The following is a 251,180-nucleotide window of genomic DNA, read 5'->3' as shown; positions in this document are numbered from 1 at the left end:
ATTTGGCCCATCAAGTCTACACTGCCATCAATCACGGGTAATCCTTGTGTTCCCCCTCCTCAGCCTTACTCTCTGGCCTTTTCCCCTTAACCTTTGATGCCGTGGCCAATCAAGAACATACCAAGCTCTGCCTTAATTACACCTAACAATCTGGTCTCCACAGCTGCCGATGGTAACAAGTTTCACAAATTCACCACCCTCTGGCTAAAGAAATTTCTCCATGTCTGTTGTAATTGGACCCCTCTTCTATCCTGAAATTGTACTCTCTTGTCCTAGAACCACTCCCCCCCCACCCCCCCATCATGGGAAGCACACTTTCCACATCTACTCTTTCTTGGCCTTTCAACGTTTGAGAGGTTTCAATGAGATTCCCCCTCATCCTTCTAAATTCCAGTGAGTACAGGCCCGGAGCCATCAAGTATTCCTCATATGATAACCCTTTCATTCCTGTAATCGTCCTTGTGAAACTCCTCTGAAACCTCTCCAATGCCAGCACATCTTTTCTTAGATCAGGAGCTCAAAACTGTTCCCAATATCCAGTACCTCACCAGTGCCTTATAAAGTCTCAGCATCACATCCCTGTTCTTATATTCTAGACCTCTTGAAATGAGTGCTAACTTTGCACTTGCCTTCCAACTCAACCCACAAATTAACCTCCTCTCTCATCCCACTGTAATTTCTTTTACCCCACTGAAATACTGCTACATCAGACTTTACTTTCTCCCTATCAAATTTCAAGTTGAACTCAATCATATTGTGATCATTTTCTCCTAAGTGTCACTAACCAACTCTGTTTTATTACGTGACACCCAATTCAGTACAGCTGATCCCTTAGTAGGCTCAATGATATACTGCTCTAAAAAGCCATCTCATAGGCATTCAACAAATTCACTCACTTGAGATCCATTACCAACTTGATTTTCTCAATCTGTGTGTGTGTGTGTGTGTGTGTGTGTGTGTGTGTGTGTGTTAAAATCTCCTATGACTATCATAACATTGCCCTTTTGACACGCTTTTTCTATTTCCTTTTGTAATCTGTCGTCACACCCCAGCTACTATAAAACTGCTATCAGGGTCCTCTTATCATTACAGTTTAATTAATTCAGTCTACAAGGATTCAACATCCTCTGATCCTATGTGACATCTTTGTAATGATTTGATGCCATTCTTTACCAGCAGAGCCACACCACCCCCTCTGCCTCCTTCCTATCCCTCCGATACAACCTTGTACATTCAGTTCCCAACTACAACCATTCTTCAGTCACAATACAGTGATGACAACATTTTACCTGACAATTTGTAATAGTGCAGCAAGATCATCCACCTTATTTCTTATACTCCGTGCATTGAGATATAGCAGTTTGAGTACTGTATTTGCTATCCTTTTTGATTCAGCACCCCTAGTGCACTGATCTCACCCTGCTGGCTGCAATTTTCTCCTATGATTCGCTTGCCCTTCCTGACAGTCTGAGTGCATGCTATCTTTGCTTTTTTACCATCCGTCCTATCGTCAGTCTCCTCACTCTGGTTCCTATTCTCCTGCCAAATTACAAACGTAGTTTAACCCTCCCCAACAGCTCTAACAAACCTGTGCACAAGAATATTGGTCCCCTTGGGTTCAGGTGTAACCTGTCCTTTTTGTACAGGTCATACCTCCCCCAGAAGAGATCTCAATAATCCAAGAACCTGAAGCCCTTCCCTCTGCACCAGCTTCTCAGCCACTCATTTATCTACCCAACCCTCCTGTTTCTACCCTCATTGGCACATGGGTAGCGATCCAGAAATTACTCCCTCGGAGGTCTTGCTTCTCAATATGTGCCAAGACATCTGGCTGCTCTCTCTGCCTCTACAAAATGCTGTGGACGTGATCTGAAACGTCTCTGACCCTGACACATGGGAGGCAACATGCCATCCTGGTGTCCCATTCACGCCCACAGAATTTCCTGTCTGTTCCTCTGATTACTGTGTGGCCTATCACTACCAGTCCCCTCTTCTCCCCCTTTCCCTTCCGTACTATAGACCCATGCTCAGTGTCAGTAACCTGGTCTCCGTGGCATTCCCCTGGGAGGTCACCCCCATAACAGTATCCAGAACGGTATACTTATTTGAGAGGAATGGCCAAAGGGGTGCTCTGTGCTAACTGCCTATTCACCGTCCCATTCCTTTTTCTGGCAATCACCCAGCTACCCACCTCCTGCAACTTAGGAGTGACTACTTCCCTGTTACTTTGATTGATTATCTCCTCAGTCTCCTGTACAAGCTGAAGGTCATCCAGCTGCTGCTCCACATACCCAACATGGTCTTGAAGGAGCTGCAGCTGGATGCACATCACACAGACATAGTTCCCTGGGAAACTCTGGATCTCTCAGGATTCCAACATCTGGCATGAAGAACACACAACGGCCATTTAAACTACATTAAATACCCCTGACACAGTAAGGAAAAAGGGAAAATTAACAGAAGCTTATCCCGATAACTTACACAGAGCCAACGTCTCTTCTGAGGCAAAGCCTGAAACACCCACTCTCACAAGTGGCTCACTCCCAACAATGGCTGCTCTGGTTGTCGCTTCTGTACTTCTATTTACTCCTCTTCTGTGCCGTTCCTGCCACTGACTGGGCCGTCGGATTGACACTGGATGCCCGCGAAGCTCTCCTTTTAAACGAGTGCCACCAACCTGTGAGTAACCCTTTCGCTGTGCGCTACTCCTGTCACTGATTGGGCTGCCATATCTACAACCTTAACACTGGATCTAGGAGTGTGGACAGAACAAAGGTATCCTTGTCATGGATGTAAAGTGATTAGTGAAAGTCTTAAGTAGAAAACAGGATATATGCCTGAAATGATAAATGATGATTTGCAAAATCTGCTCTCATTTATCAGATTCTTTTTTAGTTTTTCCATTATGGTGACATTTTAAATAGGAGTCTGATGAAACAAAAGGAAATTGAATCATTGTTTAATGAATACTTTGCTTCGCAGACAAAAGTGAAATAATATTTCAGAAGCCTGAGGATGAGAAAAGCAAAATGACAAGACTTTCAACACTCAAAGAATCTGTAGACAGTACAGTTGAATGGTAGCACTTTTTTACAATTAACTAGGTGCTGAGGTATTAACATGGATGCCTGGAAGTAGATGAAAGTTGGTAATAGTGAGGAATTAATGAATGGGGGAATAGAGGTGATCTGAGAATCCTGCCCTAAATCCCTTGAGTTCTGTTTACCACTCCATTCTAAAGGGCAGTGAAATGAGTAGCAGATCTTTGCCTCCCTCTGGTGCTCCTCCCCCTTTTTATGTCCTCTCCTATTAGATTCCCCCTTCTCCAGCACTGTATCTCTTCCACTAATCAACTTCCCAGCTCTTTACTTCACTCCCACCCTTCCCGGTTTCACCTATCACCTTGTGTTTCACCATCCCCTCCAACTTTGACTCATCATCTTTCTCTCATCCAGTCCCGGGGGCCCAAAATGTTGACTGTACTCTTTTTCATAGATGCTGCCTGCCTTGCTGAGTTCCTCCAGTGTGTTAGCAGATCCTCAAATGTCGCTAGGACTTTTTAAGACCATGTTAAGGAAGAGATTGTACAGAAAATATAAAATCATCGGTCGCAGGAGACCATGCGACCAGTTAACAATCAGTTTGCCCACTCTGCTGATGATAATGTAAAAACACAGAAGGTAATCACCTCAATGGGATATATCTGTGAGTTGAGTATTTCCACCAAGGGTCTGTTTTGCCATATGTTTTGCAGGATAAAGATGATAGGCTAAGTACCCACTCAGTTAGCAGCAGGCTTATGAAGTCTGTTGCAGATACCATTCACTCTTGCTACTGTAATGAAAGGTGCTGTGTTTAGTCAGCAGGACAGACAGCAGCAATGGAGAGAGGAAACCAGAGCTGACAACTAAGTCCATGGTCTTTTGTCAAAACTAGCAAGGGCCAGAGACAAAACATGTTTTAAGCATGCACACAGGTAGGGAAAATATTGGGTGGGAGCTGGTGTGTGTCAGTTGAAGGTAGGTGATTGGAGACAAATATGTAGCTAGCAGGAGGAATTAAACAAAAGGAGAAATAATGACACAGATTGTGCAGGTGCTGGAAATCTGGATCAACACACAACATGCTGGAGAAACTCGGCAGATCAGACAACAACTATGGATGGAAATAGACAGTTGACATTGCGGGTTGAGACCCTTTATCAGGACTGAAAAGGAAAAGAACAGAAGCTAAAATTAAAAAAAAACAATAAGGGCAAGGTAGCAGCTTGAGCTACAGAGTGATAGGTGAATCCAGGTGAGAGAAATAATAATGGGAGACAAAATGGTAACATGACAAGAATAGAAACAGAATATGGGCCTTGAAGAGGTATAAATGGCAACAATGGCATTCTTATCTGCAGGTATTGAATGAACACTGGTGGATTCAGATCTGAAGTTGTTTGCCTCATGAATAAGCTGATAAATCAGCTCACTGAAAGGTGAGGTCTATTCCTTGAATTTTCATGGAACTGTGTGAGAACACCATAGATGGCTAAGGTCAAAATGGATATGAGGCAGAAAATTCATCATTTTATATTTAGATCAGTGACGCTTTCAAGAAGCACAAATTGAATATTTCTATAGGGGGCTGATGGCAAGTTTCCATTTGCATAAGTCACTCCCATTTTTTCAGTGTGAAATTATGCCCATATTTAGAAGAGATATTTTTATTTGAAAACAGTTCAACTTGCCTTATGCTTGCTGATGTAATCTTGACAGTACTGCAATTTCCACCACCAAGGCCAGAGTATAAGATCACAAGTAACCTGATGCCCCACTGCTGTAGCCCTGAAACTCAATAAGATCTCATTAATATATCTCTCTGTGTATGTCTGTTATCATACATCAGTACTGTAGGCTCCGTTGCTGTAGTTCTGCTTGCTTTAGATGATGCGGATATAATGTCTGTTTTCTGTAGTTTTGACATAATGTAAAACATCGTTGTTGTAATGTTGCATTAGGGCTTTCCCAGTAAACCTCAGTACAGAAACATCCTACAGCTACAATTCAGCCAGACTGAAATAATAGTAATACTATCCCACTGATTTTGTCACAATACAGCAAAGGATGCCAAAGGTACAATGTCTCCCTTTTAGAATAAAAAATACGTTATTTATTGAGAGAAAACACTTACATGGTCAATATGCTCTTCAAGATGACATTTAGAAAATATTAAAAAATTAATAAAACACATATAATGCTATTATGCAAAAAATATTTTATTCTGATAATACTTTGTAATGATTGCTGAAATTGAAACATTTCTATGATCTCATGGAGATTGAAATGACTTATGTCAGGCCTGTCACTGGAGTAGTTAATATTCAGTGAATAATAATATGTTCTTGAAATGATGAAGCTTGCCACATCAAGCCACGGATGGTTTGCTTGGAAATGTAAGCATTCTACGAAGAGTTAATCAGGTTTAAACGACATTGCTTAAGAGAGAAATAGCTTCACTACTCTGGAATAATTTTCCAGATTTCTTCAAAATACTGAATGAGATCATGAAAGTTGCCCAGAACTGGTTGGGAGAGGATAGGAGAGAAGGGATGGAGTGAAAAGTGGAAGGAAAAGTGAATTATGATGGAAGAGAAGGTTTGCAGGAGGAATTGCAGGAAAGCGTGGAGGAGCCACAAGGCAGGGAGTTATAAGGGAAGAGAAGAAACTGTAAAGAAAAGCGAGGGAGGACAGTAAGGAAGAAGTTGAATGTATGAGGGAAGGGAAGGATGAATGGTGAAGGAAGAAAAGAGATAACAAGGGAAGGGGCATGTTCAAAGAATTAAGGGGAGATAGGTCAGAGGCAACGGAGAAAAGTCTGTGAGGGGGAAGTTGCTGGACAATAATGGAGTGAGGGAGTGTGGCGATGGGAGAAGTGGGCAGCGAACAGTAAGGAGGAGTTTTGAATAGAAATGGTGAGGAAGGACATTAGGTAAGGGGAGGTGCAGTGAAGAAAGGAGTGGAGGTCAGTGATGGGGCAAAGGGGGAGATAAAGAAAAATAGTGAGGATGAAAAGGTGGGTCAATAAGGGAAAAAGAGGGGCATGGTGGAATGGAATGAACAGTCAAGAGTGTAGACAAGGAAATGAAGAGTGAGAAGAGGTTAGACGGTGAAAGAGAATGAAAAGTCACAGACCACTAGTCATACATCATGGAATTAGGCCCTTTGGCCCATCACATCTGTGCAATTAAACACTCATCTACATTAGTTTTGACATAATGCAAAACTTCATTGTTGTAATGTAACATAGATACAACATCTACATTACAGGAATCCCAGATTTTATTCTCCCCAAATTTCCACCAAATTCCATCCCCCACCCCCCAGAAGATTCTACCAGTCACCTTGAGGCAACTTACAGTAGTCAATTAACTCATCAATCTGCATTCTGGGTGGGACATGCAGGAAACTTGCACACTCAGAGAGAGAACATGCAGACTCCACACAGACAACACCAGAAGTCAGGAGACACCCTAATTCTCTGGGAGTTTGAGGCCGCAGACCTCCAGCTACATTCCTGAGCAGCCCGTGTCTGTGAGAGAGGGGAAAGAGGGGCAGTAAATGGGAGGAGCTGTTTGTGAGGGGGAGGAGGAGGAGTTCAGTGAGACACAGGGAGGAGAGTTCAGCAAGAGAAGGGGAGGAGGAGTAGGGAGGGGAAGATCAGTGAGGTAAGGGGAGGTCAGTAGGGAAGGTGAGGAGAGGTAGGGAGGAAAGTGGAAGATATATAGGGAGAAGCAGGGCTGTGAGGGGAAGTGAGGAGGGTAGGGAGGAAAGGGTCTGTGAGGAAAGTGGAGGATAGATAGGAAGGAGCAGGGCAGTGAGGGGAGGGTAGGGGTGTAGGGAGGGGAGGGACAGTGAGAGAAGGGATGTGTGGTAGGGAGGAGAGTGTCAGTCAGCGATTGGGACAACGGGTAGGGAGCAGTAGGTCAGTGAGAAAAGGGGTGGAGGATAGAGAGGAGAGGGTCAGTGAAGGGAAGGGAGTAGGTAGGAGAGGGTCTATGAGGGAAGGGGAGGCTGGTTAAAAGGAGAGTGTCAGTGAGGGAATAGAGCAATATGTAGGAAGGAGATGGTCAGTGAGGAAAGAGGCGGGCGGAAGGGTCAGTGAGGGAATTAGAGTTGGGTGGGGAGGAGAGGGTCTGTGAAGGGAGGGGAGTAATGAGGAGAGGCTCAGTGAGCGAATGGGACAGGTAGGGAACAGTAGGTCAGTGAGAGTAGGGGAGGAGAGGAGTAGAGGGGTAAGAAGGAGGGTCAGTGAGAGAATGGGAAGAGGATAGAGAGGAGTGGGTCAGTAAGGGAATTGAAGGAGAGGTAGAGAGGAGAGGCCAGTAAGGGAATTGGAGGAGGGCAGGGAGGAGAAGGTCAGTGAGGAAGGAGTGGAGGATAGAGAGGAGAGGGTCAGTGAGGGGAGGATGGTAGAGAGGTGAGGCTCATTGAGGGAAGTGGAGGAGGAAAGTGAGGAAGTGTTTAGTGAGCTAAGAGGCAGAAAGATAGGGAGAGAGGCTGACTGAGGGGGAGGAGAGGTAGGGAGGACAGTGAGGGGAGGAAGGTAGGGAGAAGAGAGTCAGTGAGGGAAGGGGAGGAGAGGGTCAGTGAGGTAAGGAGTGGAAGGTATGGAGAAGAGCTTTAGTGAGGTAATGGGCAGAGAGATAGGGAGAGAGACACTAACGGAAGGGGAGGAGAGGTAGGTAGAAAAGGGGAATGGAGATAAGGTTAGTGAGGACAGTGGAGGAGGGTAGGGATAAGAGGCTCAGTTAGGGAAGGGGAGGAGGACAGTGAGGGAATGGAAGAAGCAGTAGGTGGGAGGGTCAGTGAGGTGGGGAAGGGAGGCTCAGTGGAGGTGGAGGAGGGTAAGGAAAAGAGGGTAATTGAAGGAAGGGGAGGAGGGGGTCAGTTGTTATGAGAAGAGGGTCAATGAGAAGAGTGGAGGATAGGGAGGAGATCATTGAGGGGAGGATGGTCAGGAGGAGAAAGTGAGGGAAGTGGAGGAGGGTAGAGAGGAGAGGGTTAGAGAGGGAATGAGTTATGGATAGAGAGGGTCAGTGAGGGCAAGATGGTAGGGAATAGAGGGTCAGTGAGGGAATGGGATGGTCATGAATAGAAAGTCAGTGAGGGGATTGGAGGAGAGGGTCTGAGTTAAGGGGAGGTCGGTGAGGGAAGAGGGTCAGAGAGGAGTGGAGACACGTCAGTGAGGAAGGGGAGGAGGTCAGAGAGAGAAGGGAATGTGTAAGGAAGAGAGGGTCAGAGATGGAAGCAAAGGGAATAGGGAGGAGACAGTCAATGAAGGAAGGGTAGGATGGAAAGGAGGAGAGGATCAGTGAGGGAAATGGAGGAGGATAAAGGAGGGGGTCAGTAAGTGTAGAGGGTTAGGGAGGAGAGGGTCAGTGAAGTGTGAGGACACGGTAGGAGGTGTAGGGTGCAGAGGGTCAGTGAGGGAAGGGACAGAGGGGTAGGGAGGAGAGGGTCCATGAAGAAAAGGGTAGTGTGTAGGCAGCAGAAAATCTGTGATGGAAGGGGAAGATGGTAGGGAGGTCATTGAGTGAGGGAGGAGGGTCAGTGAAGGAAGGGGTGGAGAATAGAGAGGATGGTCAGTGAGGGTAGGGGAATAGGGTGGAGAGGGTCTCTGAGGGAAGGGGAGAGGTGTAGGGCGGAGATCGTCAGTGAGGGAATGTGAGGAGGGTTAGAAAGGAGGGGGTCAGTGAGGTAAGGTGAGGGAAGGGGCGGAGAGAGTCGGTGAGGTAAGCTGAGAGAAGGGGAGGAGGTGTTAGGGTAGAGAGGGTCAGTGAGGGAAAGGGAGGTGGGGTAAGGAGGAGTGTGTCAGTGAGGGAAGGGCTGGAAGGTACAGAAGAGAGGGAAGGGGAGTAGTGAGGAGAGTGCCAGCGTGGGAAAGTGGAGGGGTAGGGAGGAGAGGGTCAATGAGGGGAGGGGAGGAGGATCAGGGAGCAGAAAGGACGGGCAAGGAGAGGACAACACGGATGTGAGCGAGAGAAGGTGCAAGGGTCAGTGAGGGAATGGGATGGTCATGAATGGAAAGTCAGTGAGGGGATTGGAGGAGAGGGTCTGAGTTAAGGGGAGGTCGGTGAGGGAAGAGGGTCAGAGAGGAGTGGAGACACGTCAGTGAGGAAGGGGCAGAGGTGGCGTGTGATGCCTCGAGGGCATCAGTGAGGACGCGGATGACCGAGGAGGGCAGGTGAGGACGGGCATAGCACGAGCGTGTGGAGGGTGGGATATATCGGGATTGTTTGTGAAGCTGTACACTGTGTATACGCAGGCCTTCCTCTATGCGCACCTCCCGTGTTGTCTGGGATATTTCCGCATGGATGGGTGCCACTGCTGGAACATGCTGGCTCCCACGAGCTCCGGAGCTGCCGGTATCAGTGTCCGTGACGCGGAGGATGCGGAAACCAGTAAGACAACCCCAGCGAGCCGGCAGTAACGGGGACTTGGCTTCCGAGCGGCTCTGAAGCGACATGTCAGCCTCGGCCGTCTTCCTGCTCGACCTGAAGGGGAAGGTAAGGCCCCGGGACGCGCTCCCGCCGCTGTGTTTGTCAGCGACAACTGGGCGGCGAGGAGAGGTTGGGAGGAACAGGTCCTGCACCTGAGAGCGCAGGTGAGCCGGCGTCAGTTGCTCTCGAGTTTTGCCCGTTCCTGCTGCAAGGCGAAATAAGTTTGCAGCAACGGGTTTCGATGGATCGGCAGCTCTTTGTTTGGGTCATTCCGAAGGAGTTCCGAAGAGGGCGTTCTTTTCCAGTGAAATGGAGCAAAAGTTACGGCTGGAATTTAGTGTAAAGCTACAATTATAGAGATTAGTTCTTATCATGGCTGTTTCTCGGGGCCCAGCTTGTCTTTCCCCAGCCTCCCGGTGATGTCCGGATGATTGATTGTTTCTGGGGTCTCGCCGGTGTCCAGTGAAGGAAAATAACAAAAAATACATTCCAAAGTCGCAAACTGCAGCTTTTGGTTTCCCTGATCACTCTGTTAGATTCTGCGGGTTTCTTGCTCTGAGATTAGTGTAGAGCGTGTTAAGCACTCTACGGATTGCTGTCCTGTAATCCTACTACAGGTAAAACCTGTTTACATTTCCCGAACCCCGAACCATCTGCGCCGCTGCCGTCACTTTCTGAAGGCAGGGTTGGGGGGGGGGGGGGGTTCTCTGGGGGAGAATGGTGGGGAAGGGGGCCGGTGGTGGAAGGGGGAAAAGTAGTGGGTGGGCTGGTCTTCTCCATACAGAATGGGTTCTGCTCTTCGTCTTATATTTTGCAAATCCCTACCCGCACGAGTCTGTCAAAGAAGCAGTGGTGCTGGGACCTGAAGCAGGAGTGCGCCTGGACTAATGGTCCCAGCTATGCCAAGACCCCGATGCAAGTAAGAGGTTAGAAGGAGTTTTGGACTGGTTATGAGGGTTAGTGAAGCGGGGCAGATAGGGAGAGTCTGCAGCCATTGAATCCCTCTGTCCAGTTCATAAGGGTCCACAACCCTGCCCCAACATTTAATGAGATTATGTTTGCCCCCACTCCCAGTTCACCATAAATCTCAATTCTGTGATGCATCTACTTCCTCTTAAAATACCCTCAATGATTTAATGTCCACAACCCTAGTTCTGTAGGTGTAATTGTGTTCTCTCATTTAAGATTGTCCCATTTGTAAAAACACCTTGATATCCATCTTTCCTACCCCCCACTGATCCTACATGTTTCATTCTTCTCAAAGAACGTAGGCTGCTCAATTCTGTCATCCCAAATATTATAACCAAATAAACCATTCTTAGTTTTGAAATGTTAATTTGACTATCATCAACAAAAGCTTTTGTGGGGGGGGGGGAAGAGATTCAAATATCTGTTATTTCTCTGTGTAACGAAATGCTGTGGAACATCAATTATTGAATGGTACAGATCCAACTGGACTTCAAGGCGAGTGGTCTCAGGTTCAAATCCGACTGGCCCCTTGCACGCTTTCCATCCATGCTAGGTTGAACATTGAGTTAGCAACTCAACCTCATTTAAAAAACAAGCAAATGCTAAAGCAAAGGCAAAAATGCTGCCCAGAGCACCACAAGGCGTGAAAAGGAACAACGTCAGATCCGATTCTCATCACATGGTATCTCCTTTGGCAGGAGAGCTGCAAAGTTTTGCAAGCTTGGCATTAACCTCCCCACCACTGAGGAGATCTTCAAAAGGTGATGTCTCAAAAAGGCAGCATCCATCTATAAACATAGAGACATAGAAAATAGGTGCAGGGGTAAGCCATTCGGCCCTTCGAGCCTGCACCGCCATTCAGTATGATCATGGCTGATCATCCAACTCAGAACCCTGTACCTGCCTTCTTTCTATACCCCCTGATCCCTTTCGTCACAAGGGCCATATCTAACTCCCTCTTAAATATAGCCAATGAACTGGCCTCAACTGTTTCCTGTGGCAGAGAATTTCACAGATAAGGACCCCTATCATGTAGGAGGTACAGGAGCCCGAAGACACACACTCGATGGTTTAGTAACAGATTCTTCCCCTCTGCCATCAGATTTCTGAATGGACAATGAACACTACTTCACTATTTTTGCTTTCTTCTGCACTACTTATTCAAAAATATACAGTATACAATTCTTATTGTAACTTTGTACATTTTATGTATTTCTCTGTACTGCTGCTACAAAACAACAAATTTCATGACATTGTTCCTGATGTGCAGAGACCAGCTCTAAATGTATTGCTCAAAATAGGACCTAACCACAACTTCAAATGATGGCAAAATACCTTACACCCCTTTCTGCTCCAGCTCCTTTGAGATAAAGAACCAATGAGCGTTTACAACTTCTTTTAGACTTCCCATCAAGGCCTAAATAGAAGAGATGTACAATCTTTTACAAATCCCTGATCATTCATGGCTGTGACAATTGTGTCATTTACTACTATATCTTTTAGTTAGTTTCCCTATTTGCCATCGCCAAGTCATGTCTTCTACCATTGTGGTTTCCTTAGTTTACAATTGAGACACTGATATCAGGTTGAACTGGATATCTTTCAATATCTTAATATAAAATTCCGTCAGTTTGTGATCACTCTTCTCTGAAGGACTTTAATCACCAGATTATTAACTAATGATCTTTCAATGAACAATACTAAATGTAAAAATGTCTGTTTCTTTGATGTTTCCTCAGAATACCATTCTCAAAAATAATTTCTTATACACTCCTTGAATTCATCCACCACAATATTACTGCTTATTTCATCTATATGTAGGTTGATGTTCTTCATTAACCAATGTCTTGTATTAACATTGTAACGTGTGCCTTTGATTTCTCAATTTATACCCATTACAATATGGATCCTGTAGGTAACACCCACCTATGTTTTATTTCTCCCACTGTTAATGAGCAACATCCAAATTGATTGTAATAAATGATTGTTTTGAACTAGGATTTCTCTTTGCTGTGTTTATCCTATGTTATTTTATCAGGGCTGCCATTTTTTCTTTTTTTTTAACCCTTGCCCAGTCCTTTTAAAAGGTGTGTCTTCTGGAATACTTAATTCCCAGTTTTGGCCAATTTGTAAAGGTAAATGCATTGTATGAAAAAAAATTCTTTTTATTTATGTGCTGTTTTAATCTTTTTTTTTGCAGATGCTGCATATGTTCAGATAAGATGTCTTCAGCTTTATCTTTGTATCATTTCCCCTTGATTCTAACTGGAGATATACTCATGTGTTTATGTGCACTGTTACTTCTTGTCACTTTCCCAGCTTGCACTATTGCCTTGCCCTTTCTCTTTAACTCCTAAATTCCCCTTCCCCAGAACCTTCCCCTCTGCTACCCCACCATCCACAATATCAGGTTTAAAACATTATCTACAATCTTACATATTCAGTTTTAATGGACAATAGTTCCAGCCCAACAAGGTGCAGTCTGGCCCAAATGAACAGCTTCCTTTATTCCCAGTACAAGCACCAGTGAACCATGAATTGAATTCCGTTCTTTTACACCTATCTTTGAACCAGATATTTAACACCCTGTTGTCATGCCAGCTTACATGTAGGATAAAGCTAATTGGGTCTTAATCTAATATTTATTAGCTTTATGCTTCTTCTTGTTAATTTGAAGCTCCAGAATCAGTAGATCTTTTTCCTTTGCCCTATCCATGCTTACAATTGCTATGATGACAATAACTGACGCATGAAGGTTATCAAAAATTACAGGAGGATTTTAATTGTGTAAGTGGGCCAAGGATGGCAAATGGAGTTTAATTTGGATAAGTCCAAGATTTAGCATTTTGAAAAGCCAAATCCACGTAGGATTTTCACAGTGAATGGAGGGCCCTGAGACAGGGAGATATTGCAGCACAAGTACAGTCTTTTACTTAGAACATTGGAGTCTGAGAAGTGTTCCCACTAAAGTGTATAACAACATGAGGAGCATAGATAGGGTGAATGCACTCATTCCTTTTCCCAGAGTTGGGGAATCAAGAACTAGAGGGCACATGTATAAAGTGAGAGGAGAAAGATTTAAGAGCAACTTAAGGGACAACATCTTTACACAAAGGATAATATCCATGTGGAATCAGCTGCCAGAGGAAGTGATTAGGGTGGATACAATAACAACTCTTAAAAATAAAGTTAGACAGGTACATCGATTGGAAAGGTTTAGAAGGTTATTGGTAAATAACTGGGAAATGGGGCTAGCTTGGATTGGACATCTTGGTCAGGCCCTTACACCAAATTGGCACAAACTGAGGTCAGTAAGGTGCTTCACCAGTTTAGGCTGCTTATTAAATTCTTTCCATTCATGTTTGTACACCAAGAGAGTTAAAAAATGTCATTGGTAAGGCTGAGCAGATTGAAGATCCTTTCTCTGGAAAGGGCAGAATAAGAGGAGGTAAGATAGAGGTCACTGTTATGAAAGAGGCATTATTATATAGGGTGGTTGTGCAGTAATTACTTCAAGTGATGGGTGAGGGAAATATGAAGAGGCACAGCAGATTTTACGTACTTACTTACTGCCTGTTACACCACTGACGATTAGGGCAGCAATGAAAATCCTCCGTCTCTGTCTGTATGTGTGTTTCTGTAGCAATTTTTTTTTGATCAGTCAAGGTTGTTAGCCCTGAGCTGAACCCCTAAACCTGGAGGACTGGTGGACCACTCTTAGTTTGGCCTTTACCCTTTGACCTTGTAGCTATGGATAACCCTACCAAGAGCCAAAGCACAAGGCCCTGACTCCAGCTAACATAGCTCTCCAGGTCATTGAGGCACACAAGCCTCCAAATCCTACAATATGGTTGTGATCCTTTCGGAGGACTGCAGATTTAAAGATTAATTTTATTTGTCACATGTACATTGAAGGTTTGATACCGCATGTAGAATAAATTAAAGCAGATTTTCTCACAGGTAATGGAATGTTAAGGTAATGGAATTCATTGTCAAATTGTGTGTGATGTGGACAGCCAGCCATACATCTATCATTAACACATCTACAGATAACAAAGTACATATGAGAGTGAAAGGAGAAGTGGCTTGTGGAGCATTTCATTTACGGAACGTAGGGGATGTAGGTGAAGAGTGGAAAGGCCATATCTTAATGCCCATTTTTGAAGCTTTAAAGAGGGTTCGGAGGAGATTTACCAGGATGATTAAAGAACATTTCCTATGGAGAAAGTTTGGGAAGGTTTGAGCAAGCTTGGGCTTTTCACTTTGGAGTTATGGAAGATGCAAGGCGACTTGATAGAGATGCATAATCTTATGAGAGGCATAGATAGAGTGGACAGCCGGCAGCTCTTTCCAAGGGCAACAATAGCCAATACCAGAGGATATATGTTTAAGCTAATTAGAAGGAAGTTTAAGGGAATTAAACTTTCAGGGGAAGGTTCCTTACACAGAAGATGGTGGAACACACTGCTGGGGTAGTGGTAAAGGCTGATTCAATGAGGACACTTAAGAGGCTCGTAGATAGGCATAGGGATGTAAGGGAATTGGAGGGTTATAGGCTGTGTAGCAGGGAAGGTTTAGATTTATCATAGAGTATATTTATATGAGCCAGCACAGCATTGTGGGCTGGGGAGGCTGTACTGTGCTGTACTGTTACTGTTCTATGTTCTAATTGCTTGAGATGTGGTACTGAGTCACTTCCTTGGACTCTCTTGTGATAAGTTCTTTGATGATGAATCTACTTTCAACTATGAACTTTGAATCCTTGCAGTCCTTGTGATGAAGGCACAATTGTCAGAAGTATACCCCCTTTTGCTGTATCTGAGAGTTAAATCGAGGACATTGCCCTGTGTAACCCCTGCTGAGATTTCCCATATAAACAGTAATGGCTCTGTTGGCTGAATTTGTTATAAAACTCCATGAAAAGTCCAAGTTGTGATCAAATTTCCAGTCCTGGTAAATTAAAATAGGAGCCCCCAACTGATAAAGATTAGCATTGTTGAAATTTTTTAAATGCTCAAAAACACGGTATTAAAGTCATTAAGCCTATTATGATATTTACAACAGAAAGTAATGGAAATACTAAAATCATTAAATCCATGCTCAAGTAAATTTCTAATAGTGTTTTGATCACATCTTTTTTAGATTGAGGTCTCTTGACACCAACCTTTGTTGTTCAGTTTTTTTTTTGTTTCTTCATAAATACGCTGCAGACCTTAGAGAAATGGAAATCAGCACAAATAGCATCTAGCTAGCTGGACCTTGGGTGTTATATGTCAGAATAACATTATGAATGTATCTGAGTCTAGTGTGGGTTCTAAGACTTCCTCCGGAACTTGGGTGTGTAATACAGGCTGAGGCTTCAGTCCTGTTCTGGTGTTGTGTTGCTTTGACCAGAGATTAGTTTTTTGGGTAATATTTCAAACTCTCTTATGATTATAGTCACCTTAAACTGTTTCTTGTAGAAGACCGGGGGCGTTCTACAGATGTTCTTCCATCAATGTCACTACAGCAGAATGCTGAACCACTCATTGCTTGGTACCGTTTGGTTGAACACACATGTCTGCACAGCAGTAAATATAATTTATCTTTAGTTCTTCGACGCACCCTTAGCCTGTGACATAAAAGCAAGTTTGTTTTCTTTAGAAAGCAAAGGCTCCAGCTGACGAACTTTATTTGGATGTGTACTCTGTGATAAGCCTTCCAGATTGTGTTCATCATATCAAACTGCTATGTGACGATAAAATGGTATTTGTAGCAAAGTCTGATCATGAGGAGTTGGCTAAGGACTATGTATGGAAATTTCCTTACATTTTTCCATTAGCATTGCAAGCAAGCCCTGAGGGAATGCACATGAACAAGTAAGTAGTCAGTATTGTTTAGAAATGTGAGGTCAGAAAGAGACATGGCGAGGTGTCCCATGACACCTTTTGTATTGTGTTCAATACTGGTCACCTCATTATGGGAAGGATGTGGAAGCTATGGAGAGGGTGCAGAGGAGATTTACCAGGATGTTGCCTGGATTGGAGAACAAGTCTTATGAGGCAAGGTTAGCAGAGCTAGGACTTTTCTCTTTGGAGCACAGAAGAATGAGAGGGGACTTGATAGAGGTCTACAAGATTATGAGAGGCATAGATAGGGTGGATTGTCAGTACCTGTTTCCCAGGGCAGCAATAGCGAACACCAGAGGACATATGTACAAAATTAAGGGAGGGAAGACTAGGGGAGACATCAGGGGTAAGTTTTTTACACAGAGGCTTGTGGGTGCCTGGAATGACTTGCCAAAGGTGGTGGTGGAGGCTAAAACATTAGGGGTATTTAAGAGCCTCTTGGACAGGCACATAGATGAAGGAAAAATGGAAGGTTATGGGGTAGTGTGGGTTTAGTACTTTTTTTTAAAGGATTATATGGGTCAGCACAACATGGAGGGCTGAAGGGCCTGTACTGTGCTGTAGTGTTCTATGGTTCCATGGACTCAACAAAAACAAATTGCCTTTAACATATACAAATGACACGGAAGTTAGGAATTCATTGTTCACAGACTATATCACATTGAGGGGAGCTGGGAGAAAATAGAGGAAACAGCTTTGAATCTACACAATTACAAAAAAATAATAAATTGGCTGAATAATTAATTATTACATTAATGCTTAAATGCTAAGGCTGTATACACAATTGCTGGAAATTGGAAATAAAAATAAAATTGCCTGAAATACATGGTTGGCCATTTGATGAACAGCCATGGACCTGAAATGGAAACCTACATCTTTCTTCACAGATGTTGCCTGATTTTTTGAGGGTTCCCTGCATTTTCTGACTTCATTATGAATATATTGTATATGTGCTAACAAAGTTGGATGTTAACAAAATCTAGTGCTTTCCAAGTATGTACAATCTAACAAAATATATGCTATACAGTGTACATACTTGGAAGGTATTGGTAGTTATGATTGTGAATGCAATATAATGACGAGACTCTAAAGGACAGGAAGATGTTTCAAATGAGATCTACAAGAACTACAGTAAGATTTCATAAATTGGAGTGATACAGGATACAGCGTTGGAGAATTTGAGGTGTCATTCCAGAATGTTGCAATAGCCTCATCCTGTCAAATGCTGGGGTTAGATGGGATTAATGCAGAGGGGTGGCCACTAATCAACATGGATGAGGTAGGCAGTGTCCATTATTAAGGATCCCCACCACTCAGGACATGCCCTCTGCACTCTGTTACCATTAGGAAGGAGATACAGAAACCTGAAAACACACACAGTGATTCAGGAACAGCATCTTCCCCTCTGCCATCCGATTTCAGAATGGACATTGAACCCATGAACACTACCTATATTTTAAAATTATTTCTGTTTCTGCACTATTTTTAATTTAATTATTTAATATACATGTATATACTGACTGTTATTTGTTTTTCTATATTTATCCTGCATTTCATTACACTAAATTGAATGAATTGAATTGACTTTATTTCTTACATCCTTCACATACATGAGGAGTAAAAATCTTTATATTACATCTCCATCTAAATGTGTAATGAGCAGTCATAGTAATTTATAATAAATAGAACACTCAAATCAGCGTGAGTTTATCAGTCTGATGGCCTGGTGGAAGAAGCTGACATGGAGCCTGTTGGTCCTGGCTTTTATGCTGCGGTACCACTTCCAGGATGGTAGCAGCTGGATTAGATTGTGGTTGGGATGGCTTGGGTCCCCAATGATCCTACGGGCCCTTTTTACAAACCTGTCCTTGTAAATGTCCTGAATCATGGGAAGTTCACTACTACAGTTGCACTGGGCTGTCTGCACCGCTCTCTGCAGAGTCCTGTGATTGAAGGAAGTACCATTCCCATACCAGGTAGTGATACAGCCAGTCAGGATGCTCTCAGTTGTGCCCTTGTAGAAGGCTCTTAGGATTTGGGGGCCTATACCAACTTCCTCAACCGTCTGAGGTAAAAGAGGCACTATTGTGCCTTTTCCACCACACAGCTGGTGTGTGCAAACCACGTGAGGTCCTTGGTGATGTGTATCCTGAGGAACTTGAAGCTGTTCACCCTCTTATCTTCAGATCCATTGATGTCAACAGGGGTTAGCCCATCTCTATTCCTCCTGTAATCTGCAAACAGCTTGTTTGTTTTTGCGACATTGAGAAAGAGGTTGTTTTCTTGACACCACTGTGTCAGAGGGATGACCTCTTCACTATAGGCCACCTCATTATTGTTTGAGATAAGACCAATCAATGTAGTGTCTTTGGCAAATTTAATTAGCAGATTGGAGCTGTGGGTGGCGATACAGTCATGGGTATACAGGGAGTAAAAGAGGGGACAGTACGCAGCCCTGAGGGGCTCCTGCATTGAGAGTCAGAGGGTTGGAGGTGAGGGATTCTATTCTTACAACCCACTGGTGATCTGACAGGAAGTCCAGGAACCGATTGCACAAGGCAGGGTCAAATCTGAGGTCTTTGAGCTTCTTGTCGAGCCTGGATGGAACTAGTGTTGAATGCTAAACTGTAGTCCCAGAACAGCGTTCTCACATAAGCATCGTTCTTCTCCAGATGTGTAAGGATGGTATGTAGAGCAGTGGCTATTGTGTCGTCTGTCGGTTGGTTATGTCAGTAGGTGAATTGTAGGGGGTCGAGTTTGAGTGGTAGCAAACTGCAGATGTAATCATTGAACAGCCTCTCAAAGTATTTGCTTATTTTTAAGGTGAGTGTGACAGGACGCCAGTCATTCAGGCATGTAAATTTAACAATTTTCATGACATATGCTAATGATGTTAAATCTGCTCCTGATTCTGAGGCATTGGTCATGTGGATAGCCTGAGGCTTTTTCCCAGGGTGGAAATGGCTAACACAAGGGGGCATAGTATTAAGGTGCTTGGAGGTAGTTACAGGAGGAATGTTGGGTAGGTTTTTCACACAGAGAATGATGGGTGCGTGGAATGTGATGGGTTCTGGCGGCAGTGGTCTTTTCAAGAGACTCTTAGATCGGTATATGGAGTATAGAAAAATAGAGGGCTATGCAGTAGGGAAATTCTAGGCAGTTTCTGGAGTAGGTTACATGGTCGGCACAACATTGTGGGCGGAAGAGCCTGTAGATTTCTGTTCTATGAACACAGTATGAAATACAGCATGGAAATGGGCATTTCCCGCATTCAGCCATAATCCTCTAAGTCCGTTCATTCCACGTACCTATCCAAGTACCTCTTAAATATTGCAATTGCACCCACCTTGACTACTACTTCTCACAGCTCATTCTGAGCACTCACTAGCATCTCTCAGGTGTCTCTCCCCTCTTGTATCTGCGCCCTCTAGTTTTCGACTGCCCATCTTTGGGAAAATGACTGTTAACATCCACCTTATCCAGATCTTACCTGTAAGTACAGGCTGACTCAGGTTGCAAATGCTCAACTTAGGGACATCCAGACATGCAAACAAGTCCCCCATTAGACAACTAAATTCAAAAGACAAACATACTTATATGTGTTCATTCCTACAAATGGCAGAACTCGTTTCTTCTCTCTTTGCGCTTTTATTACTTGTTCTTTCTTAATAATGATGCCATTCGTTACAATACTGTGGATGTAGTGACTTTTTTTGTATTTTATGGACAAAATCAACTTGCAGATATTTGTAAAATGGATTATCTGTAACCATCTATTTATGTATCACTCGCAAATTTCGTTGCTCTCATTAGTACAAATGGGTGGCCAGTAGTCAACGTGGATGAGGTGGGCAGTATCCATTATGTATATGGGACAATTTACAATAACCAATTAACCTACGGTATGACTTTGGACTGTGGGAGGAAACTGGAGGATCTGAGAAAACTCATGCATACCACAGGGAGGAAATGCAGAGACTTCTTATAGATTGGAGCTAGAATTGACTTCCAAACTCCAGAATGCCCCACGCTGTAATAGTTTTCACTACACCCTGTGATGCCCAATTTTTATTCATTCTTTAAAAACACAAAATGCTGGCAGAACTCAGCAGGCCAGACAGCATCTATGGGAGGAGGTAGTGACGACGGAGGTAGAACCGTCGTCAGTAAGGGTTTCGACCCGAAACGTCGTCACTACCTCCTCCCATAGATGCTGTCTGGTCTGCTGAATTCTGCCAGCATTTTGTGTTTTTATCTATTTCCGGCGTCTGCAGATTCACTCGTTTATTCATTCTTTGATGGTTTTCAATAACTTCCACATCCTCTGGCTTATACTTAATTTATTACAGCACTGTATGCCTTTTCTTTAACATCAGTACCATCCTTGACTTACTTAAGTTGGTTGTTTGTCTGTCCCTGTTTGTTTATGTACAATTTTTTTTGTAAAGTTCTGTTGTGTTTCTTTTTTCTCTGTAAATGCCTGCAAGAACGTGAATCTGAGGGTAATATATGGTAGCGGATGTATATTTTGAGAATAAATGTAATTTGAACTTTGAACTTGTTAGCCATGAACATGACATCTTTCTCATAGAATCTTTCATCCCCACCAGAATAAGATCAACATTAATTTCTGACTTTTTGGAGGGGGAACTTAAATGTACGTTATGCATTTATGTACAAGTGTACACACCCTAAATTTGGGGAAGCCCGTGACCTCTCTGCAACCCCATTTCCCCAAATCTGCATTTTCCTAAAGGCAAACTATTTGTTTCAATGGAAGATTTTCAAAATCTGCTTCTCTAAGTGAACTGTTCTATCAGTGAATTCATTAGCTATCACCTCATCCAAATCAGCAATTAAACTGTTGCCCTGTGGATTTGTGCATGACCTGAATAATTATTGAAACTCATTTTGTTTCATGCTAATGGAATGCGTCCAATGTTTGGTGCAAAAATACTTGATGAGTACTAGCAATTTCAAGTCCAAGTTCAATTGTCATTCAGCCATACACAAATACCCACGAATACAGCCAAACTAAACAACATTTCTCTGGGGCCAAGATGCAAAACACAGTACCAAGTCAAACACACAGCACAAGGCACATATAAGATGGCAGTAAAACACAGTCACAGAAAAAAAATAGTCCAAGACCCTGATGCCCTGAATGTTGCAGCAGTCTGCAGTATAACGTAAGATAGCTTGTCTTCTGCTGAGTGAACACTAGGGGGGAGGGAGTAGTACCAACTCCAGCAGGGCGGCATGCCACACCAGCTCTGGTGGAGCACACCAACTCTGACGCCTCTCGCCTGGACATCTGTTAACAGGTAACACCATGGCTTGGGGCCTAGTCCTCTGTACAACTGAGGCCACGCAGCTTCCTTGCCGTTTGCCTCTGCCGTCCGTCAATAAATCAGTGAATCATGCTTAAAGCATATTCTAAATTAACAATGTTCAACTCCGACCCCTCTGACGCAGGCTACAGTACAGTCCACACGTAGACCAGCTCCTTCAGTTTCTCCGCCAATGAGCAAATCGCTGATGGGGTACATCTGCAGTACTTTTAAGTTCTTAATGTCCAGCAGGGCCTTGCAATCATAAAAAAATGTTTATAAAAGACAATAACACCTCTGGTTGACCCTGTAGAAGCTGCTGTGATCAAATGCGCTACATCTTAACAGAGCATAATGAATGCAATGACTTATAGTCCCTAATGAACATGAGGTGGTGATGTAATGGAACTATCATATCTGACATTAATTTTCATCGCTATTCATCTCCTTTAAGGGGGATCAGTTTATTTATTTATTGAGATATAGTGTGGTATAGGCCCTTCCAGTGCTTCGAGCTGCACCACCCAACAATCCCCTGATTTATTCCTGGCCTAATCACAGGGCAATTTACAATGACCAATTAACCTACCAACCGGTACCTCTTTGGACTGTGGGAGGAAACACGAGCACCTGGGGGAAACTCATGTAGTCATGTGAAGAACATGCAAACTCCTTACAGGCAGTGGCAGGAATTGAACCCCTGTCTCTGGTACTGTAAAGCATTGTGCTAACCACTATGCTACTGTGCCACCCTAACTAATAGTTCTCATGTCTAATAATTACTTGGTCGAAAATGCTTGAGATTGCGAAACAAGGTCTCCAGCAGCTATGTTCATTTACTACAGAGTTCTTATATTTAACATATTCTTTTGCCAGGTTCTGATATGCAGGAACTACATGGGTGATGTGGACATGAATGAGATTGACTACTTCCTACCTGTGCTGACCCAGAAAGAGGATGAAGGGACTAGCTCCCCATTCCTCATCCACGGACGAGTTCATTTCCTCTGGATAAGGCATAATAACTTGTACTGTATCCTTTAAAATAAGCCCAGTGGTGGGGTAGATTTCTTTAGACGTTATCTGTGCGACCCAGAGCAATATGTAAGAGTAATACTTAGCCTTGATTGGGAAGAGATTGGAGATTACTGTTGTTTATTTGATTTTATTTAGAGATACAGCATGATAACAGGCTGTATCCCACTTCCAGCTCAATGAGCCCACACTGCCCAATACTGTAACACCCATGTGATCTATTAACCCACCAACCCAAATGTCTTTGAAATTTGGTTGAAAACCAGAGCTTCCCGGAGGAAACCCATGTGGTCATGGAGAAAACACACAAACTCCTTACGGACAGCGGGGAATTGAACCCAGGTGGCTGGGGCTGTAATAGTGTTATGCTAACCACTACGCCACCATGCTGCCTCCATTTTGTTTACCAACATGATGCCAAAGCAAGAAGAGGCTATTTGGCCTGTTGTATCAATATAATCTGGTATGGTAGCCCTGACCTGAGGAAACATAACTTGTAATACCTTCGTAGTTGCATTAAGGTTAACAAAATTATGGACCTTTTTAAATTTTATTCAATGTTTTCATCAATTTGCATGTTGTATTTACTTGGAGAAAGATGTGGGGTCTTGTCAGTCTATAAAGGGCCACAGTATTGCAAATAAAAGGGGAGAAACTGGGCAGAATTTTACTACCGGGGCAGGCGGACTGTTAGAACTCCTTTTCCGTATACCTGTGAACACAGTTAGTTCTCAAACATTATCTGTTGGGATTAATAGACAATTTTGATTTTGAATAGGGTATAATACTGGATGATTTGCAAGTAGTTGGCATGAATATAATAGGAGAATGCCTAGGTACACATTAAGACCAGTTTAAAATTGTTGTTCAAAACCCAAGATTTTGACAATACAAGATATTACTTATATGTTTAGACCAATTTTTAGACATTTCCTTATAATTGCTATTTTAACAAAGGAATTATGTTACATTTACATTGAAACAATGAATAGTAGAACATTACAGAATGTGATAAATGTTTATCCAACAAAATCACAGCAGTAATTTCCCAGCAGTATATCACAAAATATTCTTGTTATACTGGATGCACTTAAATGATAAGCAGATGTATGTTTATATCTCAAGGACATAGCCTTAAGATTCTGGGGAGTAGATTTGGGATGGAGACGAGGAACTGCTTTTCCCAGAGGGTGGTGCATCTGTGGAATTCTCTGCCCATTGAAGCATTGGAGGCTACCTCAGCAAATATATGTAAGACCAGGTTGGATAGATTTTCGCATAGCTGGGGAATTAAGAGTTATGGGGAAAAGGCAGGTAGGTGGAGATGTGGCAATGGCTAGAATGGTGGAGCAGGCTCAATGGGCCAGATGGTCTACTCCTCTTCCAATTTCTTATATTTATGTTCAGTTTTAAATTGAAATCCTGTAATTTTTAAGATCTATAACAGCGAACTGAAGTGGAACAAATTAATTCCTGATTCAGAATTTTGTTGTAACAAAATGGCATTTAGAAATTTCCATACGGTTGAGGGCTGATAGATAGATAGATTAGATATCATGACCGAAAAATATCCGCTCACCTGTTCAACCTGCTGGTTAACAACTTAACTTCTTTAACCTTGAACACCAAGTGGTAGCAATGACAAAGAAAAATGCAAATGCAGCTCTGGTTTTTGCTTTTTTATATAAAATTATTCAGGTGGGTGTTGTTCTTGTGTTCTGGAAGTATTAAAATTAACTCTTCTGCCTACACGGTTGAATTTTGTTTGTCTTGATTTTAAACATTGTGCTGAACTGAACAAAAATATTACTTTTATCTTGTATTGAAGTACTTTTACTCTCAGTGGCCACTTAATTAGGTACAGGAGTGGAACCCAATGTGATTTTCTGTTGCCGTACCTGATCCACGTCAAGGTTCGACAAGTGTGTTTAGAAATGCTCATCAGCATACCATTGTTGTAGCATGTGGTTATATGAGTTACTGTCGCCTTCCTGTCAGTTTGAACTAGTCTGCCCACTCTCCTCTGACCTCTCTCATTAACAAGGCGTTTTCATTCATAGAACTGGATATTTTTTTGTTTCTCACATCTGTAAACTCTAGAGACTGCTGTGGGTGAAAAACCCAGGAGATCAGCAGTTTCTGAGATACTCAAGTCACTCTACTTGGCACCAACAATCATTTCATGGTCAAGGTCACTTCGATCACAATTCTTCTCATTTCTGATGTTTGTTCTGAACAATAACTGAACCTCTTGACCATGCCTGCATGCTTTTATGCATTGAGTTGCACCCGCATGATTGGCTGATTAGATATTTGCATTAATGTGCAGGTGTACCTAATAAAGTGGCTACTTCAAAACCGGAATAAGTTCTAGAAGAGCAAATCTGCATATTGGCACAATCTATCATTTTAAAGTTAACAGCACTGGGTAATTACTTTGTTATTCTTACCTCATCATTCACGACAGAATCAGTTCATTAACGTTCTTACGTCAGGCAAGAATACATTCACACTCTCACACTCCCAATGGCCATGATCTCTGGAACCAGTTCTTCTTATCTATGTGGTTTCAGGTTTCAATGTAAAGGTTAAGCAAACACAATATAAAAGAGATAGAATGTATGTTCCTGTCATTTTGTTACGTTGCAGAAATGCATGTTTTTCTGTCAGCAGGATCCTCTACCCCAGTTACCCCAACTCCCCTCTCACTCCACCCACAATTCAAAGTTCAAAGTATATTTATTATCAAAGAATGTATAAATTAGACAACCTTGAGATTTGTTTGCTTACAGGTAGCCACAAAGCAAGAAACCTGAAAGAAATCAATTAAAAAAAAGATCAACAGCCAATATGCGAGAGAAGGGGGAAAAAAGCAAAAAAATCATGCAAACAATAGAAGCGAGCATCAACATTTCAAACCAAATTGAGACCTTAGGTTGGAACGCAGGTTAGCCCGGAGTAGGCCCAAAGCCTTGGTATTAGTTCATCATATTAGTGGGCACGGACCACAGCAGCCGGGGCAGTCATCATTGCCACAATGCCATGGAGAGAGGAGTGAACATAGCAGAGAGCGAGCAAAATCAGCTCTTGCCTCAAATTCAACCTCGCCTCCCTGCCCCAAACACTATCCTTGTTCCCTCTACAGTGTCACTTTGACAAACAGTGATTATTATGACCAGCTGACTCTGTCTTCCAGCCCTCTGTTCCCTATCTCCCTGTCTGGCATCCACACAGACCCAGAAGCCTGGTCCCTCTCCCTCCAGTCCATGTATCTTTTTACTGGATCTGTCCAAATAATCATTGCTCCGACACCATAATTCCACTTTTAATTTGTGTCATCCTCAGGTTTTCACAGAATATTTTAAAGAGGTTGAAGAAGAAAGTATTCGAGATAACTTTGTTATCGTTTACGAACTTTTGGATGAGGTGATGGATTTTGGATTCCCACAGACTACTGATAGTAAGATACTACAGGAGTAAGTATAGAACTGAGGAATTTAATTTTATCTGTAACTTACTAATGTTCATCTGCACTTTTGTCTCTCCTTTATTAAATTTTTCTTTTGTCTAAAGCTATGACATTTATGTTTTTTAGTTATTTAGAGATACAGCAGGGTAACAGGCCCTCAGGGCCCAACAAGTCAAGTTCACCCATGTGATCAATTAACCTACTAACCCGTATGTCTTTGGGATGTGGGAGGAAACTGAAGCACTTGGAGGAAATCCATGGAGAGAATGTACAAACTCCTTACAGACTGCGGTGAAATTGAACCCATGTCACTGGTGCTGTGATAGTGTTACACTAACCACTTCTCTTTCAGTGCTTGGAATAACAGTTATGATACATTACATGATCCTCATGATGTCCTTTGGGGTATTATGCAGTATTCCACCATCTTGATTGCTTTCCCTGGAGAGAAAGGAAGTAGGAAACCATCATTCACTATAGTCTAAACTGTTCCATAACTGGCTGGAAATGGAAGAGTTAAAGCACAATGTGAGGACATTCTATGAACAGATCTGCAGGCTCGTTGAAGCGTACAGTATTCAACAGCCATGCACGTTACTGTTCCTCCAGTGCCAAACCAAATCACTTTCCTTACTATTTCCAGTAGGTGTAAGCCATTCATCCATTCAAACCTGCTTCATCATTCAGTTAGTTCATTTGATCACTTACAGCAATACTATTTAGCTCCTCTCTCCTATATCCTTTGATTCCTTCTGTATCAAGAAATGTATTTTGTTTCTTTTGTAAAAATACTCAGCATCTTGACATCCATAGTCCCTGTGGATTTTCATCACATCCCTGTGCCTTTTGGTGATCACCTTATATCTTTTAATTAAGCTACTGAATGAAGTGCCAGTCAGGCAGGCTGATTCACCTAAGAGTTCGAACCAAGTCCGGAAAGCCTAGAGATTGATTTTAAGTGACGAGTAGAAGGCCCTATTGTAATTATATGACTCAGAATCAGATTTAATATCACTGACATATATAATGAAATTTGTGGATGTGTGGCATCAATACAGTGCAATACCTCAAAATACTGTAAATTACAATAAGAAATATTTATAAAAATAAGTTAAATGAGTACAGAAAGAGGGCAAAAATAGAGTTCATGGGTTGGTTCACAGTCCGTTCGGAAAACTGATGGCAGAGGGGAAGAAGCTTTAGGCTCCTGTACTTCCTCTGATGGTATTAAGAGTAGATTATTCCCGACTGATGGGGTTCCCTAATGATGGATGCTGCCTTTTTGAGTCATCGCCTTTTGAAGATGTTATTGATGCTAGGGAGGCTAGTGCCAGTGATGCAACCCTCTGCAGCTTTTTCTGGCCCTATGCAGTGGCTCCTCCATACCAGATGCAACCAGTGAGAATGGTCTCCATGGTACATCTTTAGATGTTTGCTAGAGTCTTTGGTGACAAAGTAAATTTCCTCAAACTCCTAATGAGATATAGCTGCTGACATGCCTTTTTCCTAATTAGATAGGTAGATAGATAGATAGATACTTTATTCATCCCCAAGGGGAAATTCAACATTTTTCCAGTGTCCCATACACTTATTGTAGCAAAACTAATTACATAAGTATTTAACTCAATATAAATATGATATGCAGCTAATTGCATCAATATGTTGGGCCCAGGATAGATCTTCAGAGATGTTGACTCCCGGGAACTTGAGACTGCTCACCATTTCCACTGCTGATCCCTCAGTGAGAGCTGTATTCCCTTGACTTCCCCTTCCTGAAGTCTACAGTCAGTTCCTTGATTTTAGTGATATGGTCCTGACTTGTACTATCCATACTTTTAGGATGCAATGGAATATATTTTTCAAGAGAGGAAAATAAATATCATATGTCATCCAATTCATTGCCTTTTATCCTGTTGGGTTAGAAATATAAAACAAATTTATATGGCACTAGTGAAGAAATTAAAAGACAGGAACCCCTCTTGCAGTAGTTCACTAATAGAACATAACACCAGAAGACTGTAAGACATAGGAGCCTCTTGGCCCATCGAGTCTGCTCTGCAATTCCGTCAGGGATGTATGATTATTCCTCCCATCTCTGTTCTAAATGGATGTCGCTCCATTCTGAGGCTGTGCCCTCTGGACCTAGGCTCACCTACTATAGGAAACATTCTCTCCACATCCTCTCTATCTAGGCCTTCCAGTATTCAATGAAATCGCCCCCTCATTCTTCTAAACTCCAGGAAGTACCATCAAATGCTCTTCAAACGTTAACTCTTTCATTCCATAAGGCCATAAGATATAGGAGAAGAAGGCCATTCAGCCCATCAAGACTGCTCTGCCGTTCAATCATGGGCTGATGCAGTTCTTCCAGTTATCCCCACTCCCCTGTCTTTTCCCCATACCCTTTGATGCCCTGGCTAATCAAGAACCTATCTATCTCTGCCTTAAATACACCCAATGACTTGGCCTCCACAGCGTTCATGGCAACAAATTCCACAGATTTACCAGCCTCTGACTAAAGTAATTTCTCTGCATCTCAGTTCTAAATGGACGTCCTTCAATCCTGAAGTCATGCCCTCTTATCCTAGGCTCCCCTACCATGGGAAATAACTTTGCTGTATCTAATCCGTTCAGGCCTTTTATCATTTGAAACGTTTCTATGAGATCCCCCTCATTCTCCTGAATTCCAGGGAATACAGCCCAAGAGATGCCAGATGTTCCTCATACGGTAACCCTTTCATTCCTGGAACCATTCTCATGAATCTTCTCTGAACCCTCTCCAATGTCAGTATATCCTTTCTAAAATAAGAAGCCCAAAACTGCACACAATACTCCCAAGTGTGGTCTCACGAGTGCCTTATAGAGCCTCAACATCACAACCCTGCTCTTATATTTTGTGCTTAGAGAAATGAATGCCAACATTGCATTCGCCTTCTTCAACACCGACTCAACCTGGAGGTTAACCTTTAGGGTATCCTGCCCAAAGCCTCCAAAGTACCTTTGCATCTCTGCATTTTGAATTCTCTCCTCATCTAAATAATAGTCTGCTTGTTTATTTCTTCCACCAAAATGCATGACCATACATTTCCAGCATTGTATTTCATTTGCCACTTCTTTGCCCATTCCCCTAAACTATCTAAGTCTCTCTGCAGGTTCTCTGTTTCCTTAACAATACCTGCTCCTCCACCTATCTTTGTATTATCAGCAGATTTAGCCACAAATCCATTAATCCCAAAGTCCAAATCATTGACATACATCGTAAAAAGCAGTGATCCCAACACCGACCCGTGTGGAACTCCACTGGTAACCAGCAGCCAGCCAGAATCAGATCCCTTTATTCCCACTCTCTGTTTTCTGATGATCAGCCAATGTTCCACCCATGCTAGTAACTTCCCTGTAATTCCATGGGTTCTTATCTTGCTAAGCAGCCTCATGTGTGGCACCTTGTCAAAGGCCTTCTGAAAATCCAAGTGTACCACATCTACTACATCTCCTTTGTCCACCCTGCTTGTCATTTCTTCAAAAAATTGCCAGAATCATTCTAGTGAACATCCTCTGGACCTTCTGCCAGAACATCTTTTAGACCATAAGACATAGGAGCAAAATTAGGCCTTTTGGCCTATTGAGCCTGCTCTGCCATTTCATCATGGCTGATCCATTTTCCTTCTCAGCCCCAATCACCTGCCTTCCCTCCATGTCCCTTCGTGCCCTGACCAATCAAAAATCTATCAACTCTTGCCTTAAATATACTTAAAACTAGCTTCCACAGCTGACTGTGGCAATGAATTCCACAGGTTCACCACTCTGGCTGAAGAAATTCCTCCTCATCTCCATTCTAAAACGATGCCCCTCTATTATGAGGCTGTGTTCTCTGGCCTTAGACACTCCCACCATAGGAAACATCCTCTCTACATCCACTCTATTTGACTACCACTACTTGATAGGTTTCAATTAGGTCACCCCTCATTCTTCTAACCTCCAGTGAATAAAGGCCCAGAGCCTTCAAATGCTCTACACAGACTAGGGGACTACAACTATTCACAATACTCCATGTGGTCTGCTTTATAAAGCATCAGCATAACATCTTGCTCTTAAATTCTAGTCCTCTCGAAATGAATACTAATCTTGCATTTACCTTCCTTACCACTGACTCAACCTGCAAGTTAACATAAAACATAGCACTGGCCACAATGCTGAGCTGACCTAGCAATCAATCTTGCTCCATAAACTACAGTTACGCTCAGCCACTTCTCACTGAATCCTGGTTGCCCACATTTATATTCACTCCTCAATAAATGCTGCCCAGAGATAATGATGAATTAGCTTTCTGCCTGAACAGAATTCCTGGAAATTCAAACAGCTGTTGCCGTGATTAATAGACTGTTATTTACCTATGTATTTATGCTGCAGAGGATGATGGAAATAATAGTGTTACTCACTCGAGAATGCCTGATTTAGTGTCAGAGCTTAAAATGTAAAAAGATACACCTAGAACCCTATTAATAAAAGACACAAGTATTTTCTCTTATTTAAATCCATACACAAACAAATATGCATTTTCTGCAATTCTAACCCAACCAAGATCATATGTTATAATGATGTTAAATGGAGAGATGACCCAAGTAATATATTCGTGGAGTTTTATTTGGGATGTTGCCACTTGATTTCTTTCTCTAAGTATTGTTTAGTTTGAAACCAAAACTTGTGGCATAAATCAAAATTGGTTTAGATAAGTTTGGGCTGGGGGAGGAGAGGGAGTGTGGTATCTGGTTATGAGGAGTGAGTTTAAATGGTGTTATTTTGAATCCAGTAAGAGCTATACAAGTCCAACATAAATTTGCTTAAGAATGAATTTAAATGTCTAAATGCAAGAAATCAGAAATAAAACCCTAATGCTGAAAATGTCGAACATACCAGTGAGTGTTTAGTTAGAGGATCATTAATTAGAACCAATAATGTCTGATTCATTGCTGACATTTTTCAACGCTTTGGACATTGATGTGAGAATTCTGAAGTTATTAAAAAGAATACGTAAACCCACCATGATTTTATAAAGCAGTACAGTAACCGAAAGAACTCGATTCATCTTAAGGCAGCTGTGTATTCCCAGTGAAAGACCATCCCTACAGAGACACAATATGATTTTTCTTTTAGCTAAGGCAGATCTTTGCTGCAAGGGATGAACTTAAGTGATTCCAACAATAATCTTGCTCAGACACGATGTGTCAGGAGTAGCTAGGTTACAGTGTGTGTAAAAGAATGGATTGAAATAGTAGTGGATGAGTAGATTTGTTGTATCACAAAAGAGCGGATGGGAAAATTCAGTCATCTGAAGTTTTTGCATCAGATGCTTTTGTTGGGAAATCAGAAAAACTTCCACACACGTTGAACTAATGTGGCATGTCTGATATTCTTTAATACAATGATGTAATATAGCCACTGGAAGATGTAACCCAGGTAGTTAATATATTCTAAATAAATGGCAGATTACTAACATGGAAGCAATATACCACACAGATTGAAAGCTTGAAATAAAAAAGAATACTAGAAATACTCAACACCAGAGTAACGTACACCAAATGCTGAAGTGTCTGAGGATCACACAGCAGGTCAGGCAGCATCTGTGGAGAGGAAAAGTTCCAATGTTTTGGACCGAGACTCTTATTTCTAATACTCAACACCAGTCTGTAGAGAAAGAAGGAAAGTTAAAATTTCATTTACACAAGAGATTCTGCAGATGCTGGAAATTCAGAGTAACACACAGAATGCTGGCAGCATCTAAGGAGGGAAATAAGTAGTTGATATTTCGGGCCAAGAGCCTTCATCATGACTGAAAAGGAAAAGGAAAGATGCCAGAACAAGAAGGAGGGGGAGGGGACAGAGTACAAGATGGCAATAGGTGAAACTAGGTAAGGGGGAGATGGTTGGGTGGGGAAGTGGGGACAAAGTGAGAACGTGGGAAGTGATGGGTGGAAGAGGTATAGGTCTGAAGAAGAAGCAATCTAACAGGAGAGGACAGTGGACTGTGGGAGAAATGGGGAGGAGGAGGGGCACCAGAGGGAGGTGATTGACAGGTGAGGAGAGGAGAAGAGGTAAGAGAGGAGTCAGAATAGGGCACGGAAAAAGAGGAGGAGGACTGTGGAGAAATTAGTGAAAGTTAAAGTTTAATGAAAGGTCTTGGCCTGAAATGCTGACTGCTTATTTCCTCCATAGATGCTGCCTGACCTGCTGAGTTCCTCTAGAATTTTGTGCATGTTACCTAAAATTTAACTTATTCTATGACTAGCTATACTTTAGTTATTTTTGTTTGTAGGTACTGGACTAGTATTATATTAACACTAACACTACACTACTTAACCCATGTGTCAGCATGCCCAGTATGTTATATGTTTAGGTGTGTTTCTGTGTTACTGGAACATAAAGTCAGTTCCTGTAACAAGGTGTATCTTAATCCTATTTGGTGAATTCCATTGCTTATTTAATGTCTATTGTTACCCTTAATTTTCAGGTACATCATTCAACAGGGACACAAGTTGGAAATTGGAGCACCACGTCCCCCTGCTACCCTAACAAACGCAGTGTCCTGGAGATCGGATGGTATTAAATACAGAAAGAATGAAGTGTTCATTGATCTGATTGAATCTGTCAACTTACTGGTGAGCAGTAGTTTCTGCAGCAGTGGGATCTCACTGCAAATCTCTACATAGCTCTCTCATAGGGAGAGAGGAATTTGCATAAAAATACCTTGACATGAATCTTGAAGTGTACTGCCCTCCTTTGGTGAGAGTTACCATTTATCTGAGATTGTGATGTCCATTTCATTTTAGTAATTAGAAGATGTTAACCCTGTAGGAGTTAATTTCTTGTTAATTCTTGTAAGTAGACCCACCATCAGTGCATGTGTTAATGACTGAGAAGCTGTATACTATGTACATACATAAATACATTCTAAAAATTGAAGTGCTAAAGAATTAGCCCCTTCAGCCAACACAATTAGCAAACAGGTGGAAACCGAAAAAAAAATCATTGAGGCGTTATAAGTACATTTTCGGGTTCAGTGACATTGGTCATGCATATAAAGACCATTGTATGAATGGCCTTCAGTCTGTGTCAGTGTATAATACTGATGCAGACAAAAGATCATTCATACCATTACGCCCATGCCAGTTCTTTGGTAGAACTGTCTTTAATTTCACTTCCCAAACAGAATCCACATAACCTGTATTTTTTTATCCAATCATGTTGGAAAATTTGCCATTGTATCTACTTCCATTGCACTTTCAGTAATCTATTCCAGCATTCAATTACTCATAAATGCACAAATACAATGCTACTGCTATTAAGAGTTTCCCCTGACTTAGTGTATCAAAATTTTTTCTTGTGAGTCAGTGCAAGCCAACTACTGTCAGAGTTGACTCGTGTTCAATAGCATAACCCAGCATTGTGGCTTTGTGATTTAGAGCAAGTACTTTTACTTTTCACTCATGTGCTGAGTAAGGCAGAAAAATGTAGGTAGTCAGTGGGTTTGGCAAACATAAGCAGAGCACATGCAAATCAGCATGTATATGAACTCTCTGTACATGAACTTTTCTTTGACTTCCCCTGAACTTTACTTCAATCACTTTAATTTATGCCCTCTTGTAATCGCCATTTCCACCTTAGGGGAAGGACTCCGGATACCCACTTGATCTATACCTCCTATACATTTCCATCAAGTAATCTCTCATCATACTTCACTCTAAAGAGAAAAGCCCTCTCAGTCTGCCTATCCACATAAAGCAGGCTCTCCAATCCAGGTAGCATCCTAGCAAATCTCCTCTGTACCATCTCTAAAGCTTTCATCCTATAATGATGGGGGCCAGGTGCATAATCTTGAGTATAAATTTGTGCATTTGTGTGTATGTCCACGTGCTTTTATACTGTAAGGATGTGTGTCATTGAGTACGTGAGTGTGTGTGTGTGTGAGAGAGAGAGAGAGAGAGAGAGAGAGAGAGAGTGTGTGCATATGTTAAGATGTGTATAACCCTGTGGGCATGGTTTGCAGTGTGTCCTATTGTACATATACACACACACATATGTATGTATATGTGAATTGCCACAGAATGCTGTTGATTTTCTGTGTGCGAGGTGTTGCCTGCTTCATTGTATCCTGTTTCTCCAGGTGAGTGCAAATGGCAATGTCCTGAAAAGTGAGATTGTTGGAAATGTAAAACTGAAGGTTATACTCTCAGGAATGCCAGAACTCCGGCTTGGACTCAATGATAAGGTCCTGTTCGAGATCTCTGGAAGTAAGTAGAAATGGGCATACTGACAAATGAAATAAGAGCAGGATTAGTCACATGCTAACTACACCTGTTTAAAAAAAATATTAAAAAAGGCACTGCTTCTATTGTCCTTTCAAGAAGAGTTCCAAAGTCCCATGAACATCTGCGAGAATGAATTTTGGCTCACTTCTGTCCTTAGTGTACATCCACTTATTTCTGAAAAATGATGCTTAGTTCTTGAATCTCCAAAGTAGGAAACATGATCTCAAGAATCACCCTGCAAAAGGTTTCTTGTATGTTTCAGTTGTCTGCTCACTCTTAATCACACCCCCATTTTAGGTATTAATCTAGAAACCTCTGAGCTTAAATAAGACATCAGAACCGTACACACTGCTTCAGATACGGTCTCAACAATCCCTTTTATATATGAAATAGAGTGTCCCTATTTTTCACTTGGTTCCTTTGGTAATAAATAATAACATTCTCTTCGCTTTCCTAATTGCTCACTGTATCATCTTGCCTTGAATGAATCATGCATCCAGATGGCTCAGTGTTGCTCCATCATTTAGATAAGATGCTTCTTCTGCCAAAATTAACAAGTTCAGGTTTTAAAAAAAAATTGCATTCCATTTATGAGAACTTTGTCTCAAAGTCCTTCCACAGAATGACACATATTCCAACCTCAACGGTCTAAGAAAACCTGCACAAGGAAATACACTCCAAGAGCAAAAGAAAATGTCTAGATGCTAGAAATAGAAATAAAAGCAGAAAACTGTGGAAACAATCCACTAGGGAGGATTTCTAACTTTTTGCCAGGTCTGATGAAATACCATGAATTTGAAGTATCAGCTCTGTTCCTTTGTTTCTCTCTCTGTGGAAACTGCCTCACCTGCTGAGTATTTAATTAAGTTCATCACTGATGTCGGGTAAAAGCTTAGATGTCTAAACATGAACAGCAACGGGAAGTCTGATTCAGAATTAACACAGTTTTACTTGGAAATAATCTAAACATAATGTACTTCTAATGAGGTGATCATAGAATGGAAATGACAATGCAATTTTGAAGCATTCATAGGAATGTGACTTTTTAAAACTTCTCTCTCTGAACTAAGAGCAGCAAATGTTAAGTCTAAGACTGAGATTGGTTTTTGACTTGAAATGAAACCAATGGTCATGGGAAACAAGAAGCAAAATAGAGTTCAGAGCGAATCAGATTGTCCATGATCTTATTGAGTTAGAGAGCAGGCTCTGGATCATAATGGTGTATCCCTGCTCTTTGATATGTTTTTCCATTGGAAAGTTTGCTGGCCTATTACTGAAATACTATGAGTCAGGCAGAGCTAACAATACAACTCAGCACTGAAAGGAGATTAAAGACCACACATGTTCTAGGAAAAAAAATAATTGCAGCTTGTAGGCTCCCAGACACTGAACTTGTGTGGTAACGTCCTCATTTTCAATGACTGGGACCTTGTCAACCCTTTAGAAAATGTCACTCCTGAATCACCTCATTTCGCAAAGGCTTTTTTTCTCACCTTCTTCTCTAACTGTCGGCACATTTTATTTTTTGTTTATGTTAGGGGACAAGTCTAAATCTGTGGAACTGGAGGATGTAAAGTTTCATCAGTGTGTGCGTCTATCGCGCTTTGAAAATGATCGAACTATATCCTTCATCCCTCCAGATGGAGAATTTGAACTCATGTCCTACCGGTTATATACGCAGGTACGTAACAGAGTAGTTGTACAGTAAATGTACACTCAGGTATTAGTATATTGGCAAATGTTACACTAGTCATCAAGTACACTGTACTAAGTCATTAATTCTCTGCACTGAACAAAAAAACGTGCTTAATATCAAGTATTCATAAGGCAAAGGCCCTTTGCCGAACTGTGGATTATTTCCATACCTCTTAGCAGGAATAGAAGCTGATGATGAAATTCATCATTTCTTCCAAACCAACATTGTTACTTTTGACCATCTGAGAGCAAAAATTGTTACAATGATCAAGGCAGTAGGAAAGCTGCAACCGTCATCAAAGATCCCCACAGCTCGGGTCATGTTCTCTTCTCACTGCTGTTGTCAGCTAGAAGGTACACAAACCTCAGGACTTGCACTACCAAGTTCAGGAGCAGTTACTACCCCTCAACCATCAGGCTCTTGAACAAAAGGCCTGCCCAATGATCCCACTTTAAGGACTCTTTATCTTGTTATCTCATGTTCTCGCTATTTATTACTATTTATTTATATCTGCATTTGCACAGTTTGTTGACTTCTGCACATTACTTGATTTTTATTGTATCTTGTTATAGTTACTTTTCTATAGATTTGCTGAGTGTGCCCACAGGAAAAAGAATATCAAGGTTGTATGTGGTGACATATATGTACCTCGATAATAAAATTTACTTTGAACTTCCCTGAGGCATTAACGGGAATCATAGCTTAATATGGAATGAAAGTAGGTCGTTTGGCCCAACTTATGCATGCTGACCATAGGGCCCACAAAACAAGGCCTACTTGAGGTTTTAAGAGTTTTAAGTTTGTCAAAACATCGAAACATGCAGTGAAATGCGTAGTTTTGTGTCAAATCAACTCAGAGAGGATTGTGCTGGGTAGTCTGCAGATATTCTCATGCCACCGGCACCAACATAGTATGCCCACAAACAAGAGAAAATCTACAGATGCTGAAAATCCAAGTAACAAACACAAAATGCTGGAGGAACTCAACAGGCCAGGTGGCATCTATGGAAAAGGGTACAGTCAACATTTCAGGCCAAGACTCATCCTGCTGAAGGATGTATGCCCACAACTCACTAAGTCTAACCGTGCATCTTTGGAATGTGGAAGGAAACCAAAGCACCCGGAGGAGACCCACTTGACCACAGGGAGAACGTCCAAACTCCTTAAAGACAACAACAGGAATTGAACCCTGATCAGTGATCACTGGACCTGTAAAGCCACTGTGCTGTCTCTAATTGCCTGCATGTGCCTGCATGCTAAACCTCTCTTATCCATGTCTTATCAAAATGTCTTTTGAAAGCTGTTACTGTATCTGCTTCAGTCACTTCCCTTGGCAGCTTGCTTCACATAAGCACCGCCCTTTGCATGAAGATGTTCCTCCTTTTAAATCTTTCACCTCTCACCTTAAATGTATGCCCTCTGGTTTTATGTTCCCCTTCCCTGAAAAAAGATCACGTGCATTCACCGTATCTATGCCCCTAGTGATTTTATGTGTCACTATATCTCTCAGTCTCCAAGAAATAACATCCTAGTTGCCCAATGTCATCCGATAACTCGGGATCTCAGGTCTTGTCAGCATCCTCATAAATCTTCACTGCACTCTCTGCATTTTAATGATCTTTCCTATAAGAGGGCAGCACAAGCTGCGTACAATCCTCCAAGTGTGATCTCACCATCATCTTGTAAAATAGTGATGTAACAGCCAACCCTGTACCCACTGTTTTGACTGGCGAAGAGCAATGCAACAAATGCCTTCTTCACTGTGTCTTACCTTCAACAATCATCTCGGGCATGGCAAGTCCCCTCAATGCCAGTGACCCGTGCCTGCCCAACATCCCCAACGTCAAGCCTCTAATGTGTGGGCCACATTATCTGTGTGCTAGATATCAGACTCAGAAAAAAGACATTACGTTACTGAGTTCCTTCAAGGTACAAGATTTCTAGTATGGCACTTCAAGGATATTCCTGAAGGCTTTTTGAAAATCTCTAACTTATATGAATCCCTGGACCATGACCAGATAAAACAGAGAAAGAGCATCTGAGATCACACCAAGAATCCATTTAAAGTTTGTTCCACTATATCATGTAAAGTAATTCAGTCTAGTTTTTGTACTGTGTCGTGTAAGACCATGGTCCTGAAAAACATTGTCTCATTTTTACTGTGTACTGTACCAGCAGTTATGGTCGAAGTGACAATAAAAGTGACTTGACTTGAAGTTCAGCATTCAAATTTATTATCAACTTTTTTGTGGACATCCATAGTAAATACAAAGAGATACCACAGATCAAATGCACAAAATAAGACTGACATCCCCAAACCAATGTGCAAATGACAAGAAACAGTGCAACATCGAAAAGAAAAGTAAAGCAAATAAAGTGATCATAATAAATAAATAATCAATAAATATTGAGAGCATGAGATGAAGAATCTCTGAAAATGAATCCATAGGTTATGAGAACAAATTCAGTGTTGGGGTGAGTGACGTTGAGTGAGGTTATCCCCTCTGGTCAAGAGCTTGATGGTTGAGGGGTAATAACTGTTCCTGAACCTAGTGGCGTAGTTCTTGAGACTCCAGTACCTTCTTCCTGATTGCAGCGGCAAGAGGAGAGCACGGCCTGGATGGATGGTGGGGATCCTCGATGAAGGATGCTGCTTTCCTGCAACACCACTCCTTGCAGGTGTGCTCAATGGTGGGGAGGGCTTTACCTGTGGACTGGGCTGTATCCACTATTTCTTGTAGGCTTTTTCCATTCAAGGGCATTGGTTTACCCATACCCTATAACAATGCCAAAATGAACACAGAACCCTTCCCAGTTAAACATCTTCTGCCCAGTTTGGTAAGGTTATGGCAAGCAATCATCCTTAAGGTCAGTGGATGGTGAAGGAGAGAGAGGGAGTTAAAAGAAATTGATGTATTCATAAGTACCATTCACGTTCATTGTACGTTCAGAATTAGTACCACAAATGTATACCATGTATTGCATCCATAGGTATTCTCTAACTTCCCACAAGGTTTTGCTCTATTATATGTCCTCTCTTTGGGTTTTATATTGGCTCTTTTTAGCCAAAGCTGATACGACTGTGGCTAACAAGAGCATTCAAAGCCAACATCAAAGCTAAAGCGAGGGTATATTATAGAGCAAAATTTTGTGGGAAGTTAGAGGACTGGGATCTGAAGGCAACAAAAAAAAGTCATTAAAAAGGTAAAGATGGAATACGAAAGTAAGCTAGCCAATAATATTTAAGAGGTTATCAGAAGTTTCTTCAGATACATAAAGTGTAAAAGAGAGGTGAGAGTGGATATCAGAGCGCTGGAAAGTGATGTTGAAGGGGTAGTAATGGGGGACAACGAAACGGTAAACAAACTGAATAAGTATTTTGCATCAGTCTTCATGGTGGAAGTTCCAGGTGTCAGGGGTCATGAAGTGCGTGAAGTTATCGTAACTACAGATAACTGAAACTGGGAAACTGAAAGGCCTGAAGGTAGGTAAGTCACCTGCATCAGATGGTGTATACCCCAGGTTCTGAAATATGTGGCTGAAAAGATCGTGGAGGCATTAGTAATGATCTTTCAAGAATCACTAGATTCTGGAATGGTTCCAAAAGACTGGAAAATTGCAAATGTCACTCCACTCTTCAAGAAGGCAGAAGAAAGGAAACTATAGGCCAGTTATTCTGACCTCAGTGGTCAGGAAGATGTTGGAGTCAATTATTGAGGATGAGGCCTCAGGGTGCTTGGAGGCACATGATAAAATAGGCTAATCGGCCATTTTCCTCTGGGGAAAATCTTGCCTGACAAATCTGTTGGAAATCTTTTGAGGAGTAACAAGCAAGATAGACAAAAGAGAATCAGTTGATGTTATGTACTTGGATCTTCTGAAGGCCTTTGACAAGGTGCCACACATGAGACTGCTTAACAAGCTACCTCAGAATTAACAGTCAGATTCATTACCTGGTCTTATGATATCACAGGAAAGATTCTAGCATGGATAAAGCAGTGGCTGATTGGCAGGAGGCAAAGTGTGGGAATAAAGGGAGCATTTTCTGGCTGGCTGCCGGTGACTAGTAGTGTTCCACAGGGGGTTTGTGTTGGGACTGATTCTTTTTCCATTATACATCAATGATTTGGCTGATGGAGTTGATGAATTTCTTGCAAAGCTTGCATATGATATGAAGATAGGTGGAAGGGCAGGTAATTTTGAGAAAGTAGAGAAGGATTTAGACAGATTAGGAGAATGGACAAAGAAATGGCAGATGGAATACAGTGTCAGAAAGTGTATGGTCATGCACTTTGGTAGAAGAAATGAAAGGGTTGACTATTTTCTAACTGGAGAGAAAATACGAAAAGCTCAGGTGAAAAGGTACTTTGGGGTCCTTGTAGAGGGTTCCCTAAAGGTTAATTTGCAGGTTGAGTCTGTGGTGAGGAAGGCAAGTGCAATGTTAGCATTCATTTCAAGAGGAGTAGAATATTAAAGCAAGGATGCAATGTTGAGGTGTTATAAAGCATTGTAGAGGCCTCAGGGAGTATTGTGAGCTGTTTTGGGCCCTTTATCGGACTGGATGTGCTGAAACTGGAGAGGGTTTAAAGGAGGTTTACAAAAATGATTCTAGGATTGAATGGTTTGTCATATGAAGAATGTTTGATGGCCTTGGGCCTGTTATTTGCAGGAATTCAGAAGAAGGGTGACCTCATTGAAACCTATCAAATGGTGAAAGGCCTTGATAGAGTGGATGTGGAGAGGATGCTTTCTATGGTGGGAGAGTCTAATACTAGAGGGCACAGCCTCAGAATAGAGGGGCGTCCTTTTAGAAAGGCGATGAGGAGGAATTTCTTTAGACAGTGAGTGATGAATCGGTGGAATTCTTTGCCACAGGCAGCTTTGGAGGCCAAGGCTTGATGTATATTTAAGGCAGAGGTTGATAGATTCTTGACTGGCTTGAATGGATACGGGGAGAAGGCAAGAGATTGGGGCTGAGAGGAAAATTGGATCAGCCATGACGGAATGGTGGAGCAGACTCCCTGGACCAAATGGCCTAATTCTGTTCATAAGAATGGTCTTATGGTCTTGCAGTATTACTCGTAATTGTGTCCTCAGGTACATGATGTGCTTCCCTGTAGCACCCATAAATAGAAATCTGGTTACAGGATGCACATGTGTATCTGTTCCAGGAAAACAATTTAATTAATATGGGTAAAGGGCACATTTTGGGTGTGGCTTTTTTGAGAAATTCAGCTTGACTTGGCAATGTAAAACTAAGCTTAATGTAAAAGCTTTCTTTTTTGCATAATATCAATGTGATGGGGAAGTTATTTATTTATTGAGATACAGTGTGGAATAGGCCCTTTGGGCAATTCCCGGACCGAACCCTTGCCTAATCACAGGACAATTTACAATGACCGATATCAGCCGGTACATCTTTGGACTGTGGGAGGAAAACCGAGCACCTGGAGGAAACTCACGCAATCACAGGGAGAGTGTACAAATGTGCATTTTTATTTACACTAGTTATATGTTCTTCTCTCATTACTTGCTGAAGAATGAATATTTTACCTGTACATTTCATTACGTCATGTTTGACAGTGAGCAAAGAATTTTGTCAGAAGCACTGTTAGTAAGATAATTCATACAGTTCTGGCTAACTATTGAGATATCTGCACTTATAGATTGGAAACATAATCCCATGTATACACAAGTGGTTTTGTTTGAAACATGTATAACTTGAACACTATCAGTGAATGTTAGTTACTATTATTAAAAAAATCACATGTACACAGTTGGTCACGATAATTTGTTTTGCAGGTAAAGCCCTTGATTTGGATTGAGTCAGCAATTGAGAAATATTCACATAGCAGGGTGGAGATTATGATAAAGGTAAGAATGGAAGTAAAACCCTGTTGTGGAGGTTTAGTACGTTTCCTCAAGGATTCTGGCTCCTAGTGTTTGTTCTGAAGCTCACAGTTACATTGCCTAGTGAAGGTGTGGGTCCATAAATCTTGTATAGAACACAAGGCTCCACTCCTACCACTTATCTTCTCCTCACCTGCCCATTACCTCCTTCTGAGGCCCCTCCCCCTTCCCTTTTTCCCATGGTCCACTCTCCTCTCCTATCAGATTCCTTTTTCTTCAGCCTTTTACCACTTCCCATCTTCTCATTTTGTTCCTCTCCACAATCCACCCACCGTCCCCCCTCACCTGGTTTCACCTATCACTTGCCTGTTTGTACTACTTCCCACCCATACCCCATACCCCCACATTCATATTCTAGTTTCTTTCCCCTTCCTTTCCAGTCCCGATGAAGGGTCTTGGCCTGAAACGCCAACTGTTTATTCCTCCATAGATGCTACCTGACTTGCTGAGCTCCTGCAGCATTTTGTGTGTGTCTCTATTTCCAATTTTTACCCCTTCCACTTCTCCATTCCGCTCCTGGGCTACAGTCCATTGATCATTGATCTAACTGGCCAAACTTATCTGGTGGCTGTACAGTTCCCAGCTAAAACAGCCCAGCATGATTTAAGAGCACAAGATGGACCAGGAGGATATCCTTCCCATCAAGCCTCCTCTGCCATTCAGTTACGTCCCAATCACTTTCCTTACAGATATATTAGTTCATAAGATGCTGACTTAGTGAGCTTAGTGCTCCAGCCCACCCCAAATACACTATTTATTCTGACAAATAGCACTGATCATGGAGTCCAATCATAATCATTCCCTGTATGAAACCACAAGGGGGGAGAAGATGAAACATGAAGATAAGCTATCGAATATTAAAAATGATACCAAAAGTTTTTCTCAGATAAGTAATGAGTAAATGAGAGGCGAGAGTAGAGATTGGATTGCTGGAAGATGATGACAAACAAGGAAAAGGCGGGTCAACTGAGTAAGTATTTTGCATCAGTCTTCATTGTGGAAGACACTAGTAGTATGTTGGAAGTTCAAGGGGCAGAAATGAATGCACTTGCTATTACTAGGGAGATGGTACTTGGGAAACTGAGAAGTCTAAAGGTAAATAAGTCACTCAGACCTGATGGACGATGCTCCAGTGTTCTAAACGAGGTAGCTGAAGACATTGCGTAGGCAGTAGTAATGACCTTTCAATAATCAATAGATTCGAGCTTGTTTCCTGAGGACTGGAAAATTGCAAATGTTCACTCTTCAAGAAGGGAGGGAGGCAGAGGAGAGGAAATTATAGGCAACTTAGCCTGACCTCAGTGGTTGGGAAGATGTTGGAGTTGATTATTAAAGACGTGTTTTCGGGGTGCTCTGAGGTACATAGCAAAATAGGCCAAAGTCAGCATGGTTACCTCAAGGGAAAATCTTGCCTGACAGATCGGTTGGAATTCTTTGAAAAACTAACAAGGAGACAGCATAGACAAAGGAGAATTGGTGGATGTTGTGTATTTGGATTTTCAGAAGGCCTTTGACAAGGTGCCACACTTGAGTCTGCAAAACGAGATAAAAGTCCAGGGTATTACAGGAAAGATACTATAATGGATAGAGCATTGGCTGATTGGCAGAAGGCAAAAAGTGGGAATAAGTGATTTTTTTTCCAGATTGGCTGCCAGTCACTAGTGGTTTTCCACTGGGGTCTGTATTGGAACCAGTTCTTTTTATGTTATATGTCAACAATTTGGGCGATGAAATTGATGACTTTGTGGCAGGTAGCGTTGAGGAAGCAGAGAGGTTGCAGAAGGGCTTAGATTGGTAGAATGGGCAAAGAGATGGCAGATGGAACACGGTGTTGGAAGTGTATGGTCATGCACTTCGACAGAAGGAATAACAGCATGGACTATTTTCTAAGTGGGCAGAAAATTCAAAAGTACAAGGTGGAAAGGGATTTGGTAGTCCTTGTGCAGGATTCCCAGAAGGTTAATTTTTAGGTTGAACAGGTGGTAAGGAAGGCAAATATGATGTTAGCATTTATTTCAAGAGGACTGGAATATAAAAGCAAGGATGTAATGCTGAGTTTTTATAAGACACTGGTGAGGCCTCACTTGGAGTATTGTGAGCAGTTTTGGGCCTCTTAGTTAAGAGAAGATGTGCTGATATTGGAGTGGGTGCAGAGGAGATTCAGGAGATTGATTCCGGGAATTAAAGGGTTATCATATGAGCAGCAATTGAAGGCTCTGGGCCTGTATTCACTGGAATTTAGAACAATGAAGGGTATCTCCGTGAAACTTATCAAAGATTGAAAGGCTTAAACAGAGTGGATGTGAAGAGGATGTTTCCTTTGGTGAGGGAGTCTAGGACTAGAGGGCACAGCCTCAAAATAGAGCAAAATCTATTTAGAACTGAGACAAGGAGGAATTTCTTTTGTCAGAGGGTGATGAATCTTCAGAATTTATTAACACAAACAGTTGTGGAGGCCAGGTCATTGGGTGCATTTAAGGCAGAGGTTGATAGATTCTTGGTTAGTCAGGGCATGAAGGCTATGGGAGAAAGCAGAAGAATGGGGTTGAGAGAAAAATGGATCAGCCATGATAAAATGATGCAACAGACTTGAGGGCCTAATTTGCTCCTATATCTTATGGTCTTGTGGTATGCTTTTATACCATTGTGAAGAACAGTCATACCATAGGGAAATATTTAAGGCATCCCTGCCAAGGAAACCTCAAAGAAAATTGGCTTTAACTATTTCCTGAATGCTGAACAGCAGGATGTTCAAAGGCTTTGCTATAAATAGTCAGTACTGCCGTGTTAAGACGGGGTGTGGAGCCAGAACAAGGAAGGTTGAGTGAAGGGCAAAAAAAAAACTGAGTAAGCGATGGAATGTAACACATCTCAGAGTCAAGGTGTATCTGGCAGCATTCTTGCTGTCACATCACTCTATTTCCAACAATGGTGATCAGGGGAAGATTTAACACACTGTGATAAAATATGCGGGATTTGAAACATATATTTCTTTAGTGGTGAGTGTTCACCGAAAGAAAACTTCTGAGCACCCGCTGAGCAAGTTGCCATTTGGGAAAAGCACGGATGCTTGGAATGGAGAGTGTTTACTTATATTCAGAGAAAATCAGGTTGTTTTGCTTTATAATTTTAATATTGCAAATATTACTGAGACCATTCCATTGAACAGGTATAGCTTTGATCTCCCAAACTAAAAACATCAACTTACAATGCCTGTTCCTGACCTACTATATGGTATATTTAGTATGAATCTTTAAACTTAAATTACTGTTAATTTTGTGTGTGTGTGTGTGTGTGTGTTGTTACAAGAATTATCCCTTGTAATAATTATCAGTGAGGCACAGAGAATCTGTATTTACTGATAAGTAACTTTAACTGTTTCAACTAAAAAGCACGTGGGTTTGCAAATTATCTACCTGTGTGCACCCTACTAGATATCCTGACCCTCCATGAACAGTCACTGATGAGAAAAGGTATTACCTGGGAAGGGAATCTACACTGGTCAGGCTTCCTTCATGGTCCCAATCTCCTCGTGTCTGTGGGGTCCTCCTTATCCGCGATGGTTGGTCTCTGGTTGCTGGAGATTCATCAGCCTTACGTATTTGGAGCTCCTGAGTTTCATACTGTTCCTCACCATTGGAACTGTTGGATCTCCATCCCATTGGCTCAAGGTCACCTGACCTACCTGGGTCACTTTCTTACTAGTCATTGTACAGGGCTAAAATCAACATTGTTTCATGGTTCTGCCCACCTCAGCCTTGTGTGTTTGTATCGATTCTGACTGATCCAAACCAGTTAAATGAGGCAACCCAACCCAGATCGAGTCTAACGAGATTACGGACTGTTTCATTGACAGGTCTGGTATTTTACATAATCAGTAGCTTTTCCTCTTGTTTCAATGATCTCAGATTTAGGTCAGTACCTGAAGTTTCTTGTGTCCACATTCAGTTGCTCTGATTAGATTGTCCCAGAGTCAAGAATTAGTTCAGAGTCCACACCCTTTACATAACAAATAGCTACTTGTTTGAGAATACTCTAAAGGCTGATTTATACTTGTGCATATGGGCTACACCGTAGCCCTGCTTTTCACTTCTGCATAGGCTCTGCGCCGTAGTGAGCATGTGTTGGTGTGCGCCAAAACGCTAGTTGGCTGTGGGGTTTCTATTCACTGTGTTGAGTTTCTTCCTGAGAGACCTGGATGAAGAAATGCATTTCAAACATTTTTGCATGTCGGCTGGTTCACCTATTTCGCATCGGTGTACAGATATGGCGGAGAAAAAGCAACCGGAAATGCGTAGGAGGAAATGCCATGCTACCAAGCAGACCAATTGCAGTTATTGTGGTCTGTGGTGCCGCGACGTGTGAGTTACATTGTTGGGGAGGTGCACGTCACCCTACGGCGTTGGGTACACTGTACCTATGGCGTAGATGTGACGCACATGTATAAATCAGCCTTTAGGCTTAGCAGGTCATCACCTGAAGTTTCCTGTGTCCACATTCAGTTGCTCCGATTAGATTACCCAAGAGCAAGAATCAGTTCACAGTCTACAAAATGTGAGGCAACAAAGAGAACTGGTTTGCTTGATTAGACTGTCCTTGATTAGACTGCAGGTGTGTGTGTGTGTTAGAGAGAGAGAGAGATACTCGGGGTTCATTTGCCTGTAAGGATTCTTATTGGAATGTGTTCATGTCACATATCTATTATGTCTTCTTGTTTTCTTGTTACCTTAATTTCATAACTGAAATTGTTGTACTTCCTCAAATTCAGGCAAAAAGTCAATTTAAGCATCGTTCTACTGCAAACAATGTCGAGATATTTGTGCCGGTTCCTAGCGATGCTGACTCACCAAAATTCAAGACTAGTACCGGCAATGCAAAATGGCTGCCAGAGAAGAATGTTGTTGTTTGGTCGATCAAGTCTTTCCCTGTGAGTAATGTGTGGATGGTTGAAGATAGTGCTGTTGTAGTGGTTCAGCAAACCAGAACGGGTAAGGTGTCTTTAGCCTGCCCTCCACTGTTTAAACACTGGGAAAGGTGAAGCTGCTGGAGCCTCTCAAAGGGAACCATTTTAGGAACAGCATCTTCCCTAGCCACCTCCCCTCCCCCCCCCCCCCCCCCCCATCAGATTTCTGAATGGACAAGAAATCAACCCATGAACACTATCTCACTACATTTTTTTTAACTCTTTTTGCACTATTATTTAATATACAGTATTCACCCCCCCCCACTTGGAAATATTCGTGTTTTATTGCTTTACCACATTGAATTACAGTGGATTTAATTTGGCTTTTTTGACACAGATCAACAGAAAAAGACTCTTTACGACAAAGTGAAAACAGATTTCTACAAACGAATCTAAATGAATTAAAATAAAACACAAAATAACTGATTGTATAAGTATTCACCTCCTTCAAGTCTCTATTTAGTAGATACACCTTTGGCGGCAATTTACAGCCTTGAGTCTGTGTGTATAGGTCTCTACCTGGACACTACAATTTTTCCCCATTCTCCTTTAGAAAACTGCTCAAGCTCTGTCAGATTACATGGGGAATGCAAGTGAACAGCCATTTTCAAGTCCAGCCACAAAATCCCAATTGAATTGAGATCTGGACTCTGACTTGGCCATTCCAGGACATTAACTTTATGGTTTTTAAGCCATTCCTGTGTAGTTTTGGCTTTAAGCTTGGGGTCATTGTCTTGCTGGGGAAAAAAAACATTCTCTCAAGTCACAGTTCTCTTGCAGACTGCATCAGGTTTTCCTCCAGGATTTCCCTGTATTTTGCTGCATTCATTTTATCCTCTACTTTCACAATCCTTCCAGGGCCTGCTGCAGGGAAGCAGCCACCACCATGCTTCATGGTAGGGATGGTGTCATTTTGATTATGTACTGTGTTTAGCTTATGCCAACCATAGCCAAGATTTAGAACCATAGAACCATAGAACATTACAGCACTGAAACAGGCCTTTTGGCCCTTCTTGGTTGTGCCAAACTATTTTTTTGCCTAGTCCCACTGACCTGCACCTAGACCATATCCCTCCACACTCGTGTGAGTTTTTTTCAACAGTGGCTTTCCCTTTGGAACTGTCCCATAAAGCTGTGACTGGTGAAGCACCTGGGCAACAGTTGTTGTATGTGCAGTCTCTCCCATCTCAGCCACTGAGGAATGTAACTCCTCCAGAGCTGTCATAGGTCTTTTGGTGCCCTGCCTCATTAGTCCTCTTCTTGCACAGCCACTCAGTTTTTGAGGATGGCCTGCTCTAGTCAGATTTACAGCTGTGCCATATTCTTTCCATTTCTTCATGATTCACTTAACTGTACTCCAAGGGATATTCAGTGATTTGGAAATTTTTTCGTCTCCATCTCCTGGCTTGTCCTTTTTGATAACCTTTTCACAGAGTTGCTTGGAGTATTTTTTTGTCTTCATGGTTTAGTTTTTGCCAGGAGACTGACTAAGCAGCAGCTGGACCTTCCAAATACAGGTGTATTTTTACTACAATCAATTGAAACACCTTGTCTGCACACGTTTTCAAAAACAGATATTCATTTAGCTAATTATGTGACTTCTAAAACCAATTGGCTGCACCAGTGATCATTTGGTGTGTCATATTTAATGGAGGTGAATACTTTTATCAATTATTTTGTGTTTTATACTTGTAATTAATTTAGATGATTTTGTAGAGATTGTTTTCACTTTGGCACAAGGAAGTGTTTTTCTGTGGATCAGTGTCAAAAAAAGCCAAATTAAATTCACTGTGATTCAATGTTGTAAAATAATAAAACATGAAAACATCCAAGGGGGATGAATACATTTTATAGGCACTATATATATATATATATATATATATCTAGAATATTTATTGTATTTTATAGTTTTTTGTGTATTTCACTGTATTGCTGCGGCAAAACAACAAATTTTGCAACATATGCCAGTGATATTAAAACTGATTCTGATTCTGGGCAGAATCTTAGTTATATCTTAGCCCAAGAAAGAGGCTGAGTTTTATTATTTTGACAGTTTTATTAATTGCATTGATGCATCAGCACAGATTGAGCAACCACAACTCTTAAAAGAAAACATCAATGGCTTCTGCTAAAGTTCCAGCTGTAACAAGATAATCACCAGTCGCTTAATGGCCCCTGAAAGACTTGGGAAAAGTAGCAGTTATGTATTATAGAGAACCCTCCTTTCTCTCTTCACAGTGGTGCCATATTTTATATCTCCATCTGAAAGGGTAATTTAATTTCTCATCCTAGAACCAACACCTACAGCAATTTCAGCGGCATGGTAGCGTAGTGGTTAGGTCAATGCTTGTATGTACCATTGATCTGGGTTCACTTCCCGATGCTGTCTGTAAGGAGTTTGTACGTTCTCCCTGTGACTGTGTGGGTTTCCTCCCACAGTCCAAAGACATTCGGTTTGGTAGGCTAATTGGTCAATATAAATTGTCCCATGTTTAGGTGAGGGATAATTTGGGGTTTGCTGGGCAGGTGCACCTTGAAGGACCTAAAGGGCCTATCCTGTGCAAACTCAACAAATATTGTGTTGTAAACTTCAGAAACTCTTGTGTCTCCATTTCAGGAATGCTTTCAAGTTCAAGGGCATTGTTGTTCAACCGTATACAAGTATACCACCAAGTTATACAACACAGTACACATAACTCACACACAACATATAGAGTAATATTACCATAAATAAATCACAAATAGTAAGATATTTCCAAAAGATTGACATTTAACATAAGGTGCATTTATGACGCAAGTTAAAAAGTAAACAGTATGTCACTGTACTGGTCAGGACGATCTGTACGGTGATCCTATAAAAATTAGTTAGAATGGCGTGGTGGGGGGAGGAGTGATGCTCACTTGCTTCAGTCTCCCCAATAGGACCAACACTCAAGTGGAATATGCAATTTGTACCAAACTTGCTGGCAGTGCTACATTCTGCTTTTGTAAACACTTGGGCTTATTCCAGCATTTGTAATATTTCCCTTTTTTTCAGGGCGGTAAAGAGTACTTGATGCGGGCGCACTTTGGTCTCCCAAGCGTTGAGGGAGAAGAGCAGGAGGGGAAGCCGCCCATCACAATCAATTTTGAAATTCCATATTTTACTGTCTCTGGAATTCAGGTCAGCATTTCAGTTAAGGGAGAAAGCTGGGGTTTCTAATCGTACATTTTTTTGTTTGTTTCCAGAAACTTATAATTTTGTTCATTTGCATTAAAATGTAGCACTTGGATTTGAAGAAGCGCCTATAGACTGCTGACCAATCCTGTCAGATCGTAGCGACCTATTTTAACTCTACTTCCACTTCCCTTTCTGACATGTCTGCCCCTGGCCTCCTCTACTGCCTTGATGAAGCCAAACTCAGGTTGGAGGTCCATCTCCTCATATTTCTTCTGGGTAGCCTCCAAACTGAAGGCATGAACATTGGTTTCTCGAACTTCTGGTAATTTCTTCCCCCCTCCCTCTTTCTTCCTTTATCAGTTCCCTAATCTGGCTCCCCTCTTGCCTGTTCTCCTCTCCTCACCTGCTCATCATCTCCCTGTGGTTCTGCTACTCCTCTTTCTTCCATAGTTCAATGTTCTCTCCTATTAGGTTTCCTTTTCTTCTACCTTTTACCTCTTCCAAGCATTCCCTCCCATCTTTCTACTTCAGTCCCCCCATCACCTGATCTCACATATCACCTGCCAACTTGTTCTCCTTCCCCTCCCCCAACTCCTTATATTGGCTTCTGCTCCCTGCTTTTCCAGTCCCGATGGAGGGTCTCAGCCTGAAACATTGAGCGTTCTGTGTGTGTTGCTCAAGATTTCCAGCATCTACAGAATTTCTTACCTACTTTTGCCTATCACCAAAAAAGTTCGACAAAACACCATACAAATTGAAGCAAAAATAGAAATTTTAAATTTTAAGTCTAATTGTAGTTGCAATTTCCTGTCATGACTCTCCCTTCCTCCATCTCTTCTGTCCCTGCTTATTCTCTCACTCTCCTCCTTCACTCTTCCTCCTTCCTCTGTGTCCCTCCTCCCCCCAAACGTCCTTCCCTCTGTTTTGCTCTCCTCTCTCTCCTCCCCTTTCTTTTCTCTCTCTAGCCCCAGCAAAGAAAAGTTAAAATGACAGTTGTAATATGAGATATCACTGGAAAATGTTTGGGAAAATTTACTATATGCATTTTTTTTTTACCCACTAGGTCCGCTATTTGAAGATCATTGAGAAGAGCGGTTATCAAGCTCTCCCTTGGGTCCGATACATTACCCAGAGCGGAGGTAAGCAATTTGGTAAAACATGGAAGTCCAAAGGTTGCCTTCTGTACTATGAAATGTTATGATTCTCAGAGTTAATAATTACTATTTATTAGCTCTCAGATTTAGCTCACATCCTTTTTAATGGTTCAATGATAACTCCAGATTATTTTTTGAAAAATCTATCAAATCTATCATCAAATTCCTAAATGCTGAAGAAATGGCACTCCCTGAAACATTTTCTCCAGTCTTGAGTACACAATGATACAATCTTTTTTCAATAGGCATAAGCCATTTGGATAATTTCCAAATTAATAGGAATGGATTATCCTGTGGAAATAATTCTTTGAAATTAACTAATTCCTTTATGAAAAAAATATGAGTCTAGCTTTGTACACATGCATGGTTGTAGTCACCCTAAAAAGCCCAGTGAATATATGAACCTTGCACCATTAATAACCTGGGCTGCTGGTTACTTAGCAACTCTCCAAGTAAGCATAGTGCATTGGATTACAGAGAGATCATATCCACTCTCTCCTGAAGCAAATTCATACTCACATGGTGTAAGAAGAAAAATTAGTTGATGCAAGGGAAGAGTGAATGGTGTAAGTTTTATTACCTGTCCAGTAGGAGATCTGAAAGGTTGTTGTTGATATAAATTTATGTCATTATACCGATATAGGTATTTGGAAGAGAAATGGTTTAACGGGGAGAGTTTGTGTTAAACCATATACCTGTGACTTATAGTTGCCCTGTTCTGTTTTGTTCTAGATTATCAATTGCGTACCAACCAATAGGAACACTGTTCTCCGATGGAATTCCCAAGTCCAAAGGACACAATTTAGTAAAGAAGTGGAAAATGGTGGTCCTAAATCCAAGTCCACAAGGCTTCGGGATCACTGTTACATGGCAAAGCATTGAAAGAGAGCTTGTACCAACCAAATAGGAAAAAGCAGCTGTTACTGACATAGCGTTTCTTTGTAGCATTTGAATGTGTGTTAGGTTACCATTTCATTATTTATCCTTCCTGGTTTTGCTGCTGCCTGGATATGGTCAATTGAAGGCTATGTCCTGGCTAATTGCTGTTCTCTGCTGGGATTTCTGTGTTACTTCAAACATTCTGACATGCTGCAAACATTTTCATCAGGCTGATACAGAGGGGAATCTGCTGGTATTGACATAGAAGGGTCCAGGAGGGAAGTGAATGAGATATGGATGATGTTTCCTTTTACTGAATCACATCACATAGTGGTTACTTTCCTGAACTAAAACCAGGGGTTAGACTATTCTTCAAATCTCACAATGGCAGCTGGGGGAATTTAAGTTAAAGTCATTAAAAGAATCTGGAATTAAAAATAGATCTACAATGATTTAAACAAAGAAGGCGTCTGGTTAACTAATATCCTTCAGGGAAGAAAATCTGCCACCCTGGTTCATATGTGACGCCTGATACTATAATATGGTTGACTCTTTAACTGCAGCCTCAGTTCAGGGGCAACTAGGGATGGACAATAAATGCTGGCATTACCAGCAACACCTGTAACTGATGAATTAATAAATGAACAGAGATAAGTCTAACCCTTGCTCCTCTTTCCGTCCATTCTCCCAAAGGAAGTCCCAATTACAGGTTTCTCACCCCAGGCTCTTCACATTGGCATTAACACTTTGACTTGTGCACATTGACACCATTACAGTGCGTCTACTTCCCTAAATTCTCTCCACGTCTCTTCACCTTGACTAATTGTCTGAGGCTAAATAATTGGGACATAGTTACAAATACAAAGTGGAAAAGAAGTTGAAGGCAGTAGAAGGAAAGAGTTTTTCCTCCACTGCCTGGTGATCTACAACTGTCTGATCTGGTGCTCCTTCACTTGACAAATCATTTACCATTTTAGATCCAGCTAGAAATCATGATGTCCTATATGCCATCTTCCATCAACTTAGCCCTCTTTCAATTACCTATCAAGGTAGTACGGATGTTATTTGTTACTGAGTTTTCTACTTGAAAAAAGTTTGGGAGCCCAATTACTGTACTGTTTACTGTTGGGTTTATGTTGCCCATGCTGCCTGTGGCAGTTTGCAGGAGTAGGTTGATTGTTTGTTTTCCTCGTCAAGGTGAAGAATGGTGGAAGCCAGACATTGAGCTTTCAGAAACCTTAGACTTCAGTGAAACTGTCACAGCTGTCAGTGACAAGTCCATTACCCTGTCCTGTGATGTCACTGTCAGGAAGACCAGGTCAATATGCGGCTTAGTCAGCAGTCCTTCATGGGAGCAACCAGACCAGTAACTGAAATAGTCTGCTTGTTATCATTCCCATACCTGAATGTGGAACCAGGATGTGCAGGCTGCCTCTCCCAACCTATGGGAATGATGGGGCTGAAGGCTCCTCTGTCTTATGGTTTAACCCCACATTAAAAATCCAAGTGTTTATCTCTATGCCCTCCTTCACTTCTGCACCCTTTTCTTGTTACTCCCAATCTCATACCTGGATGAAAACCTGAAGATAATTGACAAAGCTAAGGACTAATTCTCTGAAGGTGTCTCTTTAGGCCAGCAAGAGCATGATGGGATACATGGTGTCCAGTTGTGTAATAAATGTTAATGTTTTTATTTATTTAGAGAGACTATGCAGGCCAGACCCTTACGGCGCAATGAGCCACACCACCCAGCAACCCATCAATTTAACACTTGACAATTTACAATGACCAGTTAACCTACTGACCAGTACATGTTTGGACTCTTGGAGGAAACCCGGAGGAAGTCCAATGGTCACTGGGGAAGAACTTACAGACAGTGCTGGAATTGTACTCCAAACTCCACAGTGCCCCGAGCTGTAATAGCATAGCACTAACCACTACACTATCATGGCACCATTTTTATGCAAGAATAAGGTAGTTCAAATACTTTCAGATTAGTTTAGCAATCAGCTGACACAATGATTGTGAGTTCGATGCCTTCTGCATTGTAAACCCCTGAACATATAACTCTATAAAGCATAGTAGCAGAATTAGGCTATTTGGCCCATCGAGTCTGCTCTGCCATTCCAATAGTTGATTATTATTTCTCTAAACCCCATTCTTCTGCCTTCTCTCCATAACTTCTGACTAATCAACAAACTATCAACCTTTGCTTTAAATATACCCAATGATTTGGCCTTCACAGCCCTCTGAGGCAATGTATTCCAACAATTCACCACACTTTGGCTAAAGAAATTCCTTCTCATCTCTGTTCTATATTTTGGTAAATGGGAGTTACTGTAACGAGGTTTGATGGTTGGAAAATAATCATTAGCGAAGATCTGGAGCCTGGAGCCTAAAAACAATGGTTGGAGTTTCCACTGTAATAATGCCTGGGTGCTTTGTTACCAAGGATCCTTCTACTCTTTGCAAACAGTGAACTGCATGGGATGTGGTTGACTACATTGCTTCAGTCCTTTAAATAGCATGTTAACCTGATGTTGGCCCTTTCTCCATATTGTCTGACATTGTGTCCAAGCTCCCTGACAGGTATTCCAAAACACTGAACAGCTCTCCAGGCAAAGCTGCCATCTTTTTATAGCCTGGAGCTTGGGTGAAATCAGCTGTCACTGAGGCAAGGCTGGATATGGCCATACTCTCCTGAATATTAGTAAAATGTTTGACATGTTAAAAGTGGAGTTCATGCTTCTCTGGGCAAATAGTATGAGGGACCAAGGTATGTTGATATTAGCGGTCAGCCATTTAGAACGATCATGAAGAGAAAAGGGAATAATGGTTTGGCATGGACTAGATGGGATGAAGGGCCTGTTTGTGTGTTGTAGTGATCTATGGCTCTTTAATCCCACCAACACAGGGTTTTGACCCAAAATGTCACCCATCCTTTTGCTTCCACAGATACTGTGGGCCTGATGTGTTTCTCCAGTAATTTTTGTTTTTGCTACTGATTCCAGCATCTGCAGTCTCCTGTGCTTCCAATGATATGAAGAATTTCTATCACCCAGAGGTTCTGTCACTGAGTATAATCAAGCTGGAGATGAGTTTAAAAGAATCAATCAAAATTAGGTGAATGCAGGAAGGTAGTGCTGAGGTAAAAAAAAAATCAGCCATGATCTTATAAAAGTGAGTTAAATTGAGAGGTGACTTGATAGAATTGTACCAGATGACAAAAGGCATACACTGAGTGGATAGCCTGACTTTTTCCAAGGGTGAAAATGGCTAATATGAGGCAGACTAATTTTAATATGATTCAAAGAGTAATGGGGAAGTACCAGATATAAGTATTTTGCCCTGAGAGTGGCGGGTTTGGGGAACGTGCTGCCAGGGGGAGTGATGGAGGAAGAAACATTACGGACAGTACGGAGACACTTAGATAGGCTCATGGACGATAAAAAAATGAAGAGCTATGTGGGAAGGAAGTGTTAGATTGATCTTAGAGGAGGTTAAAAGATCGGCACAACATATTGGGCTGGAGGGCCTGTACAATGTTGTAATGCCCTATGTTCTTTAAGGAGAGTTGAAAGGGTTCATGGTGTAATTCTATATGTTTTTTTTTGTTGTCTGAAGGTATGAGGCCTCATTCTTTCAATTCCAGGAATACAATCATAGCTAATAATCAACTGATGCCAGAATGGACAAGCCCAAATATTGCCTAGTAACTTCCATTGTGCAAGTACAGAAATTTAAGAATGTTCCATGTTTTTCAATGTTGAGTTGTTGGCTAAGATACTGGAATGGGGAAGCTTCTAAAAAAAAGTAGGGCCACCCAGACAAGAGCCTCTGATTTCAGTGGGCAGGTACGCTCACTGGAACATGTTGTCTAGCTATTGGTTAATAAAGCTGAGTGCTTGCTGAGAAAAATCTGACCCTTCATATTCAGAAGCCCCCAGCAGGACTGCAACCTTGTGTAATATTATCTAATCAATGATTCAAGCATGGAAGGATTGAGACGATTGAACTTCCTCGGGAGTAGAGTAATGCAAAATGTCACTGGGAGGTCAGAAACAAATAGGTAGACTCTTTCAGAATTAATAGCTATAAAACTATTGCAGGTATGGAGAAGTCTCCACTTGACTGGGTGGGGTGGATCAAGGTTGGAAGTTCTGCTGTGTCCAATCTTTATGTGCAATAAATGACCACACTCATCCAGAATCCAGCTGCCCCTTCAGTTGGGCTTACTATTCCATGGTGTTGGTCTGAACCACACAAGCTGGATCCCTGGTGTCAGGGCCACTGCCTATTTCTGAATAAAGGACTAACTTCATTCAACATACACATTAACGTGTATTAGAAATTTGCTCTGTAAAGTTAGAGGTTAATGTACAGATATGGAATAAAATGTGCATAAATACCAGCATGTATTTGCAATATAAACATCATTGTAAAACGTGGTTTAAAGTGTTTGCAGTGTAGTGCAGTAACTGACATAATATAGGAGGGTGTGGGACTAACTGGAACGGTTGATAAGATCAGCTGTCGGGGGTAAAAATCTTTAAGATGGTGGGTTTTAATATCCGCACAGCACTTTCCAGCAGGAAGCTTCCAGAAAAGGGTAGGGTCCACAATGATTTTCCTTGCCCACTTCTTTGTCCTAGACACAATATAGTGGAATCAACATTATAAAAGGGGTTATCAGTCCGTTAGTGCACTGCTGTTGGTAGAAACATCTTGTTCACATTAGCAGCTGTGTTTTCCTACCTTGCAGCTGCGATTACACTTCAACAGTACTTCGTAGTTTGTGAAGGTCCTTGGGGTGATGGAAGCTGAGAAAGCTGCTATGCATGTGCTGGAGAGCTGAATTAATTCCAAAGCAGAATAGCTACGGCTTGGAAGTATTCCGACAGCTTTCAATGGAATCATTTTAGTGTGCAAGAGGGAGGAGGGGTTACTGCTATGTGTTCTCTTAAGAATTAAAATAAGCAGGTCCCCTGGAGAGTGAAGCTGCTGACATGCCTGGGCAGCGCTCAGTTATTGTTGCACATGAGCATCAGCCAGGCAGAGGGTGATTTGCATCACAGTAACCTGGACCTGTCAGCTTCTCATGACCTTGACCCACCTGAAACAATATTATGTTGAGTCACATAGAATGTGCTTGCCTGAAACCAGGCCATTCGGTCCAACTTCATGCTGGTGTTGCTGCTCCTTGCAAACTTCCTTCCACCCCCCCTTCATCTTTATGTTCCCTCATATTTTCATGTTCCTTTCTCTCTTCAGAGCTAATCCAATTTCTCTTTGAATGAATCACCTTAATTTGCATCAGTAGTGAATCCCTCATTCTATCCTATGTCTGAATAAGGTCTCTCCCTTCTGGATTTATTAGGGACTAAGTCACTGTTGTGGTTCCCCTCAAGTGGCCTTAACCTTACATGTCTGTCCCATCAAACTATTTACTAGTCTAAAAGACACCTGTTAATTCTTCTTCTGTCTGGGTAACGAAGGCTGGGAACTTACACATCAACAGATCCTGAGCCTTTTCAGCCATAGGCTGCAGGGTCCAAGATGACAACTACACAACCACAGCATTGTGTGGAGAGGGATTCAGATAGGTTATTTTTATAAATTACCAGAGATACTAATGGAAATCCAGAGATTGTCAATGTTTTTTTTTACAGTGGGAGAGCATGAAATTTGTGTGTGTAAAAATCAATAGTTAAAGTATTCTTATAATTTTTTTAAGATTCTATAAATGAAGCAAGTAAAATAATTCTCTAAAATGCTTTATAAAGTTTTTCACACAATAGAACTTGGTTTTCTTTACACTTATCAAACCTATTGAAAATTGAAAGGCCTTGATAGAATGGAAATGGAGAGGATGTTTCCAGTAACGGGTGAGTCTAGGACCAGAGGCCACAACTTCAGAACAAAAGGGTATCCTTTTAGAACAGAGAGTAATTTAGGGGAGAAACTTCTTTAGGGGAGTAATTTCTTTAGCCAGAGGGTGATGAATCGGTGGAATTCATTGCCACAGATGGCTGTGGAGTCCAACACATTGAGTATATTTAAAGTGGAGGATGATAGGTTCTTGATTAGTCAGGGTGTCAAAGGTTATGAGAAAGATGCAGAAAAATGGGGTTGAGATGAATAATGAATCAGTCATGATAGAATGGCAGAGCAGACTCGATAGGGCGAATGGCTTAATTCTGCCCCTATTTCTTATAGTCTTATGACTTATTCTGTCGCAACATAAATGGCAAACTCAAACTAATAAGAGTGGCACAATTTTAAGGTGATTGGAAGAAAGTATGGCGGGATGTCAGAGGTAAGTTGTTTTATGTGGAATGTACTGATGGGGTAGTGGTAGAGGTAGATATGTTAGGGACATTTAAAAGACGTAGATAAGACCTGTGGATGAATGAAAACTGGAGAGAAAAGTTAGGATGATCTTAGATTAGGTTAAAAGATCAGCACAACATTGTGGGCTGAAGAGTCCATACTGTGTTGTACTGCTCTTTGTTCTATGTTCAATCTCTGTCCTTGTCACGCATAACAAAAAGATGATTTAAATTTAAATACTGCAAGTCTGAAATTGTAAGAATTTGGCATTTGCGTGGCTGTCTTTTGTGTACATCTGGAGTATTTTTGGTACCACAGCAACTGAAGAATAAATTCCCATTACTGGTTGTAAAGGTTCAGAGGAAGGTCATTAGCAAAAACATTACTAATTTTCACATTCTATGAACAATTTTATCCATTAGTTTTATAAAAACAAAAATGAAAATGGGAAAAAAATTCTGTCTATAGTGAACGGTCCAATTGAATAACGTAGTCTGTTCTTTTTCCAGTTGGGATAGAGGTGATGGTTACTGTTGGATGAGATAACAACAATAACCTAGGGTTGGGGTAGTAATGGTGGAGGAGGGGCTGTCCTTGAGATGACCCAACTAGAGTTGGCAAACCAAAACATAAATCAGGATTTTTCAGCATATGGTGATCTTTATGAAAAGATCTTTTCTGAAACCATATGATATTTTCACTTGGATACCTCTGTAGTTTGGTCCACAAAATGGAGTTAATGTGGCCACTCCCACGATTTATTTCTTTGACAGGTCTATTCCTCATAAACTGTGCTGTATTTTTCTAAGTTCAAAGTAATCTTTATTATTAAAGTGCATATATGTCATCATATAAAACATTGATACATTTTCTTGTGGGCATAATTAATAGATCAATAGAATAATAGCTGTAACAGTATCAATGAAAGACTGTCCAGCTAGGGCATTCAACCAGAATGCAGAAGACAGCAAACTGGCAAGTACAAAAATAAATAAATAAATTTAATAAATTAGCATCTCCTGAAGTGCATAACCCTCTCATTAGTTTTAATGACATTGAGTTAGAGGTTGTTGTTATTACACCTCTCAGCCAGATTTTAAATCTCTTTCTGAAATGCTGATTTATAACCAACTTTGATTTGGCAACAACTGTGGTGTCACCAGCAAACATGAATATGGCATCGGAGCTGTGCTTGGCCACACAGTCATAAGTGTAAAGTGAGTAGAGCAGGGTACTGAGTACACCGCCTTGTGCTGATGGAGATCGTGGATGAGAATTCGTTGCTAGTCCAGGCTGACTGAGGTGTGCAAGTGAGGAAATCCAGAATTTAATTGCACAAGAAGGTATTGAGGCCAAGGTCTTGGAAATTATTGATCGTTTTGGTTGTTTGGTAGTGAATATTTTGCTTAAAAAGATGGAATAGGAGATTATGAATGGTCTTTTACAAATTTTCCAATCAATTCCTAATATACTCTTCAAATCAAGAAATTGTATAGAACTCCTGATGCACCATCAATAACTCGGAGATGGGAGGCAAAAGATAGGCTTTTATTAGCTGCAAACATGATCACAACATCTTGGAGACTTTGAGGGATTGAGTGCCTCCAATCGCCTTTATACAGGGGTCTTTTGGAGGAGCCACAGGAGCAGTCAGCAGAGGGGCGTGTCCAGACAGGTATACACATAGTTTACCACAACTCCTATCGCAAAACTGAAGGTCAAGTGGATGTGTGTGATAAAAGGGAGGGAGTATCAATACGATGGGGAATTTGCACCATATGGAAATATAGGAACATGTGATGAAAGATTAGGGGGTTAAAACATAACTTGATAAATCCAAGCAGACAGCAAAGATAAGAACAAACCTGTATTTATATTACACATTAATAGCTCATTAATTACTTTTGCTGTCTTGTCAGTGAGATGAGGCAGCTAATTCCCTCACCAAGTGATTCCACAAATAGTAATGTAATGTAGAAATCCAGCATAAATGATCTGTTGGGATAAACATTCCTTCAGTAGAACAGACCGGATATCAGTTAAACATCTTAATTAATTTTAAGTCAAGATATCTGACATTTCTAATCACCAAACATTCTAATAAACTTCTACGGAATCAACACACACAAAATGCTGAAGTAACTCAGCAGGTCAGGAAACATCTATAGAAAAGAGTGAACAGTCGATATTTCGGGCTGACACATTCCTTCAGGACTGAAAGGAAGAGGGAAGATGCCAGAATAAAAAGGTAGGGGAGGGGAACGAGGCAAGCTGGAAGGTGATAGGTGAAGCCAGGTGAAGGGCTGGAAAAGAAAGAATCTGATAGGAGAGGAGAGTGGAGAACGGGAAGGAAGAGGACACTGAGAGGGAAGTAATAGGCAGGCGAGAAGAAGTGAAAGGTCAGAGTGGGAATGGAGGGAGGGGGGGAATCTGTTCTCCAGAGGGAGAAATTGATATTCATGCCATCAGATTGGAGTGTACCCAGAGGGAGTATAAGGTGTTTGCTTCTCGATCCTGAGGGTGGCCTCTTGGCACGTGGATTGACACATTGGAACGGGAATGAGAATCGTAATTAAACCATTTGTCCACTGGCAAGTCCGGCTTGTGGCAGGTGATGTGAAAGTGCTCGATGAAGCAATCCCCCAATTAACGACGGGCCTCACCAATGTAGAGGAGGCTGCATCAGGAGCACCGGACACAATAGATGACCCCAGCAGATTTGTAGGTGAAGTGTTGCCTCACCTGGAAGGACTGTTTGACGCCCTGAATGGAGGAGGTGTATGGGGAGATATATCACTTAGGCCGCTTGCTCGGTTAAGTGCCTGGAGGGGAATGTACAAGGGCAGAGGAAGTGATCCCTGTGGAAAGTGGGGAGGGGGGCGGGAGGTAAAAATATGTTTTGTGGTAGGATTCTTCTGGAGATGGCGGAGGTTGCGGAGGACAATGTGTTGGATGTGGAGAATGATAGGGTGGTAGGTAAGGACAAGAGGGACTCTATCATTATGGCAACAGGAAGATGGGGTGAATGCGAACGTATGGGAAATGAAGGAAATGTACTGAGGGCTGCATCGATAGTAAAGTGAGGGAAACCCTGTTCTTTAAAGAAGCAGGACATCTCAAATGGAATGGAAAGCCTCATCTTGAGAACAGATGAGTGGAGGTGAAGAAGCTGAGAAAAGGGAACAGCATTTTTACAGGAGATCCGATTGGAAGAGGTAGAGTCCATAAGGCCATAAGACATTGGGGCAGAATTAAACCATTCAGCCTATCGAGTCTGCTCCACCATTTCATCATGGCTGATCTGGGATCCCACTCAACCCCACACACCTGCCCTCTCACCATATGTGATGCCCAATCAGGAAACTATCAACTTCCACTTTGAAAGTACCCACGAAAATATCCACCGCAGTCTGCGACAGAGCATTCTACAGATTCTTCGGCTAAAAAAATTCCTCCTTACTTCTGTTCTAAAAGGTTGCCCTCTCAACTTTGAGGCTGTGACCTTTAGTTCTGAACAGATCTGCCAGAGGGAACATCCTCTCCACATCCACCCATTCTAGCTGTTTCAACATTCAGTAGGTTTCAATGAGATCCCCGTATGTTCTTCTAAATTCCAGTGAGTACAGGCCCAAAGTTGCCGAGTGCTCCTCGTGTGTTAATCCCTTCATTTCTGGAATCATCCTTATGAACCTCTTCTGGACTGTCTCCAATGACAATACATCCTTTCTGCGATAATGGGACTAAAACTGTTGACAACACTCAAAGTGCAGCCTGACGAGTGTCTTATAAAGCCTCCGCATTATTTCCTTGATTTTATATTCAATTTCCCCTGAAATAAATGCCAACATTGCATTTGCCTTCTTTACCACAGACTCAACCTGTGAACTAAGCTTCTGGGAATCTTGCTCAAGGACTCCCAAGTCCTTTTTGCACCTCTGATGTTTGTATTTTCTCCCCGTTTAGAAATTAGCCTACACTATTGTTCCTTCTACCAAGATGCATTATCAAATATTTCCCAACACCGTATTCAAGATAACTGTAGTCGAGATAACTATGGGAATTAGAACATTTGTAAAAGATGTTTGTAAAATAAAGTTATATGGTTATATGTCGGTTGACAGCTTATCTCCAGAGATGGACATAGAGAGATCAGGAAAGGGGCGGAAGGTGTTGGAGATGGACTAAGTGAATTTAAGGGCAAAGTGAAAACAGAGGCAAAGTTGATAAAATTGACGAGCTCAGCATGTCTACATCTATCAGCATGGATTCCCACTAACCAGGCCATGCCACTTTCACACGGCTACCACTGGCAAAAGTATAGAAGCCTGAAGTTCCACACCAATAAGTTCAAGAACAGCTACTTACCTTCAGCCATTTGGTTCTTGAACTAACCAACACAACCCTCATCACTACAGTTTATCAGCACTGACCTCTAATAATCACCTTGCTCCAAAATGGATTTCTTCTTGTTCTAATTGGAGAGTTGTGGAGAGCGCCCTCTTCTTTGTGGTGGCGTGCTGGGGAGGCATCATTAAGAAGAGGGACGCCTCACGTCTTAATAAGCTGGTAAGGAAGGTGGGCTCTGTTGTGGGCACAGAACTGGAGAGTATGACATCGGTGGCAGAGCGGAGGGCGCTGAGTAGGCTACGGTCAATCATGGAAAACCCTGAACATCCTCTGCACAGCACCATCCAGAGACAGAGAAGCAGCTTCAGTGGCAGGTTGCTGTCAATGCAATGCTCCTCAGACAGGCTGAAGAGATCATTACTCCCCAACGCCATTCGGCTCTACAATTCAACCACCAGGGGCAAGACATGTTAAGTGCCGGGGTTAGGACTGAGCTTCAGTTACCACTCAATGCACTTTAGTAAATTATTTAAGAACTTTTTAAAAGCTATTTATTAATGCTTTTTTGGGAGGGTGATTTTAGATGCATATCATATTTTAAATACTGTATGTAATTAGTTTTGCTACAATAAGTGTATGGGACACTGGAAAAATGTTGGATTTCCCCTTGGGGATGAATAAAGTATCTATCTATCTATCTAATTGTATTCCCTTTTCTTAAAAGAGTAGAATTTGTGTCTAATTATTTTTTCTTTGGAATGCTAGTTGTGTGATGCTACATGCCAGTAAATTTTTCATTGTATCACACATGTTATAGAGTCATATAACACAATGTATGGTACAGAAACAGGCCCTTTGACCCATCTAGTCCGTGCCAAACAATTATTCTGCCTAATCCCATTGACTTGGACCCAGACCATAGCCTATAACCCTACCTATTAAAATGTACCAATCAAAATTCCTCTTAAATGTTGAAATCAAACCAGCTCCTATTTACCACTCCCACTGTCAGTTCATTCCACACTCGCTGAATGAAGGAGTTCCCCTTAAACAGTTCACCTTTCACTCTTAACCCATATCTTCTAGTTCAAGCCTCATCCAGTTTCATTGCAATTAGCCACAGTTGTGTTATTTTGCTTTTAGAATACTTCTTCTTCGTTGGAATGTATGCATCCTGCACCTTGTGAATTGCTTACAGAAATTCCAGCCATTGCTGCTCTGCTGTCATCCCTGCCAATGTTCTATTCCAATCAATTTTTGCCAGCTCCTCTCTCATGCCTCTATAATTCCTTTTACTCCACTGATATACTTGACTTTAGCTTATCCTTCTCAAATTGTAGGATGAATTCTATCATATTATGATCAAATGCCTCAAGGATTTCCTTTACCTTAAGCGTCTCTAATAAATTCTGGTTCATTGCATAGATCCCAATCCTAAATAGCAGATCCCCTAGTGGGCTGAACCACAAGCTGCTCTAAAAACCCATCCTGTAGGCATTCTTGGGATCCAGAAACAACCTGATTTTTTTGATCTACCTGCATATTGAAATCCCCCGTGACTATCGTAACATTGCCCTTTTGACATACATTTTCTATCTCCTGATGTAACTTGTAGATCACATCTTTACTACTGTTTTAGGGTCTATATATAACTCCCACCAGGGTCTTTTCACCCTCGTAGTTCCTTAGCTCTACCCAGAGCGATTCAACACCTTCCAACCCTATGTCACCTCTTTCTGATGATTTGATTTAATTTTTTATAAACAGAGTCCCACCGCCCCTCTGCCTACCTGTCTGACCTTTAAACCTACCCTTAAACATCAAGATCCCAGCTATAATCTCCTTTTAGCCATGATTCAGTGATGCCCACATCATACATACCAATCTCTGACTGTGCTCCAAATTCACCTGCCTTATCCCGTGTACTGCACACATTCCAGTTTGTCACTTTCAGTCATGCGTTCAGTCTTTTGATCTTGTCTGACTTTTACATTGCAACTCACCCTGTTGATTGCTGTTTTGCCTTATTGTCTGCCTCTCCCTGCTAGCAGTCTCTGATGCACCATCAATCACTCACTCGTAAAGGCGAGATATCGGCTTTTATTGACTGGAAGAAGGAACCAGCAGTGAGTGACCACCATACTACATCCTGGAGACTGAGGGCTGGGCTCAGGCCTCAATCGCCTTTATACAGGGGTCTGTGGGAGGAGACACAGGAGCAGCCTGCAGGGGGCGTGTCCAGACGGGCACACGTAGTTCACCACAGTCTCACTACATACACACTGCTTCTGTTTGTAAACCATCTGCCCCATTCTTGGTGCTATTAGTCCGGTTCCCATCTCCCAGCAAAGTGAGTTTAAACCCTCCCAAACAGCTCTCGCAAACCTGCCCATAAGGATATTGGTCCCCCCGCGCATTTAGGTATAACCCATCCCTTCTGTACCGGCCGTACCTTTTCCCAGAAGTGATCCCACAGATCCATTTAAAAAAACGGCTGCGCCTTGCACCAATTCCTTAGCCATGCATTCAACTGCCAAATCATCCTATCTTACCCTCACCAGCATGTGGCATGAGCAGCAATCCAGAGATTACCACCCTGGAGGTCCTGTTTTTCAGCCTTCTACCTAGCTCCCTAGAATCTCTCTTCAGGATCTCCTCATCTTTCCTTCCTATGTCACTGGTGCCAATATGCACCAAGTCTTCTGGTTGCTCACCCTCCCCCCCCCGCCTTTAGAATGCTGTGAACCTGATCCAAAATATCCCTGACCCTAGCACCTACGGGGCAACATACCAACTGGGTGTCTCTATTGTTCGTGCAGAATCTCGCCTCTATTCCTCTGACTGTGGAATCTCCTTTCACTTCTGCAATCCTCCTCACCTCTCTTCTCCACTGGGTTGCAGCACCAGAATCAATGCCAGAGACCTGGTCACTGCGGCTCCACCCTGGTAGGTCACTCAACCAAACAGCGTCTTAAAGTGGTATACTTATTATTGAACGGAACGGCTACTGGGGTACTCTGCAGTGGCTGCACATTTCTCTTCCTTCTCCTGGCAGTCACCCAGTTTCAGCACCTGCCTGTCCCTGTAGCTCCTATTTATCACCTCCTCACTTTTCTGTATGAGTCGAAGGTCATCAAGCTGCAGCTTCAGTTCCTTAAAATGTTCTGTGAGGAGCTGCACCTGGAGCAGATGCTCTCCAGCCTGTTCTAAGCAGTGCCATGACATTTTTTCTGATTGGTAATGCCACCCCTCCCCCTTTAATCCCTCCTGTTGTATCATATCTAAAACAATGACATTCTGCAACATTGAGCTGCCAGTCCTGCCCCTCCTGCAACCAAGTCTCACTGATGGCTATAGTGTCATAATTCGAGGCAGCCTACAGAGAAGAAATCACCCTCACACAGTGGTGTCAAGAAAACAATCTCTCCCTCAATGTTGCAAAAACAAAGGAGCTGGTTGTGTATTACAGGAGGAATGGAGACAGGCTAACCCCTATAGACATCAATGGATCTGGGATTGAGAGGGTGAACAGCTTTAAGTTCCTCAGCATAAACATCACCAAGGATCTCATGTGATCTGTACACACCAGGCGTGTAGTGAAAAAAGCACAACAGCACCTCTTCACCTCAAGCTGTTGAAGAAGTTTTGTATGGGCCCCCAAATTATAACTTCCTACAGGGGCACAATTGAGAACATCCTGACTGGCTGCATCACTGCCTGGTATGGGAACTGTACCTCCTTCAACCGCAGGACTCTGCAAAGAGTGGTGTGGACAGCCCAGCGCATCTGTAGTTGTGATCTTCCCATGATTCAGGACATTTACAAAGACGGGTGTGTAAAAAGGGCCCAAAAGATCATTGGGGACCCGAGTCACTCCAACTGCAAACTGTTCCAGCTGCTGCCATCAGGGAAACAGCAGAAAAACCAGGACCAACAGGCTCTGGGACCGCTTCTTCCACCAGGCTGTCAGACTGAATAATTCATGCTGATACAATTGTTATTCTATGTTATATTGACTGTCCTGTTGTACATACTATTTATTATAAATTACTATAAATTGTGCATTGCACATTTAGATGGAGACATAACGTAAAGATTTTTGCTCCTCATGTATGTGAAGTATGTAAGGAATAAAGTCAATTCAATTCAATTCCACGTGCTGGTCCATGATCTAAGCTCATCTGCCGTTCCTATCCATAATCCTTGCATTGAAGCATACACAGCTCAGAACAATAGTCCCACCATATTCAACCTTTCAATTCCTGACTTTGTATGTAAACTTAACAACGTCTTTTCTCATAGCCACTTCACTATCTGCTCTAGTGCTCTGGTTTCCATCTCACTATAACTCTAGTTTAAACCCCCAGGTGAAGCACTAGCAAATCTTCCTACAGGGATATTAGTTCCCCTCTAGTTCAGGTGCCAACCATACCTTTTACAGAGGTCCCACCTTCCCTGGAAAAGAGCCCAATGATCCTAAGGTCAGAAGCCCTCCCTCATGCACCATCTCCATAGCCCATAAATTGTATTATTTTCCTAGTTATGGCCTCAGTGGAATGTGGCATAAGTAGTAATCATGAGATCACAACCCTGGTGGTTCTGTCTTTAACTGAGCAACTAACTTTCTGTACCCATGTACCTGTAACCCATGCATCTTTTGGTGTTGGACATGTGAATGACATGGCCATTCTTATGTGTCAGGGCCTGGTGAATGCTGTGCATTTAATATTTCAATAATATTTAAGTAATCTTTATATATATTTTTGATAAAGTGTTCTTGTTTATCTAAATAATTATTTACAGGTTATATGTAAAAATATGTTAATTGCATACGTCATCATGATACCACATGATATGCAGGTGCCTTGCTTAAAGTAAAGGCAAAGCCAGACCCACCTTTTTCGACTCCCTGTGTCTTTCTTAAGATAAGTTTAATATTTTGAAGTTACCAAGCATACCGGTGAAGGAAGGCACTAATAATGCAGTGTGTTTGCATAGACTTTGGTCAACTGAGGAAAGGGGTATTTGAAGAACAAGGCCTCAGACCTGGTACAGAACTGATGTTCTATCAGGATGCAATGGTTTCATATGCTTCAGTGACCTGGATTTCCTCCAGCAAACACTTCAATGCACTGGAAAGCTACCATTAACACTGAGATGAAACAGTTGCTTTATTTCCTACTCAGCAGTGATGCTACTGAGTTCTAGCCTTTTTGAAGTGCAATATATGAGTTGGCCCTTTCCTCTCCAGTCCTGATCAAGGGTCTCAGCCTGAAACATCGATTGCTTATTCCTCTCCATAGATGCTGTCTGATCTGCAAAGTTCCTCCAGCATTTTGTACGTGTTCCTCAAGATTTCCAGCGTTGGCAGAATCTCCTGTGTTTATGACATGGGCATGGCTATGCCGCATAACGCATAAAGAGGTGTACTACGTTCCACAGGATGTGACTGTGGTAAATAAACCATGTGACTACACTCTGCACTCTACCCAAACTTTCTGATGTAATTGAGTTAAAACCTCTTAAGACCTTTGAGATGGTTAATTAGCTGCAAACTAGATATAAATCTGATTCTGCAAACTAACCAAATGAAATAATCAAAGTGGTAAACATGAAGCTGAAGTAATTTGATAACAAAGAATATATAAATACCTTAACGATAGAATAACAGAAATGTTTAAAGTAAGTAACAACCCATGAACATATTTTTACTAGACACTGCAACAGTTAAAGAGTGAAGGTGATGAAGGAGGATCAGGCAGATCAAATACTAGAGGTGCTCATGACAGGTGAATAGAAATCAATCCCACTCTTAAATATTTAACAGTTATTTGCATTTATTATAAGCAGCTAAACAGTACCTTTTGTTCCTGACTTGGCCAAAGCAAAGTGCATTTATGTTTGACATTAATTCAGTTTGCTCCTGTAATATATCAGAACCAAAGTGCTTTGTTGTGAGTGCCATTTGTGACAACTGCAGTGATTAGTCTACAGCCATTGATTAGCAATGGGTTAATCTTTTCATAAGGTGATATCAAATTTCTGCTTGTATGTTGTGCCAGATTCCTACCAGCCTACTAAAGTTTAAGATTAGACTCAAACAAATTTGATTTTGGTATTAATTAATTATAAGCTTATTCCTGCTGTTATGTGCTCTGTGTCCACTACAAAAGCGAGACAAACCAGTCATTTCACTGTTTAAACAATTCCTTATGTTGATCGGGAGTGCCCATCCTATATCAGGTTGGCTGTACTGGAAGAGACTTGTCTTTGCCTCTCATCTGTAACAGCTGCGGGAATGACATAAATGCTCAGTTCCGCTCTACCTGAAGTCCCAGAGACCACGTGGGGGCAAAGCCTGAAGACTAAACTGTAGAGAAGGAGCAGGAGAAGAATGATGGAGCCAAACAGTGTAATAGCAACACCTGCAATTAACATGTCACTCCAGGACCTGACTGAGAGATGAGGATCGGAATTTGCCAGGATTATCAGCACATAACCACATATGAGTATTACAAATCCAGCAATTAAAATAAGCAAATAATCAATTGACCCTCCACTTCTCAGCTTGTTAATTTGGGTCCGGTTCCTCATACAGTTCATATCCTGGATTGCAGAGCTTAGCAGCTGCTTTAAGAGGATGCCTAAAGCTAGGAGGCACAGGATGGTTCCAACTCCCAGCCGCCATTCACTCGATTTACTAGTGGCTGTAGACAATAAAACAATTCCTCCCAATCCAGTGGCCAGGATCAGCACCACAGCCACTGAGTAACATAAGATTGAGCGCTTAAGGTCCTGGAACCACCACAGTTCCACCTGATCCTCCAGGATACTCTGTTGGATACGAAAAGGATTTGCTGGTGGTCGGCCAGATGTGATCTCAGAATGCTCAGACATCTGGAGAAATTGTCCACAGTCATTCAAAAGGAAAATCAATATCTATCTAAGTCTTAGAAATATACAAGATTTTGAAAACACATATAGCAAAACTCAAAAGTGTTCTACTAATTGAATAATTATTTGACGAAAATCTTTAAAGTTGTTCAGATTAATTTAGAACCTATAGATAACAAGAGAATCATGGTCTTAATATATAGCCATATCACATCAGATTAGTTAACAGAAACTTCAGGAACTGGAAAGCAGTATTCACCTCATTTTTGAACATGTTTTTCAGTTGAATAGACATTTTAAATTCCACATTATGCTTTTCAGTATCACCTTTTCATTCATATTCTTCTGCACATCCTCGATACTACAAATATAGCAGCCTTGGATATATGCCCGGACATTTATTTGCCTTGCGTGTTAGTAGGTTTGCAGAAGTTCACAGGAAAATCATAGGTAACATTATTCCAACCATCCATAAGTCTGCGTCTGTCCTATGGATTCACCCAGTGCCTTGAAACACACTATCTTGTCTAATTCTCTTCCTTACTCAGTTCCATAACGATTCCCATCTCTCACAACGGGGTCGAGGAAAAGATGCACTTCCGATGATTTGCTGCGCCTGGAGTTATCTCAGAAGACAGGATAACATAAAGTTCACCGATGGATGACTATTGCTGCTTTTCTTAATGCAATCTTGCTATTTCTCTGTGTCAAATCTCTCCAGCATCCTGCTCCTTATTAGTAATGAGCTTCAGCCAATGGTGCAGTTTCACACTGGATGGCTTTCTCATGCTAAGGCTAATATCTAAGGTAGATGCAACTAAAAGGTGCAAACCTGATGTGAAGGAAGGCAGTTCTCCAGTCCATAAATAGTCCATGCGCACAGATTGTGATGGTAACCTGCAGTTCCAAAGGGTATTTGCTGTTTACAAGCTGAGCTTGCAAACAGTGAGAATTCTCCAGGCTTTGTTTATCAGGGTGAGCTTACAGTCTCATTCAATTACACTGACTCCAGGTTAGACGCTCTTTCTGCTATATCACCTTGATCTTTTCCAGCCTCTCACAGGGCAAGGTGTTTAATTTCCAGATCAATTACTGCCGTCTTAAAGCAGGTAACTGATTAGTCCCGTTCTCATGGTGGAGTGAGTTGCTGATTCAGCCAACTATCTCGAAGAAGAAAGTAAACCCATTGTCAGTTTTCATCCTGCAGTTTGGCAGATTTTTCCGGAATCTTGAGGGTGGAGCCTGCTGTGCTGTTTTCCAGTTTCAGGTAAATCTCTTGTGAGCAAGCTTTGACTCCGCCTCCACTTTTGCTCCCAAGAAGATTCAGGTCCTACTATTTTTAGACCGTGCCTTTTGACAAGGTTTGTGTTATGTTCAAATAATCCAGCCACTTGGGCAGTTTGCAGACAGAATGGCTTGTACAAGAGGCCAGTCAAAGTGCTTTGTTTAACTAAAACCTTCCTTGGTACATTTATAATTTGGGTAGTTTACTCCAGTGTTTCACCTGGAGCAGTCAGTCTCTTCCACTTAAGGTGGACTTAAGGAAATACAGGAAAATTTTACATTTACTAAAAGAAAATCTCTGATCCACAGAAACATAAAAAGAAAATGCTTATAATTTTAAATGTAAGTGTGTCAGATTCCATAAAATGTCATTAATATTAAAAATAGTAAATTAATGTCAGATAGTTTTCAAGTTTCCCTTAAAGAAAAAAGAGCGAAACAGTTTTATATTAATACAAAGGCCTAACTCACTATCTGGCACTTATTAAATATGTCTAATGAGTATAGGGTCACCCTTTGACTGGATTACACACACACTTCCTTTGTTTTCTTACTGCCATGAGCTTCTCTCGCTTCATGCATTATACTTTATTTCTGGTCCCTGGCGAGTGAGTGTGGTCTTTGTTCAATGAATAGATCCTTTCTGTAGTCGTCGTGCAGCTGGAAAATGGTGGAATGGTCGAATGGTGGGTCTGAAGAGCTGAAATGTCAGCTGGTGCCATCTCTCCGTAGGTAACATGTCCTCTTGTCTTATTAACAATGGAGTCCATTGGGGCATGACAATTGTCCTAATCTGAATGCCTGGCCACGTGGTGTAATGATTTAGTGGTGTGATTAGCATAATACTGCTGGTATTGTTAGAAGTTTTCTGAAAATAAAATCCCAATAACTTATCTGCTTTTTGATTGTGTCATTCGATGGAATCAAGTATAGAGGCCAACCTTTCAGCCCATCAAACAAGTGGAAATGCCTTAAATGAGATAACCATTTAATTTATTCTATTTCTCACCTTGGCCTCTTACCTCTTTCCCTCACCTACCTATCACCTCCTCCCCAGGTGCCCCTTCTTCTTCCCTTTCTCCTATGGTTCACTCTCTTTTCTCATCAGATTTCTTCTTCTCCAACCCTTTACCTTTCCTACCCACCTGGCTTCACCCATCACCCCTCCCCCCACTAAATTTTTATTCTTCCTTTCCAATTCTGAAGAAGAGCCTCAGCACAACACATTGACTGTTTGTTCATTTCCATAGATGCTGCCTGGCCTGCTGAGTTCCTCCAGCATTTTGTGTGTGTCGCTCTAGATTTCCAGCAGCTGCAGAATCTCTTGTGTTTATGTATTTAACTTCTTCACTTGTTCTGTCTCCTTTGCCTTGAAACATGCTCCCCCTTAAGGATTTGTCTGGTCTCATTTTGAAAGATACCTTTAAATCTTCTGCTTGTAACAATCCAGAAAGAATACTCCAAGCCATGTTGCTTGCAAGTCTCATTAACCCTCACTGAGTCTTTAGTCTTTTCTCTTTCAGTTTATTCTGAGATTTCCCTTCAACCATTCAAGACAAGTTTATTGTTATTTAACCATGTACATGTCAAACGAGGTAACATTTCTCCGGACCAGGATGTGAAGCACAGTAGCACTCATAACACACAGTAACTTAGAAAAGTAAGAATTAAGTCTACAAATAAATAATGCTTAAGTTAAATATTGTAAGGTACAGAACAGATTAACTAGTGACACGTTGAATGCGATGCAGTAGGGAATTCAGAAGCCTAATGGTCTGAGGGAAAAAGCTTTTTCCCATCCTGATTGTTCTTGCCTTTATGCATCAGAGTCTACTGCCTGATAGTAGAATGTCAAAGAGGATGCTGGATAGATGGGTGGGATCTTTGATAGTATTAAGTGCCCTGCGTATGCAGTGCTCCTAATAAATGTTGTGATAGATGTGAGGGAGATCCCTGCGATCCTCTCAGCCATTCTCATTGTAGAGGCTTCTGGTCCAATGCTTCCATACAGGATGAAGTGCGCTTGTCAGGATGCTCTCAATGCTGCTTCTGAACCAACGCGAATAACATTAACTACTACCTCAGCAGAGCAACACTATAGCCACTTTTCATTATGATAGACTTTTTTTTGTTCTAAATGTTTTCTTCTTGTATAAAACTTCTGTACAATTTATGCATAGTTCATGTTTTTGTTGTGAGCTTTGCTATGTGCCAACACAGTCTTTTATAAAGATTCTTCAATTTTCTTGACTCTTCAGCAGCCAAGAGAAACCTCATCAAGAGGGCAAGGGCTGCCTATGCACAAAATATTCAGGAACACTTGTCCGATAACAATCCACTGACTTACGTGGCTGGGTATCGAACAGTAAGGTGATTAACACCTCCACCCGCTAATTCACCCCTCCACAACCCCAGCAACCACACCTTTATCATTTCCTGTCAGTCACCTTATGTGCAGACACTCCTGTGCCCAGCGTTACTTAATGGACATACAATTAAACTATCACGTGTACTTATTGAGTTTATTATTATTATGTTCTTCATCTTTTGTTACGCTGGCTACATCAGATCTGGAGTAACAATTATTTCATTCTCTTTTACACTTGTCTAATGGAAATCTTAAAGATAAAGATGATTTTAATTTTCCTCTGTGTCTCTCTTTAACAAACCAGTTGTAAAACTAGCCTTCCAATATTGTCCTTCCTTAATGACAGGTGAACGTATATATCCAAGGTTTCTGGTCTTATATACATTAAAATTATACTATTTAAGTTATATTATCTCCTCAAAACACAGCAAAGTATGATAACCCGTGTGTTAGTGTGTAGCTGCAGTAGCAATGTTGATGGGTCTCACCAGGCTCATGTGAGGAAATATATAAGAGAAGATTTCAGATGTTTTGAAACATTCACCTGATTCTGCAGCCATCACACTTATCCCATTAACAATTATGACATAAAGATAAGTTTATTTGTCAGATGTACAGCAAAACCCCTCACTGCCCAACTCACAGACACACTCTCATCCTGGATGCTCACTTATTGCCGCTGTTTCACAGATTAGTAGGTCTGCTTGTTTTATTATAATAATGCCAGTAACTTCACACTGTCTTACAGAAACATGCACCTCACCCTTTAAGTCATACTGTTAATATTCAGGCCATGCCACTCAGGGACATTTTCTAATATTATTTTGTAACTGTATAAGCTGGATCATAACCACACAGTATGTGCTGTGTGTGACTTTATGGGCTGTGTTTTGCACCTTTGCCCCAGAGTGACAATGTTTCATTGAGCTGTGTCTATGTGTATGGTTGAATGAAAATAAACTTGTACTCGAACTTGAAACATACAGTGAAGTGCATCCCTTGCATGAAATCAAATCATCAAAATGGTGCTTGGCAGCCAGCAAGTGTCAGCACAATCCCAGCACCAATGTAGCATGGCCACAATTCACCAATCCTAACCATAAATCTTTGGAATGCAGGAGGAAATTGGAGCCCCCGGAGAAAACCCACATGGTCACAGGGAGAGCGTAACTGAGCCCCGATCGGTGATCGTTGCTGTTGTAAGGTGATGTGCTAACCACTGTACTTCTGTGCCAGACCGTCTATGAGCAGTGTTAACATTTAATGTGACTTCAGTGTCCGAAGTAAAGTAGGACTGTTCAAATGCAGAGAAATAATGTGCTTTAGATGATGTACTACCTGCTTATAAGATCTGAGGATTTGTTGAATGTTGAGTTCTCTGCTACATCTGTTTTTCTTTTCAATCAAGTACACAGTCTAATTACAGTGAGTGTTCATTATGTTCGAGCCCCTGCCACCCACCCCCATGACAGTGAAAGGTCGTGCCATATCCCACTATCTCAGTGAATTAAACAGACTTGAGATTTACTTGGGTTCAGCTGCTTATTTGGGTCACTATCTGGTATCCCATGCAATACCCTCACCAGAACCTTCTCAACATTCTCAAAGTTCATAAACAAGAGAAAATCAGCAGATGCTGGAAATCCAAGCAACACACACAAAATGCTGGAGGAACTCAGCAGGCCAGGCAGCATCTATGGCAAAGAGTACATTCGACACTTCTGGCCTGAAGTGTTGACTGTACTCTTTTCTATAGATGCTGCCTGGCCTGCTGAGTGCCTCCAGTATTTTGTGCAGTCCTCAAAATTCTTCTGCTCTTGCAGCGGCGATTTTCAATGATGAAACACTGACGTGCATTCAATTCTGGCCCATTGTTGATATAAATGGTGAGAATCAATCTCGTGCACCAAACCCTTTTGAATGCAGTTCACAAGCTCAGAATAGTTTTATTGTGTAAAGCATATACCACATCATAAAGTCCCCAAAGCGAAAATTAATGAAAACTGACAAGTGGGAGTAGGAACTTCCAACAGGAGCAGTCATGAAAGGAAATGTGACAAGAAACAGAATGAATTAAAGACTTTTTGTATTTTTCCCATCTGTAGAGAATCAAAAATTATAATTTTACTATGGACCAACCACATAGACATGAGAAAACAAAGATACCCCACTGATCTAAAAAATGATTAATTTCAAATATACTCTAGACAGTACTTCCACAAAATAATAAACAGAATTTTAATGTTGCAGTTGACATTTAATAATTTCCACAAAATAATAAACAGAATTTTAATGTTGCAGTGTACGCCTTACTGATTTCTTCATTTTGTGTATATACTGAGTTCTAAAGATTAGTTGCTAAATGGCACCACATTTTGTATATTAGTAGTGAAGTAGGCCATGACAGTTTGATAATTAAACAATTGACTGAGTCGTAAGAAATAAACAGAATCAATTATATTTACATACAGAAAAATGTAACTATATCCCTCTCACTGGGGCTTATATACAAAATTGGATTGGTAGCTAACACTACTCACAGCCACCCAACTCTGCGATGAGAAGGCAATATATTATAAATTCACGTCTTGGGTTCTGATTAAAGGAACCTTGATAAATACCGCCCATACAGAATTACTGGTTGCCAAGAAATGACAATTTGTACACCAAACCATTTTGCCAGCAGGACACACCGCTTTTGCAAAATACTACTGAAATGAATTACCTCAAGCATTGCAGTAAAAATTTTAACCAGGGCATTACATTCACTCCCCCACCTAAAATAGTTATATTCTCATGACTTTGGCTTACTAAATCAATTGGTATTTATTAAATCGTGACAGTTTCCAAATAAATTTCATGATTACCAGACCCACACCCCCCAATTGATTCATAAATGGTTGTCACATATCTCATTATTGGAATAGATGTAACACTCTGTTTCCCCAGTGTGTTTATGCCAACCTATCTGGGGGTTTCCTGACTCTTATCTTATCTCATCTTCAGCTTCTTCGGCCTCAGGTACTCCTTGGGACTGTCCCTGTTTACTTGTCGGTACTTCCCCCATCCATCACTCGTATCTCCCGGCAACTCAGGTGCCCTGTCACCTGACTGAGCTCAGCTACGTCCTCATTTACATTGGAGCCCAGTTTTCCCTCGCTGACTATCATCACAACTGCTAGTCCCCCGACCCTGCTACATCTGAGTCAGGGTTGGGAGATCCAAGCATCTCTTCATCAATTCTTGGAGAGTTTGCATAAGGGAGTGCATACACACTCCCATTTCCTCATCCCCTGTACAATATTCCAGTATTCAATGGCTGGTTTCTTTTCAGTTCTTTCTGCTGATTGCCTTTCTGTTCTCCTCCTTCTGTGTAGAGTTCTCCTACTAGGTGCAGGTTCTAAGTCCGGCTCTGGGTCAACACGTACCTCCTGCCCCAGAGGCAAAAAGTGATTCCGATGGAGATTTTCACTGGGCTATTCCCATCTTCTGGCTTCACCCAGAAAACTGGCACATTTGGCATCTGGCTCTCCACTATGCAAGGCGAAGACACCCAGTGATCAGCCAACTTATGCTTCCCTGGAAGCCCCTAATTTCTTATTAAAACTTTGTCTCCAGGCATCAGCTGAGAGAAGCTAATCTTTTGATTGTATCTATTTTTATTTCCTTGGTTTGGCTTGGTAGCAGAAACTGCTGCTAGCTCATAAGCTTTTGCAGTTCTTTCCTCATGTCAGACACACAGTTGAGATACTGTGTGAGTATCTCAAACAGTAGAGATATGGCAACGCTTCACCATTGGCTCCAATACAGAGATCTACAGGTAATCTTGTTTTGCACCCTAACATCAAATAGTATGCAGAATATCCAGTAGCTTCATTCTCTGTACAGTTGTAGTGGTGAAAACCAAATGCCCAATATGCTGACTCTACTTGTTCTTTTTGCTGATATCCTGAGTTCCAAGCATGTCTAACAATGTCCAGTTGAACCTTTCAGGCTGGGGAACACCCAAAGGGTGATATGGCATGGTCCTCGACTTCTCGACTCCAAGCATGATCACTGTGAATTCTTCTTGGGAGGTCATAATGAACAAAATACTTCTCCCATAACACTTAGGCAACTGTGGATGCTGACTGATCCTTTGTGGGGAAGACTTGAGCATATCTGGTGTAGAGATCAGTGATGACTAAGACATTTGCAGCATTGCTGGAGTCAGGCTCTATGGAAAAGAAATCCATACACAGTAAGTCAAATGGTCTCGTACTCTGTAAATGAAATAGTGAAGCAACTCTCGTGGGCAATGTTTTCCTCCAAATACATTGGATGCTCGACTTTTAGTACTCTTCAACCTCAGGCTTCATTTAGGGCCAACAGAACAAATCTCGGACAAATTTGTAGGTCTTGTCAAGCCCCAATCATCATGAAGTGACTTCAACACAATCCTCCGATACTTCTCAGGCAAAATCAATTGGGAATGCTGAAGCCTGTCTGGAGGAGATTTGACTCAGTATAAAAGTTGGTTCCCCGATTCCAGTTTGTCCCATTCCCTCATCGGTAGAGGTATGGTAGGGTGTTTTGTCTTTTCAACTTGGGCCAATCTCCTTTGGCAACAGATAACCAAACAGCACCTATGCAAGTGTCATCTCGCTTGGCTGCTGCCAGTTTCGCAGGATTTAAGGCAGGCAACAACTTCATATCCAGAGTGGTCAAGTTGCAATATGTTTGTGGAAGGGGACAACCAGAAGCTCCTAAATGATCCACAGCTCTATCATGCCATAGCCTTTCTTCTGATCTCCCCACTGTGCAAAACTGGCACAGTGCTTTAACACCAGAGGCAGAAACACCTCCCACTCTCCATCCATTTCCAACACCTCAGGACAATGCATCCGCATTGATGTTCCACTTCCCCAGACAATATTTAAGGCTGAAATCATCAGCAGATAATGCTACCTACTAGTGATGACCTGTGGCATCCAACTTTGCTGGGAACAGGATATAAGTGAGTAGATTGTTGTCAGTCCTCAGCTTGAACTTGGCACTATATAGATAGTCACTTAGCTCATCCACCACACCCCATTTCAATGCTAGAAAATCCAATTTGTGTATAGGGTAGTTTCGTCCAGAGGGTGACAGACTCTGATTGATGAAAGCAACAGGTTTCAGCCGTTTGTCCTGGTCCTGATATATAACACTGCCAAAGCCCTCATAGCTGGTGTTGGTATGCAGTACGTATGGCAACTGGGGGTTAATTCAAAGGGTGGCTTACTCTGGAGTAGTCTTTCACAAATCTCCCACAGTACCCACAGAATCCAAGGAATGAGCAAAGAGTCCTCACATTCTTGGTCCTTGGCCATAAGGTCACTTCCTCTTTCTTGGAAAGATATGTAGCCACTCCATCTTGAGAAACGATGTGCCCGGCATGGTTGACTGATGTCTTACAGAACTGGCACTTGTCCAGTGACAGTTTTAACCCTTCAGCTTTCAGGCAGTCTAGCACCTTCAGTGGACTCGTCTCATGCTTCTCCAGTGTACACCTGAACAGTATGAGATCATCCAAGTACACCATTACTCCAAACATGTTCATGTCCCCAACAGTCTTCTCCATGGCACATTGGAAAGTAGCTGGTGCTTGTGACATATCCTGGGGTATTCTTTCAAACTGAAAGAATCCAGGTGGACATATAAATGCCATCTTCTCCTTATCAGCTTCACTTATGGGTATCTGATAATACCCACTTTTTAGGTCCAAGACACTAAACCATTTTGCTCCACTCAGACAGGCCAGAACATTCTGGATCTGTGGAACAGTACATTGGTCTGGGACTGTACATCGGTTCAACATTCAATAATCACCAGACATCCGCACCTTCCCATTCTCCTTCCTTGCCACCACTTGAATCAGTGATAATTCCAGCTTCCTTCAGTTTCAGCAGATGCTGCTGAATATCTTCCACCTCTGCTGGTGCTAACTATCAAAACCTTTCTCTGAAAGCAGTGTCCTCCATCACCTGAGTAGTGTGGAAAGCAACCCACATTGAATTTATCAGTAGAAAAGACATCTTTGAACTTTAACATCTTCTCTATTAGTCTCTATTTTCCATCCTTCAGGTACCGGGGGTCATAAAAGTTGAATGACTTTGCTGTTAACTTTCCTGATCCAGGAGACTGTCTCTCTGCTGGTTTTCTCACTGGAAAACTAGAAATTATGGTCATCGGGAAAAGGTTTGCCATCAGCATCCTGCGGGTGAAGGTGACCTGTCTCTCCAAGCAGCTCCTAACAATCACTGTCATCCTGTTTATGTGGAGGGCCAAAGGTTTCTGCAGTTCAGGTCTCACCATCACCCCAGCAGAACTCATCTTTGTGATCCTCAGGAGCATCTACTAGCTACTTCCCCAGGATGTAACACGTAGGGTTTGGATTGCTTAGGAGGAACTTGCACCTTCTCAAAAACAGGCTTGAACACAAGATGAATGGACAAGGTTTTCAAAAAATTCTCTCCATGTCTCTCCTTGCATGCTCCATGAGTCTTCTCACAATGGGAGTATTTGTTCCCACAATAACTGGAAACTTCATTTTTTTTCAACTGGATCTAGACAGACCAACTCCAATGTGTCAAGTGTCTCAGCTACTCCAACATCTGTTTCCAAAAACTCCAGCTTCAATGGTAAGTAAAAAATCATATAAGAAATTGTCAGTACTAAGGCCCCAAATCTCTAGGGCACTGAGTGGCATCAATAGTAAATGCATCAAATTCTGGCGACAGAATTACCAGTTGCCAAGAAATGACAAATCGTACACCAACATAAAATTACAAAGGAAGTATATTCACCAATTTCAGCTGTATCAAACAGTTATTAAGAGAACGAAAAGAAAGAAAGGAAAAAAGTCCCATTACAATTAGATTGGTCTAAATATGCACATAATCTTTGGAGCTTATCTTTTCCAAAAGCTGGGTATAACCATTACCCATGACGCTGAATTCTCATCACCAATCACTGGTAGAACTTCCCATCTTGGACTACTGTGCCTCACAGAGCACCCCTTCCAATAATGTCTTCAGTTCGGATTAAATCCTACTGGCGTCTTCCCAATCTTCTCCTCTCTGCAAAAAACCATGAACCCAACCACAGTCCATCACTAATCTCTCTCTGCCCAGCTATCTCTATAACCTTCTCCCGATCCCACATCCTGATTGGCTGACACAACCTTTCTAAGTAGAACAACCAGACTCTTTATCTTTAGCCGAGATCAAAACATTCTACCAGCAGGACACACTGCTTTTACAGAAAACTACTAAAATAAAATACCTGACAGCATAGCAGTAGAAATATCAACAAGGACATTCCATATGCAAATGTTAGCTTCACACTGGATAAATTATGACTGCAATTTTATTCCCAGACTAACAGGATTCAACATCCAGTGCTAGGTGCCAGACTCCTAAATCATGTCAGCAGTGTCTTCAGCTGATAAATATATTACAAATGTGCACTTGTCTTTACCACCCTACACTTCATTAAATATGTTATATAAACCAACTTCTTTAATCAAGTAATTGAGGATCATAATATATATTTGAGTGACTGTGGTAAGTTTAGTCGAAGAGTCATAGAGCTCAGCAACAGGCCCTTCAGCCCATCTAATCCATGATGAACTGTTAATCTGCTAGTCCCATTGACCCAAACCTTGACTAATCCCTCCATAGCCCTTGTGTCCATGTATTTATCCAAACTTCCTTTAAATGTTGATATCAAACCTGTAACCATGACTCCTACTGACAGTTTGTTCCTCACTTGCACTACCATCACCTTTCACCCTTAGCCTATAACCTCTAGTTCCAGTTTCACGCAACATCAGTGGAAAAGGCGTGCTGGTATTAATCCTATCTCTATGCCTCATAATTTTGTATAGCTCTATCAAATCTCTCATTCTCCTATGCTACAGGGGATAAAATCCTCACCTATTCAACCTTCCCCTATAATTTGGATCCCAGCAACATCCTTTTTGGCCTGAAAATGCTTTCCATAGATGCTGTCTGACCTGATCAGTTCCTCCAGTGTTCTGTGTGAGTTGCCTGGGACATTGGCTGTGTAATGTAGAATTGCCACAACAACTGCATTACAAAAACAACCATCTTTCTCAACAGACTGATTCAACTTCACCCCTGCCTACAGAGCAGCCTACAATTCCCACTCCCTTTACCAGAAACCTTCTCCACGGCCTTTGTGCTGATTATCAGCAATGCTGAGCAATCCTTAGATAAGAAAGAAGTCAGAGTGTTAACTTAACTTAACTTAAGTGCTAACTTCTGATAAAAGTAAGTAAGACACATGCCATGCAGGGTGAGTTGGAGAAGGCCGAGCAGTGAACAGCATGTTTACATATTTATAATGCAGAAAGTCATTGAAAATTTGGCCAGAAACATAGCAAATTGTCTTAAATGTTATAGGAATGTGGAGGAACTAGATAAAATTTACTATTTTCTGGATTTGTGTGCTTTGTAAATAAGCTTTTGATTACATTTGCTTTTGTTTCCTGCCATGGGAGCTCTCATTGCATGTGTAATTGGAGAAAGGCATGTACTTATGATAATGAAATCATTTACTGTTCACATAGGACACATTTATTCTTGTTTGATAGATATTGGGCAATGAAGGTATTTTCCAGGTTATGGGTGATATGTAATCCATTTATAACAGAGACCGGTGAGGATGAATCCAGGCAACATATAGCCTGAACCCAGAATTTGTGATAATATGATTAAAAACCTTAAGAAACATTCACTAATATGAGAAACACTTTTAAATTTTATTTAGAGTCACTAAGAGGCTTATTTTATTTCAAATCTGCTCCCTTTCCTGATGATTATTTAGAGGTACAGTCTCTGAGCCTGAAAATGTTTCAGTTTTAAAATAAAATCTTGAAATGAAATGAAATTGAGTCATTCAGCACAAAACCAGACCCTTCAGCCAAACTCATCTATTCCAACCAAACTCTGTCCTGGTTTTCTACTCCTCACCTGCCCATCTCCTTCCTCCGATGCCCCTCCTTCTTCTCTTTATTTCTTGATCCACTGTTCTCTCCTATTAGATTCCTTCTTATTCAGCCCGTTACCTCAATCACCTATCACCTCCTAGCTTCTTACATTTTCACCCCACCCACCTTCCCCCTCACTTGGTCTCACCTATCACCTGCCATCTTGTACTCCATCCCAACACACATTCTGACCTCTTCTTTTCCAGTCCCAGGAAAGGGTCTCGGTCCAAAATGTCAACTGTTTATTCCCCTGACTCACCTGTTGGATTCCCCCAGCATTTTGCACATGGCTCAAGATCTCCAGCATCTGTAGAATTGTTTGCATTTCCTCTGGCATTCCACTTACACAACACCCTGTGTGTTAAAAAATGCCTCTGAGGTTCCTAATAAATCTTTTTCCCTCAACTTAAACCTATGCCCTCTATTAGGGCATAGTTACCTGCAGCCTAATTCCATATCCCCATTTCCCCTAGCAATATAAGGTTTAAATAAACAATTGTATCATTGCCTCTCTTTAGACTTCCAATGTTTTTAGTTTATCACCATTTATTTTGATCCTCTTTTAAATTTTTAGTAAATTTCTAATTTTTAAATAGGTATAGAGATATGCAGGAAAGTGGGGAATATCGGCCTAGAGATGCAGTTTAAATGAACACCTCAGTCAGCACAGATTTCAAAGTGTAAAATTCAAAGGCAGATTTGGTATGCAGAATATCTTGTTCCTGTATTGTCATATGTTCTATGGAAATAAAATAAGTCATCATTTTGCCAATTTTCCCTATCCTTTATTTTATGGTTCCATCAATGCTGTTGACGATATCCCTGATTTCATTTAGAAATTAGGATACCTGATAGTTCAGTAACACAAAATGAAGGGAGGCTTCTGTTTATTTGTAGCATCACTGGACAATGCCTTGAGGGTCCAGTTATAAAAGATGACCAGAGGTAACGGAAAGGATGTATTTATTTGCAATTGCATTGGATTCGGTCACAGAAATGCTTATATAAATGTCATGAAAGCATAATAGCAGACCCAAAATTTCAAGATTTATTACTCTAAAAGCCTCTGTAATCTAAAATAAATATGTTAATTGATATTTTTTTTTATTAATTTGCCAAACATCAATAAAATTTATCGTGTTGATAAGTTCTCTGTTGATTGGAAAAAGCAGATAATTACCAGTGTGAGATCTTGCCATTGCCATCCAGCTTGTGTGGCTGTTGGTGTAGTGGCATCCTCACTGGAATTCAAGGTGAGTGGTCCCAGGTTCGAATCCAGCTGGCTCCTTGCATGCTTTCCATCCATGCTGGGTTGAATGCAACTTGGCCTCGTAAAAAAACCAAATGCTAAAAAAAATGGCAATTTGCTGCCCTATGTGCCACAAGATGCAGAAAGGAACAACAATAACAATGTGCTTTATTCTCACAGTTTTTAATGAATGATAAAATAGTGATAAAAAGTAAACTCCAAATCATGGAGAATTTAGTAAACCCAGTTATGGAAAACACAAATGAACTCAAGAAAATAATCAGCATTTATTGGAACAAAACCAGAAAATTGTGAAGCTACCCAGCAAATCAAACAATATCCACATAGTGACATAGAGTTGAAGGCCAATGAACATTCAGGGACACATAGATTTTAAGGTGCAGAGAATGGAGGGAAGAGTCCAGCTATGAGGAGTTACATGATTAAAGGAGTGATTGTGCTGGATAATGCAGACTGAAAATATTGAGTGTTTGCTAAATTATTATTTCAACAGCTTTGTGTATTGATTTACATCCTCATTCTATTACTGCAATTTCTGGCTTACTGATGGTAGAACATAGTTACTTAACCTCTTCAGCTCATCGGATGATTGCATTTGTTACACTAATGGCTAGAAAATCCATTTTATTGAATTGGAAGGAGATTAGTCCTCCTACTACTTTCCAATGGTTTTCCCAATCTATATCTTGTTTAGATTTAGGAAAAATCAGAAGTGCCACTTTTGACCCTTCAGTTAAATTCGAAGAAACTTGGAGACCATTTATTCAACACTTTCATATGATGTAAATTGACGTTTTCTGAATCCTTTTTATTAACTTTAAATATTTCGATAGAGGAGCGGAGTTATTGACGTTATTGATTGTATCCGATGCAACATAATAGCCCAGCTTTGTTTAGTTTAGTTTAGTTTAGTTTAGATTTTTTTTTGTTTTCTAATTTGGTTTTTTTTTGACATGTTTTCATTTTTTTTCTACCATGTTTAATTACATTAAGAGTTTGGGAGTTTTAGCACATTTGTATTATTTGTAGCTTTTACTCAAATATACTGTTTACCAACAATGTAATCCCAATCTCTCTGTACTACTATTATTATTATGCTTATGTATTTGAAAATTAATAAAAATATTTAAAAATATATGGAAAGACTGTAAGATTTATGAACATTTGGAGAGGCATCATATGATTAGGAATAGTCAGCATGGCTTTGTCAAGGACAGGGCATGCCTTACGGCCTGAATGAATTTTTTGAGGATGTGACTAAACACATTGATGAAGGTAGAGCAGTAGATGTAGTGTATATGGATTTCAGCAAGGCATTTGATAAGGTACCCCATGCAAGGCATATTGAGAAAGTATGGAGTCGTGGGATCCAAGGGGACCTTGCTTTGTGGATCTATAATTGGCTTGCCTACAAAAGGCAAAAAGTGGTTATAGATGGGTCATATTCTGCATGGAGATTGGTGATCAGTAGTGTGATTCAGGGATCTGTTCTGGGACCCCTTCTCATTGTGATTTTTGTAAATGACCTGGATGAGGAACTGGAGGGATAGGTTAGTAAATATGCTGATGACACAAAGATTGGGGGTATTGTGAATAATGTAGAGGGCTGTCAGAGGTTACAGCTGGATGTCAATAGGATGTAAAACTGGGCTGAGAAGTGGCAGATGGATTTCAACCCAGATAAGTGTGAGGTGGTTCATTTTGGTAGGCCAAATATGATGGAAGAACATAGTATTAATGGTAAGATTCTTGGTAGTGTGGAGGATTAGAGGGATTTTGAAGTCCGAGTCCACAGAACATTCAAGGCAGCTGTGCAGGTTAACTGCATGGTTAAGAAGGGATATGATGCATTGGCCTTCATCAATCGTGGGATTGAGTTTAAGAGCCGAGAGGTAATGTTACAGCTGTATAGGACCCTGGTCAGACCCCACTTGGAGCACTGTGCTCAGTTCTGGTCTCCTCACTACAGGAAGGATGTGGAAACTATAGAAAGGGTGCAGAGGAAATTTGTAAGGATGTTGCCTGGATTGGGGAGCATACCTTATGAGAATAGGTTGAGTGAACTCAACCTTTTCTCCTTGAAGCGGCAGAGGATGAGATATGACCTGAAAGAGGTGTACAAGATGATGAGAGGCATTGATTGTGTGGATAGTCAGAGCCTTTTTCCCAGGGCTGAAATGGCAAGCATGAGAGGGCATAATTTTAAGGTGCTTGGACGAAGGTACAGAGGAGATGTCAGGGTAATTTTTTTACGCAGAGAGTGAAGAGTGCATGGAATGGGCTGCTGGTGATGGTGGTAGAGGCGGATATGATAGGGTCTTTTAAGAGACTCTTGAATAGGTACGTGGAGCTTAGAAATATAGAGGACTATGGGTAACCCTATGTAATTTCTAAAGTAAGTACATGTTCAGCACAGCATTGTGGGCTGAAGGACCTTTACTGTGCTGTAGGTTTTCTATGTTTCTATATTTCTACCTCTTAAAACAGCCAGAAATGCTGAAAATCTGAAATTGTGGATTTGAACTCAGAAGGCAGAAATGTTTCTATTCAAATGAAATACTGCTCTTTGACCTTCTGATTATCTGTACTGGCATAGGAAGCCAAGATCAGAGTAATGGTTATGATGTTATTCAACTACCATTACATTAGTACTGTCAGTTTTCACCAATAAAATGGCAGAGATGTTTGAGGTTTTATAAACGCCGAAGCAATTCATTCTTTGAACACCCACAAAATGATCTCAAAGCACACTAAAAGCCCTTTATGCAATTACATCATCACATCAGACCAGCCCCTAAAATGAACCCCAACTCAACGGTAGTTGTGAATTATGTATATTTTCACCAATTACATTACCCTACACAGGTACCCCCACCTCCCAGAATTCACTAAAACTGGCATCGTGAGCTTGTCTGGAGCTCAGGTAAGCCACCCGGTTTGGGTCCTATGTTCTAAGGGTGGAGAAACAGCAGGTGCCTCTAGCTCATCCAGAGGTGTGTTGACACGCTCGTGGTCACGTTAAGATGGCAGGGGCATGGTAGCGGAATCCTCCAAGTCTTGGTGGGTCAAAATACACTCAGGTTTACCCCTTTTATCTATGATAAAAGTCTTTTCTCCCCATTCAAAAATGTGGAACAGGCCATTGTAAGGGAGGCCTAAGGGGATGTTGCTGTTGCATCATGGTGGATGAAAGCAAACAAGGTGAATAGGTGAACAGGAATTGACTTTACTGACATGAATGAATGCTATTCAGAGGCCAGCTAGGGGGCTATGGTGTCAGGAATGAAATCCCCTGCCACTCGTAACGGCTGTCCGTACACCAACTCAGCCTTGGACGACTGCACGTCCTTGATTGGAGATGTTCCGAGCCCCAGTAGGACACATGGGAGACGATAATGCCAATCCTCATCAATTAGGGAAGCCCTCAGAGCAGCCTTTAATGAGCAGTGAAACCACTCGCTACGGCTGTTGCGCTGTGGTGTGACGTAGCCCAACACCGAGGTTCTGGGCCATTGCAGCCCAGAGGTCTGATATGAGTTGGGTGTCCCGGTCAGAGGAAATATCAGATGGCATGCCAAACCGAGAAACCCAAATGCTGATGAACGCCCAAGCCATTGTCTGCAGCCATTGTCGATGCTACAGTGACAACCTCTGGCCACCTGGTGATATGGTCCACCAAGATAAGGAGGAGTAATATGAGTGAGGTTGATGTCCTGGAGCATGTTGATATCAAGGGAGAGGAGGTGTTGGAGTTGTTAAAATACATTAGGATGGATAAGTCCCCGGGGCCTGACCGAATATTCTCCAGGCTGCTCCACGAGACAAGGGAAGAGATTGCTGAACCTCTGCCTAGGATCTTTATGTCCTCGTTGTCCATGGGAATGGTACCAGAGGATTGGAGGGAGGTGAATGTTGTCCCCTTGTTCAAAAAAGTTAGTAGGGATAGTCCAGGTAATTATAGACCAGTGAGCCTTACATCTTGGTGGGAAAGCTGTTGGAAAAGTTCTTAGAGATAGGATCTATGGGCATTTAGAGAATCAGGGACAGTCAGCATGGCTTTGTGAAGGGCAGATCGTGCCTAACAAGCCTGATAGAGTTCTTTGAGGAGATGACCAGGCATATAGATGAGGGTAGTGCAGTGGATGTGATCTACATGGATTTTAGTAAGGCATTTGACAAGGTTCCACATGGTAAGCTTATTCAGAAAGTCAGAAGGCATGGGATCCAGGGAAGTTTGGCCAGGTGGATTCAGAATTGGCTTGCCTGCAGAAGGCAGAGGGTCATGGTGGAGGGAGTACATTCAGATTGGAGGGTTGTGACTAGTGGTGTCCTACAAGGATCTGTTCTGGGACCTCTACTTTTTGTGATTTTTATTAACAACCTGGATGTGGGGGTAGAAAGGTGGGTTGGCAAGGTTGCAGATGACACAAAGGTTGGTGGTGTTGTAGATAGTGTAGAGGATTGTCAAAGATTGCAGAGAGACATTGATAGGATGCAGAAGTGGGCTGAGAAGTGGCAGATGGAGTTCAACCCGGAGAAGTGTGAGGTGGTACACTTTGGAAGGACAAACTCCAAGGCAGAGTACAAAGTAAATGGCAGGATACTTGGTAGTGTGGAAGAGCAGAGGGATCTGGGGGTACATGTCCACAGATCCCTGAAAGTTGCCTCACAAGTAGATAGGGTAATTAAGAAGGCTTATGGGGAGTTAGCTTTCATAAGTCGAGGGATAGAGTTTAAGAGACGCGATGTAATGATGCAGTTCTATAAAATTCTGGTTAGGCCACACTTGGAGTACTGTGTCCAGTTCTGGTTGCCTCAGTATAGGAAGGATGTGGAAGCATTGGAAAGGGTACAGAGGAGATTTACCAGGATGCTGCCTGGTTTAGAGAGTATGGATTATGATCAAAGATTAAGGGAGCTAGGGCTTTACTCTTTGGAGAGAAGGAGGATGAGAGGAGACATGATAGAGGTGTACAAGATATTAAGAGGAATAGACAGAGTGGACAGCCAGTGCCTCTTCCCCAGGGCACCACTGCTCATTACAAGAGGACATGGCTTTAAGGTAAGGGGAGGGATGTTCAAGGGGGATATTAGAGGAAGGTTTTTCACTCAGAGAGTGGTTGGTGCGTGGAATGCACTGCCTGAGTCAGTGGTAGAGGCCGATACACTAGTGAAGTGTAAGAGACTACTAGACAGGTATATGGAGGAATTTAAGGTGGGGAGGTTATATGGGAGGCAAGGTTTGAGGGTCAGCACAACATGGTGGGCCAAAGGCCCTGTAATGTGCTGTACTATTCTATGTTCTATGAGTGTGAAGATGCTGGAAAGGGTGCGGGGTGAAGAGAACCAACAGGTCCACATTGACATGGTCAAACCATTGCTCAGGGACCTCAAAGGGTGCCATTGGTGACTGCACATGAAGGATACTTTTTGCCCACTGTCACTCCACACAGGGGGCAGTCCTTTTAAAAGCTGTTCCACACAAACTTTAGTGCAGCCTGTGAGGCCTTCCAGCCATGGATGGAGTCAACAACAGTCCACTTCCAGCCTTTGGTCACGATGGGACGATAGCAACGGGTTGAGACATCAAACAAGAGAATAACGCCAGCTTCCCCGAACTTAAATGTCAGCCAATAGCAGGCCCGTGAATGCTGTTCTGTGAGCCTGGACATCTGAGTCAGCAGCTTGGTTGGCTGCCATGCCGACAGAGTCAATCCCTCTGCATATGGCCTCAACGGCTGGCCGCGAGGGGTGATCAGCCATGACATTATTTTCACCTTGATATGCTGTATAACAATTGTGAACTCGGATATGGCGTTACTGCCGTTCAGACTGAGGGTCTGATATTTTGGACATCGTGTGCACGAGGGTTTTTTGTGCAACAAACGCTGTGAAATGGTAACCCTTTGGATTAAAACGAAAATAGCAGACCGCCAGATGAAGACTGAGAAGCTCACGGTCAAACACGCTGTACTTCCTTCCGGGGGGACAGAGGTGGTGGCTGAAGAAGGCGGGCGGCTGCCACTGAATAGTCTGAAGCATCAGTTGTTACAGATATGGGTGCATTAGAGAGTGGGTGCACCAGCAGGTTTGTGTTCGAAAGAGCTCGATTGGTATCATCAATTGCCCAGGTCATGTCCACTGACCAGTCAAGCACTTGATTAGTGGTACATATTGCCTTTAAGCACACTCTACAGGGGGAGCATAAGTTCAGCAGGTTGCAGAATGGAGCGGTGATAGATATTCACCATATCAAAAACTCCTGGAGTTTTTCAATAGTGCAGTGTGGTGGAAAATATTGGCTACTTTTAATGGGAGCAGTTTGCACCTGCTGCAGAGATATGATGGCTTAGAAAGTCGATGGTTGATAACCCAAACCAGCAGTTAGCAGGGTTTATAATCAATCCATGTTGGCCTAAGTGCTCGAAAACTGTTGGGAGATGGAGAGGGAATGATGTACCACTGCCTGGCTGAGTGTATTCTATCAGCCATTTTAGCAAGCTCTTTCATGGGTGCATTGGCGAGGGCTATGCAAATTTGATCAGGCATTTGCAGCATGAAGAGTTCTTTAAAAATAAAACAAGGGTAGTGATTTCCCAGGAGGGACTGCATGTCATCCATTCAGTCCTGCAGCTTACCATTGCTAAGGCCAGACATGGAGAGCAACTGTTTGGCATGGTCAGACTCTGCTTATCCAGAAGTCTAAAAAAGATGACTGCAAGAGCTTGTAAATATCATTGGCCATCCCAGATAAAGATGTTCTTTTGGCCATTAAATTGTCAAGTAGTCCTTTTGTAAAGTAGAAGTTACCACAATTTGTTAACATTTATTTTATCTGTATCCCTCATAATTTTCCATACCTATCAAATCTCCTCTCATTCTCCTACAATCCAGGGAATAAAGTCCTAACCTATTCAACCTTTCCATATAACTCAGGTCCTCAATTCCCAGCAAGATCCTTGTAAATTTTCTCTTCACTCTTTCAATCTTATTGATACCTTTCTTGTTGGTAGGTAAATAGAATTGCACACAACACTCCAATTCAGGACTCACCAACGCCTTTACAATTTCAATGTAACATCCCAACTCCTGTGCTCAATACTCTGATTTACGAAGGCCAATGTGCTGAAAGGTCTTCTTATGGTGCTTTTACCTGTGAAGCCACTTTCAAGGAATTATCCAATGAATCTTGAAAATAAGCATCTCATGAATGTTGCTAAGATTTTTCAATGTTGTTGGACAAAGAGGGATGCAGTCACTAAGCTCTATATTCTCTCCTCACACGTGGTCAAGTAGGGTTTATTGTCATGTGCTCAAGTCCATCGGTAGAAATGCTTTGTGGATTCAAAGGGTGAGTCACTGTGGTATTCTCTTCCAAAGAAATTATTATGATTATTTGTTGTAACTGCACACTAATATTGCAGTTTATATGTTATAAATAAAGATGATGAAATGATGATACAATGTCTTACCCTGAAATGTTTGAGATTCCTTTTTCCCTCTCAACCCACTGAGCTTCTCCAGCAGCTTGTTTCTTTCTCCAGATTCTAGCATTAACTGTCTCTCTCTAATTTCTTTGAATGTATAAGTTGACACGGTCGTATTGAGAGCAACTTTACTAAATCAAGCGGCACTGCGATGCATGAGTCCCGAATTCCAATTATTTGCTGTTTCATCTGACTAAGTTCTGTCTGCTAAGTGCATATTCTTTCCTTGGTTAGTGATTGGATCACACATTCTCAGATTTCTAGGTAACAATCGATGATTCATTACTTGGAGAAACACTGTACCCATTGTAAGATTTCCGGACCTGGTACAGTTAGATTTTTTCAGCTTGCCCATAGCTGCAAAACTAGACATAGGCTGGTTTAATAACAGCAAGACAGATCAATAGATGGCTGAACCCATCTGTTACACAACAATATAAACTTTTAGTCACATTCATCATCATCTAATTGATGAGCCTGGTTTTGGGTGAAATAAAATATCACGGAGTGGACAGCCTTTTTTCCAGGGTCAAAATGTCTAATACAATACAAGAGGGCATTATTTTAAAGTGATTGTTGAAATATTTAGGGGCGATGTCAGATGCAGTTTTTTTTTACACAGAGAATATTAAGTGCATGGAATGGCTTGCCATTATTGGTGGCAGTGGCTGATACTCTAGAGAATCTTATATAGGCTCATTGGATGAATGCAAAAGGGAGGCCATGTGGAAGAAAAGTGTTAGATTAATTTTGAAAAGGTTTAAGAGGTCAACACAACATTGTGGGCTGAAGGGCATGTACTGTGCTACACTGATCTATGTTATAGAGTACTACAGCACAGAAACAGGTCCTCCATCACTTCTAGTCCACGCTGAACTGTTATTCTGCCCAGTCCCATCGACCTGCATCTAGACTGTAGCCCTCTCATCCATGCACCAATCCAAATTGTGCTTAGATGTTGAAAACAAACCAGCATCCCACATCTCTACTGGCAGCTCATTCCACCTGTTCTATCAGTGATGATTATTATCCTTCAGGGATGCTTTTATGAAGCATATCAGTTTAAAAGTCACAATCATAACATAAACCTACTGGAATGAATTATCTATGAAGTGATGGTAGTTCTGAATTTGCTCTATGCTCTGTTTCCTTTTAAATGCCTTTGTACTAATTGCTTATGTAATATTCACTCAATTCATTTCAAAAACAAATGCATGATATATTTTGTTTGTATTTGAACCCCCACATATGCTACACAGATAGAACAAAACAAAGAATCCCAGAAATCAAGACTTTCATTAAGTCAAATTGGATTTACATAAGAACATAAGAAATAGGAGCAGGAGTAGGCCATGTGGCCCATCGAGCCTGCTCTGCTATTCAATAAGATAATGGCTGATCTGGCCATGGACTCATCTTCACCTACCTGCCTTTTCCCCATAACCCTTAATTCCCCTACTATGCAAAAATCTATCCAACCTTGTCTTAAATATATTTACTGAGGTAGCCTGCACTGCTTTATTGGACAGAGAATTCCACTGAAACACCACTCTCTGGAAAAAGCAGGTCCTTCTCATCTCCATGCTAAATCTATTCCCTTGAATCTTGGGCAATGCCACTAGTTCTAGTCTCACCTATCAGTGGAAACAACTATCCTGCCTCTATCTTATCTAGCTGTTTCATAATTTTATATGTTTCTATAAGATTTCCTCTCATTCTTCTGAATTCCAGTGAGTACAGTCCCAGGCGACTCAATCTCTCCTCATAGTCGAACCCCCTCATTTCTGGAATCAATTTGGTGAACCTCCTCTGCACTGCCCCCAAAGCCAGTATATCTTCCTCAAGGAAGGAGACCAGAACTGCACATGGTACTCCAGGTGCAGCCTCACCAGTACCCTGCAGCATGACCTCCCTGCTCTTAAATTCAATCCCTCGATCAATGAAGGCCAACATTCCATTTGCCTTCTTGATAGCCTGCTGCACCTGCAAACCAACCTTTTGTGATTCATGCACAAGCACTCCCAAGTCCCTCTGCACAGCAGCATGTTGGAAATTTTTACCATTTAAATAATAATCTGCTCTTCCATTTTTCCTTCCAACCTGAATGACCTCACATTTGCCAACATTGTATTCCATCTGCCAGAATTTGCCTACTCACACAACCTATCTATATCACTTTGCAGACTCCTTATCTTCTGTACAATTTGCTTTTCCACTCAATTTAGTATAATCAACAAACTTAGATACACTACCCTTGGCCCTGTCTTCCAGATCGTTAATGAATATTGTGAACAGTTGTGGGCCCAGCTCCAACCCCTGAGGCACACCTCCCACCGATTGCCAAACAGAGTAACATCCATGTATTCCAACTCTCTGCTTTCTATTGTTAACCAATCCTCTATCCATGCTAATACATCACTCCCAACCCTATGCATCCTTTAGTCTTTTATGTGGTGCCTTATCGAACACCCTCTGGAAATCCAAGTAAATAATGTTCGTCTGTTCCCCTCTATCCACTGTGCTTGTTATACCCTCAAAGAACTCCGGTAAGTTGTCAAACCGGACTTGCTTTTGCTGAATCCATGCTGTATCTGCCTGATGGATCCATGACTTTCCAGATGCCTATTTCTTCTTTAATGATAGCTCCAAGCATTTTCCCACTACAGGTGTTAAATTAACTGGCCTATAGTTGCCTGTCTTTTGCTTACATCTGTTTTTGACCAGTGGTGTGACATGCACTATCTTCCAATCCACTGGAACCTGCCCAGTGTACAGAGAATTTAGATAAATTATCACCAAAGCCTCTGCTATAACTTCTGCTATTTCTTTTAGTACCCTGGGATGCATTCCATCAGGACCAGGGGACTTATCTATTTTCAGGCCCACAAGTTTGCTCAGTACTACCTCTTTTCTGATAGCTATTGTATTGAGGTCTTCACCTTCCATTACATCCATAACACCTCTCTTTTGGCATGCTAGATGTGTCCTCCACTGTGATGACTGACACAAAATCATCATTCAAAGCCTCTGTCATTTCCTCAATACCCAATATCAATTTCGCCTTCTTATCCTCCAAGGGATCTGCATTCACTTTAGCCACCCTTTTCCACCTCATATAATTATAAAATTTTTTACTGTTTTTATATTTTGTACTAGTTTATTTTCATAATCTATCTTCCCTTTCTTTATTGCTCGCTTTGTGGTTCTTTGTTACTTTTTAAAGTCTTCCCAATCTTCCTGTTTTCCATTACTCTTGGTGACTTTGTACGCACGAGCTTTTAGTTTGATGCCTTCTTTTATTTCCTTAGTTATCCAAGGCTGGCTCTCCCCACCCTTATTGGTCTTGCTTTTAACTGGAACATATTTTGTTGAGCACCATGAAAAATCTCTTTGAAAGTCTTCCACTGTTCCTCAACCATCCCACCATATACTCTTGCCAAATCCTCCCCCATCCCATTGTAGTCTCAATTGTTTAGGCATAATACACTGGTTTTAGATTGAACTATTGCTCTCTCCATTTATACGAAGAACTCAATCATACTGTGATCACTCTTTCCAAGAGGATCCCTAAATACAAAATCACTAATTTTACCTGTCTCACTGCACAGGACCAGATTGAAGATAATATATTCCCTTGTAGGTTTGGTAACATGCTATTTAAGAAAGCCATTACAGACATATTCTGTGAAGTCTTCCTCAAAACTGCCTCCACCAACTTGATTCACCCAATTTATGTGCAAGTTAAAGACCCCATGATAACTGCTATTTCATTCTTACATGCCTCAGATAGATCTCCCCTTATTGCCTGTGCCATTGTAATGTTATTATTTAGTGGCTGATAGATGACTCCCACCAGTGTTTTCCCTTCACTATTCCTAATCTCTACCCAGATGGATTCAACATTCTGTTCCTTAGATCTTATATTGTCTCTCACTATCACCCATCTTTAATTTAGAGCGCTACCCCACCTCTTTTACCTTCCTGCCTACCCTTCCGTATTACCTGATATCCATGGATATTTAATTCCCAATCCTCTCCACCCTGCAACCATGTCTCTGTAATGGCTACTAAATCATACCCCCTTGTACTGAATTGTGCCACAAGTTCACTGACCTTATTTTGAAAACTACAGGCATTCAGATAAATACTATATCCATCACTTGTGAGTTAACCCATAACCACCTGGCATGGTGGTCCTTCACCAGGCCTCAATCAAGTTTGAGTGAGGGCGGAATCCGGGTGGCAGGAATGAGAGCGAGGAATGGGCTGGTGTTTGTCCATTGCTGAAGCGGAAGGGGCTGAATCAAAGCGGCAGGGTCCAGGTCCAAGAGCGAGGAATGAGTCAATATTTGGCTGATTTAAGCACTGGGCCAGATTGGTAAGCTTACGGTGACAGGGCCGGAGGCAAGGGATGGACCAGTGTTCAGATTGCTGCTCAGCGAGGTTTACTTGTCTCTGCGTTGAGCTGAGGCTTTGGCATCTAATGGGCTCCTGGATTGGCCGCAGTGATGAACTGGCTTTGTGGCTGTGGACTATTTTTGTGAAATCTTGTTCTGAGTGTTATTTGCTTACTTTTTATTGTTTGCATGATTCATTCTTTTTTTTGCACATTGAGTGTTTGACGATTTTTTTGTGGGTTCTATTGGGTTTCTTTGTAAAGCAAATTTCAAGGTTGTATATAGTACTTACGCTTTGATAAGGAATGTACTTTGACCTTTGAAATGTGGCCTTTTCTGCCTAATTCTAACTAAATTGGTGCATTGGGTTTTAAACTATGAATCACGTTTGTTGATAAGACACCAAAAACACCAAAACAAGCAATTCATGTTTAGTGGCCATGGCATTTCTAATGTAATATATTAATAAATGGAAAACGCAGTCTGCAGAATTCTCCTGTAAACCAGCAGGAAGCTCAGGGAGAAAAAAAAATCATCAGTGGGTTCAGTCTTCAATAAAAGTCTACCTCTTTGACACCCTGGGAAACATATGTGATACCGCAATGACATTGGAAATCATCTTTCAGTAACTAAGTAATAAAGGTCAATATTTGCATAATTTAGATTACTGTAAATATAAGAGAGTTCATTCAATCCAAACACTTCTTTGCTTACATCTGCTCGGCACCTCAGCACATATTTTTCCATCCACTCTTGGTCTACTGTTCATGTGTACACAAATCCTTAAAGAGGTATAAAATAAAAATCCAAATTAGACTTATTAAGCCCCAAAATGATTTATTTTAATTGGTGTACCGATAGTGGTAAGGCATTAAAAAAGGATTTAAAACAGAAGTCTAGATAACTGATTTATTTCAGAAAAAGTCTGTAACAGTATTACCACCTAACTGACTTTACCTTAATTAAGCTTTATATTTGCATTCAGTTCAAACTTCTGAATTAAAGTATTACAAATTATAGTAAAGAATTTGTAGAACTGCTTATACTTCTTAATTTGGTTCGATTAATATAAATCTTAACATGATTGAATTTGTTCACAATTTATAGTATATGGCTCTGGTATTTGGAATTTGCTCAGGATTATATTGCAAAGTTCACAGCTGCTCATAATGGCGAAAAATTGGGTTCATTCCTGCCCTCGGGTGTTGTGTGGAATTTGTAGTGTATCCCAATGACCATCAGGTGTTCCAGTCTCCCAGTAACGTGCTGGAAAGTTAACTAACTTCTCTAAGTTACCCTTAACAAGAGGAAGTAAATTGCTGGGCTATTGGGAAAAATATAAAAAAAGGAAAATGGGATTACTGGGGTTGTTGTGGGAGTCAAGTGGGCCCAATGTCACATCAGAAGTATGCGATGAAGTTTAGAGTGTTTCTTTAACATTCTCCTTATTATTAATAATAGTCATACTGCCATACAACACATAGACAGACCCTTTAGCTCATTGATTCTATGCTGACTATCAAGCACCCCCTTAGACTAATCTGCTCTGCGTCAATCCCTAGTAGTGCAATCACTCAAGTAGAGTAAGATGTTCTCCTACTGGTGGGTCCTCAGGTGGCTGTAGAGGATGATCTGTGGTCCACATATTCTGGTATGGTGTGGGCAAAATTAAGTGATTGACTGAGCTTAGTGATCGGGTCCTTTCATTTTCCCAGCCTTTCCTTTCACAGTTGACACATTCTCTGGAGCAGAGCAGAGGTTGCTGTCATGTAGCTCAGCTCCCTCTTCAACAGATTTTTTCAAGTATATCCATTGTGTGCAATGTCTTCCCGGTTTTTAGATGTAACGGTGAGTTTCTTCAGGCTGGTTTTGACGTTATTTTTAACATGTTTCCTTTGCCCACCAGGGGCTCACTGGCCTTCCTCCAGCTGATGGTACAGGGTGTGTTTGGCAGAATGTGAGTTAGGTATCTGGATTTCATGACCTGTCCATCGGAGTTGGTGTTGTTTTATCATGGTGGAGATGCTCCACTATTAGATCAAACGCACTTTATTGTCCCCACATTGACATCAATTCCCTCAAACCGTACCACTCACCTATGTGCTAGGGATAATTTACAGTAGTCAGTCAATCTTCACACCCTTGGAATTGGGCAGAAAGTGGAACACCAGTGAAGTGTGTGTGAGGGACAGAATGTGCATACTCCACACAGACAGCATCCAAGGTAAGGACATGTTCGGCACAGCTTTGTGGGCCAAAGGGCCTGTGTTGTGCTGTTGGTTTTCTATGTTTCTAAGGTCAGTAATGAACTCACATCACTGGAGCTGGAAGGAAGCAGTTCTAGTTGCACAACTGTGCCACCATATTAATAAAATCCAGTAACTGATCTCAGACCATTGAATAGGAAGCTGAGATGAACTAACCTTCACTGTACAGTGTTCTCAATGTCTGAGCAATTGGTTATCTTGCAATGAACTCAGCCATTGCCTATTTTATAATATGTTGGAGGTACTGGTAGAGATTTCTGTTCGGCTCTCCATCACATTGCTTCCTGAAATAGTAAAAACATTCTGCTCCCTTCTGATTGTGGATCTAGCTACTATATAGGAATATAGTTTGAAAATTAACACATAGAAAAATAGTACAGACAGAATGGTGGAGCCAATCACTGTTAGAACTACCCCTGCGATCAATTTATCACTCCAGTATCTAACTGGAGGGTAATATTCAGATTTTGCCTCAATTATCACGATATAACCACAGGTAAGTACTATGAATCCAGTGAATGAAATAACCAGATAGTCAATTAATCCACCACTCCTTAACTTGTCGATATGAGCCCTGTTCCTCACACAGTTCATGTCCTGGAGGGCAGAGGTCAATAGTTGTTTAAAGAGAATAACTAAAGATAGTAGGCACAGGAGAATTCCTATGCCCAGTCTCCATTCACCAGATTTACTGGTGGTTGTAGATATCAAGACAATCCCCCCTATTCCAGTCCCTAAAATCAAGAACAGCGCCACGGAGTACCACAAGATCGCACTTTTCATGTCCTGGAACCACCATAATTCAATTTGATCTTCCAAGATACTCTGCTGGATTCGGGAACGATTTGCTGGGAAGCGGCCAGCCCTGATCTCAGAAAGCCCAGACATCTGGAGAAATTGTCCGCCGGTATCTAAAATGAAGAAATTTAACATAAATCTTCGGAACACCAGACATTAAATAAGCTAATGATTAATTTTAAAGAGTCTGGGGATGTTTCCGCGATGATACAGACGCTCAATACTCATAAAAGTAGTACAGAATTTATCAAGATGTCACTATATCTGGTACGATCTGGAGTTAGAAGCATAAGTTACAAGGCAAGTTCTTCATTCCTACGTTCTGTAGATATATTACAACATTGTCTTAACATAAATTTTAGGAAAGCACAACTCATTCTCACCAAAAACTCATCAACACAACAGAAACATTTTTGCAGGATGCAACGACACTCCTTGGAAATTCTGCACGTTCAGTGTCCGTGTAAGCTCACCTGGAGTTGGAAGCACAAGTAATTCTAAAGTTTGCAAGTACGCAGCAACCCCGTATCCAGGAGCCCACTTTAATTCTTTATCACTTGCTTTTGTTTAAAAAAAATTAAAGACGTTGCCTGTTTCCCATGTTTTTAATCTGCATTTCATTAAACGTCCAGGAGCTCGGGGAGTTTTATTCCACGTAGAAAACTAGCATCAGATGGGATGGCTATGTACTGTACACTGCCATCGGAGAAACTCTGCCGTATAGAATCAAACCAAGCACACCAAAACGGTTTAAAATTGCTGCGGATTGGAGTTTCCCTCAAGGATTCCATCTCACTTCTAGTATTTAACCGCTTGCATGTTGTACTTTTGACATCTGACGTTTTACACAGTGTTGAGTTGAATTTCTTAGTTCAAGATTAATTTCCAGAAAAATATCGGGGTTCAGCAATATACAGGCTTACTGTAGTACAGCACTACACTTCCCCAGGCTCAGTTTCATATTCAACAGGTATAACTTGCTGCGCTGCTGTGTCTATGGCTGCTACTCAGGGTTCCACGTACTTCCTTCCAGGTGCTTCTGACCCTTTCCAACAGAACCGGCAACAAAATGTAACATCACGAATCCTTGTTATTTTTCTGATTCCTCCAGCCTTCAATGCGTTGAGTACTTATTTTTTCTTCTTTTATTTCCTGGTTTCCTTTATTGGTCTGTCTTCTCATATCTGGCCCGTTTCATTTCCTGGTTATACGTAGGTGAATTCTTTCAGTCTCCTTGTCTATGATTGATATGTTCAAGTTACCACCGCTTCCATTCAGCCCCAGTCTGCATTTCGTCAGCGCTCGGGTGAAGGAGACCCTAGTTTTTAGTTTTTCTTTAGGTCCTTCCCCCTGGCCACGCAGGTGTCCCTTCGCGTCACACTTTTGTTTCTGCTGGATAAGGTGTGATTACATTCTGACTCCACCCACTTCTGCTGTCGAACAGGTTTAACGTGGAATGCACAAGCAAGTCTCCGAACGGAAGGGCTACTTGCTAAAGTTATCCGGAATAGTTTAGCGGGCATGAATATCTGTGAACGGAGCTCTTATTGCACCAGGTACTTTCCACGTTACGTTACAAATCTCGCGAAGAGAAACCCAGATTGAATGCTATAACAATTTGCTTTTGTTATCCAAAGTCCCCAAATTTCACAGAAAAATTGTCAAATGTATATTAATGTTCAGAAATATAACAGAATAAAAATAAAGATTGCTTGCATATAGCTTCCTAATTTGTTAGATATGTGACGAGAACTTCTTTGAATTGTAGTTGCGGCAGAAATATTGAAAATGGTGACGTGTTATGCCATGTTAAACTCCCTTGTTTACATTGAGTTTGTTTATCTTAGATAATATTGAAGTACATTTGCCATATCAGAAAAGGAGACCACAATTATAATAGAGAACTGTCTTTCTATCAACCCCAACTCTTACAAAATCTCAAAGACTTACATTTTGGTGATTCTGCCTTGATTTAAAAGACATTTTAACAGGATCCCACCAACAAGTATATCTTTCCCGCCCCCACCCCTCCGCTTTCGGCAGTGATCGCTCCCTATGCGACTCCCTTGTCCATTTGTCTCTCCCCATTGATCTCCCGGCTGATACTTATCCTTGCAAGCAGAACAAATGCCACAACTGCCTTTCCACCTCCTCCCTCACTACCATTCAGGGCCTCATACAGTCCTTCAGGTGAGCTGACACTTCACATGTGAGTCTGTTGAGGTCAGCTACTGTATCCGGTGCTTCCGGTGTGGCCGCCCGTATAGCAATGAGACCCGACGTGGATTGGGAGACTGCTCGGCTGAGCACCTATGCTCCTGCCACAGAAAAAGCAGAATCTCCCAGTGGCCATCCATTTCAATTTACTTCCCATTCCTTTGCTGACATGTCAGTCCATGGCCTCATATCCTGATGTGATGAGACTACACTCAGGTTGAGGAGCAACACCTGATATTGTGTCTGGGTAGCCTCCAACTTGATGGCATACACATTGATTTCTTGAACTTCCAGAAATTGCCCCCTTCACCATTCTCTGTTCCTGTTACTCTCTCTCACTTTATGTTCCTACTTGATCATTACCTCCCTCTGATGCTCTTCCCCTTTCCTTCTTTCCATTGACTTTACCCTCTCCTATCAGCTTACCCTTCTCCAGCACGTTATCTCTTTCACCAATCAACTTCCCAACTCTTTACTTCACCTCTCCCCCCCTCCCATTTATTACCTGTACATCTTCCTCCCCTCTCCCCACCATCTCACTCTGATTCCTCATCTTTTTTTTTCCAGCTCTAATGAGGGGTCTTGGCCCGAAATGTCGACTGTTGAATCTTTTTCATAGGTGCTGCCTGGACTGCTGAGTTCCTTTAACATTTTGTGTGTGTTGCTTGGATTTCTAGCATCTGCAGATTTTGTTGTGCTTGTGTTAAAAATCCCCTTCTTCATTTTCTTTTTTTCCTCCATTTTCAAGAGCTTCTTCAGTGGCTTGGTTGCAGATGGTGGAGTCAGTGGCTCAGAGTACGATAGTATCTTTAACAGTGAATAGTCAACAAGTATACCTAGATGAAAATTGACAGGCATCTAAGGTACAAAGATAACCGGATGAAAATAAAAAAAACTTGGGGGCTCTCAGTACCAGCAACTGTGGTGGTAACTGTTCAGGCTAACAAAATGGCTTCTCTGTATTGTTATAATGAAATGGCTCCTCTGTAATGTTACTTAATGCTGCAATGGGTTTCTATACCTGGAATGTTTGGGTTATAACTGCAGGTAAGGGGGGAACTAACCAATGGAAGATTGTTACACTATCTTGTACTTGTGGGCTAAGTGGGAGTTTGCAGTCTTATTTTGGGAGGAGAGCAAGGAGGACGGACGTGTGAGGAGCGGACAGCGGTTCCAGGACAGCAGATACTTGACGTCAGTGGTTCAAATGGTGGCCGAAGGCTCGGAAGATCGTTGTGGATGGAACTGGAAGTGTGAGCTCCACCGTATTAAAATATTATGTGCACAAACTGATAAACTTACTGAATTGGCGCCTTTAGGTTATCTGTTTCTACTAACCCACCACTAAGAAATAACTATAAAGTTGCAATTGTTTACTCACCTTTGGTGTATTGCCTGGTATTTGTGTTGCGAGCATGTACTGGGGGGGGGGGGATTACACTATTTACATCAAAGTATTGCACTATTGGCAGGGCGAACGGGGGTAAACTGGGGGCACAGATGCTACATTTGCAAGGGGGGAAGAGAGTGGGAAAGAGGTGTTGATATGAGCAGATTTGAAAGCCCTATTGACTTTCATGTGCTTCTGATTCTTCTATTCTTATTTTATACCCATAAGGAAGGCAGGAATTCTTTCATTACAATAATGCATCACAATGTTCACTGGAAATGTTGAAACCCAAGTGTATAAGAAAGTCACACTCTGATGTAGAGATGGTGACCAAACTTTATTCATGAGGATTCCAACTGAACATAAGTGGCTTGGCCGTGTGACACCACGAGATGCAACATCCTCAAAACTAGGACTCCGCGATTAGCGCTAATTGGGTGTCCGCTTAAATGGTACAATTAACATGGAATCACTGAGCGTATTGACATAAACTTAACAATTTTAAACAGAAAGCATCTGGAGGCTGCATTACAGAAAGCAAGTTGCTTGAGAAAAACACAAGGGCCTCTAAATGATTAATGACTCTCAATAAATTACAATTAACCAATTCAGGTGCTCTTAAATACCTCAGAGCTCAATGCTCTCTGGCTCCCTGCACAGGTCTGAAGAGCTCAATTCATAATGTCTTCTTTCCACTCTTAATAATTTCTTCCATGCACTCACAAAGACAGCTGTGGAAAACCAACAGCCACAGGAAGCTCTTGGGACTAGAAGGTTGCAGTTATCAAAGTTTTCCTTTCCAGACTTGTAGATCAGCAGTAGGATTTGTCAGGGGTTTATTCTGTTGAGATTAAGTGAGAAACTAAAGGAATGAAACAACTACCTGACAAGTACAGTGGTGAAAAAATCTCCATGTGAGGACAGGAGAAATCAAAGCCCAAGGGCAGAGAAGTGCTAAGCTCCTTGAAACTACGGTACTCTGCCATTTGGTGTGTTCACAAATGACCTGAGACAAAATTCCAGTCTTTTCCCAATAGCTTTGGTTAATTGTAGAATTAAAATTAACAAGTAATCTAGAATCAAATGTCATTTACAGAATTCCAAATTTCTATCACCTTCATCACTGAAAAACACAGTGCTGAATTTCAAATGATAGCCATGGTCTTAGCTTCTTCAATCAGTAGTAGGAGCCTTGTTCCATGCATTCTATCAGTTCATGTCAACTTTGGGAAAAATTCACCGGTTACCAAATCCCAGGGAAGCCAGTAAACTCTCCATGTAATTTAGCAGTTGGAATTCCAGTATCATTTGGACAAAACTCTTCTGATTTATTAATTTTCAGGATCATTATCTTCCCAAAGGTTTTTTTCACTAATTCTAATTTACTTCCTCAGTTGCAGTCAGAGGGTTTTAGTATCTCATGAAGACAGACAAAAAGTATTTGTTTACTTTCTCTAGTGGAAGCAAGGCTTTATAAACTTGAAACATAATCTCCCTACTTCTGTATTCAATGCTCCAACTAATGAAGGCCACTTTCACTTTTTTACACAAATAATTTAGTTTTTAATATACTGTATATTTCTTCCTGTAATTTATAGATTTTTTTTACACTATTGCAATGAACTGCTGCCACAAAACAGCATATTTCATGATATATGCTAGTGACATTAAACCTGAGTCTGATGTCTAAACTATAGTATCTATCTGTGCTGCCTAACTTCAAGGATCAATGAACTTGTACTCCAGAGATTCTCTGTTCCTTAGTACTCCCTACAACCCTCCCATTCATGATGTTTGTCCCAGCCTCATGGTCCTCTCAAACTGCATCCCCTTTCAGTTGTCTGAATTAAATACCATCTACCATTTTGCATCAATACCTCTCTGCAGACTAAAACAACCTTCCACACTATCCACAACTCCACCACTGTTAGATTTATCCACTAACTTATTGATCATGCTTCCCACATCCTCAACATTCATGTAGGATATAAACTCGAGATTCTGCATATGATAGAAATCCTGAGAAACACTCACAAAGTGCTGGAGGAACTCAGCAAGTATTTATAGAGGGGAATAACAGTTGATGTTTCAGGCTGACCCTTCAGGACTGGAAAGGAAAGGGACAGAAAGGAGTTACTCATGTATAATACAAACATTTTGTAAAATGTGCATATTTGAAACTGCTCCCTTGGCCTTAGGAGAATCATCATCCACATCTCCCCTAGTCTATGTTAGTGTCATAAAAATGAAATTTGTTATTGTTGTAAAAAGTACAAAGTAAATTTATTATCAAAATGCATATATGTCACCATATACAACCCTGAGATTCATTTTTTTGTGGGCAATCAAGAGACGCAGTAGAACCAATGAAAGGTATTTCCATACCAGGCCGTGATGCAACAGTAAATAAACTCTCCACTACACATATATAGAAGTTTCTGAAAGTTCTAGATGACATATCAAATCTTCGCAAACTACTAAGAACGTCGATGCACCGCTGTGGTTTCTTCATAATGGCAGATACATACTGGACCCAGGATAAATTCTCTGAAATCATAACACCAAGGAATTTAAAGTTGCTGAACCTTTCTACCTCTGATTCCCTGCTGAGGACTGGCTCATGGACTCCCGTTTATTTTCTCTGGAAGTCAAAAATCAAATTCTTTGTCTTGCTGATGTTGAGTGAGAGGCTGTTACTGTAGCACCACTCAGCAGATTTTCAATATCCCTCCTATATGCTGATTTGTCACCACCTTTGATTCAACCAATAGTAGTGGTGTCATCAGCAAACTTAAATGTGGCAGTGGAGTTGTACTTAGCCTCACAGTCATAAGTATAAAGTGAGTAAAGCAAGGGCTAAGCACACCGTCATGTGGTGTACCTGTGCTAATGGAGATTGTGGAGGAGATGTTGTTGCCAATCCAAACTGACTGAGGTCTGCAAGTGATGAAATTGAGGATCCAGATGCACAAGGTGATATTGAGGCCTAGGTCTTAAAGCTTATTGATTAGTGTTGTGGGGATGATAGCACTGAATGCCGGACTGTAGTCAATAATGAGCATCCTGGTATTCCAGGATTGAGTGAAGAGTCAATGAAGTGGTATCGTCTTTGACCTGTTGTAATGGTAGGCAAATTGGAGCAGATCCCGGTCGCTTCTCAGACAGGAGTTCATATGTTTGATCACCAGCTTCTCAGTGCACATCATCACAATGGACATAAGTGCTACAGGACAATAGTTATCGAGGTGGGTTACCATGTTCTTCTTTGGTACCAGTATAGCTGAAGCCTCCCCGAAGCAGCTGGGTACCTCGGACTGCCAGAGTGAGAGGTTAAAGATATCAATGAACACTCCAGCCAGTTGATCAGCACAGGTCTTTAGTACTTAGCCAGGTCCCCATCTGGGAAAGGTACTTTCAATCACTTCACCCTCCTGAAGGATGCCAGCACATCGACCTCATTGGTGCAAAGCACATGGTCATCAGGGGCTATGGAAGTTCGTGAAGGTGCCTGCATGTTTTGATGGTCAAAGTGAGCATAAAAGGAGAAGAGCTCATCTGGGAATGAAAACATGTTGTCACCTGCATGTGTTGCATCGTTTCATGTTGTAGGGAGTGATAGCATTCAAACTCTGCCAGAGTTGTAGAGCATCCTTCAGTGATTCAAGTTTGGTCTGGAATTGTAACTCTTCACAAGAGATTGCTTTCTGGAAATCATACCTGGACCTCATGTATTTAACTTGGTGTATATGGCTCTCAGCAGATTACGAATCTCCCAGCGCTTCTGGTGAGGGAAGACACTGATTGATTTTGTGGGGACACACTCATCTGTGACTGTTTTTATAAACTCTGTGACAACTGTAGTGTATTCTTTGAGATACTCTGATCATTTCTTGATATTGGTCAAGGGATAAATATGAGGCAGCGTATTGAGGAAACTTTCAGAAAGTGCTGGTAAGTACACAAGATCTCGGTTTAATATTTAAAATGCAGTCTTTGATTGGACAGTGGCACAGATGCAGTCTGTGTTCCTCCACAGTCCAGAGCAGAGCTTGAAAAACCCAGTCTCGATAAAGGAGAGGTTCTGTCTCGCGGAGCAGTCATCGTAGGAATGGTCTGAGTCAGAGTGTTAAAGTTTTGGCTCAGCAGGCTTTGGTGAGGTAAGCAGGTAGGTTTATTTCTTATTTCAGTTTATTTCTTATTTCTTTTTCTTATTTAAGTCTTGAGAAAATAGGAGGCATGTCTGCAGGACCAATGTTCTGTTCTGGGTCTCAGATGTGGGATTTCCAGGAGACTTCCAGCTTCCTCGATGGCCACACCTGCATCAGGTGCATCAAGATATAGCTCCTTAGAGACCATGTTAATGAACTGGAGCTGCAGCTCGATGACCTTCGGCTTGTTAGGGAAAGAGGAGGTGGTAGACAGGAGCTACAGGGAGGAAAACACCCCACAGGAGACAGATAAAGAGGGAAGGGAAAATATCAGGTAGTGAAGAGCATTTATGTGGCCATACCCCTCAACAATAAGTACTCCATTTTGAGAATTGTTGGGGGGGGGGGTGACCTACATGGGGCAAGCAACAGCAGCCATATCTCTCAGTCTGGCCCTGTGGCACAGAGGGGTAGAGAACTGAAGAGGATGGTAGCTGTAATAGGGGACTCTATAGTCAGGGTGACAGAGAGTCGATTTTGTGGACATGAAAAAGAAACATGGATGGTAGTTTGCCTCTCAGGTGCCAAAGTTACAATGTTTCTGAATGTGTCCACAATGTCCTGTAAAGGTAAAGTGAGCAGCTAGAAGTCATGGTACATATTGGAACCAATGACATAGATAGTGAAGCGGATTCCTGAAAACAGAATACTGGGAGTTCGGAAGGAAGATGAGAAGCAGGACCTCAAGGGTAGTAATCTCAGAATTGCTGCCTGTGCCACACAACAGTGAGGATAGGAATAGAATGAAGTGGCAGGTAAATGTGTGGCTGAAAAATTGGAGAAAGGGGCAGGGATTCAGATTTCTGGATCATTGGGGCCTCTTCTGGAGCAGGTGTGACATGTACAAAGGGTTGGGTTGCATGTGAATTCAAGGTGGACCAATATACTTGTGGACAGGTTTGATAGAGCTGTTGGCAATGGTTTAAACTAACATAGCAGGGGCATAGGAACCACTATGATAGAGCTGAGGATGAGCCAGCAGGTTTACAATTAGATGATGGGTGTATTATGAATGTAAGGAAGGACAAGCCAATGACTAGCTACTAATGCAGACACGACAAAGAGTTAAATTGTACTACAGAGGCAGAATTCAAAAGGGCAAATAATACAGGACTGAAGGCGCTGTATTTAGTTGCGTGTAGTATTTGCAATAAGGTGAATGAAATCATGGTACAATTAGAGATTGGTCAGAATGACGTAGACATCACTGAGTTGTGTCAGAAAGAAGGTCATAGTTGGGAGCTTAATATCAAAGTATATACTTCGTATTGAAAGGACAGGCAGTAAGGCATAGGTAGTGGTGTGGCTCTGTTGGAAAGAGATGGTATTACATCTTTAGAAAGAGGTGACATAGGGTCAGAGAATATAGAATCTTTGTGGGTGGAGTTAAGAGTCTGCAAGGGGTAAAAAGAAGCATTATGGGAACCACATATAGGCATCGAAATAGTAGCCAAAATGTGGGGTTGGGATTGCAAAGGGAGCTGGAAAGGGCAATGGCATAATTGTAATGGGCGACTACAATATGCAAGGGGATTAGGAAAATCAGGTTGGTGTTGGATCATAAGGGAGGGAATTTGTTGAATGGCTGCAAGATGGCTTTTTAAAGCTGTTTGTGCTTGAGCCTCCTTAGTGAAAGGCTACCTTAAGATTGTGTATTCTGTAATAGTCCAGATTTTATTAGGGAGCTTAAGGTAAAGGAACTGTTAGGAGCCAGTGATCATAATGTGATTTAATTCATACTGCAACTTGGAAGGGAGAAGCACAAGTCAGATGTATCAGTATTGCAATGGAATAAAGGGAATTACAGAGGCACGGGAATCTTGCCCAGGTTGATTGGAGGGGGATACTGACAGGGGTGACAGCAGAACAGAGGTTGCTGATGCTTCTGGGAATAATTCACATGGTGTAGGATAGATATGTCCCACAAAAGAAGTTGTTCTCAAATGGCAGGGGTAGGTAACCATCGCTGACAAAGAAAGGTTAAGTGAGTGGGCAATGGCTAGCAGATGTTGGTAAATGCGAGGTCATCCACTTTGGAAGGAAAATTGATAGAGCAGATTATTTACATGGTTAAAAAATTGTAGCATGCTGTTGTGCAGAGGGACTTGACACTGCTTGTGCATGAATCACAAAAGGTTGGATTGCAGGTGCAGCAATCTATCAAGAAGGCAAATGGAATGTTGGACTTCATTGTTAGAGGGATAGAATTTAAGAGCAGGGAGCTTATGCTGCAACTGTACAGGGTACTGGTGAGGCCACAGCTGGAGTACTGCCTGCAGTTCTGGTCTCATATCCTTGAGGAAGGGTATACTGGCTTTGGAGGCGGTGCAGAGGAGATTCACCAGGTTGATTCCACAGATGAGAGGGTTAGACATTGAGGGGTGATTGAGTCGCATAGGACTGTACTTTCTGGAATTCGGAAGAATGAGAGGAGATCTAAAAGAAACATTTGAAAGGGATACATAAGATAGATAAAAGAAGTTTGTTTCCACAGGAGGTGAGACTAGAATTAGGAGACATAGCCTCAAGATTCGGGGAAGTAGATTTATGATGGAGATGAGGAGAAACTGCTTTTCCCAGAAAGTGGTGAATCTGTGGAATTCTCTGCCCAATGAAGCAGTGGGGGCTACATCATTAAGACAAGGTTGGATGGATTTTTAATTTGTGGGGGGTTTAAGGGCTATGGGGAAAAGGCAGGTAGATGGAGATGAGTCCATGGCCAGATCAGCCATGATCTTATTGAATGGTGGAGCAGACTCGATGGGCCAGATGGCCGATTCCTACTTCTGTTTCTTTAAGTTAAGGACTGCATAAAAGCCAAGGAAATTGCATAAGTGAGTTGGAAGTTGGATGATTGGGAAGCTTTTAAAATCCAACAAAATGACACTACATTGATTGGCTTTATATCTCAAACATTAACGAGGTGGCCTACAGGGAAGAAGTCATCTCTCTGACACAGTGGTGTCAAGAAAGAACCTCTTCTCAATGTCACAAGAACAAAGGAGCTGGTTGTGGATTACAGGAGGAATGGAAACAGGCTAACCCCTATTGACATCAATGGATCTGGGGTTGAGAGGGGTAAACAGCTTTAAGTTCCTTGGCATCCACATCACTGAGGACCTCACATGGTCTGCACACACCAGCTGTGTGGTTAAAAAGGCACCACAACGCCTCTTTCACCCCAGACAGTTGTGAAAGTTAGGTATGGGCCTCCAGTTCATAAGAACTTTCTACAGGGACACAATTGAGTGCATTCTGACCGGCTGCATCACTGCCTGGTATGCGAACCGTACATCCCTTAAACACAGGTCTCTGTAGAAGGTGGTGCGGACAGCCCAGCGCATTTGTAGTTGGGAACTTCCCATGATTTAGAATATTTACAAGGACAGGTGTGTGAAAAGGGCCTGTAGGATCACTGGGGACCCAAGCCATCCCAACCACAATCTGTTCCAGCTGCTCCCCTCTGGGAAGTGGTACCACAGCATAAAAGCCAGGATCAACAGGCTCTGGGACAGTTTCTTCCACCGGGCCATCAGACTGATAAACTCCTGCTGACTTGAGTGTACTCTATATTACATTGACTTTTCTATTTATTATAAATTACTATGATTGCACATTTAGATGGAGAAGTAACATAAAGATTTTTATTCCTCATGTATATGAAGGATGTATTAAATAAAGTTAATTCATTCAAAAGCAACTAAAAAAGGTATAAGAAGGGAAATGACGTAATATGAGGGCAAACTAGCCAATAATATAAAGCAGGATACTAAAAGCTTTTTCAGTTATATAAAGAGTAAAAGGGAGGTGAGAGTTGATATTGAAGCATGGGAAAATGATGCTGGTGAGGTAGTAATGGGCGATAAAGAAATGGCAGATGAACTTAATAAATATTTTGCATCCGTCTTCACTGTGGAAGACACTAGCAGTATGCCAGAGGTCCATGAGTGCCATTGCTATTACAAAGGAAAAAGTGCTAGGCAAGCTCAAAGGTCTTAAGTTGGAGAAGTCATCAGGACCAGATGGACCACATTCCAGAGTTCTGAAAGAGGTTGCTGAAGAGACAATGGATGCATTAGATATGATCTTTCAAGAATCACTTGATTCTGGCAAATGTCACTCTAATCTTTATGAAGGAAGGAAGGCAAATGAAAGGAAATTATAGGTCAGTTGGCCTAACCTCAGTGGTTGGGAAAGTGTTGGAATCCATTATTAAGGTTGAGGTTTCCTGGGTGACTGTAAACATGTGACATCACAGGTTGAGGTCTGATCCTCATTCTGACCAAGGCCGGCAGCTGTCCCTGCTGTCCACCAATACATCAGTGAATCGGACTTACAGAGAAACAATGTCCAACAGGGTCTTGCAATCACAGGAAAAGTGACTAAGATGATCACTCGCAATAAGGCTGCACACCGCCTTTGTGAACCGACTCTTCCGACATCTCTCTAACATAAGCAGCAGTACAATCTACACCAAGTCGAGCTCCTTCAGTTTCTCTGCCCACGAGTAACTCACTGATGAGGTAAACCCACAGTACTTCAGTTAATGTCCAACAGGGTCTTGCGATTGTAGATAATTAATTTAAAAAAGCAATAACACATTTGGCTGACCCCATGGAAGCCGCTGTGATTGCATGAGCCACCATCTTGAGGAGGAAAGTGCAGCTGGCATTTGTTTTTTTTCCCCCTATTCGTTCAGTGCCAGCAATCTAAGAAGTTTTCTCCCAATAAATGAGTACATAAAAATCAGGAGGAACAAAGTGCACAGTTTCATTGGAAGTTCAAGTGAACAGGGGCCAGCATGAACACACAGAAGCATGAAAATATGAAGACAATAGTTCCTTTAATTTGTTAACACCAATTGACATTTAAATTTCAGAATTATAATTTGTGCTGCACCCAGTTGTTCTATGATAATTGAGTAATAAACAGTTTTTTCTATTCTCTCATCACAAACATAGAAATTCTTTAACTGAACATTAAAAAGGCAAAATCCAATCTGGTTAAAATGAAAAAAACAAGTTAATGTCATGCATCTCACTGTACAGGAAAATATTTTGCTTAATGAAATGAATATAATGAACAAGTTAATAGTGTAATATTAAAGTACAGATCACTATTGCTTTGAAACAGAATGGATTTAAAGAGTTTTCAAAATTGACAAGTTTAATATTAAGCATTGTGCATTGTAAGTTTTGTGCCAGTTTACACACAAAAGAAAATGCTGCACTGGTTTCTCAAATGTTTATAAGACATTCAGTGCAGGTAACACTATTCCAGGCTGTTGTTGGTGTTCCTCTACTGTCTGAATTTTTTCTCGAAGTTGCTTAATTTCCAGTCGCTGTAGTTCAATGATCCGTTCTGACTCCTGGTCGAAATTAAGGCGTGTAACTCTACCATTTCTTGAACAATTGTCTGGAAAGAAGCAAACCGTGTTTGTTCTTTTATCTAATATTCTGACATTAAACAAAAATAAGTATATGTACCTGCTCCTTGTGTTGATGTGTGCAGTGAAAGACTATCTGAGTGATAAAAGACATGGTCATAAATTATGGGTGAGTGGCCATTAGCAGGCGTGGATATGGTAAGTTGAACAGCCTATTTCCATGCTCTATGACTCTAAAGAGCCTATCCCCAGCACCATTAAACAGTGCCTATAAAAAGTATTCATCCCCCCTCCCCCTGGAAGTCTTCATGTTTTATTGTTTTACACTATTGAATCACAGTGGATTTAATTTGGCTTTTGTTGATACTGTTCAACAGAAAAAGACTCCTTTGTGTCAAAGTGAAAACGAATCTCTACAAAACATAAAATAAATGTTTGCATAAGTAATCACCTTCTTTAATTCAGTATTTAGTAGATGCACCTTTGGCAGCAATTACAGCCTTGAGTCTGTGTGGATAGGTCTCTATTGGCTTTGCACATCTGGACACTGCAATTTTTCCCTATTTTTACAAAATTGCTCAAGGTCTGTCAGATTGCATGGGGATCATGAATAAACAGCCCTTTTCAAGTTCAGCCACAAATTCTAATTGGATTGAGGTCTGGGCTCTGACTTGGCCATACCAGGACATTAACTTTGTTGTTTTTAAGCCATTCCTGTGTAACTTTGGCTTTATGCTTGGGATCTTTGTCTTGCTGGAAAACAGATCTTCTCCCAAGTCACAGTTCTCTTGCAGACTGCATCAGGTTTTCTTCCTTAGGATTTCCCCATATTTTACTGCATTCATTTTACCCTCTACCTTCACAAGCCTTCCAGGGCCCACAGCAGTGAAGCATTCCCACAGCAAGATGCAGCTACCACCATGCTTCATGGTAGGGACGGTGTGTTTTTTGATGATATGCAGGAAGGGGTGGAGCTTAGGAGATGATGGCGCCTAATGGCAACTTCTTTGCTTGCATATTCGGAAACAGCTCTATTTCTATCTTTAAGATCTCTATTTTTTCCCTTTGAGGGTTCTTTTGAAGTCCCTGACCTGGGGTTACACACTGACTTCGGTTCTTTGTGGGAATGGTACCCGCTCTTGGGGTCTCACGGCTGGCTGCTATTCAATATGCCAAGGATGCGGCCTAGAAGACTAGTGCGCCTCGGGGTTATGGGATTTTGTGGCTTTGGAGGCGAGCGGTCTCAAGGTCAGTGCCTCTGCAGGAACCTGGTGTGCTTGGAGTACATGGAAGTTCGAAAGCAGCTAGCTGGCTGCTGGCTGTGTGCCCAGAGACCTGAGTTCTTTGGACACAGAGCTTGGAAAAAGCAATGCAACAGACTTTTAACACCGTAAATCAGCAAGTTGTTTTGTTTTGTCTCCCCCCCTCGCTGTGAAGTGGGGACACCTCTTTTTCCCTTATTAGGGAAAGAGAGAGAGCCTGTGGTATGTCGAGTTACCGGGTGAACAAGTAGAACAAGTAGTCCTTGGGGTACTGCAAGTCTGTGTCTTTATTGATGCTTTGCTGCATGCTTGAGTGCTCGGCTGGGGGGGGGGGCGATACTTTTTTTGCTGGTGGGGAGGGGGGATCATTGCTTTGCTGCTGCTTATGCGTGGGAGGGGGGAGCTGGTGGGGGCTTTGGGGTTTTAACATTTAACTGTCATTCATTCTTTGGGGCACTCCGTGGATGATTGCAAAGAAGAAAAGAATTTCAGGATGTGTATTGTAATATTTCTCTGACATTAAGTGTACCTTTGAAACCTTTGACATCTTTGATATGTGGTGTTTGGCTTATGCTAAACATAGCATTTAAACTGATGGCCAAAAAACTCAATTTTGGTTTCATCAGACCATAGAAACTTCTTCTAGCTGACTTCAAGAGTCTCCCACATGCCTTCTGGCAAACTCTAGCCAAGATTTTGTGTGAATTTTTTTCAACAGGTGCTTTCTCTTTGCCACTGTCCCATAAAACTGCGAATGTTGAAGCACCTGGGCAACAGTTGTTGTATGCGGAGTCTCTTCCATCTCAGCCACTGAAGCTTGTAACTCCACCAGAGTTGTCATAGGTCTCTTGGTGGCCTCCCTCACTAGTCCCCTTCTTGCACAGTCATTCAATTTTTGAGGATGGCCTGCTCTAGGCAGATATACAGCTGTGCCATATTCTTTCCATTTCTTGATGATTGACTTAACTGTACTCCAAGGGACATTCACTGACTTGGAAATTTTCTTGTATCTATCTCCCGACTTGTACTTTTTTATAATCTTTTCATGGAGTTGCTTGGAGTGTTCTTTTGTCTTCCTGGTATAGTTTTTGTCAAGATACTGACTCACCAGTAGTTGGACCTTCCAGATACAGGTGTATTTTTACTACAATCAATTGAAACACATTGACTGCACACAGTGATCTCCATTTAACTAATTGTGTGACTTCTTAAACCAATTGACTGCACCAGTGGTGAATTGGTGTGTCATATTTAAGGGGGGGGGGGTTGAATATTTATGCAATCAATTACTTCGTGTTCTATATTTGTAAATAAGTAGATTACTTTGTGGAGATCAGTTTTCACCTTGACACAAAAGTCTTTTTCAATTAATCAGGGTAAAAAAAACCAAATTAAATCCACTGTGATTCAATGTTTTAAAACATTAAAACATGACAACTTCTTGGGGGGGGGGGTGAATACCTTTTATGGGCACGGTAACTAGCAATACCACATAGTCCTATTCAACATAGGGGACATAACTTGTCTTGATGTTGCTCTCTAAGAAATAAAGCAAAATGTGGAATTTATTGCCACAGACGATTGTGGAGGCCGGCATTGGGTATATTTAAAGAGGTTGATAGTTTCTTGATTGATAAGGGTGTCAAAGGTTACAGGGAGAAGGCAAGAGGAAGACAATGAAGAGGGATAATAAATAAGCCATGATGGAAGGGTGGAGCAGATATGATGGGCCTTACTGCCTAATGATGCTCATATGTCTTATGGTCTGTCACTTAATTATGACAGAGTAGCTGCCCATCTTTGGCCAATTATTTTAGAAGACAATTAAATTGTTAATATATTATTATATACATATTGTAGGTATCCATTTACAGACAACATTCTGTCTAAGGAAACATATTAACTCTTTCACAAAACCAGTCTGTGGACATGCAATCAATGCACTGCTATTGGCTTTATGAAGGATCAAGAAGGTTCAAAGATCAAGGATCATCTTTATTCACCATACATTTACAGTACATTAGGGAAATGAGTCAATCAAGCTAATAATTAACAGTTTAGCGCATGTTACTACTCAGTTGCCAGTTCAGGTTTATCTACAGAGTTTATAATGGTCCAGGGCAGTAGCTACCAAACCTTAAAGAGAATTATCTCATAACTTGGTATGTCCTTCAATACTATCATGATCCAAAGTACATTTTTAACATAAAAATGAGGCTGGTAAACAGCAGTTAAACAAAAGTTTGCCTCTGAAGGAGACAATAGAAGTGAACTTCTACAGGACATCTGATTTTCTTTTACTGTATAACTTTGGAGTAATGCAGTAATTTAGCGAAATAACATCAGAAGAGTTTCCTTGAAATTTCACCCATAGTTTCATAACTGTATAAAAAAGTCTTGAGAGGTAGGTTTTTCTGAGCAAGGATGTGGACTATGCTCATAAAGGAGCCTGCATAATATTCTGCCTAAAGAAAGAAACTGAACTTTTTTTTAAGGGCAAACAAGAAAAAATCTGCAGGTGCTTTTTTTTAAGGGTTTTGACTTTCCTGTGGTTGCTTTACTAAGAAATCCAATAGCCTCACGTGCAAAATAACTGGCAATTTAGTGAGGTTAAATTCAATGAAATTCTTTGGATTTATTTTAAATTACAATGAACCCATTTCCAGTCAAATCTACCAAGTGAACAGAATTCTAGTAAACATAATTCTGTTCAATAAATTCATTAAATCAGAGCCCTGGTGAGACCACACCTGGAGTATTGTGTACAATTTTGGTCTCCAGGGTTAAGAAAGGACATCCTGGCTGTAGAGGAAGTGCGGCGTAGATTCACGAGGTTAATTCCTGGGATGTCTGGACTGTCTTAAGCAGAGAGATTAGAGAGACTGGGCTTGTACACGCTGGAATTAAGGAGATCGAGAGGGGATCTGATTGAAACATATAAGATTATTAAGGGATTGGACAAGATAGAGGCAGGAAATATGTTCCAGATGCTGGGAGAGTCCAGTACCAGAGGGCATGGTTTGAGAATAAGGAGTAGGTCATTTAGGACAGAGTTAAGGAGGAACTTCATCTCCCAGAGAGTTGTGGGGGTCTGGAATGCACTGCCTTGGAAGGCAGTGGAGGCCAATTCTATGGATGCTTTCAAGAAGGGGCTAGATAGGTATCTAATGGATAGAGGAATCAAGGGATATGGGGACAAGGCAGGAACTGGGTATTGATAGTAGATGATCAGCCATGATCTCAAAATGGCGGTGCAGGCTCGAAGGGCCGAATGGTCTACTTCTGCACCTATTGTCTATTGTCTATTAAATATACCCTGGATGAGATTAACTGGACTTTCCTGGTTTCCTTGTGCTGCTTCCCTGTAAACTACAGGTGAGATTGAAATAGTTTACCTTTAAAGTCAACAACACATGGTTTCTTGGTCTTCTTCAAAGTTCCAAGAGTTACTTCCAAATCATGTACCTTGATTCGAGAAATCTTCAGTTCCTGCCTCAGATCATTTATCTCCTTAATTAAAGCAACATTTTCCTGAGAAAATGAAAAAGGTTGGCTTAGAAATTTGTTCCCAACTAAAAGCAGACTGAATACCAGAAGTGGATACAATATTGTGTGTCTGTAATTACAAGGAAAACTTTATAATATTATCATTCTTACCCTCAGTCATTAGGTTCTATAATGAGTCAACCTATAGCTGGGCAAGTAATGACCACCTCCTGTTAGACTGTTTGAGGTAACTTATTTTTCATTCTTTCATTCTTGTCTTCTAATATTTGTATACCTGTGTACTTGTAATGCTACTGTGATACTGTAATTTCCTTTGGGATCAAAAAAGTTATCTATTTCTCTATCTATAATGGATCCCAGCAGTTTAACAATAACTAGCTTAAGTTTAAAATGGGAGCATAACTTTCCTACAATATAGTTCATGATTAAGTCATATGGGACCATGTTATAAATGAGAAATAATGGTAAACAGTCATATTATTAAAATTATTTTTCATGTTTTAACATCATGATTCATAAAAAAAATCTTTCTGCAGACTCTAATGCTAGCATCATTACACAACTCCTAATAGTACATTCATTTAGTGCACTTAACTTCCCCAATGTGCTTAACTAATGATTATCAGACTCAATCAAGATGCAGAGATGGAGAAGGAATGATCAAAAAGAACTGAGTTTTAGGAAAGGCTAGATAGAAGTGAAAGGTAGAGATACAGATGTAGCAGGGAGCTTGCTGATAGTTTCAGTCTTTCTGCCACAAGGAAAATGGCTCATTATTCACCTGCTGCTGGAGTGAGAAGAAGACAGTGAATGGAGGATCTGAGGAAGGACAGAGTGGATAGGGGAGGATATTACTGCCAAGTGGTTATAGATTTTCAGACTCAAAGATATCCAAATTTAAAAAAACTTGCTGGTGTACACCAACTTAGCATGTTGAGTACTTCTCTGAAATATTTTCCAATTTCAATGCTTGAGATCATATTTGAGGAAGGTACTGATTCAATTCACCTGTAACACATCGTTTACTTTCCAATCCATCAGCTGACCAAGGGGAGAACATTTTATTCTGGCACCTGGGCTGACCATGCAACAAATTAGGGCTTCAAACTCAAAGGATCAGGTTCCTGAAAATATGTCCCTTAAATAACTGTTTAATGCTGGAAGCTTTTTATGCTCACATGTAATGTCCTATACAATGTGCATTAGAGGGTGACAGTACATAAAGGAATGCAAGCCTATAATAGAGCCTAACTAATCTCCCAACAATTAATTTAAATGGATGATAACTCAGATAGTTCAGAACATCTTCCATCACATTTTCCTTGGTGCTTCTCCAGGTGATTATTTAATGTCTAGCACAAAAGAGCTAAATCTGTTTATTGTGAAGGACAATAACATTAATTCAAACACACATTAGTTTATGCAATTCTTATGAGGGCTGCTGAATGGTGAGAGATTGTTTATTGTAATTCTTCAGTACACAAGGGTAAAGGAGAACTAAATATGAAATGATATTATTCCATGAACACTTAAACATAATAATGTTGAATTTTCCATGGGAAAATTAACAACAAGATAAATATAACTAACAGGATGTAAAATATCTAGACTATCAGACATGTGGAAACAACTTATTAAAGTTTATTACAGTTAATTACATTATTAACCATTATTCTGTTGCTTAGACTGGGTTTTCCTACCTGCATGATACGGACATTGTCAGTACGGTGAATTTCTGCATCTGTCAATAGTTTTTTCTGAAGTGTTGCAATGCTTTTTTCCAGATGGTTTCTTTGTCGTCCAAATTCTTGCTGAATGTCTAAATCAATGGCTGCAATATCAAACTAACAAGTAGAAAATAGTTAAACCTGAAAAACTATTTAATTTGGCGTATTAAATTAAAAATTAGATTTCCTCATGCAAATAGAAAAGGCATGTCAGAAAGGCAATGTCATGATAATTGTTAGGGATTTTAACATGAAAGTGGATTGGGAAATCCAGGTTGGTACTGGACCTTAAGAGAGAGAACTTGCAGAGTGTCTAAAGGATGACTTTTTAGAACAGCTTGTTGTTGAGCCCACTAGGAGATTGGCTGTGCTGGATTGGGTGTTGTGCAATGATCCGGAGGTGATAAGAGAGCTTAAGGTTAAGGAACCCTTAGGGAACAGTGATCACAATACGATGGAGTTCACTTTGAAATTTGAGGAGAAACTATATTTGAATGTGTCAGTATTTCAGTGGAATAAAGGTACTTACAATGGCATGAGAGGGGAACTGGTCAAAGTTGACTAGAAAGGGACACTAGCAGGAAGGACAGCAAAGCAGCAATGGCTGGAGTTGCTGCAAAAAATGAGGAAAGTGCAGATATATTCCAAATAAGAAGAATTTTTCGAATGGAAGAAGGACACTAAGAAGATCATTAGGAAGGAAAAGATGAATTATGAAAAGAAGCTAGCAACTAACATCAAAGAAGATACTAAAAGCTTTTCTAAGTATTTAAAGGGTAAAAGAGAGTCGAGGGTAGATATAGGACCAATTGAATGACACTGGAGATATCGTAATGAGAGACACAAAGACTGCAGAGGAACTGAATGAGTATTTTGCATCAGTCTTCACTGATCTGCAGTATACAGGCGGCTCTCCTTATCCACGAGAGATTGGTTCCGGGACCTCTTGCGGATACCAAAAAACATAGATGCTCAAGTTCTTTATTTAACCTGTTTCAGTGCGGTGGACTTTAGGACCCAGCGGAACCCCAGACCTTATTTAACCTGTCTAAGTGCGGTGGTCTTTAGGACCCGGTGGAGTTCTGAATTCACAGTGATTCTATTCATGAAAATTATCACGATTGAAAATAAAGTGGAAATAATAAAGCGATTGGAAAGAGGTGAAACACCATCAGTCATTGGAAAAACGTTAGGCTACAGTCGATCAACAATCGGAACAACTTTAAAGGATAAAGTGAGAAAGGCTCTGCCCCGATGAAAGCTACAATTATTACTAAGCAGCATAGTGGTTTAATTATTGAAATACATATGTTTCTTAAGTGTTTTATATACATAGAAAGGTAAAATATATATTGTATACTGATGAACGTTTAACTAACTGACACTAAATACACAGATGTACCTGTTCTGACTTATTTAGTAAGAGAACTTCCGATTTTTTTCAATCTCGATCCATGATAACCTACGCACATCCTCCTGTATACTTTAAATCATCTCTAGATTACTTATAATACCTAATACAATGTAAATGCTATGCAAATAGTTGTTATACTGCATTGTTTAGGGAATAATGACGAGAAAAAAATGTCTGTACATGCTCGAACAGTAAGTGGTAGAAGAGCACTTCCGGGTTTTCTCGATTTGCGATTGGTTGAATTCGCGCATACGGAACTCGCGGATAAGGAGGGCTGACTGTACCAGACTTTCAAGAGTGTCAGGGAAGTGAAGTATGTGCAGTGAAAATTACAACAGAGAAGGTGCTCAGGAAGCTTAGTGGTGTGAGGGTGGATATATCTCCTGAACCTGATGGAATGCACCCTCGGGTTCTGAAGGAAGTAGCTGGAGAGATTGCAGAGGCATTAACAATGATCTTTCAAGAACTGATAGATTCTGGCATTGTACTGGATGACTACAAATGTTACTCCACTATTTAAGAAGCGTGGGAGGCAGTAGAAAAAAAACTATAGATCTGTTCCCTGAATCAGTGGTTGGGAAGTTGTTGGAATCGATTGTTAGGGATGAGATTATGGATTACTTGGAGGTACGTGACAAGATAAGTCAAAACCAGCAAGGTTTCCTGAAGGAAAATCCTGCCTGACAGACCTACTGCAATTTTTTGAGGAAGTTACAAGCAGGGTAGACAAAAGAGATGCAATACATATGGCATACTTGGATTTTCAGCAGGCCTTTGACAAGGTGCTGCACATGAGGCTGCTTAGCAAGATAAGAGCCCATGCAATCCATTGATCATGTGGATAGTCAGAGGCTTTTTCCCAGGGCTGAAATGGCTATCACGAGAGGGCACAGTTTTAAGGTGCTTGGAAGTAAGCACAGAGGAGATGTCAGGGGTAAGTTTTTTACGCAGAGTGCACGAGTGCATGGAATGGGCTGCCGGCCATGGTGGTGGAGACGGATACAATAGGGTCTTTTAAGAGGCTCCTGTTCAGGTACATGGAGCTTAGAAAAATAGAGAGCTATGGGTAACCCTAAATAAGTTCTAAAGTAAATACATGTTCCGCACAGCATTGTGGGCCAAAGGGCTTGTATTGTGCTATAGGTTTTCTATGTTTCTATGAAATTACTGATGTCAATAACTTTCCTCTCGAGCAGAGAAGACCAAGATAATCTAATTTAATATTTTAGAATTATGCATTGTTTGATATGATGAATTGAATTTTTTCCCCTTTCAGGAAAGATATGGAGGCTTTGGAGATAGTGTAGAAAAGGTTCACCAGAATGTCGTTTAGACTGAGGATTGTTAGCTATAACAAAAAGTTGGACAAACTTGGATTGTTTGCTTTAGAGCAGGGTTCCCAACATGGGGTCCACAGACCCCTTGTTTAATGATATTGGTCCATGGCACAAAAAAGGTTGGGAACCCCTACTCTGGAGTGTTGGGAGGCTGGAAACTGAAAAAAAAACGATATTAAATAATGAAAGACATCGATGGAGTAAATAGTCTTTTTTTCTCCAAGGTGAAAATATCAAATACAAGGTTTAAAGTGATAGGGGAATGTTTAAAGGAGATGTGCAAGGCAAGATTTTTGTAACGGAGTGGTAGGTGCCTGGAACACATCGCCAGGGCAGATGGTACAAGTGCGTAGAAAGATACAGGTACAGACAGGGAATAGAGGGTTAGAGACCATGTGCAGGCAGGTTAGATTAGTCAGAAAGGCCTATTCCTGCACTCCACTGTTCTGTGTACAAATGTGAATGCAATGGTAGAACTGTATCAGTTTAAACAAATTCTTAGGCTTTATCTGGTGAAACCAGAAAGGAAGTTCCTGTACAGACAGTGTCATCAAGATATGAAGTGTCTTAGTGACTGAGTAGTTGAAGCACAATATGCTTTGGGGAAACTGCAAGGACATTAGAATAGCTTTAGATTATATTAATAAGGAGCTAATACAGACAGGGTCAGGATATACTTAGAACAATACTTATTGATATAAATTTCTAATCCTAGCACTGTTTGTTCCAATTTGTGGAAATTGGAAAGCAGCAAAATTTCCGTGAGTGCAAATACTAGAGGCCACCAGCTACAGCAAGGGGAGGCACATCCAGTTGACAGGTAAATTTCAGAGAATAGCTTTCAAGAGGATGCTCTGTGAGGGAAACTGAAGGAATCAAGATAGAGGTGTGCAACCATGCTACCTCGTGGAGAAGTGCCACTCCTCTTGGTTCAACTTTGCCACCTATGCATTCACAGCTTGGACTGAGTGAAACAGGTTTTACTCTTCAAGTTGTCATGACAAAATCTTCCAAATCTACTGGCAAGATAATTAACCTTTTTTGTTACTGAGTACTCTGGTTTCTTCCCACATTCCAAAGACTTACAGTTAGGATTTGTGATTGTGGGCATGCTGTGTTGATGCTGGAAGTGGGCTATTCCTCACTGATTTGATATGACATAATGCATTTTGCTATATGTTTCAAAGACAAATAAAGCTAACTTTCCAAAAAAAAAACATAACATTGGACCCATCTCTCAGGACAACATCCCCAGCACTGAGGCTGTAATTACACTTGGTCAGTTCCGATGAGCCAGCCACATCATTAGCATGCTTGATAACACAGCTCTAAGATTACCAGAAAGACAGAGGAAATGATTCAGATATGTTCTCAGAGTCTCCTGCCCAGGGACTGAGAGTTACAAGCCTTACTGGCTTCCTACAAATACAGGCAATCATCAGATTTACTCGTGCCTATTAAAAGCACAGACAGTTTTAGGAACCTGAAGCCTTCCCACTTCCTGAAAGTGAAGGTTATTGTTGAACCTAAGAATAAATTCCTGATGATGAATGTGATGAAGAAGTCTGAAGAAGTTCCCACTACTGGACATTGGCATTATTCGGAGGGAGGAGACCTTGGAAGCATGAGCTCTCATGATGCTGCATGATTACTAAAAGGCCACTGCAAGTGAATAAGAAACCTAATGTGATAGTCTCAATTGCGAGCAGAATCAAATGCAAATCACCAAATTCCTGAATATTTTACATCGATAAGCAAAAGAGTCAGAAATGAGCAATTGAAGTTACAATGAGACCAGCCATGATCTTATTCAATGGTAGAGCAGATTTGGGATCATGGACCTAATCCTGCTCCTTCCCTCTACCTTTCACTCCTATGGTTGCTCACACCACTGTGCTCTTCATTACACCAACTGAAGCACTCAAACAGCAAGTGAAAATCACTGCAGGTCTCATCAACAGGAGATTTTTCTAGAGCACCTTGCAGGGCAAACCAAACAGATGTGGAGATTTTACCCTCATGTACTGTATAATAAGGTAAAGTGAAGATAGCAAGGGGTGGTTATGGTGGTTCTTGAGAATCATGATGGAGATGGTGAACATACAACAAGAATTAGTTGTAGGGTAATTGCTGCAGGACCCAGTATAGACCAGGGCCAAATAGCTTACTCCTATGCTATTAGAAATTAAGAAAAATTGACATGAAAGTGAAACAACTAAATAGAAGGTAGGTTTAACAAATTTTGAACATTGTCCATTTCCAATCTGACAATCTGAATCCACTGCAGATAGTTAACTGGAGAAAAATTTTTCACGATGGGCACAGTTCCATGTGATAAATTGTTGTCTGACTTCAACAGCTATACAATTCAACTGCACAGAGCAGAGATGCACACCGTAAATGTTTAAATTATACAAATGGTCTTACCACATCTGTCTGGGGTACATATTTCTCATACAATTGTTGCACACTTTCCTTCAGTTTTTTTGGATCTTGGATAAACCCCACGCAGTTGTACACATCAGTCTTAAAATGTTTGACAACAGATTCAACACGATGCACCTGAAAGTGAAAAAATGGGAAACCATTAGAAATGAAGGGAATCACAAAGAAGGAGAAAAAGAAGAATTTTAAAAAGAATAATATCAGTTATTTAAAATATTTATAGTTTTAAATTGGATTTACTACTGATTTGATGCAGACCCAATATTATGCAGATAGCACAAAGAATCAAACTGGGGTTTACCAAGATGTCATGAATTGGGACATGCTTGCTAGTATTGTGATGCCACCAACTTCTAATAATACAGATGTTTAAAATTAGAAGCTATTGTAAATCAGATTGCAAAGAACTTTGTACTACATGTAATGATATTTTACTGTAAAATTAATACTGAAAGTATGTTTAACAATAAAGGATTATTTCCATTGTGTAATTCTCTTTATTGAGCATTAATATCTTATGGCTTAATTTAAACATTTGCCTCAAAAAGATGAAAAATTAAAGAAAGGCGTGCCTTGCATACATATAAATCATGACTACAAGGTGTCCAAGGACTCAAAAAAGTACTTTTTGAAACAGAATCATATTGCCATGTAAGAAATATGGCAGCCAGTTTAGAAATGATATTTTTAAGTATTTGTTAAGATAAATATTGATCAACTGTCAGAGAGAATGGCCTTGCTGTTCTTCAGGGTAGTGCCATAGATCATTTACAAAAGTCAAGAAGTAAATTTTATTATCAAAGTACGTATATGTCACCAAACACTAAACTGAGATTGATTTTCTTGCAGGCATTTATTGGTACAACAGAACCAATGGAAGATCACTCACAAATGAAGACTGACAAATAATGCAATACTAAAAGAAACAAGTAATAATAAATAAATAAACAAACAAACAAATAAATAAAACTGAGAACATGATATGTAGAGTCCTTGAAAGTAAGTCCAAAAGTTATGTTCATTGACCTGTTCAGTGTTGTGGTGAGTGAAGATGTCCACACAGATTCAGGAGCCTAATGGTTGAAGTGTTGTAATTGTTCCTGAACCAGATGGTATGGGACCTAAGGCTCCTGAATCTCCTTCTTGATAAGAGCATGACTCGGATGGTGAAGTTCTTGATGATGGATACCTGAAATTTACATCCACTTCAAATGGAATCTATATCTTCTCTATAATTACTCATGCTAAGATGGTACCTCCAACACGGGAGTATTTCATTGGTGTGACATTGAACTGTGAAATGTAAAATGCTGAATAAATCTGTGGAATAGGACACAAATCATAAATAATTTCATTAGGCAAGAGCACTTCTCCAATTCATGGACATCTGGTTCTAGGTTCTGATACTGGTGTATATTCTGGTAATAACTACAGGGGTGATCGTTAAAGAGAATGAACATTAAACAGTTAAGGTACATATCAATATAATCTAATAGAATGGCAGAACACAGCTGAAGGATGAAATAGCCAAGTCCTGTCCCTATTCTGTTAGATGCTATTGGTAAAAATCTGCTGAGGACAGTTTTCCTTAAAGCCTGTTCAGTTCAGAATTAGATCAACAAAAAAAGTTGGTATGAATAACCAATTAAAACTTCATTTGTCTTCTTCCATTTCAAGTAATACTGTTTGAGTCAAAACCCATCAATATCACAATAGCATAGTTTATTTTAAATTTGAAATAGATAAGGTTTTTATAGTCTAAGTAATTTTTGCATGCATTTGGAGAATTACCTACCAAAATGTTTATTGAAAGGTCATTTTGATTATATATTTAACACAATACTAAACGGGAAAGCTTATATGTCTGTGTATGTCAGCATGTAAATGCAAACATGGTTAGATCTACTCAAACCTTCTCCATTTCTTTACGCATCTCTGCCTCTGTTGCTTTCAGCTTCTGTTTGAGCTCTCCAATATTAAGTTCCAGTTGTGTATTATGCTTATGGAATAATTCCAACTCATTTTCCATCTGTAAAGATACCAGAAAAAATATTGTTAGTAATCTCAGGTCTTCCTGCCTGAAAACTGTAAGAGGTGATTAACTACATAACTATTCTTTTGTTTAGTTAATTTGATACTTTAAATATCAACCTTACATTATGCTTCTGCTTAGAAAACAATATTTTATATTGATAATGTGCCAAAAATTGGAACATTATATCATTGGATAGAGAACTTCAAGTCTCATCTTTTTTAAAACTTAAGTGGGAAGACACTATGAAAGTACAGATCTGATAGTTTAGTGTCAGCTGTAGGGAAGAGTTTGGAAACTATCATTAGGAAGAGGATTGAATACTGAATCTAAGAGTATCTAATCTCATATCAAACTAAACTGAAATCAGCAAACACTGGTGGGTAGATCTAAGCAACACACACAAAATACTGGTGGAATGCAACAGGCCAGGCAGCATCTATAAGAAGAAGCATTGTCGACGTTTCGGGCCGAGACCCTTCGTTAGAGGGTACCCATTTAAAACAGAGATGAGGAGAAATTTTTTCAGCCAGAGGGTCATGTATTTATGGAATTCGTTGCCACACACAGCTGTGGAGGCCCAATCATTGAGGGTTTTTAAGGAGGAGATTGACAGGTATCTAATTAGTCAGGGTATCAAGGGATATGGGAAAAAAGCCAGAAGTTGGAACTAGACAGGAGAATAGTTTAGCTCTTGGCGGAGTGGTGGAGCAGACTCGACCGGCCGAACAGCCTACTTCTGCTCCTTTGTCTTGTGATCTTGTGAAGGCATACCTGCAAGATAATGACTAAAGCCATGTTGTAATAAAATCAATATCAGTAAAATATTTTAGGTAACTGGCTGAAATGTTAACTGTGTTTCTCTCTCCACAGTTGATATCTAACCTTTTGATTAAGTTATACTCACCCCTGGAAACGGGTCACTTCAATAAAATAGTTAAATAGTTTCAAAGGAGGTGACACTTCACCTGTGAGTCTGTTGGGGTCAAATACTGTGTCTGGTGCTCCCAGTGTGGCTTCCTGTATATTGGTGAGACGTGACATAGTTTGGGAGATTGCTTTGCCAAGCATCTACGCTCTGCCTGCCAGAAGAAGCAGGATCTTCCAGTGGCCACCCATTTTACTTCCACCTCCCATTGCCATTCCGATATGTCAATCCATGGCCTCCTCTACTGTTGCGATGAGGCCACATTCAGATTGGAAGGAAAAAAATAACACCTTATGTTCTGTGTGGGTAGCCTCTAACCTGAAGGCATGAATATCGATTTCTTGAAATTTTGGTAATGCCCCCCAGCCCCTTCACCATTCTCTCACCTAATCTCTTTGCTTGCCTACTGCCTCCCTCTGGTGCTCCTCCCCCCTTTTCTTTCTTCCTGGCCTCTCATTTCAGACTCCCTCTTCTCTAGCCTTGTATCTCTTTCACCAATCAGCTTCCCAGCTTTTCACTTCATCTCTCCCCCTCTGGTTTCACCCATCACCTTGTGCTTCTCTCTCCCCTCCCTCCCCCACCTTTTAAATCAACTCCTCATTGTTTTCCTCCAGTCCTGGGGCAGTGTCTCAGCCCGAAACATCAACTGTACTTTTTTCCATAGATGCTGCCTGGCCTGCTGAATTCTTCCAGCATTTGTGTGTGTTGCTCGGATTTCCCACATCTGCAGTTTTCTCTTGTTTGTCAGAGGAATAAAAGCAGGTTTATTTTATTAAGACACAAAGTATAAGAGCAGGGATGCAGCTAGTTGAAAGACATTAAGATAAATACATAGATAGGAGAGCTTTAGGCAACATAGATAGTTTAGGCTGAAGGCCTGTTTCCATGCTGAATAACTCTATGACCTTTAATCAGCTTTGAAAATGTACATAAAAGGTTGTGAATTACAGAACTGTGGGCATGGGACCATGGGTGAATAAAGCAGTGGAATTCTTTCATATAATTTTAAAATGACAAGTTCTGCAACAACCCAAATACTTAAAATATTGTGAATGACCAAATCTACCACTTTAAAGCAATAGAAGGACTCAACATAGTTGAAATGAAATACCATTTCTAATGTACAGTAAAAGTCAGAGCAACAGAGCAGTCTAAAAATGTTGAAGTTAGTGATCAATACATTTTCTGAGAATGTGGCATGACAAATAAATGTAATTGTGACACTGAGTTTCCATTATTTAATTGCATAGTGAAAGAGAATGAATTGTTTGACTGGGTTTCTAATACATTTAGACTCTTTCTGAACAAGTAGTGCTCACTTATCAAGAATACAGTAGCAGTATCATGAGACCACAAAATTTATTCGGTGCACTTTGTACTTAAGTACATACCAAAAATAAATGGAGCAAAAACGATTTTATCTTTGCACTAGACCATGAAAGCATGCTTACATGAATTCTGATATGCAATTTATTATTCAAAATTATACTTTGAGTGGTTAACAACGTAGTGTAAGAATCACCCTACCATGCTTGATGGTTAAGCATATAGTTCATGAGAGGGAGCACGTTTTTGTTCTCAAAGTTAACCTTGTTAATCAGGTTCCAATGTCAGAAAGAAATATACAAGATTTTTCTGTTGATAGACATCAGCTTGATTCACTCTTGCCTCTGACTCTGAAGATTTGTGGATTCATTTATCAATTCTAAACCTGAGCATGTAAAGAAAGCTGAGACTGCCATGCAAAGAGAGTGATACACTGGCCTAGCTACTGTCTTTCTACCCTGTTCAGTGGAATGATCAGAAAAATCTTACAGGCACTATTACAAGAGCAGAGACTTATCTCAAGTAGCATTTCTCCTTCAACAAACATCATCAAAAGACAGATACACTGATCATTTAATTCAAGGGTCTTACAAGTACAGAGGAGGCAAGCATTTAGATTCGTAAACCATTGGAATCTCTCTGGGATACAGGGGACCTGTACACGTTGAACAGGGTTTACTTGAAGCAGACATAGACTGATATCCTTGCAGGTAATTTGCTAGCACTGCATAGGCGAGTTTAAACTATATTTGTGGAGGATGGGGCAGTGAGCTGTGAGACTCTAAGCAGCAGCAAGTAAGACCATAAGATAAAAGAGCCGAACTGGACCCATTCCATCATGGCTGATTTATTATCCCTCTTAATCCCATTCTTCTGCCTTCTCCCTGTCGTTTTTGACGTCCTGGTCAATCAGCTTTACATATATTCAATAACTTGGGCTCCATGTCTATGGCAATGATTTCCACAGATTCACTACACCTCAGGTGAAAGAAATTCCTCCTTATCTGTATTCTAAATGGACATCACTCTATCCCAAGGCTGTGCCCTCTGGTTCTAGACTTACCCACCATAAGAAAAATCCTCTCCCCATCCATTTTATCCAAGCCTTTCAATATTCAATAGGTTTCAATAATATCCCCCTCATTCTTATAAACTACAGTGTACATGGGTCCAGAATCATCGAACGCTCCTCATATGTTAACCTATTCATTCCTGGAATCATTCTCGTGAACCTCCTCTGTACCCTCTCCAATGTTAGCACATCTTTTAGATATGGGGCCTAAAATTCCAAGAACAGTCTGAACATTGCCTTAAAAAGCTGAACATTACATCCTTGATCTTATATTCTAGTCCTCTCAAAATGAATGCCAACATTGCATTTGCCTTCCTTACCACCAACTCAACCTGCAGGTTAACTGTTAGGAAATCCTGCACTAGGATTCCCAAATACCTTTGCATCTCTGATTTTAAATTTTTTTTCTCCATTTAGAAAACAGTCTACACCTTTATTCCTTCTATCAAAGTGCATGGCCATATACTTCCCTACACTGTATTCAATCTGCCACTTCTTTGCCCATTTTCTCAATCTGCTCAAGTCTTTTTGCAGACCACCTGCATCTCCATCTATTTTCATATCATTTGCAAACTTGGCCATAAAGCCATCAATTCCAACATCCAAATCATTGGCATATAATGTAAAAAGAAGTGATCTCAACAACAATCCTTGCAGAACACCACTAGTCACTGGCAGAAAATGCCCCGTTTATTTCCACTCTTTGCCTCCTGCGAAACAGCCAATCTTCTGTCCGTGCTTGTACCTTTCCTGTAACGTCATTGGCTCTTACCTTGTAAAGCAGCTTCATGAGCAGGACCTTGTCAAAGGCCTTCTGAAAATGTAAGTAAACAACTTCCACTGACTCTCTATGTAATCTGTTATTTCCTCAAAGAACTCCAACATATTTGTCAGGCAAGATTTCCCCTTAAAGAAACTATGCTGACTTTGGCCTATTTTGTCATGTACATCCAAATACATCCAGTCCTCCTGAACCATTCCATAATTTAGTGATTCTTGAAAGATTATTACTAATGTCTCCACAATCTCTTCAGCTACCTATTTCAGAGCACTAGGGTATTGTCTATCTAGTCCAGGAATCTTAATAACAATACCTTCAGTTTCCTAAGTACCTTCTCCTTAGTCATGGCAACTACACTCACTTCTGCCCCTGACACTCTTGAATTTCTGGCCTACTGTTGGTGTCTTCCACAGTTTAAACTGATGCAAAATACTTATTAAGTTCATCATCCATTTCTTTGCCCCCTGCCCCCCATTACTACTTCTCCAGAGTTATTTTCCAGTGGTCCAATATCCTTTTTTATATTATTGGCTAGCTTATCTTCATAGTCAAATTTTCTCTCCTTAGTTGTCTTCTGCTGGTTTTTAAAAGCTTCCCAATTCTCTAATTTTGCACTAATTTTGCTATATTATATGCCTTCTCTTTTCCTTTTACACTGTTTGACTTCCATTATCACCCATGGTTGCTTCACCCTCCTTGTAGAATACTTAATCACTTTTGGGATGCATCTACCTTGCGCCTTCCAAATCGACCCCAGAAACTCCAATCTTGCTGTTCCATTGTGTGTCGTGATCCTTGATAGTGCCAATCATTCTGCAATTTACTCTACTCCACTATAAGACTGATAAATCTGACTTTAGCTTCTCCCTCTCAAACTGCAGGGTGAATTCTATCATATTATGATCATTGCCTCCTAAGAATTCCTTCACCTTAAGCACACTAATCAAATTTGGTTCATTACATAACACCCAATCCAGAATTGCCTTTTCTCTGGGCTCAACCACAAGCTAATCTAAAAAACCATCTCATAGGCATTCTACAAATTCCCTGTCTTGGGATCCAGCACCAACATGATATTCCCAGTCTAGCTACATATTGAAATCCCCCATCACTATCATAACATTGCCCTTTATTCATGCCTTTTCTATCTCCTGTTGTAATTTGTAGCCCATATCCTGGCTGCTGTTTGGAGGCTTGTACATAACGCCCACCAGGGTCTTTTTAACCTAGCAGTTTCTTAACTTTACCTACAAGGATTCTACATCTGCTGATCCTATCTCACTTTTTTCTAAGGATTTTCATTTTTTACCAATAGAACCACCCCATCCTATACACCTATCTGCCTGTCCTTTCAATACAATATGTATCCTTGGATGTTAAGCTCTCAACTAATATCTTCTTTCAGTCAGGGCTCAGTGAAGCTACAAGATTGTCCCTGTCAATCTCTAACTGTGCTACAAAATCACCTACCTTATTTCATATGCCCAATGCACTCAAATATAATATTGTCAGTCCTGTATTCACTATCCTTTTCAATTATGTCTCCATGTTACATTTCAATTCGTTCCACTGACTGCAAATATTGGGGTATCATCTGCCTGTCTTTCCTCATAACGACACATTGCATCTACTTGTATACCAACTGTCCCTGTCTTGGCCCTAACATTCCGGTTCACATCCTCCTGCCAAATTAGTTTAAACCTTCCCCATCAGCTCTAGTAAACATGCCCGCAAGGATATTTACCCTCTTTGGGTTCATGTACTTGTCCTTTTTGTACAGGTCATACCTTTCCTAGAAGAGATCCCAATAATCTAGAAATATTAAACACTGATCCCTGCACCAAATTCCGCAGCCATGCATTCATCTGCCAAATAATCCTGTTCTTACCCTCACTGGTGCATGATACTGGCAGCAATTCAGAGATTATTACTCTGGGTAGATGGTAAGTTGGTCATCCAGTAAGATGGTGGCATGTTTGGACAGTGGTTTCTACAGGGTCAGTCAAAGGTGTTATTGTCTTTTTAAAACATTTTTTATGATCACAAGACCCTACTGGACCTAAAGAACTTAAAGAGTCAGAATCAGGTTTTATTATCACCAGCATGTGTCATGAAATGTGTTAACAGCAGTAGTAGTTCAATGTTATACATAATATAGAAGAAAAAAAAGTAAAAAAAAAAATTAAGAATGAAAAATAAATAAGTAAAGCAATTACAATATATGTATAATGAATAGAAACAGAAATAATATATATTAAAAAAGTGAGGTAGTGTTCATGGGATCAATGTCCATTTAGGAATTGGATGGTAGGGGAGAAGGAGTTGTTCCTGAATCACTGAGTGTGTGCCTTCAGTTCTACCCCATCAGTGAATTACTCATCCTGGACCAACACATAAGCGCAATTATGAAGAAAGCATGACAGAGCCTCTACTTCCTTTAAAGTTTGTGAAGGTTCAGCATGACATCAAAAACATAAATTTCTACAGATGTGTGGTGGATCACTGGTTGCATCATGGCCTGGTATAGAAACACCAACACCCTTGAACAGAAAATTCTACAAAAGTAGATTCAGTCCATCACAGGTAAAGATCTACACACCCACCATTATGCACATCTACCCAGAGCACTGTCGTAGGAAAGCAGTATCCATCATCAAGGACCCTTACCAACCAGGCCATGCTCTCTTCTCACTGCTGCCAAGGTATAGGAGCCTCAGGACTCACACCACCAGGTTCAGGAACAGTTATCACCCCTCAACAATTAGGCTTTGAATCAGAAAGGTTAACTTCACTCACCCCATCACCGAACTGTTCCAACAACCTATGGACTCATATTCAAGGACTCTTCATCTCATGCTCTCAATATTTATTGTTTATTTATTTATTATTATTATTTCTACTTTTGCATTTGCACAGTTTGTTGTCAGTTGCACATTGTTTGTCATTCCTGTTGGATGCAGTTCTTCATTGATTCTATTGTGTTTCTTGGACTTACTGTATATGTGCGCAAGAAAATGAATTTCAGAGTTGTGTATGGGACATATAGATACTTCGATAATAAACTTACTTTGAATTTTGAACTTTTGAACTTTGAAATACAACAGAATTAATGAAAAGCTACACACAAATGTGACCGACAAACAATCAATGTGCAAAAGAAGACCAATTGCAAATAAAATAAATGCATAAATAAATAAGACTAAGAAACATGAGCTGCAGAGTCCTTTAAAGTGAATCCACAGATTATAAAATCCATTCAGAGATGAGGTGAGTGCCATTATCTTTGCTGGCTCAGAAGCCTGATGACTGTAGGTCCATAGCTGTTCCTGAACCTGGTGGTGTGGGAGGTAAGGCTCTTGTACATCCTTCCTGATGTCAGCAGTAAGAAGAGAGCATGGCCTTGATAATGGACACTACTTTCTTGTGACAGCATTCTTTGCAGATGTGCCTAATGGTGCATTGCTGAGAGCAGAAATGACAGCTCAGTATTCCAGAATACAGATGCTATAGGTGTAACAGAGGTACTGGTAGGTGGGTGTACTATTTTTGATAAGGGAGGACATAACAACAGTACTTAGAGATGGCATTCTTGGGTACCTCATGAGGTCATATGAGTCGAAATTAGACACAGGAAGGCAAGAGTTACTGCTGGAGCTGTATTATGGACACATACATAGTCAGTGCGAGCTTGAGAGGCAGGTGTGTAGAGAAATTGTTCATATTGTTAAAAAATAATAGGATTGTATTTGTCGGAAATTTTAATTCTGCTGGTCTTATCTGGGCCAGCCAAAGTGTGAAGAGTCAGGATGGGGTGGAATTTGTGATAGATGTCCAGCTTAAGAATTATTAAAAACACAAAATGCTGGCAGAACTCAGCAGGCCAGACAGCACCTACGGGAGGAGGTAGTGACAACGTTTCAGGCCAAAACCCTTCATCAGGATTAAGGATTATTGTTTATTTGTTCCCTGAAGACTTACTTGCTGAATTTGCTCTTTCATCTCTTTTATGTCATTTTCTCGTGGCTCAATCTGCTGTTTTAACTCCTTAATCTTGTAATCAAGAACAAATTTAAATTTCTCCAGTTCTTGATTCTTCTTCTTGAGATCATAGATGCGCTTCTCCTGTAGAAAATCAGAATGTTAGATTGGAGTTGTCATTCCTCGCTTATGTGGAACTTAGAGGGTAACTTCTGTCCTCCATGGGAATGTAACCATACACTTCCCTACACTATATTCCTTCTTCTATTAAGAAAAGCTTATTATAAAGGAATGAGAATATTTAGATTCAAAACTTGCACTACACGATTAACATCACCAATTATTTTTAAACATGATAATACACATGTGCATCTTTGCATAATCCCGTTCTTTGCTTTGGCTATAATTGCCACTGGGTTCTCTTCCACTTAGACAAATTCATTTTCTCTTCCTTGCTGTTTCCCAGCTGCCTCACCTTGTCCTGTATCGTCTCATCCCTTTCTAAGATTTCTTTCTTCAATCCTTGGATATCTTTCTCTAGAGATTTGATGACTCCATGTAACTTGAGATGTTCTGCCTTCAGTTTCTCAATTTCTCCCTGTCTGTCTTCAATTTCCTTTTGAAAGCTGGTAAACTGTGATAAGGAGGAACATTGGAAAGAGATGAAAGGATGGACCAAAATCATTAGACTTTCACACTCATAGAATGATCAACTTAATATCACAAAGCAATTTTCAAGATAACCAATTGTCTTGGGTAATTATTCAATGATTGTTAGTGATATTATTGAGAAGATAATATTATATAAAATAATATCATTGTACCATATAAGACAATAGGATTTTAGTTGAGAAAAATACACAATGCTCATCATTTTCAGATAATTTGTTGACGCACAGATCAAAATTTTCTCCCACCTGCCTAGGGGAAATCTGGAAGTGACAATCTTGTAACCTAGATTGTTTTTATGAAAAAGAACCTTTCTGTACCTTTTTTCTCATGATTCCTGTTTCTCCTTTCAGTCGGAGATTTGCCTCCTTCTCATCCCTCAAATCCCGTTCATATTTAATTTTAATGTCCTGAATTTCTCGGTCACAATCCTCCTCTATTTGTTTCTTTGTTTCATCAGACTCTTTAATCTGCTGCCTGGAGTCATCCTGCAACTAAGATAATTAAAAGTGGAATGATTAGTACAACAGTCAAAGCATTATTAAACTTATTAAGCTGTGAAAGTGTATGTTTAATCTCTAAGAGGTTAATTAAAATTAATTCCTATTTCATGTTCTTCTGTTTTACCTGTGTAATAAGTGAGCCCCTCTCCTGTAGTTTGGTCTCATAGTACTCTGTCAGCTCCTCTAATGCTTGGGTCTTACTCTCATCCATTTCACTCAATTGTCTTTCATAATCTTCCTGCATTCGTTGGGATTTGATTTGTAGCTCCTGGTATTTTTCATATTCCAACATTAATTTCTGATTGTTCATTGTTTCTAAAATTAGAAATATGCATGAAAGTAAATTTGTTTATAAATGTATGCAATAGATAACTTGATTTCAGCCTCGAATGGATTGTGGCATCTTAAATATATGCATTACATTAAAGAACACAATGAGATCGGACAGGGCAATTGGAGTGATCATCACCTTGAGTTTTTCATTGCTTCAGAATGACTTGTTTAACCAAGATTTTAGTTTCTGGCCAAGATTTTAATCTATACTTTTTCTTTACAAGTTCTATTAAGCCTGTTGCATACTTTTCATAAATCTTTATGTGTTTTTTCTTGCCATCTAAGCACACAAGAGTGGTGAATCTGTGGAATTCATTGCCACAGGCAGCTGTGTAGGCCAAGTCTGTATGTAGTTTAAGGCTGAGGTTGATAGATTCTTCATTGGTCTGGGCATGAAGGGATTCGGGGAGAAGGCAGGAGATTAGGGTTAAGAGGAAAATTGGATCAGCCATGATGAAATGGCAGAGCTGACTTGATGTGCCAAATGGCCTAATTCTGCTCCAATATCTTATGGTCTTATTTATTATAACAACCAAACATGAAATGGCTACCAGTAAGCAGAGGGTCCCAAAACTTTCTAAACTGCTGTCAGCTTGAACAGCTTCCAAGATCAATAATAAATAAAGGTAAATTAGAGAACTGACCACCAGTATGAGATTTTCGCAGTATCATCTATGAATGTATGTTTCCCTGTCAGAAAGTATTCCAAGGCTGATTAGTGAAAATGGAAAGCTGTATATACCCTCTGCTGGCTAGAAGTGGCAGACAAAATTGGGAATTTTATCTGTGGGCAGGGTGCAGGACAGGGCACAAGCCGATGTTTGGCTCCATTTTGTCGATTAAAGCTCCTATGGTTTACCGATTACAGTGAGGAGGGAGACTGAAGTGCAGAGGGTTAGCACCAGCCACCTTTCTTTTGATTGGGTTGCTCTGTACTGGGGAGGGGAGAGCAGAGAGCCTGCTGCTGTGTCAGGGCCAGAAGGTATTTTTGCATTTTGTTTTTTTCTGCATTTTGGATTTGGACTATAGACTCTATTTTTCAGCCTTATAGATTTTATAATTTAGAGTTTTTTCACCTGATTTTTTTTTTGTTGGAAGAGGGGGATTTGGGGGGGGGGCATCGATGGGCCTGTTCCAATTTGTTTGTCCTTTTTTTGTTTGGGAGGAGGGATTTGGGGTGATGCTGCCTTTCTTTTCTTTTTCTTTCTTGGTGACATGACTACCCAGAATATTGTAGAATTTCACAGTTGTATATTTTGAAAATAAATGAAGCTTTGAATAATGGTTAATAGTAGAAGAGGAGAAATTAGAATAATGTCCTAACTATTTGCTTTTTGCTATTGTTGTTGAATATGTATTTTTATAAAAGTGCACTTCAAATAATTAGCTTAATTGACTTAAGGAAACAACTTTTAATTTCAATTTACAGTATGCATTCAGCAGCCACTTTATTAGGTACCTCATGGCCAATAAAGTGGCCACTCAGTGTATGTTCATGGTCTTCTGCAGCTGTAGTCAATCCACTTCAAGGTTTGATGTGTTGTCCATTCAGAGATGCTCTTCTGCACAACACTGTTGGTACTGCATGGTTACTTAAGTTACTGTTACCTTCTTGTCAGCTTGAACTAATTTGGTCATTCTGCTCTGATCTCTCTTTTAACAAGGTGTTTTTGTCCACAGAACTGCTGCTCACTGGATGTCTTTTGTTTTTTTTGGTCTATAAACTTTAGACACTGTAGTTTTGAAAATCCCAGGAGATCAGCAGTCTCTGAGATACTCAAACCATCCCATCTGGCACTAACAATCACTATCACTAACAATGCATTGAGCTACTGCCACATGAATGGCTGATGAGACATTTGCATTAACGAGCAGATGTACCTAATAATGTAGCTACTGAGTATATGTCTACCATTTACTGATCGATTAATTAGCAGTCTGTTTGGCTTTAAAGACATTATGATTAAAAATGTACTAGGAAATTTACCTAACTCCTCAATTTCTTTGGAGTGTTTATCCAGGATCATCACTGTATTCTCCTTATGTTTTATCTCAACCTTATCTTTGTCAGTCTTCAGAACCTGTAGCAAATCACAGTATTTCATTATTTTGAGGTATCGATTCAATAACCACCAGTTAGTATATCTCAGGTCTCATGTGGTATATATCTTCTCTAATGTATTTTGTTGAAGAGTCAGTAAAATCGAATTGTGACATTGATCCGTTGCACTGAACGTGCAATCAGTCAGCTATGTGTCATGAGCAACACCCACAAACTGCTGGAGAAACTCAGAAAATCAGGCAGCATCTATGGAAGGAAATAAACAGTCAATGATTTGGGCCAAGCCTGCTCCTCAGAACTGGAAAGAAAGGGGGCAGAAGCCAGAATAAGAAGGAGAAGAAGTTGAGTGGGAAAGGAAGAGCTGGAAAGTGATAGGCGGAAGACATAGAGGGCTGAAGGAGAAGTAATCTAATAGGAGAGGGCAGTGGACCGTAGAATAAGGGGAAAAAAGGTGGGGAACCAATTGGAAATAACGGGCAAGGCATGAGACCCATGGAGGAAAAGAGAAGGGGTGAGAGTGCAACAGAATGTGGAGAGAAACAGTAAAAGTGAAGGGGATGGGTACTGTGGGCAGTGGTTATAGGAAGTTGGAGAAATCAATGTTCATGCCATCAAGTTGGAGACTACCAAGACGGAATATGAAATACTACTCCCCCAACCTGAGTCTGGCCTCACTCTGACAGTTGAAGAAACAGATATGCCAGTGTGGGAATGGGAAGAGAGAATTCAAATGGGTAGCCACTGGGAGATTGTGAGTGTGCATTGTGTTCTGCTTCCTATATTATGCTTAATCAAACAGGGTGGAATATCTACCATAATCATTCCATATTCATGCATATTATTCAACCAAACAAGTGTCCAGTATCAAAATTAAAGCATTAAAGGAATTTAAGCAACAAATATTCTTCAAAGATGTTTTCTGGCCTTGATTTTAGCTCCCTGGTTTGTTACCTACCTGATTTTTTGTTTTCAGAACTTCCATTTCCTGAATAAATTTCTCAGTTAATTCTTTGATTTTGTCATTATAATTCATGTCCTTCAGTCTGAGTTGATATTCATTCTCCATCTTCAGTTCCTCAACACGGCTTTTCAACTCCACAGTTAATTGATTCTGTTAAAACAGATTAAATAATTTTCTGCTGTCAAATTAACCTTGATCACAAATTCTACCAGTGACACCAACACCAAACAGAAATATAAATTTTCTGCATTTTTTCTCTTCCTGTGCCTTGTCTCCTGCAAGCAAGGGGCCTGGGATTAAACCTGGAGTATATTTGCCAGTAATACAAATGCATGCACTAAATTACCAGTTCCATTGATGGGTTTTCAACCGTGCATTAGTGCATTTGTGTAACTCATTTAAAATTGAAAGTTGGAATGTTTGGGGTGAGGTAAAGGCCAATAGAAATTTAAGTATGAATTTAAATATAAAAAGAAGAATTTTAATATTTAAATCGTGGGGAATGTGGAGGCTCTGTAGTTCAGTGAGGATAGACAATGAATAAATAGAGCTTAATGCAGGATGAGATATAGGAAGCAAAAGTTTTAGACAAAATGGAGTTTATTAAGATCATACAATGGAAAACCAGCCAACAGTGTTGTTCTTTTCTCATGGCCTTCCAGGTAATTTCATTGTACATGAAGACTGAATGAGAATGAAAGTTTATGCAGTTAACTCACATGATACTGAATGATCAGCATAGAAACATAGAAAAACTACAGCACAATACAGGCCCTTCGGCCCACAGTGCAGTGCTGAACATGTAGTTGCTTTAGAAATTAACTAGGGTCGCCCATAGCCCTTTATTTTTCCAAGTTCCATGTACCTATCCATGAGTCTCTTAAAAGACCCTATCGTATCCGCCTCCATCACCATTGCCAGCAGCCCATACCATGCACTCACTACTCGTTGCGTAAAAAAATAACCCCTGACATCTCCTCTGTATCTTCTTCCAAGCACCTTAAAACTATGTCCTCTTGTGTAAGCCATTTCAGCCCTAGGAAAAAACCTCTGACTATCCACATGATCAATGCTTCTCATCATCTTATACACCTCTATCATGTCACCTCTCATCCTCCATCACTCCAAGGAGAAAAGGCCAAGTTCACTCAACCTATTCTCGTAAGGCATGCTCCCCAATCCAGGCAACGTTCTTGTAAATCTCCTCTGTACCCTTTCTATAGTTTCCACATCCTTCCTGTAGTGAGGTGACCAGAACTGAGCACAGTACTCCAAGTGGGGTCTGACCAGGTTTATCTATAGCTGTAATATTACCTCTCTGCTCTTAAATTCAATCCCATGGTTGTTGAAGGCCAATGCACCATATGCCTTCTTAACTGCAGAGTCAACCTGCGCAGCAGCTTTGAGTGTCCTATGGACTCAGAGCCCAAGATTCCGCTGATCCTCCACACTGCCAAGAGTCTTACCATTAATACTATATTCTGCCATCATATTTGACCTACCAAAATAAACCACTTCAGACTTATCTGGGTTGAACTCCATCTGCCCCTGCTTAGTCCAGTTTTGCATCCTATCGATGTCCTGCTGTAACCTCTGACAGCCCTCCATGCTATCCACAACACTCCTAGCCTTTGTGTCATCAGCAAATTCACTAACTTGAATAAATGAATAAATAGCAGAATGAATAAAATAGAATAGCCAGGTCACACACAAAATAGCACAAAGAGGGTAAAACAAGATGGGAAGATATATTTACCAGTCGATAGAAAACCATTGTTTTAAAATGTTTGTTTCCTCAGTCATTGACTATCATTTCCTTTTTTAAAATCCTTGTTACATTAGTCTTTACAGATTTTTATCTCTCTTCTCTTCCATTTTTATTTTTTCTCATCAGTCTCCTTTGATACGCCGTCCCTGTTCTTTACATTGAGGGCACTACCTCTCTGTTGCTCTCACCTGGACTTTCTGTTTGGTGCCTAGAGGAGAATAAGCCTAGTGTGTAAATTAGCTACGTTTAGCTAAAGTGTAATCTTTACGTTGTTGCTTTAACTGACTATTAAGCAAAGCTGTCATGCTCTCAAAAACCATATTCTGGAGCAGGGATGTTTTATCACAATTTTTATGTCACATGGGGATGTGGATGAATTAGATGCCCTCCACTAGTATAGGCAGTATGTTTAGGCTTAAAATTATTATTGAAGGTACTGTTCATGAGGAGCCAGAGAGAATGAGTTTTTAGGTATGATATGGAAAAAGATAAACTATAAGGACAATTATGTTTATTATTATATTATAAATGTTATTTTAAGTGGTTTATGATACAGAGGACAAAACAGTTTGCTGGATGTCTTAAATATTTTTGGTACAATGTAATTAACAATTTGAGTTAAAAATCAAAGTTAAAAATCAAAAATCAAAAATAATAAAAAAAAAATTAACCCTGGAATCTGGTTGTAAATTTCAAATAAAAATATATAATTATCAACCCTTAGGATAATAAACTTGGTATTGAAGGTGTCAATAAGTCAAGAACTTTGAGAACAGTATTCCAATGCCTGAAAATACTGTACATTCAATTGGCTGCACCTACAGGACATAGAAATGATTGTATAGAACAGCTGCTTCTGTATTTTTTTTACAAAGTGCATGCCTTTGCAAAATTTGCTGGAAGACTTTCATGAAATATGATCCAAAATCTAGAAGAGAAAAGGGCTAGATTTGGGTCCAGGTCAGCGGGGACATTGCATGAAGCTGAGGAGCTGGTGGTCACTGGCAGATATCTGAGACATCAGTCAGGGTATAATAAAAATCTTGAAGGTTTTGTTAGGGTTTTAGATATAGTAAAGTTTGGCTATTTGTTGGAGGGTTGCTGTCGTGATAACATTGGCATGAATTTATGACTATTTGGATAAACATTACCTTTTTCCTGTTAATGTTTTAAAATTGTGTGGCAAACCATGGGAATAAAATCTAAAAATTAAATTCATTTTACACAATTCATTATAGCTTTTGCATTTATAGTCCTTATCAATATTTATAGCCAATACATCACCTTCTCTAGCAAATCTGACTTTGTGATCAGGATTTCTTCTGAATGACCAAGTCCCTTATCTTGTTTCAGCACCCTTCCCTCTTTATCAGTAATCTTCCAGATCATAAGACATGAATCTTCTGAAACCGTCAGCAAGTACTGGTCATCATTAGTAATGGCCATCTGCAGGGAGAAGAAGGACTGGCTATAGAAGATGTTTTCCAAGGATTTTGAAAAGAATGCACTAATTCATTTTTCACACGTTGCTGAGAAAAAGTGTTAATATTTAGGGGAAAAATGGAGAAACAGTGAATCTCATTATATTTCAGCTGATGTGTGTTCATGTGAGGGTAGCTGTTTTGAAATTAGGTTCCTGGTTGATGACAAGGCAATTAATACTGACACAAGAAGATGCAGATTCTGAATTGCTGTGTGTTGCTAGCAATGAAAGAAGAAAAAAATGAATAGGCAAGTAAACATTGATGGAGTGATTTTTATGCAATACGTGACATACACCAGAATTAAAATCAGGGTATGTATACTGTAATAATTACATATGTGCAAAACAAAAGCATTTTGATAAAGCTGTTTTAAAGGTTTTTCTGTACATCAGCTGAAAATGATATTAAATGGCCAATCAAGTCCAAGGACAACTGATTGTAAATTGAGCCAGGTCATTTTAATCACCTGCAAAATCATTGTTAATGCTATATTTACATTATTGTGTAATTTTGCAAAAACTGTTCTTATAAGACACTTGTTTCATGAAGGAATTTTCAGGACAAAACATGAAGTTTAACATTCATCAGAAAAAAATACACTTGCTCTATTCTACATAGCCACAGTGGAATTGCAAAATATAGCAGAATCTGCTTTTGCTCATATTGGAATAATATTATTTGATCATAAATAGGAAATGATAATCTACTCTTTACATAAGCAACAGTACTTATGTATTGGTCTGGAGGAACATTGTTTCATTTGGCAGTATACATGTATATGGTTGAAATGACCATAAACTTGAACTTGAACTTGAGATACATTAAAAGTAAGAGTAAGACTAAAAATATAATATCCAGATTGCTGGTTGCATTATAGCTTATATATAAAATCACTACTACACCTTAGTAATTGGCCCACTGTGTGCCTCATATTCATTCCATTCCTGCTTTATAGGTAGTGGGACTTTCATACTTCGTACTGTTCCATTGGCAGTGCCAACAAACAACATCCGCCCAGAACGTGATAAAACAATGGAGGTATATGCAACATCATTTGATGGAAATTCATGAATAATCTGGATAGGTGGGAACAAAAAAAAAGATAATGATTATGGGAGATCCAAAAATAGAAACAATGCCAATCTATTAAGGACAAAATATCAACCAGAAAGTAAAACTCTTAATTTCAGTTGTTTAATAAGTTAAGAATTGCTAATATTGGTGTTGAAGTATACCATTTAGGAATATTCCACAATTCAACAAAACTTCACACAGAAGAGTAAACTATATGATCTTGCTGATATATGAAATTAATATACTGCTTCTAACATTCTTTCTTTGAACCTCATGTACTTACTTTTTCAGAATCAAAATTTAAATAATATTTCTTGCATTGGTGATGCTCAAATTATAATGCATGAATCATTATTACACCATTCATACTTGTGCACCAAAAATAGTGCAAGGAGAATTTAGTGCTTTATGCATTAATGTAGAAATATTAAACAGTATTCCTGGGAATTTAGGCCAAATTTTCTACATTCCACTTATTTATGAACAGAACAGATTTTCAATGCCAATTAGTCACATGATATAACAGCAATTCCATTTCACTTCATTCTACACACCTGGGAGTCAGCAATTTCTTTCAAAGTTCGATCAGATCCAACTGCAAATATGCATTTCCCATCAGGTGAGATACTAATGCCAGTGTAACTGCAAGTCTTCAGTACACATTCAGATTCTCGCTTCCCAGTCAGTGTATTCCATTCATATACTGCACCATCCATACCGCAGGAAACCAATTTACTGTCATCTGAATTCCAGGCAATAGCACGAATCTGCAGGATGATGCAAATGAACAGTATCAGTATGTAATCTCTCAACTGCTTACATTGTTCCACTGTGTTTTACTGTAATCAGATACAATGCTTTAGGCTTCACTATTTATATTGGACAGATGCAGACTTAAAGAGCAACACTGGAGCCACAGCTTTCTAGATATAAATGAATAGGAATAGCAGTCTCCATGTATAGGCCAGTGCCTATAAAAAGTATTCAACCCCTTAGATTTTTCCGTGTTTTATTGTTTTACATAATTGAATCACAATGGATTTAATTTGGCTTTTTTGACACTGATCAACAGAAAAGACTCTCATGTTAAAGTGAAAGCAAATTTCTACAGACTGGTCTAAATTTATTACAATTATTAAACACAAAATAATTGATTGCATAATTACTCACCCCTTTTAAGTCAGTATTTAGGTGATGCACCTTTGGCAGCAATTACAGCCTTGAGTGTGTGGATTGGTTTCTATCGGCTTTGTACATCTGAACACCGCAACTTTTCCCCATTCCTCTTTACAAAACTGCTTAAGCTCTGTCAGATTGCACAGGGATCATGAGTGAACAGCCCTGTTCAATTCCAGCCACAGATTCTCAATTAGATTCAGGTCTGGACTCTGACTTGGCCAACTCAGGACATTAACTTTATTGTTTTTAAGCCATTCCTGTGTAGCTTTGGCTTAAAAACAAATGAGCTGGTTGTGGATTACATGAGGAATGGAGACAGACTAACCCCTAGACATCAACGAATCTGGGATTGAGAGGGTGAACAGCTTTAAGTTCCTTGTCATAAACATCACCAAGGATCTCTCGTGGTCTGTGCATGCCGGCTGTGTGGTGATAAAGGCACAACAGCACCTTTTTCACTTCAGACAGTTGAAGAAGTTTGGTATGGGCCCCCAAATTCTAATAACTTTCTATAGGGGCACAGTTGAGAGCATCCTGACTGGCTGCATCACTGCCTGGTATGGAAACTGTACTTCCCTCAATTGCAGGACTTTGCTGAGAGTGGTGCGGACAGCCCAGCACATCTGTAGATGTGGATTTCCCACTATTCAGGACATCTACAAAGACAGGTGTGTAAAAACGGCCTGAAGGATCATTGGAGACCCAAGTCACCCCAACCACAAACCAGTCCAGCTGCTACCATCCAGGAAACGGTACCGTAGCATAAAAGCCAGGACCAACAGGCTCCGGGACAACTTCTTCCATCAGGCCATCAGACTGCTTAATTCATGCTGATGGAATTTGATTTCTATGTTATATTGATTATCCTGTTGTACATAATAGTTATTATAAATGACTATAATTGCACATTGTACATTTAGATGGAGACGTAACTTAAGTATTCTTACTCCTCATGTATATGAAGGATGTAAGTTATAAAGTCAATTCAATTCAATTAAACTATGCTGGAAAACATATCTTCTCCCAAGTCATAGTTCTTTTGCAGACTACATCATGTTTCCCCCAGGATTTCCCTGCATCTTGCTGCATTCATTTTCTCCTCTACTTTCATAAGCCTTCCAGGGCCTGCTTCAGTGAAGTATCCCCACAGCATGATACAGCCACCACCATGCTTCACAGTAGAGATGTGTGTTTCTGATGATGTGCTGTGTTTGGCTTACGTCAAAGCGTTTAGTTAAACGGTCAAAAAGCTGTATTTTGTTTTCATCAGATCATAGAACCTTCTTCCAGCTCAATTCAGAGTCTCCCACATGTCTTCTGGAAAACATTAGCCTTGATTTCCTGTGAGTTTTTTTCAACAATGGCATTCTCTTTGCCACTCTCACATAAAGTTGCCACTGGTGAAGTACCCGGGCAACAGATGTTGTAAGCACAGTCTCTCCCATCTCAGCCACTGAAGTTTGTAACTCTTCCAGAGTTGTCATGGGTCTCTTGGTGGCCTCCCTCACTAGTCCCCTTCTTGCATGGTCACTCAATTTTTTTTAGAATGGCCTGCTCTAGGCTGATTTACAACTGTGCCATATTCTTTCCATTTCTTGATGATTGACTTAACTGTACTTCAGTGACTTGAAAATTTTCTTATATCCATCTCTTGACTTGTGTTTTTCAATAACCTTTACGCATAGTTGCTTGGAGTGTTCTTCTGTCTTCATGGTATTTTTGCAGGATACTGACTCAGCAGCTACAGGACCTTCCAGACACAGGTGTATTTTTACTATCATCAGTTGAAACACATTGTCTGCACACATATCCAAAAGCAGATATTCATTTAGCTTACTATTTGACTTCTAAAACCAATTGACTGTACCAGTGATGAATTGGTGTCATATTATTAAGGTGGTGAAAACATATGCAATCAATTATTTTGTATTTTATATTTGTAATTAATTTAGATCACTTTGTTGAGATTTTTCACTTTTGAGACGAAAGAGTCTTTTTCTGTTGATCAGTGTCAAAAGAGCCAAATTAAATCCACTGAGATTCAATGTTGTAAAACAATAAAACATGAAAATTTCCAAGGTGAGTGAATATTTTTTTATATGCACTGTACCCTCATATGGTGAACCTAATTCAATTATTATGACTTTCTATCTTGGCTCAGAGATAGAAGTTCCACCTCTCAGATTGGCGTAAACCCCACTGTACTACTGATACAGCAATTTGCATGTACATAACACAATGAATGTGACAGTCTGATCAATCTAGTCCACATGAGCATAATAAGAAAAAAATTGAAACTGAGTCACCTAGGGTAGATGACAAAAATGAGGATCAGAGAGAGAATTTTAAGGAGCATAGGACTCAAGATATCTAAATGTTATTGTGCTGGACAACAATACAGAGATGAATCTGAAACCAAGCATGAGAATTTCTACATTGAGTTGTTCCTGGAGTGCTGCGAGCACAGGTATAGGCTACACAGTATTTTGGATTACCTTTAGTTTATAGAGAGTAGGACACAGAAGTCCTGCCAGAATTGCACTGGCAAGTCTAATTCTGGTAGAATAAAAGGCCCAGATGAGAATATCAGTTGTACCTGAAATGTGGCAAACATAGAAATGGACCGTATTTTGGCTTAGAGGTGGAATACACATATGATTTAAAGTTTCTATCAAAATCAATTATGCCACTAATGTGAATCCTATAAAATCCTACAAAAGGTAATGGATTTGGGCCAGTAAAACCCTCCCAACCGCTGAGCACATCTACATGAAACATTACCGTAGAAAAGCAGTATCCATCATCAAAGATCCTCACCACCCAGGCCATTCTCTTTTTATGCTGTCATCAGGTAGGAGGTAGAAGTGCCTAAGGTCTCACACCACTAGGTTCAAGAAGAGTTACTATCCCTCAGCCATCAGGCTCTCGAACAAAAAGGGAATAGCTACACCCATTTAAGGACTCTTTTATATTGTTATTTCACGCTCGTTATTCATTGCTATTTATTTATACTGTATCTGTATTTTTTTACAATCTACAGTTACTGTTCTATAGATTTGCTAAGTATGCTCATAGAAAAAGAATCTCAGGGTTGTATGTGGTGACATGTATGCACTCTGATAACAAATTTTACTTTGAACTTTGAATACTCAGTCTCAAAGTTGCCAGAGAAAAGGATGGCATCAGTGATAAAAAAATAGGGTTAATGTTGGGAACCAAAGGCATCAGCTGCTATTACTGTAATATTTTGTTGCAACAAATTTCTGCTTTTCCAGTACTGAATATTGACAAGTATCTAGTATGTCACCAAAGTCACTCACTAATATCTACAGATGTACCTTGTAGAGCATTCTAAGTGGCTGCATCATTGTGTAGTATGCAGGGGGGCGGGGGAGGAGGAGGAAATGCACAGGATTGAAAGAAGCTGCAGAGAGTTGTAAACTTTGTCAGCTCCATCATGGGCACTAGCCTTTGTAGTATCCAGGAAATCTTCAAAAAGTGATGCCTCAAAAAGACGGTATCCATCATGAAGAACCCCCATCACATAGGTCATGCCTTGTTCTCATTATTACCATCAGGAAAGAAGTACAGAAGCCTGAAGGCACACGCTCCACAATTCAGATACAGCTTCTTCCCCTTTGACATCTGATTTCTGAATGGACATTGAACCCATGAACACTACCTCACTACTTTTTTATGATATTATTGAGGAGCTTCATGTAGATTAGAAGTGGGCCACAGGCAAGGATTAATTCCTGGAATCCAGAGATAGCAATAGGGTTAGACAAAGAAGAGACTACAGTGTTATGACTGGACTGATATCTGCTTGGTTAGACCAAGTCAGGTCATTTGTGATATTCACCCTGAGGAACTTAAAGCTTTTGACCTGTTCTACCTGCGCACACGATGTAGATGGGGTTGTGCAGTCCGCTACTCCTTCTGAGGTCAACAACCAATTCCTTCGTCTTGCTGACGTTGAGGGATAGGTTATTGTCTTCTCACCATGCCATCAGATTCTTAATTTCCTCTCTGTACTCAGACTCATCATTACCCAAAATACAGCCTACAATTGTGGTGTCATCAGCAAACTTATATAATGAGTTCGATGGAAACTTGGCTACACAATCACGGGTGTACAGTGAGTACAGCAGGGGGCTGAGTACATAGCCTTGTGGGGCACTGGTGCTCAGAGTGATTGTAGAGGAGAGCTTGTTCCCTATTTTTACAGCCTGGGTCCTGTCTGTGAGGAAGTTGAAGATCCAGCTGCAGATCTGAGTGCTAAGACCCAGGTTCCAGAGCTCAGGAATCAGTTTATTTGCAATGATGATGTTAAAGGCAGAGCTGTAGTCGATGAAAAGGAGCCTTACATATGCATCTTTATTCTCCAGGTGTTCTAAGGAGGAATGTAGTGCCAGAGAGATGGCATCTGCCGTTGACCTGTTGCTCTGGTAGGCAAATTGCAAAGTGTCGAGGTTGACCAGAAGGTTATGGTTGATGTGTGCCATAACCAATCACACGAAGCACTTCATAGCAATTGATGTCAGAGCCACAGGTCGATAGTCATTCAGGCATGCCACCTTGCTTTTCTTCGGCACTGGGATTATCGTTGCCTTAAAACACGAGGGGATCTTAGACTGAAGCAGGGAGCAGTTGAAGATCTCAGCAAACACTCCAGCTAGCTCACTTGCATAGGCCTAGAGAACCCGTCCCTGGACGCCATCTGGGCCCGTCGCCTACCCTGGATTTATCTTCAGGAAGGCTCTTGTAACATCTTCTTCGGTGACGATGAACCTTGATGCCACCAGGTCCAGTTCATCCAGAGGGGGCGGGATGCTCCTCTTCTGTTCGAATCTTGCGTAGAATACGTTAAGTTCGTCAGGAAGAGAAGCACTACAGTTATTGATATTCCCAGCCTTTTCTTTGCACCCAGTGATCTCATTTAGACCCTGCCATAGTCTACTGGCATCCCTCTGGTTAGCCTGGGCTTCCAACTTGGCTCGATATTGCCTCTTGGCACCCACGAAGAAGGCCCACCAGCGCCTTTACTTCCTGAGAAAGCTGAAGAAATTTGGCCTGTCCCCTAAAACCCTCACTAATTTTTATAGGTGCACCGTAGAAAGCATTCTTCTAGGGTGCATCACAACCTGGTATGGAAGTTGTCCTGTCCCAGACCGGAAGAAGCTGCAGAAGATCGTGAACATAGCCCAGCGCATGACACAAACCAATCTTCCATCCTTGGACTCACTTTACACCACACGCTGTTGAAGCAGTGCTGCCAGGATAATCAAGGACAAGACCCACCCAGACAACACACTTTTTGTCCCTCTTCCCTCCAGGAAAAGGTTCAGGAGCATGAAGATTCGTAAGACCAGATTTGGGAACAGCTTCCTTCTAACTGTGATAAGACTGCTGAACAGATCCTGACCTGGATCTGTGCCGTACCTTCCAAATATCTGGACCTGACTTGCACTACCTTATTTCCCTTTTCTATTTTCTAATTATGATTTATCATTTAAATTTTTATTATATTTACTTCATTTTGTACTTCAGGGAGCGCGAAGCGCAGTAACAAATATCACTGTGATGATTGTACGCTCTAGTATCAATTGTTTGGTGACAACAAAGTATTAAGTATCTAGGAATAAGCAAGGGTGGCTCCACCTTGGTGGATTCTATGGGAGAAAGACACTGCCACCAACTGTATCAAGAAGTTGGTCATAACTAAAACAACTAGATAGTCTTCCTTTTCTTCTTCTAGGTCTATTTTTCCTGAACTGATGATTGACTGCAACCTGTAATTTTCCTTATGAGGACGTATCTTAGAGCAGACTAAAATTTTACGATCTCCTGGGGTATTCATTGAGGATGAGAGCAGAGTGTGCAGCTGCAGCTAGGGACGGCCTTTGCTGGGGCCGGCTGCATCAATTCCTGATGATGGAACATGAACCTGTGATTGGCTCTATTACTCCGTCTGGATTAAAGCATTGAACAAGATTAAAACCGTAGGAAGCAAGAGCAGAAAACAAATGCTGCCTGCCTGCGTTTGACCAGTCTCCCTCTCTTCTTGCTGCTACCGGAGCGGGAGGTGCAGGAATCTGGGATTCCACACCACCAGGGTTGGGTGCAGTTGTTGGGCTGTAGCGATCAGGCTTCTGGACGAGCTTCACTCACCTCAACGCTGAATGTGCTCCGCAGCTGTGGACTCCCTTTCATGGAGTCTGCAGCTCTTGTTCCATGTGCTTTTATTTATTTTTTTTTTACTATTTGCTCGATTTAATCAAGGTGCTTCAGCACTGAACTGCCTCCACAGCTGACTCTGACTCTGCAACCATCGGCACAGCGCTAAATTGTTTTGTGTCTATGGCCTGCAAACATCAGACTCCTGGATCAGCTTCAGTGCTGAACTGGTTCCGTGGCTGTGGACTCACTTTGGGGGACACTGTGGTTAATGTTTTGTGCGTTATTTGTTTACTTCTGAATTGTTTGCATGATTTGTTCTTTTTTCCACACATTTGTTGTTTGATCATTTTTGTTGTGCAGGTTAACCTACCAATCAGTTATGACTGGGAGGAAACTGGAACACCCAGAAGAAACCCACGTGATAACAAGAAGAACGTACAAACTCTTTACAGGTAGCTGCGGGAATTAAACCCGGGTTTCTGTAACTGTAAAGCATTGTGCTAACCTTTACGCTACCATGCTGAATCTCAAGATTGAATACAGTATACATATTTTGATAATAAATGTACTATAAACTCTGAACTTGTTATGCAAGGTATCATTTTTGACTTTGAGTATTTTTAGAACCTCTGTCTGGGAGAATTTCCAGCATACATGAAGTCAACGTTTCAGATCAAAGACCAATCATTAGAATAAGTAAAGTGATTACTTTAAAAAAAAACAAGTTTTAAGATGCATGTAGGAGAAGTGAAGAGAACAGAAGGAATCTCTGTGATGCCTAGTGAGCCAAGGTATAGCAGATGGAGTTTAACTTGGACAAGTGTGAAGTCCTGCATTTTGGTAAGTTAAACTCAAGCAGAACTTACACAGCAAATGACAGTGCCTTGAAGTGTTGTAGAACAGAGGGACCTAAGAGTTACAAGTACCTAATTCCCTGAAAGTGGCAATACAGATTGACAAGGAAGGCATTTGGCACATCAGGGCATTGTGTACAAGAACTGGGATGTTATGTTACAACTGTACAAGACATTGATAAGACCACAACTAGAGTATTGTGTGCTGTTCTGGTTGCCAAACTATAGGAAGGATGTCATTAAGCTTGAAATGGTGCAGGAAAGGTTCACAGGGATGTTACTAGGTCTGAAGATCACAAGTTATAAGGGGATACTGGATAGACTCTGTTTTTTTCCTGGACCATAGAAGTTTGTGGGTTGAAGTTACCAGAGGAATATAAAATTATGAAGAGAGTGAAAAATGTCTCTTTCCATGGTAGTGTAGACGAAAACTTGAGAGTATAGGTAAAAGTCGAGAGGAGACAAAGTTAAAGGGGACTTGAAGGACAACTTTTTCACACAAAGGGTGGCGGATATGTTGTATAAGCTGCCAGAGGAAGTGGTAGAAATAGGTACAATTATGACTTTTAAAATACATTTGTATAGCTACATATGTAGGAAAGGTTTAAAGGGATATGGGTCAAACACAGGCACAAGTTGGCTGAAAGGCCTGTTTCCATAAAGTATAATACTATGACTCTTTGATATACAAACCAGAATTGTCAAGTTAATATTGCTTGAAAAAACGGTAGCTATGAGGAGAAACAACACACACAAAATGCTGGTGGAATGCAGCAGGCCAGGCAGCGTTTTGTGTGTGTTGCTTGAATTTCCAGCATCTGCATATTTCCTCATGTTTGCTATGAAGAGAAGTTAAAAAAGGAAATTAAATTAAATATAAAGGTACAGCTACATCTCTGGAGAAGTTAAAACAAAGTGGTTTCCTGAAATTGTCAAATTCTACATTAATTGCAGATGGAAGATGAGGGACTGTTCCTCAGGTGTACAGATAGGCCAAAGTGGGAGAGGGATAGAGCAATAAAGTGATACTGACTGAAAGCTCAGTGTCACCACTGCAAACTGCTTTATGATGGAAGCACAGAATGAAAATTCACATGGGGGTGGATTTGAGTAAGTAAGGGCAGTAGAAAATTTAAAATAATCATTGTTTCAGCTGAATATGCTGCAATAGTAAATATAACTTGTTTTTGTTTCTATTTAAAATCTACTTTATTGCTCCTATTGTTATCCTTAATATCCTTCTCTATAACCATTACCAACATAATTTTAATATACTGAATGCAATAACTATAACTTTTAATGCCCTTAATCATTCACATGAAAGTTTATATAGTCTAATTGTATATATCTACCTGAGAGTCCATCATGTGAAACTACCCTTGGTGGTTTATTAATCTGTTGTAAACCATATTATTTTTGCAGAGCAGAGGAATAGCATATTCATTTGGATTTAACCCGACTTACTGATACTGAATTTCATTTACCAAAGTCTCACAAATATACTGTTTAAAAGATCCATAAATCTCCACGGCAGCAGTCAATGGAGAAGATGCAAGAAAATCATAGATCAACAAAGTTACTAGATTTTATAATTGCCCCAATTCTCACCTTTCCATTATGGCCTTTAAGATTAATCAGGGTTTCAAATGTGGTTGTGGAATAAATATGAATAACATTTCCATTTACAACAGCAAATAGGTGTCCACCATGGCTGAAGGAACACTAAAAAAAGCAGAAAAAAATAAATTCCAAGACAATAAGAGTACAATAGATTACAAATGACAAAATGATTCTAGTTATTAATTTCATTTATTTGTTAGGATCTGAATTGTGAAAGAAGGATAGACATTTATTGCCTGCATAAAATATCCTCAAGAACTTGGTTAGCACTGCACAGCACAGCATTCTGAGTTAATCACAGCATCTACCCTGAAAATTTTACTGTGAAGAGAACAATGATATTTTTCAGTACTATCCTGGTACCTTGAAAGCTCCTGTTAATTCTATGCTCAACTACTTTCATTATTGAGCATATTAATGTAAGGATCCAAGGAAAAGGTGAATAACCCTAGACTCCTGGAAACCATCACTTTAGTACTGGCCACTAAAATTGTCTAGCAATGTGGATTCCCTCAGAACAAAGCTGTCATATACCCTTTTCAGAAATGCAATGTTTACTATGATGAAATTTTCACATTATCTTGAATCATCTGTAAATTGACAGAGTGGAAATGATTCCTTTCCACTGAAGAGTCCAGGATTTTAAGGGGAACACTTTTGGATGTATTTGCAGTTAAAGTTTTCCTGTACTTATGGGAAACCAACAATAATGGAAGAAAAATAGGCATGTCTATGTCAATGTCTGGGCAATTTTATTTTTGAAATAAATTAAAATAAATATGGCCCTAAATAATGAAATATCAATGCAAGTGACTTGACTAAGATGTCATGTTGCAGCTAAAAAAAGCATTGGTTAAACCACACTTGGTATTGTCTACAGTTCTGGTCTTAATTAAAATTCATTAGGAATATACCAAAGCTACTTAAAATCTCTCTCATTAATTAGCTGACAGCATATTGTTCGAGTTTTGTGATTCTTGAAATTAGGGAAAGATTAGTTTTAGTAGTGTTGCCTTTTAAAGTGGTAGAAATGATGGTATAAAAACACAGATTACAATGGTCACAGATTTTAATTTTATCATTAAAAAAGACCAAGCAAGTTCAAGTCTTATAATAAAAACAAATCTGTATTGATCAGCCATCCCATTTTTTGTATTGAATTGAATTTGAGACAAGTTGACAAAAGATAACTTGTTAGAAATTATCTTTAATATCATACTGTATTCTAACAACATCGTCAATAGGATACAGACCTCGCGACAGCTTCGAATTGTGAATTCTCTGAAAGATCGGATATCATCAATTAGAAGATTCATAAGCCGTAGTTTGTCAGAAAATCCAACAAGAATAAATAGACCAAATGGGTGCAAAGCAACACTGTATGCCTCTTCCTGGAACTCCTTATAAAGCTCCAAACCACTAAAAGAAAGAATAATCAGAAATAAAAATAATTATTTAAAAAGTACTGGGAAAGAGATCACCCAATGTGATATCAGTACTTAACTTCACAGTATATTAAACAATGGATTGTTTTATTCCAGATGAGGTCTATAAGTTTTATTACGTAGCTCAATGGTTTTGTTCAATACCAGAAAGAATTAGTATTCAAACCCGAATACACAGTGGTGTATTTAGTATTCTAGTACTATGTTTTAGTTCCACATTGTAGCATAAACACAAGAAATAGGAGCAGGTGTAGCTCACAGCTTGAAGGCAGGTTTCTGTAATGACATTTACCATGTGAAATTTCCATGTGCCAGCACTACTAGTAATGTAAGGAGATATCAGACAGCAAGTAATATTTATCTCGATGTTATTTGCACTAAGATGGGCTTGTTAAGGCACAGGTCTCAAACTCCAAACGCACCTGCAACCAAGGGAGGACTCATCACATTGAAGGGGAATATGAGGATTCCTGCTTCTTCCTGCACAGGTCTTTTTTGTGTATTTTTCCCAGCTTTCAGTTCCATAGCAAGCTTGGGCAACTGCCGGTCTCCCATACAACCTTGCCCAGGCTTGCACCCTGGAAATTTTCCAGGGCGCAAATCCATAGTCTATCGAGACTAACAGAGGTCTACACCACACACTCCCTGTAATATCACTTCCTTGTCCAAACCCCCAGAATAACCATTTTTCATATACAAATCATTCTTCTGATCAAGGTTTCCCTTGTAATTCTCTCTACTTTTTGTACTATTGTCCATCTCCTTGTAGATATCCTCTCTCTGAGCTTCTTTACCAACCCATCCAACACTTACATTAACCTTCCAAATTCTTATCCAATTGACTTCACTTCACTTTAATTGCACATAAACTCAAAGAGGGCAAATAATCCATGTATTTTTTATATTTATGCTATGTTTAGTGTGCAAAATCTTTAAAAAGGTTTAAAGAAATAGAAAGCATAGAGTAGAGTGGCCTATAAGATGCTCAAAAGAAAATTATTGATCTTAATTTACTTACTGAGTGGTCTACATTTTTGAGCTATTTGCGACAATAGGATGGTCACTGAAATAAATAAAGCTGTATATTATTCTGTAAATATTCATATTTTAAACTTCATACTTAGTTTCATAGTTCCACAAGCGAACAGATCGATCTATAGAGCTGGTGACAACGAGAGGTTTTCGAATACAGACATCCAGACCCGTGATTATGTTGGAATGGAAGGATTGTGAAAGAATTTCAAACTGTGGTATTTCTCCCTGTTAAAATGTCATAAAATATACTTTTAAATATGCTGTTAAGTAGAATACAGAAACATCAGCTTCCAAATGGACAGGATGTATGCAGGCCTCTCCTTCACTTGTTCTACCACTCTGTTGTTGCCAGTACAATCTTCTATGCAGTGGTGTGCTGGGGGAATGGATCAACACGGGTGTGTCAAGCTGGACACACTAAAGACTGTGGTAGAGCAAAGCATTCTATGGCAAATTCTGGCAATTCTGGACAATGTTTCTCACCCTCTGCATGCCATCTTGACCAAACAGAGGTACACTTTTAGTAATAGACTAAGACAACTGTGCTGCTCCAACGAGTGCTATATGAGGTCATTCTTAGCCTTGGCCATGAAGCTCTTTAATGAGTCAACCTATAGCCAGGGAAGTGATGACCCCCTTCCTCTTAGGCTATTTGAGGTAACTTAATTTTTATTCTTTCTTACATCTCTTCTAATATTTGTAGATCTGTGCACCTGTAAAGCTACTGTGACACTAATTTTCTTTGGGATCAATAAAGTATCTATCTGTCTATGTTGATAATGCAGTGAAATACTACTGATGGGCAAGTGTTTATAACTTCAATAGGGGAAATTGTGAAGTGATTCACTTTGGAAATTTGAACTTGTATGCAGAATACAGGGAGAATGGTAGGATTCTTAGCAGTGTGAAGGAACAGAAAGACCTTGAGGTTCATGTCCATAGATCCCTCAAAGTTGCAGTGAAAGTTGATAAGGTGGTTAAGAAGGTGAATAGTATGTTGGCTTTCAATAGCCAAGTGTTGCAGGGAGGATTGAACTCAAGAGCTGCAAGATAATATTGCAGCTGTATAAAACACTGGTTAGATCGCTCATGGAGTATTCTGTTCATTTCTGGTAGTCTCATTATAGGAAGGATGTGTAAGTTTTAGAGAAGGTGCAGAGGACATTTACCAGAATGCTGCCTGGATTGGACAGCATGTCTTATGAGGGTAGGTTTTTCTCTTTAGAGAGAAGGAAGATGAGTGGTGACTTTATAGAGATAACAGGCATAGATAAAGTGGACAGCCAGAGACTTTTTCCAAGGTGGAAATGGCTAATACAAGGGGGCATAAAACTTTAACGTATTTGGAGAAAGTTTAGGGTCGATGCTGAAGTAGATTTTTATATGCAGTTTGGTAGGTGTGTGGAATGCACTATGTGGAGTGGTAGCAGAGGCAGATACATTAGAACCATTTAAAAAACCCCTAGGTAGGCAAATGGATGAAAAAAATGTAAAAGGCTATATGGGAGGGTAAGGTTAGATTGATCTTGGATTACATTAAAGGATCACACAATATTGTGGGCTGAAGGGTTTGTCTGGTGCTATACTGTTCTCTTTTCTATGTTGCATGGTCATTAAATTACCACTTTTCAATTCTGAACTATTTCAAAACTACTGTTACCTTATTTGTATTATATTTAGACTGAATGCTGTTCTGTATATTTCTGATTGCTGAGCGCTCACTTTAAACAAAATTGTCATTCTTGAGCAGCTTACCTTGCTCATTTCTCCATAAGATAACGGGAGACTATACAGCTGATTCTTATTGGTGCTGGCAATTAGAGTCTCTTCTGAAGGGCTAAGACACAGAGTTAAAATTTCCTGTTGTTCTGCTTGGGTTGGATCTGTGCTGAACGGATCTTGTGGAATCTGAAAGAAATGAAAGATTTTAGTCCACAAGCTGACATCATTGTTGAACCGTGAGGCATACCTCATATGATTAAACATTAATATGAGAACTAGCTCATACGACATAGTAAACAGAAACAGAATTCATTACCTTTAATATTCTAGGGAAATTTAAGACTGAATTGTTTTGCAACTCACTTGCCAATCTGATCCATGCAAGGAGGTAAGGATTATCCATTCGATCCACATGTCATTAATGAGATTTGTAATGGTGAATTCCCTGAGGTGAGTTCTTTCATGGTTCATTACAAAATAAAAAATTGCACTCCAAAGCTATTATCAAAAAATGGTTCTACCTGAACAACCAGCCAGAAATTTACAAACATTGTGTATTGGAAAACATTCTACATTTAACTGGTTAAATTTGAGCAATATTTCACTGTATACTTCAGTTCTTAGACTTTAGATTGCCAAATTATGGATGCTTGTTCTAAGACTAGTGATACAAGTTTGCTTCATAACTTCTGACAACTTTCAGTAATACCAGCCTAGAAACTGGATTGGACAGATAATTTGGTCCTGTTTGGACATGCTTGCATACATTTCCTTTTAAATGTCCATTGGTTGGGAAACTGGACCATGCATTTTTGAGTAGGACTTTCCAATGTGATTAATGTTGCTGATGATATTATTGACGTATGCAATACTCATTTCTACTAATGACAGCATAAATAGGATCTTACTATTTAGCTCTTTTGTATTTCCTTCTCAATTGAACAAGCTGTAAGTAGGATGAATACAAGAAAATCTGCAGATGCTGGAAATCCAAGCAACACACACAAAATGTTGAAGGAACTCAACAGGCCAGGCAGCGCCTATGAAAAAGAGTAAACAGTCAACATTTTGGGCCGAGACCCTTCATCAGGACTCATGAAGATTCTTGGCCGAAAACATCAAATGTTTGCTCTATTTCATATATGCTGTCTGGCCTGTTGAGTTCCTCCAGCATTTTGTGTAAGCTGTACATAGTACTGGTTTCATCTCAAAATGTCTACTTAAGGCGCTATATGGATATCAGGATAAACATTCTTTATAACATTAAAAGGTTACTTGTACATGTATGAAAGTAACTTAGTTTTAAAGTTAAAAAAAAGTGTACCTGTCGTTTCACTAGTCTAGGTTTAGAAGTTCCAGCACTTCCCCTACTATCACAGTGTGGCTAAAGAAAACACTACTTCCATTCCATTCGAATCTGAACAAATTTACTGTGTTGTATTGTGTGAGAAGCTCTTATCCTAGATGGGCTGGCTTCAGAATGCTGCCCAGAGGTGGCTGAAGGAGCAGGTCATAGGGTATGTGTGAACGTGGTGCCTGAGAGGCAGTATTGGCAGATGATGAAGTGTCCGTGTAAAGATACTCATCAATGTGCTGAAGCTGCACACCAGCTTACCCTTAGGGGACTGGGTGGACATTGGTGCAGCTTTTTATTGGCATACAGACCACTCCACCATTGTTTCAACCTTCAGTGAGCCAGTTAACTAAACCCATGATACAAAATCCTAGTTCATGTTGTATTCATTCCTTGGGACTCTACTCACAGTGAAATTGAATGTGAGTTGAAGAGCTGGTGAAGCAGTGGGCAGAGGCGGAAGACTGGTTTCTACTGCTAGTGACTATAGGTTAACAATCTGTTTTCATTTGACATTCCTCTGCTCCAGTTTGAGAGAAATCTGCAGTGGTGTGATGACTACGTGTTATTGACAAAGTTCAAAGTCGATTTATTATAAAAGTATGTATGTACCATATCTACCTTGAGATTTATTGTCTTGCAGGCAATAACAGAAAAGAAAAATAAATACAATATAATTTACAAAAATTTATACATAAGACTGACAAACACCCTGGAGAAAAAGAATACAAACTGAGCAAATAAAAATAATGACACTGAGAACAAGAGTTGTAAAGAATCCTTGAAAGTGAATCTGTAACTTATAAATGAGTTCAGGGTAGTGGTGATTGAAGTTATCCACACCTGTCCAGGAGCTTGATAGTTGCAGGGTAATAGCTGCCTGAACCTAGCAGTGTGATGATGAAGAGCAAATTGTCAACGTGTAGAATCCTGTTGTCACCGGAGGCAATGAGATGCTCATTAGTATCCCTCCTGCGTCCACTTACAGCTAAAATCTGTTCACAGAACTTCAATAAGAGCTCATCCATTGCAGCTTTTTGCATTACAAGAACATCGTTGCTTGCAGATGGAACTTAGCATTCTCTTAGAGTATAAAACTGTGCACATATGACAGATATCTACATTCTTGGAGTAGTCTTCCTCTGTACCTCTATACAGCTGTGCACTTTACCGAATGGATAGGATTGATTTTGAGCCTATGTAAGGAAGTGGTAATCCAGGAGAAAAGGCTCCTGGAAGAACATAGAGACAGATTCCGCATGTTTCTTGTCATCTGCTGTAGTTGCTCTGGAAGGCTCAATTTACATTCAGGGTTCACATCACTGTTGTCATGAAAACATCCCAGTTATATCATGGTCCGGTCCGTGCGCTCCTCATTCCAGTTATTTCCTTTTCCCCATGTTCTTTTGGGCATCTTGATTAAGGCACCTGATCTTCATTTCGAATCGGCAGCATAAAAGGCTCCGGGTTACAGCTACTCAGTTGCTGGACCACTGTCAGAAGTTCGTCACCGGTAACCAGTCACCGGAAGCCAGTCGTCTCAGCAAGGCAGCTATGCTGAGAATCATGGACTCTGGTTGCTTCAGTGCCGTGGCCGCTTAGTGAACTCAGTCATTTTCATGTCCAGCTGAGTTGCTGGCCGTTTTGCCACTATTCCAAGTAAGATACGAATTCTGTCATTTTATTGGCTGGCTGAGACTGGGTCGAGTCGGGAGCCTGCCATGCGCAGTTCCTGGGTCGAGTCGAGAGCCTGTCATCCACTTTTCCTGGGTCGAGTCAAGAGCCTGTCGTCCACTGTTCCTGGGTCGAGTCGAGAGCCTGTCATCCACTTTTCCTGGGTCGAGTCGAGAGCCTGCCGTTCGCAGATTCTGGGTCGAATCGAGAGCCTGTCATCCACTTATCCTGGGTCAAGTCAAGAGCCTGTCATCCACTGTTTCTGGGTTGAGTCAAGAGTCAGACATCTGTAGTTCCTGGGTCGAATCGAGAGCCTGTCATCCACTTTTCCTGAGTCAAGTCGAGCGCCTGTCGTCCACTGTTCCTGGGTCGAGTCGAGAGTCAGACATCTGTAGTTCCTGGGTTGAGGTGAGAGCCTGCCGTCCTTGTCCTTCCAGCTGAGTAGGTTCGGTTTTTGGCCGCTACTCCGAGTTGGGTATTATGTCTCCTCATTGTCTAAGTCCTTCCAGCTGAGTAGGTCTGGCTGTTTGCCCTACTTCAAGTTGGGTAGTCTGTCTTTTCGTTGTCCAAAGTCCTTCAAGTCCAGGCTTGTAGTCTGTGCCCAAGTCCAGGCTCTTAGTCCGTGTCCAGTTCCAGGCTTCATGTTCCAATTCTAGGCTCCGAGTCAAGTTCTGAGGCCAGGCTGAGTCCCAGTTAAGTTCCAAGTCCGAGTCAAGATCCAAGTTCTGAGTCCAAATCAAGTTGGAGTCTGAGTCCAGGTCAAGTCCAGGTTTTCCTGTACATCCAAGTTGACATATTGTCCTCGCTCCCTGGCCTTCCTAGTAACCATCAATAAACACTGTTCTGTTTATACTATCTCTGTGTCTGCATCCTGCACTTGGGTCTGCTCTCAACGCCCCCTTGTAACAAGTTGTGGCCCTCATCCGAGCACACTGGGGCAATATGGGTGCATGAAGCCACACACCCAATGGTGGAGACCCCTGCTGCAAATTACACACAACCCCATATCGATGCTGACCTGAGACTATACTGTTGGATGACAGGTGTAATGATACCTGTGCTCAACATCTCTTTCTTCAGTCCTTGAGCCCCCTCTAATGATTTATTTCCATTTGCTTCCCTTCCAAATTCCCTCTTGCCCCTCTCCTTCCTCCAGCATCTGAAGAAGATCCTCCTACTCTGTTTCCTCATCCTTCTCAGAAAGGAGGCGAGGAAATAATATCTGCAGGGACAAAGTATAATTGCTGACATGAGAAGATCTGCAGATGCTGGAAATCCAAAGGAACACACACAAAATGCTGGAGGAAGTCAGCAGCCAGCATCGATGGAAAAGAATAAAAGTCGATGTTTTGGACCAAGACTCTTTGTCAGCACAGGAAAGGAAGGGAAGAAATCAGAATAAGAAGGTGGGGGAGGGGAAGGGAGGAGGAGTACAAGGTACAGGTGATAGGTGAAACCATAAGAGGGGGAGGGATGAAGTAAATAGCTGGGGCATTGACTGGTGAAAGGGGCAAAGGGCAGGAGAAGGAGGCAGCTGATAAGAGAGGACAGAAGTCCATGGAAGAAAAAGCAGGGGGAGGAAAACCATAGGGACATGATGGGCAGTTAAAAAGATGATGTGTGAGAAGGAAACAAGAATGGGAAATGGTGAAGGAGAGGAGAGAGAAGGGGGGTGGGGTGGGGCAGCAAAATCGATGTTCATGCCATCAGGTTGGAGACTACCGAGACAGAATACAAGGTGTTGCTCCTCCAACCTGAGTGTGGCTTTATCATGGCAGTAGAGGAGGCCAGGGACTGACATGTCAGAATGGGAATGGGAAGTAGAATTGAAATGGGTGGCCACCGGGAAGTCCTGCCTTTTGTGGCAGATGGAGCAAAGGTGCTTGATGAAGCGGTCTCCCAATCTATGTCAGACGTCACCAATATACAAGAGGCTCCACCACGAGCACCAGATACAGTAGATGACCCCAATGGACAGTCAGGTGAAGTGACTCCTCACCCAGAAGGACTGTTTGGAACCCTGAATGGTAGTGAGGGAGGAGGTGTAGGGGAAGGTATAGTACTGTTCCATTTACAAGGATAAGTGCTTGGAGGAGGGAAGAGTTGACAAGGCAGTTGAGTAGGGAATGATCCCTGTGGAAAATGGAAAGTGTGGGGGGTGGGTGGGAAGATGTGCTTGGTGGTGGGATCTCATTGGAGATGGTGGAAGTTAAGGAGAATTATGTGCTAGATGCTGAGACTTATAGGGTGGTAGTTGAGGACAAGAGGAACCCTATCTCTCGTGTGGCTGTGGAAGGATGGGGTGAGGGCAGTATTGATGGTGGAGGAAGGGAAGCCCCTTTCTTTGAAGAAGAACATTTTAGTTGTTCTGGAATGAAAAGCCTCATCCTGAGAGCAGATGTGGTGGAGACATTGGAACTGAGAAAAGGGAATGGCATTTTTATAAGTGACAGTGTGGGAAGAGATATAGTCCATATGCCTGTAAGAGTCACTGGGTTTATAAAAGATATCAGTAGATAAATTGCCTCTGGAGATGGAGACAAAGAGATCAAGAAGGGGGGCAGACGCGTCAGAAATGGATCACATAAGTTGAAGGCAAAATTGATGAAATTGACAAGCTCAGCATTGGTGCAGGAAGCAGCACCAATGCAGTTGTCAATGTAGTGTAGGCAGAGTTGTGAAGCGATGTTAATGTAGGCTTGGAACATAGATGACGAAAAGGCAGGCACAGCTGGGAACCATGTGAGTGTCCATGGCTACACCTTGTGTTTGAAGGAGGTGGGAGGAGCCGAAGGAGAAATTGTTCAGGGTGAGGTCTAATTGCGCCTGATGGAGGAAAGTTGTGGTGGAGGGGAACTGGTTGGACCTATTGTCCAGAAAGAGTCTAAGTCTAAGGCCTCTGTCGGTCAGAGTTGACCATGACTACTGCATCCTAGCTGTCTAGGTGTGCAAGCCTGGACAGTACGATACGGAGAGCAAGTAGTTGCCCATGTAGCAAACTCCTCCTCTCCATGCATCTGATAAACCCAAAGGATTGGCAGAGACCAATACAGTCTGGTACCAGAAGTGATGCAGGAGTTGCCGGTCAGCATTGAACTCAAAGTAGGACTGCCTTAGGACTTCCAGCTTCAGATTTTTCTCTTGGGGTTTACTCCTAAAGCCTTCCCCGTGAGTGGGTACAGCCGCAAGGCAGCAGAGGTTAGAAATCAAAGTTTTCCTTCTCCTAGATGAGCTCCCAACCTCGGCTGACAAGCCCCATCTGCCAGAAGCGACTGGTTTAAGGCACCAGTAACCTGCCTTTGCCCCTTCCCCTACCAGTAGAAATGGTTCCACTGGATTTAGTAGCTAAGCCACATGTGAAGGCCAGGGCTGGAATTATTTGTCAGAGACTACTTGAGGCACACGCCTTTGGGAGCATTTAATAGGTAGTGGGAGCTTGTCTCCAATACTTCCCCCCAGTTATAACAACCCAAAAAGAAGAGGAGAGCTTTAAGGCTCTCCTGATGGGAAATAAAATGTATAGGAACTGGATATCCATAGTGAAAGTGAGATGATTGGGTCCAAGGAATGAAAAGATCAAGAGCGTGTGAAATGTTACGAATGTAGATAGAAAGGGACTGAAACAAGGGGAATAAAGCAGAGTTGTGGTATGCAGATGAGCTCAGTGGGGCAGGAGCAGGCAGAAACAATGGGTCTAACTGGACAGTCAGGTCTGTGAATCTTGGATAGGAGGTAGAAATGGGAGGTGCAGGGTAATTGTTGTTTTGAGCTGGAGTAGAAAGAGTTTTATGTCAGTGCAGCAAAACAAATGGTAGTGAGGGTATGTGCAGCTGATAAAATGCAAGGGGGCCTACAGAGTATTTGTTAGTGAGTATACCTGATACATTCCTTATTTTAATGACTATACAGATCTCACAGCCCTTAAGTCTTAAGATAGCCATTTCCATAAGTAAGAAGAGGTGGAATCGACTGGAAAATCGCACATGTCACTCCACTCTTTAAGAAGGAAAAGAGGACGAAGAGAAGAAATTATAGGCCAGTTAGTCTGACCTCAGTGGTTGGGAAGATATTGCAGTCAATTGTTAAGGATGTGACTTCAGGGTACTTGGAGGTACATGTTAAATAAGCCGTAGTAAGCATTGTTTCCTCAAGGGAAAATCTTGCCTGACAAATCTGTTGGAATTCTTTGAAGAAACAAGAAGCGGGATAGACAAAGGAGAATTGGTTGATGTTGTGTACTAGGATTTTCTGAACCTTTGACAAGGTGCCACATGTGAGACTGCTACAAGCTCATAGTATTACAAGAAAGATTCTAACATAGATAAAGCAGTGGCTAATTAGCAGTAGAAACATAGAAAATAGGTGCAGGAGTAGGCCATTTGGCCCTTCGAGCCTGCACTGCCATTCAGTATAATCATGGCTGATCATCCAACTCAGAACCCTGTACCTGCTTTCTCTCCATACCCCCTGATCCCTTTAGCCACAAGGGCCATATCTAACTTCCTCTTAATTATAGCCAATGAACTGGCCTAAACTGTTTCCTGTGGCAGAGAATTCCACAGATTCACCACTCCCTGTGTGAAGAAGTTTTTCCTCATCTTGGTCCTAAAAGGCTTCCCCTTTATCCTTAAACTATGACCCCTTGTTCTGGACTTCCCCAACATCGAAAACAATCTTCCTGCATCTAGCCTGTCCAAACTCTTTAGAATTTTATACGTTACAATAAGATCCCCCTTCAATCTTCTAAATTCCAATGAGTATAAGCCTAGTCGATCCAGTCTTTCTTCATATGAAGGTCCTGCCATCCCAGGAATCAATCTGGTGAACCTTCTCTGTACTCCCTCTATGGCAAGAATGTCTTTCCTCAGATTAGGGGACCAAAACTGCACACAATATTCTAGGTGCGGTCTCACCAAGGCCTTGTACAACTGCAATATAACCTCCCTGCTCCTGTACTCAAATCTTTTTGCTATGAATGCCAACATACCATTTGCCTTTTTCACCACCTGCTGTACCTGCATGCCCACCTTCAATGACTGGTGTACAATGACACCCAGGTCTCGTTGCACCTCACCCTTTTCCTAATCGGCCACCATTCAGATAATAATATTTTCCTGTTCTTGCAACCAAAGTGGATAACCTCACATTTGTCCACATTAAATAGCAACTGCCATGAATTTGCCCACTCACCTAACCTATCCAAGTCACCCTGCATCCTCTTAGCATCCTCCTCACAGCTAACACCACCGCCCAGCTTTGTGTCATCCGCAAACTTGGAGATGCAGCATTTAATTCCCTCGTCTAAATCATTAATATATATTGTAAACAACTGGGGTCCCAGCACTGAGCCTTGCAGTACCCTGCTAGTCACTGCCTGCCAGTCTGAAAAGGTCCCGTTTACTCCCACTCTTTGCTTCCTGTCTGCCAACCAATTCTCTATCCACATCAATACCATACCCCCAATACCGTGTGCTTTAAGTTTGCACATTAATCTCCTGTGTGGGACCTTGTCAAATGCTTTTTGAAAATCTAAATATACCACATCCACTGGCTCTCCTAGTTACATCTTCAAAAAATTCTATAAGATTCGTCAGACATGATTTTCCTTTCACAAATCCATGCTGACTTTGTCCAATGATTTCACCTCTTTCCAAATATGCTGTTATCACATCTTTGATAACTGACTCTAGCATTTTCCCCACCAGCAATGTCAGACTCACCAGTCTATAATTCCCCAGTTTTTCTCTCCCTCCTTTTTTAAAAAGTGGGGTTACATTAGCCACCCTCCAATCCTCAGGAACTAATGCAGAATCTAAGGATTTTTGAAAAATTATCGCTAATGGATCCACTATTTCTTGGGCTACTTCCTTAAGCACTCTGGGATGCAGACCATCTGGCCCTGGGGATTTATCTGCCTTTAATCCTTTCAATTTAACTAACACCATTCCCTACTAACATGTATTTCCCTCAGTCCCTCCATCTCACTAGACCCTCGGTCCCTTACTATTTCCAGAAGATTATTTATGTCCTCCTTAGTGAAGACAGAACCAAAGTAGTTATTCAATTGGTCTGCCATGTCTTTGTTCTCTATGATCAATTTACCTGTTTCTGACTGTAAGGGACCTACATTTGTCTTGACCAATCTTTTTCTTTTCACATATCTATAAAAGCTTTTACAGTCTGTTTTTATGTTCCCTGCCAGCTTTCTCTCATAATCTTTTTTCCCTTCCTAATTAAGCCCTTTGTCCTCCTCTGCTGGTCTCTGAATTTCTCCCAGTCCTCAGGTGTGCTGCTTTTTTTTTGCTAATTTATATGTTTCTTCTTTGGACTTGATACTATCCCTAATTTCCCTTGACAGCCACGGGTGCATTACCTTCCCTGGTTTATTCTTTTGCCAAACTGGGATGAACAATTGTTGTAGTTCGTCCATGCGATGTTTAAATGCTTGCCATTGCACATCGACTGTCAACCCTTTAAGTATCATTTGCCAGTCTATCTTAGCTAATTCATGTCTCATACCTTCAAAGTTACCCTTCTTTAAGTTCAGAACCTTTGTTTCTAAATTAACTATGTCACTCTCCATCTTAATGAAGAATTCCACCATATTATGGTCACTCTTACCCAAAGGGCCTTGAACGACAAGATTGCTAACTAACTCTTCCTCATTGCTCAATACCCAATCTAGAATGGCCTGCTCTCTAGTTGGTTCCTCGACACGTTGGTTCAGAAAACCATCCCGCATACATTCCAAGAAATCCTCTTCCTCAGCACTCTTACCAATTTGGTTCACCCAATCTGAATGTAGATTGAAGTCACCCATTATAACTACTGTTCCTTCATTGCACGCATTTCTAATTTCCTGTTTAATGCCATCCCCAACCTCACTACTACTGTTACACAACTCCCACCAGCGTTTTCTGCCCCTTGGTGTTATGCAGCTCTACCCATATCGATTCCACATCCTCCAGGCTAATGTCCTTCCTTTCTATTACGTTAACCTCCTCTCTAACCAGCAATGCTACCCCACTTACTTTTCTTTCCTGTCTATCCCTCCTGAACATTGAATATCCCTGGATGTTGAGCTCCCATCCTTGGTCACCCTGGAGCCATGTCTCTGTGATCCCAACTATATCATATTCATTAATAACTATCTGCACATGCAATTCATCCACCTTGTTACGAATGCTCCTCGCGTTGACACACAAAGCCTTCAGGCTTGTTTTTACAACACTCTTAGCCCTTATACAATTATGTTGAAAAGTGGCCCTTTTTTGCTTTTTGCCCTGGATTTGCCTGCCTGCCACTTTTACTTTTCACCTTACTACTTTTTGCTTCTACCCTCATTTTACAGCCCTCTGTCTCTCTGCACTTGTTCCCATCCCCCTGCCACATTAGTTTAAATCCTTCTGAACAGCAGTAGCAAATGCTCCCCCTAGGACATTGGTTCAGACCATCCTGGTGCCAGGTGCAGACCGTCCTGTTTATACCGGTCCCACCTCCCCCAAAACTGGTTCCAATGCTACAGAAATTTGAATCCCTCCCCCTTGCACCATTTTTCAACCCACGTATTCATCTGAAATATCCTCCTATTTCTACTCTGACTAGCACGTGGCACTGGTAGTGATCCAGAGCTTATTACCTTTGTGGTCCTACTTTTTAGTTTATCTCCTAACTCCCTAAGTTCACCTTGAAGGACCTCATCGCGTTTTTTTCCTATATCGTTGATACCTCTGTGCACCACGACCACTGGCTGTTCACCCTCCTATTCCAGAATGTCCTGCAGCTGCTCAGAGACATCCTTGACCCTTGCACCAGGGAGGCAACACACCATCCTGGAGTCTTCTATACTATGTATTGCATTGAACTGCTGCTGCCAAATTAACAAATTTCATGTCACATGCCGGTGATAATAAACCTGATTCTGATTCTGATCATGCACTTTGGTAGAAGAAATGAAAAGGTTGACTAGTTTCTAAATGGAGAGAAAATACAAAAATCTGAGGTGCAAAGGGATTTGGGAGTCCTTCTGCAGGATTCCTTAAAGGTTAATTTGGAGGTTGAATCTGTGGTGAGGAAGACAAGTGCAATGTTAGCATTCTTTTCAAGACTAGGATATAAAACAAGGATGTAACGTGGAGACTTTAGAAAGCACTGGTGAAGCCTCACTTGCAGTATTGTGTGAAATTTTGGATCCCTTATCTTATAAAGGATGTGTTAAAATTGGAGAAGGTTCAAAGGAGATTTACGAAAATGATTCCAGGACTAAATGGCTTGTCATATGAAGAGTGCTTGATGGCTTTGGTCCTGCATTCACTGGAATTTAGAAGAATGAGGGGTGACCTAATTGAAACCTATCGAATGGGGAAAGGCGTTTATAGAGTGGATATAGAGAGAATATTTCCTTTGCTGGGATTGTTTAAGACCAGAGGACACAGCCTCAAAAGAGAGGGACAGCCTTTTAGAGCAGAGATTTGGAGGAATTTCTTTAGCCAGAGAGTGGTGAATCTGTAGGCAGCTGTGGAAGCCAAGTCTTTACATATATTTAAGGCAGAGGTTGATAGATTTTTGATTGGTCAGTGCATGAAGGGATACGGGGGAAAGCAGGAGATTGGGGCTGTGAAGAAGCATGGGTCAGCCATGGTGAAATGGCAGAGCAGACTCAATGGACCAAATAGCCTAATTCTGCTCCTATATGGACTTAAATGTCTGTTCCTTAAAACTATTACCAATCTTTTATTCCTCCAGCATTTTGTAAGTGTTGCACAGCTTTTATTGTGATCTTTTTGGAAGGTCAGCTTTATTTGCACAATTTATCTTCTTTTTCACATTGATTTTTTTCAGTCTTTGTTCATGTATAGTTTCTCAATAAACTCTATTTCATTATCTTCCTGCAAATGCCTGCAAGAAAATGAACCTCAAGGTAGTATTTGGTGACATAAATACACTTCAATAATGTATTATATAAGATGAGGATTAGTTACAATATATATGGTGAGGTGAGCTGGAAGATGGTATAGGAAGGAGAGCTGTGCATATGTAGATGGAGTTATTTAGCATGTGATTATCAGTCAAACGTTTGTGTAAGGAGCAGTATTGAAATAGATGAGGAGATCACCCTGACAAATCTAATAAGTCTTGAAATTTCTTCTGGCATTGTTCCATTGTGAGTGGATTCTAAATCCTGGAGGTGACTTCTGTCAGATCTTTTCCTGCCAGGCTTCTTCTTGGATGGTTGTGGTAGGTAGTTTGTTTCCCTGCTCTGAAGAACTTCATTCCTGGCCTCTATCACTGTCATGAGTAGCATCCACTGCATAAATCTGAAAGCCCTATCTGCACCATGAAAGTCATATTATCCTCCCTATTGCCATAATGTAGGTTGATGCTATCTGCATATGAAAAGGAATATGCCTTGGACATCCAATGTCTCTGCAGGATTCTGGTGCAAGAATGATGAAAACATATCTTATATTTCCTTTTCAAAGTTACATGGTGACTTTCAAACTTAGACCCTACTAGCATAAACATCTCCAATCACTTCAAAATATATAAGATACTGGAGTTATTTGCTGCTTTACTCATTTGTACCATGCATTACTTATCTGTTACTGTCACATTTAGTGTGGAACTTACTTTAAAGACTCTGGTTTTCTTGAAGGTATCCCCCTCCTCTCCTTTTTCAAACATATACACCACAGCAGGTCCAGGAGAGCAAATGAAGCCTTTGGAATATAATGTCATTGCTGTAATCTTGGGTATAGGGGCTGGAAGGGAGGTTGATTGGCTGTAGGACATAAAGAACACAGATGCCATTGCTTATTCCACAATAAAAAGTTCCAAAACAATACTTTAACCAATAGAGAATCCAAACATTGTAGTAAAACTGAACTATTAAAAATGTGTGGCTTCACAAACATTGTTTAAAACACTTAATGCAAGAGAATAATCCATAACATACTGCATGTTAATCTCATGAGCTCTGCAAGTCTTCAGTTAGCTTAATTGCAAACTTATTTATCACATGAATACTCAAGTATGCTAGAAATGATATATTTCTGTTTTTCAAACTTGGTTAATTTATTTAAGATGCTAACATTGCTAATAATATTTCCTTAAAAAGTAGCATTCCTTTTACTAAGCATCTCAAGAATTCAAAAAGGAAGGTCATACGACATAGGAACTGAATTAGGCCTTTAGCCAGTCGAATTTGATCAGCCATTTGATCATAGCTGATTTATTTTCCCTCTCAACTCCAAATCTCCTGCTTTCTCCTTGTAACCTTTGACACACTTATTAATCAAAACCCCATCAACCTATTTATTGATACCAAATGTCTTAGCTTCCACAACTGTGTGTGGCAATGAATTCCACAGATTCGCCACCTTGTGGCTAAAAAATAAATCCCTCCTCTAAAGAGATGTCCTTGTATTCTGAGACTGTGGCCTCTGGTCCTAGACTCTCCCACTAATGGAAACATCCTTCATCTACTCTATCTTGGTACTTCGAAATTTGATGGGATTCAATGAGATCCCTCCCCACTTTTCGAAACTCCAGTGAGTGCAGACTCAGAACAATCAAGCACTCCTTATACATTAACCCTTTAATTCTCAGGATCATTCTTGTAAACCTCTGCTGGACCCTCTCTAGGACTTTCCAAGAGTTTCAAAATATTTAGGTAATCAAAAATATAAAACATTGTTGAGAAAATAAAGGGAACATGTAAGAGGGTTATTCTTCCAGTTGTACCTGTCCTCCAGCGTGATTTTGCCTTCCCAGCGCAGCTCTGCCAACTCAAAAAGATAAAGTTTTCCCTTATCAGTGCCAACAATGATGCGGTCATCGGACATCCAGGCATGTGTGAGAAAGTTCTGTAACTCTAACTTCTGGAAATTTGTTTGTTTGAGATTTCCATCAGCAAATCGCAACAGTTTTAAAACACCATTCCCAACCACACAGATCTGTGTATTATCTTGAGGGTTAAAGCTGACCTAAATTCGAAAAAGAAGTACTAGTTAGTGTATGGTATAGTACTGGAAAGACAGTTCCTTATAAGATACAGTTTAAAAGGCTGTGTGACACTTAAGGTTGGTGCAGAAGGAGAAGTGTACAATAGATCCAATTACAGGATCACATATTATACCTTTTCAATTCTAATGGAAAGACATTAAACTTTTAAAGATCAAACATGAAGAAATGTGCTAATAAAGGAGTCAGAATTGGGATCAGTAGAAACAGTGTATTAAGATAATCCACAAATTAAAGTGTTGCACCAACAGATCTTCAACAGATCTGAGTCAGACAGTCATGTAAAATAACCAAGGACTGGGCTACAGCTGTATACCACAAGTCAGCAGACACACTGCTATGTGGAGTTCTCTGGCACATTTTCAATCTGAGTCTCAGCCTGGAAAAGGTCCCGACAGTGTGGAAAACAGCCCAAGAAGGGCTGACCGAAAATCTTGAATGTCTACCATCCAGTGTCCCTGACTTCACTCATCATAAAGGCCCTAGAGAGGCTGGTCCTGGCTCAACTCTGACCCCTGATCAAATCAGCCCTTAATCCCCTGCAGTTTGCCTACCAGGAGTACACTAGAATCGATGATGTTATCATTTACCTGCTGAGCAGAGTCTACTCACATTTGGTTAAGAGGGGCAGCACTGATCATGTTATTTTGATTTTTCCAGTGCCTTCAATACCAGAGAGCCCTCAACGCTGGGGGAAAAGCGCCATTTAATGCAGGTTGACACTTTCATTGTGTCCTGCATAATGGACTATCTGCCTGGCAGGCCACAGTTTGTGTGGCTTCAGAGCTGTGTCCGACATGGCTTTAAGCAGCACTGAGGCCCCACAGGGGACTGTATTGGCTTCCTTCCTGTTACCCTGTGTACCTTGGACTTTAGACACAATACTGACTCATGCCATCTGCAGAAATTCTCTGACGACTCAACAATAGTTGGTTGTATAAAGGGAGGACAAGATGATGAATGCAGGGCCCTGGTGGAGGAGTTTGTTGAGTGGTGAAAACGGAATCATCTGCAGCTCAACATCAGTAAGACAAAGGAGGTGGTAGTGGAGTTTAGGAAGGCCAAGCCTACACTGCTCCCTGTTCCCTGATGGTGAGGATGTGGATGTGGTGAGTTCCTATAAGTACCTGGGGGGATGCAGCTGAATGACAGACTTGAGTGGAGCACAAAAAACAGAGGCTGTGTACAAGAAGGGCCAGAGTCACTTCTACTTCCTGAGGAGACTGAGGTCCTTTGGAATATGCAGGCCTCCTCTTTCAGTCTGTTGTTGCCAGTTCAATCTTTTATGCAGTGGTGTGCTGGGGAAACTGCATCAATGTGGGTGATGTCAACAGGCTCAATAAATCGATTAGAAAGGCTGGCTGTGTTATAGGAGTCAAACTGGACAAACTGGAGGTTGTGGTATAACAAAGAGCCCTTTGGAAAATCCTGGCAATTCTGGACAATGTTTCTCATACTCTGCATGCCACCTTGGCTGAACAGAGAGGCAAGACAACTGCGCTGCTCCAAAGAGCACTATATGAGGTCATTCTTACCTTCAGCCATTAGGCTCTATAATAAGTCAACATGTAACCAAGGAAGTGATGACCCCTTCTTGTTAGACAGATTGAGGTGACTTATTTTTTATTCTTCTTACTTCTCTTTTAACATCTGTATATCTGTGCATCTGTAATGCTACTGTGACTCTGTATTTTCCTTTGGGATCAGTAAAGTATCTATCCACCTATGTTGATAATGCAGTAAAATACCACTGTAAGACAACTGTGCTGCTCCAAAGAGTGTTATATGAGGTCATTCTTACCCTTGGCCATTAGGCTCTATAATATAAGTCAACCTACAGCTGGGGATGTGATGACCCCCACTCCTGTTAGACTGTTACTAACCTCTGTTACTATCATCACTTCTTATCTGGATGATATGAATGTACACCCATTACTGTATAATATTACAGTAATTCTTGCATTACCATCTTATAAGTGTGAACTTGGAAATCTTGTAAATCTTGCAATCTTTGACTTGTAAATTTTGTACATCTCAATTTAAGGTAACATTTGTTTATTCTTTCTTACTCCTTTTCAAATATTTGTATATCTGTGCACTTGTAATGCTACCATGACACCGTAATTTCCTTTGGGATCAATAAAGTATCTATCTATCAAATTATGTTCACGCAGGAACACATTTTGTTGTGTCCTGTGTTGTTCTGCAGAGCATTGTGGGCATGGTATGGTGTTGCTGGAACATGTACCCCCATATGTTGGTTGTTAATACAAATAAAACATTTCATTGTATGTTTAAATATACATGTTATAAAAAAATCTGAATCTGAAGAGGCACCAAGGTTTAGTTAGCAGAGTGACCTGCGCAAATATTCTCAGAACACAGGCTATGTGGAGGATCAGAGGGATCTTGGTGTCCGAGTCCATAGGACGCTCAAAGCAGCTGCTCAGGTTGACTCTGTGGTTAAGAAGGCATAAAGTGTATTGGTCTTCATTAATCGTGGAACTGAATTTAGGAGCGGAGAGGTAATGTTGCAGCTATATAGGACCCTGGTCAGACCCCACTTGGAGTACTGTGCTCAGTTCTGGTCTGCTCACTGCAGGAAGGATGTGGAAAACCATGGAAAGGGTGCAGAGGAGATTTACAAAGATGTTGCCTGGATTGGAGAGCATCCCTTATGAAAACAGGTTGAGTGAACTCATCCTTTTCTCCTTGGAGTGATGGAGGATGGCAGGTGACCTGATAGAGGTGTATAAGATGATGAGTGACATTGATCATGTGGATGGTCAGAGGTTTTTTCCCAGGGCTGAAATGGTTGCCACAAGAGGACACAGGTTTAAGGTGCTGGAGAGTACATACAGAGGAGATGTCAGGGGTAAGTTTTTTTACTCAGAGAGTGGTGAGTGCGTGGAATGGGCTGCTGGCAATGGTGGTGGAGGCGGATACGATAGGGTATTTTAAGAGACTTTTGGATAGGTAACATGGAGCTTAGAAAAACAGAGGGCTACGGGTAAGCCTAGTAATTTCTAAGGTAGGGATATGTTCAGCACAACTTTGTGGGCTGAAGGGCCTGTATTGTGCTGTACATTTTCTATGTTTCTATATTACCCCTTCCAGTAAGATAGTAGTGCATATACACACAGCAGCCTGCCGGGGGCCAACTGTGCTTTTGCCATGTTAAATGTGTTTTTATACATAGTAAGACTACCAGTGACTCCATTTACCTGTACAGCATGTTCACCGCATCAGTGAACTTGCTTATTGTTCAGAGTGGCTAGGCAGCAGTTTGGAGAAGAAGAATTGGGTCATTGGGCCAGTGAGGTGGAGATGGGCTGTCAGGCTGGGGAGGTCAAGGCGAGCCATACTGCGAGAATTGGCAGGAGAAGCCGGATTGGATTTGGAAGAGCTGACTTGGATGGAGACTGTGCTGCTACACGCTCGTCAGAGGCACTGGAGTTGGTGCCTTCGAGTTGGCGCGAAGATGGCAAGCACTGAAATCATGAGTGACTGTCTTTTGCGATTGCAAGACCATGTTGGACATTAATAGCTGCAGGCCTGCTTCCCTTGTTTGGTGGTGAGACAGGTGGCGAGGCAGCAGTGTCACCTCAGGTTTAACTAGGACTAGAACTCAGTCTGGCTTGCATTGTAGCATATGGCATCTGAGCTCGGTCGGGGGTGGCCTATCCTATTCATGCTGCCCTCCAGTGGTGCATCAGTGGAATTACAGCCTGGACTGCCAGGAACCATCAATTTGTGGGACTTGTTGCTCAGGAATTTGGTCTAAAAATGTGTTTTCTTATGTGACTAGGTTCTTTTTCACCTTTCTTGTTATTTTGAATGCATGTATATATTTTTGCACCTTGGCCTCAGAGGAATGCTGTTTCATTCAGCTGTATCCATTTATAGTTTGAATGACAATTAAACAATTTGATTTGAGTTGCAGGACTCTGCTATTCTAATGTTATTAAGAAATAACATCAATGAGAAACTTCTCTGTTTATGCTTTTAGGTCCACAGGGTGCACACTTCTGTTCTCAAACCAGCTCATGTCCCTGGTCTGGGTGATGGATATATTTCAGGAAAAATGAAATGTATTCTGTTATCTCATTTATGAAACTGTAACAACTAAACAGAAATCCCAGATCAACTTTCCCAGGTTCGATTAAAGCACTGGGCTACAATAATTCTTCTTACTGCTTCTGTTTAACCTTATGCCTTCCATGAGTAATATGCTTGGAAGTTTGAGCCTTCTTCAGGATATATAAATATGGACAGTTATAACTTGCTGAAAGTCTGACAAAAATCCAGCCATAAACTGTATATCACATATCTGCAATATATTGACAATTCTAATACTTTGCACATTATTGAACCTCTCCTATGTAATGAAGGAGAGCTTTAAAAGTTAGAAACATTTATGTTTAACTTAATAGTCACCTTTCTCAAAAGAATGTTTTTCTCAAAAATATGGCAGCTGAAGCTACTGTTCAGAAGTACTAAAATTACCTGGTAAATTGGGTTGGTATTGGTAGTAGTTTTCATGACACCCATGATTTTCTGTTTCTTCCATAACCAGTAAATCAGGGTCCAATCTGGTTGTCCAGACTGTGCAATCAAGTATTTAGAGTCTGGCGAGAAGGCAATACTGATGAACTCTTGGGCATGGAGATCATTCACACTAAGTGACTTTCTCTTTCTACTTTGTTCATGCTGAATATCATAAATGCTCACACTGGCTTTTTCACCTTTTTCAGAAACGGCCAGATATCGCCGATTGGGACTTAAGGCAAGAGTCAATATTCCTTGGCTTTTTTCAGAACCTGTATTCAGTGCAAAATAGGGTTCTTGGTTAGTACATTGTAGAACTGTGATATGATGGGGCCCCATGTCAGAAGTAAAATTTTATATATTTTTCATGGAAGAATGAAAATGTGATCTGTTGGTGTTGAACTAAGAGCCAAAAAGCACCAAAATGTGATGGATGGCAAAATATAGATTGTTGCTTGGTAATCCCACAGAGATCTAGTTTAGGTAATGAAGATAAAAATAAATTCAAGTACTAGGAATCTGAGACAAAAACAAAAAACAAGCTGGAAACACTCAGCAGATCAGGCAACATCTGTGGAAAGAGAAACAGAGTTAATACTTAAGGTCAAAATCACTTTGTCAGATGCAACCTGACCTGCTAAGTGGTTCCAGCACATTACATTTTTATTTCAAGCTCAGGTATATGGAGTAAAGCTTCTTCCAATGTAAAAGTGTACCACTCAGATGCTATGGTTGACTTGTTGATTCGGAAACATAGCAGCAAGTTTGCACTGAAGGGAAGTTTTAACTTTAGAAAAAAAAGGGAGACATTTTCCTTAAATAATATCATTTCACCTCATTCCATGCCTTAAGTGCACAAGGTTTGCAAATGGGAGTTCAGGTGAACAAGATAGTGGATCAGCATATAAAAACTAAACATATATCTCAGTGCAAAATTGATACTTCATCACTATTTCTGCCAATGCTAGTAAATGAATACTGAATACCAATGTAAAGAACCTCTGATCATAGAGAATCCATGCAAATACAAGGAAACTCATATCTACTCTGAAATAACAATTAATGTCAACCTCAAGATTGATTAACCAGGATTTAATTTAAATCTAAATAAAAATACAGATGCTGGAAAACTAAAACAAAAATGGAAAATGCAGGAAGATCTCAACAGGCCAGACAGCATCAGTGGGAAAGCAAAGTTTGGGTCTGTAACTCTTTGTAGAACTCACACCAGTTCTAGGCAAGGAGTTCATGCCTGAGACCATGTTGTTACGGATGCAAGGATTTTTTTAAACTGCCTTTTAAGTGGAACTGGCTAAAGCAGCTACAACCTTTAACCTTTAACAATTGTTCCTTTTGCAAGTTCAAACTGCTGTATGTCATTTATGTCACACCTTTTTGATAATATACACGGTACCTTGTGTTCTTCATGGTCCTTAGGCTGGTAATCAATTTACCTCAAGATGGTGGAAACAATAGGTTGAAATCAAATATACTAGAAAATAGTGTTCATTTTTGCTCAATCATTTATTTCTCCAGTACTCTCTTCGGTTTAATCCATAGAAATTTTCCCTTGGTGCATGAGAACTGCAAATCAGAAGACTGTTTTTTCAAAAATTCTGGATGTTACACAGGAGTTCTGAATAAATATTGGAAATCACCAAAATGATCTTTAATTGAAGACAAATGAGGCATAAATAAATTCTGACATTTTGATTGAATATTGCTTTCCTGTGAGTAGCTGAATATTGAAGTATTTGTTTTATATTTTTCAGTTGGCTAAGTTCAAATGTTCCCAAGTTAAAAACACTTCTTACCTGTAATGAATTTCTGCCATTTTTGGTCAATGTTGTAACGCACACAGCCGCTCCCAGAAGGGAATATTATACTTTGATCATCAAAGTAAAAAACATTATTGACAACAGAGCTTTGAAACCCAAAAATATGATGAGCCTGGACCACTGGAGTTGTCATTGTGGACTACTGTCAATATTATTTTCTTTATCTATACTATTTGGTATCAATCATTCAAATAAACTGCATATTCACATCCCTAGCACACTTTGTCTTTCTCCTCTCTGTTGTACATTCTTGCTACCTCTATTCTTTAGACACAGTGTATTTATCTCTTACACTTTCTCAATAACTTGTCACTTTATGTTCCCCTTTCTATGATTTTCTAAATATCATTCAATATTGTGTTGTACACCATTTCTCATATAACCTCTGATATATTTCCTACCTGTCATAGATTCTCTAAAATTATCTCTTCTTTCTAGCAAGCCTGTCTCATTTTAATCACATTTATGTCTAAAATTTAATGTGCTCCCACAAATATCTTTATCTACTAGAGTTTTCCCTCTAACTCACTCTCTATCTAATGCACAACGAACCACAACATTCTCTCGATCACGCTCCCTCTGCAGGTCTCCAGCAATCTGTTCTACACTTTCTCTTTACCCTCCTTCTTTCTTTAACTGCAGTAACCACTTTTTCTCTAAATTCCACGCACCACACCTTTTAATACTCCTTCATCACCATTATTCTATCTTAATCCCTTTACTTTTTCTATTACTCACACTATCACTTTCAATGGTTCCCTTGTTTGCTTAATCTCCCTACCTCAATCACTATCTCTGTGTCTCTAACAATTCCTCGCTCTCTCCCTCTACTATCACACTCGCTCCGTCTGTCCCTGTCGATCTGTCTTTTGCTCTATATCTCTCGACGTTACTCTCTTGTTCACCCTCTATCTTTTCTTCTGTCACTCTCGTTCCTCTTGCAATTAGGACCCGGCTTTCTTGCTCTTGTAAATAATGCTGTTGCCATGGACACTGGCCGGAAGCTCCCCACCGGAAGCAATCAGCCAGGACTCTGGGAATTGTAGTTCGATGACCTCAGCACAAAAGGTTCTGCAGATGCTGGGAACCCTGAGTGACGTACACAAATCTTGCTGAGTTTAGTGCTGAGTCAGGGTGTGAAAGGTTATGGGTGGAAGGTAGAACAGGATTCAGGAGGAAAATGTATCAGCCAGGATGAAATGGTGAAACAGACTCAGAGGGGTGAATGGCTTAATTCTGATCCTATCTCTTATGGTCTAAGGTGCTGAGTCCAGCGTTTAGTGTGTGTTGCTGAGGGTTACTTTACTTTTATTGTCACCAAGCAGTTGATACTAGAGCGTACAATCATCACAGTGATGTTTGTTTCTACGCTTCCCGCTCCCTGAAGTACAAATCGAAGAAAATATAATAAAATTTTAAATTATAAAATCATAATTAGAAAATAGAAAATGGGAAATAAGGTACCGCAAGTCAGGTCCAGAAGGGACGGCCCAGATCCGGGTCAGGATCTGTTCAGCAGTCTCATCACAGTTGGAAAGATGCTGTTCCCAAATCTGGCCAGACGAACCTTCATGCTCCTGAACCTTCTCCCGGAGGGAAGAGGGACAAAAAGTGCGTTGGCTGGGTGGGACTTGTCCCTGATTGTCCTGGCAGCACTGGTGGAATACGTTTTCACTTCAAGCAGTCATTGCTATTCTAGTAGTGACCATCAGATGGCAGGAAAGCTTTTGCAGTTTCATCAGCCTTGCATGCTGCCCGTTTATGGTATTGACTCGCGGGGCTACCAGCCCCAGAACGGTAAGAAGACTGAACGACCAAATGCAACTGATAAAACAAAAAAAAAAACACGCTTCTGAAGCAGACTGGATTCCCTGTTGAAGTACAAAAGCTGAGAGTAATTTAAATTTCAAATTCATAGTCTAGCAGGAGAAGCCTATGCCAGAAGACATCAAAGACACCATAATTGTACCATCTTCAAAAAAGGAGATCACTCCAACTGCGAAGGCTACATAGAGATTTCCCAACTGCCTGCAATAAGAAAAGTTGTCACTCGGATCCTTCTTAGCTGTCACTACCAGGGGGCCAAAGTACTGTTTCCCGAATGACAAGTTTCTGTTGCCCAGATTTGACAAAGCATCCTGGACCTGGAACTGAACTAGTTTCTCTTTCCTTCGAAGCAGTCTGACCTGCTGAGTGTTTCAAGCAATTTCCGGTTTATACATGATTTCCAGTATCTGCAATTTTTTTAAATTTAATTTCCTGAATTGCAAGGTGGTTTCCACACAATGGGCATAAAATTAAATCCCAAAACATTGCCGGGAGTAGCAACAACCACTATATGTGGCTTGTTTTGACCTTAAAAGAAACTTTAATTAAGATCAAGAAGGATTTTAGTGAACTCTGAACTTTGTCTGCAGGAATTAATCCTCATTTTGCATCAGCGGCATCATAGCATCTTAAACAATGGTCCACAACATGCTTTAAATCAAAACTTTTCTTAATCTTTCTCACTGCAGTGGAAGGTCACCGACGTGTAATGTTAACATGCATGTTAACTCACTAATGTACTAAGCAACACACATAAAATGCTGGAGGAACACAACTAGTCAGGCAGCATCTGTGGAGAGGAACAAATTCCACTGAAGTCTAGGTGGGGTGGTGAACTCAGCTTTTTAAAAGTAAATTGCAGTGACCAGAGAATATAAAATCATTTTTTTTTAAATAGCTTGTAATCATCAGCTTCTTTGCAAAGTATTATTAACCTTTATTCAATAACTTTTTCTTGGAACCTCCCATCTGAGTCAGAGGCAGATGTCCATAATTTGGAGTAGCAAGATGTGTTTCTTTTAAAAGGCTTTGTATTTAAATAGGGTTCCAGTAATTTAACAGCAAATTTCACAAGCAGGAAGAACTAAATGATCAAGCAAGCAGCAACACAAAGATAATGCTGGAGGAAGCCATGCATCTATGTAGGAGGGAAGCATTAAATGTTGACTGACTTCCTCCAACATTTGTGTGTGTTGCTCAGTATTTCCAGTATCTGCTGAATTTCTGGTGGTTGAGACTGACACACTAAGTATTTGCAACACTTTGTTTTTATTACATTGATACTATATTTACAAAAGTGCATTCAAAGCAGACAATTCTCACTTGATTCATCTTCTGACTCTTCAAAATCTATGCATCACTTATGAGACAATGAAGGAGTGTGATAGAATCTATTGTATTTGCTTGGATGACTGCACTTCAAGTATATTTGACACCATATAGAACAAAATAGCACTCTTCGTTGACACCTCAAGCAACAGTTAAAATATTCACACCCTCCATGGTCTGAGTACCATGGCCACACAGCATCCCACCGCTAAAATACAGACTGATAGGTGGTAGATATTATACCTGCCAAAGTAACACAGTAATTCTTGGTAATGATCATCTTGAACAATTAGCACTACTGAGTTCCCCACCTTTAACATTCTGGCTGCCTCAATTGAGTAGAAACTCAACTACAACAGCCGCATTAAGACTATGATTATAGGAGAAGGCTAGAAGCTGTGTGTCTTGTGGAGAACGTCTCACTTCCTGATATCTCAGTGTCTTTCTGCCATCTACAAGGAGCAGGTCAGGAGTGTAAACAGCCTCCACTTACCTAGGTGAGGAAAGCTGCCACAACTCTCAAGAAGACATGGAATATTCAGGACAAAGTAGGCCACATGTTTGGCACCCCATTCACCATCTTATGTATGAATTCTTTCCACTCCCCTACGCAGTGGCTAAAATATGTACCATCTCCAAAATATGCTGTTTAGACAACTCCCACAGTACCTACCAAGCTTATAATCTCTGACACCTAGAACAATAACATGAGTGAGCCACCTCCTTCAATAACTACATCATGCTTACTTTATCTCTGCTGAATCAAAGTCTTGAAAATTTCCCTGTTCAAGAATACTATGGGAATTATGTAGGTTATAGTGGTTCACTTTGGCAAGAACAATAAACAATGAGTAACTTATGTTGCCAATATCATTGGCAGTCTCAACCTATTAATAGATTAAATAAATTGTTGATTTTGGCAGTTTTGTAGTCCTACATTATTAATTATCAATGAGTGTGGTGACTTTTTGTGTGCTGTTCCCAATGGAATCATCAAATAATCCTTTTCAGATCAATTGTGGCTGAAATTTGCAGCCAGACTACTGTAAGAAAACTTGTTTCAAGTCTTTGAACTTTGAAGTCATTTAAAAAGCATAGCAATCTTTAAAATTAGCACAGTGGGGACTGCAGATCACCCAGGTCCAAGATTAAAGACCCTCTCTATCCAGGACATGCCCTCTTCTCATTACTACCATCAGGGAGAAGGTACAGGAACCTGATGATTCAAACACAAAGTTTTAGAGACAACTTCTTCCTCTTTGCCATCAGATTTCTGAATGGTACATGAACTCATGAGCATCAGCTTGCTATTCCTGTTTTACTCTATTAATTAATTAATTTGTTGATTTATATTGTGATTATAGTGATTTGGTATACCTGCAGTGCACTTCTTCCACTAAACAAGAAATTTCAAGACTTATGTCAGAGACAATAAACCTGATTCTGATTTGTAAATATATGTAAAAGCGACTATTTTTGTTTTACTTGCCATCTAACATTTCTTTAAGGAAATGCAAATGATTAACCAAAACATTAATTTCAAAGTTCAAAGGTAACTAATTATCAAAGTACATATATGCCACCATATACAACCCAGAGATCTATATTCTCACAGGCAATCACAGTAAGGACAAGAAACACAATAAAATCAAAGCTTGCACCCAATGGGAGTGACAAACAACCAATGTGTAAAAAGAAAGAAAAAGAGAAATAATAATAGTAATAATACATAAATAAATAAGCAATAAATATCAAGAACATGAACTGAAGAACCCTTGAAAGTGAGATCATAGGTTGTGGGAATAGTTGAGTGATAACTTCTCCACAAATGCTGGCTGAACTGCATTATTTCCTGTTATCTTTTTATTTCAGAAATCCATGTGCTTTGCATGCAGTTCAATCCACTTCTCAAAAAAAAATCCACTACCGCCAACATTGCCACAGTATAAACTGGTGTCAGTTTTATTAACTAATCTCTTAGGCTTCACCCTATCCCCTTTGATGACAATATACTAATCTTCCAAAATATCAGCCTTTTTCTCACCATAAGGCTCCAAATATCATTCCCAGATGAAGCACTAACTACTGTATACACATTTTTGGAACCTTTATTGGCTACTCTCAGAGTTGGTGGGATGGAATGTAGAGTAGGCCATTGCTACACAAAGCACCTCCATTCAATCGCTATGCATGATCCTGACATTACATTTCATTATAATTTTAATTCGCACTTCCACTCCTTCAGAAGTTCTGATGAACTTCTATAGATGCAGAATGGAGAGTATCTTAACTGGTTGCATCACGGCATGATATGGAAACACCAATGCCCAAGAACGGAAAAGCCTACAAAAAAGTGGTGGATACAGCCCAGCTCGTCACAGGAAAAACCCTCTCCACCATTGAGCACACATCTGCAAAGAGCATTGCTACAAGAAAGCAGGACCCCACCATCCAGGCTATGGTCTCTTTACATTGCTGCCATCGGGGAGGATGTACAGGAGCCTTAGATCCCACACCACCAGATTCAGGAACAGTTATTACCCTTCAACCACCAGGCGCCTGGAAATCGTCACTCACTACAACACTGAACTGATCATTCAACAAACTATGGGCTTACTTTCAAGGACTCTACAACTCACATTTTTATTTATTTTTCTATCCATCTATCAATATCTGTTTGCTTGTTTGTTTCTCTTTTGTATTGCAGTTTGTCTTCATTTGCATGTTGGTTGCTTGTCAGTCTTAGTGTGTAGTATTTCATTGTTTTGATTAGAAACATAGAAACATAGAAAATAGGTGCAGGAGTAGGCCATTTGACCCTTTGAGCCTGCACCACCATTCAGTATGATCATGGCTGATCATCCAACTCATTGTAGAATTGTACAAGAATTGTACTTTCTTGTTCTGTGAATTCAAATTAATCTCAGGGTAATATTTGGTGACATATACAGTATGTGATAATAACGTTACTTCAAACTTTGATCCTGGTCTTTGGCCTACTAAGCTATTCTGATTAAGTTCAAAGAATAGCAATTCTTCTCATGTCATTTTATATCCTTTAGTACTCAGTACCAACTTCACCAATTTCAGATCACTGTCACTGCCAAATCTGTTTGGAATAAAAACAGCTCATACATTTTCAACCATTTACTCCTCCTCCAGATCCATCTTTTTTCCCATAGTATTTCAGCCCATTAACAATTTTACACCCCATTGTTGACCTTTTTCTTAGTCCCTAGTCGAACTCTGCCACATCATCACTTTTTCCCCAATTATAATGCAAGATGGCAGGGTGGAGATATGCCTCTATCAAAGTAGGTGTAAAGCACTCCTTCTCTCCGCTGGTCTGCACGTCACCCTTGGGCAAGGTGTAGCACCTGCTTAGGCTCCGTCCCAATCGATCAGGCTCATGTCAAGTCATGGGAGTAGATGGTGGATGGTTATATAAGCAGCTGGTGCACATCACAACTCCTGGTTATGTAACTGCTGAGGCCAGGCTGACGATTTTTGAAGAGTATTGATAATGGCTGCAGTCACCCATCTTGTAAAGACACTGCCTAGGAGGCTGCAATGGCAATTTTCATTTACTCCTTACTTTAAATCTTATGGATTCATATTTCATTTTAAATACACATCCTGCAATTTTCTGCACAACCTCCACAGCAAAGGGTTGTGTTCCTGACAGATTGCCTCTATTGCTTCCAGTTTTCTTCAGATTTTTCACTTTCAAATGCCCATCAGTACCCCAAATCTCATTCTACCTCCACATGCATTCTGAAATGCTACCCAAGGTGTCTTATGTGCTTATTTCCATTAACTTCTCTCATTACAGTAAATACTTTGATTAGATCATTTCTTAGCCTTACATGTGCAGGGCTTAATACAAATTGTAGGCCATTTTTCCCTTCGAGTCTATTTTGTTATGTAAAAATGGCTGCCTGTATTTACTGTGTCTCAACAGGCAGGTAGGCAGAGAGGGTGATATGACTCTGATGGCAATAGATGAAATCAAATCCTCAGAAAGTAGTGACATAGGAGTGGAAGATGTAGAATCTTTGGAGGTACAACAAAGAAACTGCAAGGGTAAGAAGACCCTGAGGGGAGTTATATACAGGCCTCCAAGCAGTAGCCAGCATGTAGGCTACAAATTACAATGGGAAATAGAAAAGGCATGTAAAAAGACAATGTTACAATTGTCATGAGAAATTTCAATATGCAGGTAGATTGGGAAAATCAGGTTGGTACTGACCCCCAAAGGAGAGATTGTAGAATGCCTATGAAATGGATTTTTTTGAGCAGCTAGGAGATCAGCTTTTCTGGATTGGGTGTCGTCCAATGAACCTGAATTGATCACAGAGCTTAAAAGTAAAGGGAATCTTGAGGGGTGGGGCAGTGATCATAATGTGATAGCATTCACCCCGCAACTTGAGGGGGAAAAGCCAGGTATATCAGTACTACACTGGAGTAAAGGGGATTATAGTGGCTTGAGAGAGCACCTGGCCAAAATCTATTGGAAGGGAACACTAGCAGGGAATACAATACAGCAGCAATGGCTAGAGTTTCTGGGAGCAACTTGGAAGGTACAGGATAGATAAATCCCAAAGTAGTATTGTAAAGTCAGCCATGGTTGCATCATCCTGACAAGGGAAGTCAAAGTCAACAGAAAAGCAAAAGAGGGCATTTTAAAGCAAAAATTAGTAGGAAATTAGAGGATTGGGAAGTTTTTAAAAACCAGCAGAAGGCAACTAAAATAAAAAGCCTGAAGGAGGGAAAAGATGAAATCTGAAGGTGAGCGAGCCAATAATATCAAAAGATGACACCAAAATGTGCCCCCCCCCCCCCCAGGGTATAAAGAGTAAAGGAGAAATGAGAATAGATATCAGATTGCTGGTAAGTTACACTGGAGAGGTAATAATGGGGGACAGGGAAATGGCAAATGAACTAAGTATTTTGCATCAGTCTACTCTGTAGAAGACAAGAGCAGTGTGTCAAAAGGTCAAAAGTGCCAGGGGGCAGAAGTGAGTGCAGTTGCTATTACTAGGGAGAAGGTGTTTGGGTAGTTGAAAGGTAGACAAGTGACCTGGACCAGATGAGCCACACCCTGGGGTTCTGAAAGAGGTAGCCGAAGAGATTGAAACATCATTACTAATGCTGCAGGGGCAGATAGCATTGAGGAAGCAGGGAAGTTTCAGAAGGTCTTCAACAGTTTAAGAGAATGGGCAAAGAAGTGCACAAGAAATAGTGTGAGGAAGTGTATGGTCATGTAGTTTGGTAGAAGGAATAAAAGCATAGGAATTTTCTAAATATTCAAAAATCCGAGGTGCAAAGGGACTTCGGAGTCCTCATGTAGGATTCCCTAAAGGATAACTACAGGTCAAGTCAATGGTAACAAAATGCAATCTTAGCATACATTAAATATAGAAAAGACATTATATTGTGGATGAATAAAGCACTGGTGAGTCCTCACTTGGAACAGTGAGAACAGTTTTGGGCCCCTCATCTAAGAAAGGTGTTGTATTGGAGAGGTTTCAAAGGAGGTTCATGAAAATGATTCCAAGATTGAAAGGCTTCTTATAACAAGGGAATCTAGGATCAGAGGGCTAAACCCCAGAATACAAGGATGTCACTTTAGAACCAGATAGGAAGTGGTATTTTCTTAGCCAGAGTGTGGTGAGTGTGTGAATTCATTGTCACAGGTATTTATGGATGCCAAGTCATTGGTATTTAAGGTGGAGGTTGATAGGTTCTTGATTCATGAGGACATGCAAGGTTACAGGGAGAAGGCAGGAGAATGGGGTTGAGAGGTAAATGGATCAGCTATGATGAAATGTGGAGAAGACTCGATGGGCTAAATGACTCAGGTCTGCTCCCATGTCTAATGGTCTTAACTCCATATACTTATCACTATTTCATATCCATGACTGACTTTAATTTATCAGATTTTAGAGCACATTTTGATTGTGTACAGTTCTGTTTGCTATGTTACAGGAAGAATGGAGGCTTTGGAAAGGCCTGAATTAGAATATTAACTACAAGGAGAGGATGGACAACTGATATCCTTTGGACTGGAACTGAAGGGCAACCTGAGAAGTCTATAAAGTTACGAGAGGCATAGATATGGTAGACAGAGTCTTCTTTCCCCAAAATTGAGATGTCATATAGTAGAAGGTATGGTTATAAGATTGGGGGGTGGGGGGGGGGGGAAGAGCAATGATTTACAAGGCGATTTAAAAAGTTACAGAGCACACAGCTAGGACAGTGGTGGAAGCATTTGCAAAAACAACAGTTAAAAGGCATTTAGACAGGCCCACGAACAGATTGGGAATGGAAATTATAATATGTGCAAGTTTACAGCATATGCCCAGCTTTATACAATCATTCTTTGTGTAAAACTTACAAAAGGTTCAGAGAGCTAGGTAATGTTAGAGATCTAGAAGATTATAAGGCAACTAGGAAGGAGCTTAAGAAGGGAATTAGGAGAGCCAGAAGGGGCCATGAGAAGGCCTTGGTGGGCAGAATTAAGGAAAGCCCGAAGACATTCTACAAGTATGTGAAGAGCAAGAGGATAAAACGTGAAAGAATAGGACCTATCAAATGTGACAGTGGGAAAGTGTATGGAACCGGAGAAAATAGCAGAGGTACTTAATGAATACTTTACTTCAGTATTCACTATGGAAAAGTATCTTGGTGATTGTAGTGATGACTTGCAGTGGACTGAAAAGCTTGAGCATGTAGATATTAAGAAAGAAGATGTGCTGGAGCTTTTGGAATGCATCAAGTTGGACAAGTCGCCAGGACCAGATGAAAGGTACCCCGGGCTCCTGTGGGAGGTGAGGGAGGAGACTGCTGAGCCTCTGGCGATGATCTTTGAATCATCAATGGGGATGGGAGAGGTTCCTGAGGATTGGAAGTTTGCGGATGTTGTTCCTTTATTCAAGGGGGTAGAGATAGCCCAGGAAATTATAGACCAGTGAGTCTTACCTCAGTGGTTGGTAAGTTGATGGAAAAGATACTGAGAGGCAGGATTTATGAACATTTAGAGAGGTATAATATGATTAGGAGTAGTCAGCATGGCTTTGTAAAGGGCAGGTTGTGCCTTACGAGTCTGATTAATTGTTTTGAGGATGTGCCTAAACACATTGATGAAGGAGGAGCAGTAGATGTAGTGTATATGGATTTCAGCAAGGCATTTGATAAGGTACCCCATGCAAGGCTTATTGAGAAAGTAAGGAGGCATGGGATCCAAGGGGACATTGCTTTGTGGATCTAGAACAAGCTTGCCCAGAGGCAAAGAGTGGTTGTAGCCAGGTCATATTCTGCATGGAGGTTGGTCACCAGTGGTGTGCCTCAGGGATCTATTCTGGGACCATGATTTTTATAAGTGACCTGGATGAGGAAGTGGAGGGATGGGTTAGTAAGTTTGCTGATGACACAAAGGTTGGAGGTATTGTTGATAGTGTGGAGGGCTGTCAGAGGTTACAACAGGACATTGATAGGATGCAAAACTGGGCTGAGAAGTGGCAGATGGAGTTCAACCCAGGTAAGTGTGAAGTGGTTCACTTTAGTAGGTCAAATATGATGGCAGAATATAGTATTAATGGCAAGACTCTTGGCAGTGTGGAGGATCAGAGCGTTCTTGGGGTCCAAGTCCATAGGACACTCAAAACAACTGCGCAGGTTGACGCTGCTATTAACGCATATGGTGGATTGACCTTCACAAATTGTGGAATTGAATTTAGGAGCCGAGAGGTAATGTTGCAGCTATATAGGACCCTGGTCAGACCCCACATGGAGTACTGTGCTCAGTTCTGGTTACCTCACTACAGGAATGATGTGGAAGCCATAGAAAGGGTGCAGAGGAGATTTACAAGGATGTTGCCTGGATTGAGGAGCATGCCTTATAAGAATAGGTTGAGTGAACCCAGCCTTTTCTCCTTGGAGCGAAGGAGGATGAGAGGTGACCTGATACAGGTGTATAAGATGATGAGAGGTATTGATCATGTGGACAGTCAGAGGCTTTTCCCCCAGGACTAAAATGGTTGCCACATGAGAACACAGGTTTAAGGTGCTGGGGAGCAGGTACAGAGGAGATAATAGATAATGGACAGTAGGTGCAGGAGTAGGCCATTCGGCCCTTCTAGCCAGCACCGCCATTCATTGATGGCAGAATATAGTATTAATGGTAAGACTCTTGGCAGTGTGGAGGATCAGAGGGTTCTTGGATCAGGAGATGTCAGGGTTAAATTTTTTTTTTACTCAGAGTGGTGAGTGCATGGAATGGGCTGCCGTCAACGGTGGTGGAAGTGGATATGATAGGGTCTTTTAAGAGACTTTTAGATAGGTACATGGTTATAGGTAAGCCTAGTAATTTCTAAGGTAGGAATGTGTTTGGCGCAACTTTGTGGGCCGAAGGGCCTGTATTGTGCCGTAGATTTTCTGTTTCTATGTTTAAAATGTCATTGTATTATATTTTACCTGATTTTATAAATTGAAGAAACAAACTGGTTTCTAACCTAGTTTTCTTTTGAAAAAAGTCCTTGCTCATCCATGAAGAGAAAAATAAATGTTGTTTAGGATATTTACAATCCACTGTATCACTATTTTGTACACAAACTCAGTCAAACCGGAATTCCCCCATGGGAAAATTTATTCTAAACTCCCTCCACAGTAATCTCCTGTTGTGTTGAAGCACACTCCCCTGGATTATTTCACTTGCCATTATAATCTCCATTCTTAAATATCTTCCTCTTAGTGCACTCTGCCTCTTGTTACTAATCAATCTTTCACCAAGTCATTTCTATTTAAAATTGAGACATCTGAACACGAGACATTGAAGGACATGTAGAATATTAAAAATGAAATAAAACATTCTGAGAATAATTTTTTAAATCAATAAAAATCTTAAATATCCATTTTGTACATCTTACAAATAGCAAGATAATTATCAGATACAGGATTTAATTTCAGGCACAGTAGTCTACATCACAGTCTCTTTTGTCCAAAATATGAACCATCTAGTTAATTGCTTCTGAAAGTCAACATTGTGTGGAGCTTCCATCAGTAATATCATAAGTAATGATGCAGATGAAATGTCACTCTGAAATTACATTGTAATCCATCGACCCTGAGCAGCAAGAGAGTGATACTGCTCAACTGCAGAGCTGAAGGGGCTTGTTCTATTGTTCAAAGTCAAGGCCAAGACACCCATATTTACAAATCGTTGAATGGATTAGTCAAGGAAGCCATTAGGGAAAAGGAAAATTATCAATTAAACCACAGTAGATGCTATAACTACCAATTTAGATATTCATACTATTTCAGTTTGCTTTAGAAGTTTACATCAGTTCCTCACATGACATCATCACCATTCTGATGAGTATATTAAAAACTAAAAAAAGCATACAATCATTACTTCTAATTCTTTGTAAGACATTCATGGGTATGACTCGTGTTGAAGTCTTCATGTGATACTTTGATACCAAGCCAGTGACTGAAAGATCTGTAACTGTCTCTATTGCAAAATGAAATGTTATGCTTGGCCAATTCCCACAAGGATCGCTACCAGAAATGCCAAGTTTCCACACAGGTACACTATAAATACGAGTAAGAAGGGCTTCATCTGTGGGGATAAAAAAACAAAACACTTAATCCTTCTGAAAACAAATAGTTAGCAATGTTGCTCAAGTTAGGAATTGGTAAGCATTCTCAGAAATTGTCCAATCAAAGTTTTCCAAGGCTTCCAATTGCTCTTCTGGCTTAGTTGCAGAATTGTAATACCATGCAGCCAAAAATGCCCACATTTAAAGCTCTATCAATTGATCACAAATTAGACAAGTATTATAACATCAACCAAGTGGCATCAGCATTTTTACACTGGAAGGGTGCAGAACTGGAGAAAAGTTTCAAACACCCGACCATCATCCAACAGACCTCCAAAGAATGTGTGTTTGTGAACATGGCCAGAGTTTGGTTATGAATAGAATCTTCCCCAATTCTGATTAAGGACTGAGAAGAAGAGAATTCTTTTAGAATGCATTATCATGAATTGGTTATAGGTACAGGCCCCACACAGGAGGAAAGTTCAAGTCACTTTCCACTTCAAGTGCAGCAAGTTAATGCTTTCAGATGCTGATCCAACTTCCCACGAAGTGTTACAGATGGATTTCTCCCATGACTACAATGACAGTGAAAATATTTTTAAAAACAAAAATTCTTCAGATTTCCTTACAACCTCCTGTAATCCAACTATAACAATCCCAGCTAATTCTCTTCTAAAAGGGTGGGTTAGTAAGTTTGCTGATAGCACAAAGGTTGGGGGTGTTGTGGATAGTCTGGAGCCGTGCCAGAGGTTACAGTGGGACATTTATATTATGCAGAACTGGGTTGAGAAGTGGCAGATGGAATTCAACCCAGATAAGTGTGAGGTGGTTCACTTTGGTAGATCAAATTTGAGGACAGAATTAGTATTAATAATAAGACTCTTGGCAGTGTGGAGGATCAGAGAGATCTTGTGGTTGGAGTCCATACGGCACTCAAAGCTGCTGTGCAGGTTGACTCTGTGGTTAAGAAGGCATACGGTGCATTGGCCTTCATCAACCATGGGAATGAGTTTAAGAGTGGTAATGTTAAGCTATACAAGACCTTGGTCAGAACCCACTTGGAGTACTGTGTTCAGTCCTGGTCACCTCACTACAGGAAGAATGTGGATACTATAGAGAGAGCAGACAACGTTGCCTGGAGTGGAGCGTGTACCTTATAAGAATTGGTTGAGTGTACTTGGCCTTTTATTCTTGGAGTGATGGAGGATGAGAGATAGAGGATGACATAATAGAGGCATGGAGGATGACATGATGGAGGCATACAAGATGAGAGGCATTGATCATGTTGATAGTTAGAGTCTCTTTTCCAGGGCTGGCATAGTTTTTAAGGTGCTTAGAAGTAGGTACAAGGCGATGTCAGGGGCATGTTTTTACACACAGACTGTGGTGGGTGCGTGGAATGCACTGCCAGTGACAGTAGTGGAGGTGGATACAATAGGGCTTTTCAGAGACAGTTTAGAAAAATAGAGGGCTATGCAGGAGGGCAATTCTAGACAGTTTCTAGAGTAGGCTAGATGGCTGGCACAACATTGTGGGCCGAAGGGGCTGTAACATGCTGTAGATCTTTACTTTTCTCCCCCCCCCCCCCCACCCTAGAGTGTAGTGCACAGAATTGGACAGAATAATCCAGAGATGGCTACACTAATGGTTTTAGAATAAGATTTGTTGTTTCCATACATTGTATGAACCCCAAAATCCCAAAATTTTTTAAAAAATTAATAATAACACCTTCACGTGAATTTTGTATACCTATAGATCTGAACTTTTGACATTGTGTCTAGTTCCTTCCTCTCATTCTTACTTTTCTTTTGGAAAAATCATTCTTTTTAATCATTCTTTTGATCATTCTTATCAAATAAGAGTGCACTCAAATACTTTGGAAATTCAACACTTTTTGCTATAATCTGTTGTACAACGAAGGACTGCTTGGCAAATTGCAGTTCAAATTAAGAAAACTCTTCAATCTATAGCACTTCTGATCTACTGCACACAGAATGCATCTTAAAACCTTCAAATGACTTTGAGCATGTTTTAACTTGTTCATTATCTCCAAAACCAAGCATCTCTTCTGTGGATTGCTAACCTACAGATGCCAGTTTTGTATTTTAACTTCTTATGGAATACACCATTTACAGGCAAGTAGTTAAAAAAATAATTACCACTTTCTTTGTGTCGCTGCAACTACAATTTGCTAAAAACGAGAGAAGAAAATCCAAAGTTAGTTTGCATCATTTCATCCCTCCTCCTACAATTATTAGATTTAACAACTGAGGGAAAACAAATTCTAAACTGTGCCTTACCTCCCTTTCCAAAATAGAAGATCAGGCCAAACAGAATGTGGACAAGCAATTCCCATCCAACAAAACCACCCAAGACCTTTACTGGCCACATATTGGGTGCTGAATTTATTAGTAAACTACCTTGGAATAGTGCCGCCACTAGAAGAGAAAACACAACACAAATAAAGTAGGTTATTGCATGGAAGTCGACTCAAAAACTGACAAGTCCACCCCAACCACCCAAGATGTCAGTCTGATCAGCAGCTGCACCTATTAACTCACCCCTTCCACATTAGCCACTTCTCTCCATACAGCCTTGGCACCTTTCACCCGCCTCATGCGCTGCCTCTTTATGCCTACGCTACACATTTCATATAGTGAAATAGTCACTATCCTACTGTGTTTTTATAAGCCGGGCTCCTGCCTAGAAGAGCTCCCTAGCCAGGAGTCACTGTCACCTTATGCCCTGCAGACAAGTGTCACTTTATGTGCATACAATCTATGTATTCTGAGCTAATTTTACGTATACAAGGCCACACCCAACAGTTGCTTGTACGTTCTATTTCATAAGACATACGTAATTTAGTTTTTTTTTATTATGCATTGGATCAGAAATAACATTCATTTTGTTCTTATTTACACTCGTGCGAAGAATGACAAACAATCTTGAAACTTTTCAACAAGCTATTGCTGAAATATTCACAAATCTGATTTGCATTTGGAATTTAAACGTTGACAGAACAAGATTATTAGGAGAGCTCGCTCCATCCACTGATACAACACCAGCAGATATCTAGCCTACACTGCAATGCTAACTTTTCCTTCCCTCTCAATATGCTGCTGAAATTCGTATAGCTGAGGAGAGTTTTATTTGCACTTGTGCCAAATCACTGACATTAAAATACATGTTGAATAATTGACTCCTGTTAATGAAGGCACAAATCCATTCATCACAACCACACTAAATGAAGAATGCATGTAAAACTCTGATAAAAATGAAGGGCTGAGTTTAAAGACACCATTTGGAGATACTCATTTCAATCTTTAAAATTTATGACTATTCATATTTTGCATGTTTAGTCACATACCTGTAATAGGTCTGATCGCAAAAGCCAATATTGAATGAAAATATTTGAAAATCCACCGCCTGGAAAAAAAAGCAACGAAAACTAGAGTAATCTTACTTTTATGATACTTTTATTTTACAGAGAAGATTTACTAGAATGTTACCTGGGTCTCGGCACCTAAGTAACAGGGAAAGGTTGAACAAGTTAGGCCTTTATTCTTTGGAGCATAGAAGGTTGAGGGGGGACTTGGTAGAGGTATTTAAAATTATGAGGGGGATAGATAGAGTTGACGTGGATAGGCTTTTTCCATTGAGAGTAGGGGAGATTCAAACAAGAGGACACGAGTTGAGAGTTAGGGGGCAAAAGTTTAGGGGTAACATAAGGGGAAATTTTTTTACTCAAAGAGTGGTAGCTGTGTGGAACGAGCTTCCAATAGAAGTGGTAGAGGCAGGTTTGGTATTGTCATTTAAAGTAAAATTGGATAGGTATGTGGACAGGAAAGGAATGGAGGGTTAAGGGCTGAGTGCAGGTCAGTGGGACTAGGTGTGAGTAAGCATTCGGCACGGACTAGAAGGGCCGAGATGGCCTGTTTTCGTGCTGTAATTGTTATATGGTTATATGATAAACACTCTTGGATGGGAAAGTTGAATAGACAGTTACATTTTTATTTCAGTGGACTGTGTAAATTTTGATATACCCATCTTCTTGCTATACATTTTGTTACCCTGACCAATCATGAAACTATCAATTTTCAATTTAAATATACCCAGAGCATTCAACAGATTTACTACTATCTTGCTAAAAATAGTTCCACTTTACCTCTATTCTAAAGGGTCACCCATCAATTTTAAGGCTGTGCTCTGTAGTTCTGGACACCCCAACCATAGGAAACCTGACCAGCTTCAGCATTTTAGAAACACAGAAAACTAGAAAACCTACTGCACAATACAGGCCCTTCAGCCCACAATGCTGTGCTGAACATGTACTTACTTTAGAAATTACATAGGGTTACACACAGCCCTCTTTTGCCTTCCTTCATTCTTAAAGAGTGGAGTGATATTTGCAATTTTCCAGTCTTCCAGAACCATGTCAAAATCAAGTGATTCTCGAAAGATCATGACCAATGCATCTGTATGTATTGTCTGGTCTGTATGTATGTATTGGGATATAGTCCATCTGGTCCAGGTGACTTACCCCCTCAAGACCTTTCAGTTTGTCTAGCACCTTTTCCTTTGCAATAGCATGGGCACTCTTGGTTCCTGACATACATGGACCTCTGGCACACTGCTAATGTCTTCTACAGTGAAGATTGATATAAAATACGTATTGTTAATCTGCCATTTCTTTGTCTCCCATTTATCCCCCGCCAGCATCATTTTCCAGTGATCCAATATCAACTCTCACCTTCCTTTTACTCTTTATACAACTAAAAAGCTTGTGGTGACCTGCTTTATTTTATTGGCTTGTTTGGCCTCATATTTCATCTTGTCCCTTCTTATGGTTTTTTTTTAAGTTGTCTTTTGTTGGATTAAAAAAAAAATTCCCAATCATCCAACTTCCACTCACTTCTGCTACCTTATATGCCCTTTCCTTGGCTTTTATGCAGTCCTTAACTTCTCTTGTCAGATACAACTGCCTATCCCTGCCATTTGAGAACAACTTCTGTGGGATATATCTATGCTGTGCCTTGTGAACTATTCCCAGAAACTTCAGCCATCTCTGCTCTGCCGTCATCCCCACCAGTATCCTCCTCCAATCCACCTGGGCAAGCTCCTCTCTCATGCCTCAACAACTCCCTTTATTCCACTGTGATACTGATACATCTGACATGCATTTATCAAATTGCAGTACAGATTAAATCATGTAATGATCACTGTCTTCTAGGGGATCCTATACTTTAAGCTCCCTAATAAAATCTGATTACACAACACCCAATCTAAGATGGCCTTTCCCCAAGTAGGCTCATGCACAAACTGCTCTAAAATGCCTTCTCATAGGCATTCAACAAATTCCCCCTCTTGCGAACTGACAACGTGATTTCCCCAATCCCCCAATGTATTGAAGTCCCCATTAAAGTTGTAATATTACCCTTGTTACATGCCCTTTCCAGCTCCGTTTGCGATCTCATCCCCATATGGAGGCTTATATACGATTCCCATAATGTTTTTTCTTACCCTTGCAATTTCTTAACTCCATCCACAGATTTGACATTTTCTGACCCTATGTCACCTCTTTCTAAAGATGTAATTCCAGCTGTTACCAACAGAGCCACACCGCCGCCTATGCCTTCCTGCTGCCCTTTTGATACAACCTTCTGTAATTATGACCCTCTTCCAGCCACGACAGAGTGATGCCCACAGATTCATACCAACCAATCTCTAATTGCACCAAGAGTTCATCCACCTTATTCCAAACACTGCATGTACTTAAATACAGCACCTTCAGTCCTGTATTCTTTTGAATTTTGCTTCTGTGGTACAGTTTAACTTTTTGCTTTGTCTGCATTTGTACCCAGTCACTGGCTTGTCCTTCCTTACATTCATGTTACATCCATCATCTACTTGTAAACATGGTGGCTCATCCTCAGCTCTATAATACTTGTTCCATTCCTCCTACCATATTAGTTTAAATTAATTTAATAACAGCTTCAGCAAACCTGCCTGCAAGGATATCAGTTCCCCTCAGATTCAAGTGCAACCTGTCCCTTTTGTAGAGGTTACAATTGCCCCAGAAGATGTCCCAATGATCGAGAAATCTGAATCCCAGCTCCAATTCTTCTGCCACCTCATTCTATTCCTACCCTCACTGTTACGTGGCAGCAATCCCGAGATTACTACCCTTGAGGTCCTGCTTTCCAGTTTCGTTCCTGATTCCATCTTCTGTTTTCAGGGCCTCCTCCCCTTTTCTACCCATGTCCTTGGTACCAAGGGTACCACAACTTCTGGCTACTCCCTCTCCCTTTTCAGGATATTGTGGACGTATTTAGAAAACATTGTGGACCCTGGCACCTAGGAGGCAAACTACCATCCAGGTTTCTTTTTCACATCTACAGAAGTCCATGGTATAAAAAAGGTTGGGAACCCCTGATTTGTGGCCAAGTTTCACAACACAGTTCAACAACATAGAATGCTAGTGCATGAACTTTAAAGTGCAGTGTGAAAGAAAAAAAAAATCAGGTAACAAGAGGCTCAATGAAAGTCATTTAAATTTCTAATGTCAGTGACGTGATAGAAGTGCTAGGTTTGGACTTGCAAATCTTGAACAGTTGTTATGTCAGGTGGTTCCGAGGCAGATAAAGGCCAACCAGGCCAGGATCTTATACAGATTAGGCATCAAGGAGTTTCCAGTGCTCCTTTTTATGACTATCAATATTGACATCATACAGACAACCAATTTGCATTTAAGTGCCCAGGCACCAGTCCAACACAAGAACAACAGTTAAAGTTGGCTAGATTTAGAGCTGGGTTTACCATTTGTCATAGCTTATCCATTCAGGTCAGACCTAATGGATCTGCAAGTCCCTATTTGGAGAAATGACTGAAAGAATCATGTCCTCACTTTGTTTACAGTTAAGAGAAGATGGAGATGCCCTTTAATGCCTGTGCAACATTGGTTTGTTCTCAGCTTTGGTGGTGGAATAAGACTTCTTGGATCAACCTAATGCAAGGAGGACCAGTTTCCCATGAAAATGAGATATCCCCTGTACAGTACAGGACTGTTTGTGATCAAGAGCACCAGCAGAATTGTTGAGTTTTCTGATGGGAATCGAAAACTCTGGTGACTCCTGACAGGCTTAGAAAAAGCAGGGGCTCAGGTGTTTCTCTGCCTGGACAAGCTCAATGCATCGAGCAGGAATCAAAACTTGAAAACTAACTACATTTATGCTCCTAATTGGAGGCCAAATACTGGAACTGCAGCTAAAATATTGAAAGAGTCAACAAAATACTGCTCACAGCCTCCCGAAATTCAACAAGCTGACAACATGCCAACTGACTGTGCAACATAGATGCCACCTTCCTGTTGGAAATGCAAACCCTCCTAGACAAACTGAACATTCTCAAGTGTTATCAGAATTAGATAGCCTGGTCTTTGTTTAATTATCCAACAGATGCTTAGAGAATGATCGCTGCCAGATCAAAACCCAGGTTTTAAACAGAAAATATCACCCAACATTAAAAGTTGCCATTTAACTGACCTCTTGTGATCTGGTGGAGGACGGAAGGCGGCTACAAGAGGTTGAATCAGTGCTAGCCCCATAACTATACATCCCAACACAGGGTGAGCTCCGGCACCCTACAAAAAGAAAAGGAAAATAAATTCACATGCATAGAAATGCAGTACTTCACAAATCTGGTGAAGAAAGGTGGTATTGGAGGAACATTGTTTCATTTGGTGGTCTATGTATACGGTTGAATAAAAATAAACTTGACTATTTAATCCAAGGTAAATCAAGTTGATTGTTCTGAAATGGAAAACATTAAATATTCCTTCCTCATTACTATCAAACCTAAATGGAAACAAGTTTTGCTTGAAATGTCAGTGACCAATCTGATGAATCATTCTCAATACTCTCCTCTTTTGCTGTACAATTTATGTTATCTATTCCACTACTCAACCTCTTTTCTTTCTTTTTCAATCTTTTTATTGATTTTCATATATACACAAAAAAAACATAACATAATAATGAGTAAATTATAAATACAATAGACTTGAAATCACATTGATAATAAGATAACAATATCCTATTAAACATCAACAAAAAAAATACCTTAATCAATCAAGTCCATATGATTATATATGAAAAAAACAAAAATAACCATTAAAAAAGAGAAAAAAAAATTTAAAAATATGTGAAAAAAAGTATATATTAAGAAAAATAAAACTCTAAACTAAACTAACATGGGCAACAATAATAGTTTACAAGTATATGATAGTGTCAACAAACTCCAGAACTCCATACCTGAACAAGAATAAGCAGAGAGAAGGTCTGGAAAGGGCCAAATTAATTCATATGAAAATGTCGAATAAACGGTCTCCAAGTTTCTTCAAATGTAATTGATGAGTCAAAAATAGTGCTTCTAATTTTTTCCAGGCTCAGATAAGAAATAGTTTGAGAAAGCCATTGAAACGTGGTAGGAGGATTTACTTCTTTCCAATTTTGTAATATAGACCTTCTGGCCATTAATGTTACAAAAGCAATCATTCGTCTGATTGAAGGGGAAAACTGATTACCATCTTCATTTGGTATGCCAAAAATTGCAGTAATAAAATGAGGTTGTAAATCTATATTCCAAATTGAGGAAATAGTAGTAAATATGTCCTTCCAGTAATTATGTAAAGTGGGACATGACCAAAACATATGGGTCAATGAGGCCACTTCTGAATGACATCTGTCACATTGAGGGTTAATATGAGAATAGAATCGAGCAAGTTTATCTTTAGACATATGAGCTCTATGTACAATTTTAAATTGTATTAAAGCATGTTTAGCACATATAGAAGAAGAATCAACCATTTGCAAAATTTTTTCCCATTTATCTGTTGATATATTATATCGAAGTTCTTTTTCCCATTCTTGTTTAATTCTAACTGATATTTCTGGTTGTATCTTCATAATCATATTATAAATAAAAGCTACTAATCCCTTCTGACAAGGATTTAAGGTAAAAATCAAATCTGTAAAGTCCACCAAAGTTGAATTAGGAAAAGATGGTAAAACTTTATGTAAGAAATTTCTAATTTGTAAATATCTGAAAAAATTAGATTTAGGTAATTCAAATTTGTTGGAAAGTTGGTCAAATGACATCAAAGTATCTTCAAAAAAAAGATCACGAAAACATTTTATACCTTTCCTTTTCCATATGTTAAAAGCTTGATCTGTCCAAGAGGGTTTGAAAAAGAAATTAAGTAAGATAGGGCTATCAAGAACAAAGTTTTTCAAAGTAAAAAACTTATGAAATTGAAACCAAATTCGTAATGTATGTTTAATAACAGGATTAGATACTTGTTTATTAAATTTAACTAAATCAGCAGGAAGACAAGAACCAAGAACAGAGAATAGAGAATATCCCTTTACCTCATTACATTCCAAATTTACCCACTGTGGGCACAGTGGTGAATCCAAATCTAGTTTCCAATACATTAAATTACGAATATTATTTGCCCAATAATAAAATCTAAAATTGGGTAAAGCTAAACCACCATCTTTTTTAGATTTTTGTAATTGCTTTTTACTTAACCTAGGGTTTTTATTTTGCCACACAAATGAGGAAATTTTTGAATCAATGTTATCAAAAAAAGATTTAGAAATAAAAACTGGTAGGGTTTGAAATAAGTATAAAAATTTCGGTAAAATTATCATTTTAATAGCATTAATCCGACCAATTAATGATAAAAACAAAGGAGACCATCTTGTAGTAAGTTGATGAATTTGATGAAGCATAGGTAAAAAATTCAGTCTAAATAAATCTTTATATTTCTTGGTAATTTTTATACCTAAATAGGTAAAGTTATCAGTAACAACTTTAAATGGTATCCTATCACTCAATAAAATTTGTGCATTTAAAGGAAATAATTCACTCTTATCTAAATTTAGTTTATAACCAGAAAAAGTACCAAATTGAACCAACAAGGATAAAATAGCGGGAATAGACCTATCAGGGTCAGAAATATATAACAGCAAATCATCAGCATAAAGTGATAATTTGTATAACTTCTCATTACGGGTAATACCAAAAATATTAGGAGATTCACGAATAGCAATAGCTAAAGGTTCTAATGCAATATTAAATAATAAAGGACTTAAGGGACAGCCTTGTCTCGTACCACGAGATAATTGAAAAAAAGAGGATCTATAGTTATTTGTAAGAACAGAAGCAACAGGTTTATGATATATTAATTTAATCCATGATATAAAGTTAGGACTAAAATTAAAATTTCTCAATGTATTAAATAAATATATCCATTCAACTCTATCAAAAGCTTTTTTCAGCATTTAATGAAATAACACATTCTGGGATTGTGGGTGGTGAAGTATGAATTATATTAATCAATTTTCTAACATTAAAAAAGGAATACCGATTCCTCATAAAACCAGTTTGATCTTCTGAAATAATCTGTGATAGTACTTTTTCTAATCTAATAGCTAAAATTTTTGTAAGAATCTTAGAATCTACATTTAATAGTGATATAGGGCGATAAGATGTACATAAAGTAGGATCTTTATCTTTTTTAAGAATTAAAGAGATATTAGCTTCATAAAAAGATTGAGGCAATCTCTTCTTAGCAAACGCATCATTAAAAATTTCACATAACCAAGGAGAGAGCAAAGAAGAAAAAGTTTAAAAAAATTCTACTATATAACCATCAGGACCAGGAGCTTTCCCTGAATTCATTAATGAGATAGCCTCTCCTATTTCCACCATAGAAATAGGAGCATCTAACAGGCTATGGTCTTCATCAATCAGTTTAGGAATATTCAAATTGTTAAAGAAATTATCTATCATGGACTGGTCACCATCAAATTCTGATTGATATAAAGATTTATAAAAATCTTGAAAGGTATTATTAATTTCTTTATGATCAGTAGTTAAATTACCGTCTAGTTTGCGAATTTTAATAATTTGTCGCTTAGTCGAGATAGCCTTTAATTGATTAGCTAACAGTTTACCAGTACGATCACTGTGAATATAGAATTGAGCCCTGGTCCTAATTAATTGATTTTCAATTGAAGAAGATAATAGTAAACTATGTTCCATTTGAAGCTCAACTCTCTTCTTATAAAGTTCTTTGGTAGGAGTCACGGAATAAATCTTATCAATTTCCTTGATTTTATCCACTAATAAAGCAATATCTAAATATCTTTGTTTTCTTTTACCAGCAGAATATGAGATAATTTGTCCACGAATAAAAGCCTTAAAAGAGTCCCAAAGTATTCCTTTGTCGATTTCTTCAGTACAGTTTGTTGAGAAGAACAAGTCAATTTGCTGTTTTATATAGGTGATAAATTCTGGGTCTTGAAGCAAAGTAGCGTTAAGCCTCCAAGATCTGATATTATTGGAATAGTCCGAAATCTTAATAGATAACTTCAAAGGTGCATGATCCGAAATAGTAATAGAATCATATTTACAATCAATAACATCCGTTAATAACCGATGATCAATAAGAAAATAGTCAATTCTAGAATAGCTATGATATACATGTGAAAAAAATGAAAATTCTTTATCTTTAGGGTTCAAAAACCGCCATATTTCTGTAATTCCCGAGTCAACCATAAATGAATTAATAAGTAGGGCTGATCTGTTCGGAAGAGTACGAATAGGTTTAGATCTATCCATCGAAGGATTCAAACAACAATTAAAATCTCCACCCATTATCAACATATATTCATTTAGATTAGGAAGGGAAGTAAGTAAACGTTTAAAAAATTCAGGGCAGTCAAAGTTTGGAGCATAAATATTAACTAGAACAACTTTCCGATGGAAAAGTAAGCCAGTTATCAACAAAAATCTACCCTGTGTGTCAGAGATAATTTCATGATGTGTAAACGATATTGAGGGGTCTATAAAAATAGACACACCCCTAATTTTAGCGGTACAATTCGAGTGAAATTGTTGACCCTTCCAGAACCTAAAAAAACGTTGATTATCCTCCCTCCTGATATGGGTCTCCTGTGCAAAGATAATATTAGCATTCAGTCTATGGAATACTTTAAATATTTTTTTTACGTTTAATCAGATGATTTAAACCATTAGTATTCCAGGAGATAAAGTTAACAGATTTATCCATCATACTAATATTAGTTGTGTGCATCATAAAAGGTTAGAAAGACACATAACCCACAATTCAGGAAGGAGGAAAATTGATTCAGGAGCAACCGGAGAACATGACACCTCAACAATATTAATAATTTAAAGTCGGCCCATAAACTAAAAGCAAAAAAATAAAAAGCAAAAGCGTGAAAAAAGATCCCTACCCCCTCCCCCCACCCTTCGAAAAAAAGCCAAGCGGCAGGCGCATAATCTAATACTAATATTACCCCCATTTCAAGATGGCAGCTCTATAAAAAGATTAAAAGAAAACTATATAACACCCAAATTAAGATATAGAGTTGCAAAAAAAATATATATCAATCAGAATAAAAGAAAACTAATATAATAAAACAATCATTAATAAAAAAAGTATAAACGTCAAAATTTAAAAGTGTAATATACCTTTAAAAAAAAATCCCATGCTCAAATACAAGATGACGTTTCAAAAGCAAAGACTTATGGGAAGAAGAAACGCCATTTTGAAAAAGCCATATTACTAAATACAAATGTGAGTTCAGCAATCTGTTAAAAGACAAAATAAGATTTAAAAAAAGGGATGTAATAAACAGTACAATATATATAAAAAAAACCAAAAATCCAAAACATTCGTCCCATATCTGAGTACAGGCAAACAAATAAATGCTTACAAAAAACAGAATCTTACGGGAAAAAGAAACGACATCTTAAAAAAGAAGTAAATCATTATTGCAAAATATAAACGTATATAACCAAAACAGAAAGAAAAAAAAGATATTATAAAAATTAAAAAGAACATCTATAAACAATGATGATAGTAAAAAAAAACCCGACCCATAGATCAAAATAAGAAGTTATAACCCAGCTTCATAGGTTAAAACTTAAAATAGAAAGATATCCTCTCTCCGAAAAATCTTCCACATAACACATAGTTCAAGTTGCAGTAGAAGATCGAAATTCTTCAACCAATTTCTTCGCTTCTTCCGGAGTGTTAAAAATTTGCTGACTGTTGTCGCTCAGCATAATTCTAAGCTTTGCTGGATACATTAAAACTTGTTTAAGTCCAATCGAATAAATCTCTGCCATCACTGGTTTAAAAGCAATTCTGGCTCTCATAACCTCATAAGAATAATCCTCAACAATTCGAAATTTGAAGTTATTGTAAGAAATCATACCTTTTTTACGAGCTAATCGAATTAAAAGCTCTTTCTCACGAGGATAATGAAGGCGAACAATCACCGCTCGTGGTTTATCAGTCATAGACAAAAACCTCGCAACTCTGTGAGCATGATCAATAACAGGTTTAGTTTGCAAACCTTCATCACCGAAAATTTCCCACAGTAATTTAGAGAAAAATTCAGTTAAATCACCGGACTCAATTTTTTCGGGAAACCCGATAATTCGCAAATTCTGTCTGCGAGATCGATTTTCGAGATCAGTAATTTTAAACTTATGCTGATTTACAACTTTAAGAGTCGATTGTACCTTCTTATCCAACTCCTCAAGTGTACATGCTTTTTCAGCAATTAATTTTTCAAGAGTCTCCAACTTATCTTCATGCCGCTGAATATCCGTTGCCTGCGACTGAAACTTAGTATCAAGCGATTTAACAGCTCCTTCAAGTTCAGACATTTTCGTGGTAAGCTTGTTTTCCAAACTTGCTATTTTACTTTCCAGGTTATCTTCCAAACTTGCCATTTTACTTTCCAAACTTGCAAGTTTAGTGTCCAGAAGATTAGAAATTGCATCGATAGATAAAGGCTCCTTAGACGATTTCTTACTTGTAGCCATTTTAAGTTCGGCAAAGTTAGATCAAATATAGTTTTAAGGAAAAAAAAGTCAATCGAAAATATCAACTCATTTGATTAAATTCGAAAAGATTTGATTAAAGGGTGATTATAGTTAGAAAAGTGAAGAGCGCCTAAAAGGCAGATGTTTACGTCGCCATCTTCAAACTCCACCCTCACTACTCAACCTCACACTGCAAGTACCTTGAACATCAGTTAAGCTGATGTACTGAGGTTTTACAGCCATTTCCTCAGAAATGGAATCATGTTGCTTGGTGTGAAATGGTGTCATCTTGGAGGATCGACTATCACAATACAGAGATGGTTAACTCAAACTACATAACTGATCATTACACCACAGGGTTGAAATTCGTTTAAGAACTGTCACAATAAAAAAAAAATTATGCCTGTTATACATGTTGCAAGATTTTGAGGAAATTACATTTCATAACTGAACTTTTGATTTTGGGACTGAAACATTAAAAAGGAATATTACATGCACAAGAAAGTTTCAAATTATTTAACCAATAAAAACATTAAAAAATCAAAACTTACATAACTCCAGCCTTTTGCGTGGACGAATGCCAGCACAAAGCCAATTATTGTCAATACAACAGTTAGTATCATCAGAGGCCAGTGCAACTAATTAAAGAAGAAAAAAAAACTATATTACCTTTACATGCTAGATAACTTGATATAAATCTCACAAAAACTGCAAGTGTTCAGATTCGATAATTAGAATAAAAATGAAAGAACTCTTCTGACAGCATTTGCAGTGATAAACAGAGTGCCCTGTGACTAGCTGGAAATCCTGAGGTTTGTGGGCATATGAAATTTGGTAACAAGGTTCCAGAACCCCTCTAGGAGGCCCTCCATAATTTAAAATAGGACTAATTTTAAATTCTCTGATTTGATTTTTCTTGCTTTCCAGATCTTTTGGGATATTAAATACTGTTGTGTACCAAACTTATTTACTTTGATTTACCTGAACCTAAACAATATCATAGATTGTGGATATGTCAACAATAGTTTTGATTGTATCATCCAGCCTTTATAGTCTATACTTGACCTTTGAAAATGTGTAAGCCATGGTGCGTTCCATCTACCTGTGTTGTGCTGTATACCTTTAGATTAGTTTTCTGCACATCATATCCAATACGCTGTTCTAGCATTTTTGTATTTTATTTGGCCAGTATCTACACTGAGGCTGTAAGGCTGCTGTGCTATTTGCCCCACTAATATGATGAAATGAGACCAACACTCCAGGGGTTTGGGCCTAGGGTCTCAGTTTGATTTGGAAAGCTGTGCTCACTTCTATTGTCTGCATTGTTTGTGATTATTTTCCTCTCTGCGCATTGGGTGTTGGTCTTTATTGTTTTTTTTAAAAAAGTGATTCTTTCTGGTTTCTTGCTTTGTGGCTGCCTATAAACAGGCAAATATCAAGTTTGTACATTTCATGTATTCTTTGATAATAAATGTACTTTGAATCAATGATTAAGTAAAGAATTAAAAAAAGTTATCCCAAACTTCAAAAAGCCCGAAGCTATTGAGAAATATACCTGACATAATCATTATATATACCTGAAATATAATCACTATGTACTAGCTATTTACTATACTATGTAATCCCTTCTAGGTACTGAATATTACTATGTATTATTTTACTAGACACATTTTGCTATGTATTGTTTTAACTAGATACTTTGTACTCTCTTAGCTGCATACTGTGGCAATTACAGAACACCTGTTTAGCGAGCAGCACTAATTAGCTGAAAATGTACTCCATGTATTACACTCAGCCTTTGTTTAGTATGAGATAACAGTGGCGGACAGGATGGTACAAGCAGGAAATGTAATGTGAGGGAGGTTGTCTGGAAAAATAACCTTGGCCAGGAATAAGACCCCAATGCGAACTGGAGAGAAATAACGGTGGCGCACCGAGAGCTAGGCAAGAGCGTTTGATTAGTTAATATATAGATGATATGCAATTAAAAATTGATTGGGTATGCTAATAAAACCGAAATGTAACTGAGATAAGAATGCTGTACACCGGAGCTCGGTGGACTTTAGGTGACAAGTTCATTGATTGCCTCAGCCTTTGTTTGCAAATAAAGGTTTAAACTTCTTGAAGAATTGTCTACGTCTCCTGGTCATTTCAAGTAACCACGACAAAACACGTCCAAAAAAAAAATCTGAAGTCAAAGTTATTAAAAAAACAACGCTCTAGTTGTAAAGATGGTAGCAGTGAAGCACATGGAAAATAGCGGAGTAAAATAACACTTATTCTGAAATCAGAAAATCTATACATTGTACCTGAAACCAAAGGTCCTTGCCAAAGATCTTCTTTGTATTTCCTCCGCACCTAAAATACCGGGCAATCAGCATACCAATACTTCCAGTAGTCATCCAAGCTATTAACATCAATGCACCTTTAAATAGAAATGAAAGAATAATGAAATAATAGAAATAGAAATTTATTATATATCATTTTAATAGCACAACTTTGGATCATTTATTTCTGGGTCAGTTTCTCCAATGAGGGAGAAGTCTGGTGTACTCCCTTGACCAAAAGTTTTAGTACAGATTTATCACATGTACATGGAAATATACAGTCAAATGTACCATTTGTGTTAAGTTCCAACATATCCAAGCACCTGCTGGGGGTAGCTGGTAAGGGTCGGTATTTGTTTGGCTCCAACATAAAATAAATAACATCATAGATTGTGGATATGTATCATCCAAGACATATGCCAGTCACAAGAGTGACTTGTAATCCTTTAGACCTTCTGACAGTTGATTGACAAGTCAGAACAAAATTGCTTTTAGTTAGAGTGTGAAATAGACCTGAAAATAACAACTTGATAGAATTAAAGCACAGAAAGGTCCAATAAGTCCATGCAGACATTTTGTCACCCATTCACAATCCAATATTAAATCCATCACATCTCCCCACATTCCGCTTACTTCTGCTACAGAGAGCTTACCGACCCATCCATCTTCCAAGATTCAGAAAAAAATAGGAATGTCAATGTAGTCAATGAAGAATAAGCAAACTCCACACAGACAGCACTGATGGTCAGGACTAAATCTGGGTTGGAGGAGTTTGAAGGCATTTCTTCGGGCTGCTCTCATTTAGAGAAACAGCATCTATTGGGATCCAATCCCCATGCGGTTAAACATTAAGCAATGGATTCTTCATCTGGCAGTTCTATTTTATACTTCATTGCTCCACTTTACAATACTGAGACCACTTTACAGTTTCAGATTTGCCAAAGCTTTAGGCCGTACAAGGAAAAATCTTAATGAATGAATAAAAGCAGTAAAAAGTAATGGACTCTGCCCACTATATCACAGGTACGTTTCTCCGCCCTCCCCCCCCCACCCCACAGTCGCAAGTATCTACAGGAGGTACTGCGTCAAATCAGCATCCACTGATCGTCACAGACTATGCTGTTTTTGCCCCCACCCCCAAAGCTACCATCAAGCAGGATCTACAGAAGCCTGGAGTCCCACAGCACCATGTTCAAATACAGCTACTTCCCTGAAAACATTCAGTTCTTGGACCGACTTGCAAAACCGTAATCAGCACAGTTTAAAATATAATGGGATTTATTTTAATAGCGTTCTTTCCTGTAGAAAAGTGCATAATGTTTGTGTTTCTCTTGGGACTACTGCAATGTGCCCATGGCGCTACTGCAAGTTTTTCATTGCATCTGTGCATACACGTACTTGCTCCTAATAATAAACTCCACACTGACTTTGAAAAGACTTTAAGAATGTATATTTGTCCACTGTAGGAGACCAGGAACTTGCTATAATGCTTTTGATATTTAAAGTGGTAGATTAAATTAGATTAGATATCTGTTAATGGATAAATTTAAAAAAATCAAATTAAATCAAACTTTCACTTAACAATCAATTCCCAAGGTCATGGATCCAACACACATAATGCCAGTGAACTGTGAATACAATGCTGTAAATTCTGGATAGTCTTCACCCAAACTATGGCACTTCTTTTTAAAAAAGCTCAGTTTTAAACTGACAAAAAGTAATAAAATGCACCATTTAGCGCAAAACCTATTTAAAAATTATCAAGCAATTTTACAGCATTTATTACAAGATGCTTTGAAGCCATCTCTGGAAGCATAATCTGCATTACTCAGAATTTAACTCATTAAGCAAATGGTCAAAGACATGTTTATTCTGTTCCCAAGCAATGGAAACTATGAACCAACTGATAACTGCAATAAATCTATTGATTAATGTTTTGCAATGGACCCTAAAGTTACTTAAATATTCATTAAAAGTTTTGCACTCTCTCGACTTTACAACCATTGCAATTGAACCTTACACTCTCTGACCACGATTAGGTTAACCTGTTTGATAATACAAATAGCTGTTCAGGAAATTAATTTAAGGAAATTCAATTAAATAAATATTTAATATAAATGACCATAATATTTAATATAAATGGTCATAAATAAATTGGATACAGACTTTGAAGTGACTAAAGAATACCTTTATTCATGAATAAGGCAAGAGTGGCTCACTGACAGTGTGAGCGTCAGGCCTTCGTCATCGCCAGATCTGTTAAGAGATATTACTCAAAAACACCAGTTTCGGACTGAAGTAAAGAGAACTTTATTCACGATATCATGTGAGTATAACCACTAACAGTGGGTTTTGAACTCCAAACATACAGAGAGCACAGCTCCTTTTATACACATACAAATTGATTGCAAAAGCAAAGTCTGCTTGATTCCCTTGTGAATTACGTAAGATAAGCTAGGTTCACATGCAGTTCCTTTGGGATAAGCTATACCCATAGCAACAGCCAAAGTTTAAAAATATCTTGTTAAAGACAGTTTGTCCCATCTCATTGAGGCTGGTTCTTATAAGGCAGGCATTTATTCTATGAATCGTCTCTGCTAAAAGCCAAGGCCATATCTATAACAAACTAAGCTGCAATCTAGTTTCCATACTCAAAAAAGACAATATTAACCCTCTGTTTATCAAAATATTTAATTCAATATTTTCCTTCACACTGTGAACCCTAAGTTTTTGTTAATATTGGTAAACATTTGGGTGAAACAGTACTGTGCAAGTGCCTTGGGCACCCTAGCTATATACATGTACCCAAGACTTTTGCACAATACTGTACCTTAAGCCTTTCATTCTTGGAATCATTCTCAGGAAACTTCCCCGGACCTTCTTCAATGCTAGGACATCTTTTCTTAGATAAGGAGCCTAAAAACTGTTCACAATACTCCAAGTGCAGTCTGACCAAATACACATCACTGTACTATATTCTACCTGATTCTCCTTATCTATCCCAGACCTTCTGCAGATTCACTTCCTCCTCAAAACTACCTGTGCCTCCACCCATCTTCCACAACCTTGGCCACAAAGCCATCAATTTTGTCATGCAAATCATTTTCAATGCAAATGCGCCCAACACCTGCCCCCGCAGAATGCCACTAGTCAGTGGCAGCCAACCAGAAAAGGCCCTCTTTATTCCTTCTCTGTCTCCTGCCAGTAAGCCAATGCTAGATTCTAGCATGGATATTTCTCATAATACATTGGACTCTTATCTTGTTTAGCAGCCTCATGAGTGACACCTTGTCAAAGACTTCCTGGAAATCCAATTAAACATATACTGACTCTCCATCTATCATGTTTATTATTTTGTGTCGTAGAACAGTACAGCGCAGAAACAGGCCCTTCAGCCCATCCCGTCAGTGCTGAATCCTTATTTAACCTAGTCCCATTGACCTCCATTCCTCCAACCCTCCCATTCATGTACCTATTCAAACTTCTTAAATGTTAAAAATTGAACCGACATCCAACAATTGCATTGCAGTTCATTCCACATTCTCACTGCCCTCTGAGTGAAGTTCCCCTCAAAATATTACACCTATTGCTCTTAACCAATGCCCTAGTCATAGTCTCACCCAAATTCAGTGGAAAAAGCCTGTTTTCATTTACCCTATCCATACCCCTGAATTTCCTAAAAGAATTCCAACAGATTTGTCAGGTAAGATTTCCCCTTCAGAAAATCATGCTGACTTTGGACCATCTTATCAGGTGCCCCAAATACCCCCAAATCACATCCTTACTAATGGACTCCAGCATCTTCTCAACCACTGAAGTTATGCTAACTGACTTAATTTCTTTACTTCTGCCTCCTTCCCGTACTAAACAGTGGAGTGGCATGTGGAATTTTACAGTCCTCTAGAACTATCCCAGAATCTAGTGATCTCCTGGGATTTTCACGTCTCTGGAGCTTACAGAGAATGGTTTGAAAAACAACAAACATCCAGTGATTGGCAGTTCTGTAGAAGAAAGTGCCTTGTTAATGAAGGAAGTCAAGGAGAATTATCAGACTGGTTCAAGTTGACAGGAAGGCAGCAGCAACTCAAACACCCATGCGTTACAACAGTAGCGTGCAGAAGAGCATTCTCAATAACAGCTTGTCAAATCTTGAAGTGGATTGGCTACAGTAGAAGACCATGAGTATTCATTTGGTGCCCACTTTATTAGGTACCTCAAGATACTCTTTAATGACCACAGCTCAGCGATTAATACCATCATACCCTCAAGACTAAAATACAAGCTTCAAGACCTTAGCTGCAATAATTCCTTGAGAAACTGGATCCTCATTTTCAAGTCAATCAAGTCAAGTCAATTCACTTTTGTTGTCATTTCAACCATAACTGCTGGTACAGTAGATAGTAAAAATGAGACGTTTTTCAAGACCATGGTGTTACATGAACAATACAAAAACTAGACTGAACTACGAAAAAAAAAACAGAGAAAGCTACACTAGACTACAGACCTACACAGGACTACATAAAGTGCTCAAAAACAGTGCAGGTATTACAATAAATAATAAACAGGACAGTAGGGCAAGGTGTCAGTCCAGGCTTCGGGTATTGAGGAGTCTGATAGCTTGGGGGCAGAAACTGTTACATAGTTTGGTTGTGAGAGCCCGAATGCTTCAGAGCCTTTTCCCAGACAGCAGGAGGGAGAAGAGATTGTATGAGGGGTGCATGGGGTCCTTCATAATGCTGTTTCCTTTGCGAATGCAGCGTGTAGTGTAAATGTTCATGATGGCGGGAAGAGAGACCCCGATGATCTTCTCAGCTGACCTCACCATCTGCTGCAGTGTCTTGCGATCCGAGATGGTGCAATTTCCTCACTTGCAGACATCAGTCAGTTCTGATTGGCAATAACATCTCCTCCACAATCTCTATTAGCATTCAGGCATCACAAGGCGATGTGCTTAAACACCCCATTCTACACTGGCTTATTGATAATACCAGTGTTGCAGGCCAATTCAAAGGCGATGATGAATAGACATACAAAACATGGAGCAGAATTAGGCTATTTGATCTAGAGTCTGTTCCATCATTTCATCATGGCTGATCCAAATTTCCTCTCTGCCCCAATCTCCTGCCTTTGCCCTGAATCTCTTCATGCCCTGACCAACCAAGAATCTACCACCGTTGCATTAAATACACAGTTGCCTGTGGCAAAGATTTTCAGATTTACCATTCTCTGGCTGAGGAAATTCCTCATCTCCATTATAAAAGGATGCCTCTCTATTCTGAAGCCTTGTCCTCGTGTTAGACTCTCTCACCATAGGAAACATCCTCTCCACATCCACTATCAAGGCCCTTCACCATTTGATAGGTTTCAATGAAGTCACCCCTCATTCTTCTGAATTCTAGTTAATACAGGCCCAAAGCCATCAAACATTCTTCATATGACAAGCTATTCAATCCTGGAATCATTTTTGTGAACCTTTTTTGAATGCCCTCCAGTTTTAGTGCTTCCTTTCCAAGATAAGGGACCCCAGACTGTTCACAATACTGTAAGCGAGGCCTCACCAGTGCTTTATAAAGTCTCAACACTACATACTTGCTTTATGTACAAATCTTCTTGAAATGGATGCTAACATTGCATTTGCCCTCCTCATCACAGACTTAACATGCAAATTAAACTTTATGGAATCCTGCACAAGGACTCACAAGTCTCTTTGTACCTTAGTTTTTTTTGTATTTTCTAGTCAGAAAGTAGTCGAGCCTTTCATTTGTTTTACCATAGTGCATAATCATACACTTCCTGACACTATTCCATCTGCTACTTCTTTGCCCATTCTCCTAATCTGTTTAAGACCTTCTGTAGCCCTTCTGCTTCCTTATACAACATAAAAAGCAGTCCCAACAGACTCCTGTGGAACACTACTAGTCACCAGCAACCAACCAGAAAAGGCTCCCTTTATTCCCAACAACACACACAAAATGCTGCTGGAACACAGCAGGCCAGGCAGCATCTATAGGGAGAAGCACTGTCGACGTTTCGGGCCGAGACCCTTCATCAAGACTAACCAAAAGGAAAGATAGTAAGAGATTTGAAAGTAGTGGGCGGAGGGGGAAATGCAAAATGATAGGAGAAGACCGGAGGGGGTGGGATGAAGCTAAGAGCTGGAAAGGTGATTGGCAGAAGTGATACAGAGCTGGAGAAGGGAAAGGATCATGGGACGGGAGGCCTCGGGAGAAAGAAAGGAGGGGGGGAACACCAGAGGGAGATGGAGCACAGGCAAACAACTAAATATGTCAGGGATGGGGTAAGAAGGGGAGGAGGGGCATTAACGGAAGTTAGAGAAGCCAATGTTCATGCCATCAGGTTGGAGGCTACCCAGCCAGTATATAAGGTGTTGTTCCTCCAACCTGAGTTTGGATTCATTTTGACAGTAGAGGAGGCCATGGATAGACATATCAGAATGGGAATGGGATGTGGAATTAAAGTGTGTGGCCACTGGGAGATCCTGCTTTTTCTGGCAGACCGAGCATAGGTGTTCAGCGAAATGGTCTCCCAGTCTGCATCAGGTCTCACCAATATATAAAAGGTCACACCGGGAGCACCGGACGCAGTATACCACACTATACTGAAGTGTCGCCTCATCTGGAAGGACTGTCTGGGGCCCTGAATGGTGAGAAAGGAAGTGTAAGGGCAGGTGTAGCACTTGTTCTGTTTACAAGGATAAGTGCCAGGAGGGAGATCAGTGGGAAGGGATGGGGGTACGAGTGGACAAGGAAGTCACGTTGAGAGTGATCCCTGTGAAAAGCACAGGGGAGTGGGGAGGGAAAAATGTGCTTGGTAGTGGGATCCTGTTGGAGGTAGCGGAAGTTACGGAGAATTATATGTTGGACCTGGAGGCTGGTGGGGTGGTAGGTAAGGATATGGGGAACCCTATCCCGAGTGGGGTGGCGGGTGGATGGGGTGAGAGCAGATGTGCGGGAAATGGGAGAGATGCGTTTGAGAGCAGAGTTGATGGTGGGTGAAGGGAAGCCCCTTTGTTTAAAAAAGGAAGACATCTCCTTTGTCCTGGAATGAAAAGCCTCATCCTGAGAGCAGATGCGGTGGAGATGGAGGAATTGTGAGAAGGGGATAGCAGTTTTGCGAGAGACAGGGTGGGAAGAGGAATAGTCCAGGTAGCTGTGAGAGTCTGTAGGCTTATAGTAGATATCAGTACATAGGCCGTCTCCAGAGATGGAGACCAAAAGATCAAAAAAGGGGAGGGTCAGAAATGGACCAGGTAAATTTGAGGGCAGGGTGAAAGTTGGAGGCAAAGTTAATGAAGTCGACGAGCTCAGCATGCATGCAAGAGGCAGAATTAATGCAGTCATTGATGTAGCGAAGGAAAAGAGGGGGACGGATACCCGTATAGACTTGGAACATGGACTGTTCCACAAAGCCAACAAAAAGGCAGGCATAACTGGGACCCATATGGGTGCCCATGGCTACACCCTTGGTTTGGAGGAAGTGGGAGGAGCCAAAGGAGAAATTATTGAGAGTAAGAACTAATTCCGCTAGATGGAGGAGAGTGGCGGTAGAGGGGAATTGGTTAGGTCTGGAATCCAAAAAAAAAGCGAAGAGCTTCGAGACCATCTTGGTGGGGGAATGGAGGTATATAGGGACTGGACGTCCATGGTGAAAATAAGACGGTGCGGGCCAGGGAACTTAAAATCATTGAAAAAATTCAAAGCATGAGAAGTGTCACCAACATAGGTGGGAAGAGATTGAACAAGAGGGGAGAAGACAGTGTCAAGGTATGCAGAAATGAGTTCAGTGGGGCAGGAGCAAGCTGAGACAATAGGTCTACCTGGACAGGCAGGTTTATGGATCCTGGGTAGGAGGTAGAAACGGGAAGTGTGGGGTGTGGGAACTATGGGGTTGGTAGCAATGGATGGGAGATCCCCAGAGCTGATGAAGTCAGTGATGGTATAGGAGACAATGGCCTGGTGCTCCTTAGTGGGGTCATGATCAAGGGGTAAATAAGAGGAGGTATCAGAGAGTTGTCGCTGTGCCTCGGCCAGGTAGAGGTCAGTACTCCAGACAACAACAGCTCCCCCCTTATCAGCAGGTTTTATAGTGAGGTTGGGATTGGCACGGAGGGAGCGGAGAGCAGAGCGTTCGGAAGGAGTGAGGTTGGAATTGAAACAGGGTATGCTGAAGTCGAGGCGGTTGATGTCCCGTTGACAATTAGCAATAAAGAGATCCAGAGCAGGCAGAAGACCAGAGCAGGGTCTCCATGAAGAGGAGGAGGGTTGAAGATGGGAGAAGGGGTCACTGGTGGGGGTAGGAGAGTCCTAGTCAAAGAAGTAAGCTCGGAGACACCATCTCGGTGGGGGATGGAGGTATATAGGGACTGGACGTCCATGGTGAAAATAAGACGGTAGGGGCCAGGTAACTTAAAATCATTGAAAAATCTTGCCAATCAGCCGCCACTTTATCCATGCTAGAGTCTTTCCCATAATACTGCGGGCTCATAGCTTAAGCAACTTCATGTGTAGTACCTTGTCAAAGGCCTTCTGAAAATCCAAGTACACAAAGATTCTCCTCTGTGTAACCTGCTTATTATTTCTTCAAAAATTCCAACAGATTTGCCAGGCAATATTTCCCCTTGAGGAAACCATGTTGACTACGGCCTATTTTATCATATACCTTCAAGTAACCCAAAACCTCATCCTTAAAAATTGACTCCAACATCTTCCAAACCACTGAGGTCAGACTAACTGGACTAGTATTTCCTTTCTTCTGCCCCTCTCCCTTCTTGAAGAATGGAGTGACATGAGCAAGATTCCAGTCTTCCAGACCATTCCAAAATCTAGTGATTCTTGAATGGTCATTGCCGATGCCTCCACAATCTCTTCATCCACCTCTTTCAGATTCCTGAAGTGTATGCCATCTGGTCCAGGTGACTTACCTACTTCAGAGCTTTCAGTTCCCCAAGAACCTTCTCTCTAGTTATGGTAACTTCACACACTTCATGACCCCTGACACCTAGAGCTCCTGCCATACTGCTACTGTCTTCCAGGGAAGACTGATGCAAAATACTTATTCACTTTGTCTGCCATTTCCTTGGTCCCCATTATTACTTCTCCAGCATAGTTTTTCCAATGGTCCAACATAGAGGGAGATTGGAAATCTGACTGAGTGATTCCTCTTATGCAAATGTCAGCAAGACACAGGAGCTGATTATGGATTTCAGGAGCAGGAAACCAGAGATTCATGAGCCAGTCCTCAAAGGATCAGAGGTGGAGAGGGTCAGCAAATTTAAAATCCTCAGTGTCATTATTTAATTGGACTTGTCCTGGACCCAGCACACAAGTGCAATTATAAAGAAAGCACAACAGTGCTTCTATTTCCTTTGGATTTTGTGAAAACTTGGCATGACATCTAAAACTTTGACAAACTTCTATAGATTGTGCATTGGAGAGTACATTTACTGGCTGCATCACAACCTGGTATATTGGTCTGTGGGATGGCTCACAGACTGCCATCCTGGTTACATAGTTAAAAATAATAACATGATAAATCAATGGTGAACAGCCATCTTGGGATTAAAGCACGTGGGATTCTTCAGTACAGACCATGTGCCAAGTTAAGCAATTTATGGTGCAGTACATTTGCCTTTAAGTGAGCCCTGCCAACTGATGAAAAACAGATAAGTGATTTTATGTTGTTGGCCAAGTCAAGTCCACTAGATTATTCGGTCACACACACACACAAAATACTGGAGAAACCCAGCATCTCGGGTCACATCTGTGAGTGGAATAAACAGTTGACATTTCAGGCCATGACCCTTCCTCAGAACGTAAATATCAGTCTTGATCAAGGGTCTTCACCTGAAACATCAACTGTTTAGTCCCCGCCATAAACACTACCCAATTTCCTCCAGCACTTCATGCACATTGCTCAAGATTTCCAACATCTGTAAACTCTGTTCTGTTTGAATTATTGAGTCAGGTCACATGTTGTCCTAACCAGGCGAGGATAGCTGATTTCATTCTTTGAAGTATTTGATGGGATATAACATCAATCTGAAAGTTGCATGGATATCTCATTGAGAAGACCTCAATGCAAAATCCCAGAAATTTAGAATATCAAGTACTTGGATTTCAATTCTCCAAATCGACACGAGAGTTTGAACTTACTTCTCGACTTCAACTGTTGCTGAACTCTGCCTGCTAGTCCAGTCAGTAACATACTAGACTACTCCACATACACTGGATCTATGTCAATATACCATAGGTTTTGGAAGGGTTAACAGTATCACTCAAATTCGCAAGCCAAAGTAAGAGGTGTTTCTATTTTTATAGACTCATCAACTTCTTTTATACATCATGAAACAATTTCAGATCCACAAGGTAGATTTTTGCTTATCACTGGTCTACTTTTTAATCAAAAAGTTGTTTTAGTTAATGTTTATGCTCCAAATACTGATTGTACTGAATTTTTTAAATGCTTATTTACATCCTTTCCTAATCTGAATCAATATAGATTGATAATGGGTGGGGATTTTAACTGTTGTTTAAACCCTTTGATGGATAGATCCAAGCCCACCCAAATTCTTCCGAATAAATCGGCTTCTCTTTTATGATTGATTCAGCTATTTGTGAAATTTGGCATTTTCTACACCCTAATGACAAAGAGTTTTCATACTTTTCCCATGTTTATCATAATTACTCAAGAATTGATTACTTTTTCATTGATCACCATTTACTTACAGATGTTACTGATTGTAAATAGGACTGTATTACCATATCTGATCATGCACCTCTGAAGTTATCTATTAAAATAATGGATTCATATATCAATGCTAAATTTTGGAGGTTTAATCCTATTTTATTGCAGGACTTAGACTTTGTTAACTTTATTAAACAACAAATTGATTTGTTTTTCCCAACAAATTCTACAGCAGAGATCTCTAGTGGAATTTTGTGGGATACTTTTAAAGCATATATTCATGGACAGATTATTTCATACTCTGCTGGAGTTAGGAAATGAACTAATTCTAAAATATTAACATTAGTTGATAAAATCAAAGCAATTGATAAGATTTATTCAATGACCCCTAGCAAAGAACTCTATAAAGAAAGAGTGGAACTTCAAATGGAACATAGTTTATTATTATCCTCTTCGATTGAAAGTCAGTTAATTAAATCAAAAACCCAATTCTATATGCATGGAGATAAGTCTGGTAAGTTACTGGCTAACCAATTGAAAATTGTTTCGGATAAACGACAGATTACTAGGATTCATAAACAAGATGGTACTCTGACGATCGACCACAAAGAGATAAATAAAACCTTTCAAGATTTTTATGACTCCTTATATCAATCAGAATTCACTAAGGACTTTTCTATAATAAATGAATTTTTACAGAAATTGAATATTCCAAAAGTAACTGTTGAGGATAACCTAATTTTAGATACACCTATTACGGAGTCTGAAATAGAAAAGGCTATTTTTTCAATGAATTCTGGTAAAGCTTCTGGTCCAAATGGTTTTCCCGTAGAATTTTTTAAATCTCTTTCTTCTATACTTTCTCCTTGGCTTTGTAAAATTTTTAAAGATGCATTAAGTATAGGTAAATTACAATTTTTTTATGAAGCTTCTATTTCTTTAATTCTTGAAAAAGATAAAGACCCTACTGAATGTGCATCCTATCGGCCTATATCCTTGTTAAATACGGATTTTAAGATTTTCAGTAAAATTTTGGCTATTAGATTAGAAAATATATTACCTCGAGTTATTTTTGAAGATCAGACTGGATTAATTAAAAATCGCTATTCATCTTTTAACATTAGAAAATTAATTAATATTATTTATACTTCTTCATCTAAAATACCAGAATGTGTCATTTCTTTAGATGCTGAAAAAGCATTTGATAGAGTTGAATGGCCATATTTATTTACTACAATGCAACAATTTAAGTTCAGTTCAAAATTTATGTCATGGATTAAATTAATATACCATAAACCTTTAGCTTCGGTTTTTACCAATAATCAAAGATCCCCTTTTATCAGCTATTTTGTGGTACAAGGCAAGGTTGCCCTTTAAGTCCTTTACTATTTGACATCGCTTTAGAACCTTTGGCTATAGCTATTCGTGAATCACCTAATATTCTGGGTATTATCCGTGGGGAGAGGACGTATAAAGTATCATTATATACTGCTGATTTGTTATTATATATATATCTGATCCTGAAAGATCTATTCCTGCTATTTTGTCTTTGTTTGCTCAATTTAGTAATTTTTCTGGTTATAAATTGAATTTTAACAAGAGTGAACTATTTCCATTAAATATGCAACTTTCAATTTATAAACATTTACCATATAAAATTGTTACAGATTATTTTACTTACTTAGGTATTAAAATTACTAAAAAACATAAAGATTTATTTAAGGTTAACTTTTTACCTTTAATTGCTCAAATTAAGCAACTTGCTATTAGGTGGTCTCCACTATCTTTGTCATTGGTTGGTAGAGTTAATGCTATTAAGATGATGATACTACCTAAATTCTTATATTTATTTCAAGCATTACCAATTTTTATTCCTAAAGCTTTCTTTGATACTATTGACTCCAAAATATCTTCTTACTTGTGGCAGAACAAAAATCCTAGATTGGGCAAAAAATATTTACAGAAGCCTAAGAAGGAGGGCGGCTTGGCTTTACCAAACTTAAGATTTTACTATTGGGCAGTTAATATACGGTATTTAATATTCCGGACACAAGAATTGACTATCGCTACTTGCCCACAATGGGGAAATTTGGAATGTAAATCTGTGCAAGATTTTTCACTGATTTCAATCTTAGGATCTTCACTTCCTTTTTCTTTATTCAAATTGAATAAACAGATAACTAATCCTATAGTCAGATATGCATTACGAATTTGGTTTCAATTTCGTAAATTTTTTGGTTTGAATAAATTTATTTTATCATGTCCTATAATATCTAATTATTTTTTTCGGCCTTCATTTATGGATCAAGCTTTTCTTTTATGGAAAACAAAAGGTATAACATGTTTTTGTGATCTGTTTCTGGATGATAACATTATGTCCTTTGAACAGCTATCTAATAAATATAATTTACCTAAAACCCATTTTTTTAGATATTTGCAATTTAGAAATTTTTTGTATAATGTGTTACAGTCTTTTTTTCGAAAGAATGTCAATTGGACATTACAGAAAGAATTTTAGCCCTTAATCCTTATCAAAAGGGTTTAGTAGCCATCATATATAAGATGATCATGAATTTACAGTCAGATGTATCAGAAAAAATTAAGAAGGAATGGCAAGAAGAGTTGCATTGTCCTATATCTGCTGAGCAATGGGATAAAATTTTATTATTGGTAAATTTGTCCTCTATTTGTGCTAAACATGCCCTAATACAATTTAAGGTTGTACATAGAGCTCATATGTCTAAGGATAAACTGGCTCGATTTTATTCTCATCTTAATTCAACCTGCGATAGATGTCATTCTGATGTTGCTTCATTGACTCATATGTTCTGGTCTTGTCCTTGTTTACAAAATTATTGGAAAGATATTTTCAGTAGTATTTCAAGAGTTTTAAATATTAATTTCCAACCGCATTCTCTTACTGCAATTTTCGGTTTACCAATGACGGATAATAACCATTTATCTGCTTCATCTCAACGAATGATTGCATTTGTTACATTAATGGCTAGAAGATCTATTTTATTGAATTGGAAAGAAATTAATCCTCCAACTGTATTTCAGTGGTTTTCTCAAACTATTTCTTATTTGAGTTTAGAAAAAATTAGAAGTGTGGTTTTTGATCCTTCAGTTAAATTTGAAGAAACTTGGAGACCATTTATTCAACATTTTCATATGAGTTGAATTGTCTTTTCCTAAACCTTACTTATATTATCCTTAATTATTTGGATGGAGGTTTGGAGTTATTGGCACTACTGTATATGTACTTAATGTTATTCAATGGCCCATGTTGGTTAGTGTTTTTTTTTCTCTCTCTTTTTTTTTGGGGTCTTTCTTTTTTTTTCTCTTTTTACTTCTTTGTTCATTAATGTTCTGAGTTTGAGAGGTTATATATTTTTATTATTATATATCTGAATGTCTATTTAAACTATTAATTATGTACTCTCAAACACTTTGTATTCATGTTTCATTTATGTTTGTTTAAAACTAATAAAAAGATTTAAAAAGAAAAAGAATATACCACATAGGGTAAACAATAATTAGTTAAATGCTAATATTCAGTGGTGAAATTAGCTGACACAATTCTTACCGTGAGTCTTGATAAGGATAGGTCTGTCATTGTTCCCAAAGGCCGACTGTGGAACTGCAACATTTACTTTCTCCGCTGATATGAATGGAGAATCTTGATGCTTGTTTATTTGTCCTGAAAAATGAAAATTGTTAGAAAGTGACATTAAAACAATAATGCACATTTTGGGATGTCATTCTGGCAAAAGATGTTGTTACTCATTACCACTACAACATTATCTCTCCACCATCTCAACTCCTCCAATTCCTTTATGCCCACAATCTTGTAGAGCTGATCGTGGACTTCAGGAAGGGCAAGTTGAGGGAACACAAACCAATCCTCAGAGGGATTAGATGTGGAGAGAGTGAGTAATTTCAAGTTCCTGGGTGTCAATATCTGAGGACATAACCTGGACACAACATACTGATGCAGCTATGATGCAAGTAAAGACAGCAGTTATAATTCATTTGGAGTTTGAGGAGATTTGGTTTGTCAACTAAAACTCTCCAACTTCTACAAATGTACTGTGCAGAGCATTTGGACTGGCTGCATCAGCATCTAGTATGGGAGGGTGGGGGATTGCTACCGCACAAAATCCAAGTTGTTGCAGAAACTTGTAAACACTCAGTCAGCTCCATCATCATTTTTTGCATCTGTAGTATAAGGCATTGCTCTTCAAGATGTTTAAGGTGGTGGTGTCCATCATTAAGGATCCTCACCACTCAGGACACTGTTGCCATGGAGACACACACCCACCCCAACTCAGTTTCCTCCCCCATTATATTTATCATGCATTTCATTGTACTGCTGCCATAAAGTTAACAAATTTCATGACATATGCCAGAGATATTAAACCTGATTCTGATGATATTGGCTTAATCTCATTTCTTCATTCCACATGCCTCTCTGAGGCTCCAATCTCCCATGTTTTCAGTGAATCAAAACCAGATCTTCCACCCTCATTTGCATTAACTATGGGCAAACTAGTTACAAGTTGAATTCCATTTGCCCAGTTCCTCTATCAGAGGAGTTGTCTGGTAACTTTCTCAATATCAATCTGGGGATGAATCACATCTTTCTCTCCTCAAGTATCATTAAGAAATTATTAGAGAACAGATCAGATTAATGGTCATTAGCACCGTATTTTATGAGGATTCTGAGCTGTAGGAGGATTTTCACTGAAAATTAGCTTCCCCATAATATTAGTGATTATTGCCAAGGCATATTACAGGCAACTATAAAATCCTTTGGAACACATACACACAAAACTGCTGGAAGAACTCAAGTCAAGCAGCATCTGTGAAGAAGAGGAATAATTGGCCAATTCATCTTCCCTCTTCTTCTCCAGTTCTGATAAAGGGTCTCAGACTGAAATGTTGACTATTTATTCCTCTTCACAGTTGCTGTCTAACTTACTGAATTCCTTCAATATTCTGTGCATATTCCTTTTCATCATCTGCAGAATCTCTTATGTCTCTCAATATTTGGGGCAACATCTTCCAACTGAGCAATAATATGCTTGAGATTGTTACAAGCATGGCTACAGTTAAGTAATAGAAAAATACAAGCATGGGGCTACAAATATTGCACCCAAAACTTCTAACAATGTAACAAATTCAAACACAAAGCAAGAAGCACTCCTGTGCAGAGAAATCGATGAAGCATATCACAGAAGAATAGTTTACTTAAGGTGTGCACCCAATATAGCCAAGAGTTACTTCCAAACTGGAAGAGTTTCCGACCTTAAATTACTGCAGCAGCATGGTGGTTAGCTAGTAGCACAATGCTTTAGCATGTTAGATGTTAAGTTACGGGCTCATTTCCCCACCACTTACTGTAAGGAGTTTGTACATTGTCCCCATGGCTGCATGGGTTTCCTCCGGGTGCTCCAGTCTCCTCCCACATGTCAAAGGCATAACGGGTTAGGGTTAGTAAGTTATGGGCATACTATGTTCATACTGGAAGTATAGCGATATTAGAGTGCTGCCCAGCAAAGTCCTCATTGATTCCATGCAAACACATTTCACTGTACACTTTGATGTACATGTGATAAATAAAGCTAATCTGCACATCTCTATATTTCTCATGTTTTATACAGATTAGAATATGTTTGGGCTGTACCTCAAAGTTATTGCAGATGTCACTGCAGCACTTACCACTACTTGAAGTCCCATAAGCAAAAAATAAGTAGTACATATTATTGGCAGCTCTTTGGGTTGTTGAAATGACGTTTCTTGTTACAAATGAGCATTGAATTATTCCGTTATTATTTGCCACAGTTATATCATCTACTTCACCCTGTGAAATAAATCATTATGTTTACACAACACAGAACTAATAATGTATATGTTTCAAGTACTCCACCCTTGGCCATTGTTGGGTTAATGTCACTGGTGGCTGACATAGTGAAGGATCCCTCCCACCCTGCTCATTCTTTCTTTTCTCCTATTCTGTTGAAGATAGAACAGCTTTAAAGATTAGCTTTATCACATATACATTGAAATGTACAGTGAAATTTGACATTTGCTTTATTGGTGCCAACACAGCATGCCCACAACCCACTAACTGTAACCATTTGTCTTTGGAATGTGGGAGGAATCTAGAGGAAACCCATCAGGTCATGGGAAGAACACGTAAACTTCTTAAAGAGAGCAGCAGGAATTGAACCCCTTCAGTGATCTCTGGCACTGTAAAGCAACTGTATCAACAACTGTGCCACTCCAAGCTTGAAGGAATGCACAACCAGACTCATGGAGAACCTTTGTCCTATTTTCAACAGGCTCTTGATCAGACTTCTCATATACTAAAGATGAGCTCTTGATCTCTCATTCTATTCCATCATGACCCTTGCATTATTTACACACCCTCTCTAGCTTTAACATTATATTCTACACTGTCTTTTCACTACTTCAATGTACAGTAATGTGTCATTGTCCATCTACATTGCATGCAATCGAAAGCTTTTCATTACAGCTTGCCACATGTTACAATAATAAGCCAATGTGAATGCATTTTTATTTGGACTGACAGAGGAACGAAAAAGTGATTTTGAAGAAGAGGTGGGTACCACTTGCTAATATCTTGCCAATCAAACTGGGCACACCCAATGGTCTTCCTTCAAAATATCCTCCCTTTCATTGTTTTTTTAAAGTTTTCTCCAGCAGTAATTATAAGATATTTTTGGACAGGGTTACATAATGCCATCTGATTGTTCAGCTTTAATTAACAATGGTCTACCACTATCATCTCTTCCTATTCTACAGCATGCCCCATTTCATCATATGTACTTCCTGGCAAGTTTTAAGACTCAGGTCTAAAGGATATTTATGTTTTTACAGGACCACCAATTTTGCTGGAATTTCTGGCCTCAATAAATTCTGCATAATGTCACAAAAAACAAGCAAAAAAAAATCCACAGATGCTGGAAATCCATGCAACACACACAAAATGCTGAAGGAACTCAGCAGATCAGGCAGCATCTATGGGCCAAAACGTCGACCGTGCTTTTTTCCATACATGCTGCCTGGCCTGCTGAGTTCTTCCAGCATTTTGTATGTGATGCTCTGCACAATGTGAATGATCATCAATTTTTTTGCAAACCCTCCAGCAAATCCTCAATATTCTATCTTTCATATGGCTTCCAGAGGTTACCCATTTGAGGCAGCATGGTAGCATAGAGGTTAGCACAACACTTAAGAGACCTGGGCTCAATTCCCCACTGTTGCCTGTAAGGAGTTTGTACATTCTCCCGGTGACCATGTGGGTTTCCTCTCACAGCCCAAAGACGTACTGGTTAGTAAGTTAATTGGTCATTGCAAATTGTCCTGTGATTAGGACAGGATTAAAATCCAGGGTTGCTGGGTGATGCAGCTCAAATGGCCTTCTCTGCACTGTATCTCAATAAATATATCCCCCTTATTCACAGACTTAAAACTCAATGTTCCACACCAAGAGACTTGGATCAATTTTAGTCCACCAAGGGTTAGTGGTCTATAAACAATGTATTCCCTCCCATTGTCCCTCTATTTTCTGATCGCAACTTCCAACATTCCTATGATGAGAGATTATAATTACAAGAATGGGTCAGAGGGTTGGGACTGTTTTGTTTTAAGATAACTTAGAGGGGTCAGGACAGAACAGATAATGAGAGGCCGTCTCCTTCAGAGGAAAAGAGACCCAGAGATAGTAAAGAAAAAAAAATAAGCAACTTGAGTATCATGAGGAAAAGCATTTCATATGATGCATGTGGTCTGAATTTGGAATGTGCTGCCTGCAGCTGTGGTGGGGACAGGTTCTGCTGTGATCTTCAAGTCGATCAGAGAGTGATACAGCACAGAAACAAGCCACTTAACCTACCACGTCCAAGTCAACCAGTGGTCACCCTTTAGTATTAATACCATCTTCCAGCAAACAGCCCACAGCTTTCTATGTCTAGGCAACACAAGTGATCATTTAAACACTTAAGTACCATCAGCAACTCTGATTCCTCTACTCTGAGGCAGCCCATTTCAAGTACATAGCACTCTGGATGGAAAAAGCAATCCCTTCAAATCCCTTGCCCCTTACCCTCAATCTATACAAATTCTTTACCTCTGATACAGGGAAGTGTTTCCTTTAGTCTAACCTATCCATATTCCTCATCTTAACATATCTCATTTAGGTTCCATTTTAACTTTTCAAAGACCTTGCAGCCATTAGTCATCTGCCCCAACACCTCCTTGGTTTCATACATTGTTTGAAAATTTACCGCAGGACAGTCATGAAAAAAACACATAAACAGAAGTTATACAGAAAGGATTTGGAAAATGGGAATTTTAACCCAGTTGCTACAGACTGCGAGAGAAGTCAGTGCCAATGTGCCAAAAGAAAAAAAAAAGTCTGTAAATATTGTAATCTACCCAGTTCATTAATCAGGATTTTAGTACTGCATGGTACAAATCTACCAACACAATTCTGGAATGAATATCAATTCTACAGACTTCTCACCCAAAAACAAAATCACTTAATCTCACAATGCTCCACCGCACTTTTATAGTAGTGCTTCTCACATGGATCTTTAAAGTAGAAGCTGAAAGTAGTTACCAGCGGCTTACTGCTGGGGCGTGTTCTTCCTGTGGCATAGGCTCGTCGAACATCTACTTGTCCACTGTTAGTTGTACCACAAATGTATATATCATCATCACCCTAGGAAAAATAATGTTGTGCTCCCGTCATTGAGTCCTCACACTTAAATTAACATACTGTAACTGACAATAAAATTAAGCATATCCAATGTAGATTAATCTATAGTTATTTAACCTACTTTAAAATCAGCCAAGCGATCCAACATGATGCAAATGGATTACTGAAGCTGAAACCAGTGTAAGATTCAATAGGGTTAAAGATAAAGTTAAAAGTAAACACTTGTTACCCTTCCACCTCCTGAAGAGGACCACAACCTTGTCGAGGTTTGGAGGCTTGCATGCCTCAATGACCCAGAGAGCTATATTGGCTAGATTCTGGGCTTTATGCTTTGGCTCTTAGTAGAGACACCTGTGCTAAACGGGTCAAATAGTTGAGGACAGACCAGGAGCAGTCTACCGGTCCTTTAGGTTCAACTCAGGGCTAACAATTGACTAGCAAATCAAAATTGTTACTGAAACGGCAATGAGGAATCCTTCTACATCGGAGTGCAACAGCATTCTTGGGTCTCTACCCGGGACTTGCATGATTGACAGTAGTGCGAAAGAGCTACTGTCAAGATGAATGGAGCCCTGAATGGAGATGGAGGAACTTCACTGGTGCCCCATATGCCAGCAGCACAATGGGTAGTAGCAAACTCTTCACTACAGATTATCAGAAGAAAAATCCAACTTTGGTGAACATTACTAGTTCTTCCATTGGTAACTGCAGAAGACAGGCCATTTGACATTTGACCATTAGCAGAGGGACATGTGCTAATCATGCATCACATGCCGTTTAAAAAAAAATACTCATTTCCTCAACACCTATTGTTTTCCCCATTTGGAATGACTACTGTGAACTAATTATGCAGCAAGTTATATGCAATGCAATACCTGGCAATGTACATTGGCAAGAATCAGTTCAAGTACCATTAGTAATGCTAGACTAGTTTGAGGTTTCACAATACATTTTCTTCTACAATTCCTTACCATTGTTTTGTCATCTGAGAAACCAATCGAGATGTAGCCGCTTGCCTTTCCTGTCATTTCAAATCGCAACCCTTGGTTATCCAGCGGAGTGGATGACATGAAGTAACAATTCGGATCTGTGGCTGGGTTGCACTGTGAAGGATTACTGAAGCAAAACTTAGTCGTCCCACAGCCATCACTGGAGATCTAAACCCAAATGACAAAAATAAAAATGGTTACCACCAATACTTAGCACAGCTTTCTACATCATTCTGTGGTTTCCAAATTCTGAGTAGTCATTTATGATGCATTAGTGTTTAGCTGCTTATTCTGCTTTAAGGTTTCATATTCTTGAGCAGAGTTAGCAATTGTTTTGTAGTCTCCTGAAGGCCCTAGGGCCAACACATGGATGCAATCACTAAGGTACACCACTGCCGGTGATTCTACGCAATTCGGAGTTTGTGGAGACTGATGTGCAGTGGAGAGCAATCTGAGTGGTTGCATCATTGCCTAATGTGGAGGCTCCAATGCTCAGAGTCACACGAGGCTGCAGAGGGTTGCAGACTTAGCCAGCTGTATCACAGAAACAACCCTCTCCACTATCAAGGATACCTTCAGGAGGCAGTACCTCAAGAAGGTTTTATCCATCAGTGAGGATCTTCACCATCTGGGGCATGCCCTCTTCTCATTCCTGTACTCCGTTTTGGCACCATACAACGAATCAGAAACAGCTTCTTCCCCTTGTTGTCAGATTTCTGAATGGGCCACGAACACTACCTCATTCCTTTTGTCTTGCACTATTTTGTAACTTACTCAATTTTATGTCTTTGCACTATACTGCTGCACAATACAGTAAATTAAATGTCATATAAAAGACATAACAAATTGAATCTGGATTTTACGGAGAGCGTAATGCTGATTTTCCCCATCAGCAAGTGAAAGAAAACCAGAAATACCCGGTGGGGGTGGTGGTGAATAAAACAAAACACCAAACAAGAGGGAGGTTGGCACAAACATGAGAATAAAAGATATCCTTCAGATGTTTCCCCCAAGATAAGGCACCAATAGAATAAATGACTACTCTAATAAAGATCATTTTAAAAAGGTTTTGATTTATAACGATATCATGTGAAAATGATTTGCAAAGGGCACAGAAACAGATGTCACAGTCACAGAGTCAATACGAGCACAGAACAAAGAGTTCCCCTCTTGCTCCTGTGTATTTCTCAGCTATTAAGTCATTTTAATAATATCACTTGGGAAGATTAACCAAAGTTTTGAGTAGCAAAAAAGGTCTCAGCTTACTGCATCCAGGTTGGAACTAGCAGTAGAGGTTAAGTTGCTCCCTTGATTCTGAGAGGAAGACCTTTGAATGATTGGGGATGATACTTCTGTCCAGAAAGTGTCAAAAGATTGCACAAACGTAGCTCTACAAGGAGAAATTAAAAATTGTCAATGTGATATAACTGCTGTAAAACATTTAAATATCTTGAGGAAATATCCACTACAAGAATAAATAATCTCTTACTGATCTTATTTGTAATAAAACAATGAAGAAATTTGGCTGGGCCTCAGAGAGCCAATGCTTATAAATGCTGCTTTGGTCGACCTGAACACTAGAACTTTACCTTGCTATTTCTCTGTGCAACATATAGTAATTTTTATGCCTTGGGCTGTACTGTAGCCAACACCTGTTACCTTTTAAAATACGTAGTGGAAAGTTAGGTGAGATGGTAGTAGTAGGTTTTTCTTTAAAAACATTTAACACTTAGAGTGGCATGTGCCCAAAACGCACTTCTGGAGCTTGTGGTGGAGGCTGATACATTAGGGATATTTAAGATACTCTTAGTTAGGGACATGCATGAAAGAAATCAAGCACTATGGGTTATGTAGGAGGGAAGGTCTAGATTGAGCATGGAAAATATTTATATTGGCCAACACAACATTGTAGGCTGACAAGCCAACACTGTGCTGTGCTTTTCTATGTACAACCGTGGTATGTAGCCAAACCACAATGTCAAAAAGACAGATCTGAACTCTCCCCAAAACTCTAATGATTAAAAAGGTCAGTAAAAGATTTGGGGAAAAACATGTTGGAAGCTAGGAACATAACCACCTTTCCAAATTTTATTTGGGAAATGGGAAAGAACAAAGCAAACAAAATGAAAAAGAAATTGCAAAAATAAAACTACCTGAATACAATGTCGTTCGAATTTGGTGCAGTCCAGTTGACAATAATCTCCAATTTTTCACTTCTTGATACGTGACTAACAGCAGAATCCTTTGGAAAGAAATTATTTTTTTAATGAAACAGTAATGCAAATAAAAGATAAAACAAACTAAGAGTTTTAGTTTCTCACTATGTCTTTTGAATGATTAAATAATAGAAATCAAGGATTGATTTTGAAAAATAAATACGAGGATCCATTTCAACAGGTTTATCAAATTGAAATTATTGGTGATGTACAAATGGTACCTTTAAAGTAGAATTCTAATATGTATATTGCAAACTGCATAATTTCTCTCCAATAAACTGGCTTTTACAAGCTGGACTCAAAACATCTACAGTACAACTGTGATGCAGTGGGTATCTTGGAACATTTGAATCACTTTTCACGCCTTATATTCATACGCCCTGTGCCCTGTTAGACATCACTGTGTCTCGCATTAACAAGCCAATTCTACATCCAAATTGCCAACTTGCCTTCGATCTTGGGATCTAAACTTTAGCAACAGCCTTCCATATGGGGCCTTGTTAAAGGCCTTAATGAAATCCTTACAAACCCACATCTGCTGCGCTGCCCTCAGAATATTTAGTTAACTCTTCAAATACTAGTCAGATGGGAATTCCCATCAACGAATCTATCCTGATAATTCTGATCAAACCCCACTTTTTCAAGCATAGGTCATCATCCTCAGAATAATTTTCAATAATTCCCCTTCCACTGATATTAGTTTAAGTGAATTGTAATTATCTGATTTATCCTTGCTGCCCTACTTGAACAAAAGAAAAGTACAATAGTCACAGTCTTCCAGTCATTTGGAACTTCATCTGTGGCCAATGAAGATTTAAATATCTCCATCAGGACCTCAGCAATCTCACAGTGAAGCTTGAGATAAATCTCAGCAGATCCAAAGGATTTGTCCACCTTAGTACGGCCAGGGCATTTACATCTCCTTTATATACTTAATATGCTTAATTACTACCTTGTCCTTGTCCTCTGGCTCCATACACAGTAGACTGTAGGATACTTAGTCCCATAGCAGAGATACCTTAAACTAGGTGCCATTGTTGTGGATGCAAAAAAAAAAGTTGAGCAGATACAAGGAAGACGTTTCTCAAGCAGAAGGCATTTGGACTGTGAAACACACTGCCTGACTGCCAACTACTTGTACATACCTAGATGAACACTGGGATTGCAAAGCACGGTAGGCTACAGACCAAGTAGCCGTAAATGGGATTAGTATAGAGCAGGGGTTCCCAATTTTTTTTATGCCATGGACCAATACCATTAAGCAACTGGGTCTGTGGATTCCAGGTAAGGAATCTTTGGTATAGAGAGATACTTGAAGGATGGTGAGCTCAGAGCTCTTCTTTGGTATCTGGTACAGTGGTGAAAGAATACCAAGGGGCAATAGTAAAGCACTGAGGGCAAATTTAAGTCACTAATAATTTTTCCTCCACAGTTTGCTTTGTCCTCCACCTTGAGATCAGTACTAAGTAGAAGACCAGAATTCATTGAAGCACTGGTACTACAGCTACAAGACTAGGAGGCTAATAGTGGGATTAGATCAGTGAACACAGTCAATAAGCACAGAAACACTGGGAGATAAATTAGATCCAAATTCAACATTCCTGTGTTTATTATTTTAACAAGCTGCATTATGAGGTACATCACATGTAGCAGTAGTAGAGTCTTCTACTATGGCAATCGATAGTAAAATGTGATGCAGTTGCCATAGCAAGCCGTTCATGGATCCAAATTGAATGCATTTTTATGCTGCATCAATTTTTAAAATTGGTAAGGTTAGACAGGGAGACGCTTAATTTTTTTTAAGCCTCCTGAGGAAATGGAGGCATTGGTGAGCTTTCTTGGCAATGACAATGTGGTTAGATCCAGGCAGTCTCTTGGCAACATTTGCACCTAGGGGCATGAAGCTCTCAACCTCAACACCATTGTGCACAGAAACACGTGCAGACCCTTTCTCCCCTCTTTCTGAAGTCAACGACTAGCCATTTTGTTAATTCATGCCACCAAGATCTCTCTCCTTCCTGTACCCCCTCATTATTTTAGATATAGCGCACAAAATAACTGCAGAGAGCTGTGAATATAGTTCAGCACATCACAGGTACAAGTCACCCATCTATGGATGCTGCCTATACTTCTAACTCAGTTAAACATCCAATATAATCAACAACCTCACCCATACTAGTCATTCTCTCTACTCCTAACAGGCTGAAGATAAAAAAAAAACTGAAAGCATGTACCAACGGGCTCTAGAACAGTTTCTATCTCACTGTAATCAGACTGTTGAACAGACATCTTATACAACAAGATGGATTCTTGACCTCATAGTAAAGTGCAAGATCACAATTAACCTCATTGTTTACCTGTACTGAAATTTTCTTCTAGCTGTTCCACTTTATTCTGTATTGTTATTGTTTTACCCTATTCTACCTCAACTCATTGTGTAATGTTTTGATTTGTGTGAACATTATGCAAGACAAGCTTTTCACTGTTATCTTGGGACATGCAACAATAATAAACCAATGCCAATTTATTGTTGAAGGATTCAGAATATCACTGGCAAAGAATTACAGTTGCAATAACTTACAGTGTAGGTAGCCCCATTAACATCACAGCTAAGGAGTTGAGCCTGGGAATCGGTTGTAATGAATTTGCCAAGTGGAGCTGTCGAAGAGAACTGGGCGTTCCGAGCTTCCAGCATAAATCCTTTAAAGGTTTTACCTGAATTGCCTTTCAATGTCACTTTAAAAAAAATGCAGTATTCAGCATTAATTGAAGTTAGATGCTTCAATGTTTTTTTAAGATGGTTACCAGATTTCAGTAGGAAAAACCATACATAGTAAAATTTGCAAAATGTTCCAAATAATAAAATCTACAAAAGACAAACGAAGCACATGATGTGAAACTCCATGCCCTTCCCTTGCAGATTTCCAACTTGAAATTCTTGAGTGTACAGTGCAAAGACCAGGTCCCTCAGAACCTCCTTTCTTCTGCCCCCCCCCCCCACTCCCCATCCCACAAAGGGGTTGGCTTTACTGGAATGGAAACCTCCTGGCCATACATGCATTAAAAAAAAACTCTCTCTCTGGAATATACTTTTTGCACAGTTCCATAACAAAGGAAGTCTCACTTTCACCATAGGTATAATGTCTTAAAAAAGAAATCATAGAAACATAATGGCATTTTACAAAACAAGTCTCCGCAGGAAACGAAAAGATAGAATATAAACAATTTTGGAAATACCCGAGTCTGGCAAAAACAATGGAGGAGAAACAGTTAGTGCTTCAGATCAATCATTATTCAGAACTAAGAAAACTAACAAGTTATACCACAGAGAATGAAAAGCAAACCAAAAGAATGGTGTGATACTTTGGGGATGGAAAATTAGATACATTACTTTCGACATTACTTTTTTCCCAAAGCAGATAGGTAAAACTAATCAAGGGCACTACTAAATTACAAGTGTCACTGGACAAATATAGTCTCCATGAAGGGGCCCAATGACATTCATTATGAGGTACTGAGCATCATAGGTATGGATCAAACAGAAAATATACATCTGATCCATTGGCAGGAGAGGTACTGCAGTTGCTGGAAATCTAGAACAATCGACACAAGGTGTTGGAGAAGCTCAGCAGGTCATGCAGCACTGGCAGATGGGAGTAAACCATCAATGTTTTGGGCCAAGACCATTCATCATGATTGGTCCATTATTTCAATTTGGGGCAAGCTCTCACTTTGTTTAATTAATACTACTCTAAAATGAATATTTTTCCTGTATTGGAGGGAAAGTTGGAGTACACAGCCACAACTGATTTTTTGTTCATTAACAATATGGGTGAGAATTATGAAGTGGAGGGAGGGGGCTCAGGGTAGGTTGAAACAGAATTCCTTGCATATCATCTATTTCCTGCATCTCAGCTTTAACGCATTCACCTGAACAGCAGGAACAAAGTTCCACTGCTCCTTGCCTTCCACCTCATCAGCGTCCATGTTCAACAAATTATACTTTGCAATTCTTGCCAGCTCTAATGAGATTCCACCACCAGCCACACGTTCTTCTCCTATTTCCAGAGAGCCACATCAGCATACTTCAGAACTACAAAAGGAGTCACTCATTTTGACTCCTTGATTCACTCTTCTGTCCCCACTTACTAGTCCTTTTGTAAGACACTTTTCCACACAGATGCAAGAGTTATAATACCAGAGTTTTGATTTCATTTTCAGTCTTTTTATTCCCCCAGCTAAAGCAGCATTTCACTTGCACTTCCTGTGGTTTAATGTCCTGCACCCTGGAGAAATCAAATGCAGATTGGGCATTTGCTTTGCAAGACAGCTATGTGCACAGTCTGCAAGCGTTGCTACCATGTTCTCCCGCTGCTTCTCTCATCGCAACCTATGCACCGTGTGGTGAACTACGTGTACCTGTCTGGACACGCCCCCTGCTGACTGCTCCTGTGGCTCCTCCCACAGACCCCTGTGTAAAGGCGATTGAGGCCGGACCCGGCCCTCAGTCTCAAGGATGTAGTATGGTGGTCACTCACTGCTGGTTCCTTCTTCCAGTCAATAAAAGCCGATATCTCGCCTTTACGTCTCAGAGTGAGTTATTGATGGTGCATCACCATGCTTCCCCCATGAGGTGGTACCTGCAGTACTTGTCCCAGTTGCTAAAATTTAACCAGACCTGCTACCATGTTAATTCACCATCATGCTCCATTTCTGACCTCAGTCTGTCTCCTGTCCATTTACAATGAGGCCCAAGGCAGCTCGAGAAGAAATACCTCATCTTCTGTCCAGGCACACTGCAGCCTACCAGACTTCATATCGAATTCTCCAATGTTAAATAACACTTTTTATCAAGGTGAGCCAAATCTCCCAGCCCATTTCTGTTTACTTGCATCATCGGGCCTACTTGGTGTATTTCAGCAGACCAGACCTCACAATATTACATGGATTATAACAGCCATAACAGCCACATTATTCTAGCCCATCACAGCTATTCCCTTTGTTTCACAAATTGGCCACCTCCGACCTCTGCTATTTAGACTAGCCATTTCCTCTCCTTGGTTGGGATGGTCTGAAAAGAAAACAGTGCTGCATGACATGTTAAATGCTTCTGATTTTTTTTTTGTTGCAGTTTTTACTTCTCTCTGACATTTGGCAAAAATACACAGTCATCAGCAGAGGAAAAAAAACACCAGGCACTACTGCTTGAGACACATGGCTGAAGGGTTTTTAACCTGTGCTTACAGACGGATCAAAACCACACACTCCTCCAGGCTTCCATCTTTATCAAATGAGAAAACACAAAATATACTGCAGATGCTGGGATCAAAGCAACATGCACAACATGCTGGAGAAACTCAGCAGGTCAGGCAGCCTCTGTGGAAATGAACAGTCAACAGTTTGGGCTGAGACCCTTCATCAGGACAAAGGGTCCCGGCCCAACAGATGCTGCCTGAGCTGCTGAGTTTATCAAATAAGACATGTCCAGAGATAAACCTTTCACTCCATATGACAGCGTAATCTGTCATTTTATACAATCATCGCAAAAAGCTTCAAATTATTTGCACTTCAGAAGGGAAAAGTAGTTAACTTGCAACAAAAAGTGACCAGATATGCAATTAAATTTCATGTATTGCATAAGTTTCATCTGCAGTTTAGATCCATTCACTCATGGGGTACCTTGAATCGTGTCTCCTGGATTAAAGGTGGTATTGCTTGCAATAACTTGATATGGAGCAACAGATGTCTGTGCGGTGGTCCCGTGGCTGGGCAACATAGATTCACAGACACCACCAACGCTTCCATTTGGATACCCAGAAACATCCACTAGGAAGATGGAAATAATAAAAAGCACCACAGAACAAGTATGGCCTCCCATCTGCCAAGAGAGAAAAATGTTAGCCAATTCTGACCTGCTACCACCCAATAAAGAACTTATTTTCATCACAGAGTTAAAATACATAAATATTAAAAGCTGGAAGGTACTCAGACCAGGAAATACCAGGACAGCTCGATTTATTTGAGCGTTACCCAAAAGCAAGACTACAAAATGATTTTCTGTATCTAACAACAGCTATTGTAATACTTCACAGCAATTAAACATTGCCTGGGTTTCCATCATGGCAATGTAGCTTTACCAAATCAGAAGCAGTAATTGCAGATACTGTATATACCCACATTGCAATGAATTGTTAGCAACACCAAGACTAGACTACATGACAACCTGTGAAGTGCCCAGAGAGTCCAAATAAAGATCAATTGAAGCTAGGAATATTAAAATTTACATTTATTTCTAATTGAGATTTTTGTATTTAACCAGGCTCAAAAAGGTAAGAGAAGCTATGAGAAGAACCAATCTTACTTAAATTTTAGGTAAAATTCCTAGCAGTTCCAATCGCAACCAATTGATGGGAACCCAAGCTGCCATAAAGCTACTATGGAACACAAGATCAACACATACAAAATGGTGGAAGAGCTCAGCAAGTCAGAAAGCATCTATGGAGGGATATAAGCAGACTGTTTCAGGCCAAGACCATTCATCAGGACTGTAAAGGAAAGATGCAGAAGCTAGAAAAAGGTGGGGCAAGGGGAAAGACGACAAGCTAGCTGGTGATACACAAAACCAGGTGAGGAGAAAGGCGAGTGGGTGTGGAGGAGAGGAAGCAAGAAGCTGAGAAGTGATAGGTTGAAGAGGTAAAGGGCTGAAGAAGAAAAAAAATTCTAATAGTAGAAGACAGTGGACTATGGAAGAAAATGGAAAGTGGAGAGGGACCAGAGGGAGGCGATGGGTACGTAAGTACAGAAGGGATAAGAGGGTAACCAGAACAGGAAGAGAGTAAGAGAGAAGGACAGAGGGTGATCAATGCCTTATTAGACTTCAGCATTACTTTTATATATTCAAATACTCTTGAAATGAATGCAAATATTGCACTTGCTTTACTTACTACAGACTCAATCTGCAAACTGGCCTACAGGGAGTCCTACACCAGGATTCCAACTCCCTTTGCATTTCCAATTTCTGAATTCACTCATTTAGAAAATAGTCTACAGCTTTATTACTTCTACGAAAAAGCATGGCATGCACTTCTATACACCATGTTCTATCAGCCAATTTTTTGCCCATTCTCCTAATCTGCTCAAGAATTTCTGCAAACTCACTGCTTCTTCAACACTACCTGCCCCTCTACCTATCTTCGTATCATCTGCAAACTTGGCCATAAAGCCATCAATTCTTTTATCCAAATCATTGACAGAGAACATAGAAATCTACTGCACATTACAGGCTCTTTGGCCCACAATGTTGTGCCAACCATGTATCCTAGTCTAGAAACTACTAGAATTTTCCTACTGCAAACACCTCTATTTTTCCAAGCTCCATATACCTATCTAAAGACCCTATTGTACTCTCTATCACCGTCATTGGCAGTGCATTCCATGCACCCACCACCATGTGAAAAACTTGCCTCCGACATTCCCCCTGTACCCACATCTAAACACATTAAAACTACACCCCCTCGTGTTAGCCATTTCAGCCCTGGGAAAAAAAGCCTTTGGCTACCCACATGACCAATGTTCATTATCTTTACACCTCTATTAAGTCACCTCTCATCTTCTGCTGCTCAAGGAGAAAAGGCCAAGTTCACACAACCTATTCTCATAAGGCATGCTCTCCAATCCAGGCAACATCCTTGTAAACCTCCTGGACACTCTCTATAGTATCCACATCCTTCCTGTAGTGAGGCAACCAGAACTGAACACAGTACTCCAAATGCGGTCTGACCAAGGCCTTCTATAGCTGTAACATCACCTCACAGCTCTTGTACTCAATGCCATAGTTGATGAAGGCCAACATACCATACACTTTTTAACAACACTGTCAACCTGCGCAGCAGCTTTGAGTGTCCTGAGGTCTGTGTCCATAAGATCTCTCTCATCCTCCACACTGCCAAGAATCTTAATTTAATATTATATTTTGTCATCATAATTGACCTACCAAAATGAACGACTTCATACTTATCTGGGTTGAACTCCATCTGCCACTTCTACATCCTATCAATATCCTACTGCAACTTCACAAAGAGGAGGGGTCCCAGAGCAGATCCCTATGGAACACCACTGGTCACTGAACTCCGTCAGAATACAACCATCCAAAACCACCCTTTGCCCTCTGTGGGCAAACCAATTCTGGATACACAAAGCAAGGACTCCTTGGATCCCCTGCCCTCTTATTTTCTCAATGAGCCTTGCATAGGGAACCTTATCAAATGCCTTACTGAAATCCATATACACTACACCCGCTGCTCTACCTTCAATGTGTTTTGTTACATCCTCAACAAATCCAATCAAGTTCATAAGGCATGACCTGCTCTTGACAAAGCCATGCTGACTACCCCTGATCAGATTAGGTCTCTCAATGTTCATACATCCTGCCTCTCAGGATCTTCTCCAACAACTTGCCCACTACTGAAGTAAAAGTCACTGGTCTATAATTTGCTCGGCCATCTCTACCCCCTTTCTTGAAAAAGGAAACAATATTTGCACCCTCCAATCCTCTGGTATTTCTCCCATCCCTACTGAAGGCGCAAAGATTATCACTTCCCACAGTCGCCTGGACTACATCTCATCTGGACCTAGTGGCTTATCTAACTTAATGCTTTACAAAAGCTCCAGCACATCCTCTTTCTTAATTTCTATATGCTTAAGTCTGCTGCAAGTCATCCCCACAATTGCCAAGGTAATTTTCCCTGGCAATTGAAGCAAAGTATTCATTAAGCACCTCCACTACCTCCTCAAACTCCATGCACACATTTCCACTATCACACCTGATTGGTCCTATTCCCACATGGCTCATCCTCTTGCTCTTCACACACTTACAGAATGCCTTGGGGATTTCCTTAATCCTGCTCAGTAAAACCCTCCCATGGCCCCTTCTAACACTCTTAATTTCATTCTTAAGCTCCTTCCTGACAATCCTGTTTGCTCTAAGGAGATGCCAGACAATATTAGGGAAGCTAAAAATCACCCATCACAACACCCCTATTATTATTGCACCATTCATTAATCTTCTATCTGTTCCCTAATATCTCTGTTACTATGGGGGGGGGGGCGGCAGGGGTCTATAAAATCACCTAGTATCTGACTTCCATCCACACTCAGTTGAAAATCCCTCCGTGACTTCCTCCTTTTTTGCGGCCGTGGTACTTTCCCTGATTAGCAATGCCACACCCCCGACTTTGTTCTTTGCCTCCCTCCCTGTCCATTTTGAAACATCCAAAGCCTGGCACACTCGGCATCCATTCTCGGTCCTGAGACACCCATTCCCACTCCTGAGACTCCAAGCCTCTGTGATGGCCACAACGGTCCATGCATTGATCCACACTCCAAGTTCATCTGCCTTGTTCATGATACTCCTTGCATTAAAATAGACACATCTCAAACCATCCATCTGAGTGCTTCTTTGTTCTATCATCTGCCTATCCTTCCTCCCAAACTCCATACAAGTTGTCTCTACTTGTGTGCCAATTGCCCCATTGTGGTGAACTATGTGCCTGTCGGGACACGCCCCTGCTGACTGCTCCTGTGGCTCCTCCCACAGGCCCCTGTATAAAGGAGATCTGCGGCCTGACGCTCGGCCTCAGTCTCCAAGACCTTGTATGATAGACACTCACTCCTGGTTCCTTCTTCCAGTCAATAAAAGCCGATATCTCGCCTACGTCTCAGTGTGAGTTATTGATGGTGCATCACCCATCCTCTGCCTCTTCACTTCAGTTCCCACTCAGGCAAATCAAGTTCAAAGCCACCTCAATAGCATTAGCAAACCTCCCTCCCAGGATATTGGTTCCCTTCCACGTCAGGCACAACCCATCCCAATTGTACAGGTCCCCCTTTCCACAGAAAAGATTCCAGTGGTCCAAGAATTTGAAACCCTGCCCCATCTCAACCACTCATTTGTTTACACTATCTTCCTGTTCTGACCTTCCCTAGCTCGTTGCACCTGAGTAATGCAGAGATTACCACCTTGGAGGTCCTGCTCTTCCCAGCTCCCCAAACTTACTGTGCAGGACCTCTACCCTTCTTCTGTCCATGTCATTGGCACCTAAATGTCTCACGACCTCTGGCTGCTTACCCTCCCCTTCAAGAATATTCTGTAACTGCTCAGAGACATCCTGGACCCTAGCACCCGGGAGCCAACATACTATCTTGGTGTCTCTTTTGCTGCTGCAGAATCTCCCATCTGCCTCCATGACTATCGCTCTGCCTGACTTCACCCTACCCTCCTGAGACTCAGCTGACCACAGTGCTATTGGTATATATGCTGTTGCCTTGCACAGATAGGTCACCCTCATCAGTATCCAAAGGGGTATAACTGTTACTGAGGGGAATGGCCATAGCTGGACACTGCACTGACTTCTTTCTCCCTTCACGTGTCTTGGTGTTCACCCATCTACTCCCTGTATTCTGCACTCTGGGTGTAACTACCTGCTCAAAAGTTTTATCAATTGCTCTGACTCCTGGATGATCCTTAGTTCATCCAGCTCCAGCTCCTTAATGCTGTCTTTCATGAGCTAGAGTTGGCTGCACTTCCCGCAGCTGTAGTCATCAGACACCATCAGGTTCCATGAATTCCCACATCTTGCAAGAGGAGCATTCCACTGCCATATCTGCCATCCTGCCTGCACTGTACAATGGGCAACAAGACTGAATACGCAACAACAAAAGGAAAGAAAAACTACTCTTCTTGCTCATTTCTTTGGCCTCAGACTCTTGAGTCAAAGCCTCCAAAGTTCCCACCCCGACTCTGGCCCCCACTCCAACGATGGCCACCCTGCTTGACCTGATTTCTCTTATGAATTTAAAAAAACCCATGTAGGGAGAACATCATGTTTGGTGGTACTCCGCCTGCCTTCTGCTGCTGATTCTCTGTTTACATACGGCAAGAAAAGCAGCAGTCCCAACACAGTCCCCTGCAGAACACCCACGAGTCACTGATAGCCAACCAGTAAAAGCCCCCTCTATTCCCACTCCGATTCCTGCCAGTCAGACAGTCTCCTATCCATGCTAATACCCTTCATGTAAGGCCCTTATCTTGTTTACCAACCTGTGCAGCATCTTGTCAAAGGCCTTCTGAAAAATCCAAGTAAACAACATCCACTGATTCTCCTATATCCATTTTGCATGCTACTTCCCAAAGAATTCCCACAGATGTTAGGCAAGATTACCCCTTGATGGAACCATGCTGACTTTGGTCTATTTTACCACGTACCTCCTATTTTATCAAGTACTCCGAAACCTCATCTTTAATAGTGGACTAATTTCTTGCCGACCATTAACTGGCCTATAACTCTCTTTATTTTGCCTCTCTTTAAGAAAGGAAGGAGGAGTGACATTTGCAGTTTTCCAGTCCTCTGAAATCATTCAAGAAGCCAGTGAGTCTCAAAAAAATCCCCCACCACTAATATCCCCACAATCACTTCAGGTACCTCTTTCAGAACCCTTGAGTACAGACTTCAATCTCTGAGGAAACTTGGAATTAAATTTTTAAATTGGTTAACACTTCATCGTTATGTACTCATCATTCCCTTACAATTTATAGTGGTTCATAGGGCTCACATGTCTATAGATAAGCTATCTTGTTTTTATTCGGATATACCTCCTTTCTGTGATATTTGTAATTATGCAGAAGCTTCATTAATTCACATGTTTTGGACATGTCTGAGCCTTGAAAGATACTGGAAGGAAGTATTCCAAACTTTCTTGGTATTTTTCAAGGTAAATTTTAAGCCTAACTCTTTGACTGCATTATTTGGTATTGCTGGAGGAAAAGAATTTATTTGCATATTTTGGCTTTTACTTCTCTTATAGCTAGGAGGGGCTCTTGCTTAAATGGAAGGATGCTGTTCCACCTACTCATGCTCAATGGTTATGGGATGTTATGTCATGCTTAGATTTAGATAAGATCGGTTGTTCAGTTTTTGAATCCAGCCAAGCCTTTTATACATTGTGGGGACCATTTTTGAGTTATTTTCAAAACCTTTGGTTTGTTGTAAAAGTACAGATGGAGGCTAATAATATATTTTATTATATGATAAGGGTTTTCATCCTTTTTTCTTTCTTTTCCTAATAGCTCTGACTTTGGTAGTGGGTTTAGATTTTTTTCCTGTATAACAAAATTATTATATTTCAATATTATGATTTAATTTAATTTTTATGAATACAGGGCTTTGTGATTGTAACTGTATTTTTAATACAATGTATTTGGTACTATTATATTTTTTTCTTTTGACTTCTTTTGACATCTTCTTGTACTCTGTATTCCTCCATGCAGAAACTAAAAAATATTGAAAGAGAACCCTTGGGTATAGAACGTTTGCTTACCATCAACCCCTGAAAACTAATCAATAAACTTCAAGTCCTAGGACTCGATACATCCTTGTGCAACTGGATCCTTCCTCACTTGGAGACCCCAGTCAGATTGGATTGGCAACAACGTCTCCTCCACAATCACCATCAGCATCGGTGCCCCTTGGGGCCATGTGCATAGCCCCCTGCTCTACTTGCTTTATACTTATGACTTTGAGGCTAAGCACAGCTCCAATGAGATATTTAAGTCTGCCGATGGCTCCACTGTTGTTGGCAGAATCAAGCAGTTTTGGGCCCCTTATTGAAGGGAGGGAGGTGCTGGCATTGGACAGTGTCCAGAGGAGGTTCACCAGAATGATTCTGGGAATGAAAGATTTAACCTACGAGGAGTTTGGTGCCAGTAACCATTGGAGTTTAGAAGAATGGGAAGGGATGGGGGAGGAGGAGGGAGGGATAATCTATTGAAACCGATTGAATATTGAAAAGCCTAGATAGAGTGGACATTGCCAATAATAGGGGCAACTAGGACGAGAGGGCATATCTTCAGAATTGAAGGACACCCCTTTAGAGATGCAGAGGAATTTCTTTAGACGGAGGTTAGTGAATCTGTGAAATTCATTGCCACAGACAGTTGTAAAGGCAAGTCATTAGGTATATTTACAGTGGATGTTGATAGCTTCTCGATTAGTAAGGTCATCAAAGATCACAGAGAGTAGGGAGGAGAACGGGTTGAGAGGGATAATAAAACAGCCACGATATAATGGCATATTCAATGGGGTGAATGGCCCAATTCTACACTTACGTCTTATTGTCTTCAACCTCATTTCAACTCCCATTCAGTCTGATTAACCTTTCACTATTCATATTCTCTCACCCTTCCTCATGACAGATACCCCACCCCAAAGGTTCTCCACAGATACCCACTCCCTACACTTCCCAGTCCAGGCACATCCACCCCTTCTGTCGAATAGATGGTGCGAGGATACTGGAGGTGGGCAGTACTTCACTCCGCCAGTGAACCGACCGAGAGCTCCCGGTTCCCGGGGGAAGGTGGAGTTGGCGATATTTTCATACGAATAATCAAGACAGAAGCTCCCCCGTGAAGAACAACAAAGATTATGCAATTGCTTGACACAATCTACAGAACACCTCGCACAAATGTCCAACGTTATTTCCATTCACAATTGACACCTCCTGCGGTATATATAACAGGGAAAACTGAAAACCTCACCGGAAGTCGGTGCACAACTAACTGTTACTCTACTAGTTAAGCGATTAACTACCGTAAGATATCGACCCGAAGGGAATTGTACCCGGACAAACGTAACATAGTTGGACCCCTTACCTTACAAGCTTCCTTCAAGCACCGCATTTACCACGTTAAGGAAAAAGTGAGATCAAGTGTGCAAGAGTTATACAGCTCTAGCTCCACCCACCGCTGTCGAAAGGGTTGTTTATAGTAAACGAATTGTCATTCTCTCACAATTGTAATCCGATCTATTTGGCAGTCGGCGCTAAGAATGTTTCTCAATAGAGTGAGTTATCCTTTCTTTGCAGTGATTGCCATCTGTGTGCTTCTCGGCTCGAATGAGTCAGTGAAGAATTTCCCAGAACGGTGCCTCTGTGTCCCATCGCGCGTCACATCACTCAATCCCAACAAAATCAGGAAGAGTCGAACAACATCCAAGGTGAGGGGAACAAAGTTTTCGGTTCGCATTTCTGAAATAATCCCATAGAGTGTGTGTCGGAATACATCTAATGACATGATGGTGATAAGCTTGCCCGATTTTATTCGCATATTAATCCTCAATGTGACAGATGTCACTTAGAAGTGGCTTCATTGACTCACATGTTTTGGACATGTCCCACTTTACATAACTATTGGAAGGACATTTTTGATGTCATTTCCTCAGTATGGAATATCGATTTACAACCCCATTTTATTACTGCAATTTTCGGTATACCAAATGAAGATGGCAATCAGCTTTCCCCTTCAATCAGACGAATGATTGCCTTTGTAACATTAATTGCCAGAAGGTCTATATTACAAAACTGGAAAGAAGTAAATCCTCCTACTACATTTCAGTGGTTCTCCCAAACTATTTCTTATTTGAGTTTGGAAAAAATCAGAAGCACTATCTTTGATTCTTCAATTAAATTTGAAGAAACCTGGGGACCATTTATTCGACACTTTCATATGAATTAATTTGGCCTATTTCAGATCCTTTTCTCTACTTATCCTTGTTCAGGTATGGAGTTCCGGAGTTCTTTTCTTGACACCTTTATATATTTATAAAGTGCTATTATTGCCCATGTTAGTTTTAGTTTAGTATTTTTTTTCAATATATATTTTTTCTCATATATAATTTTAATTTTTTTTTTCTTTTTTCGATGATTATTTTTGTTTTTTTTTTCATATATATTTATATAGACTTGATTGATTTATGTACCTTTTGTTGATGGATGTTTTAATAGGATATTATTATCCTATTACTAATGTAATCTCAAGTTTATTGAATCTGTAATCTATTCATTATTATGTGTTGTTTTTTTTTATATATGAAATTTAATAAAAAGATTGAAAAAGAAAGAAAGAAAAGACATGATGGCGCAATATTTTGATCAACTTAATTAAAGTCCACCGGTGGCTGATCTACCGTCAACTGTTTCTACGCCCGATGTGCTTTGTTTTTGCTATTTTATGCATAGCTAGCATTTTTTTTAAAAACCAAGACAATACCATGGTGCAAACTTTTCGGGCAGCATCTATGGCAATAGACTGAGGACGGGGCTCTGTCTCCAATCGCCTTTATACCGGGGTCGGGGTGGGGGGGGGGGTGCGTGTCCAGACAGGTATATTTAGTTCACCACAATGTCAACAAAATAGAGAGTACAGAGGAGATTTACTAGAATGTTACCTGGGTTTCAACACCCAAGTTACAGGGAAAGTTTGAGCAAGTTAGGTCTTTATTCTTTGGAGCTTAGAAGGTTGAGGGGGGACTTGATAGAGGTATTTAAAATTGAGGGGTATAGATAGAGTTGACGTGGATAGGCTTTTTCCATTGAGAGTAGGGGAGATTCAAATAAGAGGGCATGAGTTGAGAGTTAGGGGGCAAAAGTTTAGGGGTAACACGAGGGGAAACTTCTTTACTCAGAGAGTGGTACCTGTGTGGAATGAGCTTCCAGTAGAAGCAGGTTTGATATTGTCATTTAAAGTCAAATTGAACAGGAAAAGAATGGAGGGTTATGGGCTGAGTGCAAGTTGGTGGGACTAGGTGAGAGTAAGCGTTCCGCACGGACTAGAAGGGCCGAGATGGCCTGTTTTCGTGCTGTAATTGTTATATGGTCATATATGATTACATTATCCGTAAGGGTCGAATAAATTATACTTGAAATATGAACACACATTGATTCTGTCTCAGCAATCTATCACAAACTTGCTGATTATTTGCAAACACGAGGAAATCTGCAGATGCTGGAAATTCAAACAACAACACACACAAAATGCTGGTGGAACACAGCAGGCCAGGCAGCATCTATAGGGAGAAGCGCCGTCAATGTTTCGGGCCGAGACCCTTCGTCAGGACTAACCAAGAGGAAAGATAGTAAGAGGTTTGAAAGTAGTGGGGGGAGGAGGAAATGCGAAATGATAGGAGAAGACCGGAGGGGGTGGGATGAAGCTAAGAGCTGGAAAGGTGATTGGCGAAAGTGATACAGAGCTGGAGAAGGGAAAGGATCATGGGACGGGAGGCCTCAGGAGAAAGAAAGGGAGGGGGGAAGCACCAGAGGGAGATGGAGAACAGGCAAACAACTAAATATGTCAGGGATGGGGTAAGAAGGGGAGCAGGGGCATTAACGGAAGTTAGAGAAGTCAATGTTCATGCCATCAGGTTGGAGGCTACCCAGCCGGTATATAAGGTGTTGTTCCTCCAACCTGAGTTTGGATTCATTTTGACAATAGAGGAGGCCATGGATAGACATATCAGAATGGAAATGGGATGTGGAATTAAAATGTGTGGCCACTGGGAGATCCTGCTGTTTCTGGCAGACCGAGCGTAGGTGTTCAGCGAAACAGTCTCCCAGTCTGCGTTGGGTCTCACCAATATATAAAAGGCCACACCGGGAGCACTGGACGCAGTATACCACACCAGCCGACTCACAGGTGAAGTGTTGCCTCACCTGGAAGGACTGTCTGGGGCCCTGAATGGTGGTGAGGGAGGAAGTGTAAGGGCAAGTGTAGCACTTGTTCCATTTACAATGATAAGTGCCAGGAGGGAGATCAGTGGGAAGGGATGTGGGGGGGGGGGGGGGAGTGGACAAGGGAGTCAGGATGAGGCTTTGCATTCCAGGATGAAGGAGATGCCTTCCTTTTTTAAACAAAGGGGCTTCCCTTCGTCCACCATTAACTCTGCTCTCAAACGCATCTCTCCCATTTCCCGCACATCTGCCCTCACCCCATCCACCTGCCACTCCACTCAGGATAGGGTTCCCCTTGGCCTTACCTACAGCCCCACCAGCCTCCAGGTCCAACGTATAATTCTCCATAATTTCCGCCACCTCCAACGGGATCCCACTACCAAACACATTTTTCCCTCCCCCCTCCCCCTTTCTGCTTTTCGCAGGGATCGCTCCCTACGCGACTCCCTTGTCCACTCGTCCCCCCCATCCCTTCCCACCGATCTCCCTCCTGGCACTTATCATTGTAAATGGAACAAGTGCAACAGTTGCCCTTACACTTCCTCCCTCACCACCATTCAGGGCCCCAGACTGTCCTTCCAAGTGAGGCGACACTTCACCTGTGAGTCGGCTGGTGTGGTATACTGCGTCCACTGCTCCCGGTGTGGCCTCTTATATATTGGTGAGACCCGACGCAGACTGGGAGACCATTTCGCTGAACACCAACGCTGGGTCCACCAGAAAGGGGAAGAAGGCGTCAGAAATGGACTAGATAAATTTGAAGGCAGGGTGAAAGTTGGAGGCAAAGTTAATGAAGTCGACGAGCTCAGCACGTGTGCAGGAGGCAACGCCAATGCAGTCGTCGATGTAGCGAAGGAAAAGAGGGGATGGATACCTGTATAGACTTGGAACATGGACTGTTCCACAAAGCCAACAAAATGGCAGGCATAACTGGGACCAATATGGGTGCCCATGGCTACACCCTTGGTTTGGAAGTAGTGGGAGGAGCCAAAGGAGAAATGATTGAGAGTAAGAACGAATTCTGCTAGACGGAGGAGAGTGGTGGTAGAGGGGAATTGGTTAGGTCTGGAATCCAAAAAGAAGCAAAGAGCTTCGAGACCATCTCGTTGGGGGATGGAGGTATATAGGGACTGGACATCCATGGTGAAAATAAGACGGTGGGAGCCAGGGAACCTTCCAGGTGAGATGACACTTCACCTGTGAGTCGGCTGGTGTGGTATACAGTGTTCTGGTGCTCCCAGTGTGGCCTTTTATATATTGGTGAGACTCGACGCAGACTGGGAGACCGTCTCGCTGAACACCCATGCTGGGTCTGCCTGAAAAAGCAGGATCTCCCATTCAGCCCACAACGTTATGCCAACCATGTAACCTACTCTAGAGACTGCCTGGAATTCTACCACATAGCCCTCTATTTTTCCAAACTCCATGTACCTATCAAAGGGGCCCTTAAAAGACCCTATTTTATTCATTTCCACCACCATCGCCAGCAGTACATTCCACGCACCCAGCAGTTTCTGTGTGAAAAACTTAACCCTAACATCACCTGGGTACCTGTTTCCAAGCACCTTAAAACTATGCCCCCTCATGTTAGCAACTTCAACCCTGGGAAAAAACCTCTGGCTATCCACACGATCAATGCCCCTCATCATCTTATACACCTCTATTATGTCACCTCTGATCCTCCATCACTCCAAGGAGAAAAAGCCAAGTTCACTCAAATTATTCATAAGGTACGCCCTCCATTCCAGGCAACATCCTTATAAATCTCCTTTGCACTCTCTGCATTGTATCCACATCCTTCTTGTAGTGAGGTGACCAGAAATGAACACAGTACTCCAAGTAGGGTCTGACCAAGGTCTTATAAAGCTGTAACATTACCTCACAGCTCTTGAACTCATTCCTATGGTTGGTGAATGCCAACACACCATACACCTTTTTAACAACACTGTCAAGCTGTGCAGCAGCTTTGAGTGTCCTATTGACATGGACCTCAAGATCTCTCAGATCCTCCACACTGCCAAGAGTCTTACCATTTATATTATATTCTGTCTTTAAATTGGACCTACCAAAGTGAACCACTTCACATTTATCTGGGTTGAAGTCCATCTGCCACTTCTCAGCCCAGTTCCACATCCCATTGATGTCTCGCTGTAACCTTTGACAACTCTCCAGACTATCCACAACACCCCTAACCTTTGTGTCATCAGCAAACTTACTAACCCATCCCTTCTACTTCTTCATCCAGGTCATTTATAAAAATCACAAAGAGATGGGGTCCCAGAACAGATCCTTGCGGATTACCTCTGGTCTCTGACCTCCATGCAGGATACGAACCATCTACAACCACTCTTTTATATTTCAATAAAATATTCATGTTTAATGTCTACTAATCTGCAGCATTAGCTATGTAATTCAAAATGGTTTGTTTTAATCAGAAATTTTAAATCAGTTCACAACAGAAAAATAATGTTTAAAAACTGCAGGTAATTGAATGGTTAACATGCCTTTCTGAAATTTGATATACCCAACTAAACTGGAGTAAGGAGAAAATTATTCCTTTAATTATAGTGCATCGTTCGGTTGCGGAAAAGTTAAACTGCATTGTCACCCAAGTTACTAACACAAAGTGTTGCTTCATGATGATGAAGCAAAAACTAAGCAAAATGTTTTCATACTTTTGTACAGCACAAAAAATGTGCTTTCACCTTCAATGCTGAAGTAAGTAAGTCTAAACAATTCTGAAGTGTTGCAATGGATACGGAACTGTTTTGAATCAGTGCATGGAACCATATTCAGAGGCTTATTACCACACCCAAAATCAGCACTCCCCTGGATGTGGCATGCAAGTAGATAAAGTGTTAAAGAAGGCATACAACAAGAGTCAGGAATTCATGATGATCAGATTGCACTTTGAGTATTATGCATGTTTCTGATTGTCCATTAAAAAAAGGATATGGAGGCTTTGGAAAGGGTGAAGAACAAGTTTACCAGAATGCTGACAGGATTAGAGAGCATTTGCTAGAAAGGGAGGCTGGACAAAATTGGTTTGTTTTGTCTGGAGTGGCAGGAGCTGAGGTTGATAAAGGTTTATAAGATTAAGAGACACATAGGTAGAGTAGAGAGCTGGTATCTTTAACTAGCATTGAAATGTCAATTATCAGATGAGAGGGGTTAAGTTCAATGGTCAAGTGTGTGACAATTACTTTACACAGAGTGGCACTGCCAGAAATGGTGTTGGAGGCAAATATGAAACAGGCAATCACCAGGGGCTCTTAGATCAGCACATGAATGGGCGGAAGTCAAGGGCACATGGACATTGTTGCTTGTGATATATATGAATGACCTGGATGAAAATGGAGATGGGGGGATTAGTAAGTTTGCAGATGATACGAAGATTGGTGGTGTTGTGGATAGTGTAGATGACTGGCAAGGAACACAGTGGGATATAGATCAGTTGCAGATATGGGTGGAGAAATGGCAGATAGAGATGAACCCAGCCAAATGTGAAGTGTTGCACCTGGGCAGGTCAAATGTAAAGAGACAGTACTCTATTAAGGGCAAGACCCTTAACAGTAGTAATGAGCAGAGAGATCTTAAGGTCCAGGTTCATAGCTCCCTGAAAGTGGCTATACAGCTTGAGAGGGTGGTTAAGAGGGATAGGGCAAGCTTGCATTTATTAGTTGAGGCATTGAGTTCAAAAGTGAGGATGCTGTGATGCAGCTTTATAAAATTCTAGTTAGGCTGCATCTGGAGTATGACATACAGTTCTGGTTGCCCCATTATAGGAAGGGTGTGGAGGCATTGAAGAGGGTGCGGAAGAGGAATACCAGGATGCTGCCAGGAGTAGAGGCCATATGCTGTAACGAAAGGTTGGCCAAACTTGGGTTGTTTTCTCTGGAGTGGCAGAGGCTGAGGAGTGTGTTACAATTAAGGGCAAACCTGGAGTTGAAACAGAATGTTGATCCTGTACGGTTCACCTGAATAGGTCTGCTTGACTCGTAATAACACGTCCAAGCCCACCAGATAAATCGGTCAAACGTTAATTGATAGGTGGACTAGCCCGCAAAATCGACCAAATGCATGATGTCACATGGTAGGTATGACATTTCTACACCCGTAATTTTTTAGGCAAAACCAGATTGATAATATTCCATTGGATTTCTGGTCCATTCTGATCGGCACGATCCAAAATTCGCAGAATTGATTGTTGGTCCGGGTTCAGTACTTTCAACTGGGGATTCTACTTCGATTGGTTTTGGTGCTAATCCATCTTTTTCACCAGCTCATTCTGGAAGGAGGGATTCACTTGGCTGTCTTCTGATGTGGTCTAGATGTCGGTGGCACACACTACCATCCTCAAGTGCTGAAGTAATTCGTTGGCCCTCTTTCTCCACCAGTTCTCCTTTCATCCACCTTCTGCTGTCAGGGTTCAGGTGAACATCAACTGGATGTCCCACCTGAAAGTTTCAATGTCTCATATTTGAATTGTACCGCACTTTCGTTGTTTTGAATCTGATTCTTACTCAGTCTTCCAGCTCTGGGCGCAATAAATCCAATCGGGAATGCAACCTGTGGCCCATCAGTAGTTAAGCTGGAGTGAAATCTGTGGTGGTTTGTGGGACTATTCAGTACTAGGACAAAAAGCAATTTATCCAGATGTGTATGTCATCATTCAACTGTTGGATTCCCTGCTTGACAGTTTGAACAGTCCTTTCAGCCATACCATTTGACGATGGGTGATTAGGGGACGTACGTTGCAATCAAACTCCATTCTCTTGTTAAAATAGTTGAATTCCTCAGTTTTAAACATCAGACCATTATCACAGACCACAGTATTCGGGATTCCATGTATACAAAGTAGTATGCATAAAATGTTTATCGTCGTCTGGCCAGGTCAAAGTCTTCACCACTTTGGCCTCGATCCATTTACAAACATAGAATGGACATTGACGTCCACCAATAGCATGTGACCATCTAATGAACCTGCGTAGTCTGCGTGTAAATGTCTCCAGGGTTTGGTTGGCCAGTGCCATGGAGCCATAGGTACAGGAGCGTTTAAAGATTGAGACTGCTGACACGGGTTGTATGCGTAAACAATGTGCTCAATGCCTTCATCAGTTTTCGACCCGCAAACATAATTCCGGGCTGGTGCCTTCACATGTAATATTCCTGGATAAGCACAATGTAAATTCCAGGAAAAGGGACCATAATTGTGCAGGAATTACAATATGACTTCCCCTCAGTAGACAACCACTGTAGATGCTAAGCTTGTTTTGATGTCTGGCAGAGCGTAGCACAGCTTTGGGCACACTAGTTGGCCATCCCCCTTCTATGTACCTTTTCACTTGTGTCAATGTTACATCTGGCTCAGTTTCTTCTTTTACCTGAGAAGCAGTGATTGGAGATGAATTGGGCCAGTCAATCAGTAGTACCAGTTCGCCTGGAAGTTGAGACTCACACAGGTTAAGGCATCTGCGGTGTAATTGTTTCTACTGGGAACTTAAGCTATCATGTACTGAGGAGAGGACAGGTATTGGGCCCACCGTGGCATCCTCGGTGATGCCTTGTGAGTGAATTGGGCTGCCAGCGATGGTGGTGGAGGCAGATACGATAGGGTCTTTTAAGAGACTCCTCAATAGGTACGTAGAAAAACAGAAGGCTATGGGTAACCCTAGGTAATTGCTAAAGTAAGTACATGTTCGGCACAACATTGTGGGCCGAAGGGCCTGTATTGCGCTGTAGGTTTTCTATGTTTCTATCTGTGGTGTAGCCTTGCTCTCACCAAGCAATCACACCAGTGGCTTGTGGTCCAGATGAATCTCGAAACATTGGCCGTACAGGTAATGGTGAAAACAATTAAAAGCAAACCCGGAGGTTGGAACAGAATGTTTATCGCGTACAGTTCAGCC

General features: G+C 40.5%; 5 protein-coding genes and 2 long non-coding RNA genes across 12 annotated transcripts; 2 read left to right on the top strand and 5 right to left on the bottom strand.

Moving 5' to 3' along the window:
* The first annotated feature begins 5,294 nt into the window (after window positions 1-5,294).
* Window positions 5,295-57,007, top strand: LOC132401788 (AP-1 complex subunit mu-1-like). 3 transcript variants are annotated; one of them, XM_059983991.1, is made up of 12 exons: window positions 5,295-9,228; window positions 22,548-22,704; window positions 24,337-24,404; window positions 26,052-26,182; window positions 32,684-32,831; window positions 34,337-34,463; window positions 36,020-36,162; window positions 41,980-42,051; window positions 46,856-47,014; window positions 50,088-50,213; window positions 51,274-51,349; window positions 52,097-57,007. In XM_059983991.1, the coding sequence occupies exons 2-12, from the start codon at window positions 22,569-22,571 to the stop codon at window positions 52,120-52,122; spliced, it is 1,212 nt and encodes a 403-aa protein (XP_059839974.1). In that variant the 5' UTR covers window positions 5,295-9,228; window positions 22,548-22,568; the 3' UTR covers window positions 52,123-57,007. The 3 variants fall into 3 exon arrangements, with proteins under 3 accessions (XP_059839974.1, XP_059839973.1, XP_059839975.1); XM_059983990.1 differs by lacking the exon at window positions 5,295-9,228 and adding an exon at window positions 9,412-9,550; XM_059983992.1 differs by lacking the exons at window positions 5,295-9,228; window positions 22,548-22,704; window positions 24,337-24,404 and adding an exon at window positions 9,427-9,550.
* Window positions 25,155-57,117, bottom strand: LOC132401790 (uncharacterized). 2 transcript variants are annotated; one of them, XR_009514709.1, is made up of 4 exons: window positions 56,999-57,117; window positions 31,750-31,860; window positions 26,557-26,616; window positions 25,155-25,518 (listed from the first exon to the last, which is right to left on the bottom strand). It is a non-coding gene; the product is annotated as an uncharacterized LOC132401790 (long non-coding RNA). The 2 variants fall into 2 exon arrangements; XR_009514708.1 differs by lacking the exon at window positions 25,155-25,518 and having other exon boundaries at window positions 26,201-26,616.
* An 11,620-nt stretch (window positions 57,118-68,737) lies between these two features.
* LOC132401786 (transmembrane protein 125-like) lies at window positions 68,738-71,129 on the bottom strand. The gene has a single exon (XM_059983989.1). It carries the CDS (start codon window positions 69,815-69,817, stop codon window positions 69,155-69,157), a length of 663 nt encoding a protein of 220 aa, XP_059839972.1. The 5' UTR covers window positions 69,818-71,129; the 3' UTR covers window positions 68,738-69,154.
* A 24,996-nt stretch (window positions 71,130-96,125) lies between these two features.
* On the bottom strand, window positions 96,126-100,089 carry LOC132401785 (transmembrane protein 125-like). 2 transcript variants are annotated; one of them, XM_059983988.1, is made up of 2 exons: window positions 99,103-100,089; window positions 96,126-98,832 (listed from the first exon to the last, which is right to left on the bottom strand). In XM_059983988.1, the coding sequence occupies exon 2, from the start codon at window positions 98,807-98,809 to the stop codon at window positions 98,147-98,149; it is 663 nt and encodes a 220-aa protein (XP_059839971.1). In that variant the 5' UTR covers window positions 98,810-98,832; window positions 99,103-100,089; the 3' UTR covers window positions 96,126-98,146. The 2 variants fall into 2 exon arrangements, with proteins under 2 accessions (XP_059839971.1, XP_059839970.1); XM_059983987.1 differs by having other exon boundaries at window positions 99,193-100,087.
* A 53-nt stretch (window positions 100,090-100,142) lies between these two features.
* LOC132401787 (uncharacterized) lies at window positions 100,143-197,288 on the top strand. Its single transcript, XR_009514707.1, has 4 exons — window positions 100,143-100,275; window positions 150,303-150,394; window positions 175,423-175,516; window positions 196,725-197,288. It is a non-coding gene; the product is annotated as an uncharacterized LOC132401787 (long non-coding RNA).
* Window positions 111,345-178,029, bottom strand: cfap57 (cilia and flagella associated protein 57). 2 transcript variants are annotated; one of them, XM_059983984.1, is made up of 22 exons: window positions 177,031-178,029; window positions 175,175-175,488; window positions 170,390-170,631; window positions 169,277-169,427; window positions 156,652-156,804; window positions 154,982-155,121; window positions 153,670-153,835; window positions 152,405-152,518; window positions 143,138-143,350; window positions 142,412-142,585; window positions 141,310-141,471; window positions 138,252-138,407; window positions 137,222-137,315; window positions 135,026-135,216; window positions 134,719-134,892; window positions 134,205-134,363; window positions 133,730-133,873; window positions 125,525-125,641; window positions 123,595-123,729; window positions 118,390-118,533; window positions 116,578-116,713; window positions 111,345-111,949 (listed from the first exon to the last, which is right to left on the bottom strand). In XM_059983984.1, the coding sequence occupies exons 1-22, from the start codon at window positions 177,185-177,187 to the stop codon at window positions 111,780-111,782; spliced, it is 3,606 nt and encodes a 1,201-aa protein (XP_059839967.1). In that variant the 5' UTR covers window positions 177,188-178,029; the 3' UTR covers window positions 111,345-111,779. The 2 variants fall into 2 exon arrangements, with proteins under 2 accessions (XP_059839967.1, XP_059839968.1); XM_059983985.1 differs by lacking the exons at window positions 175,175-175,488; window positions 177,031-178,029 and adding an exon at window positions 171,281-171,499 and having other exon boundaries at window positions 111,348-111,949.
* LOC132401784 (putative ferric-chelate reductase 1) lies at window positions 189,031-242,729 on the bottom strand. The gene is made up of 16 exons (XM_059983986.1): window positions 242,420-242,729; window positions 234,394-234,592; window positions 231,296-231,450; window positions 228,652-228,740; window positions 227,765-227,888; window positions 226,481-226,666; window positions 225,411-225,512; window positions 222,485-222,626; window positions 220,350-220,463; window positions 206,042-206,157; window positions 204,284-204,370; window positions 197,351-197,448; window positions 193,177-193,235; window positions 192,110-192,247; window positions 191,969-192,000; window positions 189,031-189,829 (listed from the first exon to the last, which is right to left on the bottom strand). Exons 1-16 carry the CDS (start codon window positions 242,444-242,446, stop codon window positions 189,740-189,742), a joined length of 1,758 nt encoding a protein of 585 aa, XP_059839969.1. The 5' UTR covers window positions 242,447-242,729; the 3' UTR covers window positions 189,031-189,739.
* Between the last annotated feature and the right edge of the window lie 8,451 nt (window positions 242,730-251,180).

This window comes from Hypanus sabinus, chromosome 11, assembly GCF_030144855.1.
Source record: "Hypanus sabinus isolate sHypSab1 chromosome 11, sHypSab1.hap1, whole genome shotgun sequence".
In the NCBI taxonomy this organism is placed as follows: Eukaryota; Metazoa; Chordata; class Chondrichthyes; order Myliobatiformes; family Dasyatidae; genus Hypanus; species Hypanus sabinus.
This window is presented reverse-complemented; position numbering and strand designations above follow the sequence as displayed.

Coding starts and splice junctions, on each gene's coding strand:
- LOC132401786 (XM_059983989.1), bottom strand. CDS start 69,817: ATGTCTGAGCATTCTGAGATCACATCTGGCCGACCACCAGCAAATCCT.
- LOC132401788 (XM_059983990.1), top strand. CDS start 9,509: ATGTCAGCCTCGGCCGTCTTCCTGCTCGACCTGAAGGGGAAG. Junction 32,832..34,336: donor TTGAATCTGTCAACTTACTG/GTGAGCAGTAGT, acceptor CTGTTTCTCCAG/GTGAGTGCAAATGGCAATGT. Junction 50,214..51,273: donor TTACTGTCTCTGGAATTCAG/GTCAGCATTTCA, acceptor TTTACCCACTAG/GTCCGCTATTTGAAGATCAT.
- LOC132401784 (XM_059983986.1), bottom strand. CDS start 242,446: ATGCGGTGCTTGAAGGAAGCTTGTAAG. Junction 228,741..231,295: donor TTAATGGGGCTACCTACACT/GTAAGTTATTGC, acceptor TTCTTTCCAAAG/GATTCTGCTGTTAGTCACGT. Junction 226,667..227,764: donor CTAGTTCCAACCTGGATGCA/GTAAGCTGAGAC, acceptor ATTTGGGTTTAG/ATCTCCAGTGATGGCTGTGG.
- LOC132401785 (XM_059983988.1), bottom strand. CDS start 98,809: ATGTCTGGGCTTTCTGAGATCAGGGCTGGCCGCTTCCCAGCAAATCGT.
- cfap57 (XM_059983984.1), bottom strand. CDS start 177,187: ATGACAACTCCAGTGGTCCAGGCTCATCATATTTTTGGGTTTCAAAGC. Junction 135,217..137,221: donor CAAAGAAATTGAGGAGTTAG/GTAAATTTCCTA, acceptor TTCTAATTTTAG/AAACAATGAACAATCAGAAA. Junction 134,893..135,025: donor GGGGCTCACTTATTACACAG/GTAAAACAGAAG, acceptor TAATTATCTTAG/TTGCAGGATGACTCCAGGCA.